Source organism: Coturnix japonica, chromosome 1 (assembly GCF_054131305.1).
Source record: "Coturnix japonica strain WE chromosome 1, WE-NBRP24, whole genome shotgun sequence".
Classification (NCBI taxonomy): domain Eukaryota; kingdom Metazoa; phylum Chordata; class Aves; order Galliformes; family Phasianidae; genus Coturnix; species Coturnix japonica.
The window spans coordinates 67396071-67684428 of NC_140663.1; the positions used below are offsets into that span (position 1 = coordinate 67396071).

The following is a 288358-nucleotide window of genomic DNA, read 5'->3' on the forward strand; positions in this document are numbered from 1 at the left end:
AATAGAACAGAGTAATAAGTATCTAAAAGGTTATTTACAGGAAAAACTCACCCATATGGAAGCCTTCAGTCTGCTGGGAACCACTGAGGCAGTCTCCACCAAGGAGCAATCTCCAAGAGATGCTGCCTCAGTGGTGGTCAGCCCTTAAATGAGGTCTAGAGGAGGTGGAGTCAAGCTCCACCCCTTCCAGGAGCACAGCTAAATTACCCTCACCTGTGCTCCCACAGCTGACCCAACACTTGCCTCAGCTGATTAATCAGAGGTTCAGGCTGTGATTACCAATTTCCCATACAGCCATTCAACTAAAAGAGCCAACAGAATATCATATGCTGTGAACAGCAGAAGTAAACCAGTGAGTTGCATGTATATCATGACTGACTTAGTAAGAGAGCTGAGCCAAGTGGTCTTTTATTGACTTTAAATGTTAATGCAATCATAAAAAAATAAATGTAGAATCATAGACTTGAGTTGGAAGGACCCTTAAAGATCACCTGGTTCCAACCTCTGCCTTAGGCAGGGACAGTTTATGCTACACCAGGTTGGTCAGAGCCCCATCCACCCTGACACTGAACACTTCCAGGAATGGAGCATCGATAGCTTCCCTTAGCACTGCACATACAGGGATGTATATTTTCCCATCTCTTTGCCTTTTTAGAGCAAGTGGGATTACTAGGTGACCTGCCTGGAACATTCTGTAGGGGAACTTAGGAGCGATGTTTGAACACTAGAGGGCAACAACAGTTTATTAAATAGAATCGACCAATGTGAGGATGTCAATTCAAAAATGTTTTATTTTGTTTGGTTTTTAACTTTCCGGTCTGTGGCTATGCACTGTGCTCCTTTATGTGAAGCGATCAAACAGCAACAGAGTTTTGCAGATTGTTCAGTGTCTGGGAAATTGGTAATCACAGCCTGAACCTTTGATTAATCAGCTGAGGCAAGTGTTGGGTCAGCTGTGGGAGCACAGGTGAGAGTAATTTAGCTGTGCTCCTGGAAAGGGTGGAGCTTGACTCCACCTCCTCTAAGACCTCATTTAAGGGCTGACCACCACTGAGGCAGCATCTCTTGGAGATTGCTCCTCAGTGGAGTTTGCTTCAGTGGTTCCCAGCAGACTGAAGGCTTCCATATGGGTGAGTTTTTCCTGAAAATAACCTTTTGGCTATTTACCACTATCATCTTTTCATTATTGTCACCATACATTCAGCAACTAAACAGATGTGCTCTTTCTGCTAGTAGGAAAAAAAAGTGTAAATGTCCTCCCACCTGAAAATGATTAATAGTTTGTTAAGACAAAAATAAAACTGAAACCACATAGTCTGATTATCAGCCAGTGTGATATGATGACAACATTGAGGTTTCTTTCCGAATATAACCAGATATGTGAGGCCATAAGCTGATTGACTTTAATCACCTGGAGTAAGTAATAAATTCCGTAGCTGCTTGTTTCATGTAGTTCTTTCACAGTACTGAACAAACATGAAGTAAGTACAGACTGTTATGAACCAAACTCTTTTGTGGAATTATACATTCAGGCAAACAATGACTGCAAATTTTATCATCTCTGCTAACAATTGTAAAGAAATAACAAACTTAATTTAACATCTATTTGAGATGTGTTCAAAAAGCACATAGTTCTTATCATAAGGGTCTGCAAACCCTTTGTGGCATGTTCTCTTCAAAAGAGTGCTTCAGTTTGCTGCAACTCCTGTAGGGGTAGCAAATGCTTATACTTAATTTATTATTTTTTTTTGAGGGAATTACTAACTCGCAACCAGGCCAACCAAATAAAGTGCAGTTGAATCTGATGACACCATTAGATATTGGCTTACACCCATCATTCCACCCTTCATGCTGATAAAAACATTGAGTTTAAAGTGCTATTACTGCTGTCAACAGTTTCCACCTAGAACCTCTTCTAGAGGAGCTACACTTTGTGCTTTGGCACACAGTGAAAATTGGCCTAGACTGCTAAGCAATTCCTATGCATTCTCACACAAGTAATATAACTCCTTTCATCTGATCACAGATAGTTACAAGGCAGTTATATCTCTTCATCTTTTGTAAGTCTTATGCATCCTCTGAAGAGTGTACATGATATTCCCTTTATGGATAGGTCCCCTGAAGCATTTGGATATATGAAAATTGTCATTCATCTTCAGGAAACTCGCACACTCTGAATCTCACCATTTAAATTTGCTTCTTTGTTTTTCCTTTTTTTTTTTTTTCCTTCCCCTTTTTTCCTAGTCTTTTAGGTGACAGAGCACTGGCACAGGTAGTGGAGTCTCCTCCTTGGAGATCTTCAGAAGCTGCCTGGACATAGGTCTGAGCACTTTCCTCTGGATGGCACTGCTTGAGTCAGGTTGGGACCAAATGGATCCAGACATCTTTCCAACCTCAGTAATTCAGAGATTCTGTGATAAAAGAGAAAGGCATAGAACTTCTGCTCTTAAGATCAGATGCCCTAGGAAGCTGTCCTTATGGACAAAGGAAAGGAGTGGAGCTGTATTGGGGTTCTGGTGAATGAGCTGGATGCAATCCAACAGTGTGCACTTGCAGCCTGGAAGACCAACTCTGTCTTGGCATGCATTAAAAGAGGGATGGTCAGCAAGGCGAAGGAGGTGATTGTTCCCTTCTACTGTGCCCTTTTGAAGCCCCACCTGCAGTTCTGTGTCCATGTCTGTGGCCTTCAACACAATAAAGATTTAGAGCTATTGGATCAGGTCCAGAGGAGGGTCATGAAGATCAGAGGACTGGGAGAGTCATGCAAAGAAAGGTTGATGGAACTGGGCTTATTCAGCCTGGAAAAGAGAAGGCTCCAGGAAGGCCTTATTGCAGCCTTTCAGTACTTAAAGGCAGCTTCTAAACAAGAATGAAATCAACTTTTTACGCAAGCAGTTAGTGGTAGGACAAGGGGGAATGGTTTCAAACTAGAAGAGGGGAGATTTAGATTAGATGGAAATTTTTTACTCAGACAGTGAGGACAGCCTGTAACAGGTTTACCAGAGAAGTTGTGGATACTCCATCCCTGAAGCCATGCAAGGCCATGTTGGCTGGGGCCCTGAGCAGTCTGATATAGTGGGTAACAACCCTGCCCACAGCAGAGGAGGCAGAACTGTGTGAGTTTTAGGTTTCTTTTCCAAGATTCTTTTCTATGATTCCATGACTTGCTCATCTGAGCTGCCACTGAAGACCACGAAGTCTTCAAAATGCTAAGATAAGAAGAATAGATATACGCTCTTTTTGAACTGGTTTATTCATAATTAACAGAGTGATAGTTTTTGTAACAGGCCTGAGTTTGGACTCACTCATGATTTTACTGTTGTGGGTTTTTGTTGTTTTTTTTTTTTTGCACAAAAGCTATGAGAGGTAGCTTAAACTTCATGAAGAAGCTGCATGTTTACAAGGATGGATTGCATTTTGCAGGAGCAGTTTGGTACCTGCCACATCAGAGAAGCAGCTGAGTTTCATGGATAGGGTTTCCAGCTGAGCACTCAGAAGCCACTGGGAGTGCCACCACATTTGCTCTGAGCATCCTACTTAGATTGAAGGAATTATGTTATTAGCGGTGGTTAGCCTTTGATATTGGGACTTTTGCAGCTCTTCTCAACAACAAATCAAAAATTTGCATGAAGTTCAAATATTTTTTCTTATGCTGGAAAGATGGTAGAGAAACACAATGCAGACTTCCAATGAGCTTACCTGCTGTTTACTTAGTTTTTCAACATGTTTTTTTGCTTGGATCTACGAATAAGCCTTTTTTTCCCCCCCTACTTCTAAATCCAAATTCTACTGACAGTTCTGAACTTTTCCCACGTAGCTCAGTAAGTTATGAATGAGATGATCTTTGTCCTTCAGTGGCCACGCACTGTTCTGTCCTTGCGCATTCAGTTCCCATTCATATCAGTGTGAGGTCCTCCTGCACATGGTTTATGGCTGTCAGTCAAGTCCTCCCATTTAGTGGCTTATATCTTTTCAAAACAATTGCCTTGTGGGATGACATGACTTTTCAGCCCAGAGGTAAAATTTACGATAGAATCTGAAGACAATTTTCCCAGCTGCTTCTGATTATTCAACTATGACAATGTTTTCCTTGTTTTGTTCCAGGGCATGAAATAAGGAGTTCAAATATTTCTCCATCATGTGATATCTCAGGCACAATTTCCAGAAAGAATCCAGTTCTGGCACATGCTATATGATGTCTTTACAGAACAAGAACACTGTTTTAGAAAAGCCAAGAATAATTTATTTGGGAGGTATAGCTTTAAACAAGCGAGAACAGCTCACACTATCCTGCTTGCTACTCAACTTAACAAGATGCACATGTGGCTTTCCTACACAGATACATAAGACAAGAGTACGCCTTGTTCAAGTGAATTCTGTAAATGGTGGTGTGTTTTGAAAAGCGATTGGTCTGAATGCTGAATTGTATCTATGCGTTATGCCTAGGAGAAAACGTTAACTTTTCCAGGTATCTGTTGGAAACTTCATTTCAAGGGTAAGTTTGAGGGCAGGCCAAGCATCGTGTTTTTGTGGCTTCCCAAATCAGGTACCACTAAATGACAACAGTGATACTTCTCCAATGTATCACTGTTATTTGGTATCTGAAGTGATTTCCAGGAACCCTTTCTGCATACGCTATCAATAAGATGAAGAGTGATTAAAAAATGGTGTGCTACAAGCAGTTCAGGTGCAGCTTCCTTACTCATGTTTAGAATGTCTCTTGAGTCTGTAGAATATCAGGCATTTGAAACATAGAAGGTTATCGTGGGTAACAACCCAGACTGAAATAAAATGGACAGATGTGGCAACTGTGGTTTATGACCATGCATAACAGCAGATTAGCATGTATCAGCTGGCAGGTGTTAATTGTCCCCAAGTGAGACACCAGTTCTTGCGCTTGTTCTGGAGTGTACTGACACCTGTATTACAGCTAAGACTGTGGAAAGAACATGGACTTGAAAAGTTAATTGAATAGATAAGGTATGTTTTCTGGGGTAAAGTTCATGGATTTATAATGGTCCCTGATTTCTTTTACCTTTCACTAGTTTCCAGCTAGTTGAATATTGGTTAAATCCTAAATAGAAACTGCCTTAGTCTTAATGGACCTGGTCAAACAAAACAGGTCTCCACAGAAATGAGTTTGCATGTTCCTTGTCTGAATTTTTACTTGAATTTCAATACATCTTGTTTGAATATCCAGCTTGGCTCAATTCATGTTTATTTTACTCTCTTACCATCAGTAGTGACAACTCAGTATCCAACTTCTACCTTCTTTTCCTGCACAGCTGTTTTGTTTTCTACTTAATGTCCAAGAGCAGAGGTTTTGCTCAGATATTTGCTGAGTTTTCTCTTACTTTTGTTTCCCAGATCTTCCTGTTGGAAACTGAAAAGTATTTTAAACTTCAATTTTGATCTCTTAAGCTTAATTTTGAAGTGTTATCTATACAGTAAGTGACTTGCCAGCACTGCAATGGTGAGAGCTTTTAGCTCACGGAGTAGTCCTGCACTTACTGAAATTAACAGTAGCATCTAGAAAAAGCAGATTTTGTCCTTAATTTGTCTTGAAGAGCCATTAAAGCATTCCAGCTGTAAGCAGGTATCTCAGATGTTTTGTCTGAATGTAGGTATAAATCATAGCACACTTCTGTTGAAAAGAATATTAAAAAAAAAAAAAAAGCCTGTCAGGTTGTAAGGGTGGCTAATAGAAAGATGTTAACAAAGATGATGGTAGATAATCAAAGGATATTAGCAAAGGAAAACTCACCAATGTCATTGCCTTGACTGGAAAGCTGAGGCAGCCTCCACCAGGGAGCAGTCTCCAAGAGATGCTGCCTCAGTGGTGGTCAGCCCTCAAATGAGGTCTTAGAGGAGATGGAGTCGAGCTCCACCCCTTCCAGGAGCACAGCTAGATTACTCTCACCTGTGCTCCCATAGATGACCCAACACTTGCCTCAGCTGATTAATCAGAGGTTCAAGCTGTGATTTCCCATACACAGGTACACAGCTGAGTACTCAAGAGTTTGTGTGCAAAAACTAGGAGAGCAATGGGGGCAAAAAGTGAGATGAATAGCTGTATCTTGTCTGCTTGTGATCACTTTGTACTGTAAACCAAATAAAGAGAGAATTAGTGCAGTTTACCCAAACCTTGCTGTTTCATAATTGCTATAGTATGTGAGAAGTAAGGGGTGGTAGGTGAAGTGGAAGCAATAACTAAATAAACATTCTTTCTCCCATTCTTAAGCAGTTTGGTTCCCACTGTGGTTTTTGTTGTTTGTTTTTTAACACAGTAACCAGGACACCTTTTGATATATTGAGTTCACAGTTTATTGCCATGGAATTCCATGAGAAGCATGTGTAAATTCTCACCAATGTTTCCTCTGCCAAGACTCCTAAACCACAAATGTAGATATTGCTCTAAACTGTTGGTTCTTAAAACTCCTCAAGCTTTTCATATTTAATTTTTTTTTTAAGTGTTTTTGGGGAAAAATAGCATTTTATATGTAACGTTCAAAGAAAAGATTTCTTAATATGCCAAGATTAAATGGGGATTTTCTTCTGTGTAAGCCCTTTTAATATCATTCTAAAGGTATTAGATTTTTCACAATTGTAGTAAGGAAAAATTAGTACAAGTTGCATTAACTGTAAAGCTCTGACACTGAAAAAGGCATTGGAAGGAGCTTTATGTGTCAGGCCTATGCAAACACAATTTGCTGTCTTTTATTCAAAGATCCACACGACCAAATACTGTCACCGTGGGGTTGGCTGGAGAGGTTAGGGAATAGGAAAGGAAAAGAAATTGTGGATAGCTTTATTTATTTATTTATTTAATAAGAAAACAGAATCAATTAAATTCATAACTGAGTATGGTGATTCTTTAGTAATATCTTTATAGCAGGCACAACTGTTTTAATAAGTATATTTGAGGCTCATATCTTTCTGTGTGCTTTCCTTTGTCACTTATCTACATTCAGTTGTCAGCTTATAAAGAATCTTTATCCAAGTCCATGCTGTAAGGAAGTTATTTGAAGAACTATGGAAAAGCAGCAAATGAGACTTTAGCCGTATATAATTGCCTCTTCTAACTCGTCATCATATGAAGATTGATCTACAGGCCTTAACACACCAAAATCTTTCTGTATTGAACCATAGCGGTTTTGAGGACCCACACTCATTCCTCTGCTAACAGGTAATGAAATCAATATGATGTATTTAGCGAATGCCAATGTGTGCAGGGCTTTCTGCTGTTCTGGGCCTGTATTTCAAATATCTTGTGAAGAGATTGGTGTTTACAGTACTTAGCACTGCTGCCAGTTGACAGTGGGGTAAATGAGAGAATTTGGAATTTGGCTTTCACTTCAGCCATTCCCCCTGAATCCTATATCTCTGATTTATAGATCAATATGAGTCTAATAAGCCAGAAATTCTCTAGCTATCTTGAAATTACTGAGAAAGGCATGTTTAAAATGGGTAGACTGTAGAATCAGCTGCTGACAGTTATCCTTGGATTTCATGCTTTGAAAAGTGAGCGAGGACTAATAAAAACTATTATCAGCATTGCTAATAGTTGAATTGAAGATCCAAAGAAAAGAAGGAAAAAAAAAAAGGCAAGTTTACTCATTGAAGAGTGGTGTCACACCCTCGGGCATGCACGTTTTTATTGTTCTGAAATAAACTGAAGGCTTAGGGACTTGTATACGTTCTACATGCCACTTTCCCAAGCCTTAAAGCAAGCTTATCACAGTAAAACAAAACTTAGATCAGAGAATACATGCAGGTAACAGTTCTGTACTGTCAAATGCATTAATTTTGCTACTAGAAAAACTGGCCAATATTAATTTAATGAAAAAATTAAGACTATACCTCCACCCCTATTTTTAATTACTGTCTATAAATAAATCAAGATAATTTCTTTTTTTTGAGATAATGAACTTCTCTGGCATCTTGCATTGCTGTGATTTTACTTTATGAATTTCCTAAACTGAGGTTGACATTAACATTGTAGATATTAAACCCAAAAGGTTAGCCATCAGAGGGCACTCTTTTCTGCTCTAAGGAATCACAGATCACAGAATGACCCAGGTTGGAAGGGACCTCAAGGATCATGTAGTTCCAACCCCCCTGCCTGGCAGGGCCACCAAACAAACACCTTTACTAGATCAGGTTGCCCAGGGCCCTGTCCAACCTGGTCTTGAATACCTCCAAGTGTGTGTGCTGAACAATAAGTGTGTTGAACACCTCCAAGGAAGTGTGCAAGTAACTCGTCCTGCTTTCCTGAAATAGTTTGAGGGCCTCTTCAACAGCTCATATAAACAACCCCCCTGAAGTGGTATCACAGTTAAGGAGATACATAGCCATTTTCTCATTGTGCCAGGAGACTTGGCTGAATTGCAGACTAAATAAAAATAAATCTATAAAGATAGGGATGTAGATAAACATAATCATAAATCTTCTCCACAGATTTTGAACTGAAGAAGGGTGATTCTCTTTTGTTATTATGAACTGCAGCTTTCCCACATGCATCGTTATTACTGTGCTTTAGCTCAGAGGAAGCTACTTCAAATTTCAAAAGAGCTCTTTCCTGTGCACAGATGGTGCGTCACAATGTCTATATTGCATAAAGAATGAAGTGTTGTACGAACGATGGCTTATCACTGAAACTTACCTTTCTTGACCATAATAAGGCATGCGTTCCAGTAATTTATCCCTGTGACTATAATAGTGTGTACAAATGTCCAACCCTTTACCAGGAACTAATTTTCAAACTTGAAAGGCTACAGTGCAAAGCATAACTGGCAAGTCCTATGGATACGTATGGCAAAATACTGAGTCCCATGAAAGTGTTCTGAAAATGAATTCTTCTTCAAGTGTTGTTGTTTAAAATGCATGCGTGTTGTTGTTAATAGAGCCCAGATGCTGTCTGGTTTTGAAAATCCTTGCAATCTGAACTAAAATAGTGTTTTGGTATCTGTCAGTCTGCAATGCGATCTCTTTTGAAAGGATGTTTTAGCTGTATCAACCCAGCATTACAGTTCTTCACAAGTTTTAGAACTCTAACTTTCTAAAATGACTTCATAATTTAGCTTTGAAATATAGCCGTGGCTACGTGGCTTTCATAAGGAAAGCATTGGGCTTGCCCTATGGCCTGGTGGGCAGTGCCAAATTAAAATCAGAATCCTATATGGTTCATGTTGAAAGTACTACAGCTGAAGAAGTACATCCTGAGGCAGTGTTGTTTTCAACTCCCTGGGAGATGGAAGAGCAGAAAAGAAGCAGCAGATAAACAGCCTGATCTTGGCTATACACCATCAGCAGGCGTCCAAACTCTCCTCGAAAGGTATAAAGAAAAAGCCCAAGCCTATAGGGTCATCTATTTTATATTTCCCCTTCAGGTTGTCGCTGGAATCCTGTTGGACTAGCTTACCCCTACACTCTGCTGAACTCGAGGACCTTCTCTGTGAAGTTTTTTGTTGTAAGGATTTTTTGCAGCCACAAAGAAATGCAGTTCCCATCTTGGACACCAGGCAGCATCTTCTGAAAGAGGAGATGGTAAAAAAAGAACAGGTATTACACTTAATGTGGAGAAACAAATAAGGTAGCACCGAAGAGCAAGGAAAAGAAGCAACTCCAAATATGAGTAAAAAAAGAAAAAGAAAGGGACTCGATTGGAGTCACGGTGTCCTATTTTACCTGTGAAATTGTTGTAACTGACATCACTGATGAAGTCATCACTATTTCACATCCCAATTTCTATGCTACTTTGCTTCTGTCTTTCCTTATGGATGCAAGAGAGGACTTGAGCTAGAGTTTCAGTATGAAACTTGACCCTTTTGAAGTTGGTGAGAGTTTTGCCATTGACTTCAGAGGGACCAGGATTTCACCATGCCATGCCCATTAACTCTTGTTGAGACATTCAGCAAGGGAACTAATTATGATAGTGGTTTCTGTGATGTGGGCAGCCACAAATTCATTTGCCGTGCAACCATCTTCTGCTAACAGCTTTTGTTCATTAGGGACTTCAGTCCCCATTCCACAGCGGATCCCACTGACTTCACTGCAACCCAGGGCACTGTTCAAAGGTGCAGAGACTTGAGTTACTACTGGTTTCAGGAGCTCCAGCTTCCACTCCTGGCTGTGCTCTGTGCTGACAGAAATGCTTGTGAAGCTGTATTATGAATCAAACTAGGGAACTAACCCGAGTATAACAAAATTCTTGTGAAAGTTCTTGTATCATTGAATCACCATCCGAGTCTAGCGGTAGGAATAATACTGTACAGATTTCTTGACAGTCTGACTGGATTTGAATGAGCAAGTGAACACTTCCATTCATAAGATTAATAAAAATAATTATAGCCAACAAGAGGAGCTTCCTACTGTAATAGAAGAAACATTCTCCTATTTCCTTCATCTTAACTTTAAGATCAAATAAAGGAATGTAAGTATTTCAGAGGAACCTGGCTGTCAGAATCTTTTCTGTGTGAGGTAATCTGGTTTAATTTGTAAAAACCTTTACAGCCGAGTTCCTCCTGTGTGTACAAAATAGAATTAAAGCTGAGAAACAGATACAACATGGGTTTGGCCTTGAATCTTAAGCATTTAATAGAAAATAGTTTTTAAAGATGCTACCTAGGCTTGATTAGAGAGAGGACTGTCTCTATGAGGCATATGGAGAAAAGGGGATACGTAAGTCAAGCCACTAATCAGTCAGTGACTTAGAAGAAATCCTATCAGGAAAGGAAAGGTCTTGAAATATAGAGAAATGGTCAAATTCATGATGGGTGACAGCATGTAATGTTTGTAAGCTAAAAATAAAGCCAGTCAGATGGGATGGTGGGGAAGATGGGAGAGCCAACAGGCAGGGGATCCAGCTCCCAAGGGAGATAACCAAAACACCATTGTGTTTCCAGCAAAAGAAAAAGGAATACAACCTGCAAGAGGGAACAGCTCATAGAGAAATGTGTCATTTGAGGGTTCAGGCTTGACTTTTCTCTCAGCTGTCCATTGTGTTATTAAGGTATGAAGAATTCACAATGGACTTGCAATACTTCACAAAAGGTTAATCACTGATTATGCAACGCTGTGAATTGCTGTTTCCTTTGATTTCAGCTGCTCAGTGAAAATTAATAGAATGCTGTGCTGCTTCTGTCTGCTCCCACAAAATCCAGTTATGACAACAAGGGTACGCTAAGATTCATCCACTCTCAGGTACATCTATTCACAGGAAGCCCTTCTCCTCCACTGTCATGGTTCTTGCTTGAGTCTTCTATCCTCCTGGCTGACACTGCAGCAACAGAGGAGGTTATTCCACCTGGTGGAGTCAAAGACATATTTAAACGCAGACCTGCCTTCAGGCAGCTATTGCTGTTGAGTTGTTTACATTTTCAAGATTTCCCCCCACCTCCCCCACCCCCTTTGTTAAACAACTTTCCAAGTTGGATGTATACACACAGAATTACACACAGAATTACACACAGAATGACCCGGGTTGGAAGGGACCTCAAGGATCATGTAGTTCCAACCCCCCTGCCTGGCAGGGCCACCAAACTTCCATATTTACTAGATCAGGTTGCCCAGGGCCCCGTCCAACCTGGCCTTGAACACCTCCAAGGACGGGGCATCCACAACCTCCCTGAGCAGCCTGTTCCAGGGCCTAACCACTCTCCTAGTGAAGAACTTCCCCCTAACATCCAACCTAAATCTTCCCTCTTTCAACTTAAATCCATTTCCCCTTGTCCTGGTATTATCAGCCTTTTTGAAGAGTTTACTCCCCTCCTGGATATAGGTTCCCTTCAGGTACTGAAAGGCTGCAATGAGGTCACCCCGCAGCCTTCTTTTCTCCAGGCTGTACAAGCCCAGCTTCCTCAGCCTGTCTTCATAGGGGAGGTGCTCCAGCCCCTTGATCGTCTTTGTCGCCCTCCTCTGGACCCTTTCCAAAATCTCCATGTCTTTTTTATACTGAGGGCTCCACACCTGGACACAGTACTCCAGATGAGGCCTCACAAGAGCAGAGTAAAGAGGGACAATCACCTCCCTATCCCTGCTGGCCACCCCTCTCCTGATGGAGCCCAGGATCCCATTTGCTTTCTGGGCTGCCAGAGCGCACTGCTGGCTTACGTTAAGTTTCTCGTCCACCAGGACCCCCAGGTCCTTCTCTGCCAAGCTGCTCTCAAGGACCACTCCTCTAAGCCTGTACAGGTGCCTGGGGTTCTTCCGGCCCAAGTGCAAAACGGCACTTTGCCGTGTTGAACCTCATTAGGTTCACCCAAGCCCAGCTTTCCAGCCTGTCGAGGTCCCTCTCAATGGCATCCCTTCCTTCCACCGTATCGACCACACCACTCAGCTTGGTGTCATCAGCAAACTTGCTGAGTGTGCACTCAATTCCATCATCAGTGTCACTGATAAAGACGTATACTTCTTTCTCTAAAAAGTTTTAACTTGCAGCTTTTCAACAGTAGAATTTCTAAGTCTGATATCATCACATGACTGCCAGAGTCTGATGTCAGAGCCGGTTTGCAATGCCTGGGCCTTTAATCTGGCCCAGATGTTATCTCCTACTGTAATCACAAGAAAAGCTATGAAAATATATGTTCAACAGATACGAAATTAAAAGTTAAATGTTTCCATAAGTTCCTAACAACCCTGAAAAATAATACGGACTTCTGAACGCGAGGATCTCAAATCGTGCTTCAAGTCGTTCTGCCTCGTAGCTTCATCCCACGGAACGGAGGAGAGGAGGGACGTCCCGTGAGATGTAGCACAAATACCGAAGTATCTTCGCCCACGGGGCAGCACCACAGAAATGCTCGAGGAAAGGCTGTGGCACCGCAGCCCGCCCTTCACTCGGGAACCACCACAGCGGCCGAGCAGCCCTCACCTGCGGGCGGAGGGGATCAGCCGCCTTTGTGCGGCCGCCGCCGCTGTGTGACTGAAAGTAGTCCCGTCCCTCCCGGGCCGGTGTTGCTCCGACGGCCGCATCGCACCCAAAAAGGCGGCGGAGGCGTGTGCGTGCGAAACACCGCGGAAATAGTCCCGCTGGAATGCGACGGCGGCGTCAGGCCGGCTCCCCCCGTCCGACCCCTGGCCCTGCCCACGGCCGCCCGTGGGCCGCGCTCGCCCGCCCTCGCCCCACGCCCCGCCCGAGGCGGAGCTGCCCGCCGTGCCGCCGGGCGCTTCCCCGCCGTCGTTGCGTGCGCGCCGCCTCCTGCCCGCCCGCTCGCTCCCCGCCCGAGAAGGCGGTCGGTGCGGCGGGAGCGCGGAGACGGGCGGGCGCGGCGCAGCGCGGGGCGGGGGCCAGGCCGGGCCGGGCCGGGGGAGGAGAAGAGGAGAAGGAGGAGGAGGAGGAGGGCTGTATCCCTGCGCCTGTGCGCGCCCGGCGGAGGCGGAGGCCGGGCGAGCGAGAGAGCGGAGAGTGGATGGCGAGCGGCCACGGCGGCGGCGCGGAGGCCGGCATGCAGGGGAGCGCTCGGTGCCGCTGCGGCGCGGTGGGGCCAGCGGCCTGCTAGGGGGGCTCGGCGGCCGCCCTTCGCCGCTGCCCGGCCCTCCTCCCCGCCTCCCCGCCCGCCGGGCAGCATGAAGTGGCAGCGGAGGGACTGCTCCTCGCCGCCGCCCCGCCGGTGAGAGCGCGGAGCGAGGGAAGATGGGGGCCGTCCTGCGGAGCCTGCTCGCCTGCAGTTTTTGTTCCCTGATGCGAGGTGAGCGGGGGGCGGGAGGAGGAGGAGAAGGAGGAGGAGGAGGCGGTGGGGAAAAGTTGACGGCCGTGTTGCGAGGGGCCATGTTTGCCCGGGCGGGAGGGGAGCGGCCTGCTTGCCGGCGGGGCCGGCCCATTGTTGCCGCCTTCAAGTTTGGCTTTTTAATAAAAAGAGAGTAAAAAGGCACCGAACGGCCCCGGCTCCCTCCGCGGTCCCGGCCCTGCCGGCGGCAACGCGGCTCGGGCGCGAGTGTCTCGGGTCGCCCCGCCGCTCTTCGTGTCCTCGCCAGAGCTGTTCGTTTTCCCTTCTTTTCCCCTTTCCTCCTTTGCCCCGGCGGTTCGGGGCTTCCCCTAGAAGTAGGTTCCCCGCTGCCGGGCGGCTCCTTATCGGCCCCCGGTGCCCGGCAAAGGGCTGTTGCGGGTCCCCCGGGACACCTGGGTTCCGCTGCCCCCCTCTGCGATTCCTGCTTCAGGAGGAGGATTTCTGTCTCGGCGTTAAAACCGGGTTTCTCTGGGTATTGTGAACTTAACTCCTGCGTCGGTTTCAGTCTGTTTACTATTGGGAAGAAATCACCTGCGATGTTTGCATCCATCATCTTGCAATTTTCTCATCTTATTCTGCGCTAGAGGATGCAAGTGGTTAATAACTGATAGTTCATCAACCGTGTTTCGATATAGAAAATTACTCCGTTCTCAACATTTATCCACGAAGGATCAATAGAAGTGTTTCGAGCTGAAGGAACTGCTCAGTAGCCGGTTGTTCGATACTCCACAAAACAAAAAAATTTCCACTCTTCCATACTCCCTTCCCTTCTTTTTTTTTTTTTTTCCCTATGCATCTGTTTGCCATATTGTATCCTGTTTGTAAGGATACAAGTATACTTATTTAAATACACTGTAACAGTTCGCTTCCAATTGGAGAGGGGAAACTTCAGCTTTCAAAAGTAAGGTTGGATCCAGAGCAGGGAGAGGAATAGTTTCCTGGTTAGTTTTATTATGTAACGACCATACCTGTTCTTAATAAACCACTCATTTGCTTCTCAATTGCAGTTTAATTCAAATGGCAGCACCATTGCATGATATCAGAGCTGCGACAGCCACTTCTTCAAATGAATTTCAGAACAGTGACGTGTCCTGCTGCTCTTTTTAGCGTATCCAGTGATGCTTAATATTAAACGTTGAAGAAACATTCAGTTTGTGAACTATCTGGACTGTCATTTCTTCACATCTGTCGTCTTTATCTATTGCCAGTGATGTTTGTATCCGAGCAATAGTCCCCTTTCTTCTGTTTCTGTTTTCCTTCTGTTGGATCTTCCACCTAAATTCATAGTCTTATGTTTGTGACGTGATAGTAGTTCCTTAATTGTTACTTAAGGATGATATAAGCAGCAGGAATAGCTGAACTCTGAAGAAACAAGAATAAAATATGAATGCATACATCCTTTTTAATAAACAACGTCTTCGCAGGCAGAATTGGTTTGAATAAGATGTGTTGAGTTCATACGAAGTGTCAGCTGTTCCTTAATGAGGCAGAGGCAGTGCCAGAATAAGTATGAATAAGTTTATACATGAAAGTAGAGCTGAAGTGATGACGTTCGCTACTTGGTTTGTGAATTTGGTGCTGTGAAGGCTGCTAAGTCAACAGCATTGGAGGCTGAAACCTGGAAAATATGTTTGTGAATTACAGCATCCTCTGTTTAGAGAGCTCGCCTCCCTGCTCTTACTTAACAACAACAAAAACAAACACAACACAAATGGACAGAGGCTTACAACTGAACTGTGATTATTAGTGCAAGAAAACTGCCTTATCAGTCTGGAAGGGGGTAAATCTGGTAGCCTGGAAGTGTGGTACCTTATGAACTAGTAAGGACTTGGAGAAGTACCGGACCTTTCTGATCCAGAACTGGAAGCACACCCCAAGGCACCTTTCTGTCGAGTAATCTGAGAACTGTGATAAGCAGACCATACGGACTATTCAAAGGCAGCTATTTAGATTAGTATGAGATGAGCTGATGTCACAACAGCTGGCTGTGGAGGTTTGTGTGCATGTGTTTCTTTGATTTGTTTCTCCCTTGTGCTGTATGATAGGAGAAAGGGATTGCTTTCCTGGAACCTGCCCAGTCTCACCCGCCCGGCCTTTGTGCTCCTCTCTTGGTCTTTGGTTTGATCTGGGGGACTCTGAACTTTAGCAGTGTTTCCTGAGGCTGCTCCCCTAGGATCTGGACAGACAAGTCAGTAAGACCTTTCCTCTGGTCACTTTGTGTGTTCTTCATGGCAGCTGTGAAACCAGTCAAGCTCTTGTTAGGTAACTGGCAGTTGCAAGGAGGCAGTAGCAGTGGCATCACATCTGTCAGGGAACTACAGATAAGTGTGAAACAGGTTTCAACTTATTAAAAAGTGTTAAAGAGGTAGTTCTACCTTCCCAAGTATTCTTGGCTTGCTTTTGTCCCAGAAATAGCTCTAGTCATCATGCAATTGCTGTTTGTTTGTTGTTTGTTGTTTTTTAAAGCCCTGATGGTGCAGAAAGTGCATAAAGCTCTTGTTTGAATAGAGATCTTATCAATGATGTTTGTGTAGACTATAGTGGATGTTGCAGACCTTTGTGCTGATTAACTAATCAGTTAGTGAAGAGTTGAAAATGTCTCTTTGGTATTAGGCTTTTAAAAGCTAAGAGAAGAGAGAAGAAGAGTGATTGAATCTGTTGTTATGAATAACTTCCTTTTGATAAGCGGAACAGCTTTGCTTTTTTGTATTGTTTTAGATAGACTAATTTGGACATAGTTAAGAAGAGTTTAATGTTCAAGTCTTGCTAATCTGACTGGAGGTGTTTTTCTCCCCAGAGTTGGAAAGTGACCATTTTCTGGTCACATTTTCCGTTGTGTGATTCCTTAGAAATCAGCACAACTTTGCTGTGATTTCCAATGCATTTTCCTCTTTCACCTCTCCATAGAACATTCTAAAATTAGTGTTATCTAAGGTGTTACAAAACATCCAGCATTGTTTTAATAGTTTTTGCAATTGTATCTCTCTGATAGCTTGCTCTCATTAAACTGCCTTAACTTTATTTTTTTTTTATTAATATATACATATATTTTAACAGAAAAAATAGGACAGGAAGAAGTGTTTGTGGCAAGATGTGCCAGAGATATGAGGAAGCAGTGGGTATATGATCTAGTCATAGGTATATAAAGATGATGGGCTCCTTGTGTCCTTCAGTGGGAGTTCTCTACAGATATTTGGGTCAAATCTTTCTTGTGTTTCTCAAAAACACTGGTTAGAGGAGCATTAATCAGGTTTCCTTTTTTCCCTTCTGAATGGGTTACATCTGCATTTGAGTTCTAGATAATAGGGGGAATTTGTCTGGAAGTTATAGAATGGGTAGAGATATGGGTAGAGATATAGCTCAAGAGCTGGAGCATAGGAACATTTTAAACTCTGCCTTTGGGAACTGGAGAAATCTGATTCCTTTGGACATATGTAACTACCTTTATGATGATGTCACGTGTCAAAAATGCCAGCTTCAAAATATCAGCAACAATGCATATATAAAGGGCTTTACTTTCTAATTAAAATCCAGTGGAGCACAAATAGTATTCTTTCTTCTGAGGGAATGGGTAAGAGAAAAAACAGAGAAACAAGTCTCGGCTTCTGATCTGTCACCGTTTATCTCTTCTGGCAGCCAGTCTCCAGATTCAGACACTATATTCTTTTACCTCAGCATATTTAACCTCATTAATTTCCTATGAAATGCTAACTGCTTGGGTTGATTTGCTGGTGGCTTCTTCAAGACGTCCACATCCTTGTACTACAGGGAAGGGTATGTGCTGTTGTTGAGTGATACCAGAGATGCCAGTCTCTTCTCACTGACAGGATGAGGGGAAATGGCCTCAAGTTGTGCCAAGGTAAGTTTAGGTTGGTTGTTGGGAAACACTTCTTTACAGGAAGGGTAGTTAAACACTGGAATAGGCTCCGCAGGGAGGTGGTTGAGTCATTGTCCCTGGATGTGCTTAAGAGCCGTTTGGATGTGGTGCTCAGGGATATGATTTAGCAGAGGGTTGTTAGCGTTAGGGTACTATGGTTAGGCTGTGGTTGGACTTGATGATCTTTGAGGCCTTTTCCAACCTGCATAATTCTGTGATTCCGTGCAGTCTTTTTGGGGACATTGTTGCATACTGCTACTTCTTGAGGAGCCAGCTGTCCTGTCAGATCTGCGTGCCTGACCTGCTGCTGGGGAGCCCTTGCTCATCTGCAAGTTCACCTGAGACAGGCTTAGTTCATAACATGTATGTGGCTGGTGAAATTCCGTGCTGCCATCCACTCCTGTGATGACACATGAAGGGCCATTTGTACCTTGAAAGGAACTGTTGCCAGTGAAACATGGTGTATCTTGGTCAGGAATGTTCCACAGATGGGCTTAGTGGTGTAAGCTGCTCAGAAAGATATGAGGAGAGTGGATGCAGGCACCTCACAGACTTTGGGAATGGTTGCGTGTGGTCATATGAGGTAGCTGGCATTGCTGGTGTGGGAGATGAGCCATTGAACCTGAACAGTGTGGCTTGTCAGCTTGTGGAAGTGATGAATTTTCTGTGACTACACTTGTGAGTTGAGCAGTTGTAGTTATGGCTCTTTCAGGGGGATGTGCTGGCACCTCTCTTTATTAGGTGAAAGAAATTGATTCCCCTTTAATAACCTTGACTTAACCAACTTACACCCGGCTGGTGCAGTTTCAGAGTTTAACACTTCAGAGTATTGACACAAACGAAGAAGCTGCATCTTTCTTTTGCAGTGGTTGTCCAAGGTTTGGAAGGAGAAAGCATTGCATTGTGTCTCTAGTGGACTGTATGTAAATGCTGGCTATCGACCCTAAACAACTTTTTCCTATTTATATTTGGCAGGTAACAGAGAGCCTTTATCAAGCTCTGTAGATACTCTCGCAGTTTGTGAATACTTATGGAAAGAGGTTCACTATGTGATGAGGCTCCCTATTTACTTTGCACGGACAAAAGGACTTAGTCTGCTTGGTCTGACTGCTGAACTTCTTATTGTTTCTCCTTTTTTTTTTTTCCCCTTGTTGTTTTATCCCCCTGCACTATGGCTACAAAAATAGGCTTTTCTTTGTGTCCTGGCAACTGTTGTGCTACAGACCTGTTTATTTCAAAGCACTTGGCACTGTCGCCTACCTGGTTTGAAACAGTATTAGGTCTAATGACCTACAACCACAATGTGAGTACTTTAATACCTTTGTTTTTTTGGCATTTAATTTACAGTATATTTTTAAGAACATTCCACTCAAAGTGTAGCTTAAGAAGTTCTATGGATTAGCAATATTATGTTTCCTTTGCAAACTGTTGCAAAAGCTGGAGAAAATATGTCAGCATAAGATGGAATGTTTTTTGAGTTTCACTATTTATATGAATAGAACAATAAGAGAAATGTTTTAAATATAAACAGACATGGAAAATGGCAGCACTCATGCCGACTTTTTTCAGTATCTTGTTACAGGATCACATTACCTAAATAGAACTACTCCCTCGTGATATAATAAATGTGGCAGAAATGGGATTAGAGTTTTAATTCTGCTTATAAGGGCCATGTGTGAGCTCTTGATGTCGGATTTGAGTAGTAATCGTATCTGACACAGAAAAATCTTAATCAACTAACTATATAATTTTGCTTGATCAAAAAATCATTTGTTTTTATTCTCTGATACTATTATTTTCCCCTTCTTTCTCCTGCTTTTTTTAAAAATTAATTTATTTTTTAACTTGATCCATTCCTACAGTAAAAGTGCATTTTTTTCCTTTTTCTTTATTTATTTTTTAATGCTTATGCCTCCAAAGTAGTCCAGTATTAAGCTTTCTCCTCTATCCATTGTCAAATAGTTCTAGAATGTGGCAGATGTGTTTGCATGAGTTCAGGAAGTTAAGGATATGTGGAAGGTGACTGAGAATTTCAGGTGTTTTTCCTTTCATTATTATTCTATCCAAACAGGGAGTAGAATTTTTGCTTGTGCTCATAGTATTAGCGTTACTTAAAATGTTAACGCTGCAGGAATCAAAGAATCTCTGTCTCACACAAACATTATAGAGTAGAAATATTAAAATTAAGAACAGTGGAAGAGTGGGAAAAAATTACCTGTAAATGTGTTAGTGATTCTTTTTATGTTCATTTGGGAAATGCATTGCTGTTCTGGTGATTCAGAAACATAGCTGAGTCTCACCTTTACCTATATTGTAAATTGTTAATGTTCATAATTCTAGGGTTTTTGTTGTTTGTATGTTTATGGGTTCTTGTTAGTGGTGGGTTTTATATATGTTAGTTGTATATTAGTTGTATTATTATACTTACTGACTATTTCAACTGGAATCACCATTTAATAGTCTGTACTAAAATTGATGTGGTCTTAAGACTGTGTTTAAAATGCACTTTTGGTTTGAATTCCTTTTGGCTGATGGAAGTTTTAACTTCAAGCTTGTACTGCAAGTATTTTGTTTCCATTTTCTTCTCTTTTCTATTATGACAGACGCACTGATAATGCTGCTATTCACCAAGCTTAACCTGGCAAGCACAATCTGAAGTATCACCAGAGAGCAGATATGTTGTTTAATGAAAACTTTTAGAGGAGCAGCAATGGCATCACTCTGGGGCAGTGATGCTGCCTCCCCTTTCCCATCAGTTGCATGTTTGTGGTGCAGCTGAGAGATACTGCTTGCTCTTGTGCTGCACTTAGTAGCACTGACAACTTTCCTGCTTGGTCATCCAGACCTCCTCTCAGCTCTTCTAAATTCTGAGGTCGTGCTTCGCTGCAGCTTCCTGATAGCACTTAAATTATTAAAAATAAAATAAAAAATTAATTAGTATTTTGTTTTAGTTTTTGTTTAACCTGATGAAACATGCTTCAAGAAATATTAAGAAAAACACCATAGAGGCTGGGCATGCCAGCTGGGATAAATCACTGGCAAAGTTGTCTGAGGGTAGCTCGATGACTGTGAACTTTGTGTCAGTGTGGAAAATGATGGTTTGAAGGTGGACCGGCGGTGCTGCTTGCTGTGTGGGTTTTTGCCTCTATGGGAGCTGTTAGAAGTCCAGGTGAATCCCCCAGCTGCTCTCAGCTGGATGTGTATCCCCACAGAGTTGTGCTGCCCAGGCTGGACAGCCATGTGGATTGCAATCATTCCAGGCTAGCAGCAGTCTTTGGAGTATTCTCATCAGCCTGGTACGTGTTCCAGGCGTATGTTATGGTCCTCAGCTTCCCTTGGTGCTTTGAAATTGACTGCCTCTGTTACCCATCCCTGCATAGTGTCTATGTGCTCTAATTTAGTGGAGGGTCTTAAATGGATCACAGCCTTTGCACTGTATCAGGAGTGATTTGATACAAGCTTCTTGATTATTTTCTTATTTTTAGAAGCTCCATAGGAAATAATGATGGATATATTTCAGTATTATCTTATTTGTCTTCATATGGCTTCTAGTTTGAACTGCAAAATATTATCCCTATTCAGATGTAGGGCTCTAGTTGTTAAAGTGTGGCCAAGTAAGATTTATTTTTTCTGCATGAGCAAAAGTACGTGCAGAAACATACTTTGCAAGCGGGAGATGCTCTGCAGCAGTATATGTGTGGGTTAACGTCTTCATTTAACAGTTTATATTGAGGTGTTTCCAGTAAACTAGAGAAGGTTACTTCTGCAGTATCACACGATGTTCTGACAACTGTTAGAGAAACTGGAGGAGTGGCAAAGGGAGGTTATGAAGATGCTTGAAGAAACGGGAAGTGTTTTGATGAGGTTCTTCAGATGTTAACGTGGATTGTGGTGCTACGTGGTCATACATCTATAAACCTTTCTCCTTTCTGGAGTCTGTAGTCCAAGGGGAGTGTGTTATGCTGCTGTCATATCACCTTTATTTGCTTGCCACTTTGGGTCTCCTCTTTAAAATCATAGCTTTATATGTGGCTGAAAGCAAAGGTCTGGCCAGGCAACATAGCTCTCCGTTCATCCTAGGCTGCTGTCAGCAGGACAAATTCAGCATATCAACCAAGTCTTGCCTGCATTGTCTTGGTCCCAACAGCTCCTGTCTGGCCAGAGTCCAGTAGAGACTTGTTGCAGAATCCAAGTGCCATTGCTGCTGTTTGGTGTCTTTGCTTTGGCACTGGTGTTCTCACTCTTCCCATCCATTGGCAAGCCTGCCTGTTCCTCTGACCTTCAGAGTTGTCACCTTCTTGGATGTATTTAGGATGTGAAATATGCTTTAGGTCTTCTAAAGACTTTCTAAACTCCTCCAACAAGCTTGGGCTGCCTCAGGTTAATTTCCTCAAGTCTGGCTGCCTGCAATGTTTTGCAGCTATATTTGTGAGAGTAAGGAGGTTCAGACAGAGGAGAGCCCTCCATTCACTGTACCTAAATGCTCACCTCCAAGAGAATTTGTTGTATGTTCTTTTATTGGCTATCTGTGAGACATCATGGGAAAGGGGAGGATTGTAGTACATACCAAGAATTTTCTGTACACAACAGATTTGAGGAAGTTGCAGCTAATGATCTTTGCTGGTTATCTGTACCTATTTCCTTACTTTTCTTTCCCGTGTGGTCTGGTTGTGGGTGCATGTTTTTCCATCAAGGTGTCTGGCAAATTCCTTGTGCTTCCTGTGCCTTATCCAAGAGAATGCATGGCTGTTTGGTGTGTCTCACCACTGTGTCTCCTTTCTTCCACTTGTCATGTTTGTGTCCTAGTGTCAGTGAACTGTGTTAAGTACCTTCAAATGCTCAGATTTCTTCACCAATATGTGGAAGAGGGGGATTTTTTTTTCCAATCTGAAGACATCATCTTCCACTGTAACGACTATTAGCAGTGCCTTCCTGTCTGGATACTTCTTTCCATGAGTGAACATTTGCCCAGCATGACTGGCAGTGCTGGGATTCTGGTGGAGGTAGCCACAAACTACAGTGGACACCTGGAAGGTCTTGTTCCTGAATTGGAGGTTCACAAACAACTGGTTCAGCTAATCTGTCAAAGATGATGTTGTCCTGACTCACCCTGTTGTACTAGTATTTACATTTATCTGATTTTATTTGAGCTGATAACTGGCAAAAAATAGATGAGGAAAGGAGTAAGGTGGCTTTCTGCTAGTTTAACTGCCTGCATTATCTTGCTGTGATGCTGTCTGAGTGCTAGTGCCAATGCAGAAGGGGGGTTGAAGACCTACAGTGGGAACTGGAGCTGAGGGGAAGGCTCTTGCTGCAGTCTCATCTGGAGCAGAGCTGCCAGGAGGATGGGGGGATCTGCTTCCTTCTCAGCACCCAGTTGCTTGCCTCATGTTCACTTCTGAGTCTGCTGAACCTCTTTTGAGGTGATTCAACTCACTAACCAAAGCAAATGTTTTGCTGATTTATTAAATCAGCTTGGGAGTGGGCCTTGTAGCTATGCGAGGGGGGAGAAGAGCATTGCCAAGGTTTGGAAATGCATTGAAAAAGGGGGGTGAGGAAAATGAGTTGATGTTAATTGCCCTAACTAGGCTGAATTACCATGAGTACAAGAGAATGAGCCTGTTGAAGATAACATTGATCTTGTGACACCAAGAGGTGTCATGGATCATTGGAAGTAGAAAAGGAGCAAGCAGGAAGTTACGGAACAGGCAGCTGGACAAGTTGAAAGTATGACAGATTCTGATAGACTATAATTACCTCTCAATTGAAAAAGAAAAAAGAAACTTGAAGTGTTTTTTATCTGTTAAAATGATTATTTTTTTTAATTGGTTCACCACTTTACATCCTATGGGCTGTGGGATTTTTAAGCTACAGTTTTTGTTGTGGTTCAGATGTAACTTTTTGTGGGCTCTGAGCAAACATTTGTTCTTGCTGGCTGGTACAAACAAAAGCTATTTTGAAACCCTGGTTACTTTAGTTAGAAGAATAAACTACAGGTAGATCTCTCAGGTGGTAGATAACTTGGCAACTTTGCTGTGATTTCTGCTACTGATTTCTAAGGTGTTTTTCCTTTAAGTGTGAGTACTTCTTTTCAATGTCTTATAGTTTGATGCAATTAAAATGCATATTTATGATGTCTATAGAAAGGAAAAGAGAAACATATTAGAAGACTTCTTTTAAAAGAAAAAGAGGTACATTTAAATTGTATCTCTACCCCGTCATAGCTTAAAGTTTAAAATAGTTCCCTTGCTTTGAAAGTAGCTTCTCTTGGATTTCTTCCCCTAGGTTATTAGTATAGTTCCTGTCATTCAAGAAAGCATCTTTGGGTCCTGTACTCTGTTTAGAGCGAGTTATGTGGAGCAGGATGGAATTTTCTGCATTAGCTTTCTCTTTGGCATTGCTGTTTCAGTTGAGTAAAAAGCAGAGAACTAACACTGCCAACTTCAATAATTAAATTTTATAGGATATTAGAGCCTTCATATTTTCTAGGAAGGGTTGGAGAGGTGGGGGAAATAACCTGTTTTTTATTATTTTGGTGATATGTATTTCATTCCTGAATGTTGCAACAAATTGGAAAGCTTAATATCCTCATTTGCCAGCCCTGTGGAATGTGTTACAAGTTGTGGCTTTGAATCAATCTGCATGAAGCTGCTCATCTGATGTGTAGCTGAGCTTCTTCTGAGCTGTCATTCAAATCACTGCTATCATTCATGAAAAGGATGTTTTCTCTGGCTGCTCCTCAGCCAGCTCTGAGCACCATAAAGGAGTGAATAACCTATGCAAGGCAGCTGTGTTAGGCTCAGCAGTGCCTTCAGGCCTCAGTGATTACACTTGACATGCCTGGTGTTCCAATTCATTGCATGCTGTGTGCATGGGGACTCTTGCTCCGTGTTGTACATAATAATGGAGCCTGTACTCATTTGTGTGTGGATTTACCTTTTTTCAAATGCTGGGCATGCTGTCTTATTACAGCAAGCTCTGCCAGTTGGCTGCACACAGCACTATGGTCTGCTGGGTGACACTGAGCTGGCTATTAACTGGATCTTTTAAGTTACAGTTGTATGCAAGGTTTAAAAAGTAGGTGGTTATATTGCATGTCTGTTTCTTACCACTTCCAATTTACTAAATAGCATTTTTTGTTTGTTTGTTTGTATTTTCCTTGAAAATGCAGTCTTTGTAAGCAACCTACACTTAAAGGAAACTAATGTGATTTGGCTTAAATCTTTGGGGGATGGGAAATTATGCAGAGAAGGGAAGGTGATAGCAAAGTAAGGTAATAAACACACTTAATAAAAGGTTTCAGCTCTTTCATTTAAAGGTGTCTATTCCTTCTGCACTGAATTATAATCTTTAAACTGAGTATTTTGCTGCACAATAAATATTTGCTTTCTGGAGCAGGGAATACAAATTGAATATTCCTAAGAACAAAAAAGCTCCTCCCTCAAGCTAGTCAGGTAGCTTTCCATCTGAAACTTCTAACATTTGACAGAAATCAATTTCAAGTCAGTGTTTCTGAATTTAGGCAGATGACCTGAACAACTTAGTTTTCAAAAAGGAGAGGGGAAAAAAAAATTAGAAAAAGAAAGAAAATAGCTTCCAAACATCCAGCAGCATTTGTGTAAGTTTTGGAGATGGAGGTAGATTAAGGAAATTTTAAGTTGACTTGGCTGCTCCCAGTATGGTGCTGCCTTTGATAAACAGTTTTGTGGTAATGAGGGTAATAGTCTGATCTTGGAAACTAATGTTCGAGTTTTCTGTAGTGTGCTTTTATTAGTCATTAGTATTTCTAATTTCACTGTGAGTTTCTCATGTAAGAACTGCATCTGCTTTGGCAATGTAGCACTCAGCGTTTGGTTGTGCACATCACTGGCTATATAAATGCAGGCCTTTCTGTTAGGACATGCATCCTTCCAGGAATTCTAAATGCCTACCTGTACTGATGAGTAAATCTGGAGGATTTCTGTTAAATCTGGGTAGTGACAGCTAGACAAGCATATACAACATGCCAACTGTAATTTGTGTCTAGGTGCTGCTGTGTGCCTTTGCTGCTACACTGTCCAGGGAAATGTAGGGAAAGGTAGGTATGCTTACTGATAGTGGTAAAAACTCTGTATTTTACTTCACCCTTTGCTGAACTAGGAATGAGTGGAATTTTCATAATGTTATAGCATGTGCTTAAGGACATGCTTAATTAAAAGGGTATGTTACCTTTAAAAACCAGACCTTTCTCATAGTTAGTTCTTACCATTAATTGTTGTTGGGTATTTATATGAAAAATGTACAGATCACACAAACTGATGCAGGAGGCAAGTAAAGAGTGGTTGAGCTGAGTTCTATAATACTTGCTGTAGTCTGTTTCTATGGGTGTATTTTTCTACCTACCTCTTCAAATTGGAACTGATGCTCAAAAACATCATTCCTCTCACGCTGCACATTCATTGAATATTTGTATATCATATGTAAAAGGTACCTAACATATATAATTTCAGAGTATTAACACAGGGACATCTTTGATGACCTGATGTGTATTATATTTTTATTGTGTTGTGGAGTGTATATTAGCAAATTCTGGACAAAAAATATTGAATCTTTGCTCTGATGGGCAAGCACCGACTGCATGTAGAGCTACTATATCTTCATCTTTCATATTCTTATTTAAGTAGCCTCCTTTACAGAGTAGTGTCATTTGGGCACTTCAAACCTCCATTTTCTTTGTTCTTTGCCTTCTCCTTTAATCTAATTTTAATAATGCAGAACCCAGAATAACGAGCAGTGCATTACGAAGTTACCATCTTGAGTTGTAGTACTGTTGAAAGGCTTGGAGTCTGTCTTTTCAGTTAAACCATAAAATGTCTTCTCCCCCTCTGCCTTCTTCCCCGCTCCCCTTTGAATTGCTAGTTTCATGACAATGGCACATAAGGCCATAAGCTGTTTTTAACAGGAGTGTTGTTAACATGTCTATCTATCCCCCCTACCCCTTATTTCTCCCACTTCAAGCCGCCCCACTGTTGCTGTATGCAAACCGCCGTGACCTGAGGCTGGTGGATGCTGCCAATGGGAAGGAGAACGCCACAGTAATCGTGGGTGGCCTTGAAGATGCAGCGGCAGTGGACTTTGTGTTCGTAAAGGGGTTGATATACTGGAGTGACGTGAGTGAAGAAGCCATTAAACGAACAGAATTCAATAAATCTGGGAGTGTACAAAACGTGGTCATTTCTGGACTTTTGTCACCTGATGGGCTGGCATGTGACTGGCTGGGAGAGAAATTATATTGGACAGATTCTGAAACAAATCGGATTGAAGTTTCTAATTTAGATGGATCACTGAGAAAAGTTTTATTTTGGCAAGAATTGGATCAACCCAGAGCAATTGCCTTAGATCCTGCAAGAGGGTAAGTCTTTGTTAAATGAAATGGTTTCAAACCTGAACACTTTCGCTGCTACTTGCATGCTGAATGATTTTAAATAATTGGTGGTGCTGTGGTTGAATGTATTCTAACTCATTTTGTGTTATTTATTTCTCTATTGCTGTGATTTGAAAATAATTTATACTTCTGAAATTATGTTCATGTCAGCAAACAAGTAGAAGTCATCAGACGTTCAAGAATAGGAGAAGCTTATTTTGGCTGTAGTGCAGATGATGAACATAAATGTGGAAGTTCCAAGGTGAAAACAGATGTAATCTGCTTGAAAAAAAAAATCAAGTTGTCAGACTTGTGTCTCACTGCAGCATCAAGCTGGAGGTCTTTGTTCATCGCTAATATTTATGCTTCCTGAAAACAGCAGGGAAAAATAGACTACATTAATAACATTTTGGGGGACGTATTTTGACATGCTTTATCATCTAAGCAAAGTTTATAGGGAAGTTCATCATCTCACTCTACAGGGAACTTTTGGTTAAAAAAACCCTGTGTTTTGCATTAACCCATTCTAGAACAAGTTTAATTCTTCTAGTTTCAGTCTCTGTGTGTGACTTAAAGTATCGTCTTTTGGCTTTGTTCTTGGGAATGAGCTGTGGTTGCCAGTAATGAAAAATTCAGTGGCCTTTTTGGTGATAGTTGTAAATGGTGACTTTGAGGTTACCAGCTGTGTGCATCTGTCGTGAGGTGACTGGCTCAGGAGTGTGAAAGATTAATGGAATATCCTTGATGTTGTGTAATCTTATTAATAGATCCCTATGAATAGGTTTCTGTATAGATATTTATACTATCCTTCCTCCCCCCCCCCCCAATTTGTTTACTACTTATAAATCAGAGCTGATGATGGCATGGGTTCTACTAGATTCTAGGACCATTTAAGGGTACAAGAAAAGATGTATTCATTCCACCCACCATCCCAAAGATGGGAGATAAAGGAGCAAAAATACAGTCAAAATGTTTTTGTTTTAACTTGTAGACAGAGAGACAGTGGTTCTTACTAGTTATGAATAACACTTGACAAGCCAGTTGGTCTTTTTGAGTATTTGTATTTTCCATGTACGCATAAGAATATGTTCAGTGATCAAAACTAGGTGATTGTGTACTCTTGCAGTCTTTCAAAATACTTAAAGAGAAATTCCAATGAAAAGAGTGAAATAGATCAAAGGTAAAGAGCACTTTTCTTTTTCCATACTGATGATCTGTTAAATCAATAGGCACAAACATTTCAATATGACTGCAGCTTGTTTTCTGATTGTTTGCTTTTATAAAAAAAAATTTTAAAAATGCTGTAGTTGAAGGAGGAGATTTTGTTTTCTTCTGTAAGTCAGTTTGTCAGCTGTTATTTGAAAAGTATGTTTTAGTGAGACAGGATGGTAAGCCAGTGATATATCCGCTTTGCCTTACCATACCGTTGATTAAAAAAACAAAAACAAAAATAGAACCAAACAACTGCAGTTTTTGTGTGCAGCTTTATGGCAGCAAGTATTTCTGCTTTTAATAAATATATTTCCCCTAGACTTTGACAACTGAGTGGAAAGATAACCTCAATACAGGGGTATATTTGTTCCTTACATAAATAATTAAAGCACCAGACTGTACTTGTGTACACACCTCTAATATTTACACCTTTTTAGCCCTGTAAATATATTTAGATTACACACTGTTGTCTGGCAGGGATGAACCATAAAAATAGCTAATAAGATCTGAAACTTGGAAAAGCAAAATCCCTTTCATTTTCCTGCAGCTCAGTCCATCTCCTTTTATTCACAATTGATGATTATTGCAAAGAAAGATTTATGAGGTCTTACCAAGCCATTACATTATTTAGCAGCACATTTTACAGTATGATTTTTTTCTCACAAGTTCAATTTTTTGTCTTTAAAGTTCATTTGACAAATATAGTTAATCCAAAGTATTTCATAATCCAGTTGAATTAAATACCAGAATCTACATATATATTTGGGACTTGGTTAAATATGTATATTATTAAGGGATATGATTTAGCAGAGGGTGTTAGAGTTAGGGTACTATGGTTAGGCTGCGGTTGGACTTGATGATCTTTGAGTTCTTTTCCAACCTGGGTAATTCTATGATTATGCGCATCTATCTTACTGAAAACAGAGAATGCCTACTTTAAAATAAAATGTGAAGAATAGTATTAGCTAGCATAAATATGCAGTAATGAATAGTATGTTCGCTAGGCAGTGTTTTGTGTAGGGAGAAAATGAAGATCTTTTCAGCAAGTTGTGAGCTGTAGGATACCCAGCCATCATTCTCTTAAAGTCTCTGCTCAGTACTGTTGTGGTAGTTCTGAGGAACATGGTCATTCTCTTCCAGAGCATGCTTACAGCAGCGATAATGGTACTGAAGAGTAACTGGTGTGGGTAACCTTTGCTGCCACTGCCAAACCATCTGTTAATTGTGTGTGAGGTTGTATATGTAACTGTGAAATACCAGTGTAGAAATTAGACTTGCTGCCCATGTCTGTTTGCAATCACTAATACATTTACTAATGGAAAAAACTTCTCAATTCATAGTTGTGACACGGCCTCCAAGTCTGACTTTTTACTCTGATATTTTTGTCTAAGAAGTCATCAGAATCTAAAATGTCTGTAGTCTTCTTACCAATCATCTCCTGTATATGTTTTTAGGTCTAAGCTTCTTATTTCTCTTTTTCATGGAGTGCAATTTATTTTATATTTTCCCATTTTGTCGTCTTGGCAGTCAATGAAATGTTGTGCATGTACCAGGGGAGAGAAGCAACCTTAGATGAAGCAGGATCGGGGTGCTTCTTCAGCCTTCTTTTGCAGTGGATTGAGGATTTTCAGAGCTGTTTCAGGAAGGCTTCTGGGTGCTTGTTGTCCTTTCTGAAGTTGTTTTTTACTGACTAGTGTTGAACATAATACCCTGTTAAGAAGATCAATAACAGTGAATAACACATACACTTTGTTGTTAACTTTTGCCAGGGGAAAACCTGGTGGTAGACTACCACGTGTGCAAAGGAGCAGCACGTTAGGAATTGCTTGCATGAAAGTAGACCAAGTGACAAAGAGATTTTTCTACTTGTGTGTGTGTTTATAAACAAATAAAACATGCCATATGTATTCAGATTCTCAAGCAAGCACTGCTTGAAAATGCAGTATAGTAAATTTGTGCTGCTGTTTTTCGCATTTTATTAACTTTTACAGCCCTTCTGTCCTCAGGGAAGAATCTTCATTATCATCATGAAAGTCGTTCCCAGATTGCTCTTTAGACAACTAGATGAGCTTTATTCTTAGGAAGCACTATGAAAACGTTTTTCTCACTTCTATACGTATTGTTCACGAAAAGGAATTTTTAGTGCCTTCTAGAAGTGCTGACTAATTGCTTACTTTTCAGGACATGTTTTAAATCAATTGACTATAGAGTTACTTTAATTGTTCAACTTCGTTGTAAAGCTTTCAGGTTGTAAAGGTTTTAAGTTAATGAATGGAATTAAGAGTACAAAAAGCCACAACACTTTTTATGACAGATGAAGTTGATTTCTGAAATGAAGTACTTTGTATGTTGGGTAAGATCTTCAGATTCAACAGGCAATCCTCCCCCAGCAGACCTTTCTTATTTTTCTTCATCTAAAATGCTTTCAGGGAATATATATCCTCTCTTTTTATGGACCTGCTTATTTTTTCCCTTTGATATCTAAAAGCTTGCACCTAAGTGCATTAAGCCCAAAATATTCTTGCAGTTGCCATAGAGGCCTTGAATCATAATGGAAAGATTTTTGGGAACATAGAATCACAAGGTTGGAAAGGACCTACATGATCATTTAGTCCAACTGTCCTCCCATTACAGTGTAGCTACAGCAAACCACTAAACCATATCTTGTAGCTCCTCATCCAGACGCTTCTTGAATGCTGCCAGGGACAGCGACTCCACCACCTCCCTGGGCAGCCATTCCAGTGCCTGACCGCTCTGAGAGGAAAAAATTCCCTCTTATGTCTAATTTAAACCTCTTCTGGTACAACCTGTGGCCATTTCCTCAGGTCCTGGGAGAAGAGGCCAAACCCCTCCTCATCACAACCTCCCTTCAGGAAGTTGTAGAGTGCAATGAGATCTCCCCTGAGTCTCCTCCAGGCTAAACAATCCCAGCTCCCTGAGCCACTCATCATAAGACTTGTGCTCCAGATCCCTCGCCAGTTTTGTTGCCTTTCTCTGGACACGTTCCAGGGCCTCTTGTAGCCTTTCTTGTAGTGAGGAGCCGAAAACTGAACACAATACTCGAGATGTGGCCTCACCAGGGCTGAGTACAGGGGGATGATTCTCTCTGATGACCTCTCTGCTCCTGATAGCCACACTTTTTCTAATACAGGACAGGATGCTGTTGGCCACCTGGGCACAGTGTCGGCTCATTTTCAGCTGAGCATCAGCCAACACCCCCAGCTCCCTTTCCTCTTCACAGTCATCCGGCCACTCAACCCCAAGCCTATTGCTATGGGGTTATTGTAGCCAAAGTGCAGGACCTGGCACTTGGACTTGTTGAACCTCAGCCCAGCAATCTAGTGATCCAGACTATCCAGATCCCTCTGAAGGGCCTCCCTATCCTCAGGCAGTTTTACACTACCTTCCAACTTGGTGTCACCTGCAAACTTACTGAGGGTACATGCAATCCCCTCATCTAGGTCATCAATGAAGATACTAAACAAGGTGGGCCCCAGTACCCACCCCTGGGGGACACCACTTGTAATGGGTTGCCAGCTGGACTTAACTCCATTAACCACTACCCACTGGGCATGTCCCTCTAGTCAGTTCCTTACCCAAAGGAGGGTATACCTGTCCAGGCCACCAGTTTCCCCAGGAGAATACTGTGAGAAACCATGTCAAAGGCTTTGCTGAAGTCTAGGTAGACTACATCAACTGCCTTTCTCTCATCTATCAGCCTGGTCACCCAGTCATAGAAGGAAATGAGGTTGGTCAAGCACGACCTGCCTTTCGTGAATCCGTGCTGACTGGGCCTGATCCCCTGGATGCCACACACATGCCATGTGATCTCACCCAAGATGATTTGTTTGATAACTTCTCCTGCTACTGAGGTCAGGCTGACAGGCCTATAGTTCCCCAGATCCTCCTTACAGCCCTTGTAGATGGGAGTCACATCGGCAAGCCTCCAATTCTCCAGGACCTCTCCAGTCAACCAGGAGTGCTGGTAGATGGTGGAGAGCAGCTCAGCAATCGCCCCCACCAGCTCCCTCAGCACCTGAGGGTGGAGCCCTTCTGGTTATATAGACTAGTAGCAGTCCAGGTGGAGGAGGAGCTCTTTATCTGTCTCCACCTGAATCACTGGGGGGGTATTCTGTGTTCCATCCCAGACTTTCAGATTGGGGCATAAAGTGCCCTGGGGACAACTGTTCTGTTCATTAGAGGCAGACATAAAGAATTTGTAACAAAATTTACTTGTTGTAAAGCAAGGAAATGAAATTGAACAATTCTAATATTATAGTGTCTTGGATATTATGGAAAAAACATTTTAGGAATGAAAAATTCACAGTTTCTTTGTAAGACTTCTGTTTCTTGTTGTTTACTTACGGGTCAACGTTATTTAAACTGGTACCTTAAAGGTACATTGCAATAATTGAATAACTGAAGGGCCGCCTTCTTGCCTTCTCTTGCCTGATGCCACATCTTCTTTGAGCAGATTACATGTGGCTCAAAATCTTTTCGGTGCTCCTTTATTGCCACTGACATATTTCACAGGCAGCAGGTTAGTGTGCACTATTTAGTGCATAGCCTGTTCTGTGACAGTAAGAACTTTGAGACTTTACAGGTGATTTATATGAAAGTGTTGAGCTGATATGAAATCTGCACATTGTTGTGATGTTGACACAATTTATAAGGTGTATTTAATCTTCATCTAAATAAGCACCTTTAATCAGAGGATGCTGGTTGTAAATACAGCACTCTTAGTGGGTTTGTTCATTTTGTAATAATGTTGTTGCGAGGATATTCAGGCTGTTGAGGTGGTATTTCTTTATGTATTTTTTTGTTTAAGACCAGATGAAAAGTGAATTCTGTTAACAGCTATATTTTGGTGACTTAGAAATGAAACTAACCCAAAAGATTGTAAAATAGTAGTGCGCTGGTTGTCCTGTTGACTTTACATCAGGATTGTCTTGCCTTGGCTTTTGGGTTGTGTGTAACTCAGGAAAGATGCAAGATGCAGCACCAGTGTTACTAGGTAATTCGATGATCCTAGTGCAGGTTCTGCTGGGTTTGTACTGCAAAACCTGACAGCATGTGGAGCCTTTGGGAGGACAGCATGGCAGTTGAAACAGCCTTGCTGTACCACAGCTATATCTGCTTCTAAAGCATAAGGCGGCCAGTTTTTAGCTCTTGGTCTTAGTAAGGTGTTCATGGCTTTCAGGAGCAAAATGGGACAATATTCACTTATGGTAAAAGTGTTCAATGCTAACACTTTCAGGTTTGTTTTTGTTTGTTTGTTTCAGTTTGAGCACCATTGACAGTTCTGTTCATTTTTTCTTTCAAAAAACTTTGCAAGGCTTATTGGAGATTTGGTGCATGAGATGCTGTCCTCCATTTGAGAAGGCATGACTTCATTGCACAGATCAAAATATGTATTTCATTCTCCTCTTCACTTTTTGCTTCCTCTAAAGGAGGAGGTGGAGGAGGTAACCAGAAACCCACATATGTAAAACAGAGTGAAGGCATAGAGAGGTGACCTCTCTTGTAAATCTTGCTGTGCAGGTTTTAGATGTTGCTGCCACTGATTCTCTAGTCTCATCCTACTAACAGGGGTTTCCAAGAACTCAGGGTAACATAATCATTGGGATGTTTTCCTTAATTTTCAGGCATTTTACATAGTTTTCTCTATTCACGGAAGGAGATGGGAGTGATTTGGTCTGTTAGAAATCAAACTGAAGTACACACAGTTGATTTATGGAGGATCTTCATCTTATAGATTCAAATACCTTAAAATTGCAGATGGTTTTAACTCTATGCAAATTTGGAAATACTCTTTCATCCGTGCCTCCTTTGTTCAACACTTGAGCTAGAAAACAAGATTGTGGACTGGGTCACCTGAGGGCTGGGCTTTAGTTTGCCTTCTGCCATCTCTGCAGTGAATAAACTAGTGGCATCTTGAAACACTGCTGAGTTTGTCAAAGCAGGGAGCTCACTGGCTTTTTTATTTTTCCCCTTAGTGTCTTTTGATTTGCACTTGTGCCTGTGAAACATGTGAATATGGTGTTTTATGGGATACTCTCTTGATGGTTTTTTGTGGTCATATTCACAAAGATAATTTAGCCCACTAATAGTTACCTCAGTGTTAGAGTAATAATGGTGATAAAAATCAGTAAAATTTATGTGAGCTGGCCTAAAGTATCAATGTATACTTCAGATGTCTGTATGCAGTGTTTGTTTAGTAAGCTAGAACTGAGCATTTGAACCAAGGTAGTAATTTCTGGTCTGCATGAATAACCTCTGGTAACTGGTCTTTGGGCATGCCTCTGTTTATCTGCAGTTTCAACCCCCACAATTATGACTTAGCATCTAAGTCTAGACTCTGAAGACCAAAAATTGTGAGCAAGCAAGTTTTCACCAATGACATTTTGAATGAAGCTTTATATTGAGTGAACACAGGGAAAGTTGTTTTTAAAATTATTAATTTTATACTTTGAGCAAGCATTACTAGCTAGCATGCTAATTAAAATATGTTTGTTCACATACCTTTAAAAATTAAAATGACCCTAAGACATCTTTTAATAACTATTAACAGGAACTCAAAGGGCTGTATTAATTTGCAGCAGAAAGTTGTAATCTGAAATCTTGTTTGTCCTATGTTCTAGCATTTAAGAAGTTCAAAACAGTGTTATTGATGGGGAAGCAGAATGTCTAGAAAGGAACATCCATGCAATTTCTGGGGAAGGGTCCGCAATAAAACTAAGTCTTCCTCTCTGACTTCCAGCCCCTAAAATACAACTTGCATAACTTAGGATTGTCTATTAGGAAATTATTTTCTTAGAGCAGAAACATAGTCTATCTTGGCTGTGGTAGATAACAGGAGTGTAGTAGTTTCTTGTCTTACAGCTAATGAGTCATCGTCTTCATAGGGTTGTGGGGTGTGGAGGTGGAAGGTGGAATGCTGGAGGAAAAAGTCTTAAGTTTTCTTCATTTAAAATCTGTATAAGATTGTTGTGCGTTTTCATTCCTGACGGTGTTTAGAAGGAAGGACTGAAATGGGTTCACGTGTAAAATTTTGTCCAAAATTTAGAAGGAGGTATTTGATTTGTATTGTAGAAAATGGAGAAAAACTCAGCTTTTTTTTTTTTTTTTTTAAAGGCAACTTTTTGTTGAAGATGATGATTGCTGTGTTTATCTTGTTGACGAAAAGATTGACTTATGGCTCACTTCTTGAAACCAGATCATAAATTCTCTTGCTAGCATGATTTGAATTAGATTGTTCTTTAAACTATGATTAACTTTGTCGTATATAAAAAAAATAGCACTCGGCTGTATAAAAGTTAGGCATGATTAACAAAAAGTCTTTAGAAGAACCATCTTTATTTGGCTCTGTTCCTGGAAAAAATAAGACTATCCCTGTGGAGGAAGATATTTCTGTACCGTCTTCTGTGTGCAATGGTCAGATAGAATGTCATGGGATTATATGTTGTAGTGAGGATGCTGAGGAAATCCAGCTTTTTATAGTGCAGCTAGTAAGAAAGGAAGATGTACTGGGGATGTAAAAATTGAGTGAGCCTAATCAAATACCTGAATATATGTTTATAGAATTTCTGCTTATAGATCCAAGGATAGGGAAAGATGGTGGACATTAGTCTGAATGCCCAGGTGTTGAATTGGGCATGTGTTTGAAAAGGTGCAATTCCACTCTGTCTATCTATAAAAGACCTGAAAATGACCCGAATAAAGCAAAAGAGTGCTCTGGGTTTTTGCTTGGTGCGCAGAGAAAGAATCATTACTTTTAACTCCTTGGTGTGCTGCTGTAGCCTACCTGGTGAATTTCTAGTCTGTCAGTTTCTTCAGTAGACTGAGTTGTGGGTGCTTAATAATTAAGCAATAGGAAAATCTAAGCCTTGCTGTGTGTCCCTTCAGATGGATTAGTGACTCCATGCTGGCACTCTGGATTTTAAGTGGTGCGCTGTAAATGCATACGTAGTATATATTTGTGATGTCTGTGTAGTTAATTGTATCTTACAATTGAAACATGGTAGCTGTGTTGTACCTTAAAACTTAAACAGTAAACCCAGGATTGTTAAATTCTGCAAACTTTTCAACTTTCTTTTTTTCCTTGGACTAATGAATAGCATCACAAAGAAGCAGTAAAGCATTTTCTGGATCTTAATGCTTAATTAGGATCTTTCTACTACGTCTGTCTTCACAACTGCCAACATTCATTCTGGGTCTCTACGTCTCTGTCTCTCCCTGCTCTTCCCCCACCTCCTTTCCTTCCCTAGAGATGTTCAACACATACTTTAAATTTTTATTTCTCATGGGAGCCTTGTCGTTTCTCATTTTTACATCTTAATTCCATGTTTCAGCATAAAGAATTAAGTTTTCTCCGTCACTTCAAGTAAGAAATGGTAAAGATAAGAGATTATGCAACTGAGAGCACTGCTAAGTCTGAGCTCTTTTTTTCTGAATAAATCTTTGCAAGTGCAAAATTTATTTTTCCTATTTAAAGGATAAGTATTATCTCTGCTCTAGCAGGTTGTTAAATTACACTGAAATTAAACAAATCTGACTTGCAAACTATGTTCATGCAGTTCTCTTGCTGTGCATTGTAGTGATGCATTGAAATATCTCGGATTCTTAAGTAAAAGATCATTTCACTAAAAATGCCCGTGACAGGTAATAAAACTCAGAAAAACCTCAAGAGATTCATGTGATTTATAAAGCGGTGGACTTTACTAAGTCTTAAACTGTAAGGCGATTCTTCAAGAATGCTTTCAGGTGTGTAAAACAAACCTCATATCTGTCTTGCTGTAAATGCTTGAAAAGTAATGGAGCTCATGCAGATGGTAACAGTCCTGAGTTATCTATTTTTGTTGGTTTGGGGAAAAGGAGGTAAGCTGCTGCTTCACCTCACCGTAAGATCTTTCCCAAATGTTCTGTTAACTGTGTAGTGTTACGTGTTGATTGTACTGTGTTTTCCCGATGAAACAATTTGTTGTGTTACTGTGGTAGCTTGACACATTATTTTAAACAGTATTCAATTCCATGTTTACTGTAGCCAGAAATGTTCTTTGGAGGCTCTGACTACAGATTTCTATCGACCCCCTGGGCGTGCATACAACCAGTTGCTTGACTGAGGGAGTAATTGAAGAGCACAGTGCTCAAGCCAGCTCACTGCTGCTTGGCTAAAGAGTCACTGGTGAAAACAGAAGTTTGTTTTGGTAAAGGTATGATCACTACTCATAACCACTAAATGCCTGAGTATTAGATAAATTACACAGTCCTAATGATCGTTTTATAGTAACAAACCGAATTTGGATTGAAAGAGAGGGATACTATGAAAGCATGAAAATACAATGTGCTCTTGAGGGTTGACAGAAATTTGTTACTTAACTAGAGAAGAATCATCTCCTTGCATAAGAATGTTCTTCTATTTCAAGACAGAAATGAGACTTGGAAAACTGAGAGTTCCTGAACTGAGCTCTGTATATAAATGTATTTGTTTTAGCTTCATTAAAATCTGTGAAATTTCATCAGCTAATGTAAGCAGAATGTTCTGCCCACGGTTTGGTAAGCAGCTGAAGGACAGTCTTGTTGGTAACTGTGAAACACGATCTTTTTGCTCAGCATCCCAAGCTGCCTGGTTTGCAGCATATATTCTGTAAGCCTGGTTTGCAGCACGTATTCTATAAACCACAACTTCACAGTTGCACATTCTGTCTTCTCCTTCATATGAAATAGTTTTAATCTGCCAATCTCGCACAGATGATTTTAACTAATGGAGGTTAAGAAAGGAGAATCCAGTTTAGAAGAAAATAGATCTGTATATGTCCTGATGGACAATGGAAAGCTGACATACCTTAACTGGTGTCAAGCAGTGACTGGGAGAAAGGCTTGGTGTTTTGGAATTTTGATGGGCTCTGTGGTTATCCAGGGACTATACGGAGCCTGAGATGGAAGTCTTCCCATTTTCTTCAGTGAGAATGAGATTATGGATGCCAAAGGGCCACCCCTGCAACAGGATGGAAGATGAAGGTTTTTTAGCTCTGTTTCTTGTTTGAGTTCTTTGTCACTCTTCCTCTTTTGGAGCCTGGCCCTATGCAATGAACTGACAGTAATCTGAAGTTGAATTTCTCATTGGTGGCTGTGAATATATTAGTTGTCTTTGTCAGCTCTCCAAGACACAAAATGAGAGACAAGATGCTGCATTTGTGTAGTTCCCTACCACCTGCGTGTCTTGTAAAATCTCTCCGTAATCTCATTCATTTCCTTCATCTTCTTTATAAACCACATTTCAAAAAGTCCCTTAGATACTGGGACATATAACCTTGAAATATATCAAATCACCCAAAACTTGAATAAGAAGTGGCTTTGTAGGGAGGGTAGGCTGCATTATGTTCGCACACACATGCATGTAATTGTTGATGTATGTGAGTGCACGTATGCATATTTTATCTGCAGAGTTCACTATTGTGAAAATTAACAGCATTAATTGCACACCGATGCTGGGTTGTTGCTGAGCGATGAGGCAGGGGAGGAGCGGAGCAGGGACAGGGCCTGAATGAGGCTGGGGGTATCTGAACTGTGTGACACCACATGGATGGCACTGACAGTGAGGGGAGGTGGCAGGGGATGGCTGCAGGGCATCAGTAGGCGGGGGTTAGTGATTGCACTGCAGCCGTGTGTATTGTTATACTTACTGTTTCGTTTCACGTTTCCTCTTCTGTCTCACTAAATAGTTTCTATCTCAACCCAGAAGTTCTATTTTGTTTCCAGTTCCCTCCCTCATCCCACTGAGTGTGGAGCGAGTGAATAGCTGTGTAGTGCTCAACTGCTGACGAGATAAACCACAGCGTCCTCTTAGTTATATGCTATATAAGACTGCTCAGATGATCTTGACAGCACTGGGAATTCAAAATTAAAAGCGTACTCAAGTATTTTTCAGGACCCTGGCTGGATACTGAGCGGTTTTTGGTCCTGTAGCTGAGAGATAGAAGTAGCTGTCAGCATTTTGGAAGGATGAAAAGGACAAACATCTTAGTCCTCAACAAAGGAGTAGAATACTCTAAGAAAGAACTATATGAAAATTAAAAGCAAGATTTGTCATATTGGAGAAAAGCCGTCTGACAGCTCTTCAGCAGGCTACCACAAGTCCTGTATTTAAAACTAGACGAGAAAGAAGGTGACCCTGAAATATTAAATAAGCTTAAAGACAGTGTTTCTGGAATCAAGCAGAAAGTCATCTGTGGCAGTTACTTGATATTTAAACCTTGATTTGAGTTCTGCCTGTCATTTTGCTGATTAAGAAATCTTATTTTAGGCTCCTGCTCATGAATGATTTGGCCTAAGACTTTCATTGTTAATTTTCAAAGCCGAGTTTGTTTGGGGATTGTCCCTGTGAATTCACAATTGCCTGCTCCAGTGAGAAAAGAAAATTATTTTGTGCAAATGGAAGGATCTCCAGAGGCAGATGGCTGTGAAATAAAGTTTTGAAGAGACTACGAAACAATTCTTTTAAAATATTATATTTGAAAAGTTGGTATTACAAAAGTAGTTATAGTCCTAAAAATCCTCTTAGGAAGGGTAGTTGCTGCAAATGTTTTCCATCTTGAAATACAAGCAGATGAGGATTTTTAATACCTACGTTTCTCAAGGCTATCTCGTATCTTTTTTCCCCTCTGCCACATTTCCTCCCACCACGTTCTGGGCTGAACCATTCAGTTTTCAAAGTATACATTACACTGAATTTTTTGAGGGAATGTATGTGTTAAACATATGCTGTGGGATGGTGTCTTTTAAAGATAAGCTGTTTGGTTTTGGTTGTTGTTGTGGCTGATGTATGTATTTTTTCTTTTTGATGAAGTTTCAGTTCACAAAGCATCTTAAAGACAGAGCATAGAAACTGTCTTATAAATTGCCCAGCACATCGGACTTGTTGTTGTTGACTGTGAGGGTAGGGTAGATAAAACCACAGCATTAGTAGATATTTTGTCACAACAGTGCTGAGTGTGCTGCTTTGATAGAGAATAGTGTTTTTCCACAAAGTGATTTAGTAGCATTCCAACATTGAGACTTAATTGTTTCCTTATCGCAGTACCTAGATGCCAGGTGAAACTTCATTAACTGCTGAATATTAACTTCAAATGTTTTCCCTTGGGATAGTGAAGAATAGTATTAGGCAAAATCTATCTATTTTTCTGTTAAAATAAGCAAAATAATAATAATAATATTAAAAAATAACTTAATACAGTGAAAGGGGTAACTGCTCTCCCCTATTTAATTACAGACCAAGTCTGGCTAATAAAATGTAGTTCTGGTGAGAATTTGGAAAGTGCACAAGCTAGGTGGTGAAAATAAATAGTAGAGTAACTATATGCTTAATAATTTTTATTGGTGGAAAAAAATGTGAACCCACGCAACAGCATTTTTTGCAACTATGTTCTAGTCAACCGTGCAACTTACTCATTTTCTATTGCTTCTAGATAAGTTTCCTCTGGTGTGACTGTGGTAAAGTTGACAGAAACATGTAAGAGCCAGCTTGTCAACCATGTGTTCATTGACTGCTTGACTAATGTTTTTCTGATGGAAAAGTTCTGGCTTCTCTTTTAGAAACAATAAGAAAAAATCTGTGGGAATGGCTAGCCTTTTTATGACTGACTTTGAAGCAGCTACATGACTTGTTTCTCCATTTCAGGCTGTCCCTCTGGAATTGTGATGTCAGTGCATTCTGGCATCTATTTTCTCCATGCTGTTGAGAGCTATTCATCAGTCTTAACAGATAGTTTGTTGTTCTCTGTTATGTGTCTGACTACAAAGTTGTCAGGCCTTAAATATTTAGGTACATGATGTTTCCAAAATCAAAAAGTGATGTGAGTGCTCACCATTTCTAAGGAGCTAACACAGTCAAGCTACATGTAGGACAAGTCTTCTGACCTTAAATCATATAATTTTTTTTTCACCTAATGTTACCGTTTGCACAACCGAAGACAAAACTGTTTTCAGATGGCTGTGTTTCTAAGCCATGGCAAGAAATCATGCGAGTTAATAAAGCGGTAATTTCTGGCCTGGTGCAATCTCCAGCTAGACACTCATAGTCTGTGTTATGCAATTCACGCACCCCGTTATATAGTTGATTTGATTATAACATGTTATTCAGTATTTAAGCAACAGAAAATAATGACAAGAATGGCCATGCCCAATTTTGTTTCAGAGCTTCCATGTTTTATTTATCCGTGGCTTTTTTTTTAATGTCTCTTCATCACTGAAGGTGCTTGAGTTTCTTATTGAAAAACACCAAATTCTGATGTAGAACAAGAGCAACACTTTTAACAATAGAAGTGTTCTAGTAGTTGGGTTTTTTTTCCTTTTTTTTTTTTGTGTGTGTGTGTGTTCCCTCCTCCTCACAATTTTGTTTTGTTAGCCTTGAACTCTCCTTCACAAGTCTGACTGAATGTCTGTGTCTTGTGCTATTCATACTAACTGTTGAAGTGGGAAAGTATGAAAGTGGAGTTAAAGGATAAACGAGTATCTAATTTAAGTTTGAAAAAAGACCTGTATTGAGGGAAGTGTGACCTGATAAAGCATTTTCCAGAACAACGTGAATGCACAATATCTCTTTTTCTATCTATAGATTTCTGGATCCCAAAATGAGTTACTACTATTTCTTTTACCAAAAGCACAGTTGACTTCATGTATCATAAAAGGAAGCTTTTTTTTCCCTCTTTAACCCATCACCTTTTCAAGTGTTCCTTTTCTTTCTCAGCCTTTATTCTGCATTGTAGTGTCTGTGTCAGACTTGACACATTGCAGAGCACATTGGGTGAGTTTGTTTAGAGAAACTATTTTGTTGTTGGTTGTTTGTTTTTTTTTTTAAACACTATTTGGCTGGCCTGGTGTTTTAATGGTAGCAGTGTATGTATTCAGTTATAAAGTTGTCTTCCCAAATCAGCAGAAATTTTCAGGGTGGCTGTGACTAGGCTAAAAGTACTCTACTGGAATACTTGTTCATAAATACAGACTTGGATATTTTATATTGTAGGAATTCTTTTTCCTTAAAAGCACTCCAGTAAAATACTCAGCCTGTGGTTTCTGGAGTGATCGTGGGAATAATACGTACAACAACATGCTGCACAGAAGTGCTTGACTGATTCTTTCCAGCTGCATGGGACTGACTAAATAACTCACAGAAGAGATGGTCAGATCTGTTCCATGTAAGCTATTGGATGTCTTTTCAAAGTGCTGCTGCCCATAGGCTCAGCTTGAAGCCAAGGTGGTATGGAGATAGTGAGTTGTTGACCAAGTGGGACTCCATTTGTCCAGGTCTTGTATGTTCTGAATTTCTTAGCCTTTTATTGGAGAAGGCAAAACCAGTTTCAGTCAAGCAGATGATATATTGGTTTTGTCCCCTTATAGTGCTGAGAAAATTCTCCAGGCACTATCACTGAGTGAATAGTGCTAGAACACCTGGGGTCTGTGAGCATACAGCAGTGCTGCAAGCTCTAATGTAGGGTTATGTTCCTTAACTGTGGGTGTATTCTGAACCAGGCCATAGTAAGAACTGTGTGGTGGGAAAGAGGCTTTTGTTCTACACAAAGTGAGGTTGTAGAGCAGAAATGTAGTTGTCGTTAAGTATGTGTGGCTTTGTTTATAAGGAAAATATTTATTCTGTGTTTAAACATATAGATGATATTATAAAAATCACAGAGCCTAATGTGGGAGATGGTTTGTCGTCTGTAAGAGCATAAGCTATGAGTTTTCTACATAATAAAGGTCTGAATTTAGCCTTGGGAATAGTGGAAACAGTGGGGAAGCCTGGAACCTGGATGCTTTGGTTGATACTTTGTCCATGTGTTTTGTAATGTCATCTCACTGGTGTTTTCTTTCTAAAGTTTTTGAAAATGTGAAGGCAGTTGGGAAGGTCCGTGTAATCACCACTGAAGGTCTGATTTTCATGGTAGTAATTCTATGGTGGTAATTCTAACAATCACTGTGCAGTGCAAGGATATTTCTTCATTTGTCAAAAGCAGTGTCACTAAATTGCGACTAGCAAACCTCTAATTTGTCTTGTATTTTGTTCAGCTGTTGTCTGAAAACTAACGTTGTAAAAGTCACGTTATCTTAAATATATAAGGAGATACGAGGAAATACACTCAGTTTCTTATAAGATGCTGGCTACCACTTCATAGATGTTCCCTCTTGGTTATCTTCCAGCACAGGATGCAGGTGTTTTGTTTTTTTTTTTCCTTTTAAAGGTGAGACTGGGATAACAGAGAACAAGTACTGTCAAAATAAATAATTTATGGGTCTCCTCATACAAAGAGAATTGTGTGAGTTGGAAGGGACCTCTGAAGGTCATCTCGACCAGCTCCCCTGCAGTAAGTAAGAACATCTACAGCTAGATCAGGTTGCTCAGAGCTTTGTCTAGCCTGACCTTGAATGTCTTCAGGGGTGGATGGGCCATCCACCATCTGTGTGCAACCTGTTCCAGTGCTTCACTACCCGTATTGTAAAAACAAACAAACAAAAAACCAAACACAACCAAAAAAAACCACAACTTTTTTTTTTCCTGATATCTAAATCTCCCCTGTTTTAGTTTGAAACCAACTCTTGTCTTATCACAACAGACCCTGCTAAAGAGTACACTGGATCATTTTTGTACCCCTCTTTCAGACACACTCCAATAGGTCCATGTCTCACATGAACTGAGCAGTCTACATCTGTATTCAGTACTCCAGGTGAGGTCTCACCAGTAGAGGAGCAGGATCACCTCCCTCGACCTGGTGACTGTGCTTCTGATGCAGCCCAGGATACAATTGGTTTTCTGGGCTGTAAGGGCACATTCCTGGCTCAAGTCCAGCTTTTCCTCCACCTGTACCTACAAGTCCTTTTAAACTGCTCATTCCCTTCATTTCCCCCCAGCTTGTACTGATAGTGGAGGTTGCCTTGACCCAAGTGCATAATGACTGCACTTGATGTTTGAAGGACCTGGGAGCTGACAGTAGACTAGCAAAAAGTACCAACAGTATTTGTAGCTAATGTGTCCAGCATGTGTGTATAAATACTGTGGGAATGCAAAAATACTTCCTAGTCTGATGTTTGCAATTTGTTGCCTGATTTCAGTCAAGTCAAGACTCCCAGCTTCTCCTCCCACGGGATCAGATTGGATAGGGCCCTGGGCAACCTGGTCTAGTGGGTGGCAACCCTACTCAAAGCAGGGGGTTGGAACTTGATGGGCTTTAAGATCCCTTCCAACCTAAGCCATTTTATTGTTCTACGATCTCAGTGGTAATAAGGTAGACTCCTGTTCTCTAACAGTGTCCACACAGAACCCACTCTGCATGCCTTAGTGCCTCTAGTTTAGTCAGACTTCAAGGAGTCCAGTCATGGCATGCTTATAATTGAAAGACAAAATATTGTTAATTCTGGGGTTGGCAGAAAAACTTGGTTGTTAGTGGTTTGTTTGTTTGTTTGTTTTTCCAGAGGCTTTGCCCATTGCTGAACTTTTGAGCGCTGTGTCTTTTCCTAGAAATAAGGCACATGGAGATGATCCTGGTAGACGCTAGTTCATCTTAGGGCACCGTGACAGGAAAAACAGCTCTTAAATCTTTGATACGATTTTTCATGCAACAGATAGTCAGTTTGTGTAAACTTTATTGAAATGACCTCAGAAAAGCTTCCTTGTTCCTCAGTCTGAAATAAATAGTTTTCTGCTTTGAAAGCAGTTTCATCTCTCTGTAGGAGCTATCTGCAGTCCAGGGAGACGACTTCCCTGCTAAAATAGCGGGAGTTGATACCTTCACTCAGTGCCAGCTCTAACTACTTCACTGACATCAGTTTGCATTGGTGACTTTGCTTCTGTAAAGAATAGAAAAAACACACATAGTAACCTCTCTTGTTAAGAGATGAGTCTTTGCCAAACTGAGCAAGCTCGTTTCTTTCTCTGTTATCTCAGATCACAGAGGAGAAAGAGCGAGTTTGTGCCTTTCTGTTTGAAAGTTAGCCAGAAAAGGCTCTTTGAGGGATGATATTCACATGTCTGTCGTGGGTGCCCAACCTGCTGAGTTAAGTTAGCCAGCTCAGCTCTGTGCTCAGCTCCCTCCTCACTCAAGGAGAGGAGCCGGCTGGCTCACCCTGCTGAATTGGGTTCTAAAGCTGATTTGATTAATGCCGCTCCCCCCTGAGGACATGGATTGTTTAATAATAATGCACTCTAGTGCCAGCCCTGGTGTGATTGCATTTATCAATTATAAAAGGAAGAGAAGGCAAAAGTGTGCATTCTTCTTTTGAGAAATGACTGCAATTTAACAATCAAGTTTAAAAACAGAAAAGCGCCTAAAATAAAGTTTACTGGATAGTTTGTTAATGTGCTGTAAAAGGCTGAGCAAAAAAAGTTGTGTCACTGTCCTTTTCAAGAAACTAGACTTTCATGGTAATTCCAGCACTGACCTTGAGTTGGTAACGCAAGGCTGACTTGCATATATTTTAGACTCTTCTGGTCATTAAAGCACTGTTCCTGATAAAACTGTGATGAAGACAAGAGTCTTTGTATTTCATCTCCATTAAAATAATTACTTTATCTCTGGAGCAAAGTGAAGCATAATATGCTTTTTTTCCCTTTTAATAAGGGGTCTCATAGTTACAGCATTAATTTCCAAACCAAATTCAGAAAATCTTCTTTTTGACGTTGTAGCCTGATGCAGGGGGGCACGGGATTTAGAGGTTTTTGCACTGAGTCTTAATGCATTAGTACAGCCATCAGTATGTCCAGCTCTGTAATTTTGTGTTGCTCAGAACTTCAGCTTCTTTGCTTCCCTGAGAATAGTGCACAGTATTTGTGACACGTGGCTTAAGCTCCTGTCCTTCAATGTGACTGTTACAATGACTTAATTACAGAATGAACTCTTGCTTGTAAAAGCCCTTTCTCAAATGGTTGTGTCAGCTCTTTTAGTTAGTCCTGAAGATGTTGAACAACGGGAAGTAGAAAAAAATATCTCAAGAGCCCCCTTTCTTCTGATTTATGAGGTTTGAGTTGGGGAAGATAGTATTACTAATGTAGGTATTTGCTCAGAAGAAGCTTCAGCATCTGAGGCTAGCCCTGGCAAAGTGAATTTTCTTCCTGTAAAATATGAAAAAGATGCAGTGCTTGTTTTCTTGGATTGTTAATTAGACAAGTTAAGGTAAATAATGCACTTGATTCTCTACTCCAGTAACAGAATGCATCCTTCTGGTGAAGCTTTTCCTTTTGTGCAACTGGCCTGATTCTATCAAACTGTCAATGTCACATGCCATTGAATCACAGTCTTCCCTTGCCGTGTGTATCAGTGTGCAAAACCAAGCTATTGTGACAGCTTCCCAGGGCTGTAGACAAAAAAAACAAGGGAAAGGTTAGGAAGAGTTAAAGCTACTCTGAATAAATTAACTATCTATATTTCTTATACACTTGGGGGAAGTCTTACTATTGACGTGACTTCTGTGTATTATTAGTATAGCTCTATCCTTTAATTTTTTTATATGGTTCATTTCCAGATATATTTTTGTCCACAGTATTAATCCCAAAGTTTGTAGGTTTTTTTTTCTATAATTTACATAACTTTTACAATTTACATAACATTTACAATTAAATTCAGTTCAGAGAAAAATGGTTAAACAGCGACTGTCAATAAAGCAGATAAAAGCCTTTGGTAAAACTGGATAACAAGCATGAAGGGATTACTGTTCATGACTTATAACAAAAGAAAGCATTGTTATCTGAAGCAGACCATGGAATGGACAGGCTGAATGGGACCTGGTATGAAAGGAGTAAATTAAATATTGAGTAAAAATATATGTTTTTTTGATAGGTAATTATATTCAGATAGTTTCCAAACATTATATTGCATTTGAGGTTTGAGTGCGTCCCTGATGTGCATGAACTCAACTCTTGGGGAAAAGAGTATATATATCTATGCATACACAACACATACATGAGCTGGAATTTTACTGTCTCTGATTTTGAGTGCATTCTCCTAAGTGCTGGTTTGTGCAAAACATCAAGTGTTCACATTGTACAAGTATGTTACTGCATTTCCCTGGAAAATCTAAGTTAAAGGAAAGTCCTGAATCTAGATGAATGAATTAATTGCACTTTGCCTTGGGACAGAAATCACATAATGCGAAACCTGTAAATTATGTATGTCTTGGACACAAGTCTCAAGCTGTCAGTAATCGTGTTTGGTGCTGCCATTTTTAATGAAGCTATCTTTCTACCCTAATCTTTTTCACCCTCAAGACTGTAATTGTGACTTGTAAAAGAGTTTTGGAGAAGAAATGCTTTGTCTTTTACAAGAAAAGAAAAGAAGGCAGCACTATCCTGCTTCAGGATTCACAATTTCTTAGTGAACTTTGTGTGTGATAGAGAGGAGACGCAGTGTTTTGTCAATCCAAGAAAATCTAAACAGAAGTTACAGTTAAATAATAGTCAAGATGGATAGTGTTGTATGAAGAACTAAAACCTCTGCTTCTGTGTGTAACAGAGATACAGAGTTTCAGCGTGATCAATAAGAGAACTCTAATGGAGTGCAAGATATTTGACTGAAAAGGGTATCTTTACAGTCTGCCCACTAGATCAATTCCTACAGCAGAAACAAATCTAAAACCCCTAGGTTGTGTATCGGTGGTTAGAAAGAAGAGAGCAATGCAGCAGTTGAAAATACCAGCATCTCTTGTACATTGCATTCCCACCTCTGGAAATTCACTTACGCCCTAGAGAACAGTAGATCTTACCTAATTTGAAGACTTCATTCTGACATGACTTTACATATTAGGGAATAATTTAAATTGCTTTTTGTGTGTGTGTGTGTGTGAATTTGATTAGTAATTCTAAATCAGTAATTAAAGTTGGTGTTGCTTCTGCTTAGCCATAGCTAGTTCTTGAAGTGCAGTTGTGCGGGGGCAATGCCAAGGATACTTTACTCAAGGATATTTTACCTTCTTCAATTTGCTACCAAATCTATGGATTCATGCTCATTGTTCTTGACTTGATTCAGATAAAAATTCCTTCATATCTGCATTCCCAGCTGTTCACATCTGTTCTGCATACTAGGCTTACATTTGAAATCTGTATCAGAGTTTGAGTGGCATATTTAACAATTCAGAACAGAACATGCACCCTGCTTACCCAGTTTTAGGTTTTTGCTTAGAAATTCAGTTACTTTGTCCGGCGCATTGGTGGGGTGAGCTCAAAAGGCACTTGAAGAGTGGCACAGAGAACCTACCATAACAAAGTAAAATGAGACTTAAAGGTAATAGAGCATCACAGTGCCAGAAAGTTTACAAGATGAAAGCTGCAAGTAGCTTCAAGATGCAATAGCGGTGCAGTTCCCAGCTGTGTATCAGCACATGCATCACTTGTTCTTTTGTGGCATTGTACACTGCAGCTTTTAAAGCATTCCAGGCCTGAATGTCTCAGTTTTCTCTGCTCACACATTTTTAATTATTCCTTGAAATACTTCTTCTCAACTTAGCAGGATATGTTTTATTTTTGTTGAATGAAACAGTAAGTCGTTCCCTGCAGCAAAATCAAAACTAAAAAAGTCTGTCTGCAATACCGATAAATAAATCTATATGCAAAAATGTTTCATCATGTGTTGTTCTGGTTTAGATGCCATTAAGTGTGGGAGAGTGACTGTTTCCCTTCCCTGCTGATAATGTGTTGTCACCAAAGTGTTGTTCTGAAGAACAAATTACGATGTGTATATATGATGCTTAATAAAATGAATTTCCCATTACTGTGCTGAGTGTCCACAAAAATACTGCAAATAAAGATGTACAAGGCGCTATTTTTTTCATTTATTCAAACAGGTTGCGTCTTGGTGGACTTCATTATTCTTCCTCTATCTTTCTCCTTTTTTGTTTGCTTCTTTTTTTTTCTTTCTTAGTTTTTAGAAGCCTTAAGGTGTAGGGTCAGAAAGGAGTGATACGGGGAAGTATTTCCTCTAAAGCTTCCCTCTCCCATTTTTCAACCTGTTCACAGACGGTTACTGCCTGACCTGCTTTTGTGTTCCTGGGTTCCTGTCAGCAGAATTCCCACTTATTCAAGGTGCCTTGCACACCCATGTATGCCGACTTTTGCTCTCCTCAACTATTATGTTCCCATTTCTTTTTCTCTATGCCCAATTTCCTTAGAATTTACCAAAGGAGTGTAGTGAATGAAAATATAGCAGCAAATATTGCATGAGAATCGCGTGTTTAAAGATGCCATTTTGTATTCATATATGGGAAAGCTGGGGTTCATTTTTTCAGTAGATAAGAAAGACTCCTAACTTAACAATGTTTTGTTATTATATACTAGAAGAATTTTATGTGTAACAGCGAGTTTCTAAAAAACTGGACTCAATATATTCAAAATATATTCACAATATATTTAAATATAGGAAATTTATTTATTTGTTTCCGAGCTTTTCTTTGCGTGTTTTACATATATGAGCACATAATTTCCTTTGTATGCAGTTAGTATTGCGTTTATTATGACATCTGTTTCTGCAAGTTGAATGTAAAGAATGATTTTATTGCTTTTTTAAAAAATATATGTATTCTGAAGTATTCGTATGATGTATTTCTATAGAACCACTGAAATAAATAGCAGAAAATAAAATTCCAGTAATATTTTCTCAGAAGCATAGGGGTTCACAAGGAACTCTGGAGATCATCATAGTCTCCCTGCAAAAGCAGATTCCCTAGAGTAGGTTGCACAGGAAAAAGTGTCCAGATGGGTTTTGAATATCTCTAGAGAAGGAGACTCCACAACTTTTCTGGGCAGCTTGTTCCAGGGCTCTGTCACTTTCAGAGTGACAGGTTTTTGGTTTTTTTCTCATATTCATAGGAAGCTTCCTGTGCTTCAGTTTGTGCTCTCTGTCCTGTTGCTAGACACCACTGAAGAGCCTGGCTCCATCTACTTGACACCCTCTCTTCAGGTATTTATAAGGGTTGATATAATCCTGTCTTAGTCTTCTCCAAGCTGAATAGTCCCAGGTCTCTCAGTCTTTCTTCATGAGGGAGATGCTCCAGGCCCAAATTAATCTTTGTAGGCCTCTGTTGGACTCTCTCCAGTAATTCCCCTCCCTTTTGTGAGCTGAAGAGCCCAGAACTGAGCACAGTAATCCAGATGTGGTCTCACCAGGGCAGAGTAGAGGGGGAGAAGAACCTCCCTTGACCTTTTGGCCACATTCTTTTTAATGCACTCTAGGATACCATTGGCCTTTTTGGCCACGAGGGCACACTGCTGGCTCATGGCCAACCTGTTGTCTGTCAGGTCTTTCTTAGCAGAGGTGCTTTCCAGCAGGTCAGCTCTACTTGATTGACAATTTTTTTTTTTCACTGTGCAAATGAAGGGTTGTTTGTTTCATCTGAGTGTAAAGCCTTTAGCCTATATTCTGATCACATGTAGTGTGGGTTTCTAAATGTTCAGTGGAAACATTTCTCCTCAACAACTGCGAAGCTCACCTAGTCTTGTATCTCCAGAAGTAGGGCTCAGTGTATTCCTCTGGTGCAATGTGGCCTGTCTCATTATGCACTAATTACACTGATTCCTTTTGTTTCTATTCTTTTTATCTTCCGTAGGATGATCTCTTTGCTTTTTTTTTTTTTTTGCTATGTTTTGTTTTGTTTATAAGCATCCTGCAGCTCTTGATGGGTTAAAAATAAGACCTTTTTTTTGGTAATTTTGTAGTATGAAACGACTAATTGCTTCATGTTGCTTTCTTGTAGGAAAATAAGTGATTCAGTGAGTCTAGTGGATGATCAAAGTACAGAAGGGAAAAAAAACAACAACATTCAAGACATACAAGGGCATTTCAGAGAAGCTGAAATGAGTTTTTGCCTGTATATTGCTAAAAGAGGGCATCAAGTTGGTTTCCTGATCAACAAAATTGATAAACAAATTGCAAGGACAGGAACTGCACTGAAAATATATTGAACCCCTAAATGTCAATTCATTAAAAAAAACAAAAACAAAAAAACCCGAAAACCTAAGGAATGATGATTATAAATAAGGAAGTCTGATTTCCTTACTGAACAACATATTGGAAGCTATGGCAGGAGAATCAGTAGCTTGCTAGAACTGTGATATAAAAAGTCCAAGGCAGCTTGATCTGGTAGTGCATTAAATCATGGTGTGGCTTGGGCTTGAAGAGGCCGCGAGGATCATCTAGTTCTAACACCTTACCATGGGAAGGGTTGCCAAACACTAGCTGAAGCACTAAATCAGGTTGCCCTGTTCTCCGTGTAGCCTGGCCTTGAACACCTTCAAGGACAGGGCATCCACAACCTCACTGGGCAGCCTGTTCCAGCACCTCACCACCCTCTCTGTGGTACTTTCCCCTGACATCTCCCTTCTTTTAGATTGGAATAATTCCTTCTATCACTGTCTACCAGTGTAAAAATATTGTTTTCCCTCCTGCTTATAAGCTCCCCTTATATATTAGAAGGCTGTAATGAGTTCTTCTCAGAGCCTTCTCTTCTCCAAGCTGAACAAGCACAGCTGCCTCAGCCTGTCTTAACAGGAGAGGTGCTCCAGCCCTCTAATCCTTGTTGCCGTTCTCTGGACCCAATCCAGCAGCTCCACATCTTCCTTATTCTGAGCATTGCAGACCTGGATGTAGTACTCCAGGTGGGGTCTCACCAAGTCAGAGAAGAGAGGGACAACCACCTCCCTCTTCCTGCTAGCCACCACTCTTCTGATATAGCTCAGGATACCATAGGTGTTCTGGGCTGCAAGGGCACACTGCTGGCTCATGCTGAGTTGTTCATTTACTAGAATTCTTAAGTCCTTCTAGGCAGGAAATAATAATACTGCATAGTGATGTACAGCGGTACGACTTTTTGCTGGAAGGAAACAGCAGAGAATGCAAAATGTCAGAGTTCTCCCTCTCACTCTCATGTACCAGGTAATATGGGTAAAGTTTATGACTTCCTGCTGTGGCATAGTAGATGTGATCCTAGTGCTGCTTCAATTTAAGATACATACATAGGGAAAAGCCACTGCTTCATCTGAACAACATGCAATAAAAAAATTTTTTCTGCTTCCTATATTAAGGATGTGTAAAGAGTTGAGGAAAATTATCCTTGTTTTATATTGAAATATAAGTAGCAAGTTTGACATAACTGCAAAGGTTCTTGTAGTTGTCAAAGCAGAGACTGAAAAATTAACAGAAGCAGCTGATTTGCACATGTTCAATTTCATCTCAGGGCTCTTTGAAATTAGTGAATTCTAAATATTCTATGGTGCAAACATTTGTATGTTTAATACAAAACATGGTAAAGAAACACATTATTTTTCATTGTACAAATTATTAAACGTTTTTCTTGACTGTGAGGAATAATCCTAGCAGTTTCTTGCTGCTCTCCACCACTTGTCATTTCAGTATAGCTAAATATTCTTTAATGCTTGCTTTCAGAGTTTTGTTCGGTTCACATGTGTGGGGATCTGTATCATTTAATCTTGAAGTGCTGTTTAAAACTAGGTGTTCTGTGTTCACAGTCTCCTCTTAGGTAATGCTCAGCTAGCTCTGAAGACTGAGTGGAGCAAATATCTGTGAGACTCGGTTTCCAGAACTGCCCAACATCAGCATGAGTTCTTGCCCTAGCTTCTTTGCTAGCTTCTCTGGAGACTGTAGTATACTTATTTTGTGTGTATGTATGTGTGTGTTGAAAATCTGTCAGGACTGCCAACTTGTTTGCTTTCCTCTGCTATTTTCTTGAAAATTTGAAGAAGCAAGATATGTTGGAAGGCAAGTGTTTTTCTTCTGTCACTTTGTCCATTTCCTATTACATTAGCTTATGTTTCAATTCTCTGTTGGCTCACCTGCAACTAAAAATCTGGCTGAACTTTGCAGGGTCTGGTGTATCATGTTTGGGCCAATTTCTGCACAAAGGGCTGACTTGAGGCATTCCAGCCCACATCTGCTTTTCACTTCCATTTTGCAGTCAGCTAGGGTCTAGTGGTGGTGTTAAATAGATAACAGAGAGAGGAAATTGTTTCTTTCTATATTTATTTGGCTGAAGCTGGGACAGTTTTTGTTTAATTTCATTTATTTAGTTAGTGAGTTAGTTAATGTTGCTGAGTTCTGACAGCTTTATTTCCTGTTTTCTCTGCAATAAATGAGAAAATGGCTTCTGCTCCATAAGTGTAGGAGGCACGCTGTTAGACCTTTTGTGTCTGGAGATAGGAAAGGTTAATTTACAAGTTCATGGAGGGAAAGACCTTTTCACCTGCTCAAACAACTGAACTTCTGCCTTTCTGCGCATTCAGCAAAAACAGCTTCTTGTTTCCTGATGAACCTCTTGTTTCCTTGGGATCTGTGTCCAAAAGGACAATATCATGCATGCGATTCTAAGTGTATAAGCACATGTTTGACAGTTCAATCAAATGTTACTTCCTATGGGCTCTCAGAGATGTCTGGATGAAAATGAAAAACAGTCTCCTCTCTGTGCTTTTCCTGTCAGATTGCCCAGAATATCTCTCAGACTAGAAACCTGAAAACAGCCAGCATTTTGGCTAATAGATACTTTTGAATATTAAGTCCTTATTCCTGTATAGAAAATAAGAATATCATCTAAGTTTGTGCTTCTTTTTTGATTTCTTACAAATATCTTCCGGTATATTCTTTTTAGGACTTGAGAAAACAATCTCAAAAATCTCATTCTACTTTTGTGATGTATTGTTGACAGTGTGTTAGGATGAAGGTGTCAGCTTCTGACAGCTTCATCGAAAGATTTCTTCTTTCCAAGATGGAAGTGTTTGCCTTTATCCCTTATTTTAAACAATGAAGTAAAGAAAAGGAAAGGTCAGATGAAAATATCTTTCTCCTGCCAGGTGAGAGGTATATAGGAAACTAAAGCCATCTTTTATGAGGAAGTCCTCATATTGCCATACTTATTACAGGTGGGTCTTTGCCTGATGAAGTATACTAACTGAGGTGTTAGGATAAATGAAGTCATTTGTGCAGAGTTACTGTCACCAGGGTATGCTAGTTATTTTGAGGAATCAGTGTAGACTATACCAGGAACAGTATTTGCATGCCTCACAAGATATGTGTTCTAGTAGACTTCTTTCTATTATATGGTAGATGTACTCAGACATGGAATTTAGCACATTGATTTCCCCATTTGTTTGTTTAGTCATTTAAGATTGCTGGGAGGTCAGCTGTGAAGGCTGCAGTCATTCATCATCTATTTCTGATGCTTCAAGAGGTCACTTCTTTAATGGCAGCCATAGCAGAATGTGAGACATCTCTGCTTCAGGTCATCATGTTAAAGTCACTGAACAGACTTCTCTGTAGTTTTGGTGATCTGAGCCCTAATAGTCTGGGTTGTGAGATGGAGGAACAGAGGTGAAGTTATGCCTGGCCTCCAGCCTTTACTGGCATGCAGGGGATGGAGATGGGCATTAGGGGATGGAGGGTGCAGCGTTTTGAGCATTTGTGGTTTTTCTAGTAATCTGGTAGATATACTGATGTATTTGAGGAGAATGAAATATGAAAAACCTGGTTTTCAGTGAAATATGTTTTGTCTTGTCAAATAAATGAGCTAGCTCTGTGTAGTCAAAATGAGGAACTGCAGTTTTGGTAGGAGCATGTGGGCTCCTAAACCAGTAAATTTATGGAAAAGAAACTCAGTGTAGTAGGATGTTAATAACTCATGCCTACTCCTCAAATAGCTATATTCATAAGCATGTTCAAGAGCAGTGGTACAAAGGCAGTTGAAAACCTGTGTACGGTGAGTTAACTTGCACAGAAATTGTTCTTGAGTGTGGAGTGGTAACGTAAGAAATTATTGTAGTGCAGCTCTGAAAATGGTGTTCAGTTAATGACTGTACTTATTCACAGAGGCAAACTATTATGAAAAACTTCAGTTCTCAGTTAGCTAAAGACATCTTTCTTGTGTTTATCTTGATCATATCCTGAAGGAATATTCAATCCTCTCTCATGAATAATTATCTCTGTATTTGGTTGACTATGTACATTTTTTGTTCTTCTGAAGGACTGAAAGGATTTCTCGAATTTTTTCAATCAGTTGAGAAACTTCATGCTAAAAACTTCTGGTGGTACTTAGAGTCCATTTGAAAACTCATTTTCTGCTTAATTTGATACTTTAAGTCATTCTGGATTGTGGTTCCATGCCTCCATAAACCTTCCTCAAGAAGTTTCTATTGAGGACACTTGGAAGGACAGCTCGTTTGGGCTTTATTTTCTTGAAGTCCTGAAGGACAACAGACGTTTCTTCTTCAAAAGTTAAGAACTAATTTAGGCAGCCAAATGCACATACATGATACACCTTTTTCATGAACTATTTGTGTTTCTTATTTAATTTCATTTTTCCTCATCAGAAGAGTGGCAGTCCTGGTAGTATGGAGCAGAGTGGGTCAAGTGCCAAGCTCTGCAGGGAGTACTGCAGAGCTGATGAGCTCCAGGGGATGCTGTGTTCTTGAAACCTATCCTGTCTCTGAGGCTGGGTGGCTCTTTGGGTCCTTGTGGAGTTTAGAGGTTCTCAGGGACATAAACGAGCATAATTGGAAAGTTGGAGCATCCACTGTGAAGGGCTTAACCAAATAATTGGCTGTCCCAATTAGGCAGCTGTTCTTCCCACAGAATAACGTTTGTGAAGGTAAATGATTGCCTGCCCTGCAAGGTGTCCCAATTAACTGCCTTAAAATCAGCTAAGTGCTGTTTATGGTATCCCTGCTCAATGAGTGAAACAGCTGTTGGCCAGGGCTTTAATGATGCTCCTGGCAGGGGCCTGGCTTCACGCAAGATAGCGGGGCTGAAAGAATCCGTATCAGTGCTGGGGAGCATCACAGATCAGAAGACTGCAAAGCTGATAGGTGCTGGACATGAATTTCTGTCTCAGTGTGAGTACTGTTGGAAATCACTGCTGAATTATAGCATTTAATCTCAGCATTTGTACTCTGCAAACTTTTTCTGTGTATATGAAATTTTCCATCCTCAGCACGCCTAGACTTTGAGCTTTATTGGAAAAGAAACCCTGTTCTTTACCATATTTGTTCATCTCACAGAGTGGAATCAAAAAACGCTGTTTCCTTTCTTTTGCCATGGCAAAACTTTAAAATGTGGAGCAAATCACAACTAGCAAGTTACAGCTGTACCATGCATGGTGATTCCTAATGGTTTTTGAAGGGGAAGTTTGTATAACCTGTTTCACTTTACTTACAGGAGATGCCAGAATTCAAAAACAAATGAACAAGCAACCAAAAAAAAAACAACAAACAACCAATAAAAACCCCCATAAGTGTAAGGATGCATGGGAAAATGTTTGTAGGAGAAAGCAATCAAAAGAATCTTCTAGTTGTTCATAATAGTTATACATGGTATAACTGTGTCTTAGTTTCAGCTGAGACAGAGTTGTTTTCTTCAAAGTGTCTGGTGTGGTGCTTTGTTTTTGTTCTAGGAAGAAAAAAATGTTGATAACACGTGGATGTTTATAGCTGCTGCTAAGCAGTGTTAGGCAGAGCAGAGGCTGTTCTCAGCAAAGGGCCCAAATGCACAATGAGCATTCCCTTCCCAATGAGCTGGAAGGGAACTGAATTAGGACAGCTGCCTTAAACTGGCCAAAGGGATACTCCATACCGTATGACATCATGCAGAAGATTTGATGGGGGTGGATGTTCATTGCTCTCTCTTCTGCTGCTTGATGGGCTAGCTGGGCATTGGTCGATGGGTGATGGGCAATTTTTTGTGCATCACTTGTTACATACATTCATATGTGTGTGTGTGTGTGTGTGTGTGTGTATAGCATACATATTTTCCTTTTATCTATCTTACTAAATAAGTTTTTTTTCAACCCACAAGTTGAACTTTTTTTTCCTTGATTCTCTTTCCCATCCCACTGGGAAGGAGAGGAGTGAGACTGTGTGGTACTGAGCCACCTGCCTAAATTAAATGCAACAGTCATTTAGGCACCCAACATGGGGCGCAAAGTGTTGAGATAACAGCAGATCTGACCCTGGAGCATGTTAACACAGGGTTTTGTGGTAGCTTAATAATTGCTGGTCACTGTGTTAATTGTTTCCCTATTTATGGAGCTTTCTGAGAGTCGTGTGGATCTATATTGTTTAGCACCTTGCTGCATTTTTTGTCATCTCTGAGGACTGGATTAAGTTTTTTATTTGCTCGCTGTGTGGCCTTGGCTTACCTTATGATAAAATTAGCAGCTGAGAAACTACTGTTTTGTGTGTATTCAGCATTGCAGTCAATGTTAGGCTTTGTATGGCATATTGTTGATTCTATTAATAATTACACTCTTTAATTTGTCTTTTGGAGAGTCTGGCTATGGAAGAGATAGAGAAGAACACTTTCCAGCAGTTCCTCAGCTTCTTCTTCACTTTTTCTTCTTTCACTGGAGCTCAAGAGCTACTTACATTAGCTTTTGAGAGTTTTGAATCTCTGTGGGAAATTCAAGGCACCATGTTTCTATTGTTTGTTGTGAATGCATTTCATGACATTATTTAAGAATGTCACCCAGATATCTGCCCTGAGGTGCGATAGTTCTGAGTTGTAGGGAATGTGGGATGGTTTGGGCAGGTACCTCAAGTAGCGGTTTGGAACTTAGTCTCTGAACAACTGAATTCTGACAAACTAGTAGAATATTTGGACAAGGTCTGCTGTTGCCTTGGCAATCCTAAAGAGGCACAGATCACTGCAGAGTGCTGGATTTGGACTATGCCTAATGAGCTCTTTTCCACACCGTTCAGTATTCTCAAGGGGAAGAGAATACTTCTGGATCTGATGAAAATGTAACAATATCTAACTCCTGTGATAGATGCTGTGGCAGCCCCAATTCCTGCAACAGGTCCTGCAGGTGCACCATGCACTGTGACAGACCGCTGTCATTCCAGCCCCTGTGACAAGTCATGCAGTTGCTCCTGCTGTGGGTCCCATGGCTGTTCCAAGTACTGTGACAAGAAAAAGTTCTCCCCAAGGTAGGTACACCATACCTGGAGGTACAGTCCCAAGGCTTCTCCAGCCCTTGCAACAGGAGAACCAGAGAACCAACCAGTGTCAGTATCAGTTGCCCCTGTAAGAAAGACCAAAAAAGTCTACAGAAGTCAGAACATTTAGCAAAAAGAGAAGCCTATAAGTTGGGAGAAGATGAATATGGAGCGGGGCCATCACAAAAGCAAGAGGAAGAGAAAGAAACCATCCAACTCCTAACATTCATTGAGCTGCAAGATTTGTGAAAAGATCATGGCCTTTGGCCATATGAGCACATTTCCACCTGGCTGCTTTGGTTCTGGGATAGTGGGGCCAGTATCCTAGACATAGTGGGCAATGAAGCCAAGTAGTAGAGAACTCTTTCTAGGGACAGTGGCATTGGCAAAGCAATTGGAATAGGGACACAGTCTTTCACCCTATGGTTGCAACTCTTATCAGACATAAGGGAACGATTTCCCTTCAAGAAAGTTTTGATATTTATCTCAGGCAAATGGACTGTCATGGGAAAAAGATATCCAGTACTTGAGGGAACTTGCTGTGGTAAATCTGATATATGGAATTAACTTGGACAATAATACCAACTCTCAAGACCTGGATGATATGTATGCAACCTAAGTGGTGGAGAGTTGTATGGGAATGCACCATATCATATGCCAGCACCCTGGAAGGAAGAATTGGTTAGATAAAGAAAGACCAATGGTGGATGAAGTGGCTAGCATGCTTCAACAATATGAAGATAATCTGACTTCCTCCCTATGGGCCTGTGTCTCAGCTATGGAGAAACTGGTTCAACAGATCAAAGAAAAAGAAACTAGTTCAGCTACTCCTCCACCTGTACAAACCAGTATTTCATCCATTAGAAGTAAGCATTCCTCTGCTTAAGAGAGAGGAGGCAGTGGATACACATCACTTATCCTGAGGTTTAACATGCATGATCATGGAGAGGATATGAGGAAGCTGAATGGAAAGCCAACCTTGATTCTGCAGGCATGGATATGTGAGTTGTAAAGGAAGACAATCACAAGAGTGGGTTCTTCCAGGCAAATAGTGGCTCCAGTTTCAAGCAGGCAGCTCTCCAGACAGAGAATGATCTTATTTCTGAGGCTGACAATGAGCCTTCTGGTTCTCATACATGAGAGATGAGTAATGAATATAATAACCTGAACTAGAGGAGCCCTGCCTCCAGCTGGGTGGAGGAAGGAGACAACTGGCTTTATTAGACTGCATGAATTAGATGGCTTGATGGATCAGAACCACAGAAATATGAAGCTCTAGTGGACACCACTGTACAGTGTACTCTAATACCACCAAGTTTGAAAGGACAAAACGCATTTGTATTTCTGAAGTGACAGGTGGTTCCCAATAGCTAATTGTATTGGAGGCTAAAGTGAGACTAACCAGAAGTGAGTGGCAAAAGCACCCCACTGCAACTAGCCTGAGATTCCATGCATCCTTGGTATAGATTATCTCAGGAGAGGGTTCTTCAAGGATACTTTAATTGTTTGGTATCAATATAGCTGCCTTGGCAGCTATAAGAATGGAAGACATTAAGCAGCTATCTATCTGCTTTGTCTCACAGGAGGCCCTTTTGTTGTGGAGATGCCTTCAGCAAAACTTGCTCACTCTTCAGTAGTCACATTTGGCCAGTGTGAAAGTCCAATAGAGTGGAAGCTGACAGTGGACTACTGTGACCTGAATATAGTCACACCACTACTAAGCACTGCTGTGCCGGACATACTAGAACTCCAGTATGAACTGGAGCGAAAGGCAGCCAAGTGGTATGCCACAACTGGCATTGCTAATGCATTTTTCTCAATCCCTCTGGCAGCAGAGTGCAAGCCACAGTTTGCTTTTAGTTGGAGAGGCATCCAGTATACCTGGAATCAACTACCCCGAAGGTGGAAACACAGCCCTACCATTTGTCATGGGCTGATCCAGACTGCACTGGAAGAGGAGGCAGCTCCAGAACACCTGCAGTACATTGAGGACACAATTGTGTGAGGCAAGGAGAAAAGGAAGAAAATCATCTAAATCCTTCTGAAAGCCACTTTATGCATAAGACAAAGTAAGGTCAAAGGACCTGAAAGGAATATAGTTCTGAGGAATAAAATGGAAAGATAGATGTCAGATCTGTAGGGATGTGATCAATGAAATAATTGCTATGTCCCCACTAGCTAACAAAAAGGAAACACAAATTTCATAGGTGTTGTGGGTACTGGAGAATGCATATTCTAGATTACATGCTGACAGTAAATGCTTTCTACTAAGTGAGCCAGTGGAAAACCAATTTCACTTGGGGTCCTGAGCAACAACAAGCCTTTGAACCAATTAAGGAGGAGATACTTCATGCTGTAGCCCTTGGGCCAGTCCATACAAGACAAGATGCAAAAAACCATCCCGTATGCCAAAGCAGGGGAAAGTGCCCCCACCTGGAGCCTCTGGCAGAACGCACCAGGGAAGACTGAAGGCTGCTGCTTAGGGTTTTGGATTCAAGGATACAGAAGATACAAGGCTCGCTACGCTACCTCTGAAGAAGAGATACTGGCAGCATATGAAGGGGTTTGAGCTACTTTGGAAGTGATTGGTACTAAAGCACAGCTCCTCTTGGCATCCTGACTGCCTGTGCTGGATGTTCAAGCAACTGACACTACATCGAGTAAGTGCATTGCACTAATCATGCAACAGGCTCTGATGGGTAACCCCAGCCACCCAGGAATCTTAGAATTTATCAGGGACTGGCCTGAAGGCAGAGATTTGGATTATCTCCAGAGGAGGAGGTGAGGCTTGCTGAAGAGGCTCTACTACATAATAAACTGCCAGAAAAGGAGAAGAAATGTGCCTTGTTCACTGTTGGGTCCTGTAACATTGTGGGAAACATCACAGGTGGATGGCTGTTGTATGGAGTCCAGCACAAGGTGCAGCAACTACTGAAGGAAAAGGTGAATCAAGACAATTTGCATAAGATTTTTGCCATCCAGGTGTTTTAGACATTGTTGAATATGAGAAGTGGCCAGTGTACTGAATATTGGATGGTGGCAAATGCCCCAGGAATGTGGTTAAAGTAATGACAGAAGACCAGCTGGCAAAGCAGAGGCAAATCCATCTGAGCCACTTCATTGTGGAAAGATATTTCTGCCTGGGTAGAGACCATATGTAACGTAGATGCTCATGTACCCAAGGGCTGTGCCACTGAAGAACATCAAAACAATCAGTAGGTGAATTGGACTGAAGGGATTGAATTGAAAGTTACTTGGCATAAGGATAAATTATTTCTATTATTTCTAGCTGAATAGGACCATGACACTTCGGGCCATCAAGGAATAGAGATGCAGCTTATAAATGGGCTCAGGATTGAGGGATGGTCTTGACTATGGACACTCTTGCACACATTATCCATGAGTGTGAAACTTGTGCCGTAGTTAAGCAAGCCAACTGGAATAAAACCTCTTTGGTATGGAGGACAATGACTGAAATACAAATCTGGGGGAACCTGGCAGGTGGGTCATATCATGCTTCCGCAAATTGCATTGGCAAATGGCATTTGCCTACAATTGAGGCAGCAACCACTGGATGACTGTAAACATATCCCATGCCACTGCCTGAAATACTATCCCGGACCTTGAAAAGCAAGTCTTGTGGTGACATGGCACTCCAAAAAGAGCTGAGTCAGACAGCAAATGGGTGATGGGCAATTGTTTGTGTATCACTTGTTATATACATTTGTACGTATAGATAGATTCAGATAAATAGTCACTATTATCCTTTTCTCTAGTAAGTAGGTTTATCTCAACTCATGAGTTTTACTTACCCTCTTCTCCCCACCATTCTCTCCTCCATCCCACTGGGAGGAGGGGAAATGAGTGAGGGACTGTGTGACTCTGAGCCACCTGCTGAGTTAAACCACAACAAATTGTCTAAGATAAATATTTTTACAACTTCATTAAGGGAGTAATGAACAGTCTGGGCCACAGTCAAACAAAGCACCATACCTACTGATGCTGAAGACCTTTTGTCTTTTCTACGTGATGGACCTTAATTCTCTGAGGGGAGCTGTAATGTTTCCTGACACAGGCACCTAATATTAAAATTATCTGTGTACATAAATAATACAGTTAATCTGTTAGTTTTTATAACAGCTCACAGCTGTTTCTAAAGTCTTACTATTAAAGTCTGATGTGCATGGCTTTTAATGGTAAGATGAAAAATCTTAAGGTTATGTAATTAAACCCATCTTTTAAAATAAAACCGTTAGTTACTGAAGTAGAATAAGAGAAATGTAGATATACAGAATCAGTTTTAGTGTGATGTGGTACTATTTTTATTAGGTTAGAGAGAAATTTGGCTCTAAATGGATGGGTTCTCGAGATCAGGTCCATCACTGATGCTGGAGCAGGTTCCCTAAGTAGGTTGCACAGAAAAGCTTCCAGGCAGGTTCCGAGTATCTCCAGAGAAGCAGACTTCACAACCTATCTGGGAAGCTTGTTCCTTATTGGCGAATGTTTTGCTATATCCTGTAGGCTTGCTTTCTTGTTGTTGTTTTTGTTTCTTTTTAATTAAATTTTAATTAAATCTGTTTGAACGGGAGGGAGAACTATCTTTCACTTCTCTGTATGGCTAGTTTACCATCATTTACTATGCCTAAACATCATCTTTTTGCACTGTTTCTGTGTGGCTCACTTACCAACCATTATGTAATCGTACAAGAATCTGAGGTGTCCAGAGGAGAGGGACTGGCATTGGATGGATGTGAGCGGTTTGATGTTACTTGCAAAAATGATTTGAGATCTCAGTAGAAAAATCTGCAGACACCTCTGCAGTAATAGGAGTTTTACAGCTGTGTCCATCTGGACTCTCCCTGGCTGTTGACCAGGTCTACTTATAGTAATCACAGGTAACTTCAAGCATGGTTGAGGAGGGGTAGAGATACAATTCTTACAGCTGTTTTAAGCAGTTCTTCCCATCTCCTCTGGCTCCCACACCCTGTGCCACTTGCTCAGCTATTGTGGGGAAGTGCTTGTACTTTCTGAATAAGAAACTGAACTTGAGAACTTAGTGAGTGTTGCTGGCACCTGGTTTAAGCAGCTATAGATACCTGTAGCTTGTGTGTAAGTGGATGTGTTTGTAGACCACTGTAGTGCACTGGAGATCATTCAGACTGATAACTGATCATTTCAGCCCAAACCTGTTCCTTTAATCCTTTTTGCTCCGTAGCCAGGGAAGCACTGTACTGCAAGCAAGAGATGATCTCCAGGAAGCTGCTTGTTACTGAAAAAAGTGGTTTTCAAACTATAACCTGGATTACTTTGGCAGTGATTAAAAACCCAGGTTCCTGAGTGAAACATAGCCTTGATGCCATCAGCCGGAGCATGATCAGTTCCAAAGGTTTTTAATGTAGATATTAAAACTTGCGGGCTTTTAAGCAGGGTGATGGTAAACAAAAAGATAATAGTAGAAAAAGCTACTGCAGAAATGGAGCGGAGGCAATCAGAGCTGGATGGAAATGCTGCAGAATCTTAAAGCAAATGCTATGTGCACATGTCCTCCTCTGACAAATGAAATGAGGCTGGCTTTATGAAGTGGGGGAAGACTTTACTTTGTGGCTAGACTTCCCTTGCCTGTTTTTCTCTTCAGTAATTGTACTGTGCATGAGAGGTGAGAGAGAGACAGGGAAGAAGGCAAAGCTATACAAACAACTAATGAGCTCTCTGTTTCAGCCTGAAAAATCAGTCTAGCAGTGTGGCCAGGACCTTGGTACCTATTAACCTTGAAGTATTTGGAAGCGTGGGGCATGACAAGCTGGGCTAAATAAGAGTCTTTTAGAAGAAGTTTAAAAGTATTTCTTTCTTGTCCTCCCTTCTTCCTCACACGTTATTTGAAGAAGTGCTGTGTGACTTTTAAAACTTGTTGTTATGTCTGTAGCTTTTTACTGCACAGCTTGACCAGGTGACTTGCTACTTTGCTACCTATCTGAAGGTTATTTGTTTTTCCCTTCTTCCTGACAGGAAGATGATTTCTCTATAGCACTCATTCCTGACTGCAGCAGTCTCAAATGTTCTGTCTCTGTGCCCTGTGTTTCAGACAGGTATATTGCTCCATAAAGAATGACTCACTTGGGATTGAATGAACAATATTTGTTTTCATCAGCTGCATTTCTGTCCACAGATAGTATGTTTGTTTTAATGCACAGCTGTAGACCTGAATTAAGGGGAAAAAATGACATGGAATTTCCTGACTTTTTTTTTTTTTTAAATAAATCTCTGCCAAGAATAACTTCATCTGCAAATGTTTCTTAAATGTGTTGCACATTTGCTTTTCTCTAAAGGATGGGTGGCCAGGCCTCTTCACATGTGGGCACCATATAGATGACATGTTGTGGTTGTATGATGATCTGAGTTAGTTTAAAGGCTTCAGATCTTTCCAAGTCTAGGTTGTTTTGACTGAGGCAGGTTAGGGAGCACAGATACAGGCAGGTATGCCAGCAGATGTCATAGGGTTAAGAAAAACAACCTAGGATAGTAGACTTTTTGTCTGCCCAGCTGCAACAACATAACATAGCAGGCTTTGCTGGCATGCTTTGTCTAATCTGTTTATATTACAAATTGTTTTTGTTTAGTGTTGCATTATGTTAACAACTCAGAAGTAAATCAATCTTCTACCACCTGCAGAAGAAGAAGGAATTCTAACTCCTCCATAGCATACAGTCTTAATAAAGTGATTTCTCTTGCTTAGTCTGTCTTACACGCAACTAGATAAATTCCCTTCCCTCATAACTTCCCAGGTAACGATCCTTACTCAATCCTGAAAGATTTTACAGTGCTTTGTCCATTCAGTGCAAGAAAACTATGCTTCTAAATGTGTTGAATTAGCTGCCTTTCTGTGAGTTGGTCTTCCATCAAATACACTTAACTGTTTACATACAACTGCTATGTTGGCTAATAATCTTATTTTGTTCCATCCCCTCAACCCCCCCAGTGCTCTGACTCATGTTAAAGAGGTCATTTCATGATAGTCTGCAATATCCATGTTTTCTGTTTAATGCTGATCATTGCTAAGATCTGTTGGGTAGACCCAACTATCTTAGCTGACTCGAGGAAAGAAAGAGATGTTTGGAAGTATGTGACATAGTACTGTGGATTTGTCTTTCTTCTTTTTATCTTCTTCATTTTCTAAAGTAACAGTTTTTTGTTGTTTTTTTTTTTTTTGTATTCCCAGGTCATATGTACCTTATCCAGTAAAAGAGAGCTCCAGAAACACTGGCATTGTAGAATAGAGAGCCTTTGCCTTACTGAAAATTGTATTAAATGTTCTGGTAGTAGATTTATATGTTTGAGTTTTTTATTTTTTTCTGTTTTTAAAATAATTATAGGTTCATGTATTGGACAGACTGGGGAGAAGTGCCAAAGATAGAACGTGCTGGGATGGATGGTTCAAGCCGCTCCATTATAGTCAACACGGACATTTATTGGCCAAATGGACTGACACTGGATTATGAGGAACAGAAACTTTATTGGGCAGATGCTAAACTGAATTTCATCCACAAATCAAATCTCGATGGAAGTCATCGGTAAGAAGTTTTTGTTTTATTTATGTAATTCTACTTAAGCAATGTCTTTTAGGACAAGCATATCTTTACAAGCTCTGTTGCAAAGAATTGGCACTTTAATACTTGCTAAATTTTAAGCTAGCTAGAGCTATCAGATGCTTTTATCCTTCCCCAGACTCCCCTTTCCAAAACCATGATGCTGAATGTGTGCCCCTCTTTGAGGCATGCTGTAACTCACTAGGTCTCTTCTCAGAACTAGTTCCATAAAGGAATTAATGAGTGTTATTCTTAATTAGGTAAGACTATTAGCAGAAATTTGTTTTTCTTAAGGTTTTTGTTTGGTCTTCTTTTCCTTTGTTATTGCAGTATTCAGAAATGCAGAGAATAATATGAAAAAGTAGATCATCATATACAGATCTCGTCGTTTTTTTAATTCTAGGAGTTGGGAAATGTATGGAAAACAATTTTTACAGAGGACTATGCTAGAATTACTTACACAAGACCTGTGTCAGTACTGTTCACACACACAAATATGTCACGGTTAGTTTTTGCCCAGGTATCACAGGGCTATGATATTTGAAATTATCCTTTACAAATTCTTGTGTTGCTTCAGCTGGTTTATCTAAACATTAAGTAGCATTTCTCATGCTCTTCATTCTGACATCTTGGTGACTTCTTTTATGCAAACAAAGAAGCCATGAGAAATTAGGCTCCCCCAAAACCCTTTTGTTGACAAGATAGGTGTTTTTTTGATGGGTTGAGTTGTTTGTACAAACATAGGCAACATGCATGAAACATCCTCTGTGTTCATGTGGTATTTACTCTGAACTCATATAGCACTCAAAACATTGAAAATTTGTGTTGTTTTCTTCATAAGTTCTTCCTGTTAAGAGAACAGACATTCATGCAGTTGTTTTGTAATTGTTTTTGATTAGACAAGGCAGCAGGAATTGTATGCAGTTTTACATGTATGTGCACAGGTATAAATAATTTAACCAACTTTGTTGGTTCTAACAATGGAGATGTGTGTATATGGAAGATGTGTGTATATGGAAGGGATTGGGAGCACAGGTAGTGTTCTCAATCCTCCCAGCTGGGGACTGGGATCCAGGGAGAAGGAGGAGAAAGGTTCATTTGAATGACTGGCTGCATGGGTGGTGTCATGCTAAAGGCTATAGGTTCTATGATCTAGGACATTCCTTCGAGAAACTAGAAGTGTTGACATGGGATGGGATGCAAATGACCAGGAGGGGCAAGAATATACTAGGCAGCAGGCTGGCTAGGCTCATCACCAGGGCTTTAAATTAGAGCTGCTGGGGGATAGAGAGCCCAAGAGCGCTACCACCTTAGGAAGAAGCAGAGGTTTGTCCCAGAGGTTTGTAGGAGGGCTCCTCCAGGAAGGCAGCCCTGCTGAAAGCCCAGCTGAAATGCCTCTATACCAGTGCACATGCTGTGGAATATAAGCAAGAGGAGCTGGAAACCATGGTGCACTTGGAGAACAACGATCTAACTGCTATCATAGGAACATGGCGGGAAGAGTCACATAACTGGAATACCACCGTTGAGGGCTATCAGCTTTTTTGAAGGGATAAGCAAGGTAGGAGGAGTGGGGGAGTTGCACTCTGTTAAAAAGTGGATAGACTGCGAGGAGTTCCCTCTGAGAAACAGTCAGGAACATGCGAAGAGCCTGTGGGTTAAGATTAGATATGGGGTCCATAAAGGACAGCTAGTATTTGGGGTTTACTACGGGCCACCTTATCAAGGGGAGCCTGCTGACAAGGCCATCTTGCTTCAACTGCAAGAAGTATCATGCTTGCAGACTTTCATCCCAATGAGGGACTTCAATCAAGTGGATATGGCTGGAAAAACAGTGTGATGTGCTGAAAGTAATCCAGGAGATTTCTGAAATCCATCAGTGATAACTTTCCAGTTCAGGTATTGGACAGATCAACCAGAGGTAAAGTGTTGCTGGACCTGGTGCTCACCAGTGCAGTGGAGATCATTAAAGACATTAAGATTAGAGGCAACCTGGGCTGCAGGGACCATGCTCTGGTTGTATTCATGATCATGAGGAATGTGGGCCTGGCAGAGTAGAGTCAGGACTCTGAATTTCAGGAGAGTGAACTTCAGGCTGTTTAAGGAAATTGCTTGATGAGATCTCCTGGGAAGATGTCCTTAGAGACAAAGGAGTGGAGCAAAGCTGGTTACTCTTTAAGGATGCTTTTCTAAGAGCGCAAGAGCTCTCCATCCCTCAGAATAAGTAAGCAGGAAAAGGAGGCAAGAAACTGACATGGCTTGGCAAGGACCTGCTGGTCAAACTGAGGGAAAAGAAGGCAGTGGAAACAAGGACATGTCACCTGAGAAGAATACAGGGACGCTGTCTGGATATGCAGAGATGGGATCAGGAAAGCCAAAGCGCAGGTGGAACTGAACTTAGCAAGGGATGTGAAAAATATCAAGAAAGAATCCTACTGGTACATTGGTCAGAAGAGAAAGGCCAAGGAGAGTATACCCCCTCTGAGAAATGAGAAGGGAGAGCTGGTACAACAATATGGAGAAGGCTGAGGTACTCAATGAGTTTTTTGACTCAGTCTTCACTGGCAACAAGGATTCTTATATTTCTTACATCCCTGAACCTCTTGGTGGGAACTGAGGGAGCAAATTCCCCCACACTGTAAGAGCAGAGCAAGTTTGAGACTACCTCATGAGACTGAATGTGTACAAATCTATGGAGCCAAATGACATGCATCCAGGGATCCTAAGAGAGCTGGCTGATGTGGTTGCTGAGCCAGTCTCCACGGTATTTGAAAAACTGTGGCTATCAGACAAAGTCCTGGATGACTGAAAAAAGGGAAACATCACTTCCGTTTATAAGAAAGGGAAGAAAGAGGACCCAGGGAACCACAGGCAAGAGAGTCTCACATCTGTGCCTGGGAAGGTCATGGAACAGATCCTCCTGGGACACGTGCTAGGGATAATCAAGTGATCCAAGACTGTCAGCATGGCTTCACCAAGGGACCGATCTAGTGGCCTCCCATGATAGAGTGATGACACTGATGGACAAAGGGAAGGTAACTGATGTCACCTACCTAGACTTCTGCAAGGCCTTTCACATGACTATTTCACAATAAATAAATAAATATTCACTTCACAAGAAACATTTATTTCACAAGAAACATTTATTTCACAAGAAAGCAAACTTACTAAAAGAATGTGATATTTTGTGGCATTATAATCTTTTAGAAAGGGAAACAGTCGTTTACGGTTCAGTGCAATTTAGAGAATGGGATAGAAACTGTCATGTACAATAATAACTTGAGACTGTTGTTGGGGTTTTTTTGGTGTGTTTGTTTGTTTTAAATTGGTGCTGGTTAGCAGAAAGTTTTCAGAGTGTTCCAGATAAAAATGGTTTGAGGATAAAAACATAACATGTATGTGATAAGAATGGAGTGATTATGAGACCAAACACGTATCAGAACTTTAAAAAGACTCATCTCAATTGAAATGATTGCATGTGGGGCTCAGAGTGACAGCTTGCCACCTGAAAAATTGCAGGACAAATGTGAGTCCCTCACACAAATACAAAATACTCACAGTTGGTGCACAAGCAAGATAAACAAAAATAAAACAAAACTCCAAACAATGATAACAATGAGAAGAAAATACAACTCCAAAATGACCACCTATATGATCACACCTGATGAAACCACATCATAAATTTGTCCCACAAGAAAATTATGTGGCTTTTTTCCATTTAGAGTCACCCTTTTTGTTTTGTCCTATTTACTGGGGAGGGAAAGGACCATTTTAGTACAACAACATGCTGCCATAGTTTGTCTTATTCCCTTTCCAATAGTGTGTGCATATCAGGCTCTGCAATAAACCGTACTGCTTTTGCTAGCACCTGCTGGAAAACGATGCATGATGTGGAAATGATTTTTGAAATGGTAATTGAGCAAAAAGAGTCCACTGATCAAAATCGACACCACGAACATCTAAATCTATATTTATGCTTTTCCCACAAAGCACAAACCCCCCTGTCTTATCTAGGGTCTCCAGTCTTTCCGGCTCCATAGCTACCTCGGTATTTCCTGCAGCCACTGCTGCATGCATTTTCAATCTTTTACTTCAGACTCCTTTTTAGTTCTCCCTTCACTGACAGCCTATTGCACAACAGTGCAAATATGCTTTTGGTCTTTTGTCTTTATTGTAAATGTGTTTATTACATTCCCTTTCTTTGACTAACCTTGAAGTGGTTCTTTCTAAAAATGAGGGCATTAAAGGTGCTGATCTTCCCTCAGAATAAGGGGCTGCATGGCCATGTCTGTCTGCAGGGAGCTGAAACTAATAGTTGAGCCTCATGACACAGCTGTAAAGTCACCTGCATCATTTACCTCACTCTGGAGTCAGTTCTCTGGAATTAGTAAATAAACAATAAAGACCCACATAGACAAGTAATTTAGATGTTAGATATACTAATTATTTTTAATGTATTTGTGAAGAACAAAACAATTTATCTAGTACTTAAATGTATTTTTTTTAAGTGGTACCAAAATTTATTACCAATATTACCTGGGATCATGCTGGTTTGTTACCATTTGAGGGAGAAGGAGAGCATAGTCTTTGGAGAGTAAAGTGCACATGACTTCCCTTAGGCGTTCAGTTTTTCCCTAGGCATCTGAGAAAGTTCTGAAGATTCAGAAAACTATTAACATTCTTTGCAATTACATCACTGGGAAAAATGGAAAGAATTGCAGAAGTTAAGCTGTTCTACAATGAGTTTTTATGTGCTATTTCTTTTCTCTGCTGTGACCTCTTAGCCTCTGTCTATCTCAAGGAGGGAAGAAAAAGAGATCTTCTGGGGCTGTTCACAGTGATTCTATTTTGTTACATTTTGCCTTTCAGTTACCCAATAAAAATTACCCCTTTCAATATGGTATTTTCCAACAGCTAATTCTGTATTTTGCCTCTTATCTCATTACTTTATTCAACTTTGTCAATAACCGATTATCTAACATTAAAAAAAGATTTTTTCTACATCTGCCAACAAAACAACTTTTGAGATCTTCCTTCTAAACTTCATAAGAAAAAAAAAAAAATAACCCAAAGCCAAAAACCAACATACAATAATACCCTTTCAGTCGGTTCTCCTGGTTATCCTCACGCCCCAAAAGGGAAAAGCTGAGCAGATTCTTTTCTTCTCCCATAACCACTGGAACTAAGAAGCTTTTGTAAGGATTTAGATCTATCCCTCCACCACAACAGCAGTCCCTGCAGTTTCTGTCTACATGTTCCCTGTGCATATACATACATGCTTATTTTTACTCACACCTTTCCATCCCTCAATACACCCGTGACTCCCTGTATTGCTTCACCCAGCGTTATCCCTTGCATAGGGCTGTGTGCCCTATGCACTCCTGCTGACAGTTGGACACTGCTGCCAGTCAGGCAGGTTATTTCAGCTCTTCCTGTGTTCAGGTGGTTCTAATATAGAACTTCATTTTTAACTCGTTAGTTCTATATTTATAAATGGAGGGGTTTTTGGTGGTCTTTTTTGGTGTTGCTAGCAAAATTACTCCTGATTAAAATAGATATATTTTTAAAAATCTTTGTGGAGTGTCACTAGTTCTTTTTCTGCTTTACCTTCTGTTAGCATGTCAGGGAACATATATTTCTGGAAGACAGAGCCATTGAAGAAATAAAAAAGATCACTGTTATTAAAAGATACATAGTTTCATAATATGTCCAGTGTTCTGGATCTGACTAGATTTGTTAACTTGCCAAAGGAAGCAGATGATTAAAGATAAGTTTCAAGTTGTTTGTAGTGTTGCTCAGTGTGAGGTGGGAGTCTGTAGTAGTTGAGATCATGAAAGCTTCATGTAGAGCAATGTAACATGAGTTTTAATTGCTTTTGTGGAAGTGGGAAAGTTAGCAGTAAATAACATCTCTATATCAAAAAAAAATTTCGAACAGTTCAAAGAAAACTGCTTTTGTGATTCGGATAATGAAAGAAAATATAATGTAAATGGGCAAGGATTTGAATTAGTGTCACTGAGATAAATCCGTCGTAATATTTAGAATGAGTGAAAGGGAAAGCACTCTTGACATACTTCTATACCTGAGAGAAATAACTTTGTCTTTTTATTCCTGTTGTTAGATTATCATGTCTCTACACCTGGCCCTACATGAGAATTCAAATTTAAAGATGTATGTATCAGAGAAGGCCAGTTATATGCATGGATGCTTGGCTTCTAGCATGCAGAGGTCTGGCTAGTGGAAGAACAAAGTAGGTAGATGGTAGGAATATGCAGGGGGATAAACAAAGTAGCCTGGATTTTTGTCACCTCTTTGGATAAGACCGTGGTAATCTTTTGCTAGACCCTGTGAACTTCTGCATTAAAATGAAGAGGCGCCATGATGGTGTTGGCATCAGCACTCAGCAAATGTGTGGTAGGGTTGTAAATTCATGAGGAAATCTGCACAGCAGATTTTACAGTGATTTGTGCTAGCTCTGGGACTGACCAGCATGGCTACTCCAGTGACGGACTCAGAGTAAGGAGGAACAACACAGAGGCTGATGACTAATGCTCTTGGTTTGCCAGCAAGAGAAAGGAGTGAGCAGTTTTTCATGTCAGAATATAATTAAAAAATGAAATTGGTGCATACAGGAGATGTGTGGTTTTCTTTATTTTCTTTCTTTTTTTTTTCTTTTTTCTTCTTCTTTTTTTTTTTTCTTTTTTCCCCTGTTTCCTACTCTTGCCCTGCTCTTATCAGAGTGAACAGTTGCTTTTTGTGGGACTAATTAAACAAAACTGGATTGCAGATAGCTCTCCTGTGAGTAGAGTACCCAAGATAGGTTGGCCTGCTAAGGCAGCTCTTGAATTAATTTCTTTTCCTTTACCCTGCAGCAGCAGTTCTAATTAATAAGTTAACACGTTACTGGCTGAAGGGAAATGCACTTACAAGGTCCCCCAGGAAGAGTTTGTGCTAATGAGATGGGTTTTGAGGCCACTGTAAGAAAACATACTTACAAATACTGTTAAAGGGCTGAGGAACTTTTGCAAGGAGGTGAATGTTAAGCTTGCACTCAAACATGGATTTTTTTTTTCCTGTTTTTAAGCATCAGATCAAATCTGTCTGCCAGATGATTAGTTGCAAATTTGATGAAAAGCTGAAAACATTGTGTCCCTGAATTCAGAAGGATTTTTTGTTGTTGTTGTGTATAATGGATGCAGTATATGACATTATGTGCAGGGAATAAAATACTGTGCTCTGTCTATATCTTTATGTATATTTCTGTGAGACAGAAGTGTTTAATACTTTCAGTCACTGAGGAGAAACCAGTCTATGGTGAAAAGTCTGTTTCAGTACATCATCACTGCAGGACAGTGCAGAAGACAAATAGTCTTCTAATTAAAGCTGCTAGAGAAGCCTGCATAAACAGAAGTAATTAAATTATTTGGATACAGCAAAAGGGTGAATTTCTTGGATCTTCCCCAAGGCGCTTCTGAAATAAAATACTGGGAAGGTGGAGCTTCAAAATGTCGGTAGCTGGCTGGTATGCAAATAGGGATAGGTTGCACGTGTGCTGTATGTAGCTGGAGTCACTAGGTCATGGGTCTGTATATTTGTAGACACTTAATAAAAATACATAGCGCAAGCGGATTAGCCACAGTTCATTGGTGCAGCTTCTAAGACATGGGACAGCACATGCAGTGTTAGCTCAGGATCCCAGCAGCTGCAGGTTTATGCAGCCCCTATAGCATCCTGCAGCCAGTGGATCTACCCACACACTATCTCCCAGACTCCATCACCTCATCCTGCAGCTTTCTAGTCTCCTTTACTCCTGCTGAGGCCTATAAACTACATTGCATATCCTGATGGTGTTTGACTGAAAAATGACCCACGCAATTGACTCTAATTACATCTGATTGACTTCGTTAAACTTTAAGGACAAGTGGGGTTTGAAGCTCAACTTGTTATTTGCTGTGAGTGTGGCAATTGCAGCTTAAAGACATGGCAAAAGAGAAAGTATTTTGGTTTTAAAAGATATTTTTGTACCCCACAAGTAATGTTTTCTGTCAGCTTTCTCAGGTAATGAAAACCAGGCTTGTATTCTAGTAGAAATATAGCAAGGATTCATGTTGAAATTCCAGCTTAATTTTCCAAGTTTACTTTTGTTCAGTTGGCAGAAGAGGAAACCTTGTATTTCTAAGGAAACTGGATCTCTTTGCCCTGCCTGGTGGCAGCTGTGGTGTTGGGATATTCAGCTCTCTGCCGGGTGTTCATCCTGCCTCACCTAACAGCATGCAGTACTCCAAGCACTTTGGCCACCTGCTATTAATTCCCATTGTTAAGAATGATAGCTTTGTAATTTGTTAATATATAAGCTTTTACATGTAGACTGTTTAAATTCCAGCTTTTCATATTGTATTTCTGTTGAATGAAAATATGGTAAATATAATGAGAAAAACATTATGTTAGATACCATTTTTCCTAATTTTCTGAAATTTAGTATTCAACACATATGTAGGTACCAGCAAGAATGTGTCCTCGCTGAATAAAACTGGCATACAAAAACTCAGTGGGAAAGTTAAACAGTACAAACGCTTCCTCTGCTCATTTTAGTGCTATTAGCACATCCATTTACGAGCCACAAATGAAAACTAAAGTGTTTGCTTAATGTAATGCTCCTGTCCCAGTTCTTTGCTGCTTAAAACTCTAATCTTCAGTAATTATAGGGATTGCATAGTACATTTCATTAATGTATTTCTTAATTTTGCAAACGTAATTAATCTGTTGCAAATCTTTTAGCAAGCAGAATGGAAGTATATCTGTGTTAGCAGTGTATTTCATACTTCTTTATTTCCCCCGTTCAGTGATTCTCTGATAGCCTGAAAAGCAGTTACTGGCATTAATTCTTCAGGTTACTGAAATGGATATGTTTAGGTAACATGTGCAGTGGAGGAAGTGTGTGTGTATGTATGTATATGTAAATATAAGTATTTATATGAGACATATGGAAAATATGTGTATAGAAATATAAATATTTATGTTAGTGCATTTATGCATATATATAAGGGAATATTTATGTATTTGCTTGCATTTTCCATTTAAGTGTCTCACTGTACTTTACTGTTGGAGAGCTGGATTAGCTTTTATGAAATTAAAGCATCTCAGATGAGTGGAAATGATCAAACAAACTTCAGGCATTTCTGCTCTTTCTGTATAAGCCCATTTGGCATGGTGGCTGATCTTCATTGTCTCAGGCTGTGGATGTGTGTTCCAGTACAGAACTTGCCCCACTGGTGAGCAAGGTTACTGTGATAAGCCTGCCCTCAAATGCCCAGCAGCATCTCTTGGATAGATGCTACTGTATTCTTAGGCTGCATAACCAAATTGCCCATGTGCACAGGGTCTAACTGCATGGTTCATTTATTTTTTTTTTTTCATTTACTCTTATGCCTTTACAAGCCATGCTGGTTTTTTATGAGAAGTGTAAAAGAGAGCTATAGTAAAGATTTCTCTCTTATTCTCACTCCTTAGCATTGAGAATATAGCAGTGAGGTAAACTACCTTAATATTTTCTAGTCTCCACTGCTGTATTTGAAATTGGATTGCAAAGAGTCATCTAGCAATAGATTTTTTTCTCTATCTGATAGCTGAGGAGACGGAAATAGGTATGGGATCCTCTAGAGAGAATCTTGAGAAATGGATTCAAACATAAGTGAAAATTCTTGCTCCCTGCCATGAAGATTAAGTGCAGGTAGCCTCAGAGGTGAACAGAAAGGAATGCAGGTAGACTGCACGTGACTTCTGTGCATATCTCTGTCTATCACTTAAACCACACTGAGCAAGACTGTAATAAACATTGATATGTGGATCCATCACGACAGGGAGGGCCTACAGAGCACAAACCAGCTTCCACTTCTTTGCTGACACCTACACGGTGTGTCTGCCTCTCAGCAGATCAGCAGATCAGTTGTGGCAATTATGTTTGTTCAGAGGCAAAAAAGCACTTCTGATTTTCTTAATAGGAAGTAATGGCTTGATGGAAAACTGTGTATGTGAGTTACATATTAGTAGTAAACCTCATCTTATTAAATGTGAGTAATATGTGCTATTGTATTCAGGCCCAAAGACATTTTTATATGACAGTTCCTTATAGCTACTAACAAAAACATCGCAAGTGACTGCTACAAGGCAGTGCCGTCAGCTATCTGCTACTCCTGAATCTCTCCAGACTGGGGCTAGTTTAAATAAAGTTGACAGCTTACTGTATGCATTGCTACAAGGACAGATGGTTGTCCTAAAGTTAGGCACATCTAACAGCATTTATTGTAATCAAAGATTGATTCTTACTAGGAACTGGTGGGTAATAATCACATCTAAAATTCTCAAAAATTTAGAATGAGTAGCAAGGTAGAAAGAAATGTGGCTTCTCTTGTCTGTGAAATGCTATCTTTAATGAAGGTTTGGTCATTAAAGGGTTGGTCCAGAGCTTTGGACCTGTATTGCATCTATCCCAGATGGTAGTCATCATGAAGACTTAGATAGTTACCAGTCCTGCTCTGAAGTGAAATTATTCAAATTTGAAGGCATTTAGAGTTTGGGGGTGGGGCTGGTAAAAACATTTATTGAATTTGAATGCCTTTATTCTTGGTACAGGAGTATGCTTTGTCACTATGGCTTCACTGTTTAGCAGGTAGATTTCAGCTGTAAATTATGTTACAATAGTCTTTTGTAAGATGCTTATTTTGAGCATTTAATTAGGAGCATATATATACCTGACTCCAGACAGAGATAAGAAATAAAAAATATGTCCTACTTTCTAGTCTGAAATATCATCTGAAATGTTGCTTGGCATAGAATTGGAACACTGGAGTGACAAGTAATGGAATGTATGTGTTTTTCTCGGGAGTCGAAAAAAATAGAAACTTTAAAGATAATGCATCTTTTTGCAGCAGCTAAGGTGAAAGAGCTGAAATGACTGCAGTCTCTTTGTACTTGGAATCATTGGCAGATTATACCTTCAAGTTTCCTGCTTTAATATACTCTTCTGTTCCATTTTAGCAGAAAATAGTTGGAAAATAAGACTATTTTTGTCCTCTACAAAACCAGTTCTCTTACTGAAATCTTGCAAAAAAAGATGTAGATATTGTGTGGCTGTTCTCTCAGTAAATATACAGATAATGACCTTGCAGGGAAGAAAAAAACTGGGAGGATGGTGCTCATACTATGCTCTATACTTGAAGAAGTATTAGAGCTATGTGTTGGTCCTATCTCTAGTGCAGGAGATAGACGGCCGGATCCATTGTTCAGTGGGAAACTGTGATTGTGTGAATGCCTATGCACCCTCACTATTAAGAAGAAGGATGTTGGAAGAAGCATTTGTCTAACTGGTACATATGTGACCTTGCTTTCAGTAGGATGCTGGTCCAGATATTCTCCAGTGTCCCTTCCATCTGCAGTTTTTCTATGATTCTTAATAATAATTAAAAACAAAAATGAAAAAACTACCAGGTGGGAACCGAGCTACTTAATTCCTGTTCTGAGGAACTTGGGAATAGATAATTAGTTTCTGCATCACAAGAGCCTGGAAAAACTGTCTTCAGCAATGTTTATGCTACATTTTTGTGATGGCTAATGAGCATATATATATGTATATCTACATAAAATATATAGATACAGTCTTTAATTTTGTTTATGAACTTACAGTCAGGGAGTGACCCACTTTTCCTCAGAAGTAATAGCATTACTATAGCAAAAGATCATTAGAACTCTGTTTAATGGCACTACTTGTAAAAAAAGCAATAGCTTAATTATCATAATAACAAATCATGAAATGTTACATTCAGGATTTCTTCATAGTGAAACTATTGGTCAAAATAATTAATGGAAAAAATATGGAAGAGATTAATGAATTGCTAATTGACCAAACACTGTCTCAGTTTAAAATCTGCCGAGGCTGGCAGTGATAGACATGGTGCTTCAACAAATTGCAGTCAGATTTGCATAAAACCGGCTGGTGTTCCCTTCCGTTGTGCATGGTGGTTTATAGCCCCGCAGGTATAAGGAATTAAAAGAGTGCTAAGAAATAGCCACTGACAACCTAGGCAGGGCTTTCAGTTATTGTTCTTTGACTTAGTATGGGAAGGCAGCTAGAAAATAGGACCCTTGTGTTGTTTACCCACATAATTCCTGCAATTGGGTATGCTATATTTGTTTCCCTGAAAGAAGAGAGAGAAATTTTGATAAATTATACTTACACTGTAAACTTCTCTTCATAAAGGCTGTGTTTGAGCGTAGCTGTAGTATGAACTGTGTTTAAGCATTCGTTTTCTTCCTTGTACTCTATTAGGCAAGCAGTGGTTAAAGGCTCCCTTCCACATCCTTTTGCTTTGACACTGTTTGGGGACACATTGTACTGGACAGACTGGAACACACATTCCATCTTGGCCTGCAGCAAGTACTCTGGGGAGGACCTGCGTGAAATACATTCCAACATCTTCTCACCCATGGATATCCATGCTTTCAGCCAGAAGAGGCAGCCAAATGGTAAGCTGTCTTGATTTATACTTAAATTACAAGTTGGAATTGATTTGCAAACATCTTAACTACTCCTTCTATATGGCAAGTGGTTTTACTTGCATTGTGATGCAATTTTTCCAGTGCAGAGACTGGGGGGAACAAAACAGAGAAACCAAATATTTTCTATGTTGATGTAATTTTTTTAATGTGAAGAATAATCTCTTGCTTTTACTCTGACATCCATATTTATGCTGTTGTCATATTCCTTTTTCTCTTTAATGTGCCCTAACTTTATGTAGCATGTTATTCTTAGTTTTTTCCAAGTAGTAGTTCTTAAATGAAAAGCAGTGTTAATTTTGCAAACTCTGTGTAATAACCACTGTCTTAACTATTGTGTTAATTTACTGTGTTTGCATTTTTTTTAATATATATGCAACTTGCTATACATTCAACGCCAGCATGTTGAATAGTTTGCAAAAATGAAAAGAGCAGAGATGAAACAAGGCTCTTGTTTAGAGCTAAATGCTACTTCCTCAAGAAAGGAAATATTCAACATCCGTGCACTTTTGTACCATAAATACTCACTACTCAACACTTGGAATTAATTTTTACTTGCTCTGTGTATATCATTTCCTTCTTTAATCTGTGTTGCTGCCACCGATTCCACCACTCAAACACCGTATGTGTCTTGACACATGAGATGAGGTCATTCATTATCAGAAGCATTAATCTGTGTGATTTATGTTTAACAGCTACAAACCCATGTGGAATTAATAATGGTGGCTGCTCCCACTTATGTCTGATGTCTCCTACCAAGCCTTCTTATCAGTGTGCATGTCCCACTGGTGTGAAACTTCTTGAGAATGGAAAGACCTGCAAAGATGGTAGGCTTTATTTTTAAAAATCCTTTCAGGTTAAGCACAAAATAATTTGTTGAAGGGAAAAGGGTTTCTTCTAGCTTCACTACGTAATGCACATTAGGGGTAGCAAATTGCAGAAAAATCTATGCTTTTGCTGAACAAATAAATGTGATGGTAAAAATACCTTCTACTTTTCAAAGAGGAAATAGTCTCATAGCTGAAGAGCAGTTTATCTTATTCTGTCTCTGTCATTAATTCCCTGAATGTTTTTTGGGTGTTCTATTGTTCCTTTTTCTTAGAGAACATATAAACCTTCTCTGTTGCCTTTACATTGTTTCTAATGTTATTTTTCATGCATTAATATTTGTCTGATAGGATTGCACAAGTAACATACTTACTTTTTGAGATCCGATTTCCATTTATACACACATGCATCTGGTATTTCTTTCTGTTCTCATGCATGAAGTTAGACACATACTCCTGTCTGTAGGAACTGAACAGAAAAGTCTGGTTTAAAGATACTGGAAGTATTTTAACTTTAAAGCCCAAAATATAAAATCTTATGACAGAATCATGGAACAGAAAAAGGATGATAATGAGTTTCAACCAGACCAGGAAGCCCAGAGCCACATCCAGCCTGGCCTTGAATGCCTCCAGAGATGGGGCATCCACAACTTCCTTAGGCAACATGTTCCAGTGTGTCACCACCCTCTGTTTGAAAAACTTCCTTCTAATATCTAACCTAAACCTCCTCACCCAAAGCTGTTTCTAGCATTCCATTGTGGTCTGATGGATATGATTTCAAGTCATTTTATTTTATACAGATAGGTTTTGTGACATTGTGCTGTGACTGCTGTAATACATTAACGATATCAAAATAAACACTGGGAGATTAATTAGCTCTCATAAATAACCATCTTTATGCAGATTGTCTCTATGAAAAATGTACAACAGAACAGGAAGATACAGCAGAATTTACTGTAAAAGCACTAAAAAAATGAACAGAAATAATTCATTAAATTTTCATTTCATATTTTTAAAATTCTTAAGCTTGTTCACTACCGTTCAGTGTTTTCCTTAATTTCATGCTATTTCACGCTCTCTGTTGATTATTTTTGTGTGGCTGTTTGTGACTGTGTGAACCTTATTAAAGTAAATTGCTGCTTTTATGTGAAAAATTCAAAAGCACTTCCCAATTTAGCTTCGCAAGATTATTGTACGAGCTTGCAAGTACATACACAAGATGTTTTCCTCCTGTTTCTGCCAATATAAGGAACAAACTTTAATAGTAAAGCTCTGGATTGGTTAAATTTAGTCAGAATGCAAATTCACGTACTTAAAGAATTAAACAACAACAACAACTCGATATACATAAACACTTGATGTGGACAAACTGTTTTGTGGAAGCAAATAGCTAAAGAAGTTGTTTTCCAGTACATACTTCCAATAGCAAAGCTGTGTGAAAATTCCACGTGGGGGAATGAGGAATTGCAAAGGTTTGGTCACCCACCTAGCACTGTTTGAAGGACTAAGGACAACTGTAGTAACAAGTCCTGGAGAGAGAAATGATTTCCTTTTGATCCCCTGCTGATGGGAAATGTTGGTGGTTTTTTTTGGGGGGGAAGGTTTTTTTTTGGGGGGGGGTGGGGTGGGGGGGGGGAAGTTTTTGGGGGGATAACTTTTTTGGGAGAAAATAACCCTACAAAATGCTTTGAACTTCTTGTGTAGTAATATTCATAGAATCATAGAATGGCTTAGGCTGGAAGGGACCTCAATGCCAACCTCTGTATCTAATACTAGACCAGGCTGCCCAGGGCCCCATCCAACTGGCTTTGAATATCATCAGCTTACTTTCTCAGCTATTCCTTATGTCTCAGAACACAAGGCTGTTGTTTTTTGGTTTTTTTTCCTCCTACTCCCTGAAAATATGATAAGCCAAATTATTTCTTCTCATTCAGCCATAACGTATACTTGGCTCACAAACACAGCTCCTCTTTTACCAGAAATTCTGTTAAGCAAATTACTGAGACATTGAGGCATTACAGCTTGCTGTCTGTCCCTATGCAAAAAGCATCTTAAAAGAGCAATTATCACATGCTTATCAATGTGATGCTGTATTTTTAACAACTGCTCTGCTGTTGCATATTTTTTCCAAAGAAATCCTCTCACTGTTCATTTTTAAGAAGGAAAATGGGTGGGTGAGAGAAAAATCACATCCACACATACTTGGCTCAGTGGGTGCTATGTTCCATTACTTACTTAGAGTTAGAACCAAATTATCCCATGTGCAAGAGAAACAATCTGCTACAGCTACACCTCTGAAAGGGTGGATAATATGAAAGACGGTAAATATTCAAAAGGTAAAGAGAAACTCACCAATATTGATGCCTTAGCTAGAAAAGCTGAGGCAATCTCCACCAGGAAGCAATCTCCAAGAGATGCTGCCTCAGTGGGGGGGGGGGGGGGGGGTCAGCCCTTAAATGTGGTCTAGGCTCCACCCCTTCCGGGAGCACAGCTAAATTACTCTCACCTGTGCTCCCACAGCTGACCCAACCTTTGCCTCAGCTGATTAATCAGAGGTTCAGGCTGTGATTACCAATTTCCCATACAGCCTCAGATCCATTGGCTTCACTTAACTGACAGTCCTACACAGAGCCAACTTCCACAAAGAGTATAAGGGCTAGGGGAGTCCTGGAGGCTTGTTGCTTATTGTTTCAGTGTTTAGAGCTATGTGTGCCCAAAAACAAAACATTTTTGATCCTTTTCTCACTCTGCAGAGAGCATTCTTTCTTCTCACTGAATAAAGGTGTGGGTAGCAGACTTAGGGCTTATGTGAGTGACCTATAACTTGCCAGAGCTCTTCAAGTCAGGGCTTCACTGTGATCTCTGCTCACAGTTGCAAAGGCTGCAGTGACTGATTTGAGGAAGGGAAGGAGGGAATGGTGGGCAAGCACAGCTAGCCTAGCCACAGACCACATTTTGCATATAAATCTCTAGTGTTTGCATTGACTTTCTTTCTTTAGGCTGCCTAGTGATACCAGTAAAGAAAATGTATTTTCTCTTTTTTGTGTATACTATTGAAATTAGTGTGACAAGTATTTATTGAGGAGGGGCAGCAGTGTGCTTATGGTTTCTTGCTGTTGGTTTTTGTGTGATTATTTTTTTTTCCTATTTATACTTGCCTGCTTACTACAGGTGCTGTGAAAGTGGAGCTGAACCCTGAGAACAGAATATTTTCACCTCAGTTCTTCAGTTTGTTTCAGTATGTACCTACTGGGCTGAAACACACTGAAACACTGATTGAGTAATTACAGCTTATCTTGGAATAAGAACATTAGAACTGTGGGGAAAGAAAGGAATGACAAACAGGTTAAAAAAAAAGAAAAAGAAAATAGTGAAAGTGAGGCTAAGGCAAATTAATTTCTTGAAGACAGTTTTGTCTCCAAGCAGTAGAGCTAAAATCAGGACAGTTACTAAACTAAATTGTTTCATGCTGCAAGGAGCCTCTTTGTTAACGAGTTTGCTTCTCAGTGTCAATGAGCCCTGGCCAGGATCTGCAGGAATTTGATGAGTGAATTTTGAGTGCCTGTTTGTGCTGTTTGCAGTGGTTTGGCTTTGACAGATGATCCTTGCAGCCAAAGGTGAGGCTGGCTGACCCTCCCCGAGCAGTTTCCATGACAACCTAGCATTTTTGAATAATCTTGGTTTATAGGAAATCTTTTCTCTCTCTTCTTCCCCCTCTGTGTTGGTTTCTTGGCTTTTTGTCTTTTATTTTTCCATTACACCTTAGGGTAATTTAACTGTTTTTGTGAGAGTTCTGGACAATAAACCCCTATCCACTGCTTATAAACACTTTTCCATCATATTTCAGAAAAGAGTGATGATTGGGAATAAAATCAGCTATTTTCCCAAGAACTGATAATACTGATAATAGAAATATACACAGCACTGACAGTACAAAGCAGCTAACTGAGATGTGGGCTTGCAGCAGACAGATCTCCTATTTTCTATGTGAGCGTTTGAAAACCTCTATCCCCCAAGATGGGAGGAAGAGCATCTAGTTGTCATGGCCACCTTTTTCTCTGTCAGAAATGTCCAGAGAATACAGTCTCTTCTGAGCACACAGTAGGGTACTCTTACCTATGCTGGCATTGTATTTGTAGTCATTTAGCTTGTTCTTCTGTATTCACATTTTTATAGAATAGAACTGTTCAGTTGGAAAATTCCTACAAAGACCATCAAGTCTGTCTGCCTGTCCACTTTAGGGCTCACTAAAAATTCAAGCACTTTAATGAGTGCATTATGCAAATGCCTTTTGAACACTGACATGCGTGGGGCATCAACCACCTCTCCAGGAAACCTGTTCCTGTGTTTGACCACTCGCAATAAATAATTTTTCCCAGTTTCACCTTCTACTGAAGCAAATCTGTGCCATTTCTGCATTGCCGTTGATGAGCAGAAGCAGAACCCAGCACCTCTTTCTGTTCCCCCTCCTGTTAGTACATAACTGAGTCTTCTCTTTTGTGGTATTATGGGCACCACTGTTCTTCTCACTCTGGTATGCTACATTTAAATGACCTGTTCAGTAGTCATTTTTATTCAAATAAATAGGTTTAGCTTCCAACTCTGTCTTTGGAATTATATTCGTGTTAGTGCCTGAACACTTATCCATCCCTGTGCAACTTTGCCTGAGGTGATTTTTCCTTCTTTATTTTCTACACTTGCTTTTACCAGTTCAGATCCATGGTTTGTGCTGAGGAAAAAAAGCTGAATCTGGGAAAGTAAGTAGAAGTTTGCACTGGGCGGACCTAAATTCAAAAACAAATCTTCTTTGTCTGGAATTGCCAGTGTTTTCACTGGACAGATCAGGATGTTAATTTAATACCCGAGCTCTATTGTTTGTGTTAAAGGAGAGAAAACTAAAAATAATTTCAGATAAATGTCCTTTTACCTTTGTAGGTATTTTTGGTGGTGGTGGCTTTTGGTTGGTTTGGTTGGTTTTTAAGACTGAGTGCATCTATTTGCATTGTAAGATCAGGAGTTCTCTGGCAATAGTTTTTTTCCAACTGGGAAAAGACATTTATCAAATGTGTGATAACTGTTCTAAGGTTTTATTAATGATTTTGATTTATCATTTACAGAGAAACGACTGTATATCTAGATCTAGCATTTCTTATCTGAAGGTTCCTGAGTATGTGTCTGTGTAGTATTACTGGCTTCAGCAACCACTGTTGGTTTTAAAGTTCCGTAACTTACAAATGACTGAGGACTTATATGCTTGGGAAGTGTAATTAATTCTAAAGGTTATCATGGCATTAGACACTGAACTTAAAAGCTATGTTACTGCATATATCTGTATATTTGCTGTTTCTCCTTTTGTCCTTCTTTCCCCCCTTAACTTCAGTTAGCACAGAGATTTAAATTGTTTTGACTCTTAATAGTGACTTTTTGAAGGAAGTATTAGTTCTTGGGCTAATGTAATGCACTATCCATGAGCTTGTAATCCCAGCTTTCAAAAGTACTTAATAAAAGTAGGCTAAAGCTTTCAAATACAAGAGTCTGGAGTAAAGCTTTTATGTCCATATTTAGATGCCTTAAGTAAGGGGCTTGTTCTTAGAAAAACTGCTAACTGTCCTAGATGTCTCCTGCACTGAGGCACTTCAGAAAGAATATTGGTCCCCAGTAGGAATGGGCTGTAAAAGATGTGGTTGTTTAGGTTTCTTTTCGGTTGTTTGGTTGTAATTTTGGTTTTTGTGTTAAATAATTTATGGGTCGCTTAGGATTGATTGTCTGAAAGATCAGTAAAGGGGGTAAGCAAAAGGGCCTGACTTTGACTATGGTACAGCCATATGCAAGAGATGGAGTGATGAAGTATGGAGATCCTGCAGTCACATTTTGGCTTTTGCATTGTAACTGCACTCTGGAGTAGAGATGATCAAAACTGATCAATTCTGTTGTGTCCTTTCAGCTTTGAGTACCTTGAGCAGTCTTCTGACTGGTTCTTAGCAGCACCAGACTTTTTTTGCAGCTGGTCTTTTGCACAAGTTCAAATCGTTCTGGTTCCCAGATTGCCTTATTTATTTATTAATTTTTATTTTTTACTGCAAAAGAGATGGTAGGGCGATCATACCATAAATGCACTCAGCTCTTGCGTTTGCTGTTCTTGCTATTGTCAGGACAAGCCTAAAGGTATCTGAAGTGCTTTTCACCTAGCCTACCTTGAAATGAGATGTTTCTGTGCTCAGTTTCTCTTTCCTGAATGGAATGAGTGGTGATCTGACTAAGCAGCTGAGATGTTAGTTTGCTAATGCCTGAATAATAGCCTTAAAGTAAACTAAACTTTTTATTGTTTGATTGGAGTCACATGGGAGAATGTTAGACGATTCTACAGATGCAGAACACTTTTAGTTCAGGAATCCCCTGTGCAACATGAGTTGACTGAAAGGCAGTAATTTCCTAATGCTGAATTAAGGTTTAGACACACTACGTTATTGCACCAAACAAGTGTTGCAACCTGGAAGCAGGATTCTGAAACTGCTGAAATGACTTCACTTCAAGAACAATTGGAAGGTCAGCTGGTCGATTTTAAGGGTGAGCTTTTGTGAAGGCATAGTTGTACTCAAACCAGTCTTTCTGGGGAACTGGCATTGGTTCTTCAAGATGGCTGTCCACTTCAACATAGAAATTATTTTTAAATTATGCCTTAGATTTATATATATGTATGTATGCATATATATAGTAGACTATTCATATATAGCTTCCGAACTATTTGGAAATCTGAGCTTACTGTTAATTTCATTAGATAAAGCAATTTATTACTATTACCAATATATGTACAGATTTGTTTAAAGGGTAAGTTGAGTAAATGACTGTGAAGTTGGTAAGGAAAGAAGTGCTTAAGGTATTGAACCTTAATAGTTAATGCTTGGTTACATATTAATACCTCAAATGACCATAATGCAGGTTAATACTTAGATCTTAATCATTCCTTGTTTTGTATAGTTAGTAGCAACAAACACAGATGTACGTATAGACTGCTGTGACAAGATTGGTTGCTTTTATAATCATAAAAACCTTCTTAACATGCCTGTTTTTCATTTACCCTGTCACGTGCTTTAAATTATTTTGAAGGATGTTTATACATGTATTTAAAGGTTCCCTCTTCCTGATATTAGTTACTATATAAGAGTTATTCACTAGGAACAGTTGAGTAATGTATACGTGTCTTTTAATGGAATGTGTTTTAGGACATAGGATCCTAAGCTGATCTAAATCCATTCTAGACTACTAATCAGGAACACTTGTAATAATAATCTGAACTTCAGCTGTTGAAAAGTAGAGTTTCTTGCAGTACTGCAAAAGCATGTTACATATTTTTAATGTGTTAAAATTGCTCTCAGTGAAGCAGTGGCTGCTTTGGCATCTGTCCAGAGTTTGACATTCGGTGAGGTTTCATCCAGCACCCACCACAATTACTGACATTAAAAAAAATAAAATTGGCATTAAGCATTAAATATATGTATTTTAAAATTAGCTACCTAGTTACCTTAGTAGTTACTCTTTTAATGTCCTACACCTTATTTATACATTTGTAAGATCAAGCATGAACAGCGTGTAGCTTTATAATGACTCTTTTTCACTGGAGTGTTTTTATATTTTACTTAAACCTTCCTCTCCCCCATACTTGATGTTTTTTTCCTCTGCACTTGCACATAGGTCACCCCCTGCCAAACCTTTCCCATTGCTATTTGAAGAGAGCTGTCCCAACATACTTTCCTTGCATTTGGATTGTGTGCATTTTTTACCTCAGCTCAGACTTCCCCAAGGCCTAAACTGCTCTTATCTCCCTGAGACTCCAAACTGATAAGCCAGTTAAATTGGAATGGGGCATGGTGATTGTTTAGCCTTCATTAGACTAAAATCTTGCAAGATGGAATATAAAATGAAACAAGAATAAGATAGGATAGACAATCAGTTCTTTATCAATCAGGTGCCTAGCAGTGTACTACTTCAGTAGTACTTCAGTAGTAGCTCATATTGTCCTGTGTGAAAGCATCTTTTGCAGTGCAAGCTGATCTTAGCTATTTATTAGGATTCTGACTTTTGACCTAAAAAAGGTCTTTTGTATGCTTTCAGTTCAGTGTGACTCCATTACAGTTCTCCCTCTAAGGGTGCTGCTGAAACACACACAGCTTGTTTGTGACAGTCATCCACTATACCAACAACTACAGTCAATAAATGGTTTAATTACTTTTTCCATCTGAGCGACTGCAGACCTTCTGTTATTTGCAGAAAACCATAGCATGATCGCTTCATAGCTATTTCAGTATCTTTTGGAGGGAATGATCTGGATAGAAAACAGGTCCAGCATAATAGGTTTTGGACAAGGAAATAACCAGTGAATTTCCTCTATAGATATATCTGGTTTGTTCTTCAGAAGATTAACCTTACATTTGAAGCTTTTGAGTGGTATTCTCTGATGGTGCCCATCAGTTTGGATAGACACTACTGAAATCAGAGCAGCTGGACTCGCCTGCAGTGAATAGTGGAGAATCAGGTTTACCACTACTGTACAGTGTTTGTAAGATGGTTGTGTTTTTGCCTTACACATGTAGGTGCCACTGAATTGCTGCTTCTAGCCCGCCGTACAGATTTGAGACGCATTTCCTTAGACACTCCAGATTTTACGGACATCGTTTTGCCACTGGAAGACATCCGTCATGCCATTGCCATCGACTTTGATCCTCTGGAAGGGTACATCTATTGGACTGACGATGAAGTTAGGGCCATCCGTCGCTCATTCATTGATGGGTCAGGTAGTCAGTTTGTTGTCACAGCACAGATTGCTCATCCTGATGGCATTGCTGTGGATTGGGTTGCCCGAAATCTATATTGGACTGACACTGGCACAGACCGTATAGAAGTTACAAGGCTTAATGGGACCATGAGAAAAATCTTGATATCGGAAGACCTGGAAGAACCTAGAGCTATTGTGCTGGATCCTATGGTAGGGTAAGGAGCTGTTTATGAGCACTTTTTAAGTATTAGACAAAGAAGATACTTCTGTTCACATGCACACAGATAATGGGATACAATGATGAACTTCTAGGTTTTCAAAATGGAAATACTGGCCTTCTTTGAAAGTTAATGCTCTGAGGCTTAGGGACCACTGCTCCCTTTTGACTATATAAATTCTGCGGTTTTGGTTTTATTTGCTCTTTAAAATCCATTTGTTTATTCTTGCTAATACAATTTGTCATGTGGTCTTTCTCAGAAAATTGATATAGGAGTAAAATATGTAAAGTATCAGTCTGCTTACATGTCAGTACTATTTTAGATGTGTTGGGCATTGTTATTTAGGTAAGAAAATATATTGGGCTTTGAAATGCATTTTTCTGTGTGCTGTTTGGCTTCAGGGAATTGTAGTGCAGAAGCAGTGATGTAAATATTGAAAATTTGGTTTAATAAGACTGCTAAAGATTTTGTTTCTATTGCAGGTACATGTACTGGACTGACTGGGGAGAAATTCCAAAGATTGAGAGGGCAGCATTAGATGGCTCAGACAGGATTGTGCTGGTGAATACCTCTCTTGGGTGGCCAAATGGACTGGCATTGGATTATGCAGAAAGCAAAATATACTGGGGAGATGCAAAAACTGACAAAATAGAGGTTTGTAATTGCACCTGCATTTTTAATTCCTTGGGCTTATAGAACATAGTTACTCTATTTTTCTAAGTGTTTCAGTTCTTATACAGTTCAAAAATGCAATAGGATAATGGTTGATTTCTGCTTTAAGAAATAATTAAGTTTTTTCTCTGACTTTAGGCAAGTTGCTCACTGGTCTTACTGATATTTTCCATCTATAAAATGGAAATAGTGTCTGTGTAGTAGATCTCTCCATCTTTTTTTTTTCTCTCTCTCTTTTTTTTTTTTAATATGATCTTTATATGATAAAGATTTGTTTCATTTGCTTCTTAGATCATTATCAAACTTTTTTCTTGGGAGTAATGTTTGTAGGTTAAACTAATGTTTCTATTGTTCTTTCTGCTGCTTAGATAGATGGATACATTTTAGAGAAAAAAAATTTGTAAGAATAAATTATAGATAAATCAATCTCATTTTACATATAATTGTATTCCCAAAAATCTTCTGTACTTTGCATCTCCTTAGTTTTATTAGGGTTCCAGAAAGTTGATAGATTTCACTTTCTTTCTGATATGCTGTATTTGTTCAGTTTATTATCAAAAGGCAGAATGCTTTCTGGAGGCAGGAGACTTGGCTACTACCTGGAGCATAGTAACCATACCTAGTTTTACTGTATTCTGTTAGGTTTACCTTCTTTTTGTTGAGTTACAGCCTTCCTTAGTGAATCTATAATACAATAAGTATTTTTTGGCACTTATCACATTAGGCACTGCATTTTCCCTAGTCTTCTGAAATTGTTTCACTTATAAATAACTTCAAGTACATCAGCTGGAAGTCATGATCTTGTGCTAGAAGATCGTGTAACTGCTCTCCATATAGTCAAAATAACTGCAAGCCTGCAAGCTGATTTGCTTTGAAGCACTCCTTGACAGAGCCTCAGAGAGCATGGTGTTCTTTGTCCCAAAAAATAAGGCTTGTAGTCTGTAATATCCCTAACTTTTTAGCAGATCCAGGGAAAGAAGGGAAAGGAGACTAAGCTGTGATTAGAGATTTATTTGTTTTGATTGTGATTGAGCACTTCTGCCCTGATACTGCCTTGAATTTTATTTATTTATTTATTTATTTATTTTGTATTTTGCGAAAGGAAGGTTAGGCATTTCCCTAACTCATGCTTACCAAAACAGAGATTGTTTTCTTCTTATTATTTTTTCCCCCACACATTTCTGGCTTACTCAGACCAGAATCACAGAATCACACAGAATCACAGAATGGCCCTGGTTGGAAGGAACCTCAAGGATCATGAACCAGGATTCTGTATTCATTGCTAATGATTCTGTTTAGTGCTGAATCAGTTCAGAGTTTTTGACTAGATTAAGCATGAGTTTACTGCTGTAGTTCCATCAAACTGGCTAGAACATATGATATATTGTTAATCCCAATATTACAGTGTCTCTAGCAAGGCAGAAGATATCTGATCTGGCACAAACAACTTTCCAAGACAATTTACATTTTGTTGTTTTTAAACTAATATAAGCCAGTAAATGAATTTGATCCTGGTTTTCATGTAGCATTTATACAGGACATCCAGAAAATAACTATAATCTTATTAGTTATTTTTTCCCATGAGTTTTCAAGTGTTAGACTTTTCTTGCTTCTGCATTTGTTGACTACTGAGGTTTTATTCACTAGGTAGCTATGCACCACACACCGTTCAGTCACTGTCGGCAACCCTCAGTGTCTTGAGGAGAGAGAACTGAAAAAGATAGAAGTGTTAGAACTGGTGGGTTGAGATAAAGGCAGTTTAGTGAGAGAGGGGAAAAGAAAGAAGTGAATCACACACACAAAAGGAAAAAAAAAACAAACAAACAGAAACAAGTATAGAATCCTATTTCTCATCACCATCTGAATGGTTCCCATTTAATTCCTGAGCCAATTCACTGCCCAGTTGCTGCCTCCCTCCCTTCCTCTTCCATCTTTTATCATCTCAACATGATATCATGCAAAATGGAGTATTCTTTTAGCCAGTTTGAGTCAGCGGTCCTGCTTCTGTCCTCTCTCAGCTTCTTGCGCTCCTCCAGCATTTCACTCTGGAAGGGCAGTGTCAGAGAAGCTGAAACATCTTTGGCTGTGTATGAACACTGCTCATTAACAACTTAAATATATATACTGGTGTTTTATCAACACTATTTTTATCATGAATCATAGCACGCTACCAGATATAGTGAAAAATATTATCCCAGCCAAAACCATGGCATTAAACAGGGCTCTTATTAGCATTCAGACAATCTTGAAAAAGCCTGGGTAAAACCTTTAAAGCAAGAGAAGAAATTCTCCCACAGTTTTGCATTGAAGTTTTTGGATTTTTGTTTCATTTGGTTTGAGGTTTTTTTTGGTTGTGCTGTTTTGTGTGGTTTTTAAAAATAATTTATTATGGTATTTTTATTGCCGAAGTTGTTCGTTCAGGGGGGTGTGGCAGATGTATAAGATCACGAGAGGTTTATAGAAAGTGTCAAGGACTCTTTTGCTCCCTCACAGCTATTATTGACAGAAGCATGTGGAATTGACATGAGAAAATGATAGGTGGGGGGGGGGGCTGAGGAAAGGTGATTCTTCAAACTGTGTAAGTTTTGGAAGTGAACAGGGATATTTAAAGCTCATTGGTGTTATTAGGAAGACTGAATATCTGTGGAAGAGAATTCCACTGAAGTTTGCATATCCATAACTTTGTGTTCTGTACCACAAATTGCTGAACTGTAAATTTATGGAAAATCAAAGACTCTTCTTAAGAAGTTTACATGCATATTGGCTGTGTAATTCTGCTGTTCAGTAGGTCTAATTTGTTATTTTTATTTTTTGAGACAGGATACTGGGATGGGTAGACCTTAGGACTGACAGCCTCAATTTTCCCATGTTGATATCGTCCTTCTATTTGTTGAATAGGGAATGTTTCTTTAGTTTGTCATATTAAATTCGGGAAAACCTCACGTTTTTCCTTAGACATGGGATTGCTGCTTGCTCATCACATTTTAGAAAGGCAAGCATGGGCTGAACATTGATGATCTCTGATAATGATAGATTGGCGTGCCAGTTTAGTAGTTTCTGTAATTAGAAAAGCATGGGTAGGCTCTATAGAGTGAAGAAGGGGTGTTCATCTGAAAGAGTAGTTCAGTCTTAAATAGATTGTTTCTTCTTTATTGTGATAAGTAATGCAAATACAGTGGAGAGTCTCATTACTGATAAATCTTAGTGAATTTTCCCCAGGATTTTGTGTGGTCTCTGTATTTTTTTTTATTAGATTGTTTATGCTATAGTAAGCTACAGAAATATCAGGCTATAATGTCATTACCTCTAATAGCTAAAATATTACTGACATTTCATCTCTTCCCTTTTCCTCCCACTGCCTTTCTCTTCTATGGCAACCATGAATTCTGTCTTGTAACAGCTTCCCTGTCCTCCTTGTTTTTATTTCTTTTTAAATAAGTGTTTACTAGAAGATGGTTTGATCTTCTGTAAAATTTTTAAGCTTGCATTTGCAGAAAAGACAGTGGAAGAGTTGCGACAGAGAATATAGTTGTGACAGGGTCAAAATAAGAAACTTAGAATTGAACATGAAGAGACCTGGTACGTGACTGGTCTCTGCTTTACTTGTTTGTGTCTGTGTGTGTCCGGGATGGGGAGTAGGGATAAAATCAGGAAAAATGTGTTTGGATACTTTATTGCATTTAAGTACTATTCCATACATGGTTTTAAATAAAGCATGCTTTTTCCCTTTTCAGTATGTGGAATTCTTCAGAAACATTATTTAATTGCAGCACAACTGACATTAACGTTTCTTGCAAGCTATGTTTCTGGTTTGTTTGTGCCACACAGGGGCTTTTATTATTTATATTTTATGCACTGTTTCATGCTATGCTGTTCTGGAGCCCCCAGACGATAATAAAGCATCAGCAGGGGTTAATGGAGACTGGCAGGGGGTACAGCAGGGAGCTTTTGTTCCCATTTTATCTGGCAGCCTGCAGCAGGCAGAAGCAGGCTGTGGCTCAACAGCTTCGTCATTTATCTCGGTCAGGTTTCACTGCTGATAAACTTCTATTGAAATGGATGGCTGCTATTGTGCTTACCAGTAGGGAAGATTTCTCATTGACTTGCCACAGGTTTAAAGCATTTTCCTGCCGTGCTATGAGGTTAAAAATGTATGATCTGCTCTGCTGAATTGGTCTTATGTTTCCTGCTCAAGTGAATATTTGTCTTCTGAGCACGTACACTACCTGTTTTAAGGCATAGGTTGGATTTTTAATGGTCAGCAAATCTCGTATTGATAAAGCAATTATCAATGGATGTGTGTATGTGTGGCTGTGTGCATTAAGAGGAAATAATAATGAATATGGCTGATTTCTCACAATTTTTCAGTCTGTGCTTCATTTTTCTTTATTCATCTTCTTTCCTATTCTTCATTCTCAGAGCTAGAGATGACACCCGCTTACACCTACTAGTGGTGAGTTTAAAGAAAGGACTGCCTCCTATACAATGCAACTATTCTCTAGTGATTTCTGAGTGCAGCTCTAACTTGAAGTGTTTCTGCATTCCCAAATTTATTAGCCGTTCCTAGCATTACTGTCTCTAATCCTCATGATTAATGTAGAAAATCTTACATCCTGCTGTTTTTCAGCATAAGTACACACAAGCTTTCAGAACCCCCCCCCTTGTCAGACAACAGAAAGCGGATGCCACTAAGACATTTTGAGTATAAAATTCTTGAACAGAGAAGACCTTTTTGTCTTTGACCCAGGAGCTAATAGCTTGGCATCTAGAGAATGCTCTAATTCACATTCTAATCCCGAAATTGCAGGGCTGCATTTTCCTCTGATGACAACTTTCTCAATTTTACTACCAGCCTAATAAGGAAATTTTGTTTTCTTAGCATTCACTATTTTTTTTTTTTGACTGCGAAGTTGTCACATGGCATATTTTAATATTGCAAAATGCTGATGTCTTGAAAGCCTGATTATTGATGGTGTCCCCATCCACCACTTTGAAACAGACACTGGAAAATGGAGAGGCAGAAGCAGGTCCATGTTTTAAAACAAGTGTTGAACACATCTCTTTTTGTAAAATTGCATTACGCTTTTCGTGGGTATTAGAAGTGAGGTAGTTCAAGTTGATTTTGTTCCTAATTTTGTTGGGAAAATTTCTGCTCCAATAGGCTTATTCAGTCTTCTTTATTCCAAAAACAGAGAGAGGAGTTTTTAGCTTTCTTTATTCAAATGAAGGGAGAGTCTAATAGAGGCATTTCCGGGAAGTATCTCTCAGCCCATTAGAGGTCACAGCCTCTTTTATCCCCATACCTTGATGCTATGGTGAGTGCTGCCCCTTTCCCTATTGGCTGAGGTACACAGGGTTCATATTCTTCTTGGTTTGCCTGCCACACATTCATCCTCCCCTGCAGCTAACCCCACTTCATTTCCTTTGTTTGTACTTACGTTGGAATCTGGACTCAGAGTTTGTTGTTTTGTCCTACTAGAGCTATGTTTGTATCCTGTTTGACAAAGTCCATCCCTCCTTGTCCTGTCAAGCAAGCAAGGTTTACAAACAGGTGCTAAGCTAGCATCTCTGGCTGTATATCTGCAAAATAAATTTCTTTAACCAGTTCTTTTCCTCAGCCTTCATTAATCTGCTTTATCTTGTTTGGCAGGGACGCCCTATCCTCCATATTTCAGCTTTTCTTATTTTGCAAGGACACCTTACCTTTTCATCAGACATCTTAATTTTATCTACAGTGCACTGTTCACCTGGTTGTGGCATGCAGGATCTACCTTCAGCAAGGAACACCACGTTTGTATTGCAGGGGTGGGATAAAGATGGATCCTCCTTTTTCAGAATTGAGAAACTTACTTTGTCAGGGAACTTCCACTTATTTCTTAATGCCTCCTTGGCCTGCAGTATGAAAACAGTAGATTATATAAAAATGAAATAGTTCATACTTTGCACGTTTTTCACTTGAGTCATTTCTTTTGAACTTCTGAATTAAAGAACTAAATTTCCTTATTAAGTCAAAGATAGGGAAACTATAATATACAGTAAACAAATAGCAACCAGAGGTTGCTTACTGGTAAGGTCTACTGAGTCCATTCAAGGATCTGAGTGGCGTTTTAGCCATGGACTGCAAACATTGAGCTAAGACTTTGTGCTACTGTTCCCTTGTTATTAAGAAAAGAAACAAGTTTTGAGCATGATGTTATGCAATTGCTACTTACGTACTTTATGCAGGTGTTCAAAGTGTTTTAATATAAAAGTAAAAAAGGAAAAAAAAAAGTGTTTAAAACATCCGTCCAGTTAAGATCCAAGAACATTAACATCTGTGCCCAGATGTGGAGACCTCAGTACAAGAGACACCTGTTGGAGCATGTCCAGAGAAGGGACACAAAAATGATCTGAGGGATGAAGTGCCCCCCATGAGGACAGAATGAGAGAGTTCAGACTATTCTGCCTGGAAAAGGAAAGGCTCCAGGGAGACATGATAGCTGCCTTTCAGTATCTAAACGGGGGCTCTAAGAAAGAAGGGTGCAGGCTTTTTCACAGGGTCTGTGGCAATAGGACAAGGGAAACAATTTCAAACTAAAATGGGAGATTTAGACTGGATATAAGAAAATATTATTTTACAGTAAAAGGTACTGAAGCATTGGAACAGGTTACCCAGAGAGGTGGTGGATGCCCTGTGCCTGGAGACATGGAAGGTGAGGCCAGACAGGGCTCTGAGCAACCTGATTAAGCTGTGGATGTCCCTGTTCATCACAGGTGACCTTTAAAGGCTTCTTCCAACTCAAGTTCTGTGATTCTTTGTAAAAGCCTGATGTATTCAAAACAATTATTTTTGATTGTTTCAAGTGGTGGAGGTTGATGTGAAGAGATATTGAGCTATTTTCTGTTTCTGATTCGGCTGGGTGTAGTTCTGCATCAGAAGTTGGGCTGCAAAACTTTATAGTTGGAAGTTGTCCCCCCAAACCACTGTGGGGGTTCATGTTGGTTTTGGCTAGCCTTCTTTGCTTCCATGCATATTTATGCATATAAAGACTTTGCTGATGAATATTAAGCTGCAAAATCTCAGTAATGAGCTTGCTCTTGATTCTCTGCACCCATATTCTCTTATTCCCAAATAGTCCATCCCCACATTAAAGAACACTTTCAGACTGTTGCTGCTCCACCTTGTGCATTAGTATGCCAGAATTCATTTCTGTAGCCAGACATCTTCATTCACCTGTGAAAATCTCTTCTCAACCTGTTCTGTGCATCAGTTTGATATTCTGTCTTAGACTGTTCTTTACAAACGTATTATTCCTTTGTGTGAGTGTGTGTGTCGTGTGAAATTTCCTAGATGTCACAGTTAATTGTCACACTGGTTACAAATGTAAACTCTCTTCCCCGTGTGCTTGTCACCTTACCTGACCTGGTCAGATTCATTGAAAACTCAGCCAATTTTTTTCTAAGATTGAATTCCATGATTGAGAAAACAAGTCTGTTGTAGGCACTGATTGATCAGTTCTCCTTTGTGAAAATAATGAGCTTATGCACTGTGTGTAGTGTGATTAAAAGGGATGTTTATAAAGATAATCTCTTCTGTTTCTACATATTTATCTTCACTACATTCCTATTATGAATATTATCCATGCTCAGGAAAAATATTAATTCAAATTCTTCAGGAAAGTGATTAGAGCTCAAAAGGAAACAGGGGGCACCGGGAGCTGTTAAACTAAAAATTATAAGCTATTATGTAGCAGTTAATAGTAAGAAATTGTAAGGCCAGCTGTGGAGACACTTGGTTTATGAAGCAAAGATAGAAGGTTCCAGGTATCTCTTCTGCAGTGAAGTTCTGAGTTGTCTTCCCATTTCATGTCTGAAACAGTCCTTAACATTTTGGAAGTGAGGGTGAATGTTGTTGCTAGTACATTAGTGACACTGACAGAATCATTTTCTTCAGACAGTGTTTTGTCTGACAAAGTTTTGACTGCTCACTCACTCAAAGAGAGTGCAGTTGATCAAGATATTTTTATTTTATTTCATTTAGATGGGAAGACTAATGAAACTGGGCTCCCCCTCCCAAACCCCTTTTCCTCTGTTAGAGCTACTGTTTTTTAGCAGTAGACACGTTTTAATTGTGTGATATTACTGCAGTCATAACAGAAAAATCATTCTGTACCTGTTGCTTCAAGAAGTGAGCTGAAAATACATAGTTCACTAAACCAGTCTGAAAATGGAAATGTTAATGTAATGTTCAGAAGGCATTCTAGCTATCTTTCCAGGTTATTTTTTTAAGAAAGACACTGTCCCAACTTTCTTTTTTCCTTAATCAAATAGGTTTAATGAGTTAGTGCATTTTATGTCTCTTATATACTAAGATCCACATACCTATAGATAATGAGCATCCAGCCTTTTGTATTGCCTGAGCCAAATTTAGGGAACAGAAATTTTATGGGCTGCATATAAGTAGGTTGCACCAAAAGTAATGCCTCCTATTTATTCCCATGGAAACAGCAACAGATACAAAAAACACAGTAATACTGTTTGCTAGAGCAAATTCTCAGCTACAAAACGCTTTTTAAACATGGTCACCACCATTAGCTATGCATTTTTCCCAGTAATGTACAAGAGCCTTTATGCTGCGCTCATAACAATCTGACCCACTGTCGCCACTGCTGAAACACACCACGCACCACCTCACTGTGCTCAGGTTCACTGTTTAGTCTCAATAGTAATTAAGAAAACATCGGTCAATGTCAGTGGGAGTAATTTTTTCCACATAGAGGAATTCAGTGACGCATCTTTGCTTCATAGACACTTCCATATCAGATGCCATTTGCCAGACTACTCCTTTGATGCCATCTCTCTCCCACAGCAACAAAAGGTAATGGAATACTAGTTTAACCTTTACTGCCATGTCAGCAATATCCACATTTGATTTTGTGGGCCAACATAATAAAACAGGAGGCATTACTTTCAGAGCAGCCCTCACCAAACATACACTATTGTTAATATGTAAGTAAAAAAACATTTTAATTCGTAATATTGTTCTTTAAAAGTTTTTTTGTTTTTGTTTTTGTTTTAAATGAGGAAGAGAGGAAAAAAAGCATAAAACTAGTGTGATATTTGACCTTGTTCTGAAACCAGATTTTTGAGTTGAATATCTAATTGCAACTCTACATTCTGTTTGAAAATTTGCATGTCGTGTATTTATATCAACTGGAAATGGTCCTGCAAATGTAAATAGAGATTTTATAGGCAGTCTTGAAACCCCAAGCTGTGGGAAGCTTTTAATGTGCCCAAGGAATGGGATGCCATCCAGAGAGACTTAGACAGACTGAGCAGTGGAAGTGAGTTGAACATCATGAGGTTCAACAACGCCAAGTACAAGATCTTGCACCTGAGTCAAGGCAACCTCCACAAGTACAAGCTGGGGGATGAAAGGATTGATCATAGCCCTGTTGAAAAGGACTTGGAGGTACTGGTGGATGGGAAGCTGGACATAAGTCAGGAGTGTACCCTCACAGTCCAGAAGGCCAATTGTATCCTAGGCTGCATCTAATAAAGAGCAGCCATCAGGTAGAGGGAGGTGATCCTCCCACTCTAGTCTGCACAGGTGAGACCTCACCTGGAGTAGTGAGTCCAGATTTGGAGTCCTCAGTACAGGAAAGAGAGAGACTTGTTGGAGCACATCCAGAGTAGGGCCACAAAAACGATCCAAGGAATGGAACAAATCACCAGTGAGGACAGGCTGAAAGAGCTGGGGCTGTTCTGGTGGAATACCCATACTTGGAGACTTTCAAGGCCAGGCTGAACCAGGCTCTTGAGCACCTGGTCAAGCTGTAGACGTCCCTGTTCATTGCAGCAGAGTTTGACTGGATGACCTTAAAGGTTCCTTCCAACTCTAAGGATTCTGTGATTCTATGATTGTATATTCAAATTCTTTTACCAAAACTGAAAGCATGGATGCATATTCTTTGCTATTCAGAGCCCTGTGTTCATCCAGTGTCTCAAAATGCATTCAGTTATGTGCCGTTACTTGAGTCAGCACTGCACTCTCCCCCTCCTTGCACTGAATACAGCATCTTAAATATGCCCACATTTTTATCACTAATTTATTTGTTTTGAATAAGCTGTGTGTTTGAGCCCACAGATTTGCATTAATTACTGTTTTATGATAAGCAAAATACACTACAGGCAGGACATCTGGCAAATTTCTGAGGCTATTTAATTTCTGTACATGATTTTCTTTTTTCCATGGAACATCTCATTCTTTCAGTCTAGGTAGTGTTTGTGGTTACACTGCATCTGTTTCCTCTTGTGTATATTCTCACTGTGGCTGGCAGTATTCAGAATGGCCTCAGAATGTGAAACCCACACCACACTGTGGTTAAAACAGCATAGTCCACTGGAGACATTGCCTCATAGTAGAAAATGGGTTTCACGTATGGGGGATTTAGTTGTGCTAGTCTTCACTGTGTTCAGCTGATCCATCTGAGACTGGAGAAAGGGTATGAATGCAGAAAGCAGTATCAGATGGGACTCAGGGATGCAAGTAAATTTCAGTTTTTGAAAAGATTATGTTGAAAGTTTTTGGAGTTTATTGATTAGTAACTCTTTTTTTTTTCATCATATATTTTGTTTGTGTGTTATATCCCTTGTCACTTTGCTTACTCTAGACTGTTTGGTACTTTAACCTGACAAGATTCTATTCAAATCTCCTAAAGCATCGCTGAAGTGAGGACAGACCTTGTGGTGCCATGGAACAATTTCTGTGGTGGTACCTAATAGGCAGATATTTACATTAAGGAATATCACACAGATGTGTGATATCAGATAAGACTGCAGAGGAAGGAGAGTGGCAGGTGTGTGTAAGCATATTAATAGGCATCTGTTTTGTCTAGCTGGCATAAAGCTGGCTTTCAGAATAATGTGTATGTGGCAGAACAGAAATTAATTAAAAGCAGATATTAATGTTTCAGTCCTCCTGTCTCTTTTTCTGGTTATCTTTCAGAATAAGACGACAAAACGTATTTGAACAGCTCCCTTAAGTTTGCTGGAGAAAGTCTCATCACACTGTACATCTTCCAACTAATAATTTTTGCCAGTAGTTGAACACCTCCTAAATGCAATGGTTTCTTCCTTTCTAAGTACAAAGGGAAGACTGTAGTATCTAAAGGTAGTGCCCTGTGATAGTTATGTTTCACTGGTTACAACTGTGTGTATTGAGTCGATTAACTTCCCAGCATCTGCCTGTTTCATATGTCTGTTTGATTCAGTTAACAAGCACTAATTACCATATATTAATCCATTGCAAAGAAATGGCTTATCTCCGTAGTTTTAGGGGGAGGGTGAAAGTCATCCCAGAAGTTCAAGTTGTGTGCTATGGCTAGAAAGGGGTAGTAGACAAAGGAATGAGCAATTTTTCTTTGTGATAGTGATGCTTTCTTAGTAGTGTTCTTTCATAATAGTGTTAAGAACTGTAACTCATGGGTTATAATTCTTATGGATGTTAAATCTATGTCCCCAGTTCTAAAGATAACCATTACTCTTGTTTAGGAGCCTCATTTATCAAAACAGAATGTAGAAAGCATGCTGCTAGGAACTGAGAGCCAGCAGATGCTGGAATTTTCTGAAGCAGAATAAAAATGGAAGAGCAGAGTTTGTTATTGAAAGGAAGTCTGGAAATCAGGCAATTGTACTGGGCTCTGAGCCTATCTAAACAATCTGTGATAGGAAAAGCTATGTTTGGAGTTGGTTGTTAGTATAAAGGACATAAGTTATAGGTTTGGAACGGTAAATGCACCTTAGCGCAAAGTGTAGCTGCAAGTACTGTGCTGACTATCAGAAGAATTTTAGGGGAAACTCAGGAAAAAGCATTCCACTAAGTAATGCCTCATCTCATTTTTGTGAAACATATGTATTTATTGGTGTGTGTGTAGAAGTGTGCTGCATATGCTAGTAGACTGGAGATCTGGTTTTTGTTTGTTTGTTTGTTTGCTTGCTTTTGGTAAGCCAATTCCACAGAGTAGTTGACTTAAAGGAAGAAAAAACAAACAAAAAAACAACCGACCGAGTTTATTCCTAGAAGCCAGAGAGCATGCCAAGCCCCTGTATGTGCTTTATAAGGAATACAGGAATTGTGCTTATAAAGATTTGGTTCCCCTTCTAACATACTGAGACTAAATGTGACAGTGCTTAGAGCTTTGTGACCAAGAAAAGATTTAAGGTAAAATTTAGTTATTCTGAAGGTTTTAGCTTTTGTTTTTTTTTTTCATTTTTTTTTCAGTGAGCTTAAAAACAGTTTATCTTACTCACTTGCACATTATACCATATGCTGAGAAAGCTATGAATTCCAATGTTGTTTCTCCGTACCTTTCCTCTCTCCTTCTCTGCTCATTCATAGACAAAGGGTAGGGGTTGTTACAAACCAGTCTTCTCATTTCTCATGTGCTAGGACATTTTTTTTACCACAAGACATCATCCATTTGACAGTGTTATGGTTGTGACTGCACAAGTCTTTGAGCCATGGAAAGAATAGGAAATCATACAGACTTATCTAAGGCTATGCCATTCCACCAAGGCAAGACCAAGAGGGAGATGTGAAAACAGTAGTTTATTAAGTCACCCTTTTTTTACAATCTTGGAATATCCTTGGGTAATGGGAAGTTTTTGTGTGTGTTCATGTGTATTCACAGGTCATGAATGCTGATGGAAGTGGGAGAAGAGTTCTTGTAGAGGACAAACTTCCTCACATCTTTGGATTCACATTATTGGGAGACTATGTTTATTGGACAGACTGGCAAAGACGCAGTATTGAACGTGTGCATAAGCGGACAGCAGAAAGAGAAATCATCATTGATCAACTGCCTGATCTCATGGGCCTCAAAGCTACAAATGTACACCAGATAATTGGTGAGTGACTCTACAAATCACACTAGTAAAATAAAATTGAGAATTTCACCAGTGTTCTTTTGAAGGGATCGCCTTAAACCAGGTCAGGTTTTTAGAATACAGTTTCTTGCCTGATAGCTGCAGCCTGCAGTTTGAAGGAGTGTGTGTCTTTTGTGTGATGCTTCAGTTCTCTAACCTGGCCGAATAGTAAGACAAAAAATCAGACATTCCCAATGCCCATGACGCTCCCATGCATTCTCCTGCTTAGGTAATTGGAACACCTCATAGGTCTGAATAACCCTGGATCCAGTAAGGAGAGGAGATCAGGGAAAATGAGAACAGCAGACTGTTAGGTTAGCCCAGCTGCTTTTGGAGTTGTAGCTGTAGCAGGTATTCATCCTGCAGTCTGAACATGTGCTCTTGGTGAGCAAGAGCTAAGAATGAGCCACTTTTAGTCTTTTCAGTGTTTCTCAAATGAATACTGCAAAATCATCCTTAAAAACAAGCAGAAGTACGTTATGCTCTGTGGTATTTGTGGAATGAAAACACAGGATCTAGTTTCAAATTGGTTTTCAAAACACTGGTACAGTTGAGCTGTGGCATCACAGAACTTGTCACGTATCCTGAATATCCTGCCATATGGGCAGGGCTTTTAGTTTCTTGGTGCCATGTCTGGATTGTACTCCAGGGAATTAGTTAAATGTAGTTGAGGTATATTTTTGCATTGCTGCTACGTGAAAATGCTTGGCTGTACGTGTCCAGCCTTCATTCAGGGCAAAAGGTAGAATACTACTTCTATTTCTTAAAAGGCTCATAATTTTGTTGATACATGTGAGGTCTGGCTTTGTATTCAAAAGAAGACAGTCTGTAATGATTGCTTTTCCTTGTCTTGTATGCTTAGGTACTAACCCTTGTGCAGAGGATAATGGTGGTTGCAGCCATCTGTGTCTGTACAGACCACAAGGCCTTCGCTGCGCTTGTCCCATAGGCTTGGAGCTCATCAATGACATGAAGACCTGCATTGTCCCAGAAGCTTTCCTTCTCTTTTCTCGGAGAGCAGATATTAGAAGAATCTCTTTAGAAACAAACAACAACAATGTTGCTATTCCACTTACTGGAGTTAAGGAAGCTTCAGCTCTGGATTTTGATGTGACAGACAATCGAATTTACTGGACTGATATTTCACTGAAGGTAGAGATGGAAGATATTCTGAAATGGCTACTAATTTGCTACAAGATTTTTGAAATAGATAAGGATTGATTGACAAATATGTTTTACCAGATTCAAAGGATAGTTGGGAAAGCTGGTTCTGACTAGGAAAGAATTCCCTCATGTGAATCATTTAAATCTAATATGCACATTTCACATAAAGGATGAGTCTGCAAAAATGAAGTTTTATGGCAGAAAGCTGAGAGGAGTGCCAAGCAGCAGGAGGTCTTGGATCTCATATTTTTTGTAAGATTCATAGGTCACTCTGGAAGTAATGCCTCCTACTTATTACTATAGAAACTACAATAGATACAAAGACCATGCTCTTTGATAGAGCAAATTTTCATCTACAAAACACAATCTTGTGATCACCACCAACTGTTTGTTTTCCCTGGTGATGAATAAGAGCCTGCTGCTGGGCTCATAAAAATCTGCACCAGTGGAGGTAACTATCACCACAGCTGAAACACAGCGCACCCCCCCCCCCATACTGTGCTAACATTCACTGTTTGGTCTCCAGAAACTTTCAGCAAGTGTTGATGAAAATCAGTGGGTGCCATTTTGCTGCAAAGAGAAATTCAGTGACATACCATTGCTTCATATGCACTTTCATGTCAGACACCATTTTGTCAGACTGTCTATCTGCTGCCATCTGTCACACAACAATATGTAATGGAATAGTAGTGGGGAGGTTCAGCCTCTTCTGCCATTCTACCAACATCTGCTTTTGATATCAAGGAATAACATAACAAAATAGGAGGCATTACTTTTTGAGCAACACTCATATATTTAATGGGCAGAAGTCCTGTTTTATGTCAGGAAGTGAAAATAGGTCTTACCTGCTCATTGGCTCACACACCTACTGCACATGAGATGTTACAAGCTTAGTAAATCAGGGCTAGGGTCTAGACTAACAAATCAAAAAAAGGTTGGCAGTAGTTGTTTAAATGTGGTGGCTAATAGAGTGATAGAAGTTGGTGTATTGTCTGTCTCCTATCTCTGGTTTTAACAAGTCTAGTTATTTAGCATGTTTTTCAAGGGCTGTAGATGTAGTCAGAATTGTGAGCACCAAAAATTAGTTCTTAATGAAAGTAAGTTTTTCACACTTGGATTGAGACCCATGCAAATAATAACTTGTGGATCTGTGCAACAGAAGAATCGTAAAAGTTAAAAACCATAGTGTTTAAAATAGTTTGAGAGAAAGAACTTGGCTGAACTATTTAGGTATGGTATTCATTTGGAGTGTGTTCGAAATGAAAATAAAAGGAAGACTCCACAATCTTTTTTTATGGATAATAAAAGTGAAAACCGGGAAACATTCCCCCACCATGTGCAGTTACAAACTGCATAATTAGCAGATAGCACCTGAACTTACAAGTAAAGCAAATATCAAACTTTTTTTGTTAATTTCTGATGTGTTACAAGCATAAGAAGTTTGTGCAGAGTGGAGTACAGTGGACAAAGAATGAGGAGTCTGTGTTCGCCAAGTAGAGTTTTATACCATACTAACATTATTCCTTTACTTTCAGGCTTATACTTAGTCGTAGTAAATTATGGAATGCCTAAACTCCTAAACATAATTCTGGCTTTATTTGCTGTTGCAGACTGATTGACTGTTGTGAAAATTATAAGAAGTCTTTTGAGTAGAAGACCTGGAAGAAATCATGCTTACTGAAATTAAATTAAGCCATTGGTACTAAAGCACTTACACTGCCGAGCTAGTCGGCCATTATCTTGTTTTCATATGTTTGCTATTCTGTCCTGAACTTTCTCATTAGGTTGCTTTAAATATTGTTCGATGCTGTAGCATTGATGCTTTAGTATTGTCCTGGGAGAGCCAAAATATTTCCCCCTCAAAGCTGGCACCAAGTTAAGGTCACTTTGGCATGTAGACTGCTTAATTGAGCCATACTAGTTATCCCATTTATTTTCCCAGTGGACCACTATTGTAATTGACACAGAATACTTTCACAGAGTACAGTAAATCATTACTTCTGAATAGCAGCATTGTTTGCCTTGCAAAAAAGTAGCACACTGTATGATCTTCTTTCCTATGAGATGCCTGGAATCTGAAAACACTTAAAATGCAACAAAGAGAACAACCAGCCCAATGACAGATTGGTAAAATTTCTAATTTGCCTGTGTATCTTTACATCCCTAAAGACCATCAGCAGAGCATTTATGAATGGCAGTGCACTGGAACACGTTGTAGAGTTTGGCTTGGATTACCCTGAAGGCATGGCCGTGGATTGGCTGGGGAAGAACTTGTACTGGGCTGATACTGGAACAAATCGCATTGAAGTGTCAAAACTGGATGGCCAGCATCGCCAAGTGTTGGTGTGGAAAGATCTTGACAGTCCCCGGGCACTGGCACTGGATCCTGCAGAGGGGTAACTTGCTAATTTAACTTTCTGTTTATGAATGTTGAAAAACAACATCCTAATGCTTCCTCTAGGGCATGTTAGTTAGGCTTTGCATATAAATCCTGAGAGGATTGAGCTGGGGAATATAACCTGGTAATTTAAAGTATGAGGGCTGAAGGAGTATGTTCTTAATGTCCTGAATAATCATTAAGAATATTACACAAAAAATCAGGGAAGCTCATTAAAAAGGGATTTATATTTAGTTTTTTAATTAACCACAGAATCAAAGTAGACTTAGGTTTGTGGAACTCATTAACTGGAAAAGGGCCATAGCGTTGAAAAGAAAATATTTGTCCTTTTTAAAAATGAGGATCCTTTAAAAATTTATTATTAATGTTATTATTTTACAAGTTAGGGTCCAAAAAAAAACCAAACAACGGTTTTAGTGGGTTTACCTTGACAGTAAGGAAGTGAAAATTCAAGTCTGAGAATAAGGAAAGAATTTGTTCCTTCAGATAGAGGGAGCCTTTTTTGTCAATCTGGCCAAGAGAAGTAAAGATAGTGAAAAAGTACAATTATATACCTACCTTCCATTAAAGTGAACGTTTCTTGTGAAGAAATTTCTCAGTTGTATTCAAGTATAACAGCAAAAGTGAGGGGAGGAGGAGAAGAGGGGAACAAGACAAGGTAAAATTATTTAGCTTCTGAAATAGCTCTTCTGACATGAAATGCTCATTTGACATTAATTACTACAAATCCTTTTTGACGTTATACCAGCATTGTATTATTTCACAAATGAGGGAACTTGAGGCATTATTTTATAAATGAAGGAATTCCATTTTCAGGTGCTGTGAATGTATCAGTTTCTAGTGACACTATAATTACAGCATTAGAGAAAACTCAGCACCCTGAAAATACATCCCTCCTGTTTAGTTTCAGCAAGGTAGTAGCAACTGTCTTCATGCTTAGTTCAGCCAGGTTCTACTGTTACCTCAGTGGGACACAGAGATGAGATGCAGCCCCGATATGTCACAAACTGCTTTTAGTGGTACGTCAACAACCATGCAAGGCCAGATGGCTGGATCTAGTTAATTGGCACAAGGGTTTGCTACAGTTGATTCAAGTTCTATGATGAGAGCAGTTTTTTCCAAGGATTAGTACAATTCAGTAATTTGTGTCTTCACCACGGTCAGTATAATTTAGTTTAATTTTAGACTAGTGCTTGTTCTAGACCCCAACTATGTCATTGTAGTTCATATGGAAGTTTTCATGGCATTGCTACAGTGGAGGTAATTCTAACATGAATTTGTTCTGTCCACAACTTGCAAAATATTTCAGTATTAGAAAGAAAAATGGGTAAGTATTCCTGGTATCTAAAGAGAACATAGTTGACAGTCAGTGTTGAAGCAACCTTTCCCACTGTTTATTGGTTTAAATTAAAATAATTTCTCAGGTGCTTATTACTAAGGTCATGGAAGATGTTAAAGACTGACCCGTTATTGTCTCATTTTAAAACTGATGTTGGCTTTACATTTTGGAAGAAGTGAGTAGCTGCTTGACTCCAAATGTCAAATATGCAATCCTCTAACTGTTTGGTGCCTAAAGAAAATGTAAACACATGTAAGTCTGTGCTTCTGCTAAATGGCATAAATTGGCACATGAATACATAGCTATACAGTGCTGTTTCACTCTGCCTCCAGCAAAAATGCAGCATGCTGTTAAACAGCCGATTGACTTAGTTGTGAGCAGATTAGCTTATTAACAGACACACTGTACATTTCTTCCTTTTCTTCAATTCCTGGGTTTGACGGACAAGAGAATAAAAACAGAAGCTGAGTGTTAAGGAAAGCTTCTTGTTAAGTAAGTATGTACAGATGAACATGCCCAACTGCCAGCCTTTCAATTCCTAACTGATGTGCATGGATTAGTTAAAATTGAAGTACTTTAATGCAAAATTTGCTGGTGAAAATTCATCTCCAAATGGAAAAAATAATGTTGGAAGCATTTTGAGAAAACCTGACTAATTTCCTTGTTTGTATTTTGAATAAATAAATAAAAATTACTGTAATGGGGCCTATTAAATACTTAGATTTACAAGTTTTGTTTTCTTCTACACTTTCCAAGGATTTTTACTTATTTGGTTTCTTCCCTTGAGTTGTTTTATTTATTTATTAAACTTTTTTTTTCTTCTTCTTCTTGGCATTTCAATCAGGTTTATGTACTGGACTGAATGGGGTGGTAAACCAAAGATTGATAGAGCTTCTATGGATGGCAGTGAGCGGACTACTCTGGTACCAAATGTGGGACGTGCCAACGGCCTAACTATTGATTATGCTAAAAGACGACTGTACTGGACTGACCTTGATACCAACCTGATAGAATCCTCCAACATGCTAGGTGAGCTCCAGAGTCCTGGACAGGGGTACTGCTGCTCTTTTACAGCCCCCCCCCCATGACAATTTGTTGCTTGATAAATGTCTTAAGACAAAAATATAATTTACTTTTGTAACAGTGAAATAGTAACTATGTTTTAACCTTTCAGTGCATATGACACATCTAAAGCATTATCCAGAATCCATTTTGTTTGAAAATACTGATTTTTTTTTTTTTTTTCTCCTTTCATTTTTGGAAACAGGCCTTGACCGTGAGATTATAGCTGATGACTTGCCTCACCCGTTCGGCTTGACTCAGTATCAGGATTACATTTACTGGACAGACTGGAGCCGGCGTAGCATTGAACGGGCCAACAAGACGAGTGGCCAGAACAGAACTATCATCCAAGGGCATTTGGATTATGTTATGGACATCCTGGTTTTCCATTCCTCCAGACAGGCAGGCTGGAATGAGTGTGCCTCTAGCAATGGCCATTGCTCTCACCTCTGCTTAGCAGTCCCTGTTGGTGGTTTTGTTTGTGGGTGCCCTGCTCACTACTCCCTGAACTCTGACAACAGGACTTGCAGTGGTAAGTGATGATTAAGTGAAATACAGTAGCAGATGTTTACTAATGGATGCAAGCATGGTACTTGCAGGAAAGGAAAGTTTTACTTTTAGGTGAGACGGTCAAACTTGCCTTGCTGATAGGTCAAGTCAAGTCTAGTTTCTAATACCAACTGTGTATTTGACAAAATTTTGGTTCCCTCTCTACCTTCAGAAAGAGCAGAGTGTGTGACTGGATAAAGATGGCAATAAAAGTATGCATTGTTAAGTATAATTTTTTAATCCTTCTAACTTGAAAAGATAGGGGGAAAACTTAAAAGGCAAAAAGGAAATCTTGCAACACACCAGTGTCCCGGTAAAAAAAAGAGAAAAATGGCTCAAGCGAAGCAGTTTAGTGACTCAATGAGCTAAATTTGTGTAAGTGGGAAAGCCAGACATGCTTTTGTTTTCATATCTGTTTGTCTACTCTTATCAAGTGCTTACTTGCTTTTTTGTTTTTCTTTTTTTCTTTCTAATCTTGCCTGCTATTTAAAAAAATGTGTGGTAGTTCAGTGTGTGCACTCTGGAGTTTGCGTAGCCTTCCTGTAGGTTAAGATTTAATTCTGTAGCACTTCTGTTTGCTGGTTGATGTGATGCTGTGATAGGTCACTCTTAGCCCCAGAGATGAGTTCCTTCCCCAGTGAGGAGAGGCTGCGCCCCACTGCCTCTGCAGCACTTCACATTTCTCATCTCATTGCAGCCAAGTCCCATTTTTCTTCATTGTTGTGTAGAATATGAGCCACAAGGCCCCTCAGGCTGTGTGTAATTAGTTTCTAACCAAATAATTTATCCATCTCTCAATAACTGGCTGCCAGTGAAGCACTCACAATTTTGGCAGGCAGGCTGGATGGCTGATTTCCACTGATGTCATTCAGATTAGTAGGTGGGTTAAGAGATTCATGGTACAGGGAGACAGATTGTATCTCATCTGCATTATGCCTGAGTAGAGAGATCCAACTGTTTTTTTAAAGCCAAAAGCAGGGTAGCCCTGTTCCATGAATGCGACCTCATACATTTTTTCTTAAATCATGCTCCTTAGAGAAGCCTGCTTTATCCCCCAGTGTGTTCTGTATCCCTTCTTTCCTTGTCAGTCAGTTACAAGAGGTGCTTGCCTGACAGCTGGATTTTTGTATGTGAACATTCTCACATCTTCCTGCAAGTTAGAAGCACAGCTGACACCATTCCAGTGGTTACTGTGGTGTTATAGGTGGAAGAACTTGGCTTTCAGTGGAAAATAAATAGCAAAATGGTATTTTCCAGTGAGAGCGCACTCACAGTGCAAATGGGGAGAAAAGTAGGAAAGGAAGAAAAAAAATAAAGGAAGTAGTTGGGAACAAACAGAACTGTCTCCCTGCAGAATGGTTCAGTCTTTCATAATGCATTAGGAGTATTCCTTTTGCCATGTTCAAATCTGGTAACTTTCCAGCTTCTCATTTGTAGGTAATTGGAGACTTAGGCTTCTCTGCTTATAATTTAATTTTACTCTTGGCCATTATAATTGGAGCATGAATCATTTTAACTTTCCCTTGCCTATTTTACTTGCTTACATATTCCTGAACATTATTATTATTATAATTATCCCAACCCCTGTCTAGAGGCCAGTTCCTCCATTCTGGATCTCTCTGCTCATGTGTTCATAGATTCTTTTAATTACGGGAAGGACACACTGAACTCACTAGACACGGTATCTCACCAGACCTACTGTGTGTTGTGAAGTTTGAATGCAGTGTTACACAAGAGATGTGCTGATTGCACTCCCCTTGCCCTCCAAAAATATAGTTAAATTATGTGACAATTTCTAGAGAAAATGATGAAAACTGGGAAGTTTTTTCTGAAATTGGTACTGTTTCAGAGATGTGGGGACTCAAAGGGGAAAGTGTACTGTTAGCCTCTGTAATGAGCCATCAATTCAGAGTTGGAAGCCAGGCAATCTTAGACAGTGAGAGGGACTCTGGGGAAACAAATAGAAAATATTGGGTTCTTATGATGGCATATTTGTCTGCACTGTTTTATCTTAAGCTATTTTTTCCTAGCATTAATCTCTTAGCTTCTTGGTAAGAATACTGATGTCTTCTCAATATATTAGTTTGCTCTACACATTTAATATAAAGTTTTGTTTGCTTTTTACATGTAATATTCTACAGATTGCAGCTAATAGGAAGAAGGCTTAAATTTTTGCAGAAACATTGGGAAGAGAAATACAGGTTTTCCAGAAAGCAAAAATACCTTGCAATTAGGTCTGTCTGTTTTAGAAAGTTAGGATTAAGTGTCAGTTACCAAGGAAACTTCCCCATGCACTCTTTTTCTTTGTTGTTCTTTCCCAGCAGCAGATAAATGTGTATGCCTGAAATAACAAAGAAAGGTGATGTTGTTTCTTACCTTCCCTTGCCAAGGTATTGCCTTACCTGTTTTACAGGCTGGATTGAATGAGCACAGTGTCCCGCTGCTAATCTCTCCAGACTTGTGCTATAGCAAATTGATTATACAAACTTCAGGGAAGCTGCAAGCTTCATTTCTGGCTGCTTGCTCTTGTGCTGTCTTGCGTAGCAGTGGTTCCAGGTAGAACACTGCTGAAAAGAGTGCTGTGTAAAAGAGGAGGCATTTTAACTACATCTACACTTTTCTGACCCAGTTATGTAATATGGGGAATAATTCATTTTTAATAGTACAGTAAACACCTCTGCCTTACATGTTTGCTGCTTGATACAGCTGTTATTACAGTTAAAGAGGATGATGAGGTCTTATTTTCAGATGTATAAGAATAAGTATCATTTATCCAAGAAAGTTTTGTTGAGCATCTGGACAGCCAGAGCAGAGCATCTGATGCTTTTCTGAATACACATCAGTGTTCTTAGGTAAGCACCAAGGTATAAGCAAGATAAATAAATACAAGGAGAGTGAAAATAATTTTTTGCCTTCAAAAACCCCACCTGCACACAGGCTATAATTTGTCATTCCATTCTGGTGCTGATAGAAGGAGTTTGCAGTAACAAGATGGAACCACCAAATGGCAATCTCTGATCCCTGTGACCTCTAAATAAGGAGCCATTGCTGTGTTTTGCTCAGCTTCCTCTGCAGGCCAAGGAATAGCAAAAAAAAAAACAACCAAAACCACTTTTTGCATACCTAGCAAAAGTTCAAAATAGTGGAGATGTGTTTTCCTGGAATCTCTTTGGAAAGAAAGTTGACAGTTCCTTGAGATGCGTAGTTGGCTGCTAGTGAGGTGATTTTGACAGAAGGCTTCACGTTTACTAGACTTGCAACTTACAAACTTATCTTTGCTAGGTACACCTACATTCAGAATTTCATAGTAATCATTTCAAAGGCTTTTCAAACTAATTAGAGCAGAGTTTGTTTATTTGTTTGTTTTTGTGTTGTGTTTTGGATATACTTGGGTTGCTTGGATTTTTTTGTTTGTTTATTTTTGGTTTTGTTTGTTTTCAAAGGAGGATAAAATATTTGACATGGTGTTTTGTAAAGTAATTTTTATTGTGCATAAAAATACTCAACATTATTTCTGTGTTTAACCCTTTCCCTCTCCTTTTATTTTTTTTAACCCATCAAGCTCCTACAACCTTTCTTTTGTTCAGTCAGAAGAATGCAATTAATCGCATGGTGATAGATGAGCAGCAGAGTCCAGATATCATACTTCCTATCCACAGTCTCCGAAATGTTCGAGCCATCGATTATGACCCCCTGGATAAACAGTTGTATTGGATTGATTCACGGCAGAACATCATTAGGAAGGCACAGGAAGATGGCAGCCAGGTAACCTGCAGGCACTGCAATTCCTAAAAGATGTTCCATACCCAAGAATGTATGAAAATACATAAATAATTTCGATCTACAGATTTCTTGTATGTTACCAACTGGCACTTGGCAAAACAAGTGGCATCATCAAGAGTTTATGGGGTTTTCAGTAAGGAAACTGGGAGATGCAGTAAGAAATGAAACATGGAAAACTGGGGTAGGCCTAAAGATACTTTGGTCCTTAGTGCAGTATTTGCACATCTCTGTCTTTTGGTTGAGGGCAGTTGGACACTCCTGTGAAGCACAGTAGAGAAGATTCTTGGTAGAAAATGTCACCAAATGACCACACATATAAAATAATTTAAAAAGAAAAAAGAATGGAAAAAAAGAAAATGAAAGGAAGGGTATGAGAACATCAGACATCTGTTCTGGAAGACCAGAACTTTGGAGCAGAAAGGTGTCAGCTGGAAATCCTAGCTCCTATCTTTTCTGTCTCTTGACAATTTCATTCCCATTTATGGTTCATCCATATTTTATTTCTCTGTAGTGTGATGGCAGTGATCATGGAGTAGAGTGAGACAGGAATTTCAAGCACTGTCTGGCCTTACTTAGCCAGGATTTTTTATCTTCTTAGCTGCAGCTTTGGGATGCACATGTTTCTGTTTCAGGGTGCTATACAGTCTGGATTTGGGCCCAAACTAAGGGTCGTTGAGAAAGGAGAGGAGGCAGGGAATTTCAGCCTGAATCTCCAACATAGAGGCTATTTGGACTTTTCGGTCAAATTTGCTGAATGAAACCACTGGATTGCCCTTAAAATAAACTGTCAAGACTAAGTGACTAAATTGAATCAAAAGTGTTAATGGGACAACTGGTCCTGTTTGTCTCCTACTCTGTGGTAATATTTTGGTGTCATTTTTCTTCTCCTTGGCAGTAGTTTGATGCCAGCATTGGATCTGACTAAGTGTTCTTCTGTGGGTTGTTTTACTCTCCTTTTTAGAGCCTCACTGTTGTGACAAGCCCAGTTCCCAATCAAAACCTAGACATGCAGCCTTATGACCTGAGTATTGACATCTACAGCCGCTATATCTACTGGACCTGTGAAGCTACTAATGTCATCAATGTGACACACCTGGATGGGAGACCCATGGGAGTAGTGCTCAAAGGAGATCAAGATAGACCCAGGGCCATTGTGGTGAATCCAGAGAAAGGGTAAGTAGCAGAAATAGAGAGATGACAAAGTTCAGGCTGAAGGTTTTAAGAATAAAACTGTTTTCTTGCTGCTGTTTTCTTTTTGTTTGAATAAAAGCAACTGTAACATTTGTTAAAATGACTTGGTCATATAGCAAAAACACGAGAAGGTCAAGTAAACTGTTTTCCTCTAATCATTCCTATTCCAGATACATGTATTTCACCAACCTGCAGGAAAGGTCTCCTAAAATTGAGAGAGCAGCATTGGATGGAACTGAACGAGAGGTCCTTTTTTTCAGTGGTTTGAGCAAGCCTATAGCTTTAGCTATTGACAGCCAGCTAGGCAAGTTGTTCTGGGCTGATTCAGACCTGCGGAGAATTGAAAGCAGTGACCTTTCAGGTAGAGTAGCACTTTAATTCAGTGATTCATTTGTGTGGGGTGTGTGGGGGGGAATGTAGAGAAAGGTGTTGTCTTTTCCTTCCTGCTGTAGACAGTCTGTACTGTGTTTCTAATTGCTCCCTAAATTCCCAGCCAGGGAATGCGCGTGATTCATCAAACATGCCTTTACAGTCTTGTGCCTCTATCTATGATTTGCATTATTAATTGCTACGCTTGCTATTTACTTCAGTTTCTCACTTGTGTGGTTTCCCAAAGTTAAGTCATAAATAAGTTGCACCAGTTTTGGAAAGGGGAGGGTTGTTTTTTATAGGCACTGGTTTTGGTGCAGTAATCTGTAAATCAGGAGTTTCTTGTTAATGGAAAAGTCTTTCCTGCAGAATTAAAGCAGCAGGTGTGCGGATCAATTATGTGTCTGTCCTTTTTGGGACACGATGTGAGAAGAGTGAGGTGAGATTTAATGTTTTTCAATTCTGAAAAGGCAAAAAAAGTCCTTCCAGCCATATAATTCTCTTTGCCTGTTCCTTAAAGTTGGTTATGCTGCTTGTCCACTGTGAGTTAATTTAGCTCTCTTTACTAATATAAGTAGAACTATAGGCTAACAGCAGTATAGAAAAAGAGAAACAGAAAAAAATTATGTTGATGTGGAAAGCTGAATTGGTCCAGCAAGCAGCCAGAACTGGAGCAAATGAAGTGCAGAATTGTGCAGTTAGATTAGGTGAGGGACACAGGGTCTCCTATTTACTAGTTGAATGCAGCTAGTTGCTGGATCATCTCACCTGTATTTTGTGACTCAGTTAGGAACTCATTGTAATACGAGTTGGCTGAACACATACCTACCCATCTCTTTATGACATGTTGGAGTATAAACCCACTCATATTACAGCCTGTGGGCATCAGCAGCAGGATTTCTCTTTCCCCTGAAGCAGATTCACCCCCAGTCTGAATAATAGACTTTAGCTGAGTGTTATTCAGCTATCACTGAATGCAAAAGGAAATAAGGATGTACTTTGCAAACCATATATGAAATTGAAAACTTAGTCAGATGCTGGTAGTTTAAGAGTATTCCATGGATTGCGTGATACCTTCATTCAAAGTGGAGGCATGCAATCCCATTGACACTAGGGTGGTTTTCAGCCTTTTATTAAGTCGCAAGAATAAGTTTTTGTTTTGGAAAATGTTTCAGCATTTCATATTTGTTGGCTTAGCAAGACATTTCTTTTTCTTTTTTTTTTTTTCTCTCAATCATTTGCATGATATCTGTATTTGCATGATATGATTGCATGATTCTGTGATATGTCACTGTAAATTTCAAGATCACTTATGAACTACGATACCCTGATTATTTAGTATTTCAAAACACAAGACATAAGCTGACTTAGTGAATTGTTTAAAAAAAAAAAAAATTATCACAGAACCATAGAATCGTGTTTGAAAAATACCTTATCTTGTCCCACTTCTGCTCGAGCAGAATCACCTAGAGCAGGTTGTCTAGGCCTGCATCCAAGTGGCTTTTTAACATCTCAAAGGAGGACATTCCACAGCCTCTGGGCAACCTGTGCCAGAGCTCCGGCACCCACACAACACAGAATTGCTTCCTGGTATTCAGAAAGAACCTCCTGTGTGCCAGTTTGCACCCATTACCTCTGATCCTGGCACTGAGCACCACTGAAAAGAGCCTAATTCTGTCCTCTGTGCACTGTCCCTTCAGGCAGCACATCCATCTGGTGATTTATCAGCCATTAAGAAATGCTTGTTTTGTTTAAAGATCACTGTTGGATTACTGATGTCATGAAGTAAGAGCTCCTCGTTTTGATGAACATTAAGAAAAATCTTTCCAAAACCCCTCTTGTTTTTTGCATTCTGCACCACAAATAGATTGCTGTAATCACCATGATAAATTGCTAACTGCTGAGATGCATTCCTGCACTTAGAAATGCTGATCAGTAGAGTCTTCTGACTGGCAAAGTAATTCTTTGCATGTGTTATCTTCTTTAAAAGGTGCACAATCTCCTGCTATGTTTACTCCATAGATGCCAGTACTCTTAACGAGAAGGAGAAATAGAATGCCTTTATGTGATGCAGTCCTTTTACTCATTGCTCTTCAGGCATGCAGTTAGGTCTCAGTTGTGCTACCCAAACTGGAGATCCTACTGAAGTTTCATCATGTGGTTAAGGGTTGTTTACAGAATGATGACTGAAATTAACTCCTGACCATGGAAACTATTTGGAAATTAGTTTATTATTATTATTATTATTCCAGAATAATTTGTGTGATTTGGAAATGTCTAATGATTCTAGAATGCAGTCATTTTTATTTGGAAATGGAATATGCTAAGGGTGTATCCTGACTTTTGTATTTATTTGTTTGTTTTTAAGTCTTTAAAGATATTGCTGGAAAGAGAACAGTGATTCCAGGAGACAAAATTCCTCTTAATAACCTCTCCCTTTCACCTGACATTCCTAATAAAGTGGGGCTAGCATCTGGATGAGGCAGGTTCAGATACTGTTGTTTGTTTATGGAAGGAGGGATTTCAGTGTCTCAGTTTATTCAGAAATAATCAGCTATACTTGGTCACAAATGTTAAAAGGAAAGATTAAAAATAGTAATGTAGAGAAAATTTTAAGCTTCAGAGCTTTAGGAGCATTTTGCAAAATACCATGTTGATACACATGAGCACAATTGAACAGGGTGCGTGCAGACTCCATTTGGATAGGTCAAGGTCTTAGTTTAAATTATGTTCTTTCCTGTAGTCTTTGCATATTTCCCACTTCTCAGCTTAGCTTTTCTTGTCTTAAAGATGCAGGTTGCTGTTTCTAACCTATTCCCTATAAAATGACTCATATTCATGAGGGTTAATAGACTGTTGCAGATCTTTAGTTAGACTTACATCACTCAAGCTATTAATTTCTTCATCAGTCTGGATTCCTTGAGAAACCATCAACATTATTTCTTAATCAGATCATTGCTGGTGTTATTCCAAACTGGTGGATGCAAGCCCTGTGTAGCTAAGGATTAAAATCTCCCATGATCTGCTTGAGATGTTACCACTTGCTAAATGCTTAGAAGTTCCATATGCATTTAGTAAAACTGAGATAAATACATGTTTTGTAGCTTAATTTTGTTGGCAGTTCCTGGCATACTGTTGATTAAGGTTTTCAACAAACCAAAGATACAGGGATAGAACCTGAGAAAATTATAAAATGGTGAAATAGGTGCCTTTTGACTCATAACAGTATGCTGTGTGACCATGGCACAGATGTCAAATAACTTTTCTGTGGTGTTCAGTTATACTAGTATATCTTTACAGGAAAAATATTAAAACTTGTTGAGAATTATATTGTGAAAGAACATATGCAAAACTATTATCTGCTGTATTAAAATAAAAATAAGCATAGCAGTGAGCTCAGATACCTGAGAACAACAGGATTTGAATGAGATGATGGACAGTCGCTGGGTAATCTAGCATACAAGTCAGCAAATACTTTCAGGGGCATCAAGCTTCTTGACTGGTACAGATGTTTGCAGAGGGAACTGAAGTAAGTCTTCTCTAGAAAGGATGGAATTCATTTAGCACGAAAACAGTTGTGAAGATAATGTAGTTGAAATAAAAGAATATGGAGAAGTCAAAAGTCAAATGTTTACCTTAATCTCATAATTCATGTGAAAAGTACTAACTGCTTTGTCTTCCTTGTATTTTATCTTCCATTAGTTAACTCAAGCTAATAATGTCTTCTTATTTCCTGCTGAATGCCAAGACAAAGCAGTTAAAAAAAGAATAGATAAATGAAAAGAAGTAACAATTACCATCACACTGATGGCATGGAATGGACTACTGACTGAGTATTCTCATGAGATTTAGGCCAGTAACTTCATATAGTGTCTTAATACAGAAAATATATCTGAAGTGCAAAAACTGTCTTTTGATGAAAATAATTTAAAAGAAAGTCAGATCATGTGTCTGCAAAGCAGCAGTCTTACATCGGAGGACCCAAGACTGCATGTATTTTTATAGGAGGACCCAAGATTGCATGTATTTTTATAGTTGGCTTTGACTAGTAGTGTAAAAGTAGTAGAACATGATGGTGTAAACACTATAGAAAATATTTGTGATAGTATTTTGGTTGATTCCAGCTGAATTAAACCACTTTTTTCCTTCTGCAGGTGCTAACCGAGTTGTTTTGGAAGATTCCAATATCTTGCAACCTGTGGGACTAACTGTATTTGAGAACTGGCTGTATTGGATTGACAGACAACAGCAGATGATTGAAAAGATTGATATGACTGGTCGAGAAGGACGTACAAAGGTCCAAGCTCGTATTGCACAACTCAGCGACATTCATGCTGTGAAAGAGCTTAACGTTCAGGAATACAGTAAGTGCAGTTCCTGTTGGCAGGTGAAAACAGTGCCTGTGGGACTGGAGGCAAGTAATGACGAAGAGAAATGAAGTCTTCATTTCCTTATCACTGATCAGCATAAGTGTGAATCAAAGGGGCCAGAAGTATCATTTCATCTGTTATATTGCTAGAATGGTATTGTTTGTCTCCTTAGTGCAGTTGGCAATGGACGTGCAAACTGTCACAAACCCAGCATCATATTTTGTTGCTCTGACAACTTTGTTGTTGCTCCCATACAAGAACGTGGGATTTGAGTGTATATAGGCGCAGTGGGAATGTCCTGTCACCCTTAGTAGAGGATCTTCTGGATTATGGATGTGGCAGACTACTAATGCAGAGCATCAAAGCTGTCACTATGAGGACTTTACTCCTTTTGGAGTTCTGAGGGCCCCTTACTAGCTATTAATATTGCAGTGGACTAGCTACCTGGCCTGCACAGCCTTGAAAGAAAAGTGACAAAATTCCTGTTAGTGTCAGTTCATATTGCAGCTAAATGATGGACACTGCATTGCACAAAGGAACTGTGTAGTAAATAACAATTTGTGCTTAACATGCCTGCACTTTAAAACGTTTTCTGCTGATCAGGATATAGCTTTCCTTGCACGCACTCACTTGAAATGAGAGGAGCTAGATAGTTAAAGTAGTAGAGCTGCTGTTTTCATGGACAAAATAGGCCTGGTTAATAGGCTGTGGTGTATGCCTTCAAGAAATATGTAGAAAGATGTCTGGGGATGTTTAATTAAAGCATCAGTACAGACTACTACTAGTTTTGTTTGCTATTAATCTCAGTAAATCAGTCAGGAGTTCCAAGGAAAGTATGTTGTCTTTATTAAACATTAAAATGAAGAGACTTATTTATCTAGAGCATGTTAATTTGAGTTTTGGAGATAGTGTGAAAGCTTCAGAATTCATTAATTAGAAAAGTCTTTTTGTTTTTTAATGGTTTTTGATAGGAAAAAAAATAGAGAAGTATGGAACCCAAGGCACCTTTTTATTACTAGTGTTGCTCTTTTTGATGAAGAACTTGTTCTACCTCACACAAGAACAAATGGTTTGAGTATTGTTTACTAGTGTAAAAGGCCATATGGTGTGATTCTCAGTGTTTTAGATCACAAATAATTATTTGTGTAAAGGAAAATAATACAATGAATCACAGCTTTTTCGGAGTTGATTTTTAAAATGCCCTCCATATTGAGAAGGGAGTAATAAGGAGAGTCCTGTGAGACCACTGGAATCATAGAATCATAGAATCACCAAGATTGGAAAAGACTTAAAAGATCATCCAGTCCAACCGTACACCCACTGCCAATAGCTCCCACTAAAGGGAAGGTTTGAAAGGAGGTGGGGATTTCTTGTCACTGGACTTAGCAAATTATTAGAAAGTAAATCTGAATTGGCTTTTTTGAGGTTCCAACAATTACTGCAGTGTACCTGAAATAGGGGAAATTGAAAAGGAGCAGGAGAATCAACACTATCTCATGTACTTATCCTTGCAAGTGTGATTGCAGTTGTACTCCCTATTTGTCTTATTCTTACAATCGTAGGACAACACCCTTGTTCTCAAGATAATGGTGGTTGCTCACACATTTGCATTGTGAAGGGCGATGGCACCACACGCTGCTCTTGTCCAGTCCACCTTGTTTTGCTGCAGGATGAGCTGTCCTGTGGAGGTAAGTCCTTCCTATGCTCTGGGTTGCTGAGCTTGCAGCTTATGGGTGGGGAGCTTTAGGGTCAGCTTCTGAGCAGAAAGATTATGACAGTGTACCAGGTGTTGTAACATGTTTTTACATGTTTACATCTTTGCTTCAGTCCAGTGAGCTAAATCTGCACATTTTGAGGAGTAAAAGAATAGGATAATTTCATTAGCTGACTGTAGAATAAAGGTTTCTGTTCACACTTTCTACTTAAGTCAGTTGATTTATTTCAGTTTGATTTTTTTTAATGTATGATTTTTCTTATTACTTTTTGTATCACTCTGCATGTTCTAGTTTATCAGCTAACAGTAGGCTCCCACATTCTGCCATATTCCACTCAATCTATTGTCTGTGCCATTTAATTCTTCCCTTCTTTCCTCCTGAAACTCACCCTCTGTGTGGCTCTCTGAACTGCAGCTTCAGAAGGGCACGTTGCCTCCTCCATGGTGACATGATCACAGTAGCTTATGCACTGGTGCCTCCAAGGTTGTGGTTGAAATGGGGGAGAGGAAAGGCACTTCGGTGCTTCAGTCCCTTTGTGCCAACATACTGAATGGGTTTATTATGCAATCTTTTTGGCATCAAGGCAATGTGTGGCTTCACAATGGAACAACAGCTAACATAATCCAGATATTTTCTCAAGTTAAATAAAAGAGCAAGTTTAATGCCAGGCCAAAAAGGAAAGAGGAAGAAAGGGGGAATTAAAATTAAAAAAAAGGGTGGAGGGGAGGAATACATGCTTACTTACTGCTTGAGATTAACAGTTACAGTAGTGAATGTTAAATAACAGCTAACAGCTGTGTTGAGATAGTGAGACAACTAGATGGAGCAGTTTTTTGTCATTTTAGAAGAATTTTGACTCAACAGAACTGTCGAGGGCACATAACTAGACACTGAGTCACAGCACATCCATCTGCAGCACATTACATCCTCTTAGTGTTTTCTATACAATGACTGTTGAGCATTAAGAAAGTGAACAATCAACTGTGTATGCAGTGGTGCTGCAGGAAAGGGCAAGTAAAGGAAAAGTATGTAGACTTAAAAAAAGACTTTCGAAGATCTATGCAGAAGGATCTAAGAGGCTGAAGTGGGAAGAAAAGAACTGTGTTTTGAGTGTTTGTGTTTCTCTGTTCCTCTTCTTTGTCTGATGAGACTCCATTGACATGAACTTGCATCTGTCGCGTGAGGCTCGAGACCAGTTCAAATGATTTTAGAGGCAGAGGGGGTAGAAATTACCTTGTGATGCTGCGTGTTTACCAGCTTCTTGATGTCAAAGCAGCTGAGTTATTCTTGTCCTTAACTGTTGTGATCTGCTGATTGTTCACCCGAATTTTTACTTTTTGTTTGTTTGCTTGATTTTTAAAGAACCTCCAACATGCTCCCCTCAGCAATTCACCTGTTTCACAGGTGAGATTGACTGCATCCCGGTGGCCTGGCGCTGCGATGGTTTCACTGAATGTGAAGACCACAGCGATGAAAAAAACTGCCCAGTGTGCTCAGACACTCAGTTTCAGTGTGAAAGCGGACAGTGCATAGACAGTGCCCTCCGGTGCAATGGAGAAGCAAATTGCCAGGACAACTCAGATGAGAAGAACTGTGAAGGTACAGAGGATCTTTCAAAGTACAATAGAAACAAAGCTGTACAGAGGATGCTATGAAAGATACCGAAGTTATTGTGGAATGCAGAATTCTAAAGGATTTGAATTTCTGCTGTTATGTCACAGGTTTATTGAGTGGAAAATTATTTCACAGCTCCATTCCTCTGTTTTTCTACCTGCTCATGTCCTGCACAGTGGCTTAAGCTCTGTTTGTGAAAAGTACTCTTAAAAAATGGTATGTCTCAAGCTCTGAAACCTGGTAGCTTTGGAGTAAACGTCTTTCTGTAAGTGGGAGTGAGAGACAGATGCGATTCCTGGAGATGTCCTCTTACTATAGAGTACAGTAAAAGAGAGCAGTTAATCTATATGCTAAGTGCTATTACCAACACAGTGAGAATTAGGGATTTTTTTGTTGCCATTTTGGAAGGGGAGGTTTTGCTGAAGGAGTCTGAACTACCCTAGTACTATACCAAATGATCCATTAGATTACTTGACCTTCTTATCCTCTCTGCACAAGTAGTGAGGAATTGTTGGGACAACTTGTAAGCTTGAAAGGGTGCCTCTTCCATATATTCTTTCAGTAAAGTTTCTTTGAAGAGGCTGTCTAAGAGTCTTTGAATCAAGGCTGAATTTCTTTCCAAAAGATATGCTCCAGCTCAAACGAAAATATACAAGCAGATTCCTCTGTGATGAAGGATGATTTTTAGCCAGATGCTTGCTGACATCTGAAAATGCTTTGTGCAGGTTAGTTTCCCAGTTACCATCCAGTGACTAGAGATATTGGAACAGAGGCTGTTTATCATCCTAAAAATGTCCCTGTTATTCAGTGTGTTCAGGTTGAGTGCAGATCAGAGAAGCCTGTAGTTTTGCTTCTTAATTGAGCTGAAATCAGAAAGAATTTAAAATTTATGTGAAACAGTGGGCAAAACTGTGTGTAAACAGCAGCAGCCAGTACCTTGCCTGAAGCACCTTTTTTCCCAGAGAAGTAGTTTATTTTTTGAGTGTAATGGCAAAGATCCAGATTTGTCTTCTGTCTTTCATTTCAGTTTTAAAACATAATGTCAAGTGAAATGTATTGTCATATGATCAAGGAGTCTTCTATTTTACAAGATGTGCACAAGGGCATTGAGAAACCGCATTTATCTTTCTTAAACAGTTTTAACATTGTGGTTTGGCAGATTTATTTTTAATAACTTAATTATTCTTGCTTGTGTTATAGTATATGTTTAGAGTTGGGGATTCTGAAAGCAGTTTTGCCACCATCATGTCCTATGATAAGTACCTGTGTCCTCAGTGGCCTTCTGTATCTGATATTCCTGATTGTATGCCTTAGTATCTACTTTCCTTAATCACTTTAAAGAGTAGAAGCCTTTGATACTGACTCTTGGTTTGTGGGGTGGTTTTCTTCCCAGTGCTTTGTTTAACCAATCAGTTCCGGTGTGCCAGCGGGCAGTGCATTGGTAAAAGCAAGAAATGTGATCACAACCTGGACTGTAGTGACAGCTCAGATGAGCAAGGATGCTGTAAGTACAAAACCCAAGACTTGATTATCTGAATTTTTCTCTTACCTTCTCAAGGAGTTAATTTTAATCTGAACTGTACCCTGAACAGATGTTGTTATACAATTAATAACTAGGTGCTGTAGGACAGGAATCAGATGTAACTTGTATTTTGAATTAGTCCTCTCTGAGGCAGAACAGACTGATTAAATTTTCCACATACCTCTCTAAAGTTATAAAATAAATCAGAGGCTTCTTTTACTAATAATATGTTTGTATGCTTTTTCTATCTATCTGATAAAAAGATTTTCTATCTTTTTCTATCAGTGTGAGGCTCTTATATAAAACTGTTTTGCTTCATGGTTTTCCCATACAAAGATTAATACCAGGTGCTTTTAAAATCAGATCAGCACTCTGCTTACAGAATAAGCCTTCTAACATTTCCTTTTCATCTTGAATAAAAATGTAATTTTCCTACCTTGAAATCTCCAGCATTCTGCAAGTAAAATGCTGCCTTTAAAATTCCAACTTGAAAGTTCATTTTCATTGTTGGTGTTTTGAAAGAAATTGTAAATAGGTGACATCTTTTCTTGTGTTGGAGGTCTGAATATCACAGGTGACATGTGACTTGAAAATGCAAAGACTTGATCTTAAGTAGTAATAAGAGATGTGCTATCATGTTAGAAAGTTATTAGCAACTTTATCGCAGACATATGTCATTATTTTTTTCATTTATTAAGCATAGGCAGGGATTTGTCATTTATTTCCTTAAGCGTCATTGGTTAGAACTGGTATTGTAGGGAAAGCTGATCATTTTAGCTGTTGAAAAATTACTTTGGATACAGATTGGATACAGATTTGGATACAGAATGGCACTTCTAAAGTGGATGTGAAGATGTATCTGGTACCTTTAGTTTGGGACAGATGTAGAGTGGGTTAGGTAATTTAATAAATAGCAGCAAAGCCAAAATTTATTACTGATGCGTCATCTCTACTGTTCAGCATAACTGAATGTTACGCAGTTCAGAACAGAGTGCGCCAGTCTGTTAAGCAGACTGATAACCCAGGTATTGTGTGACAAAGTATAGCACAAGTAGTGGTCACTGTTGTTAGCGGTAGCACAGTGCAATCTGAAGTCCTGGCTGCAGGTCTTGTTCACCTAGCTCAAATGGTAGCCCTGTCTTTCAGCTGGTAGCAAGCTCAGGACCTGGTTCACAAGCATGCCTGCATATGGGTGTATTTATTCACCTCCCGGCATCTTATTCTAAAACCTCTGCACACTCGGAACTGTTCGCATGCACAGGTGGCCCTATTGGCTTCCAAGTGTCTTTAAACAGACCTGTTCATGTGCATGTTTGTTCCTAAAGTAAATTCATTTGAAAGCTGATATCTGCTTATGGAAGTGGAGGCTGTTCAATGATATCATGAAGACTGATGTTGATATATGAAGCTGTTTCATTAGCTTCTACTGAAGAGTGAAAAGAGGTTGTGGTTATAGAGTTTGATTCCATAAGTCACTACAGTATAATTTTACTTTTCCCTTCTAGACACGACAGAGGAGCCTGCACCACAGCCCAACAACACAATAGGCTCCATCATTGGTGTAATCCTCACACTTTTTGTGGTTGGAGCAATGTATTTCATCTGCCAGAGGGTGCTGTGCCCACGCATGAAGGGAGATGGAGAGACAATGACCAATGATTATGTGGTACATGGACCAGCCTCTGTACCTCTTGGTTATGTGCCTCACCCAAGCTCTTTGTCAGGGTCTCTTCCTGGTGAGTCAACAACATGTTCCTTGTTTTGCTCTTTGGCCTCACATAGTTACAGCTAAGGATACTGTGCTTGTATGCGCAGGAGACATCGATTCCAGAAGCAAAATTCTTCATTCCAAGCTACTGAGAGACAGAGCAGTTGAGGATTGTTGCTGTCTATTGTAATAAATTTCTATTTTTTTCATGCCACCCACAAGCATTCAGATTCTTAGCAGAACCATAAGTTCAAATAAATATACATACCATGGGAGTTCTCTTTTTTGCTGCAGAAGAAGCCTCCTGTTATGGAATTGTAGCAGTGACAAGGTGTCATTACAAATCATGGTAAAGTTACATGGAGGTATATTCATAATACTTTGTTTGAAGATGGTATAATTATTAGATTTGTAGACCAGGTCCTTATACTTGTGAAAACTTCTTGTAAAGTCAGAAATGACCAGTAATAACCGGCTTCAATTTATTTCATTATTTGTTAATGAAGTTTCTGATACCAGTTCACATGCATGATGCTACTGCTGATTAAAAAACAAGATTTGGCCACAACATTGCACTTCATATGTATACATTTCTTTTGTATGTATTGATTAAGCATGAACTGTAAGTTGTGGCTCTGGATCCAGCAGGTTGCAGTTATGACATACGTCACAGTTGCATGCCTGTTTGTTTCCCAGTTGGATGCTATTCCAGCATGATTCAGTTCAGCAGCAAAATCTTACTTACCTGTGTAGAAATACAAGAACAAACCCTCTCTTCTCCTGTACGAATTTCAGTTGTCCAGTTGTCATTGTCGGAATCAGTTTCGTGTTTTATTCCAAGACATAGAAATAATGCCTGCCCTCTCAAATCTTTTACAGCTGTTCAAGTGAAAGGAATTTGGTTCTCTTCATGCAGCTTTAGTGCAGCTGAGTGCCAGATCCTGCAGTTCAGTAGTTGATACACAAAACCAACATGCTTATCCCCTGACAGTTTTCATTCTGTTTCTCAATTGAAGAACACCAAATTTGCTCTTAATACTGAAAAGATTAGTTTTGCTTTTAGGAGTTGCACTGATACCGCTGTTATCCTCCCAGTTATTTTTCTTTAATCTTTATTTTCTTTATTTGCTTTGAATAATTGAATATTGACAAACGTTTGTTCTTCTTTAGGGATGTCTCGAGGAAAATCTGTGATCAGCTCCCTCAGCATTATGGGAGGGAGCAGTGGGCCACCCTATGACAGGGCCCATGTCACTGGAGCATCTTCCAGTAGTTCTTCAAGTACTAAAGGCACTTACTTTCCTCCAGTAAGTTATTCTGCTGTTTATAGACTTTTACTAGCTTTCAGAGAGGTTTCTGGAGATAACTTGTTGGCAGAATCATGTTTTGTTTTACCTTTCTAGACTAAAAGATTTGTTTGAATATGGATTAGGTGATTTTGGGAGGAAAGAGAAGGGAGAAGATGTTGTCTCTTTCTAAAACAATATAGGAGTTTTATACTATTTTTTAAAGTTTAGTGGAGATTTACTGCCAGAAAAAGAAACAGTGTTGGACTGAATGTCAGAAGAGATGAAAAAACTGGAGTAAATGCTGATCAGCTCTGGCAGAGTGATCTCCATTACACTTTGCCAAGTGCTTCTGGAGAAAACACCACAGTTGGAGTCTCTACACACTCTTGAATTAATTAAAATGAAGTTTTCTCTCACGTTCCAAAGAAAACAAGTGTCTTTCAACTCCATAACATTCCTATAGACACAGAACAGAAAAGTACTGTATTAGATGCTATATGAAAGTTGTTACCAGCTTTAGAGATTTCTCTATCTACTCTATTTTAACATCTGGTGGTTGTTTTAGCAATTTTATATGAAGCCCACAAGCCACTACTGTATGTTAGAGTTACATACTTGGTCAGTGGAGATTGAGATCTTCAACTGTATGTTATGCAGTTCTGAAAATCAATTAATCTTTTTATATTTTGAAATTAACCAAAATTCTGTTTATGCATTGTAACAAATGCTTCCTTTGGTCAGCGAATTACGAATATTCTAAAACAGCGTAGTACTTAAGGCCTACAAGCAAGCAGGGGTAGACATCTTATGGTGTGCCTAGTGCAGTGGTATCACTAGTAACTGTGTAGTATGGAACAGCTAGCTTAAACTTTCCTTTTTAGCTCTGGGTATGCTGAAATATGCAGCAGTCAACAGCAGACAGCATTTTCGAGAATAGCTTAGTATCTTCTATGGGAATGATAACAAGCAGGATTTCCAGGATCTATTAGAGAACTGGAGAATAAGCAAAGGGAAAATACTCTTTGTTGGGAGGGACTGTGCATACAGTTCTTCAACTGAGACTACTAAAAAGAAAGTTTGTAACACTGATGTTTTCTTGATTCACATTTTGTCTTGGTTTTGGCTGGGACAGAATTGTTTTCTTTGGAGTGTCTTGTATGATGTAGTGTTGGTTCTAGGAGAAAAACAACATAGCACTCCGGTGTTCATAGCTGCTGCTAAACAGTGTTTTATAGAGCCAAGGCCATTTGCTGTGAAGAGTCCAAGATGCTGGGAGGGAACAGAATTAGGGCAGCTGACCTAAACTGGCCAAAGGGATATTCCATACCATATGACATCATGCAGAAGAAGTTTTGAAGGGAGTGGGAGTTCATCACTCACTCTCTGCTAGGGGGGCTGGCTGGGCACTGGTCAGTGGGTGGAGAGCAATTACTTATGCATCACTTGTTATGTACATTTATAAATATAGTCATAACTATTATTGTTTTCCTTTTCTCTATCTTCGTAAATAGTTTTATCTCAACCCACAAGTTCTACTTTGTTTTTTGGATTCTCTCCCTCATCCCACTGGGAAGGATGGGGAGTGAGGGACCAAATGTGTAGCACTGAGCCATCAACCAGGTTAAATCACAACAGCAGTCATATCTTAATTGCAAGTTTTCTTCTTAATTTTTCTTTAGATTTTGAACCCACCACCATCACCAGCTACTGAACGTTCACATTATACAATGGAATTCGGTTATTCTTCAAACAGCCCATCCACTCATAGATCTTACAGGTAATTATTATTACAATAGCGTCCGTCAGGATCAAAGTAGTTAGTGTAGAAATGTAGAATAAAGACAGACCCCGCTCCATAAGAATTGTAATCAAAGGCCTTAATGCTGCAAGTGCTAAAACAGATGCTTAAATTGTTTCACGTGTATCATGTCACTGCAGCATGTGTAGCATCACTTGAGGTTAATCATACAGTGAGTGGGTTAGTGATACATCTCTTGAGTGTATTTGCTTTAGGGGGAATAACAACGCTAATTCTTGTACCATATTAGTTAAAGGCTGACTTGGTATCATGATAACTTAGAGCCAAAAATATGTATGCTGGAATGAACCCTGCTATAAATAATAACCCTGTTATAAATAATTTATTATGTAATTGTAGAAAAAATGATAGTCAAACACACGTAGGAGGAAAGCTGGCAATATAAAGACTTGTATTTCACAAGTAAGATTTTATTAAAGGCCTAGATAAAGCACAGGAATAGATCAAATTAGATTTTAGTATTAATATCTGAATGAGGTTGCTGACCACTTGCTTATTTTCTCTAATATTTGAAACATGAAATCTTTATCTTGATTTTTTGAACACATCATTCTCGTCTCCCCTTAGAGTTCATTATCATTTAATAACTAATTACAAAAAAAAAAAAAAAAAAAAGAGGAAGAGACCCACTACCCAAGAGTGTAAAGATTCCCCTCTCAAATCACTAGTAGATCTAGTGGATGAGAATTGAGACTGTATTTGTCTCCTGAAAGAAATGCCTCCCTAGCACAGAGCCTTTGGGGTTTTTGTATAATGAGGTCTCTGGGGTTGAAGAGACATCTCTTCTCCATTGTCAGAAAATATGACCACTGTTGTGCAGAAGGCTTATATGTCTATAATGGTCCCTTGCAGACATATGAAAAATCCTTTAAAATGATTTGTAATTTAATAACGACATAAATCCATGATCACTGGTCAGCTGGTGTGATATTTTGTATTTAAATCGTATAGAGATATAGTGTAGACTTGAATGTTATCAGAGTGCTTCCCAAAAGTTTTGCCACTTCTGATCTTTCCTAACAGTGTGAGAGGAACTGCATCCTCACCTGTTACCAGCTATGGATTTTGGTGCTGGCAATTGTAGTTACCAATCACCTTCCTTTCTACTTTTTCTTTTATATAATCATAGAGTGACTTAGGTTGGAAGAAAACTTAAAGCCCATTTAGTTCAATGGGCAGGATTGCCACCACTCAGTCATGTTGTCCAGAGCCCTACCAACCTGACCTTGTCCAGTGATGAGACATCCACATCATCTCTGGACAACCTGTTCCTGGGTCTCATCATCCCATGAGTGTAGAATTTCCTCCTAATTTCCCCTTTTTTAGATACAACCATTTCCCGTTGTCCTGTCAGACCTTGTAAAATCTCAGACTCCATCTTGCTTATGAGCTCCTTTTTAAATACTGAAAGGCTGAAATGAGGTCTACCCAAGAAACACAACACAGGTTTCCTTAAATGATTTTGGGTTCATTTTTAAAAACGTTTGATAGTGTTAGTGTTTCTCCTGGTGATTTTCCTGAGTGCTAAAAAGGTGCCAGTTGATTTTTGGTCTCTCTCTCGACTTAGAAGTTAGTTCAAGTTGGGAATTATTCTATTTTTCAATACTAGGATGTCTTCTCTAAGTTTGCAACACAGTTTTTTCCCACAGTGCCCTTCTTAGCAGCAATGTTTTCTACCTCAGCTTAGGAAACCTATTGCCTGTAGGTGATTACTAAGCGGTATTTTGTTCACTGATTACTGTAATTTGACTGATGCTATGCAAAGGTGGGCTTTCTCCAGGTGAGTTAACAAGTCCACTGTGCCAGAGAGGTGTGTGATACTGTGGATCTGCGGCAGGGAGGTTGACCCCTGCCTCTTTCCACCCTGACTTACTCGCCTCCCTCTTGTTCAGGGATGCATCACCCAAAATGTTTAGTCTTTCTATATTTTGACACTTTTCACAAAAAATCTCCCTCCTGCAGCTACAGGCCTTACAGCTACCGCCACTTTGCACCTCCCACAACACCCTGTAGCACGGACGTCTGTGACAGTGACTATGCCCCAAGCCGAAGGGTCACGGCCACAATGGCCAAGGGCTACACCAGTGACTTGAACTATGACTCAGAGCCCGTCCCGCCGCCTCCGACCCCACGCAGCCAATACCTGTCAGCGGAGGAGAACTACGAGAGCTGCCCCCCTTCCCCATACACAGAGCGGAGTTACTCTCACCACCTCTACCCACCGCCGCCATCCCCCTGCACAGACTCCTCATGAGGGGCAGCCCCCCCTCCGTTATCTGCCTCTGCCGTGGAAGTGTAAATACAAAGTGTTCTACCAGGGAGGGGGGAGTTCTTGGCAAGGGATGAGGTAGGACAGTGTACAGTTAAATGTTATTAAGTTGGGTGGAGGAATACTGGACATATTTGTACAGAAGAAAAAAAAGGATATTTATATATTTTCTTAAACAGCAACTGCTGCTTGTGCCATAAGAAAAAAAATTTTGTATAAAAGAACCCAGACATTTGTACAAAAAGTTTTTTATTTTTGCAAATTGAACTCAAAAACTTGCCTTAATCCAGTGAAGTGACTGAGCACATAGAGAAATGGAAGGACCAGGTATGTGTCACTTGTCCAGCGAGGTGAGATGTGGGGTTTGTCAATACCAAAAATGTTTAAACTAATTAATAATAAAGAAGTCTGTCTCAGAGCAGCATACCATAGATACTTGGAAGTAGCCAAATAACCTCTATATTAGCTACAGAGGGCCAGCAACTAAGCTAAACTTGAAAACGCAGTCAGGACAGACAATAACCTTATACAAAGGGCTTTGTTTTCTACAGGAATACAGCAATCGTAGCAGTGAATCCAGAAGAATAATCACACACTTTTTTAATAGAGCAACACCTTTGTTTTTCTTCAGTGCATATACCAAACTTGATTATTTTGAGCTCTCTCCTTGCTTCTGGAATTTCAATGGTTTTTGTTAGGTATATTTTAAAGATTGGTTTGTTAATACTGTTTAGCCTTTTACATCTCTTCTATATCCTTTCTACCCTCCCATGTCACTTTAAATCATATTATCCTTATTTAAAGTACTGCTAGAACTGGGCTGCTGTAAATTTCCCCTCCCCTTTCCCCCCCATTAGCCTTGTCGTGCAATGAGTGTCATGCTATACATCATTAATTTTGCCAACATGACTATTCTGTTTTGCACCAGGTCAGTGTGATTTTCACATGATTGACAAGGGTAATATGCACATACCTGAATGATTTTTAGTCCCTGAAAAAAAGAAAAACTTATTTTGACCTAGTGCCCACAAAATGTCAAATATTTTTTTACCACATATAATAGAGACAGTGTATTTATAAACTATAAATTTAACCATGGATTGTTAGTTTTACTGTAAATGAATAATATATCCTTGCAGTACATTCATTGTATATTGATACCACAGTACGCAAATCAGATATATATAATATATATATATTATTTTTTCCTAGTAAGGAAGCATTTAAATTTCAGTGGAGCAACTATTCATAAGAAATAAATGTTTTGATCATTGGAAGGAGTTCCTTTGCTGTATCAACTGCTCATGATTTGTGTTAGGCAAAGCCAATTTTCTCAGTATGATTTTGACATACCTCCTCTTTTGTGTGGTGTGAGTTTAATGCTTTAGTATTAACCGCTGTGAGTATCAAATTAAGATATTCTTAACCAAACAATTTTTTATTCACATCTCTATTTTTGTATATTATCTTATTTAGCCCCTTCTCCCTTTAGCCTCACCATGGTGATTTTGAAAGGGATAGTATATAATCAAGTGAAAGCATTGTTTGTGTAGGTTGAGGGACAACCTAGGATGTTATGATTTCCTCTCTTACTCTAGTGCAGTGTTCTGAATTTGCTTTGACTGTAGCAGAGCTCACAGTATACCTGATTCTAGACGGCATTATGCATTTGCACCTTCTGTTGATGTTAAATCTGTGTTGAAGGTGCTGATGCCTTCAAAGGTTGGACCTCCAATTCTTTTCTCTCAAAACAAAGGCTTCCACCTTCTGAGTCTTTTGGGCTTAGTATGGATGGAATAACCACTCAGAGGTCCTATTTGGTTTGTATTGTTCTCTGCTGTCTGTTTCCCATCCAGTTTCAGCTAAGCAAAATAATCTAAAAATGTGGCATAGGCTTTGATTCATACTGTTGACACAATTAGTGACAAATAATTCTGCCACTCGTCTTGGGTACTGGAGCTTTGTTTCATTTCAGCTCTGAGAAAAACCATGCCTTTTGGAATCCCGGCTGTAACAAAGAATTTTTCTCACAGTAAGAGATACCTGAGAAAACATTAAATAACCTGGATGGACCCCAGGCTACTACAATTGATCTCTGGATCTGGTGCGCTGAGAGTTTGCTCAGCTTCGTTCTAGGTATCTGGAAATTGTGACAGCTGTTCTTTAGGCTCTTCCTTGTTGTTGAAGAAGCTTGTTTGTGTTTTCCAGCAGGACTGATGTGGAAGGTATTGTAAACTATAAGGGAACTCAAAGACATTTATATGAAGGGGGGGAGGGCAGGTGTGCTGGGGTGGATGTTGAGGCTGGCATGCCAATGAGAATAGAACCTTCTCTGTTGTTTACATTTTGTCATGTGCAGCATTCCATGTGAGGTTCACATGTGGAAACTTGCACTGATGAACTCAGAAGAATATTGCATTGTTATATCTCAGTCCAAGTGCTTGTACTGTGATGGCAATGGTCTCTTCTTGCAAAATACCCTTTTCAGCATGCCGATTTCTGTTTGAAAATCTCCTAAGGTAGTTAAGCTTAAGGAATGGTATCCTCTTCCTGGTGCAGTTGCACTGCTTTGTTGAAGTTACTTTTTGAGGGAATTTCCTGGCAGTAAATTCATAAATACGTTAATTATAATGAAAGTTCTCTTCATGGGAACTGCGCTGCCTGAGTTCTGTGCTGGTTTTCATCCATATGTACTTCAGCTGAAATCAGCGGGGTGATTGTGTAATTTAGTTTGGAATTTGATCGAGTCTACGTCTCACTTTATACATCAGATATTTTGGGCGAACTGTCTATGGATGTGAAGAACAGGGAAGTGGACAGACTATGTTTTTTCCACTGAAGATGACCAGCATAGGGAGCAGACTTGCTTGACTAGATTATCCAAAGAATTTATGTATTGAGAAACCATGATCTGCCTTTGCATGTATGTGTATTTTCCCAGTAGATCTAGAGTAAAATTTAGAATGAATTGATGAGCTGTGGAAATCCTCTTGGCTAGCTGTCCAAATTACAAAAGCATTGCTGCAGCTTATATATGCACCTGACTTAATCACTGTGCACAAACCATAGACTGCTTGAATATTGGAACCAACAGACCTCGCCATTCCTTTCTGCCAATGAGCCAGTCATGACTGATAGTCTCTCAATCATGATCATGCTTTCTTCTGCTTCTCAAATTGACCGAGGTGTTAGGACTATAGGTAATGCACACGTCAGTTTAGGATATAGCTGGGTAGATATGTGGCATTAACATCAAAGTGGTCGCACTGATATAAATGAAAAATATTCATGGTCCTTAAGCTATGTACAAATATCCTCATTTTACAATATGAAATGCATATAAATAGGAGTATTTAACACAACTGTATTAAATGTGTAGTTTTTCCTCTGGACACCTGGAAAGTATTCGTAGCTGAGGTGTCTGGGCATGGAGATGTCTGGCATGCTAAAACAGGAAAGGAACAGTCCTTTCTGGTTTAAAAATAATAGTAACAGTAATAAAGATCATTACAGTGTAAACCTTGATGAAAACTAACCTGTGCATGATCAGCAGGAGTTATACGTATTTGAATGGCAATATAAGTGAGATCTAATATTGCCTTTTAAAATGATGCCTGCCATCTGATGCTGTGTGTCATCCTAAGGAAGACTCATCATTTTTCCACTGGTTTCAGATACCAAGATATTTATTTGAAAAGAACTTAAATAGAACATGCAAATAACATGAAATAAAGAATGTTTTCTTTGCATTCATACAACTCATGTTTACATTACAGTAATGCAAAACATGCAAATGAGCCAGTTTATAATCAAAGGATTCATTTTGCTGTGAGTTGTAACTTTCAGTATTGCAAATTCCAAATTACTACTATAACATTAACCCATGAACATGTGCAAGTGTATATATATTTATATATATGCAGGTACACATGTATTTGACAATGTGAGTTTAGCCAAAGCTGATAATTTTCTCATATATACATACATATCCACACACCCACATTGGCACATTTGGCCTTGTTGCCTTTGGGAGTGCTAATGCTGGGTACTGTCTTGCTGTCTCTTGTAAGGCAGACTTCTTTTGTCTAGCTTACAGGATAGACAGCAGACTGTTTGCTACTTAAACCTGAATAATTAGTGCTCTGTCGTGCAAGGCAGGAGAAGAATCACTTTTTTGATGCTGTTGCGATAATTCTGGCGTCCATTTTGCAGATGAGCAAAGAGTGTTCTAAGTATATAAAAACTAATCTGTTGTAATAACTATGAAGAAAAATTCACCCAAACTGCTTGACGTGACAGGCAACACTACCCACTGCAAGTGAAGGAACATGCACAAAGTCCATTTGTTGCGTTAATGGATTTTGTTGGTGTTCTGGTCTCTAGTTTGTGCATTGCTTCTCTATTTGTTATGTATGAGACTCTGGAAGTTGATTTGTGAGTCTTAAAAACTGATTCATTCATTCTACTTTAAACCAGCTAAGTCTGTCTTAAGATAAAGAAAAGGCCACTTTCTTGAATATTGAGTATTTCCATTCTTTACTGCTTCGGAAATCTCCTTGAATTGATTACCATCATTCTAGAGGGAAATGCTTCAACTACAGAACTCCCTGGTCGTGCGTGGTGCTGAACCAAATGACTTATTATTTACACAACAATAAATAGCTGGCTCACTGGGTGCACAAATAATTTCAGCATTGTTTTTGAGAAACAGCTTCCTTAGCTTTTACTTATTTAAGCTGCCTTGTGATAGGGTTACTGCTTGCAAATTAACCTTTAATGTAGTTGGCAGGTGACAAATGCACCTTGAAAGTAAGTCAGGAATGACCTAACAGCTTGAAAATGGCTACGAAACGGAATCATAACATCATAGGGGCTGTAAGGGAGATCATGTAGTCCAACCCAAACATTTCATTTACTCAAAACCATTAAATTTATTTCTGAAGGAAGTAAAATGAAAAGCCATAGTGATCCGAATGAGCAATTTTCTTTCATTTTTAAAAGGCAGGTCAGTGGTTGATAATAACCTGGTATTTATAGGGACTGGGCAGTCTGCTCCAAAACGGTGCAAAGTGGAGTAAGAAAACTGTCCGTATTAGAAATGTCTTTATAGCATGCAGGATTATGACGATGAAACCATTGGAGAGCAGTCATGTTCCCCACTTCTCAATGAATAAGGAGCATCTTTGAAGTCCCGATTAAAATGTCTGTAGCCTTAAGCCAGGCAGTTGAAAGTCAGCCAGGGAAAATGAAAGTGTCTTTTGTAAAGGGGATACCACCAGACTTAAGCTGAACTAGCCTTGTTTGCAAATGAAGGATCTGGTGCTGCTTTCAGACTTTTAATCTTGTTTTTGTTTTGTTTGTTCTTCTTTTCTTTTTTTCTTTCTTTCTGTAAGCTTTAATGGCTGTTTGTCATTGTCTTAAAGCCAGCTGGTGTCTCTTGTTCATCAACTTTGGTAAGATGGTGCTTTGCAAGGATGTATTTATATTATAATGACCAACATTTGGTCAACCCTATTCACTCATTCACTAACTTTTTTTTTTCCTTTTTTTTTTTTTTGTTTGTTTGTTTGTTTGTAAAATAAAGTGCTTTACTTATGAGGTGTATATAAACCTTGTACAAAAATCCTTTCCAATAATTACTATAAACTGAGTTGTAACAAATGAAATGTTGATTTTTATAATAAAACTAAGAGTGAAAAAAAAAAACCACAACAGAGGGGTGCGCCTCATTTTATTTCAGCATCTGAAGGAGTGGTGACTAAGGGTGAAGTGCCATGAGTGTGTTTGCTCAGCTCTTCTGAAAGCCAGCAGGTGCTCAGCTCCCGGACTCTGTAGGCAGACTCTGCAAACACAGATGCATTTGAGTGAAATACGCAGTTGACTTCAAACAGTTCTGTTCATTTCCATTATTCTACATGACAGATTGATTCATTCTGAAGCTGAAGGTCTTCATTATTCATCACTTAAATTGGTTTATGAGGTAATACAAACTAGAGAAGTTTACCAAGAAGATCCTCATTGCTGGAGATACATGGAAGTTATTTTGAGGCTGCTGGTCTTTAAACCTGTATCTAAATGTTTGCAAGGAGAACTAGATTATTTTTCAGTGTGAAACAAAGCAAACACCCAAATCACAGTCCTCTCACTGTAACAGATGGTTGGGTAGGGAGTAGTTTTGAATGTAGAAGTTCAGCGTAGAAGTTCCTACTCCACTTCCAACCTCTAGTTGAGACCGCAATGTGGCTTTATATTAGAATGTATATGGATATGGCTCCGTAGAGATCTTTGCATCATCCTTTCTTCTACCTGGAGGCATAGGCCAGCCCCATATCACTGCCACACATTCTCAAATAACATGCCATAAGGTGCTGTATTCATTCCATCTTGCAAAATGAGCTGTTATGTTAGGGCAGGTGGGAGCTGTGCTGCTCACTCTAAGTGCTGGTTGTGGGTTGCTGTGGAGCTGCAGAAGGCTCACGAGCATTCTTTGTTCTTTAAGCAGCAGTGACTGCCTTTCTACAGAGCCAATGTTGTTGTAACAGCCTGGAAGCCTGAATAGCATTCGTAATTTGTTTATTGAATCTTAGTCTTTGCCAGATACAGCTATTAAACATGAGTGCATCTAAATGTAAATGTTGCTAAATGTAACCTCCTTACTTTTAGGAAAGGCTGTAAGCTACCAGCCTTCTCCTTCTTGCACCACCTTGCATAAGGAAATAGCTTAACAGGAAAATGTCTGGCAGCTAAATACCTGCAGGAATCAGAGGTCGCTTGTCTGAAGGCATGTGGAGAATATCTTTTGTGTCTGAGGCAATGGAAAGGTTTCACAGGGTGTGTGTTCTCTAGGACAGTCTTGCCAGAAACTCTTAGCCCTGCCCCCCTGCCAAGAAGCTGATGGCCATTTAACCTGCAGAACATGTGGTTGGGGAGACACAGAGGGGTACTCACTACCAGCTCCCCCACATCTCCCAAAGCAAAGTTTTCCAAACAGCTGATGATTCCGGCCAATGTTTTGCTGAATGAAGGGTATGGGTAGCTTTGGTGCCCCTCTGGGTGCTTCTCCAAAGATATGCATGAAGAAGAATTAGGAACACAGAGCACAGAAAGGTTGAATTAATGATGCCGGGCACATCATAGTAAGGGAATAGAGAGCGTGCAGAGATAGATAGATAGCTGGTTGTTTTCTGATAGCAGTAAAACTCAGCTCCTTGGCATTGCCTGAAGAATGGTGTGGCTCATTAGTGTGGTAGGAATCTCAGGGTGAATAGCCTGGGAAAGGGGGAGAAGAGACCAGATTGAGCAGGTTGGGACAAAAAGCAGTCTGGCAGAAAAAAAGGGAGTCCTGTGCTTGGTCTTCCCTCTTTGTGCTAGAAACAAACTAAATGTGGCAGGGTTTGAGTCTCGTGGGGCCAGAGATGATTTAGCAGAGACCCCACCATCCCATTTGTACCTGGAGCAGAGAAGACAGGATGGAAATAAAAACACTCTGCTTTTGCCTCCTCCACATCTAGGGATGGATGAGAGTGGGGCAGAAGGAGCATGCTGAAGCTGCTTAGAACATTCCCTGCAGTCACACACAAGCCTGGACCTATACTGGGACTTGGAGATGTGCTTTGCTTCTCTGCATCTCCATTTGGTCTTCAAAGCAGGAAGAGTTTTAAGACCCCCTCCAGCCCAAGTCATTCTAGGATTCTGCAAAATTAAGCATCACAGCTTGATGAGGTAGAAAACACAACTGGGCCATTGTCTTCCTCTTATGATGTGGGACTAAAAACCTCCTGGTGGGGAGAGCCCTTCTTGTGTACTGCCCTGACTACATTTTGGGGGATTAAATACCTAAGACACTTCTGTGCTAGCAAGAGATCTGTTTCCAGGATCTGGGAATGGCTGGAGGGCAGCAGGTGATGAGATCATGCGGGGAAACTTGCGCATGGGGACTGTTAAGAATCAGCTCCAGCAGCCCTGCCTTTAGAAGGGCCATCCCTCCAACAGCTGAATCTCACCCAGACTCACTGACACTTGTGGAAAGCATTATTTAAAATGTCATGTGAGTTGTGTGCGTGTACTACCTGCTTCCTATGCTTCACTTCCCTAGTTCTTATTATGTGGAGTACCTAACGAAAACCAGATCTTTGTCTTGTATGGCCTTTAATGTGCTTTTGTGGCTCAGTCTTTAATGGAGGTAGCTGTTGTCCTTCCTGTGAAATCCCAGTGGGCTGCTTTGGGAACAGGCACCGTGTTACTGACATGCTTACTTGGCTTCAAGTGGGAAGCAAGCAGCAGGTGAACCCTGGAGATAAAGATCTAGATCATGTGCTTAATACACCCAGCACTGAAAAGTTCAGGCAGAAAGGAGCAGAAATCATGTGCTACAGTGGACAGCAGGTAAGTAAGTGTGTAAATTATTATTTTATTAAAATTTCTCATGAGACACTCAATACTTGAAAGGAAATTCTGCTGTATTTTTCCTAACTACGTTTCCCCAAGCATTCTCTGCTTGCTGGAGACATTTTGTGAAATGTAAGAGTTTGGAGAAAAATAAAAAGGTGACACTCGTAAGGGTGGTAATAAACATGAAGATCCCACCCTTCTGCCTGAAGGTGTTTCGTAAGTTTAAAACCCCTCAGGAAGAACTGAATGCCAACATGCATCATCTACACTAAGGGCCTACCCCTCTCTCTGTGTTACGGCTGCATTACAACTGCTGTATTACTTTTATATTTAACGATCTCTACATCTTCTTCTTCCAAACAGAATAAATTCAGAGTTCTGATTTATCTTTTATATCTTTGCATTTTTATGCAAAGCACTTGGAAGTGCTTGATGCTCCTATCCATAACTCCTACTGGTTTTTTATGGTTTTTTTGTTTGTTTGCCTTTTGGTTTTTGTTTTGTTTTGTTTTGTTTTTTCAAGAACAAACCCAACACATAGTGGATTTTTGGTTTTCTGTATGATTTTATTCCTGTATGCACATAAAGAAGCCGACTGACAATCATTTTTGTCTTGGGAACAACTACAGCCAAATGCTCAGTGTTGTAGTAGCATGGGCTGCTAGAAAGGGAGACCCTGAGGCCAGAAGATAATTAGCTGACTTGATCTTGAAATAAGGGGCTTGCTAAGGTCTGTACCAAGTCCTCCAAAAGGAATGGAGGCTGATACGCATACTGTGAACTGCACATTTGTTGGCGTACTCGTTTGCAGCTCACTCTGTACTATCTGAAGATAGAACAAAATGACACTTCCCTACCTTTCTCTTTTGAAAACCATTAGTAGTAGTGGGGAAAACAGGACGTTTAATTACAGTAATTACTTTGTTTTTCACATTTCCCCCATTTCTTTTTCCCATGTGAGAGACCATGGACCCTGATCTACATGTCCACATGGATGTATCTTCACATGTCTACTGCTGCATCCAAGACAACACAGTCTCCACCCAGAATTACCAGGAATTGCTTTTCAAACTACTGGGCACAAGAACATTGCTCTGGGTGAGATGCTGAGCATCACTGATCTCGGGAGTCAATGAAGAGGATAAGCCCTTTGCTTGGAACCATTTGAGAGAGCAAAGAGTAGATGGACATTCTAGCCCTCCCCCATCCAAAGGACAATACAGTTTGTGAATCCTAAAACCTTTTTCAAAAGCAGAGAGTAAATAACCAACTTAGTCTTCAAAGTGATTGTGAGTCAGTCTCCTTCAAAGCATTTCCATGGATTTCTTGAAGTTTCTTTCCAGAGTATATTCCGAACGTTTTTGTGGGGACGATAAATTCTTCCTGTGTCACATTTCATTTTGGTCCATCAGACTGGCTCTCATTTTGGTTTTTCTTCTGGCACTAAAGGCTAATTTGCCTCCTTTAACTGAATGCAGAAACTGCATCCAATATGACAGCCACTACCCACTTAATAATGGGATATTGTCTTTCCCAAGTTGCGCTCGCTTTAATTAAAAGCAGAGGGCTGACCCCAGCACTGAACTTTGCACTATCCCTCACTAATACTTTTACACATTGTTTCCCATTGAGGGTCATCAGAGCACATGTGAGGCCTTGGATGACCAGCTCTGTTTGTTTGCTTGAGGTTGTAGCTTGAGATGTCACCTTATCTGCTGCAGCGCCCTGGCCAGTGACAAGGGGACAGATGCTGGTGGTAGCTCTGCAGGTCTGGGAAATGTTACCATCAGCACCCACATTTTGTGATGGTTGGAATCAAGTGTTGAATCATTTAGTCTTTCCTTGTTGTTGTTTTTTAACTCATGACTTTTTCTGGCTAAATCCGGAATGCTGACATGGACGCTTGGCCTGCACAGGGACCTCTCTTGGTCAGCTTTGTGAGATACCTTGTGAGCTGGTGGAGCACAGCAACAGCCACCCAGGACAAATGCTGTCCCATATTTCCATAATAAATATATTATAACCCCTCAAAACTGAAGGGGTTAATCTTTTGGTGTTCTTCCGAGGGAGGTAGAGGAGCTCACTCGGGGCTTTTTAATTCTGGGATTGTCAACAAAAAGCACAGAATTTGGCTGCTGTTAATGGCTTCTTGCATCTTTGCCAGAGGAGGTCCATCACAAGGCCACCCCCACATTTTCTCTGATGCATAAAATGATGATAACGCCTGAAGAAATTCTTGCATCCCATATGCAACAGAAAATCTTTCTGATGGTTAGTGCTAAATAAAGCTGGAGAGCAGTACTTGCTTCATTTTCCTCCTACCATGACTTCTTAGTCCCTTGCTTACAAGCATGGCTGCACTGTGATGCTTCTCATGACCATAGCTTTCCTGTATCCTTGTATAGTCCAGCCCCTGCCTCTGGTTTGAAAACCTTGACCAACAGAAAAGTGTAATTTCAGGACAAGCATCTACACTAAGTACTTATTCACTGCTGGCACCACCAAAGACTTCCTTTTGGCCTTGTTTAGCATGAAAATTCTTGTGCTTACCTACATTTCTGCCACTATATACAGAGTGCTTAGTCTGAGTGGCTGAAAACCTTTTGGTATGCCTCTTCTCTTGCCTGTTTAGAAAACAGGACCAACCTATCAGATCACAGAATTAGAGAGTCATTAAGGTTGGAAAAGACCTCTAAAATCATCCAAGCCCAATCATCCATCACCACCACGCACACTAAACTGTGTCCCTAAGTGACATGTATGCCCTATGAGGAGCAGCTAAGGGAACTGGGGCTGTTTAGTCTGGGAAAGAGGAGGTTGACGGGAGACCTTACTGCTCTCTTCAAATACCTGAGAAAAGAGGCTGATATCCACCCCACTGCAAACTTCTTTCATGTAGCTGTAGAGTGCAATGAGGTCTCCCCTGAGCCTCCTCATCTCCAGATTAAACAATCCCAGCTCCCTGAGCCACTCCTCATAACTCTTGTGCTCCAGACCCCTCACCAGTTTCATCACCCTTTTCTGATCATGCACCAGAGCCTCAGTGTCTTTCTTGTAATGAGGGGACCAAAACTGAACACAGAACTCAAAGTACAGCCCCACCAGGGCTGAGTACAGAGAGAAAATCACCACCCTGCTCCTGCTGGTAACACTATTTCTTATACAAGTCGGGATGCCATTGGCCTTCATGGTCAGCTGGGCACACTGCTGGCTCATGTTCAGATGGCTGTCAGCTAAAACAGGGAGCTTATAAGGGTGAGGGAAATCATCTTTTTCTGAAGCTAACAATTGGCCTCAGTCCACTGATCCAGTCCACCCAGATCCCTCTGAAGGGCCTTCCTACTCTCAGGCGGATCAACACTTCCTCCCAAATTGGTGTCACCTGCAAACTTGCTGAGGGTGCACTCAATCCCTTTGTCCAGCTTATCAATAAAGATATTAAACAGAAGAGGGCCAGTACTGACCCCTGAGGAGCGCCACTCCTCTGGGTACACAATTTCAGGCTTCGCAGGAGGGAGAGCATAGAGGAAAAATAAAACATATTTCACACCCACAGTGGTCAGATCAGCCAACCATCATGTAAACAAATGCAGTTTCAGATCCCTAGCAACTCAAATTTTCCACTGCAGTGCCATGTATGATGTGTATTTAAAGTAGAAACTGCAGAGGCAGACAGAAATCTCCATTTATAATACTTAGCTTCCAGAAACTTAGATTCAATCTCTCTCCAGCTTGTCCCAGTGATGAACTGGGCTGGGATTTGCATTAGCATGTTGACTTTGCATGGGAAGCATCTCTGCCTGCTGTTAGAACAGAGATGAGAGCCAGGTTTTGCATGCTTCTACCGAGGGTGACCCTGGGATAGGAAGATGAAGAGAAGGCTTTCTATCTTGAAAGTCAACACAGAGATCATATCAGCCAGCAATGATGCCGACTCCAGCAAGAAATCTTTTTGCAACTCATCATTTCCATCACCCTGGACAGGAAAATGCATTGTTTGTGCATCTGCACAGCAAAAAAAAAAACACCCTTTTTGCTTTGGCTGAAGCAGATATGCAGTGGAGCAAGTCATGGGAGACAGGAGGAAAGTTCTCTATTGGTTGATGAAGGTGAGTTGCAGTAGCTCCAACCCAAAAACATCTCCTTACCCACCCCACAACCTGCTGTACTAGGTATTCTGCAACTTCTCCACAATTTCCATCTCTCTATCTCTCTTTTAGAGTTTATACCAGCCCTGGCAAGCACATCACAGACAATGAACAAGCAAGGCTTTAATGTTATCTGCTCAGTTCTCACCCTTCACTCACACTCCAGTGCCCCAGCTGTGAACTTCTCACCCTGAACTTCTTACACGTTTTCAGACTTTGCAGCAGATGAGTCTTAGACCATAAATCCACTTTTCAGACAGTGGCGTCTCTTGAGCTATTCCCCTCATTACTGCACTGCAATTCACTTTCTGTCAACCTGCTGATTACTGAAATGCATGTGTTCACTCTTCTCCTGTGGGAAGGAGAAAAAGGATGGAGATCATGCGTTATGGCAAGAAGAATTAATACTTCACCAGCCTGTTCTGCAAGAAAACTGCAGCTCTACCAGCTGCTCCTGAGAGCCAAAAGAAATTCCTCCTCTGATGGTTGGAGCAAAGGTAAGCAATAGAGCAGTGGAATGTTCAGTTTGGGACAAGAAATCCAGGCTGTATTCTGCCATTTCTACTGCCTGCTGCTTACTCACTGGACAAAGGGATCTCAAGCCATGAGCCTGGGCACAGCCCATTTGTACAGTGTCTACATACACGGGCAATGGGATCCTCTTTTCTGATGCTTTAACATCAGGAATAATAGTGGGGACAGATTCCACTTAAGAGTAAGAGCCCTGGCTCATAGAGGGTGAGTTAGGTTGGAACAGCAGCTCCTGGGTACTAACTCAGGATGCCCCAGGGGGCAGGCTCAGTTTTACACAGCCTAGAAGTCAACTGCAGGATAAGATAAATCATGGCACTGCCTACAGAGGGCTAAAATCTGTCTTTGAAAACTCAGTGCACAGTAAAATAAGTTCAGTTTAAAACTGTGGTAGCTGATAGAACAAACAGCTTGGATATATATAGTTGTGTGCATGTGTGTGTGTACATATAAAAATATATATTGCAGGGGGGCTGGAACTAGATGATATTAAAGGTCCCTTCCAACCCAAGCCATTCTATGGTTATAGAATAGAAGTTCCAAGCAACAATCTGTTTTAACAATAAACCACTCTATCTTCGAAGTAACACCCCAGATTGTCACTACAGGGTCTTGCAGTGATACAAGGAGAAGTACTGTGAGACGTTAAAGTAAAATGAAGGCACTGTCCTTCACAGCATTCCCTTTACTCCCATACACATTTGTCTGCCACTGGCTTAGTCATCACAGATTAAAAAAAGAAAACAAGGCAAGACTGGTTAAGCCAGTAGTAGAATTTTGCTAATTAATACCAACCAGCTGCATGGACAACAACTTGGTGCTCAGCTTTGCTGATTGCTCCCACAATAAACCAAAACTACCATTCCAGCAAGAAGGTTACTGCAGATCTCTGCCATAAAAGGAGTAGGTTGCTCTTAAAATCTAACTTATGTGGATGATAAATGTAAGACTGTCTAAATAAGAAACAGCTCACTTGGCTGATTATCTATACTGGCCCCTACTGCTACTGAAAAAGTCCCTCTGAACTACCCAGAGCAAAATCAAAACCAGCTGAGCATCTTTTCTTAGATGGCTAGAATTCACATTCACGTCCAAGACTGTCTATCTTGCCGTTGGAGCCATTCTTGGCATGAAACCGGCCCTGAGGTACCAGACTGGGGAGGAGAGGTAAATGTGGGTTCATAGCTGCTAAACTGTCAGCTTAAAAATCATGCTCACAGATGCAAATTTTTCACCTTCCTGCACGGCAGTCTGTACTTCAAGCCAAAAAATAAACATTATACAAAATGGAGACTTCCACAGGTTAGCGCCCAACAAATGGCAAACCGATGTGTGCCAGAAGAACAAATCTGGTCTGCCTGTAATTAAAGTGGAATCACTTCTAGATCTACAGTGCCAACAACTAGCTAGTAAGCTTGATTTTGAAGCCAATCAAATTTATATTAAATAAAAGAGCAGCCTCTAGTGTGAGGAAGGGCATAACACCACACAACACTTTCCGTGGGAGAAAGGTGTCAGACAAAAGGAAGGATGTTTTTCTCCTTAGAGAAGCAGCATACTGAACTTCAGGTTAAATGCTTGTCTCTCTTCCCAAACTGTTCTGCCCTCTCCCCCATTTTGGGACATCTGAAGTGATCAGAAAGAATGAATGTTCTTAACAACTAAAAGAATCCTATATTTACAGTCAAGAGATATAACAAGGGTTTCCCAAGTCCTCTGAAGTAGGGAAACAAAGCTCACTCCATCATCTCTGTCCTGTTTCACACATACATGTCCAAACAGCAGAAGCTTGCTACACATAATTTCAAGGTTTATTAGAAAAATACTTCATCTTTTATGGCATTGCATATTTTACACACCCAGTTAAAATGCTTTTTATCAGTTTTGTTCAAATTCATAACTTGTTAGTAAGTTCCTCATGCAATTTCAACAGTTAACATACTTCTGCAAGCCAGAATGAGTACCTGTAATAGAAGAGCATCTTACTGAGGGGCAGAGAGCACTTTCAGGAAACATTAACTCTTTGTATTGGAAAGTCCCAGGAGCAACGCCGTGATGGTACAGCTTCAGCAGTTGTTCCAAGTTCCCTCTCCATCCACTGAGGATTTTCAGGGGATGGAAATCCAAAAGTCATGACTGAATGTGTCACAAGTTGGAAGTGCCCTCATATCCACTAGAAAGCACATCAATACTCACTTTGAGAAAGAGCTATTGTACCCATCAGACTTAGAAATGCAACCGTCTGACATTCCATGTGAAAAACAAAAGTACATAGCCAATGGCATCAAATTCTGCACGTTTCTTAACTGTAGGCTCAGGCACCCTGAAGAATGAACTCAGTCACGATTATTCTACTTCTTCTTGATCCAATGAACTCAAAGCCTTGTCCTGTAATAGAGAAAGAAAACGTAAATTTTAAAAGCAGTGATGACTCTGATCCTAGTTTCAAATCTGCTGAGGTCAGTCCATAGGTTTGCCAGTAGAATTTCCTGACCTCATATGTTGCCTATTCCAATGGACATACACTTTACAGTAGTTCATGAAGTACAGATCTACTGGGATCTCTTTCCTCTCAACAAGGCAGGTAAACAGGGGGCAGCAGCTCTGCACTACTGCTGGCAAAAAGCACTATGCACAGTGCTGGTGAAGATTAACAGATGTTCTTGTGTATGGAGGGGTGAACATACAACATACCATAAGGGCAGACTGTATGAAATGCTGAACTGCTATGCTGCTCAAAGAAATTGCTAACAGTAGACTTTACAGAGAAGGTTAAAATTAAATCAGGCATATGCTGAAGTTCCCTGACGTCTTTCCTGGTCTTCAGGCTTTTGCAGTGGAGAGTCTGTCTGTGCCAGGAGTAGTGTGCTATGCTGAGCAGCCCTCTGTGAATGTCTCCTATTGACTTTTGTATCCATGTAAATAAATAGCTTGCAGCTCAGAAGATGTGTTGTAGCAAGCAAATCTACAGCAGAAGTATACGCTGTGTTAAAGAATAACTTTTAGGTTTGATTTACATCTGGCCCATGCTAGTTCTGTGAAACTACAGTACTTGTAGATTATGCATGAGTTGAGGGAGGCAAAACCCTTACCCAGCCCCCACGGTCACGAATCCAGGGACTGAAGTGTTCTTGGAGGTACTTCAATCCAAAGCCCATGACCAGGTTCATAGGATGGTTGTCCACAGCAGTAAGTCTGGTGGCAACTTCCAGTGTGAAGGCAACTCTGGTGCATTGTAATTGGTCTTCTGTCTCGTTTGTGGAATCTGCTGAGACATTCTCCAGGAATAAATTGGTGACCCTCTCAAAGAAGGCATAGGACAGCATATCTGCAAAACGCTGATTGAAACTCCTGTCCTTTTTGAACTGAAAAATAAGAATAAGAGTTGAGCTACTTCTCTTGTAATTGCTTTCTCTTTCCTACTTGGAAAGCAGAGAATCTCTGATAACATATGCAATACAAGCTAATTGTGGCATTGAATGCAAGAGATGACACACAAGCCTGGCATCTCATTGCAAAGATATTCCTTCAGGGTCTGGGGGTGACCCTATATTTTTTTTTTCTCAAAAAAAACAAACAAAAAAAAAATCTTTAATTTTTTGGGATTTGGGTGAGGGAAGCAGAGAGAGAGAAAGCAAAAGAAGTGTGACATTGATATGACACCTCACCTGTAGCTGAGGGCATATGGAAGTACAGGAGCAGGGGGAGGATGACACTGAAGGCAAGGTGAAGAGAAACGTTAGTAGAACCCACTGTCCTAAGTCCCATTTTCAGCTAAAGACAGGCATTAAGAAGACAAATACCTGTATTTTTAATGGGGAAGATACTCCTATGAATCGACATATGCAAGAGTTCTTGTATAGCTTCTGAGCAGAGCTTTCAAAATGCACTCTTACTTCCCTTTCTTTATAGCAATTCCTAAAGCTGTAGGTTTTCTCTTCCTCCACTAAAAACAACATGCACACCAAATTTAATGCAAGCACAAGAGGTTCTCAGAATTGGTCAAGTGTCCAAAGTCTTACATAACTCAGTGGGATAAAGGCAAATGACTCTTTGAAGTGCACATCTTTTTTCCAACAGAGATCTGTGCTGGTCTTCTGGTTTGAAGATTAAGATTTTGGAATGAATGGTGATGGATTCAGAAAGCCCCAAATGATGCAAAGAGAGGTACAGGACAGAGACGGAGAGGAGGGCTACAAAACATTCACTCCTGCCAAATGCATAATCTCTCTCTCCACTCTAGCCTGTGTAGCTCCTGAAAGTAAAAGGACTTACCTTTTCTTCCAGTTGATCTCCTGATTTTCTTAACAGTGCAACTATTGTTTGTATTGTCTTTTCTTCATCTGTTAAAGAAAAAAGTTGACACATATATATTGCTGACTTCCAGCAGAATCCAGAGTGCAAACCATGGCAAAGTCTTTATGTTACTTAATCATGAAGAGATGTTATTTTGAGGCAAATTCACTGAGTTGTGTGTCCAGGATTTATAATCTCGCTATTCTAGTCTGCATGGAGCAGGCAATGCTTTTTCTCTGCATGACGTTTTGCTCCAGTTTAGAACCTTGGAAGGAGCCTTAGCATCCCATTGCCAGCCCTGTATACTTTGAGGTATGGCTGATAAGAGAACAAAGCAGCAGCTAGCAGAAGCTGAAGAATATGGACTTGAAATTAGGGGAGGAGATTCCTCTCTTGATTAAGAATTGCATTTTCTGCAACTCATTAAAACAAACGCTGAGTTTAACAAATTACAGAAAATGTAAGCAAGACAGGCTCCCTCTTGCAACCAGAATTCCTGAGGACACTTGCACTAACTGCAGACTTCTGCAGATGCATGGAAGATGGACAGTTCAAACATTTAACAGAGGATGCTGGTCAATTTTGTTCCCTCATTGAAGAGAGACTGACATCATCGTCCCAAAAGCAGGTCTTTGGTCTTAAAGCCTTAGGAAATTGCTTTGCCCCCAGCCCTGCCATTCCTAGCACTGTTCTGGCACCTTGTGTTACTCTGCTGTCATTCTTCTTTCACATGTCACACCTGCGTGGATTTTTAAAGATGTTTCCTTTAACTGCAGTAGCAAGTAGCAAAGAATATCCCTGAAATATGGGGAACAGGGCAGGAACCAGCAAAGTAAACTTCCCCCTTCATAGCATCTTACCGCAGAACTTCCAAGTGATTCCTGGAGAAAGTGCCTTGCACTGCAACACCAACCTGTTCTATTTCCTCTGAGCATGAAATTCTTTCCCCTTACCATTTCCTTCACCCTCATTTCCATCAGCAGTATCTCCGCCATCTTGTTCCAGTGCCCGAGTATGCACCAGCGTCTTGAATGTCACATTTGAAGGAGATGGCTGAGGCCTGGTGGTAACAAGCTTGGAGAGTTTGTCTACAATGTGGCTGACATCTGGTTTTGGACCTGGATGGGGAGGAGCATGAGAAATAAAGAAGCTAAGTAATCTTGGACAGAAATAATTCAGAGATTTACTTGTTCATATGTTTGCTGAGGTGGAAATGCCCAGAGGATACCAAGAGATATATCTTCTATTGCTGGGGCTTTGTTTCTTCCTGAGATCAGCTGGTAATTTAGAGAGCAACACATTTCCACCCCTCTCTAATATTTGAACAGCAACTAACTGCACATAGACAATATGGAAGAAAGTGTGAGCGTTGCCCACTAGCACCACATCCTTGCAACTCAGAAGCACAGCATATATTAAGAAACAGGACTGTGAATTAACGGACCTTATTATGAGGGTAAAATTGCACATGGTTAGTTCATCTCTAGGCTCAGATTCAGGATGGGTGATGTATTTGAATGCTCTCTTCCTAGTTTCCTCAGGTCAACTCTAAGAAAAAGAGAAGAAGGCTTCCCTTCAGAGTTTGGTAGCAGGGAGAATTATGAGCCTTTGGTGGGCAGGATTGGGTCCAGAGCAGTTAAACTGATCCAGAATGGAGTGTTAGGCTAGAGAAGTCAGTGGCAGATAACTTTTAGGAATATTTTTACATGCAGTGAAGTGAGAGATAAACTGTTGTGACGTCAAGGGTCAGTGAGCCATCGGGATCACACTGGGGCAAGTCAGACAAACCCCTGTATACAACATGGCAATATATCATACACTGTATTCAGCTATTTAATGCAGATACTTCACCATCCTCTCTCAATCTTTCATGAAATGTTGAGGTACAGGTCATTCTCCAGAGCAGAAAAGGCAAGAACTCATTGCCTACAGTGCAGCACCTTATGTAGGGCCAGGGTACAAGATATGCATGTGAACTGATCATGAAGCATTGAATGCATAACTACCACCACTAACTCTTATTTTAGCGCACCTCAAAATCTTATAACCTCCCCAGTTCAGTCTCAGACAAGGCATCATTTTTAAACCTGTCTCCTCAATCAGGATTTGTACTTGACAGGAGTCCTGTGGCAGTGATAACAAGTAGAGTAGGTTTATGTGACTGTGGAAGACTGATGTTTCTGATACACAGTGGGACTATGAGAGGCAGCCCAGAGACATGGACTGCTCCCTAACTGAGACTGGTTGCTTCTGATGGCTTGGCACCAGAGCCACAAGGAAAACCTAGCACTTCAGTCTCTATTGTGGAACATATATTCCGTGATAAAACTCTTTGAAGAGGCCTTCAAACAATCTCTCTTCCTTGATTTTAATGTAAAGATTTGCAGTCTGTCCAGTGCTTCACGTTTTCACAGGTATGAAAATAAAAAGTGAATGCTCATAAAAAGCAACATAGACAACTGCATAATTTTTATCTTCATATGATGACAAACCAAGAAAGCTAGTCACAAGCATGAATCCCATGTGCAGCACTAGTGACAATCTTACCTGGCAATCCAGTTTCCTAAATGGAAACCAACAGCACGAGATGAGTAATTCATAAATCATTTAAGGTATTTAGTGAGTAAATGAAGGACAGACAGCAAAGGAAAGAACCAAGACATACTTTGAAACTCAAAAATCCTTTCCTGATGGCTGTCAGTGCAGGTATCAGAGGTGAAGAAATCTTCCATTCTATTGGATGCACATGTTTTTGTGGGACTTCGCTGTTCTGATCTGCTGCAGAATAAAGGCAGACAATATTTTGACAAGAATTTTTGTTTGGGTTGCTTTTTGATTTTCTGCTTCTTTGCACCATGGTGCAATTCTGATGTTTGGCTTGGCCCGCTTTTATCCCTTTGATGGTGGATCTCCCCTTCACTCCTGAATAAGGATGCTGTTTTCAGCACATTTGTCTCATTTTTCAGGAGATTCTTGTATCTGCTGGCTGGCAACTTCCGCTGGGCATAGGCCATGAGGATCTTGTATTCTATGCTGTCTCGCTCATTGTCTTCCAGTGATATTTCTTCCATACTGACATCATTTGGTGAAGACATCTCAGTTCCTGCAAGAAGATACTCTTAGTGTTCATGGCTTAGGAAACAGCCTGTTTTGCATAAATACTACCCAGTACGTGACATGCCTACAGAAAATTTTATTAAACACCTTATGAACCCCAGTGATGGAAATGCTGCATTACCTGGAAATCAGAGCATCACTGTTTTCTGGAAGAGAATTAGGGTACTGAGCAATAATTCAGATGGTAATCAAAGCTATAAAATAACTGTAACATGAGATACAGTACTTTACTTTTAATTGCATTTGGTTCTTGAGTAATTTTTTCCTTCAGTAGTTACTCAGCCCAAGTGATACTTGCACAACACCATTTGCGCAACACCATAGAGAGTGGTCAGGCACTGGAATGGCTGCCCAGGGAGGTGGTGGAGTTGCCATCCCTGGCAGTGTTCAAGAGGCATCTGGATAAGGAGCTAGGAGATCTGGTTTAGGGGTTTTCTGTAGGTGTGGTAAAGGGAGAATGGTTGGACTAGATGATCTTGTAGGTCCTTGTGATTCTATGATTCTATGATTTTCCCTTACTGAAAGGCATCTTATGATAGGAAATATTTGCCCCAAACCTTTGAGGTGTTCATACTTCAAAGAAAAGAAGTAGCTAGTTTTAGAAGACAAAGGGATTCAGTCCTAACAGCAGTGTTTTTTTATCTGGAGAAGCAGAAGCATACAGTAGGAAGGATTAAGAAATTCAAGGTGTATTCAATAGTTAGGGTTCAGTACAGGAAAACAGGAGACACCATAATAGTACCTGGTTTTCAAGATGGAAAGAAAAGTGATTCATCAAAGCAATGCAAAGGAAAAGCCTACACTGTGCTCAGGTCATGCCACAAGGCGAGCATCTAACTAAACACAAGTTCTGCTGTCAGAGGAAGATTTGACAAATTTGGGTCCTAGTTGATTTAGGTGGAAAACAGTCAAAAACTGGCCCATACATTAGGAAAACCTATGATGATACATTTCATGTTACTCTCAGCTGTTCTTTCACTACAGGGGACCAGAGTCAACAATCTTACATGCTTGACTGTGTGCAATGACTGGGGTGGCAGCACTATTTATTGTAACCTATCTAAACAAATATAAGAATCATAAAGTATGCATATGCATTATTCCATCTTGCTGTATGCTTTGATAGTGTAACCTAACAAGCCACTGTCCTACTCAGTGCAAAATATTTTTCCATGCTTACTTTGCATTGGACTACAGTGCCACTCGCAGCCAGAACATCAAGAAGAAGAACAAGGAGTGCTCAGTTGTGATGCAGCCACTCTTCTGCTATGTTGAATGAAACTGCACTCTTATCCAGAACCTGCAACTGATACCTCTGTTGCCTACAAGCCAAAACAGGAAGATTTGTTTCCACTGCCTTCTCCTAAGCAAGTACCAAATTCATGTGCACTATGCCCTCAGGAGAAGAGGAACAAATGTAAGCTATTTTCTTCCTGTCTGGAATATCATTCAGCTATTTGTAACTTTGAATAAAACACTCTTGCTGACATACACCCACATGGATGCTCAGATCCTAAGCATGGAGACTTTCATTTGAAGTGACTGATTAGTAACAAAAAAAAGATTTAGTTGCCCCAGAAAATGATGGAAAGAAATCAATCTCAGTTGACTGATTGCCTTATTTTAAATGCTACTTTTCAACTTCATTTTGGTTAAATTTCTGTAACTTTGCAAGTAACTTTATTAAAATCATTTATGTCACTATAAGCCATTTTAACTATTTCAGCAGAAAGAAACTGATGTAACAAAACTTGGACATGCCACATATTTCCAGCATGCTAAATTGCTTTGTTGCTGTTAATGAGACAAAAGAGAAAAAAAAAAAAGAGTAAGATTAAAATAAGTGTTCCTTAAAAAATGCATGAGCGACAGATAATAAACCAACTCCAAGCTTCTAGCTTACATATGCTCTTAGTTCAGTACTGTCCATATCAGGAAATGGGAAGGGGATGAGGGAAGGGAAAGGATAAAGAGCCAAGGAGGAATCCTGGAAATATCACATTGTATGTCTGACGTGACTGCTCCTCTTTGCACTGCTAAATGCATCAGTGCCACTCACAATCTGCATCATGTTTTAGAGGCTATTATTCTTGCAAGAGAAATGCCTGTAACCAGATGCTGTGCTGGGATGTCATTACTTTCCATGGTCACTTTAGAACAAAGCCCTAAAAAAAAGAGAATGGAAACAGTGTGGCAGGTATGGGGAGAGAGAAACGGGGAAAAATTCCAACACATCCGTTGGTTGAGAAAGATGCCTTGTTTCTCTTCCAAGGAATTTCTGTATTAATTCACTCCATGAGTGAGCCAGTGTGGTTTCCTGGTTGTGTTCAAGTTAAGCCTGTGAATCACCACCATCCCAAGTCTCCAACAGCCTGTCTCCAAAGCACAACAGCCTCTCTGAAATTTTCCTCCTAGTGTTCAGCTTGCTCAGTTTTCCACTAGCAGTGTGTTGCAGTGTCTAGCTGTTGGGTGTGTAGAACTCTATACCTAACCTCAAGTGGAAAAGCATCTCTTTGTTCCCTGACTATGCACCTGAATGAGAACAGGTGAAGTAGGTGACAAACATCTTTGTTGCAAATGGAGAGTACCCAGCCCTGGTCTGGTAGGGGCCCACCCTGCTTGAAAACTCTTGCTCACAAACTTGTGCCAAAAACAGTCTCTGTTTGCTGAGCAAATGGATGGGGAAGAGGGTGACAGTGACCTCCTTCTTGTAAGTTGCTGCCTCCGGATATTCAAGGAGTCAGCAAGGGTTTGATGCTAAAGGAAACTAAAAGCAAACTGTTACAAGAAACAAACCAAGTGGAGAAAAGGAAGTAGGAGCTTGAAATACGGGAAAAACAAGGAGAACTGAAATGCTGCAAGGCAGAAATGGGCTGCTTTTCTATTGTGTGCCAGGAGGGGATTACTGGTAGACACAATGTAACTCCTAAGATCAGACTTAAAACAGCATAGACTTCCTCATCTCTATTGGATATAAAACTAAACTAAAAATAAATAGTAATATAATTGTTATATAAGCTATAAACAAAGTATTTTAAAAATAGAAGATTCATTCCCAAGCACCAAAAAGGATGACCGGTAATAGCATAAAATAATCAGCACAGTTCTATAACCTAGAATATCACTTGAACACTGTGTTACAAACTGCCCTACCCAAACCAGTCCTCAATGTGGCTGTACAGATAACAATCAAATAAGAGTTCAAAGGTTGGTGTCCTAAACAAGGCTAAATGCAGGAGGTATGGTGCAATTACAGCTTCCTGTTACATAGCAGCAAAGGAGCACCTGTGCTTCAGATGCAGCTGTGTAGCTAAACCTGCTCCTTATTTCTTCTCGGGGAGCCTCTGAGGACTGAAACAAATCATTTTGGTAAAAATGTAGTATAGAAACTTCCATACTGAGACTTTTTTTTTTTTTTTATATCCAACTAGACCAGAAGAGCTTAAAAAGAGAGGAAAGTGTAGTCTGTAAATTACATATTCCAGCACTCACGGAGAGCAAGAAAAAATCACCATGTGCTGTTTGGTGTTTGGACAAGACAAGTAGTAAACTTGCTTTTCAGCTCATTTTAAAGTGTGAAACCTTAATTGTTGGCTTGTATCTCTCTTTAGAATTATTTCTTCGCATTATAACCACATAATTTCTCTAATACTCCATGTGACATGGGCTAGGGAAAGGACAAGCTTTTTGCAGCTTGAGCACTCAGTCTGCACGAACCCTCCCAAAGAGAAATATCTACTAAGAAAGTTCTTTAATGCAAGCATTGATCTTTTTTGGCAAGTGCTTGGAAGTCCGGCTGAAAACAGAATCTGCATATTATTCCCTAGAATGATTAAAAGAATCTTGAAGGATCAGATGATGGAGGGTAGCAGCACGGTCTCATTCTGTCTACTTAAAAATACTCTGGTCTAAATTATTTATCTTCTGGAGCTTTCAGACCTCAGAGGAAGTATCATTACCCGCTACTGCTTAAGTATATTGTGAAGATTCAAAAGTAGGTGAAATAACTTTTGATTTGGAGGGTGGCCACCTCTAGACCTGTGTTTGACAAAACTGTGTGAAACCATGTCTTGGCTATGCCTCTTCTTGACTTCTTTTTATTGTTATTTTTAAGAAAATATCCACAGGTATAGACCCAAATTACCACAGCAGCTAACTGTACAAGTCCCCTGGGCTTGCGGTCAATGGACTGTCCACCTGAGTCTGAGACTGCTCTATTTATGCTTCCCAAGCTCCTTCTCTCCTCCTCACTTTACTACCATGACTCCCATGCTTCTTTCTGTAACACCCACAGAGCAGAGCATCTGAAGACATGGTCTCCCCACAGATCCTCTGTGGTAGGGTTCCTCTCACTGTGTCATGGATATTTTTCAACTAATGGCTGAGGAACCTTGAACTATCAGGGGTGAAACACTATCAGTGCTGACCCTGATGTTTGGGTTTGTTCTTGTAGAGAAAATCAGAACTGCCCCAAGTCTCCATAGACCACGCATATATGACTATTATACTTCTCTGAAAGAAGTATTTCATGCCCATTGACTCAGGTGTTCTCATAAAACCTAATTGGTTTGTTGTTTTCTGAGCAGGAGAGTCTATGCTGTTTTAAATCGTACAAATGCTGTGGAAAGCTAGTATTAGACCACATCTCTCTTCAAGTACTGCAGTGCAGTTTCCTCTAGGATGGAAAGCAATGAGATGCAATTTGAAAGATTAAGTGTCCCTTATTAAATCTTTCCTGAATAGGAACCACGTAGTTAGTAAACAGTTATACCAGCATGCCAGGATAAACATCCCCGGTGGCAACAGATTTTTCATGAAGACTGTTGTGCAAGAGATACAATGCATGCTATAGAGAAAGGTCTACAATGATATTCACCTTTCAGAGGAGAAGTTATCTGCCTGCCTGTGCCAGCCCAGAGGTTTTTCTCTTATACAAAGACAAAAGGCTGCTCCGTGTTCAGACTTGAGAAGAGAACCCATACACCATCTGGCTACCTAAAGTCACTGAGGTATTCCTGAGTTTTAAATCCAGTTTTACACAGCTGAATGTGGTGCAGTTGGCAGAAAAGAACCTTGCTGTACTTGGCTATGTCAGTCAGGCACACCACCAAACACAGCAAGGCTTGTACAGCAGTTCCAAAAATCCTGGGACAGTTCCCTCCTTTGCTTTTTGACATCACAGCTAAGCCTGAAAGGACATTACTGCAAATTAACTATGATAGATGTGTCAATTTAATCCATACACAAATAAGATTCAGTGAACTCCATGCTGGATTATGGACTACCAAGCACTATATGCAAGAAACAAGGTTCTGAGAGGAAAGGAGTATTTATTACCTTCTGGATCTATTGCACCAGCAACACCGCACACCTGATGATCCAAGTTCTTTCTCCTTTTCTTCCGGTGACTATGCTTCTTTCCTTTTGGTGGAACCAGCCTTTTGGCACAGGAGTTACCTCCAGGAAAACAAAAAACAAACAAACAAACAAGCAAAAAACAAAAAAAAAAAAAAAAAAGAAAAAAAAAAAAAAAAGGAAAAAAGAAAAAATAGAAAAAAAAAAGAGAAGGAATTGAAGGAATTTAACTTCCTTAACTTCTTCTATTCAACATTTTCAGCCTCTCATAGAAAGATGAGACTGCACTTCCAGTGAAGAAGTGTCCTTGCACTTCCTTGTGAGAACAATGTTCAAACATCTCACAGATCATTCGTGGAAAGCAGGAAGGGAGGGACTTTCCCTCCTGCATGTGACTGCTGATGAGTGTCAAGGAAGGCAAGTGGGAAAGTCTACGACTGCTCCAGGCTGCTTGCCAAATATAACTTCTTTTTTCCTTCAATAAAAGAAAATCCTTTCATTCTTCTCCTCATGGTAAAGGTTAAATGAAATTCTTATTTTGATACAGATTTTATTTATGTGTTCTGAAATCAGCTGTGCCTTTTCTTCTATAAATAACCACAAAGTGTTCTGTATTTCTTTGTGTGCCACTGAGTTGTACTTTTTCCTTTTCAAAATCTTGTTAAACATTAATCAGATAAAATATGTAAGATTATTGTAACAGTGACGTGGTTGACTCTCATGAACTTTGCTTTTCACCATATCAATGGACCTTCATTTTCACAATGATCTTGTTGATGAAGCTGCAAGCTGAGAGGGGCTGAACCTACACGATATGTGGCCCGGACACACAAGGGTGTGAACTCTTTCATTTTTCAGTGGTGCTCAGAGGCAGAACCAGAGGCAAAGGACTCGAAATATCACACTTGGCTCAGGGCAATCCCAGAACTGTGTGCAGATTAGGAGAAAAACTCAATAAAAGCAGCTCTATAGAGCTATATTTGGGAGTTCTGGTGGATAAAAAGCCAGACATGAGCCAGCAGTGTGCTCTTGCAGCTTGGAATTCCAAAAATATCCTGGGTTGCTTCAAAACAGGGATGGCCAGCAGGGAGAGGGAGCTGATTCTTCTCCTCTGCTCTGCCCTCATTAGGTCCTACCTGCAGTCCTGTGTCCAGGTCTGAGGCCTCCAGCACAAGAAGAATGGGAAACTTTTGGAATGGGTCCAGAAGAGGGGCTCGAAGATGATCAAAGAGCTGGAGCATCTCCCTTATGAAGGACATCTGAGGTAGCTCGGTTTCTTCAGCTTGGATAAGAGAAAGCTCCAGGGAGCTCTGATGGCTGCCTTCCAGTACTTTAAGGGAGCTTATGAACAGGAGGAAGAGCAATGTTTTATGCAGGCTGATAGTGATAGGGCAAGGGGAATGGCTTTAAAGTAAAAATAGGGAGATTTAGATACTGGGAGCAAATTCTTCACTTGAACTGGGGTGAACTGCTGAAACAGGCTGTGCAGAGAAGTTGTGTATCCCCATCCCCGAAGGTTTTCAAGGTTGGATAAGGCCTGAAGCATCCTGATCTAGTGGATATCAACTCTGCCTATGGCTGGGCTTTTGGAACTAAATAGATTTTATAGTCCTTTCCAACCAGAGCCATTCTATTATTCTATGAAACTGAAGTATAGGAGGTTCTCTCTGTACACCATGAAGAACATCCATCCTGCATGGGTGACAGGGCACTGGTGAAGATATCCCAGAGAGGCTGTGGGGTCTCCTCCTTGGAGATCTTCAGAAGCTGCCTGCTCTGGGCATCCCTGCCTGAGAAGAGGTTGGGAGCAAATGGATCCTGCCAGCCTCAGTCATGCTGTAGATTTGTGATTTACCTGTGAAGGAGAAAGAAATGCAACACTCACAGACTGTCAGGATGCTGACGAGGAAGATTCCCCGCTTCAGGGATGTGCCTTAGCCTATGAGTATTGTAAGGAACACCTCTGTCTGCTGGCTTCTTTCCAAAGTGATGAATGTGCTCATTGAAAGGGAAATATAAATGGAGCCAAATTTTGCATTTCTTGGGAATAGTGACTTGGAGTTTGCTTTGACTTTACTGGCTTATAGAAGCCTTTTGTTCTTGTTCGCTGAAGCTTTCCCTTCACTTCCTGCTTTACCGGGGCCATTTGACCTCAGAGCAGTAACAGCAGATATACAGCCTGTGTGCTGTGGATTATTAACAATCTGTCATTTGTAGACAGCAAAAGCTTCAGTCTATTTTTTTTTTATTTTTTTTTTAAGCATTTGTTGTACCCCAATGCAAACTATACATTCTTCAGTACAATGAGGGGAAGAGAAACAGCATTTGAGGCCCAGAAAAGGGGAGAGCAGCCTGCTGGAAGCAAGGAAAAGAGCTAAACAGCTAACACTTTTGAAGAGCCATTTTGTGTTTTATAGCACCAGATGAAGAGTGAGAGGACCAAGAAGAAAAACAAAGTAGTGTTTTTATGCACTCCTTTCCTATTGAATTTGTAGTTCTGTTGCACATAATGAAAGTTTTCTCTTTCATTTCATCACAAAAATTGCCCATTTCTCCACTTGGCAGTTTTGTCAACCTTGCAACCAGAGCTGGATGTATGCCCGTGGGTAACTGTGGTGCTGAGGCAGCATTGCTACACATGGAGTCATGACTTTGTCTGAAATACAGTTACTCAGCCAGCCCATTGCTCCCATCAGTTTCAGTTTCAGTTTCCCACCTCAATCTCCAAACATCCCCATGCCCTGAACATTTGCCATTCTGGTGATAATTTCAAGCTGCTCTGAAATCAACATACCTGGACCAAATCCCCGGTGGTTTTTAAGAGAGAACTTGAAGTAGCCCACATTTTAAAATGACATCCCTTGCTACACAAAGGAGAAGCAGTAGTTCATTTTCTGCCTTGGCTCAAGTTTCAGGTATCTAAAACCTCTGGGTGGAGGGACCTGACTGTTTATTATAAAGCAACAATAGGAAGAGAGATGTCTCTAATGTTACAGCCAGCCTGGGCAGATGTGGGTGCACAGGACGGCTGAGGCTAACCAGGGCTCCTCTTGTTACTCTTGCAGTGATTTTCTCCAACAAACAGAAACGGAAACAGTCCCAGAGGAGGCAAAAGGAATGTAAAAGGAAACATTTTGTAGATACAATGTAATATCTTTTTAATGCACTTTATTTTTTGCTTCATTGTACTTCTCTGATTTCCTTCCACTGCTTTTTCTGCCGAGGAGAATTTATTTTAATAGCCTTTCCTGAAAGAGAAGTGCAAACATTGTGAATAATGGTAGTATAATTCCCTGTTTCCCTGTAGGAGCTTCACATGTGGTTTCTCTTTCAGTTCTCAGTCTCCTCATGTTATTTCTTAAATTATGACTCAAACCAGGTTCTCTGTTTCGCTTGTATTACGAATCTTCTATTATGGGTTTTAATTTCCTAGAATCTCCTTACAGCTTCTTCTCTGGTTTCTAATGTTTTCTCTTGCCTCCTATCTTCTGTGAATTCTCCACCTCTTTTTAAATGTCTCATTTAACTTCATCTAACTCAGCCAAGCACTTAATATTGATTCATGCAGTTCTCCAAAAGAGATAATTCTTTTATTATTTTTTTTTTCCACTTTATTGTTTTTCTTTTCATGTCTCACCTTGGGCAATTTAAATCAGTTATAAGATAGTTCCAGTTCTGTTTCCTAGGCTTACTCCCAGCCTAAGATCTGTGACACCCCAACCTCTGCTTTCCACAGTCTGTGTAAGGACACTTAAAAATAAAACCATTGCTCCCACTGCCTCTCAGGGTGGTGACTGATCTGTACTGTACACGTTAGGCCAAAAGTAGAAGAAGCATCCCCTGATCAACTAGGAAGAGCTTATGATCTCTAGTGGCAGAAACCGGTCATTTCCAGAAGGGAAAAATAAATCAAAGAGGAAAAAAGATTCTTTGAGAGATGGAAAGCAGCAGAGAAGTGGAGGCAGGCAGCGACCTCCGGTGGGCACAGAGCCTTCAAGCCAGGCTCTGATCAGTTATGCCTCTCATTTAGGCTAGATCAATTTTTTAAATTGTATTATTGTTTTAATTTAAGTCAAGGTTTCCAGTCAGAGAAAAATACTGGATCAGAATAGAAAGTATTGCAAAGAGATCCGAGCTGCTGCCTTGATTTGCACAGCTATTACACTGTGGGCAAAGCCTTGTTGGATCACACAGATGGCAGATCTGTAAGCCTCAGTAATTAAAAGATTAAGAATTTTTCATTTTGTGTTAAATGAGGATAAAAATTCCCAGAGGAATACATGGAATGAAATTCCTGGCTTTCTGAGGAAACGGTATGGTTTCCAAATTTTGGGATATCCATTTCATGCAACCCACTGGGGATTACTACCTTGTTTGTTGACATTAACAATAAAAACTGCTTTTTCCACTTAAGTTAAAGCCAACCCATCTGTGTGAATAAGGGTCTTCTCCTTAGAGACAGAGATGCTGGGTTTCCGATCTTACAACTTCTCTGCAATCTGTTAGCCCATTAGTCATAACACTTAGCACTCCTGTAGTGTTGTAAATCTCAGGCTCCATGCTACCATGAGGGCCCTTAGTTCTCTAAATGAATTTAAACAGGTGGGTTGCTGGTTTTGTGCAGAGCCCTTCAGAAAGTAGCAAGGCCTCCTAAATAATGTAAATAGGTAGCTGCCTTGCCTGGCATTGCCTCACTTGACAGAAGCTATAGTTTAGGTCCCATTCTGTGCCCTGGTTTTGGTTCTCCAGAAGACTGTCTCCTTCAAAGACAGCCATCTCCTCCCTGTCTGGGCCGGTCAGGAACTGTGTGGGGTTATGTGGGGTAATGTTGGGCAGTGAAAAGCAGTGCAGAAAAACAGTTCAGTGAAATGGTTTTTCTTTGACTCTAAATATTTTATGTCTTCAGCTTTCCATTCCAAGCTGGTAGGGCACAAGGAAATAAAACAGCTGACATCCCTGCAGCACAGAAGCCCTGATTTTCCCTTGTCCCAATTCCCATTCTATGCCCAAAGGCGCTGTGCTTCTTTTTTTGGTACAACATTAACTGCACTTCATCTTCAGGGTAAGGAAGGGATACAGACTCTGGAAACGGAGGTTTTGTTTTTGTTTGGTTTTGTTTTGCTTTGTTTTGTTTTGAGAAATGGTGCAGCGTATTTACATTCATAAAAGCTGAAGAGGCAAAGTCACACTTTCAGAAATAACTTTCAGTTTGCAGCGCCCAGCAAGCTGAAAACAGGAATCAGGGTCCTAATTAATTGCTAGGAGAAGATTTTCTAATTGACTTAATTAGTAGCATATCAGGTGTTAGTCAATTCTGTGCTGAAATCTCAAACCTCTTGATAGAGATGGTGAGAACTATTTGAATTTCAAAGTGACTTTCAAGTTATTTTAAACAAATCTGCGTCTCTATATAATGAGAATATTATATGTTAACTTCCTTCATAATTTTGACAGCTCTTAGGATTTCCATGTGCCTCTGTTTCTCAGTGGGTTTTGTTGGATTTTTGTTTTGCTTTTTAAGAAGTTGTGGCAAAAGAAGCGTGCAACAAGTTCTGCTTTCTGAATGGAGATGCTGAAAATGTTGAGAGATTTTCTGAAAGCTGCCTGAGATTAGTTTATAATGGATTATTTAGATTAAAAAAAAATATTAACCTGGGTTTTAAATAAGCATTGCTTTAGGGGTTAAAGTAATTTATCCTCATGTATCACAGAAATATAGCTAAATCCAGCTTTGGTTATTAAAGAAATAAAGTTCAAAGATCCATTATTAAATATTTCAAATTCACTTCTTTAGATCAAGAGTGTCTAGAATTTTTTTAGTAAGAACAGTGCTACCAACCAAGTCAAGTTGCTACCAGGTTTCGTACAAAGAATTTACAACCAGGTAATATTTATCATGCACTGAATGATCTCCACACAAGAGGATGTTTATTCATTGCCAAAAATCTTTCAGTCACCTGAGAAGAAAAAAGCATTTTCTTTGCTGAAGGCTGAATGGGCCCTTCAAACATCTGCAATGCTGTTAAATAACCCAGAGAGTAATAATGGCTATATAAAATAATGAGTTGTAGCTTCCCCCACAACTGGCTTTAAAGATGTAGGACCCATTCCCTGCAGCAAGACTTTTGTTTTTAAAGATTAACTCCTTCATTCCAAAGTTGGCAACAGACTCGTTTTTGTGCTTGCATCAAAGAGAGGAGCAGCTTGCTAAGCCCAGCTCTTCCCTGGGCTGCAGTTACTGCACCCTGACTAGGGTCTCCTACAGTCTTTCTTCATCTTGGGAGGAAGGATACCTGGCTCCCTTAACCAAGTCTGGTCCCAGCTGCTATTTGCTTGCTCCACCAATAGAGTTTTCTGTGCCAGTAGGACTGATAGCAACCATTTTCTAATGACAGTATTTCCCCTAGTGCCTTGTATGTTCTGCCTAGTAAACCTTCTGGAACAAGAAGATGGATTCAGCCCACTTGTGACAGGAGGGAAGATCATGTAGAGAATCTGCAAGGAGAGAAAGGAAGCAAGAACCAAAATTTCTGCCTGCCTAATAGCAGGACAAAAAATGTGCACCACGCAGAATTGCTTTATTTAGGTTTGATTTCACTCATAAAGCTATTTTGGTACTGCAACAATTTGGAATCGGAACACAATGACTCTACTTTCTGTAGCATCCAGCAATCGTGACCCATAATCTTAGCAACTGAGACCAAAAGGAGGAGCAGGATACATCCACAGGGGTCAGGTAGCCCACCAGAGACAGACTCCCCAGATCTAGACTATTTTCTGCCATTTCTGCCTTCCCTGTAGCAGAGCAGGACCTATTAGTGCGCAAATGAGGAAAGCTGGAAGCAGCTGGATTGATATCTTTAAGTGCAGTCCCATGGCTTTATGACAGATAACATATTTTACTGCTTTATTCACTTTGTGTTTTTTGAAAATGGAGCGGTTTATGTAGCACCTGGCTTTGAGGCACCAGATAGGTTTCACCTCTCTCAAATTGGGGAGAAAGTCCATGGTAAAATGGTAGAAAGTTTCATTGGCGAGGCTTTAAATAAGGTTTGAAGTCAAAGGAAGGAAATAGTGAGACTGCCCACAAAAAAGTGTGGGTAGTGGGGGCCCTCAACACACTGCCCTGAGATGTGCTGGCAATACTGCAGCACACTTGAAATCTCCAGCAATTGTTGGAATGAGTTCAGAGGAGGGTCAAAAATGATCCAATGGATTGAACACTTCCCCTATGAAGACAGGCTGAGACAGTTTGGGCTGTTTGTCCTGGAAAAGAGGAGGTCCTGGGGAGACCTAATAGCAGCCTTTCAGTATCCAAAATGGGGCTATAAAAAAGGGCATTAACTCTTTCAAGGAATCTGTTGCAACAGGAAAAGGAAAGATGGTTTCACAGTAGAAAAAGGGAGATTTAAATTGGATATAATGGTTTTATTATAATAAGTATGGTGAAACACTGGAATAAGTTGCCCAAAGAGATGACAGATGCCCTGACCCTGGAGGCATTCAAGGTCAGGTTGGACCAAGCTCTGCGCAACCTGAACTAGCTGTAGATGTCTCTGCTCATTGCAGGGGAGTTGGACTAGATGATATTTAACAATCCCTTCCAACTCAAATATTTCTATGATTCTGTATAGAGGCCAATAATTTGACCCCCAAAAATGTTTTTCCCCTTACAAATTTCATATGAACACTCTGAGCATTTATGATACATTGCATTTGCTCCTTCCTCCCTGGTGAAGAATTCACTGGAGATTTGTCCTTCCTTACTGACGGAGGAGTTCTAGTGCTGCCCATTTGTTTATTTAAAGATCTCTGTATCACTTTTAATAAGAACAAGACAGTCAAATTCCAAAATGGGTAACTTAACTAAATCTACTTTTATTTCTTTATGTTCTCCCGAAGCCGAAGTAAATGTTTCTCCCAGTAATTTCAGTTAAATGTGGTGTGATGTGGCTGTGGTGATTGGACTATCTTCAGCTGCCTGCTGTGCCCTCTGGTGGCAGGAACTGGAGGAAGTCATGGAAAATGAGCGGTGGTTCGGATGCTCCAGTTCAGAGCATGAATTTCGCCTTGATCTGGCAAATTCAAGATAGAATTCCTGGGAATTAGCAAAGAAGCAGAATATCTAATGAGCTCTATCTGATTTATAAGAATAAGTGCTGGAGAACTCGGGGCATGCAAACTGCAGAGCCCTAATCCAGAGAGACTTCAAGAGAAGGACCAAAAGAAATCTCTTGCAGTACAACAGCAAGAATGAGTGTGAAGTTACACACCAGGCAAGACTTACCCTCATTATCAGCACAGGATAGGAGTGAACTGGCTGAGCAGTACTTCTGCTGAAATAGACTTGCAGGTTTTAGAGGGTACTTTGTTGAATGCAAGCTTACAGGTTATTCTCAGTGCAAGAAAGGCAAACTAGAGCACATTCGGAGGAATATGACCAGCTGTTCATGGTAAGTTACCGTCTCTTCTGCTCAGACCAAGTGAGTCCATGCACCCGGGGAACAATGTGGAAACACTGTGAAGTGTCCAGAAGCAAGCTTGCCAAGTGGTTAAGAAGCCTAGAGTTCACATGCTGTAAGGAGAAGCTGAGATGGGCAGTAGCTGTTGTAGCTTTTGAACACGGAAGATCATGAACAGCCTTTATTTCTTCATAACTATGAGTTCAGATGCCCAAATATTAACCATTTCATTGCTGACCAAAGAGAAGAGATTGTGCAAATTTCTGAATTAACATCAGTCTTCTCTGTGTGAATGAACATTCTGTTGTCATGTAGGATTAATAACTGAGGAAATTTAATAGCTTCTCTTTCACACGTATCTTAGAAAGCCAGAACAGAGAAGCACAGAGACAAATGAAGAAACAATCACCAGCCGGCCCCGCTGATGCCGTAGGAGCAGCCGCGTCCAAGCTCCGCTTCCTATCCAAAGTCATCACAGAACTGTAGGGGTTGGAAGGGACCTCTAGAGATCATCGAGTCCAACCCCCCTGCCAAAGCAGGTTCCCTACACAAAGTCATCAACTCATCTGAATCCATCCCAATAAAACTGAATTCCATCATACCACTGTCAGTTTTCTTCTGCTCTGCCTTTCCCGAGCTGGGCAGCTTTAGGGGAGTCAGCGTCCACGGGGGTGCTCCAGAACCGTGGGGATGTGGCACTGAGGGACGCAGGCAGTGGGCTGGTGGGGGGGGGGATGAGTCTTACAGTGCACGCTGTGCTTACATTGGGACCCCACTGTGCGCTTCCACCGCTGCATTTCAGTAAGGGTAAGCAACCCATGCATCAGTTTGGTGTATTCTTTAATTGCTCTGCTCAATTAGAAACCCCACATTGTGCCAAGCACCTCAATAAGTGAAACTGCTCTTAAACGTCACATCTCTCCAGACACGGAAGGACAGAGAGTGTGCCAAGTTTGGACCCCTGACAGCATCCTTGTGAGCAAACAGCTGCGTGCTGATGTGAGCGGCTGCAGGCCAGGCTGTCCTGCCCTGGATGAGCCCCAGCCAACCCCATGGCTTTTGCACAAGTGCATTGCAGGCTTTGGAGCAAGCGTCCTTTTGCTCGTTCCTACGCAGTCTGATGCTTTCTGGTCAGTTCTGTACACTGCAACATGCAGCCTTTTAAAGTGTGTCAAATGTCAGATCCAGCCTTCCCTCGAGAAGGCTTCCCTCAGCAGAGAAGGACCTGGGGTCCTGAGGGATGAGAAACTGAACATGAGCCAGCAGTGTGCTCTTGCAGCTCAGAAAGCAAATGGCATCCTGGGCTCCATCAGGAGAGGGGTGGCCAGCAGGGATAGGGAGGTGATTGTCCCATCTGGAGTACAGTGTCCAGGTATGGAGCCCTCAGTGCAAGAAAGACAGTGAGCTGTTGGAAAAGGTCCAGAGGAGGGCAAGACAGACCCCTGCAGGACACTGCTCGTTACCGGCCTCCATCTGGACATAGAGCCATTGATCACCACCCTCTGTCTGCGGCCTTTCAACCATTTCTTATCCATCCAGTGGTCCTCCCATCAAATCCACTTCCCTCCAATTTGGAGATGAGGATGTGGTGGGGGACCACGTCAAAGGTCCTTGCTCAAGTCCAGGTAAATGACATCGGTCGCCTTCCCTTCATCAACCAATGCCGTTACTCCATCATAGAAGGCCACAAGATTGCTTAAGCATGACCTTCCCCTGGTGAAGCCATGCTGGCTGTCTTGGATCACACGCTCATTCCTCATGTGATCAAGCATGTCGTCCAGGAGGATCTGTTCCATGACCTTCCCAGGCACAGAGGTGAGACTCAACGCCCTGTAGTTCCCCAGGTCCTCCCTGCTCCCCTTCTTGTATATGGGAGTGACTTGACCCTTCCTCCTGTCATCTGGGATTTCACCTGACAGCCATGACTTCTCAAATATGATGGAGAGCATCTCGGCAACCACCTCAGCCAGCTCCTTCAGGACCCTGGGCTGCACGCCATTTGGCCCCATAGACTTGTACTCACTCAGTCTCAAGAGGCGCTCTTGGACTTTCTCAGCCCTTACAGTAGGGAGGGATTTACCTCCCTGGTCCCCACATAGAGGGTTGGGGATGCAGGGCTCAGGGATGTGAGAAAGACTAGGATCCTGGCTGCCAGTCACAACCAAGGCAAAGAACTTATTCAGTACCTCAGCTTTATCTTCATCCATTGAAGCCAGTCCTCCTTTTAAATTTACCAAAGTAAATTTAAAAGTAAAGTTTTGGCCCGTCTCTTCTGGCCAAATTTTGCTTCTGTTTTTCATAGCAACTTGCTGTATGATGGCCTAGACACTGGTCTTGGGAGAACTGTGGGGAAACAGAATTATGTGTGACAGTGGCACAACCTCTGGAAGCTGTGTTGATTCCCAAATCTTTCTGGCTGGCTATCTCAGAACCCCAGCAACAGCCTGTCTTATTTATGTGAGAAACTTGTCTGATTTTTCTTATCTTGAGGTTTGATTTACAGCCTAGAATTACATTTAGGAAATTCCATAGCTGAATAAGACTGGGTACAGAGACTTATAAAGCTTTATTTCGAATGGATTTTAAATAAAGTTTTAGAAAAAAATTACATTTATGCCTGAACATATTTGATATTTCACTGGTACAAAGACAGCTTATACAAATACATACTCAAAATTTCCCTCTCTACTTTGGTATAGAAAAACCAAATATCAAGTCAGTCATAGAAGTGAGGAAAACCACAGGGGAGTCATTTCAACTGGTAGAATGGTTAGACCAATATTTTTGCCTTTCTAGAGTATGCTACCCTTCTGACAACAAGAATTACCTCAGCAAGCCAAAAACTACCTGGCTTGACAGAAGATCAGGGTGATCTTTATACTTGTCATACCATCTGCCTTATACTGCCTTCTTAAAATGCCCTAAAAGTGGCAATGTACTGTGGCGTTCCACTATGGTAGCATATCCCTTTTTTTCAAGTTTCATTCCTGCCCCACAGTCCCAGCAGAGAAATTCAGAAGAGTTAAGTCATCAGAATCTTTGACTTCAACTAGAAGATGGTATTTGCAGTGTAGGAGTCACACTCCCACATCATTCTTCTTCACACAGACACAGCAGGGTATTAGCTCAGCACTGCCTTGCAGGGTGAAGTCTCCTTGCTGTTCTCCCATTCATCACCTGCCAGTTGAAAAGTAGTGTGTGAAGCTGGCTGCTCAGTTTCAGGGGGAAGACACTTCCATTGGTATAGAAAAATAGACACTCCTGTCTTAGTTTCAGCTGGGATGGAATTGTATTCTTTAGACTGCCTGGTATGCTGCTATAGTTCTTGGAGAAAAACAGTGTTGATAACACACTAATATTTATAGTTACTGCTAAGCACTGTTTTACAGTGTCACCGCCATTTGCAGTGAAAGACCCAAGGAACGGGGAGGGAACAGAATTAGGACAGCTGACCTAAACCAGCCAAAGAGATATTCTATACCATATGACTTCAAGTGGAAGGAGTTTTGAAGGGAATGGGACTTCATATCATGCTCTTTCAGTGGGGGCTAGCTGGGTATCAGTATTATTTATCACAGGATCATAGAATTACCAAGGTTGAAAAAAGACCTCCAAGATCATCCAGTCCAATCACCAAGGTGTGGCCTCACCAGAGCCGAATCCAAAGGGAAATTCACCTCACTGCTCCTGCTTGACAACACTATTTCTGATACAATCAGGATGCCATTGGCCTTCTTGGCTACCTGGGCACACTGCTGGTTCAAGTTTAGCCAAGCACTAACCAGCACCCCCAGGTCCATTTCTTTTGCACAACCTTCCAGCCACTCTGCCTCAAGCCTGTAGCATTGCCTGGGGTTGTTGTGGCCAAAGTTCAGGACCTGGCACTTGGTCTTGTTGAATTTCATCCTACTGGCTTCATTCCAGTGATGGAGACTGTCCAGATCCCTCTGTAGGACCTTCTTACCCCCAGGCGGATTGATACTTCTTAGCAGCTTGGTGCTATCTGCAAACTTACTGAGGGTACACTAAATCTTCTCGTCCAGATCATCAATAAAGATTTAAAACAGAACATAAGTCATGAGTGAATGACTGTGTGGTGGTGAGCCACCTGCTGGGTTAAACCACAACAACTCCTTTGAAAATGCTGTGTGTTATGGGACCAGGAATACCCATCTGACAGGGCTTCTTTGCTTCATATGCCAGGTTGTTGGTATAAGGCTTAGAAATATCAGTATCACATTGCCTCCACCTTGGGTCGGGGGAAAAGCCCGAACCGGCCTGCAGGTGGGCGATCGCGGTCTCCATTTCCCGGCCGCCCGGGGCAGCAGGTGGCGCTATGGCGGCGTGACGCGGCAAGGCCTGTTGAATGCTGAAACACAAAGCATCTTAGTTTTGGTGGCAGATCCCTCACAGCCCAGCACCGTGCACGGTGTTCCCTCACTTTGGTCAGATGTTTGTGGAATGCCGTCTTGAAAAAGTGAAGCATCCTATGCTAGCTCATTTTGAAACATTTTGATCTTGCTCTGAAGTATTTAAGTGATGCAGTTCCTCTACTGCACAGAATATGACTAGTGACATCCCTGAAGGGGGATGTCCAGCAGCTTAAGTGATAAATGTAGCTTCTTTCCATGTCTGCCTTTGTTCTAGCTTCAGTCAAATAGTGACACAGCCATCAAGAGGAGCAGCCCACTCCTCACCTCCCACTCCGTACTTGCTGTTACAACAGCTTGTGCGATAGTACAGTGAGCAGATCAGTGAGCAAATCCAGCCAAAAGCAAGGAAAAAGAATTGTTTTCAGTGGGATCAATTATCCGCTCCAAACACTTGAATTGGCACAACGTAAGTCTTGACCTGAGCCCAGGGAGAAACAGCCTGGGCGAGGAGGGAACACAGAGTTTACACCTGCTAAAACTGCTACTAAAAAGTTGTGTGTGAAAAGGTATCACTAAGACTCTTAGCATTAAAGTTGTCAGGACATAATCTTCTACACCCGGGTATTTCTGGGCTTTTCCTCTCAGTTAGAAGCGGAGGAACTGGTAGCGGTGATAGCAAGAAACCTTTACAAAGTGGTACTTTTTCTCTTTTTTTTTCTTGTTTCTTCTTTTTCCTTGAAATATACACTTGCAACTCCTTTTGCTTCAAAGAAAAAAAAATAAAATAAAATAAAACAAAACCAACAAGCAACCACCCAAAACCAAAAGCCCCAAACACGTCAGTTTTTAAAATATGGTCATTCTATTCCTGGATTGTTTTTTCTAGTGCTGCACCATTAAATGGAGAAGTCTTTTCCACTTCCCTTTCCCGTCTCCCCTTCCTGCCACAATATGCAGATGGACCTTAAAGAGAGATGCATGGGAAAGGTGCACTGTTGATTCTTGTGAAGATATTGCTTTTGTTCTTTATTTGTTGCTAGATCGTAAGATGAAAACAGATGTTTCTTCTCTTTACAGTACACTGTATGGCCTGTCTAAACATAAGAAAATCAGCACTTCTGCAGGCAGCTCTGAGTTTTGTCTGAGGTTGGAGTCAGTGCAATGTTTGTATTAGACATCTTTATCATGAGACAATTCATGTAATGAAACCAAAGCCTCACAGTAACAGAGTTCAGAATTTATTTAGCTTCTGTTTCCATTACAAGTTCATAATTTTCAAGATTCTCTAAAATTATTAAATCAATGGGTGGAAAGTGAGGGGGGTATATATGCCTGCCTGCCCATACTTTGTATGTACAAAAGTAAGTGGAAAATTGTTTCAGAAAAAATAGTTAGGCACCTATCTAACAGCCAAAGATTCACATGTAGGGAATAATGTTGCAGGAAATTAAGTGCCTTTTCTCATGAGTGAAAATATACTTTTTGAGAAGTGGAGGCAGATTAGTAGATTTTGCTTTTCAATCCAGGTAATATTTGTTGCTGGGCTTTTGTTATAATAATTTATGAGCTGTGATCCCCCATTCTCAAGTTTATCATATGGCTGTTGTGCCTGCCTGAAAAAGAAGAAAGGTCTCCTTTGGTAGACAGAAATACCACAGTGGGTCCTGATTTTATGAAAAGGAATTGTGAGGACACATGGACATCAGCCGATGGGAAACACTGAGTATCAATTGGCCAGAGTCATCAGTGCACTTGCTGAAGAAGACCAAGTCCAAATCAATATGCATGTTTAAACAGCTATTCAGAAGTTAAAACTTGAAAGCATTCACACTAATAATCAGTCATGTCTCGCATTTAGTGATTGCATTTCTTAGCAGGTTGTTCCTGAAAGTTTGCAGGGAAATAGCTTTGGGTTTTATGTAGAACTAAGCTTTGCTAACAAAAATAGTCTTTATGCTTCTGCGTAAGTCTGGAAATCCTTTTCTCCAAAACACAGATGGGTTAACGCAATAATATTTCTTACCAAAACAGCTGATACTGGCCAGGTGCTGCTCAGAGTAGTGCTCACTGCCAGTGGCCTTGTCTCCTCCTCCTCTCTGCATTTTTTGATGGCAGTCATGCAACCCCAGAGACCAAACTGTAGATGATTTACTGCCCAAGGCATCTGCTCCTTGGCAAGCTCTGTGGGCATCTGCATAGGTGGCTCTGGATGGCTTTTCTTTCTGGCATGTGGTCATGTACCTGGGGGCACAGCAGGGGACCTGCTTTGCTCTTGTTTTCTTTTTCTTGTTCGGTTTTCTGGTGCATCCTGAATAAAACAAGAGGCAGTTTCTTTATAAGGAATTGGCTGTGCATCCCGTATGTCCCTCTATTGTTCATGCTGGGATAATCTGCACTGAAACAGGATCTTTATTTCCTGTACCCCTTTCTCTCTCCCTGTATGTAAGCTGAAGTCATAACCCTCTACGTGCCTCCCTAAAATTGGTTACTCCAGAAGCAATTGTGTTTTTGTAGACAGCTGTTTATAATTTCATGTCTATGAGAGAATGAGTGACAAATTTAAAGAAACAAAGCTACTTCCTTATTCGCTGGAAAGAAGCAAGGAAAGTTTAGGGAAAATAAAACAGCTGGAAAGCAAGGAGACATCTCAAGAAGTGAGTAGCTGTAAAATGAACCTTATAAGGGAATAGCTGCTTGGCCTCACCAAATTTAGAGGGCTAGATTCAGGAAGGCATACTGGATGTCTGAGTTATGCACTAGTATGAGACAGGAGGCAAGATGAAACACTTCCTCATCTCCTGTAATAAGCTAAAAGGTGGATAAGCCATGTGCTTTTTTCTTTTCTTTTTTTTTTTTTCCTTTAAGAATTGGAAAAATTAAAAAAATAAAATAAAAATAGAAGGATTCCCCCTCCGTCTTGTCATTCAACAAGCAGAATTGGTAATACATGGATTTTGGCAGAGGAAAGATTGCTTTATGGCCTTCTGTTGAAGGCAGGGCAGTCTTGACTTTGGAAATTGTTTGCTACCTGATTTGTTGCTTGTTAACCCAAATCATTGATGAAAGGTTCGTTTTGGGGTGAAGCAGGGAAGAAAACCCAAATAATTTAATGAACACTCATGGAAACTCCTTTCCTGATTCTTTCTCAGACTCATCTTCTGCTAAATACCTTCATGGGTTGAACTCCCTGTTTCCACTACAGGTTACACTCAGCTCCTCCCAGTCTGTTCAGTGATGTAACTGTGGTGCAGGATGCTGGGGTAGTGTGCGTAACAGTCTTTATCCTCTGGTCTTTGTTTCTTAGTGTGTGCTTCTCCAGGCTTCCCACTGCTCTCCAATGTGGGATCTCTGCTGGCAGCAGTTTCTGAAGGTTGTCCTTGCTTCTGTGTGGGTTGTTTTTTTCTAAGAGTGCACCTCCTGCCATCTCCCCAGCATCATCTCACTGCTATCAGTTACATACATCAGAAAAAACATAGTATTGCATTTTTTCCCTACCAGGACCTTGTTCCTGGAATAGCATGATTAAATTTCCTCTATGTTTTAATGTAAACTTATAATCCTTGTTTAGAAAGAAAATCTTGAAAATGTAAGTTGCAGATGGCAAACATAAAAAGAAATATAATGTGAATTGCGTTTGTCTCTTTGCTTTTGGAGCCAGTTCAAAATATGCAAGCCTTAAGAGTCTGCAATACCATGGAAGAAGCTGCCTCTCTGTTGTGTCTCTATCTGTAAAACTATATTAAACTCTGTAACTCTTCTATATTACATCCCCACCAAGTATATAAGTTTACATTTCAGCACATTTTTGTCTGCTTATGTCATAGCCTACAGTGCTCTGGAAACTACCAGTTGAGTGGGTAAATGCATAGCAATAGGAATGGACTGACTGCAAAGCATGGCCTGTAGTCATGAAAAACATCTATCACTGACATTGCCCTTTATAGAGAGTATCGTGGGAAATAAAAAGACACAGTGTTCTCTGAAACGGTAGAATTTCCTGAGAAACATCTAGTTCTGCATTTTCCCCATAACACTGTCTTTACCTTCTGGTAAGTTCAAAAATTTCTTAATGTGCCAAGGATAACATGTCCGTATTGTCATTCAGAGAGAGATCACTCATTTCAGGCCTGTAGTTTAACTGCAAGACAGCCAAGCCCATCATCCTTTAAACTAAAACTGGGGAAATTTAGGTTAGATGTTAGAAGGACATTCTTTATGTAGAGGGTAGTGAGGTACTGGCACAGAATGCAAAAGAGAAGTTTGAGGCTTAAGCCTGATGCTCTTTGCTGTGTGCAAGTAACAACTTTGGCTTTTGAAGGGTGGAGTAACCACCTTGAAAGGCTGCGTACAAAAGCGTAACAGTCCAGGGATAAATTCATTGTTCCTGGCCAGGGCTAAATGCATAAAGCTGGAACTTGTGTTCTTATAATTTATATGTTTGATTTGATTTGATTTAATCAATTAATTTGTCCTCATTCTGCAGTAAATTTGTTTCAAAGTAGTCCAATAGTGAGGTATAAATAAGACATAAAAGAAGAAGAAGAAAAATCTCAGCTGATTATCTTTTCTGAGTCTTTAGTAAGGCAGAAATTATTTCCTCTGTGCAGTAGGTGCAGTCCACAACAGATCTACATACCAGCAGAGAAAGCTTTTCAAATATTGAGACTGAAGAGAGTCATAATGTTTTATGCCATCCATTTTATGTGCTGACAAACAGCTCCAGTTTCTGGAGTCAGTTGAATATGGAAAATAATCTGGGTGCTCGTATAAGAAGAAAATAGTGTGCACAGGCCTGCTTTGGAAACTCTGGAAAGTTGAAGTCAGACTTACAGCTTCTGGAGCCCTGATTCATGGTTCCTGAATGTGTGGGACTGCTGGTGTGGTAAAATATTCGACTCTTAAAGCATGAAAAACAAGTCACATACTGGGGGTCTCTGCCATGAGCTGTGCCTTGGTTGTTCAGCCTGTTGGAAGCCCAGGAACTTGCCCTCTGCATGCCCAGTGTGTGGAGCAGGGGGAAAGTCACCGTTTCATTAATTCTTTTTCAAAACCTTGATGTCTTCTGCAGCACTCAGTTCTACATCACTCCTTCCTCACCACCCACCTTCTGTGCAGAACTTGCAGCAATACATTGCCACTTTCTCCCTGACCTGGGACTCAGCAGCAAATACCACCCACCCATCTCTTCCTTGTTCTCACTGATCTCCAGGCTGTTCCCAAGCAGTATTCCTCAGAGAAGGACTCTGTTTCCAGGGATGGTGAAGTGACTAATTCAAGATCAAACAGTGGGGTAGGAACAGAGGCAGGAAGTGAAATTGGGTCTTCTGACTCAAGTTTCTCTTGGCTGAAGCCCCTGGGTTACAAGGCAGAACTCATCAGCGCAGTAAGTTTCAGCAGTTGCTGAGCTAAAACTTAATTTTATTTCCCAGAAATATTGTATCTGTGTCATCCTGTTCTCTGCCCACTCGGAAGCAGCTTCTCAGCATTCGACTTTTAAAAGGGAAGGCAAGCAGGAGATGTCTGAGTGGTTGCACTCTTTTGATCAATGAGAGAGGTGAGCCAGACTGTGTTCCAGTGACCTCCTGCTATATGAAGGCTTGGCCTGCCTGACAGGATTTCTGGCTGCTGAGTAGTTGTGAGTCACAGCCTTTACTGCTTGGATTTGATGCGGATTTTTACATCAGATGCTGCGGAAACGAGGTGGCCTCTCAAATATTTGCATTGCTTGGCAAGCTAGGGTAAACGGGGGTGGATTCAGGAAGTTCTGGCAAGGGCAAGCACAGCTGGTGTTAAGGTCTTTGCAGGGCTCCTTTGTGTGTGTGTGTGTGCATGTGTGTGTGTGTTTGTAGGAAAATAGTGAGGCCCCTTGGTTTTTTTCCAACTAGGGTTCCTGGGAAAAGATGAGTAATTTGGAGATTTCCTGTGAGTTCTGGAGTGAAAGAAAAAAACACGTGGCCTTCTGGGGGAATCTTCTTGGATCTTCCACCATCTCAGTTTCCCCCTCAGCAGCCCAGAAAGCCTTTCCCCTGGAGCCTGCCCTGCTCCATTTATTTCTGTTCACTTGCCAGTGGACACTGGAAAAAGCAATTACAACACGTGCTGTGTTGATACCATTTTACTCCTGGAAAGCTTGGACTCGGAACTGTGCAGCTCCTGGTGCTTTAGGAGCTAAACCAAAGGCAGCAGGCAGCTTACCTGTGGTTGTGTTGTGCATGGTTGGGAATGCTGCAAGATTCATCTGCTCACAGAGGGAGGGACTTTGTGCCAGGTGTTTTGTATAGCACCTGACACAGCCTAACACAGCATTTTTGGCATCAGGTCTGTATCCAAAGTACCTACATCTGTTATTTCTAGACAGTCATCAGCACTATTTGCCCACAAACTTCTATAACTAGTGTTTCTCAATGTGTGCTTAGCCATTTTATTTTCTGAGTCCTTTACAAATATTATGTAATTAGGAAAATAATACTCTATTTGCACAAGCAATTGCACAATCGTGTTCAAAATTCAGTCTTTGGTAATGCAGTCCTAACTGAAATTCATCTGCACCTAACTGTTCCATTGCTCTTCTGCAAATGATCCTTCCAGCCCCCTAGCTGACTGTGATAGTGTTAATAAAATGAATACACTTTGGGGAGATAAACTGCTTGACTCTGCTCTGTAAAATAAGTGGGAAGTAAAGGCTGATTTTGGATTTCAGTGCCTATTTTCTAAGTAGGCTGGCTCTATTATAGGAAAACGGGTGCAAAACAGCCACATCCCCCAGTGTCTGATCTCCAATTGCTGGTAGAACTGAACTAGGCTAGTAAGACGCTCACGTAGCTGCTTTGCATTCTGACGAGTCTCAGTGCTGTGCCAAGCTGAGGCCAGAGAAGAATTTATCCCTATGACTTCCTGGCGCAAATCTCAAGACTTACCGCCCTACCCAAATCCAGAATATTTGTTTGTTTTTTCTTCTTTTTTTTTTTTCTTTTTTCTTTTCCTCCAAAGGTTAAGTAGTTCCCACAGGGTGAAAGAAAGGGTTATTGAAAGCAGCAGGTCCACTTTTGAATATTGCACTTCTGGTAAATCTCTGATCCAGCATCTAGTGGTTAACCACTGATACAGGAAATGACATTTAACGTTTTATCACTCAACCAGAAATGGAAGAACAAGGCAAGTCTGTATGCTGTGAAGATGTATCATCGCCTGCTACCTTACTCGTAAAGGCACATCATTCCTTTTGAAAGGAAATGTTTTTCAAGCTTGGACTTTTTAGTCTTTTTGTGCACTTTTCTGCTGAAAGCAGTGCTAAAGCCTGAAGAACAAATCCCCTTCTTCCCACTGTGCCAGCCCAACTCTGAGCTTTTTGTCTATTAAAATAGAGGTGATGGAGTCATAAATGAATGATGTTCTTTTGGATTTTGGTGCCTTTTGAAAGAGTATTGCAGGTTGGCTGGCAGCAGGACAGGAAGATGTGGGTTTCAGTAGATGGCACTCTATGCTCTGACTGAAGGCTCAGAACTGCACATTGCCTTGGGCTGGGGCAAGCATGTTCAAGCAACGAAGGAAAAAAGAGAACAGAAAATAAAAATAAAAATAAAAATAAAAATAATAATAATAAAAATTAAAATAATAAAAATAAAATAAAAATAAAAATCATCAGAGTACAGTGCTGGAACTTCAGCATAAACACAAATTGTGGCTTACTGATTTCACTGTCAGTGCTTTGGCTTCCAGCAAGGGGTACCTGCCTGCACAGTTTAACAGCATAAGTTAACAGCAACAGTGTTTGCTGCCTGATCTGCTCGGTCTTTCTCTGGTGACAGTGAGTGCATGCAGGAAAAGAGCAGACAAGGTGCAAAATTAAGCAAGTTGTCTCAGTCCAACTGGATCCAAAGAGCCTACCAAATACGCCTATGTAAATCCTAACAGATCCAGATGTTCTCATATGAAAACCCAGAGCAAAGCAACAAGGTTCTTTTCTGCTGCAGTTAGAATACATGGACAAAACTTGTGGCATAAAGCTGGGATGAGCATGTGAGTACTGGAAAGCTGGTTTGCTCAGATCCCCAGCAATGATTTAAGAACCCAGTAGACAAAACTTCCTAGCATAACCTTCCTGTAGTGTAATTGAAGCACTGACTTGCTGAAACCGCTTGAGAGCCATCTTGGCAAAATCACAGGTAAACTGGCCAGAGCAAATCAAACATCTGTGACCTAGTGATAAGCTCAGACATGTAGCCTTGATGTGTACCAGTATGTATTACAGATGGGGTGCAAGAATCTGCAGTACGATCATCAGTGGGCATTATTTAAAGAGGAGAAAAGAGAGAAACATTGTTCTTGTTGTCAGCACACAACTTGTTCGGTCTACTAGCTGCTTGTAGAGCATAGGTGCATTCCCCATACAGCAGCCACAAAAAGTGAAGATGCACATGCATTTACAGATCTAGATTCTTAGCCGTTAATGCTGCATTGCTTTGACAGAATTGTGATGTACTTTATACATCAAAAAAGACCATCCTATGTAGAAAAAAATCTCTTCTTCGCAGCCTTACAAAGCAGTTGGGCACAGCAAGAAGTTCTGCTGAGACATGAGCAGACCTTCGGCCTTTGTGGATATTTGCCAGCTAGCAGCAACTGGCAAAGCCAAGGCCCCAAGCTACACCTTGGGAAGTGCTGCTATTTATCTCTGCACTTGATTGCACCCAATTACTTGGTAAGAACACGTTCTTTGAAAAAAGATCTGGAGCTGGAGCCTTCTTTCCTTGTGACTCTGCCAGCTGCCGTCCCCAAAGCTATTTTTAATCAGACAAGCTTCCCCATCCCTGCCAAAAAAACTCGTAACAATTAATAACAATAAAACGAAGGTACCCTGGATAAATGAGTTGCGCTCACTCTATAAATCAGCAGCAAAGACTGCTAGGGAGGATCGGCACTGCATCACTAATATGCTCAGTCTCCTGGTTTAAGCTCTACCCCTTCTCTGTGCTTCGCTTGGTCCCTGTGCTGCCTGCCACAGGTAGGGCAGCAGATGGGCACTGAAACCTCAGCACAGCATGCGGCTTTGATCCACCTTATTGCGGATGTGAGATGGGTGTGAATGATCTGCTTAGTGCCTGTCACGTTGTGCTGCTATGTTCATTAATTTAGGGAGCTGTGAGACTACAAAGAACTGTACCCAAAGCAGGCTTGGTGGTTGGGTTAGGCTTCTGCTCTGTCATGTCAAAGCCTCTGGTGTGATTATTTGCCTGCAGGCATGCATGTCTGTGTTCTGTGATCCTGTCAGGAGCTAAGCTGTGCTGGGCTGGATCAGAGCGTGGACAGGAGGCCTCCAAGGACACTGCCAGAGCCATTTCAGGCAGCAGCCCCTGTAAGAAGGAAGGGGTGCTGGGCCCTCCATCTTGCCAACATGTGGTAACAAGTTTATTGGCAATTTCACCGAAGAAAAAAAAAAGTGCATAGAGGTGTCTGTAATACTGTCCTGGACATGTCCTAGGCTGTGTATCTGCATGTGGTTTGCCTCTGCAGAGACTTCTGCTGGGGATTCTTGATGGACAACATATTTTTCCTCAACCCAACTTCAGATGGCATAATGTTGCCATTTGACTGTTAAGCCCTGTTCCAGTGCTGGAGGCCTTCCGCTAATGGGTATCTGCACTGTTCTAAAGGTTTTGTGAGACCAAACAGGCAGCAAATAGAAGAGGAAAAGATAGGAAAGAAGGAACTGACCAAACATCTCCAGTACATCTAGTACAACAGACCCAGTCCCTCTGTTTTACAGTCAGAAGGGCTGACTTGCACGTTGCTATGTGACACACATCCCTTGGGGGACTTGGGGCTGAAAGTAGTGGTATTTCTGAACCTGTTTCAAGTGGTGGCCAGGAGGGCCCCATGCAAGCCTGGCCTCCTCTGGGCACTGGATATGCATAGCTAATGGCAAGCAGAAGGAAATAATAAACGTGTTTTACTTGGACACTTTCTTATGTACATGAGTCTCTCTCTTTTCTCACACACACATGCAAAATAGAATTAATAGAGCCACTAATTTGTGCTTCCTTCTGGAGAATAATTACCAATAAAAGGTTTGCAGGACCGTAGCAGCTGATGAAACCAAGGCATGTGGCAAGCTAAGGCTCACTGTACTCCCCAAACAGGCCTATGCAAGGCAAAGCAATGCAGCAAAGGCACCACTTGCTTGCTGGCTGAGGAAGCAGCTAACCTCAGTAATCCTGCATGCAAAAAACTCTTCACGTTCCCCTCCCCAGTGGGGTCATCTCGGCCTCATGGACAAGGCAAGCTGAGGGCGCTGAGCCTGGGCTGTGGTGATGGCAACAGACAAACTCCATCAACACAAGCATCCTTATGTCGTTTTTAACAGCAGCCTTGGTGGGGATGGCAGTAACTTGCCCATGTGAAACAGAGTAAGCAGCACCGTAATGAGATCTATGGGTGATGACTGCTGTCACTTGCAGTTAGGATGTGTTCACAGCTGGTGATCCCTTTACCAGTGATTTTAGCTTTTGAAAAGAAGCAATAAGGAAGGACTGCCATCACTGCAAGTATTTAGATGTTCTGATGCCTGTGTGTTTTTTATACACATACCTTTAATTTATTACAATAAATGAAAGACACAACATTGCTGCAGTGGAAAAGGTTATGAACATCCAACAGACAGGAGATTGATATAAAGTAGTTGAAGAGAGATTAAAGAGTGGGTGGAAAACAACAATACAAGTTCAAACTTGGAAAAATGCAACTGGAAAAAAAAAAAGCAAACAACAACAACTTAAAACTCAAATATGCAATGGGAATAAATAGCATTGAAAAGATTTCAGAATGCTAATGGCTAGATGATTGGAAGTGGTGTTTCTCAACCTGCAGAAGTGGGCAATGTGTGGGCAGACACCCTCTTACATGTGGGGAGACTGAGTGTGTGGCAGACTGCCCTGGGTTCTGTGCATTGTGCTTCTAGGCAGGCAGAGGCATACTGGAAGGGATTCAAGAACTGCAACCCAAAAAAAGAGGGGGGGGGAGTTTGCTTGTGAATAAATTAGCCCATATTTTTTTTCCATAAAGCAGTCAAATGATGCAGAAGAAAGAATGTGGTAACTGCTGCCAATTAGAAAAAAAATTCAAATGCTTAAATGTATTTATTTAAGACTGTATACAGCTGGATAATAAGGAGTAATGGTAGTGCAATGAGAAAGGAAACTTTTAACTGAATATCAAGAATCTCCTTAATGGAGGGATGTGCAATGCCTTTCAAGGAAGTGGTGGAAACTTCATCCTTTGGGGACAACTAACACTTGACCACACAAAGCACTAGGAAGTTTATTAGAGGAAATGACTGCACTGGATAGGCAGGGGAAGTATGGTGCAAAAGATCGCTTTTAATTTATCTGAATGTATGATACAAATGCAAAAATATGTATCAGAATGTTTGTGATTTCCACATTCAACAGCTTCAATCTGCCTTCCATTTATAGTGATGATTGACTGCTCTTTTTCATTCCACTAACTTTACCCTTCCATAAGGAAACTCTACCTTTCTACCTGGCTAATACCAAAACACAGGGAAGAAGGTTGTTCCCTTGGATTTGTGGGTGTCACTTGGGTGGGATTCTCCTTCTTTACTCTCCTGGGAGGAAAATCAGTGTTCTCATAGGAGATGCATGGCTTTCATAAGTTCCTTCATGGGTTACACGAGCATCTTGCATGAACTGCTGTGCTTATTTAATAGAAATGCTTAAAAGCACTGGTGGCCATATAAAAAGGCAGCACAAAGATAAACATACCCCAAAAACAGTCACAACTGCAGTGTTTCTAAAAGCACTCATCTGCCACCACACCAGTGCTTCACTGTCCCCATTGGGCTTTCCTGGCTGATGGAGCGACAGCAAGCAAAGCAGTCCTGCAGGCTCAGATATAGGCCTAGATATTCTGAGTTTAGGGGATCTCAACATAGTTTCAGAGCAACAGGAACTAATGAGAGAGAGGGGAAAACAGATATAACCACACATATGTGCTGGAAACTCAGCCCACTGCTGAGCAGCTCCTTGAGCAGCGTCGTATTGCTGCAGCACTGGTTTAACCTTGTGCTCATTAGCCTTGACAGGCTCTCTTGACAGTCTGCCCTCACTATAATCTAAAGCTGTGCTTAGGAGATAAGGGCTTTGTGTACTGGTTATAAACAGCGAGGCTGGAGTGGAAATTCACAGGACTGGAAGTCAGGGAGCAGCTTTACAGCTACACTGTGAAAACTTCATAAAGTGTGGGGTCTCCCTCTCTCTGTGCACTAAAAGGAGCCTTCCCCCTAGTCTCCTGTGGGCTGTAGATACATTTTTGTTCTGTCTCCACTCCCGCAAGACCTTGTGTTGAATGGTTTCTCATCATTTTATTCTGGAATCATTTCAGATGCCGTACTCTGAGAAATGCTTTGTACCTTTCACAAAGAGAGGTGCCTGTACACCATGACTGAGGAAGAGGGAAGATAGTAGGTGGGGAGGAGAAACACTTACTCTAGGAAACCTTTAAAGATCTTAATGTGTGTTTTTTGTTGGTGGTGATGGTTTTGTATTTTTTTTTTTCTCAGAGTAAATACTGATTTTCATTTGAAATACCCATAGTTTCCATGATCTTTGTCTCCTTGCACCTCTTGACTCTTAATTGGTTTGGAAAATTCCAATGTTTATTTACTAGCAGAGTATTCAGAGCCCTCCCAGCACCTTTCTCATTCTTTGTGTTGTCAGATCTTGGGGAAAATCTCAACTCCAGCATTCATTTTCATTTAAAAAAAAAAAAAAAAAAAAAAAGACAAAGGAAATAAAACGGAAAATTTTCCTGAAGAATCTCTTCCATGTGGGTGAGACGAAAAGAGCTGCAAGGGGTAAAGCACAAGCAGTGACTTGGGCCATTTAAAAAAACTGTTTAGACGTGCCAAGAGAATATCATCCAGTAGTTTTCTATGGGACCTGCAATGAAGCCATCAACAGTGTAAGAGTGCACAGCCTTGAGCTTCCTACCCCTTTGTCCTCCAGCCCTAGTTTTGTCCCAGACTGATATTCCTTTACACTCATCCAAATGCTTGAATTTTTCAGTGGGCAATCTGTGAAAAGCATGGGAATCTAGAGAGTAAGTTCCCAAGCAATCTCCTTTTTGGAGCAATATTTTATGGCCCTGAAGCAGATGCAGTCTATCTCTGCTCAGCTCTGTCCTAGTGAACGCATTCCAAGTGCTTCAAAAGTAGCTGTATCACGGGACCCAATGGGACATAGAAAACAAAGCTGAGGAAACATTAGAAGTGTACCCAGGTGCACAAATGGCCTGGGGATGTCCCCAGAGAGGGAATTTAAGTAGCAAGCTGTTTGCCTTTGGTTCAGCTGTCTTGATGGGTTCTACATTCAGGCTGTTTTTCATTCTTGGATTTTCTGCTGACACTATCTCTCAAACCCAACATCTCCTTTTTCTGTATGCCTACACAACAAAAACCTAGGCTTGGGCCTTTGATGTTGTCACCCTTTACTACTACAGTCTTTCTTGCTTAGACACTTCTTCTCTAGTGGGAGCAGACTGGGTTTTGGGGCATTCAAAATGACTCTTACACAGAACTTTAACCAAAAACAATTCTAACAACTCTTCTGTAAAAATTATACACCTTCAAAAGCCATCAGTGTGCCCTCATGACCAAGAAGGCCAAGGGTATCCTGGTGTGCATTACAAAGAGTGTAACTAGCAGATCAAGAGAGATTATCCTCCCCCTCTACTCTGCCCCGATGTCACAGTTCAGCCTAGTTCAGCCTAGCATCCATGACAAGGGGGTAAAGTGACCCAAAGATCCACACAGGAGAGAAGGTAGGGAGATAGGCCTAGACTAGGAATACAGCTGCAACAAGCTAAAGGAAAAAAGCTTACTTTACTAAATTTAGTAGTGCAATGCAAGATTATACGATACAATACAATATGACTAGAGCTAATAAATAAAATGAGGAAGAGAGAGTTTCCAAAATCAAAGTCCTTACTCTACTGCTGTAGGCAAAGAGGCCAGGGAGCACAGAGGGAAAACTTGTCACTCTCAGTCCATTTTATCTTTCCTTCCAAAGGGAAAATGGAAACGGAAAAATGAAGTCTTCTGGGAGTTGTAGTTCAATTCTTCTCTTCTGAGAAGAGGAAACAGGAAATAATGACAATCTGTGGAGCTGTAACGTTAACTCTTTAACTCCCAGTGAAGTCCATGATGTTCTGATAAAAAACATGAAAATCAGGACACCTGATGAGGCCACATTTAGACTATTGCATCCAGTTCTGGGCTCCCCAGTTCAGAAAAGACAGGGATCTCTTTGAAAGCATCCAGCGTAGGGCCACAAAGATGGTTAAGGGTCTGGAGCATCTCCCCTACTAGGAAAGGCTGAGTAACCTGGGTCTGTTCAGCCTGAGGAAAAGAAGATATTGGATAAATGTTTATAAATATCTAAAGGGAGGTGGGAGGCAAATGGATGAGGCCAGGCTCTTCTCTTAGTATGCAGTATATTCCAGATGTGTTTCTGTAGTGACTGAGGTTTTGAATTGTGAGTTTTGAAGGCTGCTACCTGATGGACTGTTATTGTCCTTTCTTTCTTCCACACTGCTTCCTCCTAAAGAATGACCAGAGTGCCTCTAAAAGCAAATAAAGCGCAGGACAGGTTTGGCAGAACCTTTCAAAAGAAAAATATTCCCTATCCATCTGAGTGGTTGTGAATAATGATCTCTACAGCACATTTAGTTCAGACTTCAAAGACTTTGTCATGGTTGTGTCAAAGCTGATTTGAAACACAAATTGACATCAGTGGAAGAACTCACAGCAAATACAGTTCCTTCCCAGAAGAGACTGTACCTGTAACCATTTGGTTTAAGCAGTCATTTTTGGAAATGATTAATTTGCCTTTCTTAACACCTTCTCCTGGCCTTCTAGTTATTGTGCCACATCCAAACCAAAGCATGATTTTAATACTGTAGCACAAGTGAAAGATGACAAACAAAAACAGTGTGACCACAGCTTCTCCAAGCACTGCCATCCTGATGCAATGCTGGCACTGGCATTGTGCTTCTGAGGGCTGAAGCAGACCTGTGTGCCTACCAAGCTATGTTTGATGAACATCAGAATAGAAACGAGATGGAATCTGCTTGTTTCTGCACCCCACCCTCTGTGAAGCACTCACTCTTCCCCCTTCATGTAAGGAGGGAGCTGTTGTGGTTAGACCTTTGTTAAACTAAAGATGCAAACTGTTCAGATGCCAGGGTGATGAACAAGAGAAAAAAGCACATGAAAGCAACCACCCAGCAATCCTGCCACTGCTGGAGGGAGCCCAGTCCTTGTTGGGTTAACCCCATGGGCATGGCAGTGTCCTTTCCAAACTCTGGCAGTGAATTCTCCTTGTCAGAGCCAAGCACAGCCACCTCCATCTGACCACACCAAACAAAACCCCAAAGGGAAGTGTTGCAGAATAGTGCAGATCGTTCTGGAGATCACCTTGCTGCAAGAAAAGCAGGAAGTTTTACTAAATCTTTTCTATTTTTCCGTACAGAATGATGGCACTGATGGCATATTGACTAAAACGCCTCTATTTGCTGCATCTTCCTAGCGAGGGTTGGTGAGAACTGAGCCATGAGCAGCCCGGCATGCTGGTACAGCAGTGTATGAGCATCAACCAGCATGACTGTCAACATAGACGTCATAACATGATGAAATTCCACAAACCAAATATGGGCCTTCTTGTTAAACTTTGGGGCAATCTGCACTTGACAAAACCTCGTGGTGACTCCTGTAGTGTGACTGTTTTTGTACTTGCATATGTGTGCACATGTCGAGGTGGCCCACGGTGAATGCAGAGCACTTGCAGTACTTCTAGGTTGCCCAGAAAAGTTATGGAGTCTCCATCCTTGGAGACTAAAATCTCTTTGTACGTGATCATGCTCTAAGTGGCCCTGCTTGAGCAGAGGTTGGACCAGATGACCTCCAGAGGTCCCTGTCAAACTCAGACAGTTTGTGATTCTAGACTGTAGGAAAAATGCCTCAAATCACTTGATAAATAAAACACAAAAGAGAAAGCAAGAGACCAGCTGGCAGCCTCAGAAATTGTACGAGGGGCTCAAATGGTCATTTTTAAAGCTATAAGTTGAAATGAATGCTACCAAAAGCTGTTAAGACTGAAGCCTGCATTTGATTCAGTGGCCACCCCTAATGAGGGATGCAGACCCAGAGTTTTGAAAAATGCACAGTGTTTGCTTGGCTCCAGCTCTGGATGCCAGCAACCTGTTTTTGCAGAGGCACTGAGCTGGTTTTTTGATCTCAGTAGGAGTTCTGGGTGTATAATATTCATGCAAATCAGGCTGCAGGTATCTGAAGTCACGCAGCCAAAAACACAGGCGCCCCAGATTTCCAGGCCTCTTAGTATGTAAATACAGCTCAAAAATCTCTCTGCATTTCAGTTTCCCATGTTGATAAAGCTGCACCTCCAAAGTGTTCCTCAAATAGATCCTGGGAAGATAGTGAAGAGATCATCTATCAGGAGAAAAAAGCATCTCAGCCAGCGCCTTCCAGACTTATTGCATAATTGTCAAGAAAATGAGGATCAAAAACCTTGATTTACTTCTGACTCTCCTCGCTCATCAGAAGTCCCTGAACATATTGGGTATTTTCCTGTGGTCCCAGCTGCCCAGAACAAAAGTACATACCTTGAAGAGGTGCTTTGAGCCGTCATAATGTTTGCAAATATTTATGATCAGATTTCTGCTGATGTGGCTAATTTGGAGAAGGGGAATATTTGGGGAGAAGTGGTGCTGCAAGTCAAAGAAAACAATTGTATTTCCTCTAGAAAAATAATTCAAACAAACAAAGCCAACCAACAGAGAACAGTAAGAAACACTCTACTCGATCCAGAGTGGTATCGTCTCCTTACTCCTGTTACTTAGAACCCTCCTTGTATAAATTTGACTCAGTTTTTGAATGTAAATTTCCACCCTGAAGTTTCCATTTGACATTTCTTTATCTGTATTTCACTTTCAGGTACACCTGACTGAAGTTTTTCAACACTACAAAAATCTCCTCTGTCTCTTTTTTCAGCTGGAACTGTTTGCATCATTTGACCTGTATTTGCAAATCTTGTTAAGTATCTCTGAAATCTTATTTATGTATTTATTTGTTTTCCCCATAGAAAATACACTGTTACCAAAAAGATTACACCCAGGCAGAAGGTTTTAGTCTCATCTAACTGATGAGTGATTTGCAAACTTATGGCAGCTTGCAGCCTGGCAGCCAAGCTGCCCAACTGTTCTTTATTTCTGCTGAGCAAACTTCTAGGAACTGCAGTGAGTAAGCAGGGCCCTGCTTTGTTAGACACTACTCATGTGTAAAGCTAAGACTGCCTGCACTGCAAAGAGTGTGTTTGCACCAAGTAACAAAGTCAGATGGAACGAAAAGTTTTTTGTGGGATTCAAAGGAGTGAGAGGTTTCTGCTGGAAATGTATCAAGAGAGGAAGCACCTTGTCTCAAGTCATTGAAAGCAATAGAGAGCTAAGGGGAGACTGGGGGTAACATGAGCTGGATGTGTGTCCTGGTTTGGTGTTTTACTATGCAGGCAATGAGCATCAAGAAGTGCCAGCAAGCTTCTCTGTTCCCCTTGAGAGGAATATCTTCCTGCCTTCTGAAAAGCATTATTTTTGTCTCAGATCCCTGCCTGGAAATTTGGAGCTGGTGATAGAAAAGCATGGATGTCGAAACACAACAAATTAAATTGCCCTTTATGCAGTTTTGTTTCTGTGATGTTTCTGAAGCAGGAAATACAAAGGGATCTTGGTGGGTGGGGGAGATTTTCAAGTACATTCTGGGGTCCCACAGCATGTCTGTTGGAAGCCTGGGTGCCCCCAGGCAGCACATCATACTGTGGGTGGTGATGGGCATCATACCCAAAGCAGGGGGAGAAACCCACCTCACATCTCTGAGATGCCATCAAAACTGTGGCAATGCTGCAGAGCACTTCTGCAATCTCCCTTTGTCTGATGGAAACACTACCTTGGGAAAGTCTCCATGGTGCCTGGTGCTGGCAGGCAGGCACCCCGTGGACCTGGGCATGGCAAATCTCTGTGGCATATATATGAGAGAGGAAGGATGTGTTCTGGATGGCAGTGGATGGCAGAGTGCTTACAAGCACTTCGGCTGCACCACTGTCCTCACCTGGGGTGAAATCCATCTCTAAGCAACCCATACTCTGCAGTGTGTGCTGAGTGGCTCGGCCATGGGTGGTCCCAGCCCCCTGGGGTCTGATGGTGCCCAAGAGGCCCTTACCATAAAGCACTAAGGTGTGGCAGGGCAACCCAGAAGCTGCGGCTCCTCATAAGCATGGTTCTGGCGCAATGTGTTCCAGAAGAAAGGACACATCATGCCGGGGAGAGGGTGGACCAGATTCTCAGGCTGCAAACCACTTTGGAAGTTACAATATGGAGCTGGGCTATGAGGAAGTGAAGCTCACCGTGGCATGTCCTCCCGTGCCCTGCAATTCTGTCTGTTTCCCTCCAGGCATTGTGCGAGAAGTGAGCGTGGTTTTAATTGCTGTGGAGGCACAACATCCAGATGGTTTGAATGCTTGTGTGGATTCCTCCTTGTTTGTGATGTGGTTAGGGTTGCTGGCAGAGGTGTGGAGTGCTTTGCTTTGTGTCGGAGGGGAGAAAGTGATAACCTGCTTTGATAGAAGGGTGCCTGCCACTCATGCTGGGCGGGAGCATGCCAGTGCTGGAAGAACACAGATCCCAGAGGCTCCTTGGCAAGGTAAGGGCAGCAGCTCCAGAGTGAGAGACGCTGGCTCAATCCCTGTGCAATGAGAAGAGGTGGAAATGGAAATGGAAAGGCAGTGAGTGAGGATTTCTGCCTCGCTCAGCTCCACTGCACTTAGATGTAGCTTTTGCACAAAAATCTTGCACATGTTTAATCTTGAACCAAACCTGATGTTTGTCAGGACACCAGATGTGAATCTTCTGAGACTTCTCTAGGCACAGAGCTGGAGCTAAACAACACCTCTCCAGCCTCATTTCCAGCTGGTCCTAGGCAAAGAACCTCCCCATTCAGCCTATGGCATTCCACACACAGCCCACCGCCCCATCTTGCTGACTCTCATAGACCACAGGAGTACAGACTCCCAGCCTCACAATGGTGACTGAAACAAACACCCTGGAGTCCTGCAGCATGTAGACAGGGCGGCAGGGGAAACTAGCATTTGCCTTTTGTAGTTGAGCAGGACAGGTCCAAGGATTAAACACCATTAAACAGTGATCACATGAAATACAATTAAACCCCTGTTTGAAATATTTGCAGCAACTGTCAGACAAGTGCCCTCATGCTTACATCTGTTGAATTGCTGCTTCTGCTGTCATGGTGGTAATAGATGTTGAGGTTCCTTTCTTGGGTCAGATATTTGATTACTGTCAATTCAGCCTTGCCCTCTGCCAGTTTATCACACTGAGGTACAGGGTCCAGCTCCCTGGGAAGGTGCTTTGGGGAACAATATGACAGTGTTTGCAGAAGCTGTTGTAGAAAGGATGTACTTTCCGTAATCTGCTTCTGTAGTGAGTGTGTATAGCTGCAACTTTCAAAGAAAGCTCTTTCTGGTTGTTTGCTTGTCTTCTTCTGGTGTAGGGAACCTGCTTTGGCAGGGGGGTTGGACTCAATGATCTCTAGAGGTCCCTTCCAACCCCTACAATTCTGTGATTCTGTGATTCTTCACTGAATAAACAACTCCTGAGCATCCTTTTCTCCCTTCCTAAGGTTGGAAGAACAGCTTTGCTATAGCAATCACACCAGGAGGGTTCCTCACCATATCAGCTGAATGAATTCTCTGAAAATCAGGCCCAAGATCATGCAAGAGGAGTTTTTTTCTTGTTGTTGTAAATGTTATGAGCAGAAAAATATTTCTGTACTTTATATATAGTCTTAGGGCCCACACAAAGAAATATTTTCTAATTGTTCTTGATGCAATGTGCTTGGCAGTGAGAAAAAATGTGGGTGGGAAGCACACCTATAGCAGTATCCTTCTCACCTCCTCATTGAGAGGCAGAAGAAAATGAGAACAATTTGTCTTTGGCAAGCATTTGTGTTTTTCTGTAGGGCTCAGAAGAGGAGACTGAAGATGTTGAATGTAAATGAAAGCAAAAGTCTGAACACCTAGCGTAACATCTGTGCAAGGGTGCAAAAACCCTAAGCAGTCTGCAGGGCTAAATTGAATTAACACACTATATAGTTGGGGAAGAAACAGAGCAGACAGATCAGGAGCAAGGACTATTTGCTTGCAGAGTGTCTGAGTTCTTGGCTAAGTCAAGCCCAGGAAGTGCTGGGTGCTCAGTCTGGAGGAATCAGGGCGATGCAACTCAGCTGGTCACGCTCAGGGGAATTCTAGAGGAAGCTGTCACATGAGGTCCTGGCCATGGGAGCTTCCCATGTCATGCCAGATGGCAGAACTGAACCCCTAAAATCCCCTTGCTGCTGTTCTTGGACTTCATCACCCCATAAAGAGCTGGGAGGGTTCAAGGCAAGGGGGAATTGCTCAGGGGCAGTTAGGGACATTAGGAAAGTACCTGCTGCCTCAGTGAGCAGAGCTTGCAACATCCATCATCTTCCCTTCATGCGCATTCATGGAGGCTGTGAGAATCAAAGCAGTAGTGGGAGCTGGCAAGTGAATATCTTGGGGATTTTAGCGCCCAGGAATTACAGCAATCTTTTGTGGAGGTGGTTACTTCTGTGTCTAACCTCTGATCCAAGAAGAAAGGTCTGATTTTCAGATCATGCTGGAAGTGCACATCGCAGTGCCAATGCAGCAGCCTGGAGGCTGTAATGTGCGTGGTGTTATCACAGAGTCACAGAATTGTAGGGGTTGGAAGGGACCTCCAGAGATCATCGAGTCCAACCCCCCACTTATCAAATTGAATGTGAAGTGAACTCTTTCTGGTGGATTTTGATCTTGTGAAGGATGGGGTTTCTCTTGACACTATGGTGGTCTTGAGGCAAGAGACCACTGGAGAGAGCAGCAGTGCTGACTGGAGAGATCCAGCGCTCCCCTTTGGGATGCATGTTTTTGCTGCCCACCTTGCAGCAGCAAAAGGATTTGCACAGTTGGCAGTGAGTCAGATCAGGGCATTGAAGTGGGTAAAAACCAGCCTGCACATTCTGTTTGGGTTATGTTTTCCTAGGTCAGTTTGCTTCATGTCTGCCAAAGGGCTGGTGCTGGCACTGGGAGGGCAGTGGGAATGAGGGAGGATCTGGGTTTACCAGAATAACATCTGTGGCTAAATATGCTCTAAGCCATGTTGTGTTGGTTGGTCTAGAGAGTGGGTCACAGGAGTGGTCAGAGCTTGGAAGCTGGTTCTTTGCAACATGTTTGTGCTTTTTTTGTTTGCCTTTATATCCTCAGTTGCAGTTGTAAATGCATCTTGTACCTGCAGTTAATCCTGGAAGCAGCATGTTACCTCCTGCCACTTTGCAACAGCTCTCACTTGGCTGGTTTGCTGCCACTTCCTTACTCAGGTACATCCATTCCTTTATTAGAGTGGATTTACTATGCTATGTTCTCAATTTGTTGCACATAAGATGTACAGATGGGAAAGGTGGTCTACATGCTGAGCAAATGTTTTGCATTTGTAAGATTTAATAATGACAGCTAACACTTTGTCTTGAATGGTCATATAATTACTACATATAATTACCCTCTGTGCCTGGGAAGATTATGGAACAGATCCTCCTGGACAACATGCTTGATCACATAAAGAACGAGCATGTGATCCGAGACAGCCAGCATGGCTTCACCAGGGGAAGGTCATGCTTAACTAATCTTGTGGCCTTCTATGATGGAGTGATGGCGTTGGTGGATGAAGGGAAGGCAACTGATGTCATTTACCTGGACCTGAGCAAGGCCTTTGACATGGTCCCCCATCACATCCTCATCTCCAAATTGGAGGGAGGTGGATTTGATGGGTGGACAACTAGATGGATAAGCAATTGGTTGAAAGGCCGCAGACAGAGGGTGGTGGTCAATGGCTCTATGTCCAGGTGGAGGCCGGTAACGAGCGGCGTCCCTCAAGGGTCTGTCTTGGGACTGGTGCTCTTTAACATCTTTATTAATGACATCGATGAGGGAATGGAGTGCACCCTCAGCAAGTTTGCTGATGACACCAAGCTGAGTGTTGCAGTTGATACGGTGGAGGGAACAGATGCCATTCAGAGGGACCTTGACAGGCTGGAAAGCTGGGCTCGGGTGAACCTAATGTGGTTCAACACGGCAAAGTGCAAGGTTTTGCACTTGGGCCGGAAGAACCCCAGGCACCTGTACAGGCTGGGAGGAGTTGTCCTTGAGAGCAGCTCGGCAGAAAAAGACCTAGGGGTCCTGATAGATGAGAAACTTAACATGAGCCAGCAGTGCGCTCTGGCAGCCCGGAAAGCAAATGGGATCCTGGGCTCCATCAGGAGAGGGGTGGTCAGCAGGGATAGGGAGGTAATCGTCCCTCTCTACTCTGCTCTTGTGAGGCCCCATCTGGAGTACTGTGTCCAGGTGTGGAGCCCTCAGTACAAAAAAGATATGGAGATTTTGGAAAGGGTCCAGAGGAGGGCCACAAAGATGATCAGGGGGCTGGAGCACCTCCCCTATGAGGACAGGCTGAGGGAGTTGGGTTTGTTCAGCCTGGAGAAGAGAAGGTTGCGGGGTGACCTCATTGCAGCCTTTCAGTACCTGAAGGGAACCTACACCCAGGAAGGGAGTAAACTCTTCGAAAGGGCTGATAATAGCAGGACTAGGGGAAATGGTTTTAAGTTGAAGGAGGGAAGATTTAGGTTGGATGTTAGGGGAAAGTTCTTTACTAGAAGGGTGGTTAGGTCCTGGAACAGGCTGCCCAGTGAGGTTGTGGATGCCCCGTCCTTGGAGGTGTTCAAGACCAGGCTGGACGGGGCCCTGGGCAACCTGATCTAGTAAATGTGTATGTTTGGTGGCCCTGCTAGGCAGGGGGGTTGGAACTACATGATCCTTGAGGTCCCTTCCAAGCCGGGTAATTCTGTGATTCTGTGATTCTGTGATACAGCAGCTGAGATGCTCTATGAACCTGGAGTTAACACCTCCTGATTGGAGTCCCTGTGAGGGATAGGGGGTAGATGTTACCTCTCAGGTACAAGCTCCTTGGGGACTGTGGGTTAGATCATAGACCATAGATTGCAGGCCATAGAATCATTTGAATTGGAAAGGACCCTTAAATGTCATGTAGTCCAACTCCCCTGCAGTGAACAGGGACATCTAGAGCTAGATCAGGCTGCTCAGAGCAGGGTTTCCCTGTTCTTTGCAGGGAGTTGGACCAGATGGCCTTGAAATTTTCCTTCCAACTCAAATCGTTCTATGATTCTACAGACCCTCTATAGATACTGAAAGGTTGCTTTCGTGTTTCCCCTGAGCCCTCTCTTCTCCAGGTCAAACAGCCTCTGCTCTTTCAGTTCTTTTCAGGCTTAGCAACAGACCACATTACCGGCCCTCTGTTGTAGCATAAAGCCTCTGAATTTTCTGTAGCCAGGGATCCTGGGAACATGACTATGAGGTGAGAGAGGGAGGAACGGAAGGTGATTTTGTGAACTGGAAATTCTCACTTAATTCATACAGACCCCAAGTAACTGGGACCTGCAGGAGGCTCCTGCCTTCGGTTACAAGGAAAAAATAGGAGTGAGCTGGAGGTACTTGTTTTCTCAGCCTAGGACTGCTTAAGTGGCTTTTGAAGAGATCAATCAATCGTTTTCCCCTTCACTTTTTCTGGTGCTAAGAAGCTCATTACAAATAATCAGCCCAGTGTCCATCCAACAAGCGGAGAGGCACAAGATCTCTCTGCCCTCTGTGCCACAGCTGTGGCTTTGGCCACTCAGGAAACCCTCTCAACACTGTTTAAAAGTTATTATTATGAAAAATGACTTCTCAATTTGAGACGCAGGACTTGGATGACATTTAATGGAGGATGAATGAAAAAGGGCAGAGCTGAGGCTCTTCCTTTCTTTCTGTAAACAGAAGCCAGGAGAAAAACAGTTGTTTTGAATTTGAAGAAAATGTTTGCATTTGAAAAATGAATAATTTCCTGAACGAGCTGCAACTAAATGAAAAATATCCCCTTCTTTCTAAAATTCCCTCGGATAAATATTTATCCTTTCCCCATCAGAATCTCACTCTGGCAGTTCTGATCCGTGCTCTGCTTCTCAGCAGGGACTCTCACTCCACTCCTTCCTGCACTGTGCACGTTTCTGGCTTCAGTCATGGATGCTGTAAGTAAGGGTTACTCCCAGCCCTCCTGCCAATGGTCTGAAGCAGGAATGCTGAGCCGTGATGGTGGTGTATGAGTCCAAAGCAACACACCTCTTCTCTAAGTGACACTTAAAACTGTGTTGCACCTGTCATGAAGGCGAAAGGTTGTCACCTTTGGCTCTCACCTGTGTATGAGGAGCAGCAGAGGAGCTGATGGAGGCCTGATGGCGGCTGCAGCTCCTCACAGGGAGTGGAGGGGCAGCGCTGAGCTCTGCTCTGTGTGACAGCGACAGGGCCCGAGGGAACGGCATGGAGCTGTGCCAGGGGAGGGGCAGCTGGGGGTCAGGGAAAGGGGCTGCACCACAGGGTGGTGGGACCTTGGAACAGGCTGCTCAGGGCAGTGGGCATGGCCTCAATCTGCCAGAGTTCAAGGAGTATTTGGACAAAGCTCTCAAACATACATTTTGACTTTTGGGTAGTCCTGCGTGCAACCAGAGGTTGGAGTCAGTAATTTCTGTGGGTCCCTTTCAACTTGGGATATTCTATGATTATACGGTTCATAGAATCATAGAATTACTCATGTTGGAAAAGACCTCAAAGATCATCACGTCCAACTGCAGCCTAACCATAGTACCCTAACTCTAACAACCCTCTGATAAATCAGATCTCAGAGCACTACATCCAAACGGCTCTTAAACACATCCAGGGACAAGGACTCAACCACCTCCCTGAGGAGCCTATTCCAGTGTTTAACCTTTCTGCAAAGAAATGTTTCCTAACATCCAACCTAAACTTACCCTGGCTCAACTTGAGGCCATTTCCCCTCATCAATCACAGAATCACAGAATGGCTTGGGTGGGAAGGGACCTCAAAGATCACCTAGTTCCAACACCCCTGTTGGGTTCAGGGTTCTATTGTGTTTTATGTGGAAAGGAGCATATGTGGCTGTTTCTTTCACCAGGCAGCCAAAGTCCCATTGCTGTTCATTAAAGCAAGGATTTGATTCAGGAGAGTAGCACTCATGCTGTGGGTGTTGGGCTCAGATGCACCCACTGGATGGACAACCTTCCAACAGACACTGGTTTGGGCTGCTAAAGGCCTCTGAAAATACCTTTCTGGCATTCTGGCCAGATAGGTCACCAGCGACATTTGGGAAAGGGAGGCACTGCATCTGGTCTCAGGGTCAATGGGAGGGCTTGGGCACATCTGATGGGACACTGCCAGCCCTTGCTGCAGCCAGCAGTGAGTGCCATCTGATAAGTCTGTAGATCCACAGCATGTAACATTTTGATATAAACAGCAGATAGATGCAAAGGAACCAAAGAACCTTTCTGTGTTGGATTCAGTTTCATGTACACAGGCATAGTAGTTCCTCAGGCTTTTGCAAAGAAATCTGCATGTGCATGGCACAGGGACTTTACGCTGGGCAGTGATGATATTCAAGAGCAACTTAGAAAGTATAATACAAGGTATGGCTAATAAAGTGCGCAAATCAAGAATCAGTGGATTTAGGAGCCTAAAGGAACAGTCAGATTTCCAAATGAACGGTAGCTTCCATTGGCTTCAGTGAAACCTGTGGGTTCATTAGTCCTTTTGTAAATTGGGCCTCATGTTCTTCTGTTTTGAGATGAACTTGGCTTGATTTTACAAAGCCTTTCTTTTTAACACACCAAACTTACCCTTCAGTATGAAAACATTTCTAATGAAAGCCCTCTAAACAGAAGCACGTGGATTGACAACCCTGGGCACACGAGTCCTTGATAATTGGGTTTGAATCTGATTTTATACTGTCAGTTCATCTGTGCTGGGAGCTGATGGATGTCAGTACAGAATCCAGGTCTCTGCAAATAACCATCAAAACAAGTTGTTGTGGTTTTGACTCCAGGGTGGTAACTGGTATGGTTGAGAAGGTTGCTGTGGGGGTTAAGTAAGTTCTAATTTTGTAACAAAACCTCAGGTTTCTTGTGTAGGCTATTTTCTGGATACTGCTCAGACCTCTGTATTGCACGGATTTTATACAGTCCTAATTTCCATCAGCTTTTGCAAAGGAAAGGTGTTACTTCATGCATGAAATTGTTAATGTTGGAGCGGCATATCTGTCTGGCCTGTTTTCTCCCTGCTCTGCGTAATGGTGAGGAAATTTCAGCACTGGGTTAGAGGATTTGAATTGAATGTTGGATAAAGTCTTGGACACGTGAAATTCAGTTGCCTGTTAATTATTTCTGCTTGCTGATTTCCCTGATTTTTTAGGAGCGAACTGGGATGTGAGATGAGAAAGAATGTGAAGAAGAAGAAACCTTCATCTTTGAGTCAGCAAGTTCTCAAGAGCATTCACAAACACTAAGAACATTTTGAAGAGAAATAAGGAAACGAACACTCTCCTGTGCTGATGTATTTGATAACTCTATTTTCAGGCATTCTCCACAGGGTTGTTCTTGGATGGGGAGAAAACCTCACATCTCAGCTGAAGGTTTGGAAGAAGTGTGGTTCTTGGGTTACCTGGGCTCCCAGGGAATTAAATGGATCTGTGTGGACTTCCCTTTTGCCTTTCTATTCAATGTTAGCCTGCTCCAAGCAGATGGACTGTGCAGCCCTTCCTGCAGGAGGGCAGCATCATCAGCACCCCAACATCAGCGGCTGCATCCTGTAGCTCCGTGTGTCAGGTGCAGCCTCTCTGGGAAGCAGTGGTGTGATGGAGCTTCAGTTCCTTCTATGCATTTCAAGCATGTTTAGTCTAAAAATATGAGTGTGCATTGAGCTGATTGCAGTTGGTAAGGACCTTAATGTATGGGTGGGAATACTACAGTTCACAAGAAGCTTAAGCAAGAATAATACAGGAAGAATAAGAACGAAAAACACAGTCATGGAATCAAAGAATCATTTGAGTTGGAAGGGGCCCTTAAAAGTCACCTAGTCTAACTCCCTCGAAGAACAGGGAAATCTACAGCTTGATCAGTTTGCTCAGAGCCCTGTTTGACCTGACCTTGAATGTCTCCAAGAACAGGGCATCCACCACCTCTCTGGGCAAACTGTTCCAGTGCCTCACCACTGTTACTGTAAATAACTTGTTCCTTATATCTAGTCCAAACCTCCCCTCTTTTATTTTGAGACCATTTCCCTTTGTCCTATTGCAACAGACCCTGCTAAAAACTCTGTCCTTTCTTAATGCTTTCAGTCTTTAGAGACTGAAAGGCTGTCATCAGATTTCCCAGCAGCCTTCTCTACTCCAGGCTAAACAGCCCCAGCTGTGAGAGCTAGGAAGCAGAGTAGAGAAAGAGTTAAATAGAAAGGAAGGCACAGGTTGGAACCCTGGGGACGATTAACTCCATCTCTTTCAAAGGGGCTGGAGTCCTCATTCTTCAAGTCTTTGAATGGAGGCTGGTTCAGATCCTGCAAGAATGCACAGGCCAAGCAGAAGCTTCTGACCTTGGCTCCGACCTCGGGAAGGAGAGACTGAACATACTGGTTTCTGGTACAGAGTGCATATGGTGACCACTCTCAGGTTTCAGCTTTCTGCTGGTCCAATCTACCCCCCTCCTTGCCTCAGCTTTCATCTACCTATCTGCTTCTTTTCCTCACCTTCCTCTGAGGGGTTACGCATTCACTTTTTTATGGAGCCCAGGGAAACAATGCCTGCTTTGTTCAATCTGTCTTTGCTCTGGTTCCTTCCTTTTACCTTGTCAAACACTGGGAAGGGTTCACTTGAAAACTTTGTCCATTTAGCAGAGCTTGGCTTCACACCAACAACCCCAGGCTAGTAGTGTTTATCAGGCGGCACAAGATCAATTCTAATTCCTGAACTGTTATCGCTCTTCCTGTTGCGGCTGTTCTCCAACACTTTGAGATGCTGGGAAACTTTATGCACAGGTGTTTGCAGGAGGCGGAAAGATTGATGTGTCCCTGCAGGTTTTACAACTGATCATATCGGTCATAATGACCTCTATTGTCCTACATGAGGTCTCTATGTGTTCTTTTTAACTTGAATGTTGGCTGTAGTCCTCAGGTGCTTAATGCGTCACAGGCACGGGGCCTGCCTACTTGTACTTTGGTGTCCCAGTCTGGTTTCTGTGCTCTACAGATACAGTGGTTGATCAAACCACTCAATTTTGTGCTGGGGTAGGCACTGATTTTTTGGGCATCTCATGCCCTTGCCTCTTTCAAAGGTGGGTGCTGGGAAGCTCAGCCTCCAGCATCACCCAGCTCTCTTTTGGGCCCCCTTGGAAGCCCCTTGGTGAGGGGAAAGCTTCAACTGGGCTTCATCCCTTTCCTTACTCCCACCCAACCCTCTTCCTCCTTGCTGTGTCTGGCAGGATGGCAGCGGTTTCTTCTGAAGTGCTTCAAGAAGGAAGATGGCTTTCAGAGCCATCTGTGCTCCTGCAACATAGCAAATATTTTTTGCCCATGCTGACATTCTCCTCTCCACTTTTTAGGTCAAGGGAGGTTCTCTTCCCCCTCTGCTCTGCCCTGGTGAGACCCCGTCTGGAATATCGTGTCCAGTTCCAGGTCCCACAATTCAAGGACGGGGAACTGCTTCAGAGACTCCAGTGCAGAGTCACAAAGACGACTAAGGGAGTGGAGAATCTCCCTTATGTAGAGAGGCTGAGGGAGCTGGATCTCTTTAGCTTGGAGGAGACGGAGGAGTGACCTCATTAACATTTGTAAATATGTAAATGGTGAGTGACAGGAGGATGGAGCTAGGCAAAGGTAAAGATGTACTGAGCACCTGCTTTTAGGCTGTTCCTTTGCTACAGCCCAGAAAGCATGTTCTCTGAGGTCTCTGAGTTCAAGAGGCAGCTCTGAAACTGTTGCTCAAGGCAGTGACAGCCAAAAATACCAAAGATTTCCTCCATACACTTTCACCATGCAACGTTAGCTGCTGCTTAAAGTGCACAGAAAGCTGCAATGATGTCTAGGATACACGTATTTCCTTTTCCCAAATGAAGGGAAATAGCCTGGAGGGGCAGAGTTGTGGAGCAAAACACATTGTTTCCTTCTCGTGTGATGTTTTGGTTTTTTAGCAATGATTGAACCAACAAAATGTGGTGTTCCCATTTTTGTATTAAATTCTTTTTTATTATTGAGATGATGTAATTACAGGCATTTTAAAAATTATTTGCAACTCACTGGCCCTGAGATGAGGCTTTTTGTTTTTGTTTTGTTACATTCATCTGATTCAGTCCCTTAAACCCACACCTTCAACAAAGAAAGAAAGAAAACCCCCACCATGGATGAAAAGACGAGGATTTTATTGAAAACAAAACAAAAACAAACAAAAAGAATACCAGAGCCCCAAAATCCTCAAAGTGATGCATTCTGGATTTGCAAGGGGTTGACAAAGAGATCTGAAGAGCGCACACATGGGTTTGTGGATGGAGAGGCCATCAAAAGATGTCCAACATCAGTCGGGAAACTGAAGGAAATACTTAGTCATGGAGCTGCAGCATGGCCTACTTGGCTGCTTGCAGGTTGCGCAGCCCCACAGCGAAATGAAGGCAATGATGGTCCCACTTAGCTGCAGTGTGGAGATCCTTTGCCGAGTATTTCTTGAGCTTTACTGAGTATTTCATTTCCTATTTGCTAGAGTAAAAGATAGAAAGCTTGGGGAATCTTACTGCAGCTGTTGGAGCCTGTTTCTATATTTTGTAGCCACCGTTGACAACCTTGCTGACAAGACCCCAGGAACAGTTCACGTTCTGCAGGTCTCCACACAACGTCCCAAGCCCCAGCAGCATGTCATCCTACAGCCTGCAGCATGCAGAGTGGCTGGAGGCCAGGAGAGTCCATGGGAGCAGCCTGCTCCAGGTTTGAAGGGTATTTTCATTCTGGCTGGCCTGAGACTTGGGAGAACTTTATGACTGGGATGGAGACATAGTTGTCCTGAGATGTCCTCTACACACCAACAGGAAGGTAGTTCCAACCTTTTTTTCCCTTTGATTTGTTTCTGTGAGTGATAAAGGTTGTATTTTTGCTAAAGGTGAACATTTCCTGTATTAAATTCCCCCTACAAATTTTCCCTCTGGGCAACATGTGGGATTTTAGGATTCCTTGTTTTTTCCTGCCTTACCAGTGCTGAAGACAAACTGCTTGCTAGCTTACATATGGAGAGCGTATGGGCTTATGCTGGTTGACTGTCTCTACTTCCCTACTGTGCACCTTGACCATAACAAAATCCTGTGGCTCAGCGAAGAGAAACACTTTGAATAGAAGATATTATCTTTCTTCCCCATCATCTCATAACAGCAGTTGGAGCAGGAAAATGATGCAGTGCATGCAGTCATCACAGCCGGACAAGTAAAGGATATCAGCTGTGCTTTTTCTCTTTTCCTACTTCTGTATATCCTAAGAAACAGAAGAAGCCATCAAGAGACTTCCTTTACATTGACACTCACTTCATCTGTCACTCACCATCTTCTCCTGAGTTACTCCTCTGATCTCCCCAGTTAGATGCATTCCAATGCTCTCTGTGCTCCACATTCAGTTGGAGGACACACCCCCAGCTCACAAGGCATGGCTGCAACCAAGTGCCCTTGGGTCAGTATCGTTGTGGCCCCAAGGTTTAGGGTTGGAACCATCGTGGCCCCTTTGGTTTCAGGCCTGTGAGCTGAGGATGTCTCCCTGTGCCTCCATCTCATGAGCTCTAAATATTTCAGAGCTGCAGCAGTGATGGGTCACCTGCTCACCTCTCTGATGCACATTCACGTGCCCTTTTTTTTCTGAGGCAGAAGAAGTCAAGCACTTTGTGTGCTCAGACTTCTAACGTACTATAATAAAAAGATGTGCCTGGGAAGAGCTCAGGGAGAGACGTACGCCCTGTTGCTCCTCACCAGACACTGGCTCTGCAAAACCTCGCTGTATGATGCCTATCTTTGTCCTCAACAAAGCCTTGCCTTCTGCACTTGTGACTCAATAACGTCTTTTGCGAGACTGGACTATCTTTGTTTAAACATACAGGCCACTCTTCATTGCCAAGTGCTATTTTTTTCTGGGTAGATTAACCCTCTTGTTAAATATGTGCTAGGAACAAATGCAGCGCTGGTTTATAGGTAACAGAAGCTCTATCATGGGAATGTACCTTATTTTTTTGGTTGAAGTTCATTAGATTAATCCTGTTTTTAATTTTTTTCCCCCTTTTTTCCATTTCTAGTATGCATTTTCCCATAAAAGAGGCTTTCTGTTTTTAATGACCTAGCGTGGACTTGTTTTCCTCCAGTAATAACATGACTCATACACAGTTTCTCTGTACATCTTCACACTTTGCAAGTATCATTTCTGCTGCTGCATTCTTTCCATTACGTGGACCAATGCCAATGGATCACTGGATAACTGAGTGCCACAGACTTTCCTGTCACAGCAGCCCAAGCAGTGTGAAATGCAAAGGGCCAGTAGTTCCTTTAGTACTGGGCATTAAGGACTACTGAGCTTCCCAGCCTGAGCAACCAAAACAGGCACGGCTCTTGCCTCCTGCAAAGCACCCTCATGCTTCAAACCAAATAGAAGGTGCAAAAAAATAGGGCACCTTGCAATGAACAAGAACAAAACCAAGAAAGCAACATAGATCTGGGATTTCTTTTTTTTTCTTGGTCTTTAAAATCACATTAAGTACAGGTAAGCTGAGAAAAGATTCCTAGATGGGAAAGCTGTCGGGTGAGGAAGGGTTGGGAGGCATGGGAGGGAGAAAACCAAACTCCAAAACAAAGACAAAATCAATTCCAAAGTATCACTATCCCTATTTGGTTTCTACTTCTCTACCATTGGTTTTATATTGGTGAATCACCTATCTCTCCAGGAGCACAAAATGATCCTGGAGTGGTCTCTGAGCAGTACAAACCACGTGAAAGGTCCCTCTGCATTCTTCTTAAGATGGAAAGTCCTTCGCCCTTCACTACACCTGCTAGCACGTGTAAGGACAAAACCTTCCTTCTGTGATTTCAGATATTTTACCCTTTGCTTTTTTATCAAAGCCTTTGAACTAAAATTCTGCATTGTGCATATGTTGTGGGGTTCACATATATACATATATATTTGGAGTTGCCCCTTTCCCTCAGAATCACAGAATGACCTGGGTTGGAAGGGACCTCAAGGATCATGAAGTTCCTCCCCCCTCCTCCTCTATCACCCCTTTGCTAAAGGGAGGGAAAATATCAACATTGGCCTATTGCAGAGGTTTGCCACATTTACTTCTCTCCTCCCTGGAGCACTTAGGTGACTGGTTTTGGTCCATATGCCAGAAGTTAACAGCTATTCAAGGATTCATGAACCCAAGCTATGTTGGGATTCCATCCCAGCCTACAAATGAACGGTGACTCCTCCTTGCTTGATAGATACCTGTGGTAAATTCTTTTGGTAGCTTCAGTACATTTAGCAGACACAGCACACAGAAATGGATCCAAGCACACTAGAACCCTTGAGCAAATCCCTTGTGTGGCACTGCTGTTTCATGTGGTGTTATCTCATGAGACTTGCAAGGAAAGTAAGAACACTCTGTTCCCAAAGGAAAGCCTTCCGAAGGAAAAAAAACCCATAATCTCATGTTTTGCCCTATGTGAGAAAAGGGAAGTCAAACTACATGTTTATTGGGAGGGGGGGGGGGGGAACAGGACAACGAAAAACAACAACAAAAAATACCCTAAGAAACAAAAAAAACCTAAAAACTTAATCCAAAAAGAAAGAAAGAGCTCGAGGGAGACTTTGTAGGAACAGTGAAGTAGTGCGTAAGTCCAGGCTTTCTCCCATTTACTTTTCTGCCAGCACCACTTCTGCCTGTTAGTTTGTTTTGTTAAGGTGCTTCAGGTCCTGCACGGTCTTCAAGCTAAGCAGAAACCCCCACTACTGCTTCTGTGGGGTTGCTTCCCCTCCCAAACCATGCCAGCCATCCAAGCAGATGTTTCTCACATAAACCCACAGAGGTGTTGCACCAGTTCCCTTCAGCACTCATCTTCTTGGTATATTTGTGACACGGGTTCATCCAGTGCCTGGGTTTCAAGGTGCTCAAGGCGGTCTGTTCGGCCACTCATAATCTCATCTGGGGTCTTCATGAACCTGAAAGACACAGAAACAAGAGCGATTTCCCAGCGCTCTCAGACCTTCTCTTCATAAAGATGCTGAGATCCCTGAGTTCCGCAGCTCCCCAGGAACATCTTTCCCGTATCCTCCAATACCACTTGCTACTTCCCAGTTTCTCTGCAGCCTGCTGCCTTCTTCCCTCTTCCCTAATTGGAGAAGAATTAAAACAAATCACAAGCATTTCCTCCTGCTCCCCTTTTTACAAGCCCAAATTTTAACCAAATCCCACAGTCTTTTCCAAGGTGTGATGTTTTTCTTCTTCCTCATATGACAGTATGCCACACGTCCACTCATTTATGGAGTCTGGTGAAAGACATGAGAATGATCTGTATTGCCAGCACATTTCAAAGCAAAAGCACCTGCAAGGCATAGAGGCAAAAGGCTACTAGTTTGTGCTGGCTTGTGTGAAGGTGAGTAAAGGGGAATATGAAACTCTGAAGGAGCAGGGCTGGAAAGGGTCAAGGATCGAGTCAGAACAAGCTCTGGGAAATGGAAAATGCCCCAAGAGAAAAATCTTTTGGGCTAAGCTTTAACTGAGAAAAGGGAACTGTGCGCAAAGAGAGTCTTTTCCTGTGTGACTGTGAGCAAGTGAAACTGTAACATAGCAGCATCCTCTGTAAATGAATGCCATAGCTCCCAGTACTCATAGAATCACCAACGTTGGAAAAGACCTAAAAGATCATCCAGTCCAACCGTTCACCTCTTACCAGTAGCTCCCACCAAACCATGTCCATACTGATGCCCTGCTGCAGTTAATTCTGCATAGGGCTAGAAACAGAAACTGCTTCTAGGGAGGCATGGTAGCATAGGCAATGGGAAAGGACATGCACCAGACTGCAGGTCAGGTCTGCAGTCTCGATCATTGCCAGGGTGCTTTTGTTATACCACTGCACAGAGACAGCAAGGAAGACCTCTGCTTTTTCTTTCTGGATTTAATAGCATAGGAAAAGAGAATGGCACAGGAAGGAAAAAATCCTAGCCTAAACACAAATCACTTTCCTAACTCATAAGTACTTCTGGAAAAATTAGAATGAGACATGTTTATACTGGAAGTGTTACAAAATGTGTTTTTTTTTTCATTAATGAGGTACTGGCTAACATTCAACAGTGCAAACTGTGTTAATCAGGGCAGCTGATTTTATTTCAGGCTGATGATACCCTTGATATCCCGGCTCCAGTGACAACAAAACAAACTGATATGAACCTTGTCACTATCACTAACCCACAAAAATCAGTGCTGAAGCTTGTGGTTAAGACTTGCCTCCCCTTCTGCCTTTGAGGTTATGAAGCTTCAGGCTTTCAGTCTGAAAAATCCAGAGCCTCTCAGCAAACACACAGCACAGCCTGGAACTAACCTCTTGCCTCCTCTTCTAATTTTGGAAATCATATGCACATATGCATTTAGGAAAAAGAAACTGTCTATGACTCACTGCTGCGTCACTCCCATTTGTATGCTGGAAGAACTCTGCCAATATAAATGGTGTTATGGCACTGAAAAACTGGCATACAGAAATGGTGAATCAGTCCCTGGCTACCCAGGGAAAGCCCATCAAAGCCTACAGGCTGTACTACCATGCCCCTGTTCACACCCTGTGCTTCTCCTGCTATCTTGCATGAGGGAGAAATCGAAAGAACAATCCCACTGCCCTCCCTGCTTGTTCTGTCTCCTAAATCATGTGGGAGATGGGCTGATAAGAACTGTACAGTAGAACTGTGGGTATGCCTTCTAGTCTGTGTACTAAGTCACGGTGAGGAATGCAAAGTATGGATGTTTATTACAGCATTTGAATGAATCAAAAAATAAACAACAAACAGCCCAGAACTTCAAACTAATGAAGAAACGGTATCTACAGTATCTATAACCTCTCTTGTTGCGGGAGGTATTCAGCCATACCACTTGAAAGCTTCACCTCACCCCATTTTACATTCAGCCCTCTACAGATATCTGCACGAGTCAACTGCCTGCATGTTTCTTAAAAACTCACATTTCCTATTCTTTCTGTGCTTGTGAGAAATAGCCAAGAAAGGCACGTTAACGGCCTGATTTTTTGCAGCTGCTCTTCTTCTTCTCTTCAGATATAAACTGGTCTAAGAAAACAACATCAGTAAGTTTTTATTGGGAATTGTGCAAAAAACACTTTGTTTTGTTTCCTCCTCCAGTTTCCAAAGGAAATGAAGTTTATATGCTTGTGTTTTATGCTGCTTTGTGACCTTTGAATCCATTGGTCAGTTTTGGGCAAATCTGACAGAGGAACTGAGGTCTCCAAAGGTAGCAGCTTTCTACAGTTTAGAGAAAATAGGCAGCTTGGTCAAGGAGAGGAGGACTCCCACTTTGTTTGTGCTCCCACCAAAGAAAAGGTTCCAATATAAGTGCATGCATTACTCAGCATCACAGAATTCCCCCAGGAAGTGTCATCTGCACACAAGGCCACAGCAATCCAGGCTCCTTTGGTACCACTCCTTAGGAAGCAACTTCAACGTTTTGCCAAAAAAGAATTAAAATAACACAGTTGATTCTGCCCGTGACCTCTTCACTCGCTTTTTTCCTATTTAATTCTCTCTCTAAAACGGATATCAACAAGACATTCCACAGAAACCTCTTCAGCTGTACTTAGCCAATGCAATTCTGTTGGTTTCTTTTCTTAAAACAAACTCCAAGACTGCCTTTTTATTGATATAATTTCCATGAATGTTACTGGATCCAGACAAGTAACCCAGACTGGACCCAAAGCAGTTGTTGGGCTGAGTTCAGTTTTCTGTGGGTCAGGATTACACACAAGACTTCCTTGTCTTGTCTTGTCTTGTCTGCAGAGAAATGAAATGTTTACACTCCGTTGTTTTGCAAGTTGTACCCAAGTTCATAGAGAAACTCCCTGCTTCATGCTGTTTAGGGCCTTATTTCCTTACATTCTTGGTCATATCATCAAATTTGATGCTTCAGGGTTTATTTACAGCTCTTGCAGGTTCCTCTCTTCCTTGAAGGCACCTCTACTAAGATGTGTTCATCAGCACTTCCCTTCTGCGATGTTGATGCTCCTGAGGAAACGTCATATCCCTGCTTAGTGTTTGCCAGCAGCTGTATCTGAGAAGTTGAATGTGGACTGGACTTTCCAGGAGTTTGGATGAGATCACAAATCATATAGCTGAAGTCTTAAAAAATAGCAAGGCCTGCTTGAAGTGAGTGAAAGACACTTCTATTGACTCCACTGATAACATGAAAAGGCCTGTATTTTCCTAAAATGGTGTGGTTGCCTTGAAAGATCGGAAGCTTTATGCTTTGACCAATGGTCAAAACAGCTTTTCAATAATGTTCTGACTGTGCCAATGAAGTATCATACACGCAATTCCATCTTCCACCTTCAAAATCGAATTGGTTTTAGGGTAAAAGATAATAAAAAAGATTACCTGAACAAAAGCCTTTGTCCTGGCTCCTTCCGGATAATATTTAGTTTGTAGTAATGGCGTAGGGCTCTGGACATTTTCTCATAAGTCATATTTGTTCTGTTCTGTATTTTTCAAAAGAAAAGGGGAAAATGTGGTGAGATGAGTCATTTAAACCTTCCTAAGCCCCCAAATGAATTGCAGAACTATCACAAACTAGCTAAAATAACCAGGTCTGGTCAAGAAATCACGTTTCATTATTCTGCTGTTTGCAGGCCCATCCTGTGCCTCCAGCTCTCATCAGGAGAAATTTCTACATCACTTTTCATAACAAGGCAATTTAAGTGAGAAAGTCTACCAAAAATTCCAAGTGAGGTTTTTCTACAGTTTCTTGGATGGCATAAAACAAAAGGCTTCATCAACCACAAAAAGAGACTCTAGATGGAGATGCTCACTCTACATGGATATGTGACAGGCCTGTTCTTAATGAAACCACCTTTTCTAAAATGTAAGAACAGTGGCTAATAGACTGCATTTGTCAGCAATCCTTGCTAAGAGCTCTGTTCCTCTGGGATTCCCCTCCATTAATTAGTTAATGCTTACAGAGTACTGTGGAGATTGAGAGCCTGTTTGTCCTCTCCTTACAGGGGTGTAAATCAAGAAGTCCAATAGGTTTTTTTTTGTACAAAGAGCGCTGGTTACCACACTGGCAAAGAAACTCCCAGCTGAGAGGGCTCCATACTGGCAAAGCCATGTTTGCATGAGTATAGAGCTGCTGCCCTGCCGTAGGCAAAACAAGCCAAACTAGCAGAAGCATGCTTTTAGTCTGTGAGCCCTGATGGCAAGAGTTTGGCTTGGTGCAGCAGTGTTGGTCCAAGATCATGCACAAGTCTGTAGTATTCAGCTAGGTATATTAAATGAGGCTGAACTGCCTATCTAAAATGGCCCTGAGGTCCTGCCTTGACCTCAGCTGCTCTGCTAAGGAAAGTCTTATTAAGAGTTCCTGTAGTAATTAAACATGAAGAATGTCAATGGGTTCTTTGCAAAATCTAGACTCTAATCATTCAGAAGACCCCTGAAATAGTGTATGTATGTGCTCTTCCCATTTCTTAAATGCTAAATGCTACTGTGTCCCAAATGACTAGTAATTTAAGTAGCTTCAATTTTAGACATCTGAAACAAGACCTGATGGCAAGACTTGATTATTGGCATGTAGGTGAGGTAAGAGCAGAGCTCTTCATTCCCAGTACCACAGCCCAAAACCTCTAAAAGAGATGCAAATCATGTCACAAGAGAAAATTTTGACCTTACCGACATTTTAGGCTATGTACACTCACATACAGAATCACAGAATGGTTGGGTTTGGAATGCACTTCTGGAGATCATCTAGTCCAACCCCTTAAAGTGGAGACAACTAGAGCTGGTCCTTGGACCTGTGTCTATTCTGGCTTTGAACATGTCCAGGAAACTCCAAGAATGGAGACTCCAGTCTCCCTGAGCAACCTGTCCAAGCACCTGACCACTTTCCTGGCAAAAACATTCCATACGTAGGGCCATTCCTCCCCAGGTGTGAAACTCTGCATTCCCTCTTATTAGGTTTCATGAGATTCTCTATGTACCCTTCTCTATGTGCAGGTCTGTCTTGCACAGCAGCACAACCCTGTGGGGGTATCAATCACTCTTCTCAGCTGCTGGGGTTTTTTTTGAAGTATCAACTGAAAACTTGCTGAGGGTGCATTCTGTCCCATCATCCATGTCATTAATGAACATGTTAAGCAGTATTGACTCCACAATCAATCCTCTGCATAGTACCACTAATAAGTGGATTTTGTGCTGTTGATCACAGTCCTTTCAGACACGCAGTTCAGCCAGTTTTCAGCTTACTTTGCTGTTGTCCTTTCTAGTCTGTACTTCATTTGTTTGTCTGAGGATATAATAGAAGTGACAGTCTCAAAAGCCTTTCCAAAGTGAAGATAACCAATATCTACTGTTCTCTCTGCCTCCACTGAGCTAGTCATCTCATCATAGTTCATTAATCCCTAGATGGTCACATTGGTCAAGATCAGTTTCTCTTTTATAAGCCTGTGCTGACTGTACAAACATGACTGTAGTCATATGCATACATTCATAAAGATATGAGCATGTATCTGTACTCATACAGATATATCTGTACATACTCAGCTCCAAACTGCAAGTATCTTTTCCAGTGAACAAAGCAGAATCAACCTCTTACAAAGAAATGCATAATCCTACAGCATTTGCTGTCAATCACAAGACAGAAGCTTTTCTTTTTGTGAAATCTGTGCATAAAGGGACACAGAAAGGAAGCTCCCTCCGAGGGGTTGTACACACCTCCTTTCAGACCACATCTTAACCAGAATATCCTTAGCATCAGGTTTCGGGAAGAAATGAGATGCTTTGAGAGAGAAGGACCATTATTCCTGCATTTCTCATAATTTTATCATTAAATTCATTTACAACTGAACGCCTTTGAACCAAACCAACAGGTTCTTCATGTGAAGGGTAAGTTTTAGTGCTTGAGGTTGGATGCTTTACACTTCTAATGCAAGTACAATGAAAGATTATAACCTTCCAGGTGTGGTTTGTACGCACACTTCCTTCCTTTTCCCTTGTTCATAAGTAAATCCTGTGATGTTATAAAAGATGCTGTGCCATAGGAGGAAAACTACACTGCTCCCTTACCTTGTGGTTTCCCCACAGCCGGGCCAGCCCATTGGGATCCACTATCCGAAAAATTTTGGATTCCTTATCTTCCCATCGGATGAAATTTTCGTACCGGCTGTCAGAAAGCAGCTGATAAACATAATCCCAAAGCAACCTGCAGTCTGTGAAACGAGAAGAAAGAAAATACTGTTTTTTTTTCTTGGAATTCATTCTGGGAAATTCTGAGCTGATGTCTAGTGAAAGAACAGTGAGGGTTAGGGCTGAAACAACTGCTGCAATCTGAAATGCAGATAGCTTGGTTGTTATTGACTAATATCTGCAAAATGTACCGTCATATATGCCTACTTCTGATGCATCCTAGTCCTCCTGCCACTGACTGAGCATCTTTATCACATTACAAGCTGTGTGAAATGACCTGCTGATCTTAGCTGGGTGTTTGCTATTGTAGTGACGCACATAAAACCACCACAGTTGGCCCTGGTGCTGTTTAAGGCTGGTTCAGTGGGAAAATCAACAATCCGCAACCTGCTTTCCCTGCTTGAGGCTGCTCCTTTCTGTGTCAGCTACAGGGGTCTGAGGGATGGGCAATGCTGAAGCTTTCCTTTCAAACAGAGAATTTCACTGTTCCATGTCATAAAAATGACGCCTCCTATCATTTTTCAATTTGATTTTTGTTTTTTACAGTTCCTGAAGAAAAAAAAAAACATACAAGTATTATAATTACTTGAGTGCTATTGAGAGGTTAAATACTTTCTATTTGGAAAACTGAATTCAAATTTCCTCTTGGCAAACACTCCTTAGGTCGCTAATTAAAGGTCTAACAGATACTTAAGTTATAGTTTAGTGTTTTTCAGTTTCATGGCAGTCTCTTGAGACAGGGGAAGCCAAGAGTTGCTCCTGCTTCCTGCTTGCAACGTGTGTGTGTGCAGAACTAACTATGAAATACAGAAAGTAAATTGTACAGAGCAAGAGGTTCTGCTGCTGTCAGAAACAACAGGGTTCTTATAGATAAACTGGCTATACCACTCAGCTGGAGATGTGATTGTATTTCACTTCGAAAGCAAAACCTGAGACAAAATGTCCGAGACGCAGCTTGTTGCGGTAGTTAGAAGACTGGTAAACTAAAGACATCTAGATTCTAGGTGCTAAAATGGATTCTTGCCAGCCTGTCTATTCCTGTCTGTCTTGGTCTGCTATGTTTTACAATGGGAATATGATGATATGTTCAGTCTGAGAATATAAAATGCTTTTTGAAAAGGCATATGAATAATACATTCAATGAGTGCACCTGAAGTGGTAAGAGATATTAACATTATTGATGGCACTTCCCACTTTCAAACTGTTATCTCTGAAACCTGTACTGTTTCTAAAGAAGGCATAAAAAGGAAGGAGAACATTCCAAAGGAAGTACTGCTAGCTAGGACCAGGACTGGATCTGAGAAATAATTCTCTCCCACTCATTCCCTGATGACCAGCCTAGACTGGCCCTTTCTCTGCGCAGGGATACATAGAAACCTTCCCTTGCCCCAGCTTGCATACTTGGCCCAGTCACCTACACCAAGGCTGCAAATACAAAGCAGGTAGCTGGCTAAAACTAAACGCTGTGATGCTGAATGCTGCTGCTTCTAACACGTTGTACAGCACTGGACACAAGTGATTACTGTCAGCTTTCCACTGTAATGTTTCACACAAATATATTTAATCTCTCAGATACGCATGCATTTGAAAAAAAAAACACCTTTTCTAGATTCATTTACAGGGAATGAGGGAAAGGAGATTATATTGCTGCAGCGGTTTGGGGCCTTTTAATAATGTGGGAGGTGCTCAGGTAATATGGTAGGAAGAACCCACGTAAATAGTTTCTTGACACACGTGCAATTCATTTCTGAGCTCTTTCACTGAAAGGCTACATATGAAAAAAAAAGGATCAGGAATCTTAAGTAAGGCAATTAAAATCTTTAAACACCACTTTTCCTTCTTCAGTTCTACTGGCACTGACTCCTCATGGTATATTTCACTAAATGATCAGAGTTGCACTGTAATACTGTTCCATTCAAAAATCTACCATTTTTTTTAATTTTCCCCTGAAGATTTTCATGTTTACTTCACTAAAATCGCTGTGAAGGTGATATGACTTCCTAGGCCAGCAATGAATCACTCACCAAAGCCACACAAGCCATCAGCAGGCAACAAGTTACCACATGGAAAACTCACTTCTCATCTGCCAACTGGACACCAAACAGATGTGTCCAAAAAAGCAACTTCCACTTCTGCAGTTGGGTAGCAAACAATTGTTACTGGAGTTGGATTTGAGGGTGGCAGAAATGGCGCTTTGGCCAAGAGATGTTTCTAGAGCTCAGAGGGGCTGAATTAGGGTGGCGCACAAGACTCACACTGATCTGCAACAAACAAGGAGCTATGAAAATCCTCCCCATAGGCATGCTTCAGGGCATATTTCAGTCAGTTAACCAGGAATGTATATGAATAATTCTGGTTTCTGCTGAGGCTTACAAGGTCCAAACAGAGCTAAAAACCTGTAGTATGCTCAGTCATGCTCCAGCTCATCTCTACAGAGGTCTGTTTTGCCTTTTGGTCAAGCCATTAATTTATTAGAAACTTGTGGGGAGAGGAAGGATATGTAGTTCTGTGGCTGAAGAAGTGCTTTCAGACTGTGCTAGGAGGAGCTGCTGAGGTGCTTGACTGGTACATGGCCTCAGCATGGGAGTGCTATATGGTGTCAGTGTCCCACTGTCAGGCATTTGGGTTTGATGGTGTCACTATTGCCAGTCCTAGGAGAGACCTTCCTTGGTGCCACTAGAGGGATGACACTCCCACACAAGCATGTGAATGTCAGAGTTATAATATTATATTATTATACTATATTGCATGTTCAAATGCAACCTGTGGCAGAAATCATCTAATTATACTAACTTACAAACAATACTTTCAGTTCTGCAGAGATATCATTTGCCCCAAACTTTACATTGAGCTCATTATTTGCAATCTGCAATGTTATTCGTAAGCAATAGAATATTGCTATAACTATGCTTCAGCATATTTCTAACACAACTCTTGCTGAAGGGAAAGGCAGACTCTTCAAGTCCCCTGTGCAGTAGCCCTGGAAAGGGTTTTAAGAACCTGATGTGTTCTTAAAATCTGATTAGAACTGTGTAAACTGTGAGCATCACACTATGTCATGGCTGCACATTCATCTAAGTGAGACTTAAAAAGAAATTCAAACATAATAGCTTTGGTTATTTTTCATTGGCCACCACTGCTGCACATAAGCACCTTCTGCACTCCTTTCACAAAAACAAGAAAGCACAGAAAAGTCAGACCAAGATATCTGGGTGGCAAATTATTGGACTAACAACAGAGTTTCAGACTTTCAGAAGAGGACGTATTCAGGTGCAAATCCAGGATCAGGTGCAAAAAATGGATCCAGGCTTTAATATTAACGTTCCTTACATAAGAACTCAGATTTAAATCTTGAGATCCACACAAGAAAGTCCCAAGCAATCAAGGGCCTCATCCCATATTCTAAACCAACTGAGCTGCTCAGACTTGCAGAGGCATTTACCAGGATGATGAAATTTGCAAGAAAACCAAACCAAAACAACAACAACACAACATACCACTGAAGTATGTTAGGTCTTTAAATCCCTGTTTGCTTCAATAGGAAAATTGAAAATTCTTGAAAATTCTGCTTGGCTCCCATGAGTTATAAGCTAAAAGCTACAATTGTCAATCAAAAAACTATACAACTAAGTTGCAATAACGAGCTGGCATATACCAATTCAACAACGTTTTTAGTGTCTCCATCCACTGCCAGCAGGAAATAAAAAGCATTTAACACTAGTAGGTAGCTTGGTAGCACTTTGTGGAGTACTTGCATCAGTTTGCCTTAATACAGGTTTCAAATGGTAGACCTTTATTAATATGAACACATTCAGTGGATTTTCTTTTCTGTCTTTAATCATAATGATTTACAGCCTGGATACCTTTCTCCACAGATTGCAAGTTAAGTAAAATAAAAGAGTCAGGAGGGGTCTACCTGACTGACAGAGGAGCAGCAACTAAATCACAGAACCATAGAATCATGTGAGTTGGAAAGGACCTCTAAAGGTCACCTAGCCTAACTTCCCTGCAATGAACAGGGAAAGCTACAGCTAGACCAGGCTGTTGTAGGTCAACAGAAACCACGGGTCAAAGACTACTTGGTATCTCTTAACCAGTGTAGTGAATTTAGAGTAAACCAGAGCCCAAATGGAGTAGAATGCATCCTCTGAAATTCATGGAAGTTCAAGAAAAGGCAATGCTAACTATTGAAAGGAGCTTCTCTGCTGGGATAAGAGACACCTCCTCAGGAGGTCAGAAAAGATGATACCAAAAGTTACATTCCCCAGCAAGGTCAAAACTGTTAAATGGATTTTCAGGAAAGATGGAGATACTGAGAACAGGACTTGTTTGTGGCTACTGTTACTTAAGTTTAACCACTTGTTTGAAGGAAGTCTGGATGCTGTGAATGCCTCCAGGAAGCCTAAGTCACTTCTTTGGCTAACAGAAGGCCTCCAAATCAGCAGTTAATGGCACTACTCTCCACAGAGTGTGTGTTAGCTAGTGAGCTACAGCAAGAAAGAACAAGAATGTTTCTGAGGCCCAGCAAGTTTAAAAGTGTGTGAGATTCAATAAGCGAATTGACTCTGGGCTGGTATCTGAATTGTTTAGGCATGCTGCAATTTCCCTGCCTTTTGGCTTATTATGGCTTACTTAGAGAGAATGTCTGTGTAGCACAAGGAAACATCATTTCCCCCCTAACACACACTTACATTTGTTTAAGTGAACTCAGATGGTTGAAATTTGTACAGTCTGAAACTAAAGGGATTTTGTTGAAGAGAGAGCTGGGACTGAGAGTCTTTAAGGCAATGCAGCAACGAACACCCCAGCCAAAGTGGGAAGGTGGTGAACTGCTGCGGCCATGCAGCAGGGCTTCTGAAAGCAGATGTTTCCACATTCCACCATTTTCTCAGCTGTACTCTTCAGCAAGACTGAGGTATGTAATTAGCTAGGAATTAGGGCAAGCTATATCTTCAGAATCGAGAGGAACGGATAGAACTTTCTTCCTGCAGTTAATGCTTCTAGTGGGATTTTTATTCTTATGCACAAGGAAGAGAGAAGTTGTAGTTAGCTGACTCTCAAAACATCCTCCATAAAGACTGCCCTACTTGTGCAAGAGGCACTTAGACTAGTAACAGCCATGTACTGTAAAGCCCTAAGCTCAGCTGAGCTGCAGGAAAGCCTGAGGGCTGCCTGCCCATCCAGCAGCCACTGGCTGCTGCTTCGCTACCTGTGCTGATGGGAGACACAAGAAAACAAAGCGGTGGCAGAGCCCTGGAGAGGGCGAGTGAGAAGACACACAGAGTGTTGGGGGTCTGAGGGACAAAGTCTCTCTGATAGCAGCAGCTTTGCCTCCTCACTCTAGTTTTAAGACTCTCTTCCACGAGGCAGAAGCACCCAAGCCTCAGTCACTCCTCCTTGGCATAGTAAAACTCAGTTTCTCCTTTTCAGTTTCTCAGCTCTTTGGGCTCAGAAGCTGTTTACTGCCCACATTTACAACACTCCTTTCTGCAATGTTACAAAAAGAGTAGACATAGTATTGTTGAGAATCCCTCATGACAGTCAAATAGTCATTGTGAGACTGAAGCCATGGATTACAAATTCTTCTTTTCAAATATCCTTTAAGTCTATGGGCAAAGTCTTCTGAATACACACCTAAAGGAACTCTGGCATATAAACAATCCCTAATGGCTACATGACAGCAATTCCTTAGACTTAAAATACCATATTATAATGATCTGTACATTCAGCATTACTGATTTGAGGTTCATAACATTTTGATACTTGTCCAATCATTAAGAAATGACTTATCTGGTAAAAGTTTTCCAAGACAGACACACAACTGGCAGTCTTGATATTGCAGTAGTGAGATAATTCTTAAATCTGCACCGTCTTAGACTACACAATACTGCTAACAATATAGGCATGCATACGCTAAAGACCTTTTTTGTTCAGAACTGTTCCTCTGCAATGCAATATTCCCTAAAATATACACCGCATCTAAGGCCTTTGTTGTTTGTGAAACCCAAGACAAAGAAGTAGAGCTAACTCTCTTCACATATCAACTACCAAAACCACCTCTTAATCACAGAAACATTCTACACGACCCATCTACAGCTTTCCCCAGAGATCATTATATAAAATGCATTAAACATGGCCGCTGACTTACTTGGAAACAAACATGGCTTTAAGAGATCGTGCCAAAGTAATCATTCTCCCTCTGACATCAGCTGATGTTCTACTCCTTGTTGAGGAGGTTAGCCTAAAAATTCTCCAGCATATGATTATCATTTGACTTAAATGGTTCTGTGATTTCTACTAGCTGGAAAGTTTTCCCTAGCTTGAGCCCCTTTTTTTACAAGGTGATTTGTACTTCAGCTGCATTTGTTCCCAGAGAAGTAAAGATCATACGAACAGCTGTCCATAAGTGAGGCTAATGGGCAGAGCATATCCAGAATTAACTGTTAGTCTGATTTCTATAGGCACACCTGAAGTGTGGTTAAGATAGCTAACATGGTTATACTTACAGTATTGAAACAGTGAATTGGTAAATTTCGGTTGGCCATAGCTGCTCAGAGGAAAATATCTTAATCTCCCTTCCATTTTTTTTTCTCCCTTCCTCCTGCTGCCTACCTCACGCTGGCTCTTATTTTGTTAGATTTCCGTATGCGTTGACTTAATTCATTCAAACATGAGAAAACAAACCCTGAAAAAAACACTGGCCTGCTTTCTGCTATTTGAGAGCTGAATCTGTTTGCAAGAAGATCTGGTAAATGCTGCTGCCAGCACAAAAGAAGGCAGCAGGACTACACTGGCAGAGTGGACAAGGTAGAGAAGAAAGAGGGTGAGGCCCCCAGAAGGTGCCTGCAGATCTTTAGTCTACAGTCTGTGATCACTCCCCTTGTTTGAGAAGAGGGCACTACTTTGGAGCATCTGGATTTGTTTAAACTGTAGCCAGAAACAAGAAATCATTAAGGTTAATGGCTGTCCACCTGTATGAAAAAATAAAAGTTGGGAGAGAACTCCTGAGTCATAGAATCATAGAATGTCCTGTGTTGAAAATGATCATACTGACTGTCTAATTTCAACCCCCCTGCCATGTGCAGGGTCACCAACCACTAGACCAGGCTGCCCAGAGCCACATCCAACCTGGGAGCTACATCCAGCCTTAAGTCCTGGCTCCTGACTCGTTTTAGGCTTGCCACAGCATTAAGCTCCAACAGCATTTTAACCATATCCTCAACTGTGCAACAGACGGAGCTTTCTGCACAAGCCAAATGGACCTTGGCTATCAAATTGGTACATGATGCTCACCACGTTGGCTGATATTCTAATTCATTTCAGGAGTAGGGTGACAATGATTTTACCAGCTTTCCTTTACTACACAAATAGAGAGGGATGAAGATTAAAGCTATGGTGGCAAATGACAGTACAAGCAGAAAGAAAGAAATACTACAGTAGGGTTACTGTTGTGCTGATACAGTTAGGAACAATACAGTCTCAACATCTAAGTACATCACAAACAATATGCAAAAGAAATAGGCAAAAAAAGAAGTAAATAAATCTCACAAATAAGGGGTTAAATGGCTCTGTGGGGTGCTAACACTATACAGTAATCTGTGTCCAGGTTACAAAGAGAGAAAGGGTCTTCTTTCCATTAATGTTGGCTGCTGTTAGAAGCAGGATGGTAAGCTGATGCAGTAAAGTTGATGTTTCTATGTGGATAAACCTTCTGACAGACAACTGTTTGTTCAGCTTTGTAAATTCAAGCTGGAGATGGAAAAATAGGTTGCCAGATCTCACAGTGCAACGGTTGTATGTTGCTTCTGTCTTGTACCCAAATGCTGATCAGGCAGAAGCAGAGCAGAAATCTGAGATTGTCGTGCTGTTAGCAGTTGTAGAAGTAACAGGGCAAGAAAGCTCCATCTTTGGCAGTAAAAATGTATGAGGAGAAGGAAGATCCAAAAGGTTCATATTCCTCATGTGGTTGTAGAAAGAAGCACTCAGATACCAAAGGACAGGTAATGAATGGGTCAGAGACTGAGAAAGGACAGTTTGATAGATGAGGATCTTGGAAGATAAAGACTATGTTATTAAGAAATATGACTTTTTTTCCCCCCGTCCTATTCTTCTGTTCCATCCCCACCAAACAGACAAGTATTTTCAGCATTAAGTTTCAAGTGTTCTTTTTACCTGTTCCACCACAACAATAGGGTTCTCTCTTCCACTTATTCTGATAATAAAATCAGATCAGTATTAAAATAAGACTTAAGTAAGCCTGTCTCCTAAGAGTACAATGTAGTGTCAACACTAAGGTGTATTGTTCTGGTTTAACTAAGTGTTCAAAGTAAAGCATGTTTCCTTTGTAGAAGAAAATCTGAATTACTGACACAATTAGCCTGAAGAAAGTGTGCAATACACAGGGAAAATAAGGTTCACATCTTCGTAACAAAGGCTATGTACTTGAGGTGTTTAACATCCTGCTGATCTCAGTTGCAGCTGAGGGTACTCTGAACCCACTTATCACATCCACCTAGCCATGACACATAGACACTGCAGAACAGCAATGAGAAGGATGGAGGCTGGATGACTGAGTTTTCCTATAGCTTGGTCAGTCATAACTTCTGGAAAGACCAGAACAAGCCCTGGCTGCAGTTTCTCCTCCTGTAACTGTGCAGAATGGGGGCATCTGTAAAGTAAGACACTTCACAGAAAATCTCAAACTACCTATCCAAGCTGTTGTCATTCTGCTACTGCTTGAGTGACACTGGTTATATTGGCAGGGAAGGCACACTTCCATATTGAAATTAATAGTTAATGCCATGTTAAGACAGCTCTCAAGGTTATAATGAAAACTTATCCTATGAAAAGGAACTCTGTGAGCTTGATTCTTACACATACTCATACATCAGTCTCTTTGTAGTAGTCTGGCTCTTCACAAGAGGCTTGAAATTGACGTCATGCATACTGCAAATATAACACTGTAATTGACTGCAAGGACATGCGATTAAACAAGGCCAGTGGCACTGCAATTATCATATTCAAATAGGAGTGACAGGACATACCTACACCAAAAATCCCTTATTCTTTCAAGTTTCACACTTGCTGCTCTGTGTAAAGGAGGATCAGCTACCTGGAAATCCAAGCACTCAACTCCCAGCACTTAACAACACTGCACAGTTGGGTAGGTTCTGCTTTTACCTGGAGGATGCAACTGCAACTCTGATGCACAAACAGCTATTAACACAGCAACACCATGGCTGGCTTTAAAAACTGCAACAGGTAAAGGAAGTAGCAGGGAGTTCATTAAGCTATACGCCTGGCATCCACCTGCTTTATGGATGGCTCAGATTGCTGTTAATGATGATAAGTGTAGTGAAGAATTAAAGCAGGAGTATCAGACTGAACAGTAGCACAGGGTCTGAGTTGTTTCAGTTTTTATATTGGTTAATATGTTCTTCAAACAAACTGGAATCTGCACATGTGAGGCACTGTAGCATAACAGAAGGTGTTACCAGTCAGTAGAATCTGGAAGTGCACTTAATGATTCTGAGTGGGGGACTGGTCAGATACTGTCTACTGACAGATTTTACTTTGCTATATGAAACAGCTTTCTCTTTCGCACTGCTTCTGATCAGTGCTAGAACGCTTGCAAGCACCTTTCACCTTTGTATGCCCTTACTTTTTTTTTATTTACCTCCTCTGCTTGGGCAGTAAACATTTGGATAAGGGACTTTTGCGCAACAGAGCACATAGACACTGTATATCACAGAATCACAGAATTACCTGGGTTGGAAGGGACCTCAAGGATCATGTAGTTCCAACCCCCCTGCCTAGCAGGGCCACCAAACATACACCTTTACTAGATCAGGTTGCCCAGGGCCCCGTCCAACCTGGTCTTGAACACCTCCAGGGACGGGGCATCCACAACCTCCCTGGGCAGCCTGTTCCAGGACCTAACCACTCTTCTAGTAAAGAACATTCCCCTAACATCCAACCTAAATCTTCCCTCTTTTAACTTAAAACCATTTCCCCTAGTCCTGCTATTGTCAGCCCTTTTGAAGAGTTTACTCCCCTCCTGGGAGTAAGTTCCCTTCAGGTACTGAAAGGCTGCAATGAGGTCACCCCGCAACCTTCTCTTCTGCAGGCTGAACAAACCCAACTCCCTCAGCCTGTCATATATATAGAGCATATATAGCAAAAGAAACAGGAAACTGCATCCCTTATTATGAGGGCAACAGTATTAGTTGCTGCAAATCTTTGAATTCACAAGTTGTGCATGCTTGTAGGATTTTACCCTTGTTATTAAACAGGTATAACTGTTTTTTGTCTCTTTTCCCACTCTCCTCCCCTATTATCCACCATGGGTTGTTCTATAGTAACCATGCCTGTAAAATCATTTTTGTACATGAAGGAAAATAAACTGATGAGGTATAACTGCATTTATACAAGAGATTTTGTTAACTTACCTGATCCTGTTCATCCTCCAAGCTCACTCCAGGCACCTCTGCAAAACTACTGTATTTATAGGGTTTTGAGGTGAAAGACCTCCCTGTGCTCAGAACCACGGCCTATCCCCATCTTAAGAACTGTAGACTTTAGTACAACATGAGTCTGTATGGGAAACTGGGAATCACAGCCTGAACCTCTGATTAATCAGCTGAGGCAAGTGTTGGGTCACCTGTGGGAGCACAGGTGAGGGTAATTCAGCTGTGCTCCCGGAAGGGGTGGAACTCAACTCCACCTCCTCTAAGATCTCATTTAAGGGCTGACCACCACTGGTTGCTCCCTGGTGGAGATTGCCCCAGCTTTTCCAGCCAAGGTACTGATGTTGGTGAGTTTACCTTTTGAATATTTACTATGTTTCATATTATCCACCCTTACAGAGTCATTCATTACTGATGCGTTCTCAACAGAGGACTGTATTTTCAGTTTTGACTATTTATACAGAGAAGTCAGGTACACAAATCTGTTGGGTTCAAGGCTGTGCTCCTGGACTTTTGGCACACTGAGGGATGGATCCCAAGTCAGAAGCTGAGTAGGAGGTGGATCACTTTCATGATTTCAGCAAGACAATAATCTTGCTTGTTCTTCTTTCTACAGTAGTCAATGGTTTTATGGACCAAACTGTAGTAGGTAATGCGTCTCTGAACTGTTTAAACATTACTTGGCTTTTCCTTATATTCCTGATGAGGAAGAAACAAATCTGGAAGCTTATAAAGCTAAATACAGCTTTGTTGCTAAGGTAACTCAGCTGATAAGGATAGCATGCTAATAGGCAACAGCAGGCACAAGAGACTTACCTGCCTTTGGAATCTTTTCCTTCCTAAGCGTGGAGCAAAATCAAAAGCAATATGCAAGGTGGGGATCTACAGCTATGCTTGTCCTACCAAGCTACTTGTACAAGGTGGATAGGTCTGCCTAAGGCATGCACAGATTGACCTACAGCTTCATTGTGTTCCTCAGTCTCCAGTTCCAACTGGACCTGGAGCAGGAGCTGAGTTGCAACCACAGTCATTCTGTGGCACCTCATCCTTGCTATCTGCACAGTTACTGGGTTAGGTTCTGTACTGGACAAATGGCACTGCCAAAGCAAAGGGGCAGCACAGTGTGTAATACCCAAGTTTCACTGCCACAGGTTGCGTGGATTCATGGACAAGCTTTTCTGTCCCAGAAAGCTGGTAAAGAAAACCACCAAGAACTGAAAATCTCAGAAACCTGTTCAGCAAAGTATTTCCTCTCAGAAAATAAAAAGCTCAGAATTGTCTCAGTGAGTTTTAAGTGATTGAATAAAAGTAAGGTGTTTTGCAACAACATTGTTACACTCCCACTTTTCTAAGTGAACTTCTTTGTGATAAAAATAAGGGTGAAACCAAACCTAACTGGATAATCCCTAATTGCCTCTTGCAGGGATTCCCCTATCTCCATTCAGGTTTCTGGTTAGATCTGCTATGTCAAGTACCCATTTTACTTCCTTCTAGCAAGCAGAAGTGTATCTAGCTAACTTAAAAAGTACAGTTTTGACACCTAAGCACAGCTGTATGTTGACAGCCAACTCTGGTAGAGGTTGACAGCAGAGCTCTTGGGGAAGCAATGGTGGCAGAACTTCACAGCTGCAAAGACAGTTTCTGGTGGTTCCACCACTGGTGCTGTGCATGTCTCAGCCCTGATGCAGTCAGAAAACCTACCAACACAGGAACCCTCATCTGTCCTTGTACCCTGGGAAAGTACCTTTATGAGATATCAAAGCCCTAAAATGTTTGATAACAAGACCCTCCTAGTCGGAGGTGCATGGAGGGTGGGATTTCCATTTTGCAGAACTAATTTCAAGCACCTTTCTTGATCAAAACTACAACTGGGTTTAAAAAAAAGAGAGACGTGTTTTTCTGTTTCCACAGGGTGGAATCCTTTGAGACAATCTGGGTGAACCAAGGACTGCTTTTTTTAGTCAGCCAGATGGAGTGTCTGCTTGCAAGAGTTCAAGTCATAGGCTGTCTATCAACAAACACTGTCATTGCTTTGAATTTGCAGTTCCAAAAGGATAATGGTCTGTTGCACTGCTTTGTTAAATTCCCTTTTTTAGGGATTTTTGTTTTTTTTTAAATGACTTTTATTTTTAAGTGATGTCATAGCTATGAATGACTACTGGTGCCTGAGTTAGGTAGCTTAAATCTTGCCAGGGATACAAGTCCGCCTTTGGATCATCCCAATCCAATGACTTCTAGCTCTGACAAAGTTACACTGAAGACTCATGCATAAGGTGTTAAAGTAGATAAACATGGGTTTTTAAAATCAATTCAAACCACTGGTTAAATGGGACCTTAACAAGTAACAAAGATATTTTATGCCTTTTACCTGCAAAGAAGTGTAAAATGTCCTTAGAGTAAATGAAAGCAAGGCCTTCAGTTTTAAACTCTTTGCTGTAGAAGTGAGCTACCAGTAAAGTCAATATCTTAAGAAATGATATTACATGAAAAGATAACATTTATCTACTAGTACATAAAGGTCATTACTCTGTCTGACAGCCAGAGCCTTCTGTTTTCTTATGTCTGAAAGTAAACAGCTGTAGTGACTGACTTTCTGACAACAGAGCACTACGGACAGCATGAAGTGAAAACACTGCTTTCTTTCTCAGCATCAAATAATTGCATACTGCATTTGAAAATAGATTCCATCTACAAGTAAACAGGCTTATGATGCTGCGAAGTATCTCTTGTCAAGGAGTAACTTCTTTTACAATTTAAAATATCTGATTTGGGAATAGAACATGTTTTTGAACTCAGTCCAGTGTTTAAGTCAGCAGCACATGGGGTTCCCTAGTAGCTGCTCCTTATCAATGTTTCTTGTGAAAATCACTTGCATGCAAATAGTTAAAAGTCAACAGAAAGTCAAAGCTCTCTTTTCACCCCTGTGAACTGATAAATACTTAGCTCTGTGACTGAATTATTGCTAAATCTTTGCATTTCTCTACCCATCAGAATTTCTTATCCATAAAATGGAAATAATGCCTTTTTTTAGAAGAAAACCATATTTTTAACAACTCCCCTGATTATCCAACACTACTTTAAGGAAAGGAAAACTCCAGAGATGCAATCAGAACAGAGTCCTCTCTGTCACAAAATTAGCCGTATTTTTTAACCTGGGCAGTAAAAGTCAAAAGAAGAGAGACAAATGTCAGCCAGCCAAAAATTCCCAAAGATCAATTTTCATCGCTTGTCTCTCTATTACATGAAAGGATCGCGGCCCTTTTTATGCTTGACATGTGACTAGCTGGTGAGATGTGTAACATGAATATAGAACAATAAGTCTCAAAACAAAATCTTCCTCATTAAAGCTGAGGCAGCATATCATCTGTAACAAGTTTAAGGCACAAAAAGGACTGAAATGAACAAGGTGTTTTAAAACGTACCCATGTGGACATACGTAACAGCCCACAAGAACTGAGTATCACTTTAGTTTGCTGCTGATATAAATGTATGGAATGCTTTTGGGTGTATGATGTGTATTTACATCCCTCAAAACATTACTAGTTGGTGGGGCATTCAGCACAGTTGTGAAGTGGTTCGATTCCCCTTCCCACTCTCCCTATCTATTTACAGTTCCCTTTCAAGTACAAAAAACATTTTCTGTAACCTCAGCTTCCTGATTCAGCTGCTGTGATGTCAGTTATTTACGATAACAAAAGCGAGACAATGACTGTGGTTTGTGTGGGACAAAGGCAACCCTGTTTCTGTAAAAAGGGACCATCCTAGCATGAGAAGACAGGAAAGCCAAAGAAGCAGGACTCTGAGGTGAGATTTCATTAGTCCCACCATCTCTGTAATAGCAAGTCTGAATGCATTGTCTCAAATACAACCGACAGAATGTGCCTGCCTAGAACTCAACACTAAAAGGAATGCAATTCTTGGAAAGTTATCTCTTTGCAGGACAAGGCTTTGGAGATGAGTATCTTGGGAAACAAATGGATTGCTAGTGGGTAGAGAGGCAGCAAACGTCAGGACTTATACGTTTCAGTACTAATTACGCATTCTGTGGTCACAAGCATGTCACTGCAACTTTGCTTACCTGTCATGAAACTGTTTTAATCATACTTAACTGCCTAAACTATAGATGTGGTAAAACCAGCAGAATGACAATAATTGCTGAGGTCACTGTGTGGCAAAAAGAAATGAGAAGCTACTAACACATGTCACAGTAAGTTATGAATGAAAAATTTCAAATCTGGTGCAGCCTACAGAAGGCCACTTACCTGCTATTCTTCCAATTGGCATTCCGTGGTCCTCATGAGGGGATACAGACACCATGATGTGGTTCATATAAGCTAACTCTTCTCGGTGGGACAGGTTGATTGGCTTTATATCCCTGTGCAGCCCATCCTCAGACAACCTCGGTGGTTTGAAATCAGTGTGCCTGGGGTTCAATATCAAAGGATGCATGATAGGACTGGGCATCAGCTGGATGACCCTGGTGTTCTCCTGGCGAGGGCTGTTGGGCTTCTGAAGCACCTCAGGAGGAGGTGGGCAGTGGTTGTTTTCTATCGGGGACACTGAGAGAGGATAGGACTCTTGGTGGTTGTTCTCTTGATGATACCTTGCCCCTGGCACCCTGTCGGCTGGGGAGAAGTGACGGATAGCGTTGTCCATAGGGGACTTCAGTGGCCGCTGATCAGAATCTGGTGATGGACGGTGATTGTTGGTGATGGGTGATCTAGAACGATGCAACAGTTCAATGGTTGGGGTGCTGTGGAGGACTGCTTCTGTGGATGGTCTTGAAGGTCTCTGGACAAAGCTATCTGTGGAGAAAAAAAACACAACATTGTCTGTATTGTGATCAAGCTGGAGGATCTAAATGTTAAACTCAAACTTGTGAAATCCTAATCCAGTTCTGCTGTTTTCTACCTGAAAAAGAAAGGAGTAAAACTACTTTTTCCTATATCTTTTTTTTCTTTAAAAACAAAACAAAATAAAACAAAACAAAACAGAATTGCATTTGATGCTTTCATAGAAGGGATCTCTTAAAAATCTTAGGTATTGTATCTTTTCATTTGAAGGAAACATTCTGATCTGAACTGAATAAGGAGAAGCCCAAATCTGCAATGCCACAAGCATATATCTATTCTTTTTTTGACACCTGTAACAGGCACGGTGTGTAAGAACACTACTAGAGAGCTAACTAATAACCAAAGCAAATATTTCTACTGATGGTAAAAATGAGAGAAAACTGAAAAAAAAAAAAAAAGAAAAAGAAAAAAAAAAAGAAAAAAAAAAAGAAAAAAAAACTTTTCTCAAAATGAGTCATTTAACCAGTTCAAAAGCTGAGCAACAAGATGGGTTCAGTGCCAGGAACTTTGGCACAATGTGACGACACTGTCATTTGAACTGACTTTGGGCTAAATATTCCTCTCTGATGTTGCTTTTTCTCCTGCTCTGCAAACAACTGCACATAGTTGCATCTCCAGGATACTAAAAGTCTATGAATTACCTTTATCTACCCAACTGGTAGTGAGAAGAAACAAATCAATGTGGCCAATAAAACTGCCTGACTTTCTTGTTTAACTCTACGTCTGCTATACCTTCAAAGGCAGCTTTGGAAGTAGGACAAAATAACAAAATATATATGGTGAACAGACAGTCGAGCCCTTAAACCAACTGACTGTTAAGAGCTACAGAGACAAACGGAGAACAGCAACTTTATTTAAGTAACTTTGAAGCCAGAAAATGACAACATTCCATACAGCCTTATTCCAGTTTCCTGTTTATAATAATAGTTCCCATAAGAACAAGACAGTTACCTTCATTGTGGTTCTGATGTAATAACACCTCTGACTGAGAATGGATAGAATTCCCAGAATGGAAGAAAGGTGAGAACAGCATATGAGATTTCCTTTGCTTCAGGATATGCTGAAGGAGTTCATACAGAACATCACCTGAAAAACAAACAGTAGGACTCGTTTAGCCACCTGAGGCATTAATTCATGCTCCTGGCTGCTATTTTCAGATCCAAACAGGCCTGCTGTAAAATTCTGCACTTCACTGTTTTGCAAGGTTCTTCTCTGAAAGGAAAAAAGAAAAAGAAAAGCAGCATATCACGCTTCTGGAAGAACAGGAGAATGAAAAGAAGTGGCTGTTATTACCCTGATACAGTTTTTCCAGGCTACACAAGTGCCCATTCAGGAGTTGACACCCTTTGTAAGCAATATTTCAGTGTTCCACCTTCTCTCATCACAGCTTCAGCCTTTTTAGAGACACACCTCAGGACAGAGAATTCTTAAATGCAGAGCATGTGATTATGCACTGAGTTGCTGAGAGCAAACAAGGTGCTATTCCTTAATTACTGAACAATTTAGGCTTTATGGGGCAAGGAGGAAGCCTCTCCCTGCAGCACCAGTGCCTCAAGGGCAGAGGCAGCATACTCCACGATACTCCAATCTAGGAAATACATAGGAGGAAGAACTCTCACTTTGAGAAGTTACTTTGGAGTAAACTTGAAGATCTGCAAAGAATGAAGAGATGCAACCCCTGCTGTGGTGACAACTTCTGGAGATTCCTGAGTGCTACAGCTGCCACAGGAACTGCTGTATGCCCAAACTGGACTGCAAAGCTAGTTATTTCTAGACACGAGGATCTGTAGAGCTCACTGCAACAGGCAGTATTAGATAAGGGACATGATGCATACTAAGGAACTTAATGTAATGGACTTGGAGATCTGCATGGGTAAATACAGTCTGCTAGTTGCTGTTGTATCATTATTTTACAGAAATGTCTGCAGTGAATTGTACTGCACCACGTTGTCATGTTTTCACATGACTCAATCCAAATGCTTGTTTCTTTTTGAGGTGGCAAGCAGGCTGTTCCTCACTTTTTCCTCCCAGTCCATGTTACCAGAATTGTTATATCCTTCCTCGGTGGAACACGTCACTTCAGTGACCACTGCAGATCAATATAAACTGCTTATTTTGTGTCTTCTTATGTATTTCATCTTGTACTGATGCCTTTCCTCCAAAATCTGCATTAAACATTTACATACTTACATGTTTTGTGTGATGTAACTTGCTAGACATTTCAAAGTAAAAAGGCACAATACAGGGCACAAAGTCTCCCAGCTTCTAATTTTGTTTCCTTTCTCCAGGGTGTCTTACCTCATAATACAGAGGAACAAGTTACAGCAGTAGTATCTGAAAAGGAACTTAACAGTTTCATCTGGGAAACCCTGGATTTTCCAGGAGAGTTTTCTCAAGTGTGTGTGGGGTTAACAGTTGCTCCTATGAGACTGAAAGCTGTGTGCCATTCAGCTGCTGTCTCTATAATGTTCTACTTGCAGTGAAGTTTATTGTCTTAGTATGAAACGGTTAAAGCTATCCTGCTTTCCACAGTTCAACTTCCTTTATTTTTAGCATCTCAGCTGCTTTCACTGTCTCAGTAGTGACTTCAGGGCATTTTAAAGAAGTGTCTGCAATACCTGAAAATCTAATTACAAACAGAGCCTCAAGAACTCAGTTACCTTTTCCATGTTGAGTACATGAAAGTCTTTTACCTCATAATTTGCATCTTTGAATGCAATAGTGGCATAACCATAACTAGTACTGTAACACTCCAAGCAATAACTTTTCTTTTTTCACCTAACAAAGTATTTAAACTTCTGCATCACAAAGACACAGCTGTATTAGTTACAAGAACAAAAGTCTCCTCACTCTCTCTCTCCTCTGCTCTCTTCCTGAGCCAGTGCTAGATCAGAGTATAGCTGGTGGCTGTGTACCCATTTTATTGGTACAGTCACTGGGAGGAGAGGATGCTATTCTACTGGTTTAACCAGGAGTAGAAAGGATAGAGCCTTTATATATCAACACTCTATGAAAAACTTAAGCTCTATAGCAAATATTATTTTACAGTTCTTATGTTTCACGTGTATTTTATTACTGGGAAACACTGAGGTATATTTTACCTATAGTAATTTAGGCTGACTGAGCTATCCTCTAAAATGTTTATTATTGGTGAGGAATAATACCTGGAGAAAAAGAGGAGAGAAAGAGCTGGGACAGAGGCCATTCTAACCCAAGTTTAGGTAAACAAGAGTTTAGCCTTCTGCACAGTGTGGATTTGTAAGCCAGAGGCTCTTCTCTGAGAACACTCTATCTCCAGCCAACAAACATTTTAATCCTACTCATTTCAAGTGCCCTCACAGCACATAAAGGGAAGAGTAGAGAAATAACTGGTAGGCAGCAAGGCACTGGTATGATAAGGGGAATAACAAACAAGTTACATAGAGTTGTCCTTTACAGTCCTTGCCCACTTTCAGTACTTCTTTTGCCTTAAAACTGGGTTAATTTTTGCAATGAAATCGCTCAAAATGAGTACCAAAAAAACCCACCAAAGGATGTTTCCAGGCATCAGTTTTCACTACTGTATTATACTAGCAATAGACACAGATGTCTGGCAATTCCTTTTATAAAAATTATTCTTGGTTTAAAGTACATGCTTTGAAAAGTGTGTATAGAAGAAATATAAACCATAGTATGAGAGGCAGATTCTGCAGGAGGATGGTTGGGTGCATTCAAGGGAGTCACAAAGGAGCTAGAAGCAGAATTAGTGCCATTCCTTTTTTATCAGCCTGAGCCAAACTGCACCAGCTGCGCTTCTGCACTGAGCGAATCTTATGCTGCAAGCCTGGTAACAGCAGTTCTGTAACCACTTGGTGCAAACTCTTTGATCATCTATAGTGATTGAGTAAATGTTTATATTTAACAGAGGTACCACGTATGGTCATAAAAAGAAAGCTCACAACTCTTATATAGGACCAATAACTCATATTTAGTTAAACATCTCTGACAAAGGAGGGCAGAGGCTTACTCTGACTGGGAAACCATAGCAGAAAGACTGCAGGGGATCTAAGTACAGGAAGACCACATATGTATTTCTAAATCACTTGTGTGAATAAATGAAGACATAATTTGAGCAACAGGCCAACTGATTCACACCTATCTGTGTTGGACCTTGGGCCAGCCTCCAGCACGTGAGAGAGTATGATAAAGTAAAGCCCACAAGGGCTGTAAAATAGAGGAAAGGTCCCCCAGGGATGAATTTTGCAGTCACTCTTAGAAGCATGTCAGCCAAGCCAGCTGTGAGACAGAATGCTAATGTCAGCTTCTTAAGAGGCTCGAGCACTTGATTAACTTGCTGCTGTTGTTGGGTCTGCAAAAAGATAAGTCTTTATGGGGAAGAGCTGGAAGCCATGAAATGCTGCCAAAGAAGCCCACTTTCTGTGGGTTCTGCAAAGAGTTTTAATGAGAGACAGGTTGCATCTTTGGGTGTGGAGTTACACCCAAACTTACTTACAACTCAGGGGTAACTAGATTTCTCTTCCCTCTTGTCTTTTCTGTCTTTGTCTCATATAAGAGTTTCTGTCCCTTCTCTGCTCCACTGTCCAGCCCACCCTAACAAGCATGATTCTGTATCCTCCTTTGTCCCTCTTGTTGCAGTTTCTTCTCTTCTTTCAACTGTAGCTTCTGTAAGAATTCCTCACCTGAATGAGGCGATCTGTATCGAAAGTCCTCTTTGGTCAGGAGCAACAGAGCCTTGCCATTCATTTCAAAGGTGTTGCTCTCAATCGGCCTCAGGGAAAACTCCTTCTCTGCCCACCTGAGCCACTGTGCGACATCCTCCCTGCTCCAGTAAATGGGCTGCAAACCTGTACCAGGAAAAGACCAAGACTGCGTTACAAAATTAGACAAGGTATGTGAATATAGGCAAATATCATAGAATCTCCATTTCTCCCCACACCGTAACATGCAAAGTCTCCAGGCAAGGTGTGGTAGAGAGATGTCAGGATCACACTAAGCATTGGGCTGTGCAACACTTCATTAGTTTAGGTATCTCAGTTTATTTTGGACATTCTGAAAAACAAGATGCCTCAACATCCCTTCTAGGATATTATTTCATTCCAGGCTTCCACTGTGGGATGGGGTTGACCCCCAGCTGCTCCTTCCGAGGCTCAGAGCAGGCAGGAGATGAAGCTGCTGGCCCCATCCATGCTCACTGTGCACCCTCTCACAGAAGCAAGGAATGCCCTCTCTACATGCCCCTTCCAGCCACCTTTCCTTGGCCCTGGGAGGTGTGACAATTCAGTATCTGTTCTACAGATGAATTTAAAACAGCTTCCTTCCCCTGGAGAGAAGGCAGCATGGTGAAGAATTGTTTATACCTAGGTAGGCAGATTATCTCCAGTCTGCTGGGAGATAAAAGCTTTCTTTCCTTTTCCCCCTTGTGGGATGACTCATTGTTTGACATTGTTACAATGTGTTGTGTAGAAATGAAAGCTTCACGCTGGGCAGAGGAACGTGAAATTTGCCGTATCTGATGAGATCTCTGGTACACAGCCTCTGGCAGGAGCTAATACCTTATGCTTCAGAGGAAGACGAACCTCCCTTCCTCATCTTGCACCTGGCTGATTGTATGCCGCACATGGGAAGAAATTTCCTTCCTGGCACACCACTCTATGAGATCTGATTACCCTTGTCTTACCAAGTCAGAAAAGAAACCCAGGAGATTTGTACTGTTTTGTTTTGCTTTTTTTTTTCACTTCTGCACACAGGCAACCTTGTTTTCTGTTTCAGCAAGAGGTCACACGCAGTGAATTGCATTCTGCTGCCACACCAGATTCCCAGGCAGCGGCTTTGGAAAGCCCCAGACCACAGCTGCACACAGAACTGAATCTGATCCTGAGTGAGAACTGAGATCGAGCTCAAGAAACGGTTAGGGCTGACCAAAAGAAGGGGTGCCTGCATGGCAACAGTATGTCTCCATTACCTTCACTGTAAAACTGTGCCACACAGGCACAAGAAATGGCATTTACGAAGGGCTTAAATTATCTCTCCTCGTTGAATTAGGGGCTGGTTACCAAGGGCAGAGCTTTCTTTAAGTCCTTCCTTTCTGCAGGGAGTGCAGTCAGTTGAAGATCTTCTCAGATATATGCACACTGTAAGCTAAAATGCCAGCGTGAGGTTCACCTTCTGCTGAACACAGAGTCCCTCCTACAGAAAACACACTGTGGACCCTAGGCTACTGCTGGGCAGGATGCACATTGCAGCTATGCGAAGGAGAACTAAGTGAGAGCCAGACCACAACGTAGAAAACGGTTTCAAAAAACATCTGAGGAGAGCTTGAAATGTTCACGTTTGGCTTCAGTTCCCACCTTCCTCCCCATCTTCCATACCACACAAGCAGCAAGTTGCCCGGAAGAACACTACAATGTTCACAAGATCAGGCAAGAAACAAAACACCACTGGGAAAATCAGGCCAAGGACAGAGCTGAGTGATAACTACATGTGTTCTGCATGCACCTTTACTGATAACGACACAATAATTAAATTACTCCCTGTACAAACACTGATCATGACTTCCTATATGCTTTCTGACTGTGCATTTCTGCTTTCTGTTCAATTAATATAAAAGTGCCACGTCTATAAAGAGCTTATATTGATCAGCACCAGACCCAGAATAGCCAAATAAGCTACAGCAGCAGGGCTTAGCCAGGTGCACCATGCTGGTGACTCAAAAGGGGTACAATGCTTCACCATGCCCACCAGGTCTCTGGGGGGTATCAGCAGCATCTCCAGCTTTTGAGAAAAAGAGACAGCCTTCAAGGAAAAGGAAAAAAAGCCCCAAAGCACTATGACCAGTAGCACAGTCAGCACGCAGCCTTTCAGTTTGGCTAGTACTAAAATGAGGGGGTGGAGGAGCCAGATCTCTCCACCCACGGGCTAATATCTTAGTTCAATGCTTGCACTGTGTTTTGAAGATATAGAATGCTATAAAACATGTGAACTGCTTTTGCCTAGGTGGACTTCCCCTTCTCTCATTTCCCTCTCTCCCTGCCCTGTCATCTTCCCAGGAAGCTCATTTCCCCAGAAGCCCTCTGTAGTTGCCTGTTCCCCCGCTTGCTTTGTGAGGCTGAATCAGTTCTGTCACAGCTTTCCTAGGGGTGCAGAACAGTGCTGCTGAAAGTGCTTCAGAAACCACTGCTCAAAAATAATTCTTTCATGTGCAGTACGGTGTTTGCTAAGCTTGTATGCCACCTTCTTTGCCCTTTCTTATAAAGAAGCTGTAGGGTTTATGAAAACAAGGGAATGAGAGGGTTGGCTCCGCAGCTGAACGGATTTTACAGCACAGCGTACATAGCTGTCAGTAGGTCCTCAAAATGCTCTTCTGTACTCTCAGTGAAAGAAAAGACTAATCCTGCTTATATACATTTTCTTTTATTGGATACTGGTTTTTTTATTTTCCCCTCTTCATCTTTTATTGTTGTATCCACTGTGGAGGAAAATGGGCTCTTTTTATCTCTCCCATTTTCTTCTCTGTGAAAGCCAACAGCATTGTCTTGAACTGACAAAGATATTTACCAATCAGAATAAAGCGAGGAAAATGAATGCTATGTAACAAAACAAGGACAGGGTTGTGCCTTCTGAGCAGCAGGAAGGCTTTGCTGTCTGCAGTAGGTGCTGATGCAGCCACAGACCTTGGATGGTGAATTCTGACTTGGGAATCAGACCTGACACTGTTCCCATTTCCATCATTGCTCTGCTGGCTGGAATCTGGACTGAACGGCTTCCCTCAGTCACCCTTGTCTGCACAAAAGTAGACACTAACAAAAACTTCTAAACTTCCCTGGGTGAGCTAAATTCATCCTCACCTTCCTAATGCTGGAGCACTGGTTTCTTAGCAGATTATCAACCTCTGTTGCTTATTTCTCACCTGAAGTCCTGCTCCTAGCACCTGTTGCACCAGCCAGCTTATAAATGGGGAGAGTGATCAATTCTCACACTCCACGGTACAGTCTGGACCACAGAAGAAATCCACCCTCTTTTCCTTTATCTTCTTACACAGCAAAAGCAATGCACAAATAAGAGGGGTTGGTGGAGTAATTTACATTTTCTGCTTCAAGTAAGTAGTAAAATTCTGTACATATGTTTAAGCACTCACACGCACACACACAGCAGAATGCATTGGTATGTCGAAGAGGAGTTTAAGATGATTGTCTCCAAAGGCTTCACTCCTGTTTTAACAGAGAGTCCTTCAGGTAAGATGTAGGCAAACTCGAATCTTGTGATGCACCAATGTTTAACATGTTCTTTCCTTTGGAAGAGAGGGTATGTATTTTACAGTATCTGTTGCTAGGTACAGCAGATACATGTAAGATGTGAAGCATACATAACGTACTGTGGGCTGTTTTCACCTTGACTCAGTTTGGAACAATCTGATGACATGAATCCAATGCACAGTGCAATGTACAGTAAGTGAGAGCTGCTGTCATGTTTTAGTTTCCATATGAGGACACAGCCATACTGCAGCCTGCACAATGGAAACAGTGATCACAGTGAGTTCTGTGTAAATTTTGTTCCACCTCAGCCCTCCATGCATATGCCTGGTTAGCTGTCAGGCAAGATGAGGTGAGAAGGGTTTCAGGCAGTCCCCCACCTCCTCCACCCTCTTATCCCTGCTTCCTGGAGGCAAAGAAGATTATTCTTGCTCCCATGCCAAAAGCTACTCAGCTCAGATGGGCAAACAAGGGAAGCCAGAGCATGCATATCAACAGCTGGCTCTAAAGCACCCAGAGACAGATGTAGCATCACTGGCAGCAGCAGGCAGGCTGACTCCAACTGCAGGACAGTGCCTGAGTCTTTAGTGAAAAAATGATGCCGGGAAAGCTCAGAGGATTTGCATGTCTGCTACCAACTAACTCGTTTGGAACTGAAGTTCTCTTTTTGTTATTAATTAAATAAATTCTTCCATGTTATCCATAAAGCGTAACACATGCTGCTACATGCAAAACAAGACGGGGGCATGAGGTTCTGTTTTTCTCTCCATTTCTGTGTAAAGGCAAAATGGTCTGGAGAAATTACATGCAATTAGATTTAGACATTTCTCCCAGGCTCTGCCAAAGAAACTTTTAGAGGTCCCCTCCTCCAGTCTTGCTGCTCTCCGAGACAGGCTGCAGCAGGGAGCTCAGCAGCCAAGAGTCGATCGTGCCACAGGAAGTTCAAGCACAATTTAGGCACTGAAGTCCTTCTGGGAGTGCAATTTCATGCTATCCCTGCTTGATCTTCCACCACAAGAACCATTCCTTTCAGTACCAGCGCTGCCAGGTTCCTACCACCAGGTACTCTGCAGCCTCTTAGCATCGCCTGTACTAAGGAATGCAAAGACAGGTAGAGTAAGGACTCTGATTTCTCAGGGCTGGGGAATGAGCCACAGAATGGTGCTCAGCTGTTCCCATGCAATGTGGGCAGCCTTAATAAGTGCCCCTAAGCCAGGACACGTGTAGATGACACAGTACAGCAGAAGAAAACATTTGGTGCTGCTGGCCCACAGAGATTGCTTCATCCTACAGTAGGAAGCTGGCTCCATTTTGGAGGCCCAGAGACAAGCAAAGGTAGAAAAACACGGAAAGGTTAATCCTGGCTAATCCTTGAGGAGAATTACTGGGGAAGTGAGTACAAACTGGCACAGGGGAAACAGATGGCAGCAGATGAAAATGTGCCTTTATAGGCCCTGTTGAGGAAAAAAGTGATCAGATAGGGAACAAAGAAGTTGTGTGACGGGCAGGAAGAGACACCTCAGTGGGTCTTGTACGTCTTTTAAAAGGATACAGAACTGCCTGTAATCAGAATGACAAGACTTTGGGAAACTTGCACACTACTGGGAACAGAGGGTGAAACAGCTTTTTTGGTAGTGACCTGAAAAGGAGCAGCCTCACATCTTCTGCTGTCCTGTTGAACAGAGTATTGGAGATGGAGCAGGACTAGAGGCAACGCCTTGTGCACAGAGTCTGCTTTGCCACCCCCGTGCATTAAGACATGCTACAGAAACAAGCCTGATGAGGCACAGGGACGGATTTCTGCCATGCTGATCTTGCTAACATTGCTCCCCATGGCCCAGCCCTTCTTTTCTTACTGCCTGTACAGAGACTTGCAAAGTTGACACACCCTAATCCCTGAGGGCTCCAGGGTCATAAAATAAATAAAATTGCTTTTCTAATGCAGCCTTTGGAAAGCCTGTAAGAAACATATTGATTGGAAAATGCTTGATTAGAATGATCAAGTGCTGAGCTCTCATACGGCGAAATAAATCTTTTCAATTCCCCTCACCCAGTGCCAAGCTCAGCTTCCTGGAAGCAACTATGGCCCTTTCTGGAACTGAAGTGAAAATCCCATGTTCCATCACCTCTTCTGACCTGCTGACATTACACACAGTTCACTTTTGCTGATCAAATGCACAAGCAGCACTCTAAATTAGCTTGCTGGGTTAAGATAGCTCACTGATTAATGATGGCAGATGAAGTCACCGGTGCAGAAACCCCACAAAGCCTGAAGTTAATTTAAGTGTGAAAGGAGAATGGAAAAGCCACTCTCTGTGAGATTTAACATGAAGAACATATTCTTTCTCACTCTATATCCAAACTTTTTCTTTGCAGATACAGGTTAGCAAATGAAGTAACTCCCCTGCAAGAAATTACTCAGCCATGCCTAAGATCCCCCACCCCAAGAACAGACAGAAAAAAGTCGCTGAACAATGCAGACCAATTCCTTGAAGTCCTCAGAGTTGTAACTGATGTCAGAATAAAGCTTCAAGCACAGCCCTAGTCATTTAACATGGTCAGTCATGCTGCACTTCTTGTTACTGAAATCAATATCTGACCCACTGCGGATGCCTCCCTCCTTTCTGTTTCTACTGCATCATCTGGAGTTTGCTTGCAGACAAATCAGCCTTTCAGATTTAGCTCTCTTCCCTCTGTGAGCTGACACTGTATAGGATCAGCTGCAGAAAGTGTTGTAAATGCAGGTGCAGTACACATGTTCCTGACAGGCAGTCTGCAGTCTGAATGGAGAATTCATGTGGAATGCATCTCTTTCCTGGTGCAAATCAGTCCAGATAAATAGTGCTGATACATGTGCTCAAGTGGCCACTGTTTTAAGTTCTGGAAGGGAAAAACTACCAGCCAAAGACGCAAGCAACCACAGAGGTGATGAAAAGACCAGCCTGTTTTCTAGGCACTCATACCATGAGCCATGTCCAAGAGCTTTCAAGAACCACGCAGAATGATTCCAGCTTCCTCTTGCAGTGTTTGCGAAAAACCTTGCTAGAAGTCCAGTAAGAGCACTCCTTCCACGGGGGAATGAAGGCTGGCTTTTTTGCATCTGGGTACCACATCAGGGGAAGGCCAGAGCATGACAGAGTCAGCAAGATGCTGCCAGCACACCATCAGCCAGCTGACTGACTGCGGCTGCTACCACAGTTGCCACATGCAGAAAAATTGCCTGAGTGCAAGACGACTCTTCTCCTTGCTTTTGTGGTGACCACAGTCAGAGGGGAGGTGACCATGGCATTCCTATCAGAGCAGCTCGTGCACCAGAAACAGCTGGCAGGGGGATGGGGAAATGTCGGTTTGGACCTGCTCCCAGTTAAAGTCTTAATCCACTTCTGACTGCTTCTCACCCAATTTTTGGCCATTTTCCATGGAGCAGACATTGCTTTCCTACTGCTCCCTTCCAAAAGGAGCTGAAAGAAATGTCTTCTGTAGCTTTTTTCCTTGTATGTGCAAAAACTGTATCCTAAATAAAACTAGCTGAGCCTTGACAATGACATGCGTTAGCTAGCTCAAAAGACTACGCTTCAAGAAGCAAAAGGGTTTGCAAGCAGAAATCAAGGATTTTTAAATAATAATTTACTTCCCAGCATCTTTTTATTGTTTCAAAACAATTCATTTTATCCTAGCTCAAAATTCAGACCTAAAAATGATTCTTTAAAGTTTTCTTATATTGACTACAGTTACTGCTGTATCCATGGGATACTACTACTAGTAACACTTGCATATTTACACTACACAGTGCCTTTCAACTGAGGACAGATTAGATTATTGTACCTTTTACAGAGATGTGAGGTACCAAATCATTGGACACCTGCCCACACACCAAACTGGAATTGAATCTTGGAACTATATTTTGCTTCTCTATACAACTGCACAAATGCAGAGCATCTTTACACCCTTAGTTAAGAAAATTCCTTCCTACTTCTTGTGGCATTTACTCAGGCAACAGTAATTTTAACTCCAAAACATTGTCACTCAAAAATGTAGTAGAATGCATTGCTATTACACTAGAGTCTGTTTTGGCTTGTTTTTTGGTGTTTTTTTTTTTTGTGTGTTTTTTTTTTTTTTCCCAACACAATACAGCCTGGATCCCTGGCTGGGGTGCTGAGGATTTGTAAGTAATTAGAAATAAATAGATCTTGCTCATTTTTGGCCTACATATGGTTTTACTTTAGTTTTTCGCCTGCTGCCTAATTGCTTTATGTGCCGTGCTTAGAATATGGAGTAGTCATGCTGGTGATGGAACTGAAAGCCCTGGTTTTGTCAGCACACCAGGAAGATATGAATTTAGTAGTTACTAGTTACAATCAATGCAGTTGCTAAAATTAAGACGGTTCTTTCTGTAATTTGTCAGTTTAACCTCGTATCAGCGAGGTCACTTTGATCTTCCAGCAGCTGCAAACTTATAGGTGACTCTACAGTTTCAGAAGAGAGGTCAGGAAGTCCTTTTTGTGCAGCTGAATCAAGCGGAAAGTTCTGAAATCTCAGTCTTACATGCCAGCAAAACACCACCACCAACACAGCAAGACATCGTAATCCTCCTGTATTAAGAAGCTGCTTTCTTCTCACAGGGAGGTTTTGTTCTCAGAGGCTTCCATCGTGATGAGGCTGGGTCCCATTCCCTTGAGGAATTTTGGCTAGGACTTTGTTTTCTAACTCGACCACGATTGTGAGAGCTGGACGGGGGGGGAGAGAATACACAAAGAGCATGTTTTCCAGGCTGTTTCCAGGGAACGTGAGACCAGCCTCACTACACAACAGCGTAAGCTGTGACAGCAAGATGCCACAAGTTGGTTTCTCAGCACCAGGTCTCCAAGCCTCATGAGCTGCAGCTGCATTTGTGGTACTACAGGAAAAGCAGATTTTGGTAGTGCAGCCAGACCTATGGCTTGCTTTGCCTGTAGCCATGAAGTAAAGCAGCACAGCAAAAAATTTACCAACAGCATTTACTTCAACTGATTTCACTTTTGGACCTCTGTCTATGCAGGGGTCTCTGTCTCTGTCCCTTTCGGACTCCTAATCCGGGAGGGCTATAAAAGACTATTTCAGTCCACCAGTATATTCCATGCTTTACAGGAAGATCTGCCTTCAGGTAACATTAAATATTAAATAACTAGGGGAAATGGTGTAAATTTCAGCTCTAGAGACTGCATGATGTACTCAGTTTTGAGCCATATGTCAGGCTTTGCAGGTAAAAGCCTGCTCTCAGTGCTCTGCAGACACTTTCAGCTCCCAAGATGCTGCAAGCCAGAGTTTCGACATAGTTAAAAACATCCTGATTTAGCTTTACTTCTTGATGGTTCCTTAATGAACCAAATCCCTGCAGCTCTCATGTACTGTCAGTCATTTCTTAAATAAGACACTTCTGTCCTAGAGGAAGGTCAGAAGCTTAGAACAACAGTTCTGTATGCTAAAGATCCTTTCTCTATGTAGAGGGGTATAAGGAAGCCACTGGGATGGACTCCACACTGCACCATAACCCATTTTCCATGCAGAAGTAGCCTCACTGCATTTGCATGGGGTTCTTTATCTCTACCCTTCCAGTGCAGCCTGTGCATAGGCAGGCTTCTTGTACTAAGATACTTGTGCTTGAAATACATTGATAATGAGAACAAATTAAGTGCATGCTCTTTGATTATCAGATGATAAATTATCATGATTATCTTTGCTGCAGCTTAAGAATTGCTTCCTCTCCAGGGTTTAACTCCTGCTTGCTCTGAAGCTAGTCAGCACATTCACTAACTTTTCATATTAGCCCCTCCAAAAACAGGCTTCTGTAGAAGTCACAGGAAGTTAAGGCATTACTTCTATTTGGGACCGGTTAAGAATACTGTTCAAGCAATTAGCAATCAGTATTAATTAGGATGGAACGCAAGATCTCATTTGCTGGCTTGTCAAACTGGAGCCAGGCTGCTGTACTGTTTGCCTCAAAGATGGCTTGCAGCCATCCCTGGGGTGCTCTCTGAGCTAGCCCCTTGAGGTGCCAGTCACAACGGCCTGAACATCTGCTGCATGTTCAGCACAGCCACTTGACCCCATAGTAGCTACTTCATGTGGAGGTCTGGGGGAACATCAGCAAGTTCTTGGGCACACTGGACAGCTATGAGCCTGAGATTTCAGAAATACATGGAATCATAGAATATTCCATGTTGGAAGGGACCTGTAAGGTTCCTCAAGTCTAACTCCTAAAGAGTCTGGCCCAAAAATGGAGCCCTGGAGGACCCCACTATCGACTGGTCACCAGCCTTATGGAACCCCACTACTTATAAGCCTTTGGGTCCAACCCATCAGCCAACTGCTTATTCATAACAGTGGTAGGACATATTCAGTTTCACCCCTCCAGCTTCACAGGTGACTTGTATGAGTAGTGTGCTTGAGGGAAATATTGCCGCTCCTCAAGTGGGGATATCAGAACACTTTTCTATTATTCTATCTAGTACAAAGGTGTTGGTACAAAGATGTTGATTTCTACCTTGACACTGGGATGTCAGCACTCACTACACAGTCCTTTAAGCAAGCTCCTTGAAGGCCATTGCTTAGTGGCAGCTCTTTGCCCATTTCTTCTGATGTGCCAATGAAATTGGTATTTTAATGAGAGAGAAAATCTGTATGTAAGTACACACGTACACTGGCATCTGACAGATAAGCTTTCTGGGCTGATTAAGAGCATAACTGCAATAACAGTCAAGACTGCACTACCAGTTCAACACAACCAGTTGACACAGTGACAATTCACAAAAAGAGTAACGGCTGGAAGTGGTGACTGAGAAGGGAGGAATACTGCTAATATTCTATAAACCCACTGTGCTAATAGAGACACCTAATGACTTCAACATCAGTAAAGCTATCTTTTGCTGCCCTTCTTTCCACCCTTCCCACAGAGAATGGCCACCCTATGCTTGCTATCTCCAGCAACTCACTGCAGGTTTGAGGGGCAAAGAGACCCCGTGTCTCTTGAGAGGTGCTCTATGTGCTGCAGTTCGGTGCCCCAGAACTTCCACCATGGGGACTTGTTCTCTAGGAACAAATCAGGGATCCAACTGAGGTCAGATCAATTAGTGACAGGAGGGGTATGAAAGTTGCCCCTCGCAGTCCCACTATCAAGTGACTCCTCTTTTGAAAGGAGGAGAGGATGAGCAGCATGATTATCTTCCCTAGTTTAAGTATTGTGAAAGACTCAAATGACATCACACTGTAACATCTGATGGCTTCTGTATGTGGGAATACAAAAAGGACTGTAGAGAGCAGCAGCTGAGGAGCAGGATAAACAGCATGAGAACTAAGGACACCTTTAGAAGAAGAAAGAACAGCTTGTGGCTCTGACTGGATAAGCGCCCACATGAATGGTTGAAGAAGTGTTTGTGGAATGTTCTGTTTACATGTAGGGGCAAATGGGAAAGCTAGGAAAAGAAAACTTGTGAAGGTACATAAGTGATGTGAGAACCTGTAATAAGCGATTTGGATCATTCACATCTGAGTCTGTGCATCAGACGCAGCATCTGTACATTGCTTACAGTTGTGCCTGCTAGCATTAAAAAGGAGAAATCCCTGCCTGGAGGACTTAACAATACAAACAGACAGGAGAGGAAAGGGATTGAATGCACAAAGGGAACCATACGATGATGTGCAGACAATGCTGGTCCCCTTGGGAACCAACTGAAACTACCAGAATCCCCATGTGCTCTTATACTAAGTGGATATTGTGAAAATGTACCTGAATTACCCTTTCACCAGCTTGCCTGATTACAGTTTTCATAGCAGCACTTTCTCTTATTTTGGCAAACGTCAGCCAGATCTATGATGGATGATTGTCAAATACAAATCTTACCTGATACGGAAATCCAGATCTGTAGGTATATCTGTTCACACACAATTTCTAATCACAAAAACTCAAGACTTTCATAATCACAAATTAAAGTCAGGAATGCAACAGAAGGATCTCTCTGTAAGGTAGTAATTTCTATTCTTCCAATCCTTCACGACTTGCTTGGTTTACAAAGTCCAGTTTAGTTTCATTCTTTAGTATCATAACTTCCAAATCATCTCAAGCTTCTGCTCTTCTGGGAAGACTGATTCACAACAAACTTTCACAAGAGGAAACATCTTATTAAAAAGCCACTGTTTCAATCTACTGGTCATGCCTCTGGACTTGTCTGAATTTGGCCATCTCTAATGCAGTGCCTTCTGCATTACTAAGAAACACTTGCCTGTATCTCCTTTCTCTGTGCCATAAACGAAGCACCCATGAAAGCTGCTTCTGCCAACCATATTAGCAAGAGCATTTTTCGGAAAAGTTCTTCTATACTAGATCAGTAGGATTGAAGTTTCTGGATACCCAGAACACAGGAGTCAAATCCAGACTGCAACTGCTTATAAGCTTCTCAGGCTGGGGATCAAAGTATGCATTTGTATGGGAGGGAGATGGCAGGGAGCAGAGGGAGTAGAGAGAGACTTGAAAAGTTAAGAGGGTAAGAAGCAAACATGCATACTAGTGAAGGGGAGAAAAATGTGTTGTAAAAATGGATGCCTTCTAACCTAACTTTTTAGGTTGTCCTAACTCTCCATGCCCACCTCTGCAATTTCTACATTACATAAGTTACTAAACTAATGTTACCAGTGCAAAGTAAGATGATATTCCAGGTCTTTTCCTTAGCAAGCTAGAAGTGGAACACTACTTCCGTGAAATGCTTTGTTTATTAAAGTGATTTTTATTTTTTCATGTGACTGGAGTCAAGTGCCCTAGCGCTGACAGCATGGTATAGAAATGCAGACATGGGCACACTGTCAATCTGGGGGAGGTAGAAGTCTCTCCTTCAGCAATTTCACACAGAATGGTATTAGTGAATGCAAACTGCCAAAAACCAATTATCTGTGAAACCCTCAAAAAATCAGCAGACTCTAGATGTCTCACACCACTCTGGCAGATAATAAACATAGAACATATGGACTCAAATACTGTATGTCCATGAACACTGTTCCCCATGTTTCATAACGTATAGACTTCCTGTGGATATTCATGCAACTTCTGAAAGGATTTATGCCCTCCCTATCCAGGACAATCAAACAATGGAAATTCAGAAAAAGGTTTCTATACCACAGCAAATTATAGTGTGCTTTTTTCCTTACATACTCCTTAGAAGCAGATGCAGTGGGCAGCTTTCACAATAGTCCTGTCCAATATTGCCTCTTCCCCAGTCTGAACAAATTTTTCAATTTCTATGTCCTGAATCACAACTTGACTTCACAATTAATCTTCAGAAGAAAGCAGGATGATTCTTCAATAGCATTATTTGCTGATGTCTTGCTTAAAGCTTTTTCCAGATTTTCCCTTCCCCAACCCTGTACCTCTGAGGTGTGCACACAGTGCTATGAGGAGCATTCTTTTGCCAGGCCAACCTCACCCTTATTTATTTAGTCCTGTCACAGTCATGCTTTTGCAAGTTGGCTGATGGAACCAGGTAGGAGGAGGAGGCGGCTGATTCGGCAAAGAGGAGTCTTTTGTTTGCACATAAATACCTTGGTGTTATCAGAAAGTAAATAAAAAGTGAGCAGCGTGCTTGAATAAGAAATAAAATTAAAAAATAAAATAAAAAATCACAGCACTATTATTCTGTTTTTCCATTCTCTTCCAGAAATATGTAATCCTCTGCATGTACAAGAGGGGCTGGCGCGCATAGCAAGTGCTGCTTCACTGCCTTCCCTGTTACTAAAAAGCATCCTTGTAGCAATTACAATTGCTATCATGGAAAACGATGCAGGGAAACAGGTTGCTCTCAGGCAGGAGTATTAAAAATTCCACATAGGAACTAGCTTTGAAGAAAAAAAGATTTTGAAAACTTAAGAACAAAGAAGGGATCTTAAAGAATAGACTTGGATATGTACTGATAAGGTCAAAGAGTCGATGATAATACACACTGAGATTCTCCTGTGTCTGTGAGCATACTGTTGTCTCTTCAGTTTGATGTCTAGAGAAGGGATTTTTTTCAATGGCAAAGTTACCCAAAATACCAGTGTTTCTGAGGCATAATTCCTTTGTTGTTATTTTTGCAGAAGATAGATAAGCACACCCCAGATATCACTGATAACAAGAGGCAGATGCAGCACTGACCCCAACAGGAATGGAGGGAGCACAGCTCCCCAACGCCAAACTTTCACTGTTTAGTTCAGTTCACCAACAGTTCTGTAAGATCTTAGCTGATCTCTGCACAACCATTTGCAACAAGATAGACCTTAAATACTGGGAGCTTTGGTTAGGTGCTTTCCTGAGGAATGCCTCTCTCAGAGCCTGCTCCGTCCTGGGAGCTCCATTGCACACACTGCTGCTGATCATTAGCCCCACTAAATCTTGCTCTTCCACTCAGAGTTCTATTGCTCTCTCTCCCACCATGCCTCCCACAGTGGCAAAAAGAGAAAGACAAAATGTTTGGGTTCCCTCTCTGGCGTGCAGTTCTGCTTTAAGTTGCACAAAGATTGCAGTGGTGTTTTTTTGTTTTCTTGTTTTTTTCTTTTTCCCCCTTTAACACAGCTCAGATAGTCACCCTTTCTGTCTGGGGAGTAGTAACTAAAGCAAACCAGTGTTAACACAGGAGGTGTTAACACATCCTTGAGGCGCGCATCCAATTCAGAATTAGCTCTCAAGAACAAACTTTCAGGCTGCCTTCAGACAACTCAGGTGCACAAAGAGTCTTCACAGACACATCATATCTCCATGAGCTTATTCCACTCAGCTGAATGGTAAGTGAGCATGGATTCAATCACAAAGGGTGAGAAAAAGAGGACAGTACAGCTGGATGGGGCAGGCAGAGCTTGGCTATGCAGCAGGACGTGTTCTTTCTCCCCTCCTGTCTTCAGAGGGGTATGGAGTGATGCCAATATAGAAAATTCTGTGAAGCCTTCAAAGAAATGTGGAATTATTTCTTTACCCTGTCAAAGCCCAGTGGTCCCATTGCTCTTTTGGGTTGCTAAAATATAGATGAAATTGAAAAAATGGTACTGGGATATCATCACAGTGCTTGCCCTGTCCAGAATTATTTTAGCACCCCTGCCAACTTCTTTAAAATAAATAAAAGAATTTTTAATCTCCTTTCTCAAAGTGGTTGCCAACAATGCGGGCTAAAAGCTGCATCTCCTCAGGAAGAAGGAGCTGCATATGTCCGTCATTGTTATTTCCTAATTGGCAGGCACAATGGAGAAGCCTTTTGGTTATCCTGATAAGGTCATTTGCATAACTGTACCCAAGTGGCTTTGCATATATTTTTTCTCTTATTTTTCCTCCTCTCTCCACTTCACCAGTTCTCAGACACTTCCCTGTGTGTCAGAGAAGTCCCAGGAAAACCTTATCTGTCACTAATCCCAACATTCATTCAGCTATACATTCTGGATTTATTTTTATTTCTTGTAAAGAGCCAGCGTATTAAGGTAACTCTATTCCTATTTACACAGCATTAAATAAAGAAAATTGCAGTGTAGGTGTGACAAGAATTCCTCTTTCTCTGCTAAGCCTTTTTTCAAATTCAATCAAAATGGTTGTGGTTTATCATTCTGCTTTAAAATGAAAGCCTCTCGATGGTGTTTAAATGAAACAATTGAAATTTATTCAAACTCACAGCAATTCTACACAAAAATGTAATTGAGATTCATACTGAAAAATTGAAATAGACTTGAAATTGTAAAGAAAATCCAATAAATGCTCAAAAGAAAGGTGAATACTTAAGTGCATCAGTTTAAGTAAACATTGCATTAAGACACCATTTAGCTCTCACTCCTGTGAGCTTTTACTTAGAAAAGCAGCTCAAATTCTTTTAGTGAGATGCCTCAGTTGGATTTCCACTTTTCATGGGAAGAAGTTGCTAAACAATATGTCTTTCTCTTGTTTTATTTTCAAAAGTGTGTATCTTTAACTTGGGTGATTATCTTTGATTCCGAACTCTTCCTTCTGGAAAGGATTATGATGACGTTTTGACACATCCTGAAATTCTCACTAACAATGAAATCTCTTGTTTCGTTTTGTTTGCTTATTAGTTATTATAGCAGCTTACATAAATGAGTGGAATTGATGCCCTGCTTGTACAGAAGGAACAATTATTTTACCAACCACAGCAGCTTGCAAAATGAGGCCCTGGTCCATCTGAAGGGCCAGAAGGTATTGTCCTAAAAGAAATCAAATGATCCTCATCATCTAATTGAATATATCTGCATCATTATTCTGCATAATTGTAGTCTTTCAGTTGCAATCACAAACCAGAACACCAGTAAACTTAGTAATGCACACAAACAGGAGAGAAACAACATTTTTGTCCAGAGAGTTTCCTTAGATTTCAATCTTTAAATAGAGCTATTAAGAGGATGCAATTTGCTGGTATTTTACCAAAATCTCTGTCTCGTGAAAGCTAAGCAAAACAGAAAGGATGAAGTAGCACCACAGATTTTGCTATAGGAAGCAATATCTTGGTCTCCACCAATGGCGGTGTAAAAAATGAAAATAATAATAATAATAAAAATAATAACAGTAGTAATTCATGGCACTCAGGAGACTAGTGAGCCCTTAACAATGTGTGTTTGAATACACAAAGTCAGATCCATTGAAAAAGTAACAAGGCAAAAAAAATATATCTATTTTGAATTTGGGCTAAGCAAAATTGACAACATTTCTCTGATAATCACTGCTAAAAGCTCTTTTTTCCAACTCAGAATCTTTGGAATAAAAGTAAAAGAATTATAATGATAACTTGTAAGAAGAATTTTGTTTCAAAGACAGCTACTTGTACGGCATTACAAATTAATGCCAAGGAAGTTTACAGAACCATGAGCTCTCTTAATGATTTCATTTTCAAACAGCACTATTTGTTTTTACAAATTAACAGTGTGAGTTTTCAGTTTACAGATCTACCAACTGGATCATATTCTACAGCCTTGAGCTGTTTCACTTTGCTTCAGTGAAAATACTTAGTAGCCAAGCTGTAGTGAACTCCAATTTCCCCAAGACTTTATGATGTTTACACAATATATAACAAAACATTTTCTAGAGCATTATTAAGCATTATGAATTATTAAAACCAAATTAGATTTTTTGAATGAACAATACAGTGCTTTATCCTCGATTTCCTGTAGCACACTTACTCGGTACATCCATGTACACACTGAGGTTTATGTATTACCACTACAGCATGACAAAAATTAACACACACTCTAGCACACTTATCTCTCAATCAAACATCTTAGGACGTAAAAGGGTTTAACCTAGAGCCTTCTACAGTCAATGGAAGGGCCTTTACTCAATTTGAATAATTTCAATGACAAGTCTTGTGAGTGAATTTCCAGCTTGATAGTACATGTATATGTTCAGCAACCTCTACACTATCTCGGTTAATTTAACTTATCAGTTCTCCAGCTCCAGTCTGCAAAGCACATACTGGTGGTCTCCAGAAAGCTGTCTCTCCTTGTTTTTTCCATCTGCTAAATTACATTACAGACTGCTAAAAATACAATAAATATTTTCCTCCTCCTCTTACTTTCCCATGTAAACTGCTGAGGTACTTGCCACAGTGACACTGAATATGAATGGAAGGTAGGTCAGCACACTGCTGCAAAAGGAAGGTGCTTCTTTCAAGGAGGACACTGGACCTTGATGTTGGGAAACAAGGTCAACCGAAGAATGGAGCTGAGTATTTACACAAAGAACTATTGAGTAACAACAGCTGAAGTGGAGGAACATCTTGATATAAAATAACCGCAGAATGAGGAGGTGGTGAAGCAGCTCGCTGTGTGCTCTATGATGATGTGCCTCCTGCAAGATAGGATTTTGGGGGTGGGTAGGGACACATGCACGCGGCATTGCGTAGTGAGTGTATGGGATGCACTTGCATGGAGATCACAGCATTACGCCACTATATAAGCAATGTGACACAGCAGTAAATTCAAGAGCTGACTCCATGGCATCCATGTTTGTGTCACTCTCCCTGGACAGGATCTGGTCTACATGGGGTCATGTTCAGGATTCATTTTCGGCAATGGCACAGGGGACCAGGAAAACCTTAGTTCAGTCACAGGCCTCTACTTCTACCAAATAAACCCACAGGTACTGAATACTATCAAGCAGAAAATCTTACATGCTTAAAAGACAACCATTCCAGCCCAGTTGTAGTTACCAAAGCTGATGTGGTTAAAGACAGCTTGTAACCTCTAAGAGCACTAATGTCTCTAGGTATCAGTGGGGAGACTCATGGTCCCTTCAGACTTACTAGCCTTCTCCTGCAATCATCATCTCCACTGACTATCTGGATGCCTTCTTTCCTCCTTTTGGTAATTGGTAAGCTTGTCTATGCAATAACTGGAGTCCCCACTTTACTAGATGCTGCATGTGTTAATGCATATGCAAAGCTTGAAGGATTAATGTACATACAAGGCAATGTTGACCTTGACATTTCCACACCTTTATGATATCAGTATCTGTAGCATAGAGTATATATATATAATGACATGTAATTTTTTCCCTTGTTTTTAAAGTATCAGTAACGGGGAAAAAAAAACTCAGAAATTCCACCCTGGCATCATAATGAAACCTGCATGGGTCAGCAGCAGGCCTAATGCTTTCAGATCCAACCCACAGATCTCTGCCAGGTTTTGCTAAGGAGGCAAATGACAACAGCAGGAATGCACTGTCACCTTCCTTGGGGTCCAAACTCTTCTCATTTTTGCCTTTGAATATGCAGATTCCTCTCCCATTTGCAGTCCCTGCTAAAGGGAGATGGAGAGTACATAGGACACTCTTCTTCCAGTGTGTTCAAGTCCCAGGACACTAGAACTTTTGAGAGTTTAACACCTACATACTCTTCTCTGCCCTGGCAAAGAAAATATCATCTGCAACAGTTAAAATATGAAAAAGTTGAAAATCAATTGAAAACAAGTTCTTGCCACAGGAAGTGTCTGGAAAACTGAAAAACAAGTGGTACTGCCATTCACCCCACTGAAAGAGCTAGTTATTTTTCCTCAATGCCTTTGATATATGGCAGGTTAGGCAAGACGGAAACTGATGGCTACATAGATCCGTGAAGTCAATTCTTGCTACCTGAAAACCATGAGAAGTGTCTCACTTCTATCTGCCCCATATCAAGAAGAAGCACTTGCAAACTGGGGTCCCGTGTCAGCCAAGAAATGACGGACAGTTGGGCTGTCTCACAAATCCAGTGGCTGGCTGGCTGGCCACCAGGCCAGCAAATATACATTTATGAGTCAAATTCATTAATCAAACTGAAACTGATCCAGCTGGCTGAAGTACAGTATTATTGAAACTATGACATATTGACAACTGAAAGTTTATAACATCTGCCTTTCCTCACCTAGAGAGAACTGGACCTAAGGAAGTTGCTTCAGGACTTCTTAATATACTGTGATCTCAACTTAAATTTCTAAAATAAACAGAAAAGCAAGGAGGCAAATTAAATGTCTTTTGCTAGATTCAAGATGTTGAACTCTGAAGAGAAACAGGAAGATTCAGGTCAAAACACCTGGAAGACTATTCTCTTGTTCATTTTTTGTTGTAAAATTGCCACAGACTCCTGGCATAAATAAAGAAGAGTTACTTGCAAATAACAAATATTGCTGAGTAGACGATATTTAGGCAACTGACCGCAAATTGAAATGAGAGTACTATAAAAAGGACGTGTAAGGACTGTTATCAGGAACCAGCAGCACTTTAAGAATGTATGGTACAGATGAAGACAGAAAGCAGCATGGGGAGTTGAGGAGCTGTAGAAATGCTTTTAAACAGTTGAAGGGGACACTGTGGAAGGCAGAGGGTGATTTATTAAGTGGGAAGCTCATACTAGTGTTTATGGAGCAAGTGCACCTCTGTGCTGACAGTGACAACTCTGAATTCTTATTCAGTCACCACTGATACTGACAGAGGTCAATGGGGACAGGAAGAAACACTGGCGTCTGAGGAAGCTGAAGCACTGAGAGGTTAAACAGCAAGAGCTGTGGAAGGATGAAGGTTTTTGTTGGCCTCAGTGCTCCTCAAAGTCCCATCTAACTTCATAGGAGATGTGATGTCCACTGGCACTATGCACCTTCAGCTAAAAAGCACACTAGGGTGCTTTTCCCAAATACATTTCACAATGTCAGCCTTGGACTAACTGAACCACTGTTGCAGATTTGCAGGTCATAGTTCCTATGAACTTCACTCTTGCAGAGCCATATCCCTTGCCTGAAATGACAGGATATTTCTGTTGGAGCCTACAGTGCCATCCTTAGTAATAGCCATTTGATAGTCAGGCTATTTTATTTTTTTTCTTTCCCAATATAAAAGTAAATGGCAGTAAGTGATAAGAAAGCATTCTCCACAGGCTGCCAGGGCCAGCCATAGGATCAAAAATAATTTGGCTGCAGGGCCCACTCTTCAGGAAAGCAGTAGAAGATCAGCAACCCTTTTGAAAGATGTTGTCTTTCCACATGGCAATGGCTTCCCTTACTTGGTTGTGCATTTTAAGGCACAATTTAAGTAAAACCTTGCTACTCAGTTTGCAATGGCATTATTAACTACAGAGCTTCTTCAGAGCCTGAGGAATGCCGACCTAGCTGATCCACAAGAAGTCCTACATGATAAAATGAGTCTGTAGCTTCTAAGGATCTGTCTTCAGCAACATTCAACCGCAATGGTTAGCCTTAGTAAAGATTTTATCCAGCAGCCATGGTTCTTCCAATGAGCAGTTCCCCTGTTCTACTGCCCCAGATCACTCAAGAAAGAGGCTGACTTGTCTTGTGGCCCAGCCTCCTCCTGCAGAATGGACCCAGTGGCAACGCCTCTTCAGCTGCTGTGGCTTGTGGGTTCATGCCTTGCCGTTATCTGCCCCTAGCAGCATCTCGTCTAACAGGAAGTTTCCCCAGAGTTTTCCATCACAGGAAATTTCCTGTGGGGAAGCACTTAGCGAGCAAACAAAGAGTTCCTTGGTACAAAAGAAACGTGTGTGCACACGCTGTAAAGAAAAAAAAAGAAAAAAAAAAAGACAAAAAAGACCAAACACCCACCAGATGAGACCATTATGCTCAAGTTTTGTTCACAAGGCTACAGCTCAAATGTTAGAATCAGCTGCTGTTTGACACTTCTGGAGAGTGCACAGACCACAACCCTGAGCACCATTTCAGTGGCTTTTTCTGTGGCACTTTCTCCAGCAAGGCCAATGCCTGGCACTCACAGCTGTCCTGTGAGGTATCAGGCTCTGGTGGTCTATAAAACACAGGGACAGAGGCCAGACTTAATTCTCAGGTGTGAGGCCAAGCTTGAAGAGGTCTCCTTCGGGCAGCACCAAACCTTGGGATACTCCCATATACACCATACTAGTCAGAACTGTATAAAGTGGGCATAGAGTGCAATGCAGAGGTGACCTGTAATTCTGTATCTCTTTATTTGCTCTTTCTTTGGTTATGAGAACAATCTTCTGCAAACTCACAATTCTGATTTAACAGTTGCTCATGCAGTATTTTTTTAAGTGTCTAGTTCAGACTCCTGGTTTGAACTGCAAAAGGCAATGCTTTTTTCCACCCTGTTCTAGTTAATTGCAGCTGTGGTAAAGGGATTTCTGCCAACAGACCCACAATGCTCTGCTCCACAGGAAGTTCCCAAGATCTCTTCCTGCACAGGAAATTTCCTGTGGTCCAACAGACATTCCTCTTGGCTTTTATCACTCACATACATTTGTTTTGGCAAATATCTGTTCTTAAGAACAACAAGAAACGGACAAAGCAAAAGCAAACAGTGCTGAGGGGGAAAAAAATTTTTAAAAAAAGGCAACTATGGTTAGGGTAACAAGCATGATAACATTAACCTCTGTCACACATTAAAATATATGTTGCTGGAGCCAATTTGTGAGGCTTTCTACTGTGAATGCTATTCAGAAACAAAGCCTACCTGATATACACTGAGGTGCTGTTTTTTAGAACTCACACACTAATTAGCTTTGCCCTTTCCTAACATTTTTTCTGATGCAGTTTCCTAGAACGTTAGCCAATGCAAAAGGAACTCTGAATCTTACATTTCTTTGCAGACTTCATGCACTTATGGCCTTAATTCCGATTCTACCTCCTAACTGTTAACATCAGCAATGTTAACAGAATGATAAGACTTTGAAAATCCCAAAAGGCATCACTGGTTACCCTCAATCACCTAAATAGTTGAAGCAAGAGATACCAAGTGGAAAATCTTTTCACTTCAAGACAGTGGGACAGGCTGCACAGAACTGGTGTGCTGTCATCTACCTTGGAGGTTTTAAAGACCCAACTTACTCCAGCACTGATGGACTTGGTCTGACCTCATAGCTGATTCTGTTTTGAGAAGGTGGTTGGATAAGAGGTCTCCCAAGGTCCCCTCTGAATTGAGTTATACTGTGATCCCAGAAATTCAGCCCACTATCCTTTAAAGTTCCAATCTGAAGCTACTTCAACCTATACATTTTTAAAATGCCAATAGCACTTAGAGTTAAGAGTTCCCCAACCCCATCAAAAAGGCAGAGCTTTTGAATGAACTTCAGAGATGTAGGTAAAGAAAGGGAATAGATTATATCCCGACACTCAGTTACCAACTACAGTCACAATCAGTCCACTTCTCTTTTTGTTTGGTTTACTCCAACTACCCAGCAGACTAAGGATAGCAGTCAACAGTAGCATAAGGGGTTTTTTTTGTTTTTCTCAAGGTTCATCAGCCTGCACATACCACAGGATCACAGAACACCTGAGGTTGGAAGGTGCCTCTGGAGACCATCAGGTTGCTTGGGACCATATCCAGTCAGTTTTTGCACATCTCCAAAGGTAAAGATTCCATCCACAACTTTTCTTGGTAACATGTTGCTCATCCTTCCAGTAAAAAAGTTTTTCTTATGTTTAAATGGAATATTTTGTATTTCAGTTTGTGCACACTGTCAGTGTAAAACACTAAGAAGAGTAGGGCTCTGTCTTCATTAGAGGTGATTCGATTTTAAGGAGGTCTCAAAAAATAAAAAAATGAAGGGGGAGAGAGAAAAGGAAAGGAAAGGAAAAGGAAAAGGAAAAGGAAAAGGAAAAGGAAAAGGAAAAGGAAAAGGAAAAGGAAAAGGAAAAGGAAAAGGAAAAGGAAAGGGAAAGGGAAAGGGAAAGGGAAAGGGAAAAGGAAAAGGAAAAGGAAAAAGGAAAAAGGAAAAAGGAAAAGGAAAAGGAAAAAGGAAAAAGGAAGTCAACAAATCCCCAAGGCAATGAACAGAAGTTATAGCAAAACTTGCTGCCTGACAAAGTCTCTCAATCAACTCTGACAGACTGTGCAGGTATCAGCACAGCATAAAGGCTTCAGCTACACTCACCGATCAGGGTAATGGTTGCAGCTTACTCTTGTAAATAAAGGGCCATTCAGTGCCGTGAGAAGTGTCAGGCAGTTAAAATAGTAGGTAACTACAAAACACGTTTTCAAGGAAGTCATTGTGACAGAAAACTGACCAACAAGACAGATTCAACCCACAGCTGCCAGCTGGGCAATTTCAGTCAGTTCAGTGCTGACTTTATTGTCCTGAACATCTAATAGCACTGTGAAAGCTTTGGAGATCTCCTTATTATTCTTTGAATATACAATTGCACCATTTCCTGGAACATTTTGCTTTCTGGATCAGACAGCTTGTTATGTTGAAAGTGCCAGTGTTACACCCCATCCAGTAAAAGTCATCACACTTATCCATTTTGAAATATCTGTCCTGGGCACAGTACAATGCACAGAGGACTTGGAATTTCATAGGCAGATCATTTGTACACATGCACATACCTGGGATTAGTTTCCACTTGGAGTTCCAAGACGTTTAGGGACATTCAGATTTGTAACAAGATTTTGTTTTCCCCATTACATCTCTCTATAAAATGTGGATGGTTTCTCACTATTTCCATTCTTCCAGCTTTCAGACACTATTTCCTCACTGGCAGCTCCCTATCTTCCTCTCCCATTCTCAGACAGTGAGACATAAAGACACTGAATTTTAAATAAATACTTGAACACACCCATCTACAAGAAAATACAGGGAAAGAAAGAGGAACAGAGTGTAAAGTACCATGGGGATGGCTGCAGTTGAGAATGGTACCTAGTACAGATAAAATGCATCAGGCAGCCAGAATATTTGACTAAGATCCACCTTCCAAAATCCATGGTAGGTAATATAAAATTTCTAAGAAACATCAACAGTGGACAGAGCAAACATTTATAAAAAAATACTTAATAAGCACATCCAACTGTAAACTGAGAATCTAGGTGGATGTATTATTAGGTATATATACTGATAACTCCCATGTGCCTTCTCACTGAAAAAAATTTGCCAGCTGACTCCGAGACTTGCTGTGATCACAATCAAATCCTTCTCACTGATCCATCAGCCTCTAATAAACACGATGGTAAGATGATCGATAAGTGAGAAGTGTTAGTGGCAGGGTGACCTCATTCACTGCCTCATTCTTGTTTCAGAAAAACAAGCATCCCTTTGTTAAAAGTGAAGTACCAGTGGCCAAAGCTTATTATTAACAATCATAAGCATTTCTAAGAGCAGTCCCCCAAACTGAAAAATTGAACAAATGCTGAGATGTAATTAACTGTGCCAACAGCTGTGATCAGGGGTTATGTTGCAAGAAACACTCAAAGAGTGGTGCGCAGTAAATCTAGGGAGGTTACAGCTTCTGAGCACTAAAACACGCTCTGCTAAGAAAACCATCAGGCAACAAGCCCAGCAGTAGAATATCTTATGTATTTTTTCTTCTCTTTTCTCAACAGCATTCTACCAGAGAACTGCGTGTGTTTTAGAGCGCCTGAGTTAGAGGGGACAGACAGGTGAGACAGACATGTCCTGACCTTTTCATACAGCAACATCCCAGAGCCTTCACTAGCTGTAAATCCCTACTGAAGGCAGCTCACAGTGGCTGTAGTGGCACAGAGCAACTTGCACTGCTGCAGCCTCTATTCCCTGACACCCTACCACTCACAGCAACACCTGAGCTCCACATAGCAGTATTCCGGGAGTCCTGCGTGAGTTCAGGAATAATGTACATGTTCTCCAGCCTCTCCTGACTGACTCCCCAGATGATGAATTATGCTGAAGAACGTCACATGGGAGCAAGTTCCTTACTGTAACCTCAAAGTAATCACCTCAGTTATCTCTCCTTCGCTTTTTAAAAGCTGTTCCTCCTACCTGAATCAAAAAGTGTCTGTAAAGCACGCTAGTGAAGTAAATGTGCCACCTTCCTCATTATACACAGGCAGGTAAAAGCCAGAACCCTTGGCATTCAAAGCACAAGGGCCAACTCTGAAGTTAAAAAGCATAACGCTCAATTTAAATGATAGGTGCCTGAGTGAGATTTACTGTAAAGTGAGGTTTGTTGCAAAGACCAGCACCAGGGCTCTGAACTCCTGAATTCTGGAAGAGCTTCCTTTGGCAAGCAGCAGAGGACACTTCCTACACTAGCAAGGTGTACAGTGTTTACATCGGCATCCAGATCGGAGGGAAGCAATGTCATTCTCTCAGTGTTAGCAGCAAAAGCTGGAACATTCAAAGCCAATGACGCATGTTCAAATATACCCAAGCACACACTAGACCATTCATACTTGCACCAACTAGTGCTTTCATGATGCAGCAAAACAAGGATCTTGCCCATATAAAGAAATAAAGCAACATTTTTTAACATTAAGAGAAAAAAGAGAGAGAAAAAAAGCAGATGCTGGCCAGATACACTGTAAAACAAATCACTAACAGAGTTTATCAACACTTGACTTTTTCTGACTATCCATCATGATTCTAAGAAAGTGAAATTGCCTCACTCCCCTCAGCTGTGAGCTTTATTGATAGCTGCTATTCAGCTGCTGAAACCAGGCAGGAGGATTTTACAATCAACCAATAGCAGGAGACATCTTCCTGAGGGGCCCTTCACAGACACATATATACTGACTTCCTCTGGGGTGATCTCAGCTTCCATGATTTTTAAGATAAAAAGTGCTTTGGAAAGTGAGGGTAGGAATCACTATGACTTAGGATTTTTTATGAGATCTGACACAGCCTCTCTCTTTTTCTGTCTTTCCTCTTTCTGTGTGTGTGGAATTGAGGATTTAATAGCAAGTTCCTCTGAGAGGACAGTGAACAAGTCAGTTTGCACTGTTAGATTTAGGCTAAGGCAAGTGCTCAGAGAGGTAAACGGGAACATATGTGTAGGGCTTCTCTCTGCCCATTACATCCTTAAATAGCTGAAAATCGGGCATTGCTGGGAAGTAAGCTGCAGGAAAAGTTTCTTCCATGTCCCCTTTTTCCCTGTCTGCTCTTATGTGTGAGAACTAAGGGCTTCACAGCTGTAAATCAGTTGTTTAAGGGGAAAAAAAAAGAAAAGAAAAACATCAGAGCTGATTAAATGCTATTATCAGGCTGTAGGGAGTATGTTTTCCCGTGCTTTGGGAACACAAATGAGGGTTACTGGATTCTGCATCTTGCAGTACTGACAACTGTCTCTGAATGCAGTGTCTCAGCTGAGCGCTCACTGCTTTGATTGCAGTTGGTGTTGGCTACCTGGACCGACCACGATTCTCCAAAAAAAGCCCAATTTGACCCAGACCCTGTGCATTCTAGCTCACTAGACTTAAGCTGACTTGGAGAAACTCATGAGAGTGGTGTGAACAGCCCTTAAACAGGCTGTTTAATTGTACCTTGGGGCTTAATTTTATGAATACTTTTAGGTTGGCTTCAAGAGGCACTGCCACAGTAAATCACTCCTACCAGCTGCCATCTCACGTTCCAGTTTTCATACCGCTTCCTTGAAATGCTGTTAGCATTGAAGTAGCTGTACAACAGTGGGATCAAGGAAGAGACTCAGTTAAAATTAACTCTTTACTGCTGACATTCACTGTATCTCAGAGGAACCCTTCAGTCTGAGTGTTTGAAGCATGGAAACAGAAAATTTGTTAATAGCCAGTTATTGGTGGGAAGATCAACCAGAGCAATAGGACTGGCATTTTGCAGCCGTAGCAGTACATGACCCTAGTTTCCAGTAAAATCTGCAGCATCTGATTCCACCTTCCATGGGCAACGGTATTAATAATAACAACAATAATAATACCTTCCTTAGGTGAACCTGTAAGGGCTTTGAAAGACCCACTGCAAAAATGGTATTTAAGGATCTTGGGATGAAGAACATCGTTATTTTACAAATTCATGTACTTCTATTAGCAGCCAAATTAAGGACTACATTAGCAAATGATCTCCTGTGAATGCTGTTTTGTCAATAGCATGGAGTATTAACAGGGCTTTAATGTTACTTCTATGCTTGGTATAGACAATTAGCATCGTCAGGGTCTTTGACTCCTTAATCCTGCAAAAACAATGTCAAACAAATTGCCTTTGGCATACTAAAAAATTTATTCATAAAAGGCGCTTAATCTCATAATGGTTATTTGTTGAAGAGTGTCTTGCTGTGTTGAAGAGAATTATGATTGTTGATGGTTGGACTCCTTGTAGGTGTTTTGTTATTATTGTTTTACTGATGATTAAAGTCCTAACCAGGAAGGAAATGCCAGGGGGTGAAGGACTGACAAAATGGTGAATTTGTGCTTATTTTTCAATTTGTTCAGCTGACAAGAGGGTTTTTCTTGGCTTTTCTCCATACTGATTCTACGCCACACAATTAGGTTTTCTCTAATGCTTTCGAAGTCACTTCCACATCAGTAGGGAAGTCGGTGCTGTGGGAAATCATGGAGCATCAGCTCTGAAGAGTGACACAAACAACAGACACTATACCCCACAGGCTAGAGAAGAGCTAGCTTACACCAACCTTGCCTTGGCCACATGCTGTGCCAGGCATGGAGAGGCCATCTTGAGATGAGAACCTGTTTCACTCTCTAATTCCTGCAGCCATGCAGAAGAGCTATCAGCTCACAGCTTTACCTACAGCTGGTTTAATGATGTGGGCTGGATGTGCACAGAGAATTCTTCACTGAGGACTGGACAAAGACCACCTCAAGTGTTTATTTACAATCATTCCTAGTAAGATTTGGACTCAAAACAAATCTACTAACATTCCCCTCATCCAGCTTGTTCTCCCTTCTCACCCCTTCTCTCATTTCTCTCCATAGATCCATGACTAGAATAAAAAATTATGTTTAGTGAGAATGTGATGTTGGTTACATGGTTTTCATTCCCCATTTGGTAGACTATCTTGTGGGTTTTAGAGAAAGGGAGCAAGGTGCTGAAAGAACAAAGCCTGTACCAACAGGGAGAACAGAATAACAAAGCTGTTTCTTTAACCAGAAGACTGAAGTATAAAGAATGCCATCTTTGAAATACATTTGGATCTCAGTGTATTTGAAGGTATGGAAGGAGTGAAGGGTATGTGATGAGTCAGAAAAAGTTGCTGAAGAAGCAGCTTCAGCTCTTGCAGCCAGAGTTTATTTAGCTGAGCACGTTTGCTGTCCCTGATTATGGCTGCATGAGACATTCTTTGTCAGAGGACATGGATCAGCTCACTGGAACAATTTTCTCCAGCACAGCCTGAGATTCCCTGCCTACTTCAGTATCTTTGCAAAGGAGATTATGGCTTCTATACCAAGTTTCTCTCACAACAAACACTGAACATGATGAAGCCGGTCCTGGTCTAGTTCAACCTGCACCACAGGAGATGAAAGCTCAGACAGAGCTTCCTAACTTCCTATAGCCTTAAGAATCATCATACAATCCCAAGGAAAAGAGTATACTGGAAGCAGACTGTCCCTAAACCAGAGTCAGCGATCATCTACTTTCTACCGCTTCCAAAGCTATTTGGACTACAGAAAGCTTATGTCCCCCATATACAATGGCTTACTCATGCTGGATGTTTTTTTTTGTCTGTTACTGGCCTGATTCTGCCGAGCCTCACTTAAAGCAACCAAACAGCCATTAGCTATCAACAACCTTATGCCAGTTCTAAAGTTGAAGATACCTCTTTGGCACTGTCAAGGAACTCGGCTTTTCAAGGGGAGCTACTTCCTTTTAACAGCTATCTGTTTATGCTTATGCATTTAGCAGTCATCTTTATATTTACCTGGAAAGTAAATAAATGGAAGTCTATGGTTGATAGAAACCACCCAGACCGGTAAACAGACAATAATGTGAGGGAACAAAAAGGAAGTAATTTAATGCAATACATGTCAGCTTTTAAAATAAAACAGAAGATAAATATTGGTACTGGTCTCAAATACAAAAGCTTAATTTTCCTTTCCCTTTTACGTAAGCTCTCCGTTGCTGCAAATTTGCAAAACTGCTGCCTTTCTGAAAAGACAACAGTGAGATTGAAATCACCTTTACATCACACATAGTCAAATCAGCGCCAGTTCAAATGAAATAGGTTGTATTGCCTCTCATCCTACAGAAACCCTACAGAAATATCAAATCTGCATTTGTTTTTCTACATGTGTGAGGAGAAATTTTCAGCCAAACCCCACACAGGAAAAGATGTCAGAGCTGTTCTTTCTGAAGTTCCCAGCATATGCATTTGCCACTATCACCACTAAAAGCTAGAAAAACAAACAAGCCAACAGGTTTTGCTTACAGTCATTGAGCCAAAACATTTTCCAAATTACAGCTATCATCTTTTCCACTGTACTCAGACTTATTGTTTTATTGTGACACTTTGGGTATGAATTATGGAAAATTATTATTCTGTCAATAACAATGTAGCCATACTCGAAATCTTGATTCCTGCAAATGAGGAATGATCTCCCTGCATAAAATTTTGTCTGCTCTCTGCTCCCTCCTGAGTTATCAATGGATACTACAGACTAATCAACCACCCAGGGATGGACTCTGGAAACACAGATGCGCTAAGATAAGACATTTCCAGAGTCCGAACGCTGCACAGAGCTACCCTTCCTCAAATGGTTGCCTATCTTTTACACTAAAGGCAGATAAGCTTCTAATTGTCAATGCTGTTAGACCTATATTCCCTGTTCTTCCATCCTCTTCAGACAGAATTACTGCTAATACTCTGGAGATAGTGGAAAGAAGTCCCTTCCATCAGCAAATTTCAAAATATTTTTTTAAGTATTAAAGTGTTTATCCTTGCAAAGGACCTTTTTCTAGGGAGGGAAAGTGAGTAGCACCATGCAATAAATTGTCACAATCAGTAAAGTATTGCAGAAATCTTGATGACCCGCAGATTATTAAGCACAGGAAATGGGATGGGTTATTTTACACCAATAATGCAAGCCTTGGGCAAACTCACATAAGTAAAAAATGTCACGAACTCTACATTTGATATTCAGATAAAGAAACCACATCCATCATTCTGCTGATGAGTCTCACCAGTTGATTATCACTCAATAAAATGTAAGAGTATATTGATTCATTCATATTCATTTCCTAAACCTTCAGAAAATCTGCAACTTCTGCTGAAATAGTGCGTTTTGAATGCATTTGCAAGTCACATGATGCCAAATATGCTACTGTTTCGTTCCCAAACTCTACATCAGTGCCTGGATTCATATTTTTCCTTTCTCACAAGGCAGACTGGAGATATACTGCATACTCATCACACTCCTCCCCTCCTTGTTTCACTTAACTCCTATTCTTTAACTCCTGCAGTTCCACAGATAATTTTTTTGCTCACTTTGCCTTTTTATTCTCTTCTATGTCATGACTCTAATCCCTTCCACTACTATGCACACTTACAGTCAATATGGGACAAAGGTTTTTGAGGCATATGATAACCCCAGGTAAGTCAGTAAACCCCAGTTTTTTTCACACATCCTAGGTATCCTTGCAGATCTTGACACAGAAGTCTTTACAGAGTGCTTAAGATGACTGGTGGATGGTTGGACTGGATGAACTTGTAGGTCTTTTCCAACCTTGGTGATTCGGTGATTCTGTGAAGATCTCTGTGAGCAGTACATAGAGCTTTGAGGCTACACGGCATTGGTTGTGAAGGAGTCTCTAAGTGGATCATCCTTCAGAAGGTATCACCAAATTGAATCCTCTCCATAATAAGCCCATTTAAAACCACCCCCACATTTGCTTAGACTGCTGGAGTCATTAATTCTTCTGAATGGCTCTTCCAAAATTGCACTCCCCCGATAGCTATATACCTTGCTTATCCCCTATCAATTTGTTCACGGCTGTTATAGTTCTGGTTTCTATTCATTCAAAGGCTGGTACTGAGTTTTTCCCTACTTTAATCACTTAATTATCCTAATTTCTATAAGACATCCCTGCTGTATCTGAGCACCCTTGTAATGTAACCTGCAGTACTGAGAGACAAGCAAGTCCTTCTGCCCTTACAGGCATAACATGCCTGATGTGCAGTTGTTATACAGTGGTAACACCAATAAAACAATACAGTCTCCAGTTCATGTATGGACGCATATACAGAATATAGTCTGGTGGGCTAGCTTAAGGTTTCTAGGTGAGGATATAAGGTTATTTGACTTCAGCCCAGCATGCTGATGGAAGGTGAAATAAAGATCATTGCTAGGCTGCTGTCTGCGTTGCACCTTTCATACAAATTTTTGGGTGGAGTTGAAAATTGGTATTATACCCTTGAGTTAGCTGTCTTCACAGACCACAGAGAACCTTATGAAAGTACAAGAGAATATGTAATGCACTAGGAAACACTTTAGAATCTCACTGCATAGCTTTTATCCTATAGGAACACTGCTGGTATCTCATGCACCAGACCTCAGAACAAACTCTGGTTTGGCAACACACACACACACTTACACAGGTACTATTCATGCCCACCTGTGTGTTCAGTCAGTGAATAGGGAAGAAGAAAAGTATATTTATTCTCTCTGCTCCAACAGCTGCAGAGAGTGCGTGGACTTCAGTGTTAAGGGATCAGTGGTCACATTTATTGAAATTGTGCAATTCAGTAAATGGAAATTTCCTTGTTTGCATAATTCTGTTCTGATTATATTGTTGGGTTTAAATTCAAAATAAACTGTTGTATGATGATCATTTTACAACTGAAAAAAATTCTTCTGATAGAAGTAAAAGGGGATGTGAGGATATTTTTTTTCATGGTAATTTCCAGTAAGGCTTTGAGGTCATTTTGGATTGAATAAGCTGCAGTCACAAGTCATGCTCTTCTGAGTATAAGCAGTACAATTCCCAGACCTAAACATAACAGCTAAAACAGTATTTAGAGTTCTGGCTTATCCACTCCCTGATTTCCTGGACATTGGTTTAACACACCCTAGAATGATCTGAAGACATAAGCTCAGTTTTGCTGCTGTTCTCGTTCCTGCCCAGGCTTAAACTCCATCCTTAACCCACAGGTAGGGACTACAGAGGGATGCCACCAGCCAGTATTTAAACTACAGGCCCAAGTTGCATCTCAGGGGCCCAGAGCAGCACATTCTGCAGCTGCCCCTACCTGTGCCATTATGGCAGCAGCTCTTCCCAAGAAGTGGCCTGGTCCAGCCCTGGGCGTGCACCCACCACTCAGCAATAACCAAACCATCAGTGTGCCATTCACACTGTCTCAGTTAAAATCAGAGCACAAGAAGTGAGCAAGGCAGGGCTAACTCCACCTCTCCTGCCTGACACACACACACACACACAGTTGAACTGAAACACATATATTATTATGCCACTCGGTGAGTAATATGCAGTGATTACCTGTAATAACATTTCAATCTACCTAACGTCATCTTAAAAGAAAACAGAAACCCCCCAAAAAAAGAAAAATCATGCGTGAAGTAAATGCTCAACAAAAAACAGACAGATGAGTACTTTTTGTCATGACAAATGGTGTGGCTCTATGCTTCATCTGTAAGAAAATTGTGTCAGTTTACAAAAATTACATTTTGAAAGGACATTATGCGCAAAAACACGCTGAAAAACTGAAAACAAAGTGTCATCTCAACAAATCCATTTTTTAAAGTAACAACTCAGATGGGTTCTATTATAAAAGCCGGTTATGTGGCAGCACATCTGATTGAAAAAAATCAAAACCATTTATAGATAGTGAGTTTATTAAGCAATGCATGGAAAGCATGGCAGATATGATCTGTCTTGATAAAAAGACAAACAAACAAACAAAAAAAAAAAAAAAACAAGATTTTTCTAAAATCAGTTTCTCTCATCAGACTATTATCAGGCAAAGAGAAGAAACAGGAATATCTACTGAAAGAACATGTTCAGAGAAGGGCAACAAAACTGGTGAGGGGTCTGGAGCACAAGTCTTATGAGGAACGGCTCAGGGAGCTGGGATTGTTTAGCCTGGAGAAGAGGAGGCTCAGGGGAGTCCTCACTGCACTCTACAACTTCCTGAAGGAAGGTTGTGATGAGAAGGGGCTTGGCCTCTTCTCCCAGACAACAAACAGGATCCAAGGAAGTGGCTGCAAGTTGTATCAGATGAGGTTTGGGTTAGACATAAAAAAGAACTTTATCTCTTAGAGAGTGATCAGGCACTGGAATGGCTGCCCAAGGAAGTGGTGGAGTGGTCATCCCTGGCAGTGTTCAAGAGGGAGCTAGAAGATATGGTTTAGGGGTTTCCTGTAGGTATGGTAAAGGGAGGATGGTTGGACTAGATGATCTTGCAGGTCCTTTCCAACCTTGTGATTCTAAGAAACTGCTGATTGAAAGAAAAAAACTGAGAATTTGAAGTCTTATGCTTTGGTGATAGATGACAGTACTGATGTTATAGATACAGCTCACCTTGACATTTTTTATAAAGTCACTGAAAGAATGGCTTCTTTGGTGCCATTAAAAGACACAACTAAACCTTTTTATTTACATGAGGCAGTAAAGATTACATTAACTAGATTTCCTTTAATCTTTGTCAACATACCTGGCATAGCTACTGATGGCACCCCAGTGATGGTTGTTAAAAAAGAGAGATTTATAAATTAATTGAAGACAATACAAGTGCCCCGGCAACTCATGTTTGATGAAATATCACTGCATTGTACATTACACCTCAAAGCTGTGAATTCCATAAAGTCCATTAGACTGAATCATCATCAGTTCCAGGAGTTCCTTAAAAGTAGGAATATGGATTACTGAGACACAGTTTACTTTTCTGAAGTAAGGTGGCTAAATTGAGTTAAAATGCTAAAATGAATCATGAGATGAAATCAAGTCATTCATGGAATCAAAAGGAAAATTTGTGCTTGAATATTAAGATTAAAAATGGCTCACAGATTTAACATTTTTTGTGGATCTGACCGCTCATGAGTTAAATATACATCTTCAAGGTGAAAATCAACTTATTTGTTTTGTTTTAAACAACAGCAGTGTAGAAAATGAAACTCAAATTGTGGCAAGTTCAAGTTACAGAAAGTAATTTTATGCATTTTGATGCATTGGCTGAACGCAGCCCTGTGAACAAGAAAATATACGCAGCCATGCTTTATGTTTTGACTAAGGAACTGGAGAAGAGATTTCAAGATTGCTGTGAAAAAATCATCAATTTTTGGTGTCTTTGTGACTCCATTTTCAGTCGACATAAACATGTTGCCTGCAAATGGAAGGTAGAGTTGCAATGACATATTCAACTGAAAAATTTATCATCTCTTTACTAGTCTTCCGTAAGCCCTGTCTTTCCAGAGAAACATACACCTGGCTTCACAATCATGCCTTACTCATGTAATAGTATATATATTTGTGAATAACTGCTGCCAAGGATGAGGTACAAGAAGAATAAAATTTTATCAATAATCTCTGACAAACGCCTCGAGAACACCCTAAGAATCACAACCGTTTCCATCAGATCAGACTGATGCATTAGGCTTTCATGTTACATTTTCTTTTAATGGTTTATTTCTTTACATTAGAATACTTTAGTATTTGGGACAAGGAGTCTACACCTGCTAATGATGTAAACAGGCCCTCTGACAATGGGTCTAAAAAGCAGAACTAGGAATTATCTAAGCTCTGTACTTTTAAAATATTCTTTAAATAGTTAACAGAAAAGAGTTACTTCCAACAGGCAAATTTTCATTAGTCAGTGGTACGTCACCAACAGCCTTTTCCAGGAAATGTGTAACCAGGGCACTCCCTCGACTCATACTGGATTTAAAAATAATTATTATTATTTTATATGACTAACTTCCTTAGAAAGGAAATTTCCCTAAGAAAAATACCACTTAGTGTTGTTTGTGCTGAGGGAAACTGTTAGAAAACACTGAGTGAAGAGAGATTACCCCTTTTCACCTGCTTCAGGAAGGCGAATTGTTTTGTAGAATATCTGACAAGAGGAAAAAGGGGACAAAAGGAATTCAGATGAATTTGGCTGCAAATATTCCAGCTCTTGGTATGCACTGCTTTTTGAGACTACTCTTCGCAGTTAGGTGCCCAAATGAGTAGATACTCTGTGAAAACGACAAATATTTCCTTTTCAAATTCTGCTTTCTGTACTTCAGAGTGTCTTTTGAACTATTTCCAAGAAGACTTTGGAAGATAACTAAAAAAGTAAACCTATGGTCAATAACGTTTGCTTAGCTATACAGGGGATGTCACATGCCCTGGCAGAAAAACTGCAAGGATAGCATTAAAGAAAACTGCAAATTATTAAAGACTATGAAAAGCCTGACTTGGCTCATCTTATCTACGCCTTATGCTGAATTCTAATCCAGGTCTAAACTACTGAAAAAAGTAGTGTACTGATTCACTGTATTATTCATGCTTTAGTAAAGTGAGGCACATGGGGAGCTGCATCTTTTTTCCACTCTTTTCCTTAATGGAACATTTGTTCAGATACTGAGAGAGAAATTTCCAGAAGAAAATCTTTATATCCTCCAGTGGTTAATAAGTTAAGCATTTCTATATACAGTTAGGCCTAACAATTGAAAATCCCTAAGTAGAGATTGTGCAAGAGAGGAAATTCATGTTCATATTTTTCACTTTCAACCTCAGGGTCTTCCAGGAGAATCTACTTTCTCATGGGAAGCAAATGCAGCTGGTGTAGAACTGTCTCCGATGCCATGTTGAAATGCTATCATAGCGAGAGCTTGGGCAATATACAACTAGCATTGCTACATATGTAATTCTCTCTCCCTCTCGATCCCCAGGAGGAAAACCTCTCTCAAAATCAGGCTCTCCCAGGACTCACTGGGAAGCTTTATTTTATTCTTGATTGAATAAATCCCTCAACACAAACATATAGATATATAAAGGAAGTCAAACAGAGCCGGAGTGCTTACATTTCTTTCCTGTTAACATTTCTTGCTGCAATAGACCTGTGACTGTGAATTACACTGAGGTGAAAAAGGAAACATTTCAAATGATCAGAGCAAGATTCAGCTAAAATACCAGTTACTCTCCCAAGAGCCCACAAGTTAGAGTAGGACAAAAATCTAAGAACTGGCTACCTTGAAATGACCTTCAGCTCATATACTCTTCCCCCAGCTTTTCCAACATTAGATTTGCTGAGCTTTCAAAATAAAAAACCGCATTGCACATACATCATGCAACGCTGAAAAAGATGCAATGTAGTGAGAGAAATACCTGCAAACAGCTGGCATCAACAGCATGGAAGTAGAAATTTTGAATGGTCCAAATAAATGTTATTCAGAAGACAGAAACTTAACATGGCGGAAGGAAAACAAAGGCTGAATGCCAGCCTCCCATGGGCAAGACCAACTTGTCTTACACAGAAAGTCACAGAAGCTACACCAAAGTGGACAAGCATATAGTAAAGTGAACTGTAGTGGAATGGGAACGTTCTCTATAGCCCTCACCACCTCCAGCTTCTTTCTCATTTTAAGCAGAAGTACATGCTATGTAAAGAGACAGAGCTTAAGGTAAGGGTGTAGAGCATCACCTGTAAGAGCAGAGGGACTACGTCATAAAATGTATCCTACTTCCTCTCTCCAGTCTTTCCTTTGTCCTCAAAGACCTTGAATTATAACAGTTATTCCTATCATAGGATGAATTGCCCACAATTTATTTAAGCTCTGTTGCTGCTAGTTCTTAGCTGATTAGAGAAATCCCTATTGACCCACTATTGCCAGAAGTGAAATACAAGATTTCTATCTACTGCCAACCCAGCAAGAATGTCTACCAGGAATCTCCGTGCTTCCCATGTGGAAGTAGGAACAATATCCTTAAGAGATCAGCTGTGCAGTTCTGATTTTCATGTTCTTTTTCTACCTCATTTCCTTCCAGCACTCTTTTGATACCATGCCAAGAACAAACAGTGAGTGTGTTTAAAGCAAGAAAAAAGCGCACAAAGTATGTGTCCTCCCACCCGCATTTTACTGGAACTCACTATCATTAAGCTGAATAGTGAGCTTGGAGTGGCACCTGATCAACAATGTAAACCTTTGTTATAAAGGAAAAAAAAAAAAAAAAACAACAAAAAATGGAGCGATCTGTTCTGCTTGCAGCTCAAAAACTACGTTCCCACTTCGATGTCCTCCTGGTGTGGACACAGCTGCTGCCACTGAAGGATATTACCTATAGTTTAGTTCTGGCTAGACTGGAAGTAATTCAGTTCAGTTTTTGCTCTAAATAAATAAATAAATAAATAGGTCTAAGAAAGAAATTTTGTGTTCTTTGGGAAAAGATGAGAGATTAAGAGTTCTCAGTTTGGGAAGCAGGACTGGTAAGTCACAGAACTACATCCAAGTACAAAGAGAGGAAGAGATCACTAGAGTAAGAAAAGTAGGCAGTAAAGTTTCCTTAGGTGCAGATTAGCTGAGCAAAATACATTTGCAAGTGCAGAAAGAGAAGCAACTTACGTAAACAGAACATGGTATATTGATTTTAATCATTAATTTAACGCTATCAAAAGGTGGTGACAGCACAAAAGAGTTGATTAGGGTATTTATCCACCCTTTGCAGTCAGACTGCCTGGTACACTTCTGTGTGCCTTATAACTCAACAGTAGGAAACAAGCCAAGCAGTGAGCCTGTTAAACATCCCATCTAAGACATGCCATCCACATTAGGCAAATACTAATAATTTAGCCCCTAAGCCCTTTCAAGCTGAACAGGCGTTATATCTGGCAAGGAAAACACTTCTGAGAAGTCATCCTCAAATTCCAAATCTATATCTACAAGCAGAAGCATTGCAAGTAAAAAAATTACCAAGGGTCTTATGATACAAATTATTACTAACTAAGTGGGTATTTCCACACTATCCTTTTCTGGTCTGTATCTTAAGTATAGGAACCTCCTTTTTTTTTTTTTTTCTTTTTTTTTTTTAAACCAGCACTGCTTACTGTGTTCTGTGTCACCATTTAAAGTTTGTATTTCCATACAGGGCTTTTGTCAGGTCAGGAAACTCAAAATGCAAGGGATGGTAAGGATTTTTCTGCTCTGGACTGCTTAATTTGCAACTATTCTGTCTCAATGATACACCTGAATAAACGTGAAAGTCTGGACCTGCACACCAAGCACTTATTTCCCCCAGTAATAACTGTATGCTGTAGCTCTGTGGCTGAAACATCCATCGAGCAGGTTTTGGAGGACAGATCCTTTCTCATTTTCATATAACAAGTACTGTCTTACAACTGCTGTATGATGGCACTGGCCACAGCACAGCGTCAGATTTGCTTTCACACTGCTGCCATGCGTTGCATGCCCATGGTACAGTATGTCATTCACTGAAAACAAAGTTCTACATTTTGAACTTTACACTTCACTGTACAGCATGAGGAAGGATTACACAACGTTAGTAATGAAACAACCTCCCAAACTAATAATGGAGCTGTTTCTTGCAGACATCCAAGACTACGAATCCTAAATATCTGAAAATGAGACAATGGGCCTTCAGTAAATAGAAGCTAACAAACTACCTAAGCTGTAAAAAAAAAATCATATATATACGATCACACACATATATATTTTTCTTTGGGATCCTTTGTAACCAGCTTCTGAGTCCTGTGAACAACCACTTCTAGTTCTTCTTTATGCAGGCCATAAACTGGCTTCAAAAAGTACAAATCTCAAATTCTTTCAATCATGTGACTCCAGTAGCTGCATTTTTAGGTACAAATTTCCCCGTACTTCCACATTCACTAGAAAATAACAACAGAGAGCAGTGTTCTGCTGGTATTCAAATGTTTCCCATGTACTAAGAAAACTCCTAAATAAGTTAAAATGCAATTTCTTGGCAGCAGGCACATCATACACACCAATTCAGGGGACTCTTTTCAAAGTAATAAAGCAGTTTTAATTGCCATCCAAACAGGAGGTAGGGAATAAAGGCCCACTCTCAAAAGAAAAAAGAAAAAAAAAAAAACACCTGAAAAGCTGATTCCACATTTTTTTGGGCAGTGAACATCAGATAATTTTGTGCAACTAGGTTTTATCATCAGAATATTCAATATATTTTACAGATGAGGTAGTTGAGACAGCAAAAAAGGTGAACTGAAACATCTGAATATTCCCTTCCCTGTGCCATCTGAAATCATATCCTCCAAGTCCATACAAAATGCGCTTGGCAAACTGTGGAGTCTCATCTGAGCTTTCTGCCCAGCCCATCTAAACTCAGAGCTGTAAGAATTCCATAGGGCACAAAGACTCACTAGTACCTCCCTTCTCACTTTTCCACTGACAGGGAAGGTACAGAGCAGGGAAAAAAACACAAGCCACTTCTTGCCTATTGAAAACTCTGCTACAACAGCCTGAGCTCTCTGGGGATGCCCTCCCTCCATTGTGTCTTAGCTGGGATGGAACAAAGGTCCTTTTTTTCCTCTAGCTTAACAGGAAGCACATATCTGCAACTCCTCCTCTCAGCTATTTTCATGACCACACCAAGATGTTCCTTATTATAGGGACTGACTTAAACTCTGCCAGTACCCCTGATTTCTCCTTATCACAAGCACAACCACAGCCATGGCACTCAGTTCTCATGGCAGCCACTTGCAGTTTCTGGGTCCTACGTCTGGAGCAGCAGTAACACCAGGTAGTGCAGGACTCAAATCAGAGCTGCCTGCTCCACGGGAGAAGGAGCAGAGTGGCTCCTCCACTTAATAAACCATCTCTAGCATCACATCCATTTGACTCAGTGGTTGGTGGGGGCCATATGAGACAGCAGCAAATAGCAGGGGAGAGAAGAAGGGGGAGGGAGTGGACGAAAGTGAGACTTACAGGGAGGAAGACTGGGGGGAAGGATATGCTCCACTACAGAGAATCCTGTCAGGATGCAATTTATTTTCATTTTGCGAGGGAGTATAATGGTGTACTGCCTGAGCTCCCTCAATGGCTGTTTTGAAGTGAACCAGGCTGGTATGTCTTTAATTTATCATTTCATTATGAAACAGTTTCCCTTCCAAGAAGCCTTCAAGTCAGGAAGCTCTGTCTGCCCACACAGGAAATTCCTTTGCAGCAACTTCCCCAAAAAGGAAATTTCCCTCAGAAGTGAGCCCAGCTCATGCCTTTGAGCAGAGCTGTTTGAAGAGGCTCTGGCATGCAAGCCCCGCAAGCACCCCTGGCTTCTTGCTGCAGTCGGCATGCCAGGATCAGCAGCTCTGCTCTTGGGCTGGTGTGCACTGACTCTGCTGCACTCAATTGTTCTCCTCCTTCCCCCTCCCCAAAGGCAACCAGGAGCACACAGAAGAGATGAGCTGCTGAGCCTTCTACTAGCAAAGAAATCTCTAATCACGAGAGAGACACATGCACAGCTAAGACTGGTGGAAAATAAGCAGGGGGAGAGAAGTAAGAACTGTAGAAAAAAATCCCCAGCTACTCCAAATCCCCAGCTTGAAAATCAGTGGGACAATTTACGCTGTTTCTTGGAGCATTTCTGACGGCATCCCACAGACTGCACTCTGGCCCTTCCATATACTCTGTTTTTAATTCAATGACCTTTTGCAGTGACGGTTTGTAAGCAAAAGGGAAGGGAGGGGAGACTATGTGGAGGAAAGGGGGGGAAACCACATCTACAAAAATGAATCTCACAGACATCTTGTGAATCATTAAGTGGGAGAGAGCCAAGAATATCCAAGCTAGAGTGAATAACAACATACGGTATTTTATGAAGCACCTTAGCAATGGGGACATAGATCAGAAGCACTGCCAGACTTCCAGTAAGTTTTCAATTTATCACTTCAAATCACAAGTAATTACTGAATAACATCTTTTTTTAAATGACTACACCCAGAAACTCACACTGTTTGGGGCAAGAGAGGAAGCAGAACTGAAATTCACATTACACACTACATGGATGAGACAGAGCCGAATAACGGGCACAGGCTGAGCTGGGTCTTGGACTGGGTGACAACAAGTAAATGAAAGCAATCCTCTGAGGGTATGTGGGAGAAACAAGCACTAGAGATGACAGAACTGCCTAGGGGTGATTACAGTCCATTGGCAGACTATACATAGAGAAATTTTCAGCCTTCCCCCTTCCTTCTGCATTTAAAATTTGTTTTTCCAGCACCTGAAGAGATGCGGTCCTTGAGCCCGAAGCTCCAGCAGGTGGCTGCCTGCCCTCCTCTCCCATTCCTCCCCCATCACCAGTTAGCTTTGTCCTGTTGACTCGCCAGCTAATTTACATGACTTTTTTTCTATCGCTACCCTTGGCATTACATTCAGTGATTCAGTCAGCTGTTGTGTAAAGAAACTTTTGTCAGAATTGCTTAAAGGCAAATCCCCCCCACTGAACTTTTATCCGCAGCTTCTAGCTGATGAGTTAGTTATCACCTAGAAGAGACCTTTGGCACAGCAGATGCCGGCTGAATATTTATCTGCTTGGATGGCATCCACGCTACCATCAAGTCACTGGAGATGGTTATGAGATAGGGTGAAATTTTAAAACCGCCGCACTAGAAATGATCGCTGACCCATCTAGCCAAATGTCTTTGGGAGTCGCTGCACAAGCAAAAAGTATACGGAATAAGGAATCATTAATTAATCTATTTTATAACATATTGCCTACCCGTCTCTGCCAACCTGTGGTTTATGGACCTTAAGAGCCACGGTTGCATCCAGACCGCTGTTTCCACACTGACCTAATGACTTATACCTCTACAGGTTTAGTCTGTTCCTTTCAGATTCCTTTCCAGCCCCGTCATTTCTTCCTGCAATGATTTCCTCTTTATAGCGATGCACCCTCATTCACGTTTCTTTTAAACATGCTGCCCAATATCTCAGTCCTCTGGATTTGCTGTTTTGGGAGAAACAGCAAATAATCTTTCCTGCTTTACCTTCTTCGCAGCAAGTATGACTTCACAGCCACATGGCAACATTCTCCCAGCCAACACATTCACTCATAAAACTATCTTGTCCTCAAAGTACAGAATCCTATCCCCTGTCTTTAGTCTCCTGAGAAGAAGAAAACTGGGAAAGCAGTGTGTTCTAGTTAGCTTCCTTATCATATTATAAATGATAGTGTGGATAAATGCACTACATGCTGAGTGGGACTGAGTTTGAACAAACACAAGGTGTTAAAAAAAACACTCTTTAGAAGTTCATGACACTCAGAAAGTTTGTGTTAGAACTTCAGTTACCCAACGATTTTGATACAGAATGTTCAAATGAAGTCAATTTAGTAGATGACCATAAATTAGAGGTAGAACAAACTAGACATTTTATTAATACAGAGAAAGATGATGTCCCTGCTCTTCCAGTTGTCAGCAACTATTAAAGCGCAGCTCTTCTGAGACTCAATTTATATCAAGTACACATGAAATTTAAAGCTGGTTGTACCATTTTAACCATATTTTACAGCCTTTATATTATTGATGTCACGTTGAACTCATAAATGTTGTTTTAAAAACACCTTAGAATGAAGGCCTAGTATTTTCAAAAATAACAGTATGAGCTACCTTTACTTACTCTGATTAACACAGTGGTGCCAAGGCTGTTCGTGGATTTGTCTTCACGTTAGCAGCCTTTAGGAAATGGCTGATGGAGTACATTCAGTCAGAAAGTACTTAATACATATGACTGAGCTTCACTTACAACTATAATCTGATTTAGAGATTTCAAACCATATACAGTACTGCCAGCTCTGTACACTCAATCTGGTAAAAACAGATTGAAAGACCAGTTCAGACCTGTGCCCATACTTTCAAACTCTGGCTGACTCTCCACCATCAGCTTCTCACAGCCAAGATTTGGGGAAGACTGTAAGCCTAATGGGGACAATGCATAGCACAGGAGTCCACTATCTTTTTCATCCAACTTTTCTGATCATAAGCAATATTTCTATAACCTTACCTAAACGAAGTGGCTGCAACACCCTTTAAGTGGCAATCAGTATCAAGCGAAAAAGGAATAGTAACAGGGCCTCTGTGCAGAAAATCTAAGCTCCTGAGCTACCCTCTTCTCTGTAGTATCTAAATATTTCAAACACGTACACAGAGACACATAACCTTGCCAGACTGAGAAAAAAAAATGAAGAGACTTTTTAGTTTTGAAATGAATTTTGACTGCTAACTCTTTTCAGAGTTCACGCTTTTTAAATACACATATTCACTGCAAATAATGGAGGAGGACCAGAAAGGCCCTGTGTGGGCCTCACAGACACTTTGGACTATCAGGGTCCTCAGAAGAAAATCACAGTTATGGAGGACTCACCACAACGCTACATATTCAAATAACTGGAGAGATATCTGGATTTATCTCTGTGTTTTCTTTTAAATTGAATCAGATGCCAAACTTTCTTGCTTGTTTTTTACTCTGATTTTAAAATTGAAAGAGGGTATAAAAATTAGATGAGTACTGCAAATGTTCCAGCCCCTATAGAGATGGAGTGCCTCTTATTTGAATTTTGCTGAGTTCCAGAGCTCTGGTCCTGAACCAACCTTTGAACTACTGTGTGTGACCTATTCACCGCTAACCTACATGGTGTGTTGCATCCCTGAGAACAATACAAAATGGCAGTATGGAATGACTCCTATGATTTGTCTATGCTCATTTGCAGCGAGAGAAAACCACTAAGCAAATTGTAGAGCAGCTATGAAACAAGTCTGATGTATTTAACAAGGATACTTGTCACCACTGCCTTTTAGTGTTTAAAGAGCAGTTAAAGAAAAATAAAGAAAAAGAAATAAACAAAAAAGATAAAGGTGCCTGAAACAATTACACACTCAGCAATACAACATAATGCAGCTAAAAGCCCTGAGGAAGTTTCCAAGGAAGCAAGATACAAAGAAATATGACACAGAAAAAAGAAAAAGAAAAAAAAAAAGTAGAAAAAAAAAAAGTGGAACAAAGAAGTGTCTGTGTACAGAGGGTGTTTTCTGACAAAACATCTTCACTGAAGCACGGAGAGGAAGTGAAAGGTTAAAAACTGAAGGAGACGGATTGCTTGGAAGAAATCAGAACGGAAGAGAAAATAGGAAGGAGGAACTTAGATACATAAAGGGAGATTTCCCCCACTAGGAAATGCACAAGGACACACTCAAGCGGCAGAACTGAAATGAATAACTGGTTTGTGGACCAACAGGGGCCGGGGCTACTTCCTTCTGTGCTAACAAGAAGGAGGAAGTGGAAAGGGAGAAATTCTCAGTATTGCATAAGACCAAAGAGGCACAATCATTCCTTCCTCTCTCTTTCCCCAGCCACTGGCCAAATGGGTAGAAGCACAGCACAAACCATTTACTTCTACAAATATGTTCTGGATAAAAGTGTGTCAGCTGCTAAGGTGGTGAGACAACTAATGACTTCAGTGGGTACAGAAGTTTGCCCCTTTTTTTTTGTCTCTACTAACACCAACATACAATTTCTGGTTCAGCACCCAAGTTTTCATCATTGCACATGACTTGTGCAATTTTAATCAGGTGGGCAGATCCATAAATGTGTTTCATGAGCTCTCCCTTATCATTATTATTATTGCTATTAGTGCCCAGCGTGGCAGGATTTTGAGCTCTGGAGCCTGTAAGGAGGGAGGGTTTAAATATCACAGCACCTCTCTGCTGGCTTGAGTTGATGGAAATGTTCTTTAAAGCTTAGCATCAAAGCATTCACTTTATAAGCTGGAAGCTTTGGTTCTTTTGCCAGGAGCAACTTCTCCCCATAATTAATTAATATCACATTAATTGTACATGTTCCACTGGCCTGTTGAGGAGGCATAGCAAGACCTGCATACACAGATCAACCTCTTCTGTGCCGGCCCAGAGCAGAGGAGGGAGAAGGTCAAGGTGCTTCAGGTGCTTTCAAAGGAGACTGGACTACAAGCAAGGTGCTAAGGGTTGTGTAGCCTGCTCACAAAGACAGCACACTGAGCTCTGCTGTGGAACTTCAACTAGTAATGCAGGGGCAAAGGGATCTTCCACCAGCTGCGGCCTTGTGCAATCTGTTGGGCTCCATGCCAGCCCTGAACACAGCCAGCAGGCTAAGAGGAGGGGCCTGTGGCAGCCCAGTGCCCTTGTGGGTAGGATTTGGCTGCAAGTCATAAGATTCTGCGAAACTGCTGAAGAACAGAGGAGTGGGAGGAGAAAAAGGAAGGTTGTTCAATCCAGCTTCTGCCATGCTGGGCCATAACTCTCAGCTAACTGCCAGTGGCAAGGAAGTCACACTCAGTCCAGGGGCTTCAACCACGGAGCAACCTGTGCTCCCTCAGAAATCTGGGAGGAAAGATGAGGCAGAAACCTGGGAGAAGAGAGGATCCCTCACTAGCACCAGAGCTGCCTGTGGAGATGCCACAGTTAGCAGACACACAAGACACTTCATCTGCCTGCGGGCAGACATGAGGATGGAAAACAAAAGTGATGTTTGCCTGCTGATCAGGATGGTTTATGGTGTGGACTCATCCTCCAAAAAACAATAAAGCTGGTGGACACAGCACATTTCAATTATAATCTGAATGATGGATACCGACCTGTAATCTAACCAGTAAAGAAGTTTTCACTCTACTGCTTGTACCAGATTTATTCATCTCTACAAGTTTACTTGTGGGTAAACAGTTATTCACTTTCTGAAGGTACAGTGTGTTTGGGATTGCTAAAAGTACTACTGAAAGAGCTAAGAAAAACAGGACTAACATGGGGAAAATTGTGTTGGAGTCCAAAACTGAAGCTGCAACATCAAGAATACATGAAAAAGAACCATTAAAAGGGGGTAGAAAATACTGAAAATCTGGAAGTTTTATAAACTAGCAGTACAAAATTGTCCCAACAAGCTGCTTTCAGAAAAAGGCTAATTTATGGCTATTAATTTCCTACAGATGGTAAATGTGAAAACAAAATAGTTTTTTAAAAAAATGTAGATACAGATGATGCTTACTCCAACATGATGAAGCACTTTAGCAAAATATATATAGGAATCACTAAAATGCAGGCACATAGCAAGAATACTGAATTCTGCTTAAAACACATAATATTTTTTTTTCTCAAAAAAGGAAGGCAAAATGCAATTTTTGCTTACCATACAATGAGTAGGGCTTTTTTCTTTTACAGCAGCATGAGAAAGACAAGAAGAAATAAACAGATACCTATACTTTATGTAACGTAGTTACTTTATATAAATACAGATTAAAATATTAATCAGTGTATCTGAAGAGCTAGTGGGTGTCAAACATAAGCCTCCGATCTCATACTGACCCTTTCTTTCAGCAGCTTGAAAGAAAGGCTAAACAAGTCTCTCTACAATTCAAAAAATAAAAAGGTAGCTATTTATAGCTGCATTTATTGGAGTTCTTTCCTTATCAGGAAACATGTAGCTGGGAATTACTGTCTGCCTACATCGGAAATTCTTTCAGAGATGCAAAAACCCAAAAAGGAAATTTTCCTTCAAAAATACTCTTTCTTTTTTTTTTTTTCTCTGCTGATGGGTTTAAAATAATAAGTCAGTGCTTTGACCAGGTCCCTCTCCCTTTGGGAGTTCTGTTCTGCAAAGAAGAAGCTTTAAGATACCTGAGGGAAACATAAAATAATGCTGAGAACATAATTATTAAGCTAAGAAAGCAAGCCTTTTCTGCAGGATACTGTAACAGTGCAATTTCATTACCAGCATTACATTACTTTCTTCTGAAACATGCAAGTTCCTAGAACTTATACCCAACAGAAAGCATTAGCAAAATTTATCACTGTGGCAAAAAGCTGGCTCTCATGATGCTGACTACAGCTGGTTTGTTCACCTTCCCTGTATGCAGGATAGCCTCAGTCTCTCCCGACTGACATCCTGTCCCCCATCTCACTCTATCTACTTTCACCTCAGGGCATGCCCAGCGGTGCATAGTCCAAAACCCAATGAAACTGCTGCTCTTCTTTTCGACAATCGAAGCCAAAATTCCATTTCAGGGTATGATCCCCTCTGCATGTCACAGCACTGAGAGAGGGCAAAGATCACACAGAAAATGTGTGTTTACCCTTGGAAGACGGGCTCATTTTCTTGCAGCACATAAAATGCAGGGCTGTAAGTAACTGCAAGACTAGCAAATACCTGCAGCTAAAAGGATCCACTCAGTAAACTTTTAAATAAGTAGACATGCCCTGCCTCCAATCAACACCCATCACTTTGCCATGGAAGGAGTCCCTTATCCTGTCTCTGAACACCCCACATCATGCCTCTGAAGCCAGGAAGGATGTGTTGGTTAATTATTGAAGATGTTCATTCCATTTTAACTTGTTGCAGCTTAATTTAACAGTTTTGTTGTTTGCTCTTTATAATTGCTGTTAAGTTACCTGACCCTGCTGCCAGTGCATAATGGACTTTTTTTCAGCAGGATACAGACATACAGAGATCAAAACCACACAGGTACATGCAGTAAACAAAGCAGGCTGCTCATGGCTATTATCAGGGTATGATTTTCACATATGAAGATCCATAAGCAAAAATTTGGAGTTGCACAAGTATCCCACTTATTTAACTGTAGAAAGCCCATCAGAAGTGACTGTTCACTAACTGCCAACATCATCAATTGTATTCCTATTAAATATATAAACAACTCATACTTATGGAGCAAAGTTCACTGCTATATTAACAATAGCCTGATAGTTCTACACTGGGCATGCCTTGCACAAAACACTAGATGTGAACAGTGGACATATTCATATACATTAATCCCAGAGAAGACAGACATTGCACAAGAACTCACAGAAGAGGAACAGCTGATGAATAAGTGCTTCTGCCCTTCATAATACCTATAGGAACTCCTAACTAAGGTGCTGGAGACTGGGCTGCCAAACCTGGATGGAACCACTTCACCAAAAATGTCTTCTCCAAAGTTACAAATCATCACTGAGTCCTTCTGCTCCAGCAACAAAACGAGAAGCTATAAATTAGGAACAAAAGCCTGTTTAACCTGGCTGTGTTGTATCAGGAGTACCAGCACAGGGGCAAGTAATGTAGAAGGAAATCCCAAACCAACAAAGTGGATGCCAAATAATTGGTACTGGGGTGAGTGGGTGTGCACATGGCCTCCTCTACATTAATCCCTAGTATCTTAAAACTGCTGTAGGTTTCTCCTCACACATCACAGATTCATAGAATCCTTAGAGTTGGAAGGAACTTTTGAAATTCATCTAGTCCAACTCCCCTGCAATAAACAGGGATATGCATAGCTAGATCAGGTTGTCCAGGGCCTGATCCAACCTCACCTTAAAAGTCTCCAGGAATAGGGCATCGCCACACTTCTGGGAAACCTGTACCAGTGCCTCACCACCCTCACTGCAAAAGACTTTTTCCTGATATCCAACCTAAATCTACCCACTTTAAGCCAGAAGCTTTGTTCTGTCACCATGGACCCTACTAAAGAGTCTGTCCCCTTCTTTCCTGTAGCTCTCCCTCAGATATTGAAAGGCCGCTATCAGGTCACTTCAGAGTTTTCTCTTCTCAAGGCTGAACAGCCCCAGCTCTCTTAGCCTGTTCTCACAGGAGAGGTGTTTCATCCCTTGGATCGTCCTCCTCTGGATGTGCTCCAACAGGTCTCTGTCTCTCCTGTACTCAGGACTCCACATCTGGATGCAGTATTCCAGATCCTGGTACACCACATCCTGGTAGTCCCTCTAAGCGCAGGACAGGTTTGTTTTCTTCCAATGTTCAGAGGCTCAGCTCTGTTTTTTACTAAAGCAGTGGATGCAGCACATGTGCTATATTGGTTCTGCAGGGTTTTCTATCACTTCTGTGTTTTCTTGCAAGGCACTCACCACACAACCATTTGTTATTGTAGGGTTCTTAGTCATGGCTTAAGAGAATCTCTCTTCTGTGCTTTCTTTAACTGTATGGTTATTAAAGAATTCTAGGTTCTTTTATTTTAAAAAAATTTACATAGAAGATTTGTAACAAAATACAAATAACAACAAAAAAAGTAGATGCAGTTGGGATGGAAAGCAAAAAGCAATCTAATTTTAGAGTCACTGATTCTGACAGCATCCCTTTAAGACAAAGCTAAAAATGCTTCAAATCCAGCAATGCCATAAATGTCCTGCTGCTTTTGCTTCTTATTCCTCCCCACATTTTCCAGGGGAATTCCACAAGGGACCAGCTTGAATCCCACATTAAAGTGACACAGCTCCCTTTCCCCACTGAATAGAGGTGAATCTGTGTTCTGAATTCTTAAAACCCCTACATGAAGCATTCCAGGAGTGCAAGAGATTGGCTGAGTACCACTGAGACCCTCACACCACGAGCTCTCCATGCCCCAAAGCACAGGACTCAGATTCCTACCTCAGAGGTGCTTTAAAAGTTCCCACCAGGACAGGAAGGATTTCATTCATCTACATGCTTCCACTGGGGTTGTCAGTGCAGGAAACTGCTGTGCTAACTCAGCTTGTGTATATATACACACACATGAAAATAAAACATATGTGTATATACACATATACATATATATATGCATATATAAATTTAAAAGTGCTTGGGTCTAAAACACTCAAGAAGCAGAAATCAGTTCATGGTGCTGGCTCTTCACAACATTTTTCATATTTGATCTGTGTGTCTCTGCCACAGTAACTAGGCTGCAGAAATGAGCACACAGTTTTAAGGTTAAGCTCAACAGCTGATTACACCAAGGTGACAGAATGAAATGGACCCCAAGTCACCTTGATGTACACCTTGTGACAAGGGGCTCGGTTCCCTCCAGCAGATAAACAAAGATCATGTCAGAAAAGTGTAAATGAGGATTTTCATGGTGCAATGGCTACTATTTTCCCAGCTGGATCAGTAATAAGGTTTTAGTCCCCCAGTCCCACATATTCCATGTAACATTCTTCTGTACGGAATAGCTGCATCTATACTGCGTTTAGACATGGTTCAAGAGTGAATCTGAGGCTGGGCCTCCAACCTACAACTTATCCAAGCTGCCTGAGCATATGACTGCCTCAAAGCAGACTGGAAACTCACAGCAAGGAACACCCAGGAGGCAGGACATGCTTTGTACCACACTCAAGAGGTCACTGGCTGGCTGTATCGATAATTTTGATTGCCTGTGTGGTATTGATATTGGCCCTGCTCTTAGTAGCTCACAATGTAAATGTGCAAGAAAAGCCCACGGTGGAAGAAGATGCAACACAAGAAGATTAAGAACTGCAGAGAATCAGGTGGTAGTGAATAGTGCAGAATAGTGCAACTTTTCAGGCTTTTTTTCTTTTTCTTTTTTTTTTTTTTTTTTTTATGGAAGTGGGTTTGATTTGCTTAGGAAAGGACAAACTACACACAGAGAGAATAAAATATAGCATAAAAAGGAGATTAGAGGGAAAAAACAAGCATATGAAGGACAGTAAGAGGGAGGAATTAGGTTTAAGTGGCCATCTCGTCAGAGAAGAGCAAAGAAGGATGAGGAAGAAGCCAATCATCTGAGAAAGACAATTCAGATCCCGTTAAAAACAGTGGGGATCTAAGTATTCATTTCAGTGGATTAGTCTCATAGTCATTAATTTGACATTCTGGCCACCTCTCACAGTCCCTTTGTCTTATGCAGCTTTTATTTTATTTTTCCTGTATGTGCGTCAGTCAGTTTTGTTCCCCAAAGATCCCTCCAAAGTAAATATTTTTATTGCTTGCTACTCTAAATGTGGCTCAGGGTGAAGGGCTTTTTTTCCTGTCTCACTACATACTTTCAGTTCAATGCACTGAATATTCTAGTAACTAAATAACAATACGTCTAACGCTTCAAAGTGGCTTTTCCAGCTGCTAGCCAAAATTGTTGAATAATTAACAGGTGCCAAAGGATTAATAAAAGAAGTAACATAATTAATAGACACAATGCAGAAAAAATGGATCCTTGGCAACCCTGACAATGTTGTTGTTTCCTCCCTCTTAATCGTTGCCTGTATTCCTTTACAAAAAAGAAAACTCGTGCCCTTAAAACACAAATGATGCATACAAGCAACAACATCTGATAATGAGAAAGAAACTTGCAATACATTTAGTTTGGCGTCTGATAAATGCCTCAGTTTAAAGAACCTCCCAGCTGAGAGTCTTTCAACATCTTGACCTGACCTTCTACTCATGTCCAGTCTTTGGGTTACACAGAGGGCCTATTTGTAGAATGTGGTATAGATCGCAAAGATGGAGAACCAGTGAGGAAGCACCACACTGCTTTCCACTGAAGAGAATAAAATACCAGTACAAAAAGCATGCAGAAAGATTCCTACAAAGCAGTCACTAAAAAGGTAATCCCTTAACACAATCTTTGCATTAGTAGATTTCCCTTCAGTCGTCCTTAATGAAGGCAGTGGGACAGACAGCAATTAAAACGAATACAAATATGTTAAGATAAAAAATGTGATCAGACTAGCAGAATACGACCAGACCCATATGCACTGAAGTTCATCAGAATCATCTGCAGCCTAAAAAGTACCCCAGACAGGAAAACCGAAGACCAGAACCCAATTTTATATTTGAAACAAGGAATACTCAAAGAATTTTACAAACAGGTCCCCATCTTCACCACCACTCATCTAAAAGTGAGCGCAGTCAAGAAAACAACAGCATAAAATGATGCACATATCACAGTATCTGGAGTGTGTCTTTTTATTCTGAGTATTACTGCAGGCTGCTGGGGGTTCAGAGAAAAGCAAGAACAAGAAAAGTTAGTTGCTGCCAAGAATAAGTGGTTTGTGTGTACAGAAAAGTATGTGCAACGTGCCCTGCTATGACAATGGGCTGCAGGCAGATGAAGGATGCCAACAGCAAAGAAAAAAATGAGTAACTAGTTCAGAGGAAGAAACGAACTCTTGTTCATGCTTGTATCAATAGAGAACACTGTGAAATCTTTGCCCATGAGATAATGTCCATCTCCCTAAACAAACACATATGTGCTCCCAAGGGAAGATGCCCTTTAGAGATAAAAATCAGACTGTGCAAACTGACAGATACGTGCAAAGGGGAATGCTGCTTTACAGGCAAGAGCACAGATTAGAGCATGCAACAAGTCCTTCTTCAGCACTGACGTTTTTGCGCCTCTTCCTGAAGAAGTTTTATGGTCAAAGAGACCGAAAGAAAATCATGAAGCCTGTAAGTATGTAATTACAGTTGCTATAGAAGGCAAAACACCTTATTTTTATTTTGTGTAGTACAATAAAGAGAAAAACTGTATTCCCTGATTCAGCATATATTAATAGATATATCCGTATCTTACATGGAGTACCCTCTTTCCAGACCTAAGAGGTGCTTTTTTTTATACCATATGCTATTGGCCAGAGCATAAAATAAATAAGTAATGTCACTGAATCAGACAAAAAAAAAAATAAATGGTTTTTAATACAAAAGAAAAATAAAGAACCGTCTCTCCATGGTAATATGGATTAAGCTTCCTCGAAGATAAGGGGTATGCAAATAGTGTCATAGCTTCCATCTTTCCCAGCATTATTTATTATTATTTTATTAATATTTACAACTTAGAAAAAATTATGCACTTAGAATTATTTTACAGGATATCCAAGGTCACAGGAGACACCAAGGGCAGAGCCTGTAGGAGAACTGAAATTGCTTCTCTGGAATCCTCATAAACTACTCCACTGTCCAAACACTCTTTCTATCTGATGTTAATGTAGTCTAGTAGAGATCAGGCATGCTGCAAAGCTACCGTGCATATACACTGGGAACAAAGTGCAAACTGGAGATCATTGAACTCTCTGACTACATATCTCAAACACATCCTCTAGCATTGTACTGATAGTTTATTTACAGCATGACCAATACATATTTCATAGATAATAAATACTTTATTTTATTTTATTTGCTCATTAGGCAAATGAGCATTTTTATATGCATGGGTCAGAAGTCACTAACCCAGACGTATAGTATCAGATAAAATTGTGTAATATCAGAAAATCATTCTTACTATCCCAAAGCTTCATAGTTAAGACTGATTACTTGTAGCTCTATACTACGGGAATACAGCAGGGTGGTAAGAAAGCAGCTAATTAAAACAGGGAAGAATGTGTGAAAATGGGAACAGTGTCTCCATGTCCTGGGAAGGGTTGTTTCTCTACAGATTTCTATCTTTTGACCAAGGTAAAGAAAGAATACTCTGCATGCTGGTAGCACTGAGGGATCTGCATTCCACTCTTCTCAACTTTGCAGTTCTCCTTTCTTCAGTCTCTGGATCAAATATCCCAGCACAACTAAGAATCATTTGCTCACCAAACACTGAGGAATAATTTATTGCAAAGGAAATTGCTCTACTTATCGTCCAGATACTATTGGGTATTAGCACCTTTAGAGTGCTCTCAAACATTAGAAACAATGAAATTTCTAATAAGGAAGGCATAAAATACTGTCTGAATCCACCAGGTGTACTTCATTATTTCTATAGCTAACATGAGGAAGACTGCTTCTGGAATATGATCTTGAGGTCTGAAATCTTCACCTTAAGAAGGACGTCTTAGGTAGGAAACAGTTTGCAGGAGATGATACAAACGCAATCTGTAATCCACAAACTGTACAGGAACGTAAAGAACTTCTCATCCTAAGCAGTTTAGTCAAGAAAAGGTTAAAGCGTGACTTTATTAAAAAGCACCTATAATCAAGTGTAGTCTTTTGGCAATATTTAGCAGGAAAGGCGATAATGAGATCAGTAGTTTGAAACTGAGCTCGACTAATTCAAACTATAAATAGGGCACTTTAAAAAAAAAAAAAAAAAGAAGAAGAAAAAAGAAAAAAACAGCAAATAGGGAGGATAATTACACATTTTAAGCACTGACAGAACTTAGGAAGAAACCTTATATCCTCCTTATCCCTTAAGTCTTTACATGGTGGAATCTTTATAACATGCTGTAGCTTAAGCAATTACTGAACTTAAAATGCAGAGGCTGAGAAATTCTGTAACTCGAGTAATACCACAGATCATCCTAGATATTCCTAATAGTACCATCTGACCTTGTTATAAGTCTATATGCTCTAAACAGTGGTTCTGAATGTGTTTGGGTCAATAATTATTGCATACTGAGCTAAAAATACTGCATTGCTACAGACTAGTAAGGCTACTAGTAAGGCTATATAAACCTGCTTCACATTGTTTATGATCTGAGACACTGACTTTGTCAAAGAATATTCCACAGATGTTTAATAATTAATCTTCTGTGTTTTTATAATACAGAAGGGCAGACTGGTGTGGAAATAATAATGGAACAAAAGCTTCCTTAGAAGTTTTAAAATGTGCAAATTGAAAGAAAAAAAAAAAAAAATCAAGGCAAAAGGTTCAATCACACCCAAAACACTGGACAGAAAGTTTTGACTGAAAGGAAACCTTTTAAGCTTCACACTCTACCTGGCATGCTGGCTGGCTGATAAGAAGGAAGCCGGTAGTAAACAGTGCCCCACCCTTCCAGCATCAAGGGGCTCTGCCTTTCTATGCTGTGCATCTGTTAAACTCAGTTAGGAAGGCAGTAAAATCTGAAAAGCCGAACATGATCCTCTGTGGAGAGGACAGACGGCAGTTCTCAAACCAGAATTAAATTCCACTAAATAACACAAGGGGAAGAAAAAAATCTCAGGGGCTAAAAGCCACGCTGCAGAGAACTGCTCCATGTTGGCTTTGTTTTCTCTGCCTTTTGGGCATAAGCTTTAAAATTGACCATAAGTGCTCTAGCAAGTCCTCCCTGTGCTGGGGAAATAGGCCAGCATGCACAGGCAGAGGCAAGAATCTCGGGATCTCAGAAGTCTGGCTACTCGGGCAGTAGACAGACCCACAAAGAAAGCTGCAGTGTCAGCTTGCATTCTGGACCATCAAAAGTACAAGCTGGGTTATTCTGCAGCACAGGCAACAAAACAAGGACTGTGAAGAAAGAGGCGTGGACACTGAGCAATCCTGGAGCACTGAAACTCACTGGCCATCAACGGTGTGAGCACAGGATTACTGAAGTGCTGGGAGAACAGTTTGCATCCAGAAAAGAAGCATGCTTGGAAAACAGCTGGGGACAGAAATGACAAATCTTTTATTCCCTTTTTGTTGTTTAAATTGAAAGATCACCTCAGGAGACCATTCCTTTTCCAAAATCCCAAACAGTACGCTGCCATCTGACAGATGGAAGTTACGTTTGCCACTGGCCCCTGTTGCTTCTTATTGCTCAAGTACCCCAGGAATGTGACACCTGATAAAAGTTGTCTTAAAATCTCTCAATTTACATCAGAACTGCTTCCTCCCTAAAAAGGAAAATTCCATTCTTTCTCAACTCCACCCTATCTCACTAATCCACCTCTCCCTGGTCAACAGCCCTTGGCCTTTCCTATTCCTCAAACATTAAATCATCTCAGCAAGGAAATGCCTGGCTCTCACCTTGATCCCAGCTTGTTTTTGTTATAAAGGCAGTGATGTGTCCTTCCTCCTTTGCGCAATCCTTTCATGTAGAGATTAGCCCTTTCCTCCTTGTTCATCACTGCCACTGTCTGAGTAGAAGCAGAGTGCCTGGGCACCCACTGAATAAATGCACTCCACTTACCACAGTTAGTGAACCTGACTGTGCCACAGCACATCAATGAGCAATTCCTAAAACACAGACAGATACACAGAGCTTCCTGATATATTAAAACCTGCACATTTTTCCCTGTCAAGAGAGAGAAGCCAAATCCTAGACAGGAGGTGCTGGTGGGGAAAGAAAACAGCGACCTGAGTTGTTTAAAAATAATACACCGAAAATCAAGCCATCAAGAGCTTTAAAGAAAATTCGAAAGCCAGGGTACTTCCCTACACATCTGCCACCATAAATAAGTAAGTAAATAAATAAATCCTCCCCTCACCCTGCCCTGCACCCTCCTCAGTTCCAGGAAGTGACACTCACGCAGGTGTGCTGGCAGTCTGATCGAGTCTTCCTCCATCCTGATTGTTCGAGGCACTGAGACATGTAGTGGTGACGAGGAAGTGTAATTTGGTACTGGGCTGGCTGGAGGTGTGTACGAAATTCTCTCTTGCTGTTAAAAAGAAAGTGGGGGAGAGAAAGAGAGAAGACAATGTGAACTTTGGAACAGAGGTGTGAATCCAAGGCAGGGGTGGGGTGATGGGAGGAAAGAAGGAGGTATGCATGAGGGGGCCAGCAGCATCATGCTGCAGCATCAAGCCTGCAACAGATCACAGCCCGGGAGGCCTGTCTGCTCCAAGCCCAAAACAGTATCAGCAGTAAAGCAGGTCTGATGCAACAGTTTTAATTTTCAGGGGAACCGAATAGTTTCCAGGGGCTTTCTCAGAAATTTGCTGAGGGAGGAAAGAGAAGTGACACAGAAATGAATAGCCTGAGTGGGCTTTAAATTGGTGAAAATATGACAGCAATTTCATTATACACGTGTGCATACTGCTACTGAGACCGCCGAAAAAGCTTAATCTTATGCTAACAGAGATACGAGCATGTTTCTTAAACATTTAACACTTTATGACTTTCGAGCATTTTAAAAACATTAGTTTTACTTTTGCTGCACAAAAACACTATCACTAAAAACCACTCTATTTACCAGTGAGTAATGCAGTACTTTTGTATTCCTGCTTAAACTTGCTATTAGCACTTTCTTTGAAGTAGTAAAACTTGCAACCAACTAAGTAAACCAGCATGCAGAAAGCAGCTAAGCAAGGACAGCCCAGTAGACTTAAAGAGCAATTTGCCAATGTTGCGTTAGGTTCATAATGGTCATCATTTAGTTTATTTCTGAAAATATCTGCCAAAAACGTAGGACTTGAATTTCATCCAACCTAATGGGAGAAGTTGTCTGTATTCTGAGAATGACCTTCACTCACAACACAAATTACACCCTTTGTAAATAAACATAGGAACAGTTCTGTAGAAACATGAAAAAATAAAGTCATAATCATATGCTTCTTAGAAGGTAAAGTATTAACATACGTTCCAGAGTTGGGCTGCTGACATTCAATGATGGCAGTGCAAACAGTGTGGATTTACAACCACATACCTACAGAAGCAAAAGGAGCTATTTTTGCTTTGGAGTGTTTGCAGGACAGTATAGTAGCGAATCCCTACCCTCAATCTGATCTCCAGAAAGTGGAAAGACAAACCTAGTGTTTGAGTAACAGAAGGACATTATAAATCACAACATTACCACAGCTGTGGGACAGGGAATTGGAATGACGCTGATAAAGGCACACCTACAATGTACCATTAGCAACCTCACTGCCAGCAAAGGAAAGGAGAGATCTGTACAATGTAAATAACAAATACACTAAAGCAGAAAAGTCTCTCTGCCAATGAAATGGGCCATAGAGCACCTGGAGAGTCTCTCCCCATCATTGCTTCAAACTAAGCCCAGCTCAGCCTAGCATAAGTTGCTGCTATCACATATCTACTGAGGAGCTCACACAGAAGCACTAGTGTCTCTTAAGCATCTGGATTTCTACCACTGTACTGTACTATACAGACTTTCTGTGATCCCGAACAATGACTATGCCTCATATTCCCTTACAACGCCAGCACGTTGCATGTTCTGCAGCCTCACTGAAAACGTGCCCCTTTCACGGTGCACATGCTAGAGCAATGAGCAACAAGACCCAACTTCCCAGCATTTCTTGCTGCAAACCACAGCTCAGATAATCGAACAATACTGAAGCTCCTCATTTTGTTTACTAAACAAGATATTTATAAAAAGAGGGACACTTTTGAAACAGTCACACAATTGCTTGCCTCTGCAAACAAGTTCAAGAGGACGTACAGGAGACCTGAAGTCCTTTTCCCCCACAATGTAAGGTGCAGACTGACATCAGGTCCCACTTCATGCTCACAGAAATATGGAATCACCACTGCAACGACAAGTGCTAAGTAGCTTCAAGGGGCCTTCTCACTAGCTAAAAGCAGAAGGAAAGTCAAATCAGCAGCTAAAACCAAATCCAGAATCAGTGCATTTCTCGTAACTTTCAGGAGGTGCTGTACCAAGATATAACACACACAGTATACACTGCCTTTCTCTCAGCAATGATTAATCTACTACAGGCACATGGTAACTATTTTATTTATACCAAGACAGCTACATGAACATTTAGTGTTACAAGTCAATATATTGCAATAATCGTTTCCTAATATTCGTACGAACAGGACAGTAGGAAACACAAATAAGTTGTGGAAATGCAACCTCACTCATTTTGTCACAGTTATTTTTTCCCATGCATTTTAGACATCCACAGTAATGTGTGTGCATTGGTAATACTTGCAGAAATCATTTTACAAGGCACAAAGTAGAATTAGCTCTCCAGCTCTCCTATGTGTCTTTGAAATGTCCTATCCCATGAATTCTGCATTTTTTTCCAGCACCTTTAACCCAAATATAAAAGCAATCTGCAGATATTAGGTAAGCCTTTTTTATTAGACACACAGACAACCTAAGCTCCAGAAAGAGCAAAGCTCAAATGAGCTACGTAATTTCAGGGTAGAGCTGTCTTGAAACAGGACTGCATGTGCCTCCCAAGGGCAAGAGACTTAGCAAATGCGTCCTGAAAGAGTGATCCTTGTAACCATCCTGGCCAGATTTCCAAAAGGTGTGAAAGAGAAAAGTCACGGGGAGGTCAAGTCACAGGGCTTGTAGAAAACCTGAAGCTGTACTGACCCCTGAGGGACACCACTCATCACTGATATCCATCAGCACATTGAGCCATTGACACCAAATACCCTACACTGAATATAAAAGCCAGATGACTTCTCAGTATATAAAGGCCTATTCCTGTACAGTGTGCTATGATGCTACATGAGGAAAGTTGACCAAGACTAAAAGATGTCATGCTTTTGCCACCCAGGGTCCGTGTGTCACTTGATGCCCATCTTGTTGAATTTCTTGTTTAACCTGGTTTCTCCAGATGGCCAAGGCTTCCCATGAATAGTACCACTGGGTGTAGACATGAATATTTGGGCTGCCTTAACTACTGGTGGAAGTAAAGAGGCAGAAAATTTCTTGTAGTAGCCACACCGTTTGTCTCTACTCGGAGGACAGAAACAGAGAGATGCTGCTTTTCAGGGAAGCTTCCAAGTACCTGAATATCATCCTATTACCCCACTCCATTTCTTTACCTTTGGAAAATATGCTCAGAAAAGGCAGCAGTAGCAGATGCACAGAGGTTCTGGTGCTCAGCTTGATTTTGGGAAGGCCTAGGGTTCCCCTGCACTGGCTTAAAAAATGCTGGAGTAGCTTATCCTTGACTTGTGCAAATCTAGGTTTGAAAAGTATGGCTGCAGCTCTCAGGACTGTGGAAGGTGATGTTCTGCACACAAAACCGTAGACCCTCCACCACAGAGGATCTTCAGTCCTGCAGGGACAAACCACAAGGGTTTCTGTGTCTTTCAGTGAGCACATCTAGAAATCGAAAAATGGAAACGTAAGCCTAGGGACCTGGATCTAGGGAAAGCCTGAAAGTAGGGTCAGAGGGATTGGTTTGGCTGCTGTGGCTCCTCTTAGGCATTGGTGCCTTGGATAAGGCAGAGGGGAAAAATGGCCTTGGAGGAGAGAGTTATTGGTGGGAAGGAAGTGTCTGCAGGAATGCCTCAGAGTGCCCTTGATGTCTGAACACTCAAAAGGGCTATGCCAGCAAACCAGCCAATGATTTGCACAAGGGCTGACAGCAAGAAAGCAGGCAAGTTAATCATTAGGGAAGCAAGTCAGGTGAAGAGGAAAGGGAAGGAAGATGTATGCAGCATTCATCAGTGTTTTGTGTGCTAGATAAAAAAGTCCAAGAGAGCACCCACAGTTACAGGAACTGACACAGGAAAGAGGAAGGAAATCAGAGACCCTAAGGCACTGCATGGCTTTGGAGACACAATTAAAACATTCGGGGATTTTGTTCAGCTCTGTAGCTTGCACAGTCCAACTGCCGCCAGGGAAGAATGATCAAGTTCCAGAAAAAGAATAATAAAGCTCTGCAGTACCAGGATACAAATTAAACTCTCTACTTCCCTCCCCTCCCCCTGTTGCTGTCATCTCCTTGATTTCCATGGCAGACTTCTCCTCATTTTTGATCCCATTAATATAGCTATTCACGTCAAATCTATAGCAGCATAATCAGCACACTATCAGTAATTAGAGAAATTAAAACAAACACAGCTCTCTGGAATGGACCTTATGCAAAGCAGCACTGGGAAAAGATTAATATCTCATTTCCTGCACACAGAGAACAGAGACTGTCTTGGTGACCTTAGCAATTTTGTGAAGTTCAGTTCCTCCCTGCCTCCTCTCTTCAGCTTGCCTCCAACCAACTTCTCAGCACACGGGGAGAAGACAGCTACCCCCTCACATCACAGTCCTCACTCAGGCAAATTCCAAAGCAAATAGAATACAGTGAGGTACAACAGTTCATCACAAAAGAGAAGGGAAGAGGAGATGATGGAGAATCCCCATGCCTCTCCTAAAATGATCACAGACACTACTCGTATTAAATTAAAGGCTTATAAAGAGCAAC

General features: G+C 41.0%; 3 protein-coding genes and 1 long non-coding RNA gene across 10 annotated transcripts in view; 1 reads left to right on the plus strand and 3 right to left on the minus strand.

Annotated features, from left to right (window-relative positions):
* The first annotated feature begins 13556 nt into the window (after positions 1-13556).
* Positions 13557-135582, plus strand: LRP6 (LDL receptor related protein 6). Of its 2 annotated transcripts, XM_085543625.1 has the most exons (24): positions 13557-13688; positions 25631-25681; positions 26602-26995; positions 65555-65752; positions 78093-78289; positions 79015-79146; positions 87738-88134; positions 88620-88791; positions 101481-101697; positions 102578-102867; positions 105049-105275; positions 107461-107645; positions 107884-108210; positions 111790-111992; positions 112972-113183; positions 113372-113562; positions 117725-117934; positions 119503-119628; positions 121018-121254; positions 122663-122773; positions 124297-124527; positions 125670-125806; positions 127468-127565; positions 129570-135582. In XM_085543625.1, the coding sequence occupies exons 1-24, from the start codon at positions 13634-13636 to the stop codon at positions 129859-129861; spliced, it is 4890 nt and encodes a 1629-aa protein (XP_085399751.1). In that variant the 5' UTR covers positions 13557-13633; the 3' UTR covers positions 129862-135582. The 2 variants fall into 2 exon arrangements, with proteins under 2 accessions (XP_085399751.1, XP_015726287.2); XM_015870801.3 differs by lacking the exon at positions 25631-25681 and having other exon boundaries at positions 13558-13688.
* Positions 135583-144739: 9157 nt separating this feature from the next.
* On the minus strand, positions 144740-156377 carry BCL2L14 (BCL2 like 14). Its single transcript, XM_015870789.3, has 6 exons — positions 155697-156377; positions 149908-150345; positions 148196-148360; positions 147222-147289; positions 146039-146311; positions 144740-145334 (listed from the first exon to the last, which is right to left on the minus strand). The coding sequence occupies exons 2-6, from the start codon at positions 150335-150337 to the stop codon at positions 145293-145295; spliced, it is 978 nt and encodes a 325-aa protein (XP_015726275.2). The 5' UTR covers positions 150338-150345; positions 155697-156377; the 3' UTR covers positions 144740-145292.
* Positions 156378-166723: 10346 nt separating this feature from the next.
* Positions 166724-173815, minus strand: LOC107317750 (uncharacterized). 3 transcript variants are annotated; one of them, XR_014944869.1, is made up of 3 exons: positions 173728-173815; positions 170573-170857; positions 166724-168545 (listed from the first exon to the last, which is right to left on the minus strand). It is a non-coding gene; the product is annotated as an uncharacterized LOC107317750 (long non-coding RNA). The 3 variants fall into 3 exon arrangements; XR_001557012.3 differs by having other exon boundaries at positions 166724-169312; XR_014944868.1 differs by having other exon boundaries at positions 166724-170857.
* Positions 173816-198040: 24225 nt separating this feature from the next.
* Positions 198041-288358, minus strand: part of ETV6 (ETS variant transcription factor 6) — a 125235-nt gene continuing 34917 nt past the window's right edge. For 2 of the 4 annotated variants that reach the window (XM_015870759.3, XM_085522486.1), the window contains exons 2-8: positions 283761-283890; positions 228081-228245; positions 224353-224487; positions 222811-223353; positions 207963-208105; positions 205284-205384; positions 198041-201854 (exon numbers count right to left, since the gene is read on the minus strand). In XM_015870759.3, coding sequence (XP_015726245.2) covers positions 201740-201854; positions 205284-205384; positions 207963-208105; positions 222811-223353; positions 224353-224487; positions 228081-228245; positions 283761-283890 — 1332 coding nt within the window. In that variant the 3' untranslated portion in view covers positions 198041-201739. Of the gene's footprint in view, positions 201855-205283; positions 205385-207962; positions 208106-222810; positions 223354-224352; positions 224488-228080; positions 228246-283719; positions 283891-288358 lie in introns of all 4 variants that reach the window. The other 2 variants (XM_085522491.1, XM_015870767.3) reach the window with 2 other exon arrangements.

What these genes read in the sequence shown, in the direction of transcription:
- LRP6 (XM_085543625.1), top strand. Translation starts at nt 13,634, where the DNA reads ATGGGGGCCGTCCTGCGGAGCCTGCTCGCCTGCAGTTTTTGTTCCCTG. An exon ending in GGATGAGCTGTCCTGTGGAG is followed by an intron (nt 119,629 to 121,017) that starts GTAAGTCCTTCC and finishes TGATTTTTAAAG; the next exon opens with AACCTCCAACATGCTCCCCT. An exon ending in AGATGAGAAGAACTGTGAAG is followed by an intron (nt 121,255 to 122,662) that starts GTACAGAGGATC and finishes TTTTCTTCCCAG; the next exon opens with TGCTTTGTTTAACCAATCAG.
- BCL2L14 (XM_015870789.3), bottom strand. Translation starts at nt 150,337, where the DNA reads ATGTCTTCACCAAATGATGTCAGTATGGAAGAAATATCACTGGAAGAC. An exon ending in AAGGATTTTTGAGTTTCAAA is followed by an intron (nt 148,361 to 149,907) that starts GTATGTCTTGGT and finishes CTCCCCATCCAG; the next exon opens with GTCCAAAACCAGATGTCAGC. An exon ending in GAGATCAACTGGAAGAAAAG is followed by an intron (nt 146,312 to 147,221) that starts GTAAGTCCTTTT and finishes CTTATTTTTCAG; the next exon opens with TTCAAAAAGGACAGGAGTTT.